The following is a 228,104-nucleotide window of genomic DNA, read 5'->3' on the forward strand; positions in this document are numbered from 1 at the left end:
AAGCTATATACCAAACATCAAGGAGAATTTGACACAGGCTTCTTTGCATATTCACATAGTGTAAAGTCGCTCATTTCCCTCAAAAGCTGTGTTTCGGCAGTTACCCTAATATACTTCTCCAAGAACCTGTGGTAAAATAGTGGTAGCAAGTTATTTGTAGCTGACTTGCAAAAGCCCCTTATTTGTTGTCATGAGAACAGGACAGTATACTATTTGATTCAGACTCCAGTGAGCATAATGCTTCACTGTATGATGAAAGTATATATTTTGTGGATTTTAATACCATAAAGGTTCCTTCCAGGTTCTTCACCCTACAAAAATTCTTTCAGTCTTTAGTTCTACAATTTTTTAGCATAAGTCCAGGTAGCTAGGTAGCTAGTACTGGTCTGAACACTAGGCCCCATTACCTAGGCAAATCCGTACGTTAGAACTTATCGATTACAAATGTCAAGTGAGACCACAGTAGTTTCCCCTAACCTTTCCATGATGCCCAAAGTGTAACGGGACGAAATATGAATAGAGTGATAAATCCATATTTATTATTATTATTACTTACGGTATAGTCTCTCTCGTAATGGGGAAGCTGATCCTTGATAACTTCTCAGTTATTTTCTCATTATAATCATAATGCTTTTGAGCGAAATGAGATGAATGCCACACTCTGGTAATTAATGTTCTCCTAGGATTCGTCATACCAAACATGTCCATCTGATTTTAATTATGTTTCATGTTTCATTGCAAAGTCAACAGTTTGTTAACGATCTTTAATCACACGAAATTTACACTACACAAGTTGAAATCGAGCATGTTTGAAGAGATATGTTTTCGTGGATTTAACATCTCTTTCGTGGAATACATCACAACACCTTTCTGGACATGACTATACATATGACTCTAGAGTCATAAAATACATTCTTAGTCTCTCATTGGGACGGCTCAACCAGTCCTAAGCGACGGTGGAGGAATGTGGGTAACCCCATACGAATAAAAAATAAATACTGGACATCAGATATTTCCCAAGTCTAGCATCATTCATACACTACTGTTGTTTAAGCACGCAATCGTGTCTTTATTCCATGCTGTGATGCTTAGTTTGTCGTTGTTATTCATTCCGTGCGACGGAAATTAAAATTTCGTCAACATGTTGAGGAATAATCCGTTTGCACAAGGGAGCAAACGGATTGGTCCTGACCTCATTGCTAAAGATCCGCTATTTTCAAATCGTAAAATCATTTTTCTAAGATTTGTTATTGTCGTTGGTAAGGTGACATCCGTTGCCCTTCAGTCTTATCAGAATGACGCGAATCTGTTTCGGTCTTCCTTATATTCACCAACGCAGTAGAAATGGTGAGAGTATGCAAATATCACGCGATTCTAGCGTCACTTGTCCGCTGGGGGAAGAATTTTGTTTTTCTATAAATCAAAACCCTATGTTCTAGAGTTTATTTATACCAAGTTTGATTAAACTTCGTCCAAAAAACATTTTTATCTACAGGGCTCTGAACACCTCTTCTTTAATTATGGCCACTCTGTACGTTACCCATAATCAATGACAGAATAACACTTGCGACGGCCTGCAAATTATAGCAGTTTTATGGTCATACAGCTGGACTTCCTGAAATATTACTTTATTATGTGAGTGAAATAAATAAATAAATACATAAATAAATAAATAAATACATAAATAAATAAATAAATATAAATAAATATAAATAAATAAGAAATGAATTCCCTAACGCCTTTTATTCTCTGAAGAGTGTAGGTGAGGAAGTTTTTGAAACTGGAGAGCACACAAACTCCATTCTTAGTCGTTCGCAGACAGCCTACTCAAGACTATCATTGATGTGAATTGGCATCTAGGAAAGAGAGTACAGCACACAATTGTTGGCATTTCATCTCTAAATATAACATTATGTATTATTGTCCAAAATAATGTGAGTTCTGTGGTCCTTTTTCCAGTTGCAGGGGTAAAATAACACAGGAAAAAATCACTGCCTGCCCTTGCCAGAGGTCTACTAACTCGGTAACTGGTGTAAGGAAGGCTTCGAAAAAGTTCTTCTTGCAGGGAATGCAATCAAACTTTGAACAACTTTGCTTTGGGTGTCCTAGCACTATGAATGCAAATGCAATTTCCATAGTGCAACACACCGAGATAGGAGAGCTAAAGATTTATAAAAAAAAAAGTCAGTTCAACAGAATATTACTCCCAGGAGTAAAAAAAAAAGTTTCACATTTTTCACATTGTGAAACCTTGAAAAGTTTTCATATCTCCACATTGAAGTCAGCCTGATGACAAATTTCTTTAATGCTTTAAATAAGAATGGTGATAGTTTTCTATATTTAAAGATTAAGTTCACAAGAATAAGAATTGAGAAAATTAAAGGCATTGTATTAGAAATTAACTTCTTATACTTATGAAGAACTGTTCTTTTGATAAAATCTTAAACAATATTGGGGAAAAAAAAAACAGCATAGAGGGTTTTCAATGTTACTTTTAACAGTCCCAATTTTGGGGCAATTTCTCATTGCTTATATATATATGTATATATATATATATATATATATATATATATATATATATATATATATATATATATATATATATATATATATATATATATATATATATATATATATATATATATATATATATATATATATATATATATATATATATATATCTTGTCCGCCTTATATATATATATAAGGCGGACAAGATATAAACTACTTCACCATATTTTCGATGATATTCATGTTATTGATGCTTTAAGTTTTGTAAGTTTATGATAAGGATGTGCATTAACATTATATCACAATATTCTCTATAGGAAATAGAAAACGCCGTTTTAGCCCTAAATTTTGATATGAAAGAAGATGAAGCGAGTTCTCTGGCATTTGGAATGAGGTGCTATAGAACACTCCTAAAAATATCGTATACTGATCATATCAGAACTTTTGAACTAAAAAAAATCAATTCTTTTTAAGGTAGACGAGATAACATCTAACTAGGATTCAAAGGAAACAACTAATCTAGCATGGTCATATCAGCAGATCAAATGATCTCCCATTGCAAGTTTTTTCCAGAAACTCGAAAAAGAATCAGACCTACTAATATTTACAGAGTAGAAAGTTAAGTTTTGATCAAGGACTGAATTGTAGATATTTGTGAGGAATATTTCCTGATATCTGCTCATCAGTCTGTTGTAGACTATGGGAAGAAGAAACTTTCGTAAGGGAGCAGTTTGGTCTTCACTGAGGGCTTATCAGAGATAGGTGGTCCAAAATTTTCAGTGATTAAAAACTGTATCTAGTAAAAGGAGGTAGACCTGTACCGCCATCTAGCGGTCCATAACTCTAAAGTAGTGTTGTCTGAAATAGTAGTTCTACGGTCAAACTGCTTGTCCATGCGTGCCAAAGATCGACTAACTCTGAAACCGGTCGAAGAAAGTGCTAGAAAAAAGTTCGAATCTAGTCATCGACCAGATTTCAACTCAGAATGGCTTTCCAATGGTTTTCATGCGCATATAGGTGAACTCAGAACGGCTTACGCACGCACGCACGCGCACACATACGCACACACAATTTGATGACAGAGACATCCATGCTACAACCAAAACTCTTGGTTTATAGGGGGAGTGTTTTCGACCCAGCTCTACCGTATAGTGAAACTTGAATCACCTACTGTAGGCATCTGTAAAAAAATTAATTGGAATAACCATCAATGCTGTGTTCTAAAAACCCTGAATATTCATTGGAAGTGTGGTTGGTGCATTAACTCTAGTTTTGACTGAAGTTAACTGCATAAGTATATTGAGGCATAATATTCACTACTTATTTTGCTGGATTACTCGATTCGTCTTCATACCAGATACTCACTTTTCAAACCAAAATTTCTCCTGAGAACTGAAGGCCAAAGAAGAAGAAGAGGATGATAACACTTCAAGAATAACAATACAAATATGGTCAGCCTGGTTGACCGAGTGGTTAGCGTATCCACTCTCCAGCTTAGAGACTACAGGCTCGAATCTCGCTGTATAGGCTGAAGACAATTCAAAAGAATTTTATCCTTATGCCTCAAGTAAAAAAGAACGAATGTTGAAGAAAAACTTTGCTGAATGCACATGGTAATCTAGTGTTAGATGCTGATGAGATGTTTCAGTTAATGAGTGCTCACTTTGTTAAGATATAATCAACCAGGTCCTTGTAACATGGTTTTATGTACATAACAAAGTTTTACTGGAGTGATGGTCATATGAAGGTAAAAGATCAGCTGAAAGACCTCAAAGATGGTCAGATGATATAAGAAAAACATTGGAACTTTGGCACCAACAAATTCAGGATAGAAAGAATTCGGAGATACCTATAGCCAGAAGTGGCTATAAAAAGGATTAAAAGAAGGAGTATATAACATGGTACACAATGTTACTACTGCTACTACATTGGATGAAGAGTTAAAGGTGCATGATAATGAGGTTGAAGAGTTTATGTATAAATTGGATAAGAATTCAGTTAAATATTAGCAGGCATTCCCTATAAGGGAATAAAAGGCGATAGCTGATTTTTTTTAAAAAATATTTTCGATTTGATGCTAAAGGCATGCACAACCGAACTGATTAGCTTTTGATGTTTATATAAGTTGAGTCTCAGCTTAGGAAAGATACCACAGGAATGGAAAAAATGTATATTAGTTAAGATCGTGCAAGGATGGAGCAAAAACCGATGTGTCTAACTACCGACTTATCAGTATCTTTGGTTTGGTTGTGAAGATTTTAAAGAGATTGATAAGAACTGATATACATAAATGGGTAGATAGGCAAGCTATACTCTGCAAGGAACAGCATGGGTTTACTAAAGAAAGGTCATGTTTTAGCAATTTGCTCATATTTTATAACAATGTTACAGCAGGGGTCGGACAAAGGCAGTTGATACTGTTAGATGTTGTTAGGGCATTTGATAGGATGCCACTTGAAATCAATCCTGTTGCATAAACTGGAGATATGGGTTTGGAATATAAAGTCTTGACATGAATAAGTGGATGGTTGACAGACAGACATATAAAAGTGGTATGTGGTGCGTGTGAATCTGTCAGATTTAAGATGGCCAGTGGTGTACCCCCAGGTTCAGTTCTTGGACCATTGTTGTTCAATCTATACATTAATCACATTAGTAAGGATCTAGATTGGCAGGACAATCAGGATGTTACTGATATCCAGCATTTACAAAACGATTTGAATAGGCTGGAAATTTTGGCAAATTAAAATAGATTTCAGTTTAATGTGAGTAAGTGTAAAGTTATGCACTTTGGGATGTGTGTTGAGAATTCTAACGGCATAGTATACTATCGGGATTATGCTACAAGAATCGGATAAAGCTATTGATCTTGGCTTTAGGGTGGATAGGAATTTGAAGTTCAGAGAGCACATAGCAAAAACTGCACATACATCTCAGATGATAATTGCAATGTTGAAGTGAACCTTGATATATGAGGATATGAAAATCATTTTATCTCTTTACAAGACCTTGATAAAACCGCACCTGGACAACTCTGCGCAGATTTGGTCTCCTGGGTTGCAACGGAATAAAGAAACTCTGGAAGAGAAGCAAAAAAGAGCTATTAAGATTATATTGGGATTATGGAATTTAGATTATGAAAACAGATTGCGAGTATGTAGACTATAGACTCTGGTAAGTAGAAGAAACCTGGGTGATTATGACAAAGGTCTATAAATTTCTGAATCGGTGTTATAGGATATCGTCTAATGAAATATTTCGTTATACGGAAGATGGGGGAAAGAAGATGGAGATTCCATGGAAGTCATGTTTGTTCACGGTTAAATAAAGGGAAAGAGTTAAGAATTTTTTCAGAGTAAAAGTGATTGAGTGGAACAATTTTCCTGTTGAAATACTGAGTGCATCTAGCGTGAATTAGTTTATGGGAAGGTATTCAGCTGATTAGGGCATAGTCGATGAGTCCTTGACTCATTGGAGGTCTCAAAATAATAATAATAATAATAATAATAATAATAATAATAATAATAATAATAATAATAATTAAACAGATTTAGCTTACATATATATTATTATTATTATTACGGGCGACTCCAAGAAGTCCTTAGCTCATCGAGGGAGGCCCTAAACATAATGTACATCACAGCTATTCGACATTCACACAGTATCTATTATACTTTTCCTTGAACTAATTCACTGTCATAGCACCCACAACAGACTCTGGCAGCTTATTCCACTCATTCACCACTCTAAAAGTAAAAATCCCAGCTCTAACACCCTTACTAACCACACACTTGCCCAGCTTCCATGGATGTCCCCCTACTCCTCCCACCACCAGTCCTGTTCTCAAAAATATCCTCTGAATTAATCTTATAGAAACCCTTTAGCAATTTGAATCATATCTCCCCTTTTCCGCCTATGAACCAATTTCTGCAACCCACAAATCTTCAACCTGTTTTCATAAGGTTCATTCCATAGACCTGCTATCATCTTGGTCACTCGCTTCTGGATCCTCTCAACCTCCTCCCCATCAAGAAGAAACCTAGGTGACAAGATCTGGGCACAGTAATCAAGATGGAGTCTTATCAAGGCTCGATACAGAGGAACAAATGCTTACTTATCTCTGCTCGTCAAAGTATTCTTCAGCACCTTAGTGATTTGCGATGTGCCCCCTAAACTTCAACTCCCTATCCACCAACACTCCCAAGTCCCTGGCCTCATCAATCTCCTGGAGTACAGTTCCACCAATGTGGTATGCTGCTGCTAATCTTTTCACACCAAAATGCATAACCTTACATTTTGCCACGTTAAATGTATATTTTATTGGTGTAACAATAATGAAAGAAGAGTACGGAGGAACAATACATCTGCCGCCATCTCAAAGCCCTCAGTCGTAAAACTCGTATTATTATATGTAAAGTCTAATAAGTGTAATGTCTACGGTAATTTTTTTATTATTTTATTTATTTATTTTTTTTAAGATGAGATGAGGAGTGAAAAACTCGAGTTTCCAAGAGCGAAACCCTACTTACCTGCTCCAGAGATCGACTAATTCGGAACCCGGTCGTGGAAAGACTTCGAAAAACTTTATATAGAATCGAAATTAGAGCAGTCTTTCTTCAGGCTGGCTAGCGTTATGCATGCAAACGCAATTTCCATAAGACTGAAGAAACAATAATTATAGCAAAATTAAGCATCCAGAAAAATTCAATTCGAATTGTATCTAATGAAAAACGTTTAATCCTAAACCAGTTATACTTAAACAGGTTCGATTAATGAACTCAGGGCAGACCACTGCTTGAGATTGCTTTTCTAAGAATTAAGAAACCTTTAAAATGTATGGAATATAATGGTGATCGTATGTAGGAAGTACAGGGTGGCCATAAAATAACTTTCCCTCTTTGGTGGTATCTATGGCTAAAACCACTAAAGGGAATGAGACCAAATTTTATATTGAGACTTTTGAAGGCATGGGGAGATGATTTCCGCGAAAAAAAAAAAATTTTGGTACTAAAATTAGTGTAATTATCCGCAAGCGGATAATTACATTAAAGGCAGCCGCATCACTCATTCCAGCTGGATATGTGGCGCGATACAATGATAATAAGAATAAGAATAATTAAACTAAAACAACAACTTGCGAGAAACGCAGAAATTAATCTAGTGATTGAACTGACAGGAAATAATGTTTTATTCATCAGAAGCAGGGTACCCTGGACCACATACACGATTTTCAAGCTGACCTTTCTTGTGTACACAAATTGCATCCAATGTGCGACATGCTCTACAGCTGAGCGTAAGGAGTCGGATTGGATGTTCATAACAACCGTTTTATGTTCTCTTTCAAGACATGCACGTTAGGAACGCCACCAACATACACAACGGATTTCAAATACCCCCACAGCCAAAAGTCACATGGAGTGATGTCCGGGGATCGAGGCGACCATGTCGTCGGAAAGAACTGACTGATAACCCTCTCATTACTGAAATGCTGGTGTAAAAAGCCATATATCCAGCTGGAATGAATGACGCAGCTGTCGCTTACACCGTCGAAATGTTAATATTTCATTTATCTGCCTTTAATGTATTTATCCGCTTGTTTTCTGCTCCGCTAGCGCCAAAATTTCCCCTATCGGCGAATTTAGTACTAAATCTTTTTTCGCGGAAATCATCTCCCCATGCCTTCAAAAGTCTCAATATAAAATTTGGTCTTTTATTGGTTTTAGCCACAGATGCCTCCAAAGAGGGAAAGTTATTTTATGCCAAATTTTAAAATACTATTTTATTTATTTATTTTAAAATTAACACAGTATTTTAAACTATGGTATCACAATTTCTTAAACTTTCCACTTTTTTGCACTGCATCTTTTAAGCAGTTGTACCGCATGCAACCGATTGCAATGGATTACATGGTTATAACTGGTGTCAGTCTAGGCCAGCATTTCCCAAACTTTACTTACGACAGAAAACTTCACAAATCCTGAAATTTTAATGGAACACCTTGGTTATTTTGTTATGTATTAATAATTACTTAATTATTAATTAAACATCAATTAAACATAAACATCATTAAATTAATTTGTGCTGATTTTCATTGACATATTCCATTCTGATCACCAAAAATTTATAATATTATTATAAATACGAGTGAATGCAGACTTTTTCTCCTGTGTGCTGGTAGTTTTCCCCTCCTTTTGTACATCCTGGAGATTGCTTTGTAGGCTGGTGGTGGATGACTCACTATTTGTTGTGTCACAAACACCTTCAATTTCTTAACATTTCTTAACACCAAAATTAAACAAAGTCCTTTGTCTCTTATTCATATTAAAATATAAATCTGTAGGCCTATTACTTTCAAAAAATCACGGCACTACGGTTTCGAAACAAGCACTTTCACCCTACAATACGAACTTGTGAAGAAAGTATTCAGTATTACTAGATCTGAGAGCAGGATACAGACTACCTTGATCTTCAATTTCAGTGGAAAAATTTTCTTTCTACCTTCTTGCTGATTGGTCCCTAACATTTGCAACACAGATTTTACTTCGTTCAGTTTTGAGAACAGAGGATACGCCGCCCATTGTTGTAATCGGCTTGCAGGCAATTTTTATGACCGGTCATAACACAGCAGCATTCCCTTTTCAGAATGTTGAAAGATTTCGATGTGTGAAAATTAACGATAATTCATGAATATGTCCATGTTTAAAAATATGCCGCTTGGTCACTGACATTTGCTACACAGATGTCATTTCCTTTATTTTGAGAACAGAGGATACGCCGCCCATTGTTGTAATCGGCTTGCAGGCAATTTTTATGACCGGTCATAACACAGCAGCATTCCCTTTTCAGAATGTTGAAAGATTTCGATGTGTGAAAATTAACGATAATTCATGAATACTTCCACGTTTAAAAATACACGGCTTGGTTACTAACATTTGCTACACAGATGTTATTAGGCGTTCTGCGTCTGAGCTTTTCGACATATTCACGAATATTATTCTCCTCAGAATATTTCCACTATAAAATATTTATTCATGAAAAATGCTTAGAAAACTAAAATGACAAATTCCAGGAGAACTCGCGGAATACTCATTCACCTTCTGCGGAACATAGTTTGGAAAACCCTGGTCTAGGCTGACACTAAAAATCAAACAAATTCGTGATATGTTCCGCACTTCCGCTAGATTTGACTATCGAAAATTAGGGGAAAAAAAAAAAGAAGTGGGAATCTAAATAATAAGTTGCCCAGTTTGTAAACTGTTAAATGATATAATAATTCAGATACTGACCAGATGAACAGAAATTATTTGAAATTTATAGCTAACACTGCTAAAAAAAAAAAATAAATTAAAAAAAAATAAATTATGTTTAAAGTTATGTGTCACACCGGAAATTTAATGCTAAACATCTCAAAAATAGGAGCTGCAAAAACAGCTAAACTGATTTCACATCTACTCGAATACATTAAACTAACTCACTTGCACACACACACACACACGCTGCGTGCCTCAACAAACGTGAGCACATGTGGTTTTTAAATTTAATTTAGAAACCATTTTTGGATAAATTCTTAGAATTTATCATAAATTCAACTTACATTCTTTAGGAGTTTATGTTTCTGAAAATAACATTATGAAAACAACTAACGTTTTCAACTCTAAAATAGGCTGCATACAATCTCATCTTACACTCATGAGACTATAAAAAACATTGTTGTTATTGTTATAAAAACATATTTACTAATAAAATCCCATTAAGTGTTATCATTATTATTTTTTTAAGTCGTCTAAATATCATCAATTGGGATCACATGCTTAATATTAGTTAAAAGCTGGCAAAGTTGAAGGAACAACTTCAAAACATCATAGAAGAATTGGTTAAAATAACCAAATATTAAGAAATACAGTAGTTTCGTTTCTGCCGTTAATCGCCCACTCTATATCTGAAATTAAATATAATTTAATGGCAGTATTCGCAAATTTGAAATATAATACAGCTTTTTTCTTTTTTTGACCTTTACACTTTCTCTTTAGACTATTCAAGTTCTCGAGTACTTTGTTCCATTTAAATTATTGTTTTGTCTTTCTTTCTAGAAGAACTTTAACATTCCTGTTTTGTGCTTTTCATTACCATTAAGGCCGTGACGCATGCCTGATGGCCATCTGCCAAGGGTTCTATTGTAGCAGGGACTAGCGGCAGTTACGGCAGGCCAAATCGATAGAGGATAGCGTTGAGTCGGGCTGACTCGAACGTAGCAGTGTGAAGCGATTGAGTTCTGCATTGCTTCCCGTTAATCATATTGGTTGTGTTGCTCCCAGTGTGTGTGTTTTCGACATCCCTTTTCTTCTCTTCTTCCCTCTCCTCTCCCACTCTGTCTTTCCCTCTTCACGAATTACATGGTATAATAAAACATTAAGATGCAAGTTTTCCCCTGGGCAAGGTTTTTAGTTGCAGTGTATGTTTTCCTTGCGTTTTTCGTTTCTCTGAGTCTAACGTCGAAGACTCCGCCTTCATTAGGATGGAGATCAACGCCGTCAGGTTTTGATGAGCCAAAACCGCACGCTTGGGACTTCGAGTTTGACGACCGCCGCGAGGAAGAAGAGGTAAACATTTATTATTATTATTATGTAATAATAAGCTAAGTTCGATATACTGGCGTAGGCCCTTATTACTTTAGTCTTGAATATTCAAACATGCTGATCGCGAATCACCTGACTTAAGTTATTATGGTTGAAGTTGTAGAGAAAAACACAAAATAATAGTGTGAAAAAAAAATAATAAAAGCATAATGCGAAATAATTAGTTTGGTGATCTGAGCTTCGTGTCAATACGTTAATTAATTGACTCGCTTTTCTGAATATATTATGTACTATTTTTTTTTTTTTTTTCATTCTAATGAAAGTTAGCAAAAGTTTAAAATGCTCTGAGAAAGCTGTGGTTACGTGTAGATGTACTCATTAATTCACTTTACCTATGGAAGTTATTGTTAACTCTTGAGAATGAGTTAAGAACTTATTTAACATTCCAGGTTCTTTGTCGCGAGAAAGGCACATTCTCAAAAATAACACGTATTAATTTTTAGATATATTTTCTAAGTAATGTAAGTAATAATTTAAAAATATTTATACTTAAGCTTAACTTAACACAGTTTGGCATAATATTGCACCATATAGGAATGACAGCCCTTTGTTAGAGACCCTCTAATAAATTTGCATAGGTAGAGCTTTGTTCGAGACCCTCTGGTGTCTACCTTTGTAGCTGCAAGTTTTAAATAGCAGTGAAACCTGCCCATCTCAATGAAATACACACCACTTTATAGTAGTGCAATACTGGAATAACTTTTTGCAAAGCAAATGTATGACAAACGATATATGAAATCCAGCTTTTCCTGAGCAGTATAGTTTCCTTCAAGTTTTATTTGTTAAATAAGAATTTTTTTTTTATTCAACTTGATAAAATAATTATATTTTAGTATGGCATTGGATGGTCTAGTTGAAATAATGAAATGACTAGCACATCATCTTTCTGGACTTTGCAAAAACACAGGATATCATATGGCAATCTGTTATGTACATCGGAGCATATATGGTAAAGTGAATAGCATCTCGACTGTGGCATGTATTTATGCTACAATTCTGATGTGTGAGGTAGTAAAAGATTTTTGGCATTCAGTGTGAGACCATGACCTGCTAATTTGAGGCTGGAGGTAGCTTGAAAACAAGTCATGTTTAGTTTCTACTTAGGGCTCCTGCATTATCTAATATTCATTCACCTAAGATATTAAATGCATGATAGGTTTATAAACTTTAGTGGATGTGATTCACATAAAAAATAATAAAAATGTGATATCTATTAAAAAAAAGAAAAAAAAAGATGGGATCTGTATGAATATTATTGAGAGTGTGCAAGGGCAGTGCCTTTGACCAGGCTATTGAAATCTCAGAACTGACAGTGGCCCAAAGTAAGTGGAAAGAGGGCAAGATAATTCCTTTTACATAAAGGATCTTGCCTTAAATAGAGGTAGCAGGTTATAAACCAGCCAGTATTAACTCAGGAGTGGTAGTTTAGGTTCTGGAAATATTGGTTAAGGACAAGATTCAAGAATGGTTGGATAAGAATACTTCAGGAAAAGCTGCATAGCTTTGTGATGGATAGGGCTTGGCTTATTCATTTACTCACATTTCATAATCAAGTAATAGTTGGATTAAATAAAGAAATGACTAACATATCATCATTTTCTGGACTTTGCAAAAACACAGGATATCATATGGCAATCTGTTATGTAAATAGGAGCATATATGGATTGATATTAAGCTAGTGAGAGATAAAAGGGTTACTGATAGACAGACATCATAGAATAGTATACGTATCTGTTGCAGCAGAAGCTGGAAGGCTTCTGCTGCAACATAACTCTTTCACATCCTCTCTCATACAGTACTTTGTGAATGTAGAACTTAAAGAGAAAGAGTATAAAGATAATCCTGTAGAATACACTTTCTCTTTAAGTTCTACATTCACAAAGTACTGTATGAGAGAGGATGTGAAAGAGTTATGGGAAGAAGTGAAAAGAAGAGCAAGAGGGTGAAGCTTGTGAGTGCTGCCAAGGTATGATAGAGGTGAACTGAGAAGGAGGGTCATGATAGCTAATGAATATGGAGATATGCATATGGAATGATGTAGAGTTTGTGGACCAGTGGCCCGAGTTTGATGAATGGAAAGATTTATACAATGCTGATGGACTGCACTTAAATGGATTCAGAGTTAGGTGTCTAGAGATCAGAGGCGTGCCGGCAACATGTGCAATGTGCGTGATGCACACAGGTGCCAAAGATTTCAGGCGAGGAGAAAATACTTAAAAAAAAATTATTCGTTAATTATATGAAAATAAATTACATTTTTGTTTAAATTTTAATTATATTTTATAGAGTTGTCTTAAACAAATTATTTATAATCACTTATTTGTTATTATTCCTTAAGATCTTATTTTATTCTGATCCTAATTCTAACAAGTAGTTTAGTGTAAACAAGTAAAAACTTGAACTTGCGTGAGTTTACTGTTTACAGGATGACACACGTTTGAATTTGTTTAATCTTGTTCACACTCGTATTTGCTCTAAACATATATAAGAAAATCTGCTGCAGTTTTTAACTTTATTCTATATTCTGCTGTTATCAGCAGAATATAGGCAACATCTTGCAATGTACCTGAATTGTCATGAGAAAAATTTAAATCATTTGAACAATTACAAAAAATGAACAGAATTAATTACATCCTTACAAAATAAAACTTGTATTGATCATTTGCAACAAACAGGTTTAGATAATGAAAGGAAACGTTGGTATGAAGTTATAAAAAGAATAATTTTTGTAGTACAGTTTTTAGACAAACAAAATCTAGGTCTTCATGATAAAAGTAATAAACTTTACGATTGCAACAATGGCAATTTTTTAAAATGCATTGAGATGTTAGAAAAGTTTGATCCTTTTATATCGGAACACACGCGACGTGTAGCTAATGATCCTGACTTTAAAAATATACCCTCCTATTTAGGAGATAAAATTCAAAATGAAATACTCACTTTATTGGCATCAAATATTAAAAATAACATTTTTATAAAGTGTTTTTTTTTATTGGGGCGAGAGGTATAGGGGTACCAACTATAATTTTGCACACAGGCACTGGACACTACTATCGTGCGCCTGCTAGAGACACCTAACTCTGAATCCATTCAGTTAGGTGTCTCTAGTTTGTTCACTGAGAGTGTGGAAGCACAAAGTCAAGAAAGCTAAAGAAATTAGGATAGGTGTGTGTGTGTGTGTGTGTGTGTGTGTGTGTGTGTGTGTGTGTGTGTGTGTGAGAGAGAGAGAGAGAGAGAGAAGGCAGCCATGAAGCAAATAACCATGTTAATGAATAATGATATTGAATGGGGTAGTCATTATAGGATGTAATGGTGGTTGGGGCCTAAGAGGATGCTTCAGTTTTTTATGTACTAATGCTAGAAGCATCAGGAATAAGAGGGAGGAGTTATTGGTATTAGTTAGTGCAACCTCACCAAAAGTTATAGGCATTAGCAAGACTTGGCTACAGCAGATGACATAAGAGGGATAGAATGTTATGAATTTAGTATTTTCAGGGAAGATGGAGTAGACAGTAGATAGGAGTGAGGGTACTGCTGATGATGGCAAATGAATTGCAGCCAACAAAAGTAGGAGTCAGTCATGCAGTTATCAATTCTTTTGAGTCAGTATGGTTTGAAATTGAGGTCAGTAGGACAAATTATGAAATTGGTTGCTTTAGGATAGGAGATGCCAGGGATGATGTGGAAGATATGCATCAGCAGATTAGTATAATGAGTTCAAGTCAAGTAATTATTATGGAGGACTTCAACTTTGGAGATATACATTGGAAGGAAAGAAAATCTATGCACTTACTGAAAGATAATTACTTGAAGCAGAATGTGACAGAGGGGACATGGGGTACAAGAGTGTTGGACCTGTTTATAGGATCACAAGACCTGTATATAAGTAATATGGCTACATTGTCTAGAAAAACGTGGAAATTACAGAAAGGAGGCAGCTTGAAGCAGCAATATGGCATAAAGAATTACAAGGCAAATGTTCACAGTGCATTGGCGATAGTCATGGGGTATCTGGGGGGGGGGGGGAACAATATCGCACTGCATACCCAAGGTATTGGGAAAGTAAATCCGGTAGAGTTAGACAGATGAGTAATGTCATTAAGCATGAGCTGCAGAAAAATAAAATGTTGTGCAGGGTATATAAGGAGTAAGGCGACCAGCTAACTCACGAAGAGCAGAAGCAAGAAAGATGCCCAGCATGGTAAGGAAGGCAAAATCAGATAATGAGAAGAAATTAGCCAAGCAGACAAAAGGAAATACCAAAGAGTTTTTTCATTATGTGGCAAATAGGATAACTGTGAAAGGATATTTTTGAGTGCAGATGGTAGAGAACAGAGACGGATGAAATTGTTGAGCTACTGAGTGACCATTTAGCAAGGGTATATCATCCAAGTGAAGATATTGTTATGGCAGAGGTGACTGGGACTGATGTGAGACAGAGGCTGATGAATTGGAGGTACTTGGTATGTTGCAGAATCTGAATGCAAATACAGCTGGAATTTGGTGGGATGTCAGCTGGCATTTTTAGATAATATGCAAGGGAACTGGCAGTACTTTTGACTATGCTTTTTAAGTCTCAGCTCTGGCAAATTCCAAGGAAGGAGGGCAAAATAATTCCTTTGTATAAAGGAATTATTTTGGAATTGTGGTAAAAAATTATAGACCAATTAGTATCTCGTAATCAGAAAGAGAATTCAGGAATAGGTGGATAAAAATATGACACTCTATGAGGGGCAGCATAACTTTGTAAAGGGTTGGACATGCCTTAGTAATCTACTAACGTTTTATAATAGTGACAGCTGAGTTTGATAAAAGGCATGGCAACACAATGATACTTATGGATTTTGCAGACATTTTATAGGATACCACAATGAACTCTTGTTACCCCAATTGTAACAAATGGGATGGATATGAAACTGGTGATATGGATAAAAGGTTAGCTCATGGACAGATACCAAAAAGTAGTATATGGAGGAGCAGAGTCCAGGAGAAAGCAGGTGACTAGTTGTGTGCCACAGGGCTCTGTTCTTGGACCATTATTGTTTAATTTGTACATAAATGATATAGGAAATAATTTAAAGAGAGATATTGAGTTTTTTTGCTAATGATATAAAGTTGGGTAAGATAATAGTTAATCATGGTGATGTAGAGTGCTTGCTGGATGATTTAAATAGGCTGAGAGTATGAGCAAAAGATAATGGATGTCATTTTAATGTGGAAAAGTGTAAAGTTATGCATTGCAAGCTGTGTACTACATTGAGGGAACTGTACCCCAGGAAATTGATGAAGCCAGGGATTTGAGAGTAGTTAGTGGTAGATAGAGTTGAAGTTTAGAGGGCATTTTTCTCAAGTAGCCAGAGTAGCTTACAGTATTACTTGGTAGTGTGTTCTTCAATAAGAACACACTAACAAGCAGGGTAAGGGAGCATATAATTTCTCTTTAATATGCTTTGATATGGCTACATCTGTATTACTGTGCTCAGATCTGGTCACCAGGGCTCTGTAGGGATGAGGAAGTGGTGGAGTGGATCGAGAGGCAAGTGAGCAATATGTTGTGTTGTCTGTAGAATGCTCCCTATGACAATAGATTGAGGATTTGTGGTTGCAAAAAATGGTTGATAGGTGAAAAAAAGGGAGGTATAGAAACATTTAAATTGGATGGGATTAATACAAAGAATATTTCAGCACTTGGCTAAGGGGGGGGAGAACAAAAGTTCATCCCTGGAAGTTGGGTAAAAGTGTTGTTAGCAAGGGCATGGGCACTAGATTTTTCACTGGGAGTGTGGTGAATGGAATGGGTTTCCTGAATAAGTTGAGTGCTTTGTCTGTTAATGATTTCAAAGTGAGATATGATAGATATTGTGTTGATAGTTTGGGTCTTCCACAATGAGTCTTAGGTCTCCATGGAAGTGCCCGTACATTAATAATAATTTGAGAGGAAATATGAAATTGCTGGTAATCCTACAGTTTCCTGATAATGCAAAACTGGAGAGAACAGTGATAAATAAAGAAATGTAGAGATACTGCATGATAAAGGATAATGATTACCAATTCAATGTGACAAGTGTAAGATTATGTTTTCAGTTATAGCCTGAAAAGATTATAAGCAGTGCATTTTACAAACAAACATTGGCGAGACCATCGATGGGAGGCTGCATACTTTGCTGGAGAAAGTGGGGGAGGCAAGGGATTCTTGGGGGGGGGTGATGATTGATTGAAACCTGAAATTCAGGGAACATATTATAAAGGCAGTGAAGGTAACCCAAAACATTTCTGCAATACTGAGGACATTGACCAGCAGAGATAAGAGTTGTCATTCCATTGTATATCATCTGGACTCTTATGGTTAATTTTGGTCCATAGGATTTGAAGGGATAAATTAACCTTGTAAAGAGTGCTGAGGCAGATGATAAAGGTGATATCAGAACTGTACAATGTTAGATATAAGAATAGACTAAGGAAATGTGGACTGTAAAGTTTGGTAGATAGAAGGAGATGTGATATGATTGAGACATTTAAACTGTTGAGAGGTAGTTGCAGGGTTGACACACTGGAGAGTTCTTTCATTTTGTGGAACAAGAGGATGAGCAAGGAACAAGGGGCCATCCCTGGAAGTTGCAAAAGGAGGTCATGAGCAAGAGGGTGAGAAGTGGTGTCTCTGCATAGACGGTGGTTGAACCCTCCATACAGAGAAACCATGGAATGCATTTCCTGATGTGGTAAGAGCACCTTACATAGATTGTTACACACTGTCATAAATGCTTTCACCTTCCCCCCCAGTCACCTTTTGGGTGACTAAGGGGATGACAGCGTTTCTCATATAACATTGTACACTAATTTCTAAGGTAGGCCTCCCACAATGAGGCTTGTGACTCCATTGAGGTCTTGAATCATAATAATAATACTGCAGGAAACTGATGAGGTTATTGGTTGATTGTTTTGGAAGTGGGTAATGATGATGTCAAGGAGTTGAAGTTCAGTGCAAAAGTGGGTAAAATATCTCAGTGGATCATTTAAATGTTGAAAGCCACATCAACAGGTATATATGGCCAACCAGGCCGGCTATAAACATAGCCAGCCGGGTTGGCCGAGTGGTTAGCATATCCACTCTCCAACCAAAAGGCTGCGGGTTCGAATCCCGCCGTGGGCATGGATGTTTGTGATTGTCTGTGAAAATAATAGTGGTGATGGTGGACAGTAGATGCTGTTGGTGTAGATGAGACAGTTTGTGGATGAGGTTGAGTGGTGGAGACGGAGAGTTGGTGCCCTCCCTCGATGAGTCTTAGGACTCCCTGGAGGGGTCTAATAATAATATATAGAAGTTATTATCAGCCTTTATAAGGTTCTGTTATGACTACATGTAGCTTACTCTACACTCAGATTTGATTGCTTTTTTTCTTTGGAATGATAAAGTGGTGAAGAGGATATAGAGGTGGATGACTAAGGTGGCAACAGTGGATGTGACATGCATTCTGAGGATAGATCTTTGTGGGTTACAGAACTTGGAAGAAGCAGAAAAGAAGGGATATCATATAAACATATAAGTTATCAAGAGAATTTTTTTTAGAATAGACATAGAATTTTTTTCAGTATATGACAAAGGAATTGAACAAGGGTGATAAGAGTGCTTATTACTACATGATAATCATTATTATAATCAGGTAGTTTGCAAGGTGTGAGAATTAATTTTTGCTATGTGTGTGTGTGTGTGGTGATCCAGTAGATTAATTTATCTGAGATAGTAAATGAGTTCATTGTCAGTGAACAGTTGAAAGCATTCTGTGAATAATGGTTACTGTGAAATTTCTGCCATGAATCTTCAGACTCCATAGAATTTCCAGATAAAATTAAGATTAAACTAGTAAGAAAGCCTTTTCATACTTTGTTTTAATTAGTAGTTGATTTGTTTTCTGCTGCAAGCAAAAAACAAACAAGTGAAAATATAGAAACATAGAATCAATACAGAAACAGTTGCCAATAACAATTAACTCTTGTTATATTTCTGGCCTGTGAAGCAATACTAAGTTTATTCTTTGTATGTTATGTCATTTTATTATGTTTTTATTTTCTGTCAGATTATGCCTTTGTAACTTGAATACCTTAAAGGATTGTGATACAGTTTGATATGGGGGATTTGTATTTAAATTTATCATTCATCAGTTTTTATCGCTTTAACAGTTTCTGTCCATTTCAGACATTTTGATAGACTATTTCATATATGAACACAATAATGTGAATTTTTTTTTCTCTTCTTTTCATTGATGCTTGCCACAAGCTGTTATGATGGCATTATGGAGTTCATCCAAATGGTTTTATTAGGAGGTAAAAAAATTGCATATTTTATTACATTATTTCTGAACTTGGTATTCTGACCTTTGGATTTATATGAACTCAAATATTATGAGAGATGAGATCAGTGAATACTAAGACAAATTTTAAATAGCTATATCATGGTTTATTTATTTAAGAGAAATTTATTTCTCTTAAAGAGTATTCACTGATCTCATATCGGCTGACTTTCAATTGAAAAATACCTATTGAAAGTTTTCTGCATTTCATTTGAGTATAAGCGCCTCCTTAGAGCAATTGGAAGAACGATAGTACATCATGCCCTTCAATTGGAAAAGGCCTAAGTTTGATTCTCATCATGACAATAGGAATCTTTATATGGCATTTTTCAGTTGAAGGCGAGTTAACTGATTTCATATGGAGGTAGCAGGGTTTTTTTCTCCCGGAAACGCCTGTTTTTCATCCCACATACAGACAAATCAGCCTTCAGAACACATCATTTACGGACAAAAATACTAGTGGTGGTGGTGGGCAGTAGATGACATTGATGATGATGGTAGTGGTGGTTTGGTGTAGTTGATGGATTAAGTGTGGGAGACGGAGAGTTGAGTAGGTGCCCTCTCCCGATGAGTCCTTGGACTGCTTGGAGGTGTCACAAAATAATAATCATTATAATAATATTTAGGTCCTTCATTTTAAATTAGTAACAGCATCAGCATTAAGCACTGGGATAAACATTAGTTCTCGATTACTTTAAGAAACATGGAATTCAGATCAGCTCCTTCCTTCATTGCTTTAATTGATATTATTATAGGACCTTCTTTCACTGTATTTCAGGACTTACTCAGGTGCTATATAGCTCTCCTGAGCATGCTACCATACTTTTTTCTTTAAATTTGTTGAGTATATACTTATTCCTTGAATATTTTAAGTGTTGAAGTATGAAATCAGTAAATATTACAGTAAGGTAAATAATTAATGATTGATCCTTTATCTCAAATGTGTAGATGACGTTGTGTGGAGTGCCTTCCTAGGCATTCAACACCACACAGGTCTACGGACTCTTTAGAGGCATCATGTAACAATAATGATGCATTATGCTCTTTCTTAATATTTGCAACTAGTCTCATTTTAATAATAAACAAAAGTATTGTTTTTCATTCCCTAAAAAGTTGGGCATTATTTGCATCATTATTGAATTTTTTCTTGTTAATAAATTGCCATCAATATATCTGGTAGTAATTTATCACTATTTTTAACATAAATTTAATGACGTATCATCATCATCACACAGGCATCTCCATGGAGTTTGGCTTGTCATGGGAGACCCATGCTAACCATCTTTCACAAGGTGTCTTAATCTCATTTACTGATAAAGCATTCATGACTGACTTTGTCAACCCATTCTATTCAGCATCTCCAGGCAAAAAAATCTTTTCTTCTTTCCCTTTCTAATCACATGCTTACAACTTTCTGAGTGGTCCTATAGTCTCTTCCCTTCCTGTCATGTACAGTATTGAAAGTTTTCTTCTGTGCTACCCTATGAAATATTTTTAGAGTAGCCTATATGGTTCTATTATATCTCCTTTTTTCTTCCTTTGTTAATCTGTTGGTTGGTTAGAAAGGCTAGTTAATACACACTTTCTAACCAGCAAACTTTTAATTTTTTTCTTAAAAGGAGCATTCCACAAACCATTTATTATCTTGCTCACTTACCTCTAGATACTCTCCACCACTTCCACATTCCCAGGAAATTTGTGACCAAATTTGTGCACAGTAGATTAGCACATATCAAAGCCTCATAAAGAGGGATAATAACTTACTTACTTATCCCTACTTGTTTAGGGATAAGGAATTAGCATATCTGCTCTCCAGCCAAAGAGGTTGAAAGTTTGAATCCTGCCAAGGGCATGGATGTTTGGGATTGTCCTACTAACTGATTACCATATGTACTGCTGTGATCTGTGTCCTTGTGCAGTATGACCCTTGAGGTCTTTGCGCCATGATGATGTTGAGCCTGTTTTCTACCCACTACAGGATGAAGGCCTCTCCCATTGCAAGGGGGGGGAGGTCTACTTCTCCCATGGTGACCAGTCCATCTTGGGAGAATGTTTATTCACTTGTATGAATGAATGTATGAAGGTGAAAGACTATCACAGACATAGATGCCTAGGCAGGATTCGTACTCTCAGCTTGGGAGTGGATATGCTAACCACTTGGCCAACCAGGCACCATAAAAAATCAAATCCCTACTTGTGTTTTTTAACAATCACAGGATCCATTGAACTATATTGTCCACTTTTTCCTACTTTTGCAGTAAGCCCTCTGAACTTCATCTTTTACCTCTTCCCTCAAATTTGTCCTTGCCTCATCAGTTTCTGTGGCAATGTGTAGCTTGTCTTTTCATCCTGAAATACATAACCTTGTGATTTGCAACATTGAATTGATGTTCATTATCATTTGCCCTATCCTCCATGACCAGATTAATGTACAAATTAAATGGCAGCAGCACCCTGATTGATGCACACCACTGGTCATCTGCCTCCTCTTTGATTTGACTATCACTTGTCTTGTCAGGTGTCATCTCCTTCCAGGAGGTTGACTACCATGAGCTTCCACCATGTACAGTTTTGTGCTTCTCTCTTACATTCTTCATAAGACAAAAAGTTCCAGTCTTTAATATTTCCCATCCAATCTGTTCTTTGTCATCCTCTTCTTTTTCCTTGTATCACTTCTAAAAGTGTTTTTTGTAGGGAATCATAACTTACTAGTATGTGACCAACGTAGGTGGTTTTCCTTTTCTTAATGGTTTTCAACAGAGACCTATCTTCTTTAATCATCTCTAATATCTCTAAATTAGTTTTTTTTTTGGCAATCCATGGGACTCTAAAGATTCTTCTGAGGATCCATATTTCAAAGGCTTTCAGTTTATTTTCACAATATTTTGATGTTGTTCAGGTTTCTGCTTCCTATAGCAGTGCTGACCATACATAACATTTGGACAGGCTAATTCTTGTTTTTGTGTGAATTTCCCTTGAGGTCAGAATGTTTTTCATGCTAATGAAGGTCGATCTAGCACTTTCTATCCTTCTTAATATTCTTATCACATTTTCCATTCTCTTTATTAGTTGACCCAAATATATATAACTCTACTCGATCTAAAATATTTCCTCTGATCTTTTCCCTTTTTCTGTTATTACCAGCATGGTTTTGGTTTATTTGAAGTTGAATTTAAGTCCACATATTTTGCTTAGTTTCAGCATTTCTTCTAGTAGGTTTTGAAGATCTTTTTTTATTTTTAGCCAGCACTAGCATATCATCTGCATATCTTAAATTGTTTATATTTCTGCCTCCTATGCCGACTATCACTTACTGCTCTAATTACACTATCCAACACAATTTTTGCTGACTTTTATATGAGACTTGTTTTTTACTAATTTGGGTGCACTGATTTCAAATATCAAACCATTTTTCTCTATCATGTCAGGTTTTTGCTCTATGGCATTTTCTTTTTGCTAATTTGTAAGTTTTTGATATTTTTAAGGAGGCAGTACTATTTAGAGGATCAAAAAAAATCGATTTTTTAATATTTTCTGAAAGTATGTACTTTTAAAAATCTGTTCCTAACTTTTTATCAAGAAATCCGAAAAATTCCCGAAGATATAGCCTATTATTCAAAGCGGTGCGCAGATCAGAATCGGAGCTCTCGCTTGTTAGTAAACGAATAAATGCGTAAGAACCTGCAACGGCAAGTACTGGCGCTTTGAATGCGAGAGAGGCCGATAATTAGATACCTAACTACTTAACAATATTCATTAAAAATTACAAGAATATTTATAAAAAAATAACAATTTTACTTACACATGAGTTTCAGGGAATAAATTTTTGTTTGTAGCAATTTCTGCTGTGTGTTCTGTTTTGGCAATCCTTTTGAATACTCCAACAGTAGTTGGCCATCATGTGAGAATCCCATCTTCCTTGGTACCGATCTTTCATAGTTTTTAAGTCTTGATGAAATCTTTCGCCTTGTTCATCACTTACAGCACCTAAATTCTCGGGAAATCTATCAAGATGACTGTATAGGAAATGAAGCTTTATGCTCATGTTGCAACCTAGGCGCTGGAAATTTTCAAGCATTGTTTCCACTAGATCTTTGTAATTGCACGCTTTTTTTTTTCCAAGAAAATTATTCGCAACCATCGTAAATGAAGTCCAGGCCTCTTTCTCAATTTCGTTCATAGAGTTGATGAAATTTGGGTCTCTCATTAAAGTTCTAATTTGCGGTTCATCAAATACACGGGCTTTAACTTTTTCATAACTAAGTCGTGGAAATTTTTCACATATGTATTGGAAACAGTCACCTTGTAAATCTAAAGCTTTAACATACTGCTTCATAAGACCTAGTTTGATGTGTAGAGGTGGAAAAATGATATTTTCTCTGTCAATTAAAGGTTGATTTACATTCTGTTCTCCAACATTTAAGGATATTCTAAGAAGCCAATGTTTCTGACTCCAGTGTTGGGTTTCTAGCTCGACTATCCCAGAAGCATAGAAAACATGGAAACTTTGTATATCCTCTTTGAAAGCCAGATAAAAAGTTCACTATTTTAAGATCCACACAGATGATCCAGTTATGGTCTGTATATTTTAATAACTTCAGAACCTTTTTAATGTCCTCATATGTTTCCTTTAAGTGGACTGAATAGCCAATAGGAATTGAGCCATATACATTGCAGGTTCTTACGCATTTATTCGTTTACTAACAAGCGAGAGCGGTGAGCGCTCCGATTCTGATCTGCACACCGTTTTGAATAATAGGCTATATCTTCAGGAATTTTTCGAATTTCTTGATAAAAAGTTAGGAACAGATTTTTAAAAGTACATACTTTCAGAAAATAATATTAAAAAATCGATTGTTTTGATCCTCTAAATAGTACTGCCCCCCTTAAAACTATCAAAAACTTACAAATTAGCAAAAAGAAAATGCCATAAAGGAAAAACCTGACGTGATAGAAAAAAATGGGTTTGATATTTGAAATCAGCGCACCAAAATTAGTAAAAAACAAGTGTCAGATCATAATCAGCAGAAAAAATTTTTTTTTTTTGTTGGCCAGTGTTATTATCAGCACCAGACCTTCTACTGCCTGTCCATCATTTCTGTCCGTATTTACTAAAGTATATTTAAGAGGGTTCCAGTTTCAGCTAATCGATTCAGTATAAGGTAATTAATATCATCTCTGGATAATAGTAATGTGTTTCACGATGTCTCCTGACATATTGTGAGAGATCTAGTCTAGTCCTACATATTCCTTCTCATTCTTCTTGTCTTAAAATGGGAATGAGTTCAATAATTTCAGTATTTCAGCCTTAAGTATTCTTTAGCTGTACATTCACTTGCTATTTTGAAGTCAGAAATTCTTTTCTCACTTCAAAGCAGAGAATCACTTCAATAATTCTCTGCTTAACTTCTATGAATACTTCATCCTGTTTCCATATTTTCTAATCAGGAAAAGTCCTTTTCTTGCTTTATTTTATTATCAATGTTATCTCATGAGATGTCTTAATTTAATTTTTTTTTTAACTGACTAAAAACTCAAGTATTTTAAGCTTAAAACCTTGCACTGTAGTCATTTTGTTTCTTATACTTCTGATATTAGTGTTTTGTATTCATTAATTCTCATTCAAATTAAAAAAAAAATTATTTTTCTATATTGCATTTATACTTTTTAATGGGGCATTTAAATATTTTATTACTGTTATTATCACTCTCTAAGGGTGTATTTTTTTCTCATGATTACTTTTTTGGTACTTCACCTTTATGGAGTGAAATATGTTTTTTTTTACTAAGTGTGAAAAATGTTTGAAAAAAAGTAGGGCTGCTGAATATGCTGGAAGTCTCCTGAGTGCCAGTGTGCCAAGGAGTAGTTGGAGGGAATTATTCCAATTTAGAGTGTAATCATCTTAGATGATATTAATGCATAAGTTAGAAAAAATAAAATGTGAGTGGGAAAAAAAAAATTAGGGTCATTTGATTCTGGTCAAAGAAATGAAGAACAAAAGTTGTTAGACTTTTTGCATCAGACATAATCTCAGAATTGAAGCCAGCTGTTTTGAGAAAAGACAAAGCCACAGAATTACAAGGTATGGTATAGTTGCAAAAATTTATAATAGATTTTTTCATTCTTGATAAAGAATGGAATAGCAAAGTCAAAATCTCATCAATGTTTTGACATATGTTGCCTTAGAAGAGGATTATAAGCTTTTTATATCCACATTTAAAGGAATAAAGGAAAAGGAAATGTGAAAAGAAAAAAAAAAGAATAGACAGCTTAAGTTGTGAATGTTGAAACAGACTGTGGTAAAGCAAGAATTTGAGTTTCAGATCACATTGAAGATTTACAAGTTAACTAGAGATAATGCAAATGAGTGGTAAAAATGTCAAGATGTGAATAAGAACAGTAGAAGTGTGTAGATGAAACATGGAAGCAGAAAAGGAAAATAAACATGCATGCTGAAAAAATGAGAGAGGTAAAGTACTTCACTGAAAAAATAGTTTTTTGGAAGTTCATAAAGACTTTATAAATTGTTTGTAATGAGAACACACATGCATGCGTGCTCACACACACAGAGGGGGGGGATAAAACACTAGGTTGAATTTACATAAGCAACAGGAAGATATTAATGGGAACAAGAAAATGTTATATGGATTAATGAAGAATAGAAGAAGGAATCAGAGGAACCAGGTTTTTTAATAAATGAAGATGTAAACTTGTAACTACTAGAAGAAAGATTAGGATGATGTGGCAACATTATTTTAGAGATATAAAGCTGTAAGCAGTAGTGAAATAAACAAATGATTATAGAGATGAGAGGAATAATAGGGAAAAGGTCTCATTCAGGTTGAAGAAGCATTAAAGACAATGAAGAGTGCAAAATTCCCATGTGGTTCAGGATCAAAATTGTGTCACATCATCTTTATACTGAACTGATACCTGATGATTGAACCAAAGGGATTATTGTCCAAATATACACTGCTTGGAAAGAAGTTACTGTATCCATTAACTGATACCCCCCCCCCCCCAATGGGCAAGGTGCATTGTTCTATGTACAAGTCACGTGTTTGTAGCCAGTATAAATTGGAGGAACATGATGCTCCCAAGTGAATGCAACTGTGTCTAGGTGAAATGGCTGTGAGAAGGGAACCGACAGAAAGAGGTGTTGATAGGATGCTGTATTGCAGGCCTATCGGTTCGGCATATTGTTGAAAAATTGGGCCATCTGAGGTCAACAATCAGTGATACCATACTGTGAGATGGAAGCACATGGAGTCAACTGCAAGTGCTACAGATGACCCCCTCTTCCCACTCACCAAACACGCCTGTAGGGCACTATGAAGGATGATATGTAAAAACTGCCATTCGTCAGCTGACGCATTGAATGTAGAGTTCTGCCATCGACTGGAACATGAATCTGCACAAAACCTTCAGAACTGAGGCTGACAACATGGGTTTTCATGGTTGGTATGCAATATGCAAGTGCCACATTACCCAAACCAACATGCAGCATTGTCTTCAATGGAGCAAAGTGTGTGTGTGTGTGTGTGTGTGTGTGTGTGTGTATACAGTGCAACATGAAAGTGAAAGCTTGGAAAGCTGTGTTATGGAGCAACCAATCATGCTACATCCTCTACTGAGCAGATGCAATGGTGTGCCTTAGGCAGATGCCCAGTGAACGTCTCTTACCAGAATGCATAACTCCAACTATGAAATTCAGAAGTGGCAGTCTGATAGAATGGTCCTCTTACTGGTTTGGCCTCGGGCCTCTGTTTGTGGTGCCACAAATATTGAACTTTCTACTTTGTGGCATTTCTATATAACTGACCATTGTCTCTTTCAGCAAGACAATGCACTGTGTCATAAGGCTGCTAGTGTAACCATGTGGTTTGTGGACATGAATGCCACTACACTTGACTGACTTCCACAGAGCCTGATCTGAACCCTATCGAACATTTGTGGAATGAGCTAGAGCATTGGGTGAAATCAAGAAACATCTGCCTCACAACAGTCCAGGACCTCATCACATGCCTAGAGGAAGAATGGTCCAAAATTCCTATTGATTGCTCTCAAACGTTTGTGAAAAGTATGCCCTGTAGGATTGCTGCATTCCTTGCAGTGAAAGGAGGTCCTACGTCTTATTAATGTGGGCATCATGGCTGTTTGTTCTTCACTCTGTGGTATCCATTGACTTCTTTGTAAGCTGTATATAAAGGAGGCTCAAGGCTGAAGCATAGTAACGATAGAGGAATACTAATAATATTATGTCACTGTGCAAAGTCTGATGAAAGGATAATGGCAGTAAGAAGGGATCAAATAAAGGAAGAACTAAGAGAAGATCACTTTGGTTTAGAAAGTTCAGTTTATAAAGTTTTAGAAAATTAAAAAAAATCCTATTTGTGCCTTTTCTGGATTTGGTTGGGTTAAGTGGGGAAAAGTGGGAAAGTTTGGACAAGATAAGTATAGAAAAAGAAGAAATATGTGGAATCAAGAATATGTATATTTAATGCAAGAGCTTATAAAAGACTGTGAAGACTAAATTTGGTAATATGGGGTGGTTTTTAAGTGCATTTTTTAGTAATGAACAGCATCCCAGATAATGACCAAAAAAAAAAGAGACATAGCTGTATTTGTGGATGATGTAGTGATTTAGGTGCATTTAGAAGTTGCAGATGAGATTGGACAAATGGAATGAGAGTGAGTTACATATTAACCACGCTACCAGCCAGGACGTATATATACATCCAATTTACCATGGATGCGAAGTGCATATTAAAATTGTAATACCATTGATATTACATTGAAATATATGATGGATATGAAGCGTATGAGGATGCGTATTTGATCCATAATGACCAGTAAGGTGGTTAAATAGTAGGATAGAGAGAGAGAGAGAGAGCATGATTTTAAATCATATAGAGAATTTACAAGTTAGTGATGTTAGACTTAATAGACAAATCTAAAAGATAAGTGAGAACTTCAAATATTTGGGAAGTTTGTATTTTCCTGATGGAAATTTTATTATTCTCATTAGGATTTAACTGGGATAAAGTTTTTTTTTTTTTTTTTTTAAAGTAGTCTTCTTTGGGACAGTGAGGTCCCACTAAAGTGCAAGCCTTTAAGAGAAGTTACTTTTTGACATTTTGGCTTATACAGTAGTGACATAGAAGCTAACAAAAAATTGACATGTACATGCAGTGGTAATGAAAGGCAGAAACAAGCAAAATGGCATTGGCAAATACACAAAGAGATAGAATTAAAAAAAAAAAAAAATTAACATTGGGAATGTTTTGGGACTAATAAGTGGTGAAGAAATTCTTAACTGCTTAAAATGGTTAAGATGTGTGATGAGAATCAGTTGAGAAAGAATACCAAAAATAATGTATTAATGAAAATTGAGGATAAAATGTCAAGAGGAAGACCACAGAAAAGGTGGAGAGAGCAGATAAGCAGATTAAAAAAAAAAAAAAAAAAAAGCTGGAACAGTGTTCGTGAAGAAATATGGGAGGATAGAAAGACACAAACATTGTTCTGCCTGATCTGACAGTTTCTGTTGGAGCAGTTGTTGATATGGATAGTAGAGTGGAGAAAGTTGACAAAAGGCAGGAAAATGTTGGTGGGATTGTTGAAAGTCAGGAACACTGAGGTAGTCATGATAGAAATAGTGTACTTAGTCTTTCACAGTACACTGTGAAAGACTAAGCACAAGCTTGAATAATTACAGAAACATCTCGCAAATGTTAGAGTTGATAAGTGAAGGAAAGAAGAGGTGCAAGGGAATAAGGGACTGTATGACAAAGCAAGAAGTGAGAGTAAGGAGAAAATTTATATGATAATTCTGTGACAAGGGATTCTGAGAAGAGTGTGATGAAATCATGCTTTGCAGGTGCAAAGATTAAGGATATTAGGGAGGTTTCTGGGATAAAGAGGTAAAATAGAAGAGTCGATTGTTTTTTGGCAGATGAAAATGATCTGAAAGTCGAGATGTAGTATGATAGTGACATGGTGCTGTTGAAGGAGCGAAAAGAGAGAGACAAATATTGTCTGATGTCAACTCAGACAATATTTCTGAGTTTCTCAACTTAGTTGAGAAAGTTGTGATTGAAAGTGAGTTAATTTGTTGGTTGTTCAGAGTATGGTATACAGTTTCTGGATGTATGTGCCAAGATTAATGGATGGAAGGACTTATATAAGAGTGATGGATTGCATGTTTGGATGGGGGAGATGTTGTGTGTGGAAGTTCAAAGTCATGGAAAAGGGAATTCAGGTGAGTATGTTTGTGTGGCAGGCACCTTGAAGTAAGTGTGTAGGAATGACCAAAAAATTCTGAATGTAGTCTATAGGGTAACGAATTTGACTGGGATAGTCAGTAAAAAAAAAGGTAGGTGTTGGCCTAAGGAAAGGATACTACAATTCATGTATACTAATTTAAGAAGCATCAAGAACAGGAGAGAGAGAAAAGTTCTTGGCATTGGTTGATTCAACTTCAACAAAGGTTATATAAGTATTGACAAGACTTGGTTGACTAAAGATGATGTAGCTATAAGGATGAAATGGTGGGATATAGTATTTTTGGGGAATATTGAGAGAATAAGATAGGAGAGTATACTGCTGATGATAGCAAATGAATTTAATAGGAGGACAGAAGTACATGGCAGTGCATTTGAGGCTAGGCTGTCTGTTTGATATGAGCCAACAGACAAAATATATGATCATTTGCTGCTGTAGGCCAGGTGATGTAAGGGAAGATTGTGAATGACATGAATATGGCAATTAACAGATTTAGTTCAGGCCAAGTGATCATTATGGGCAAATTCAACAATGGGGTATGGAAGGAAGGAAATGGAATTTATATGGCTATTAAGAAATTAATACTTAATTTCTTAATTATTACTTAACCACGCTACTGGCCAAGACGTCTATAGACGTCAAGGTAATCATGGATGCAAAGTGCATATTAAAATTGTAATACCATTGATATTACATTGAAATATGTGATGGATATGAAGCGTACGAGGATGCGTATTTGATCCATAATGGCCGCTAAGGTGGCTAACAGTATGTGATGGAGGGTACTCTGGGGTTAGAGAATGCTGGGATAATAGCATCAAAGACTTAGTCCATAACCAAGGTATCCACATAGCCTCAAGTTGGGAAACTTACAATCATTATGTGGAATTGAAACATTGGCTTTGATCAAAAAATTAACTGACAAATTTATGGCATCAAAAGAAAAATGGAGAGACTGCTTAGTATTGAATTCAAGGTAGAAAGTGTAATACTTGGATTAGCACCTCAGACTGGAGTGAGAGACATAACAGCCATTAAAATATCCAAGTGGAAATGGGCAAGTAATACTGTAAGAAATAATCCTCAGAAATGGTCAAAGATATCTGAATGGTACCCTGAGAGATGGAAAGAGACAGGAAGACCAAAGATGTTGAGAGGATAAGATTAAAGAGATAGCTGGAATTCAGAGCTCAAGATATATATGGTAGTGTGGAAGAGTTTGGGAAAGATTTTCATCCTGCAATAGACAGAAAATGGCTAATGAACATTTGTGGAACTGCACTCTAAGTGACCATTTAGTGGTGGCGTGAAGCTGATCTATCATATGAGAATCTGCAATGGAAGGATGTTAGCAGTGCATAGGCAATGGTATGGTCATTGGAGCTTGAAGGAGGCAGTATCATACTGTATACCCAGGATCAGGAGAATAAATCAGATGACAAATGGATGAGTATCTTCATTAAGTGCAACTGCAGAGTGATGAAGAGATATGATGATCAGCAAGTTCACAAGCAGTATATATTACAAGCATGAGAGTCCAGTGTGGTAGAGAATGCACAACTGGATTGTGAAAGGTTGGCCAAGACATGCCAGAAGTCTCAGAGAGTTTGACTGTGGGGTGAGTAGAAGGAGAGATGGTTGTGGAGGAATAATTTGAATGAATGTTGTTGGTGGAATGGCAATGGAAGCAGACCAAATAGTTGTGTTACTGAGTGATTGTTTTGTAAGGGCTTATCCTCCGCATGGAATATTGTAGTGACAGATGTAACATTGACTGATATACATAGTAGATGAACTGGAGGTTCTTGGGATATTGCACAATATTAACACAAATATGGTTATGGGATATTTGCAGGGGGAGCTGGTGTTGCCTCTGACTGGACTGTTTAATTTGGATCTCAACTTTGGTGCAAGTCCCAAAGGTGTGGAAGGAATGCAAAATGGTTTCATTACATAAAGGAGGCTCCTTGTCAGAGGTAGCAAATTATAGACTCAGGAGTGGTGGCAGAAGTATTGGAGAAGTTTGTCAAATTTATGACTCATTATTTTGATTCGTTTTTTGAATGTAGTTCTCCCTGACAATGTCCATATAACATTGGATGAAATATATCAGAGTTTTTGAATAAATTCTATAACTATTGTTACATGTGTAAGCCATGAAGCATACTTTAATAACAATATCTTGTTGAATGCCTTTGCAAAGGCAAAATTTAGGAATGAGGTGAATAGAAATGATACTGTGTTGGAAACAGCATGCTTTATGAAGATAGGTCACCATGCCTTAGTAATTTATTCACTTTTCTTTTCTTTTTTTTTAATAGTGACAGTCAAGTTTGATAAAGAGAATAGCTATGCAGTGATACTATTGGACTTTGCAAAGGCATTCAACAAGATACTGTTATTAAAGTATGGTTCATGACTTACACATGTAACAAAAGTTAAAAAATGTATTCAAAAACTGATATATTTTGTCCAATGTTATATGGATATTGTCAGGGAGAACTACATTCAAAAAATGAATCAAAATAATGAGTTCATAAATTATGTATATATATTAGTTCAAAAGCTCTCGAGACTTTACATGCATGCTCATAATGATGCAGTCAGAGGTCACTGTTCTATTTAAACTCTAGCCTTTATTCTTTTCAGCGTTAGATACGTTACCCTGTGTTTTAAAAAAATCGATTCCTTTAGATTGGTTACTGGTATATATATGTTTATCTCAAACCTGATGAAGTCTAAGATTAGATGAAACTAGTAGTGTAAAAGTTTTTTTATTTAAACCTCGGTTCTAGTCATTAAATTTAAAAAAAAAAAAAATATATATATATATATATATATATATAGAGAGAGAGAGAGAGAGAGAGAGAATATGAAAGAATAACTCTAAATGCAGATGGCATGAGGGGTAACAGATGCAGAAGAGGTTGTTCAACTAATGAGGACCCATTTTGTTAAAGCTATCAACCTGGCATATACAACATTCACCTCACTCTTACCTCTTTACTGGATGAAGAAACTCAGGTGTATGAGAACAAGGTATTAGAGCTGTTGCACATACAGAATATTAATTCAGCAATAGGAACTGATGGGATATCAGCATGTGTGCTAAAAGTGTGTTTGTTCAGCTGAATTGGCTGTTCCTTTTCACATTCTATAACAGTGTACCATAGAACTAGACAAGGGGAATGGGTACACCATGATACTTTTGGATTTTGCTAAGGCTTTTCACAAAATACAGCATGGTAGACTTGTGTAAATTGGAGAATATGGATTTGGATTATAGAATATTAGAGTAGATAAGAGGATAGCTGATTGACATATATCAAAAAGTGGTATACAGGAGATGTGAGTCTGCAAGATTTAGGGTATCACAAGAATCAGTGCTTGGTTATTCAATCTTTACATTAATGATATTGGGAAGGATTTGACAAGCAACATACTGCTATTTGCTGATGATGCAAAGATAGGTAGGATAATCAGGAATGCTGCTGATATGCAGTACTTGCAGAATGATTTGAATAGGCTGGAATTGTGGGCATTGGAAAATGGGTGTCAGTTCAGTGTCGGTAAACGTAAAGTCATTCACTTTGGTGTGATTAGATATCCGATGTCGTATTATATTGGTGGGATTAGGCTAGAAGAAACTGATGAAGCTAGGGATCTTGGGGTGTTAATAGATAGGAAGTTGAAGTTCAGGGGTCATGTGGCAAAGATTGCAAATACAACTCAAAAGATAATTGCAATGCTGAAAGGAATGTTCACATGTAAAGATAAGGGTGTTATTTTACCTCTTTACAAGGCCTTGATAAGACCTCACTTGGACTATTTTGCACAGGCCTGGTCTCCTTGTTTCTGTTGTGATTCTGATATAGTGGAGAGAGTGTAAAGGAGAGTGTTAAAAATTATATCAGGATTGTGGAATACTGATTATGAAGACAGATTGAGAATTTGTAGACTGCAGACACTAGCAAACAGGAGAAAGAGGGTGATATGATTGAGACAAACTTCTGAAAGGGTCATGCAGGATTTCAGCTGATGGAATTTTTCAATTTATGGAGGGGGGGGTAAGGACAAGAGGACATCTTTGGAAACTGAAAATGAATGCTGCTAAGAAGGGGTTGAGAGCTAGATTTTTCTCTCATAGGGTGGTGCGTGATTGAAATGGATTGCCATTGGATGTTGTGAGTACAAGCAGTGTGGATGAATTCAAGAATAAGTATGATAGCTGGTGCATGTAGTATGTGGCCTCCCTTGATGAGTCCCTGACTCCCTGGAGATCTCTCTTAATAATAATAATAATAATATATATATATATAGAGAGAGAGAGAGAGAATAATTATTAATTTAAAAAAAAATTAAAAACTTATGAACAATTAATAGTGATCACTTCCAGAAACTTGTATATATAATCCAATTCCGAAAACTTGCATACAATCCTGATTAGTTCAGGTTTCAGACGATTTCTTCGTAACCAGACAAAACTTCTTCGCTCCAGCAAGTTCAAATTTGATATGATAGTCTTTTCCTTGAAACATATGAAATGCTAAGAAATTGTCTGCACCTGAACTGATCAGACTGTATGTCAATATCCAAGTTTTGGGAAGTGATCACTATTAATTTTTCATAATTTTTTTTAGATTAATAATTATTTTAAATAATTTTTTTTTAATCTATACAACTTACTACAATTGTTCTTTTGAACTCCGATAGTGTAATATCATATACTTCAACTGTGATCAAGACATGAGCTAGTATATATGTGATTTATGACTCATTATTTTGAATCATCTTTTGAATGCAATTAATGGTCTCTCTCCTTGATGATGTCAATGTAATGTTGAATGAAATATATTGGAGTTTTTTTTTGAATAAATTCTATATAATTTTTGTTACAAAACTATTAAGATATTGTTATGGAACTCTTTACACCATTTGGATCAGTGGAGATAGGGGGATGTGAAGGTTGGCGATATGGATACCACAGTAGTATATGGATAAGTAGAATCCAGAAGGTAGGTGATTAGTAGTGTGCTGCAGGGCTCTGTACTTGTTTGTATAGAAATGATATAGGAATGAAAATGTTGCAAAATTGGGTGAGGTAATAGTTAATCAAGGATTAATGTACAGATACTGCAAAGTGATTTAGACTGACTGAGGTGAAAAGATAAGCTTGGGAAACCATTCTGTGTGTGCACTTTATTTATGTGATGCTTTGCACAGTAGGGATTTTTGCATTTTGAAATCAAGATATTTGCCTGTTTTTGTATCCTAGACTCATTGTAGGAGGCCCCACTAACCAATATTCACACATTTTCTATCAGGCTTCTCCTCGAACTCATTCATTACTAGTTCTCACAACCAACTCTGGCAACCCATTCCACACAGTCCTCATACTCTCTCCTCTTTTGTCTCTCAGTCTTTGTAACTCAAATCTTCAATCTACCCTCATAGAAAGCATATGGCCTGTTACTTTCTTGATCACAAATTCACTTCTTGATTTTCTCACACTTCCGTATCCTCAGAGTCCAGGCAATCAGCTCTGTACTCTTCAGTTCAGATGTGGCATTATCATAGCCTTATAAAAAGAGATCAGAGGCAAATATTACAGGTGTACTAGGTGTGTGGTGCTCATTCACCAAATAGCAATATCACCGATATTATATTTTTGCATTTATTCCCATTAAAGATTCCCCTAATTGTTTCCAGACTTCGTGTGATTCCTAAAAGTAAACACAATATTTTTGCTGTTTTTTGTTTTCTGAGATTCGTCTGTTTTGTGTGTGTGAAGTGGAAACCGACATGGTAGGCAAGTTTTTATATATAATATAGACAAGTTTTTAGTATATAATTTTTGATAAATCTATAACTTTTTTTGCCCATATTTACAATGAGAACCATATTGTAGTTAAAGGAGGTAAGCTTCGTCCTCCTCTTCCAAATTTTACACCTTTGCGTAATTCAAATATACCAACCAAATATAGCATTCTTCTTCATTATTGTTTTCTTTGTTATATCTTAAAATAGACATATTGTCCTCCACTCTGCGCAGATTTGGTTGCAATTAATTGATAAATGAAAGTATCCAAAGTTATCCTACAATTAATTGCATTAGACCAATTAAAATGAGCACTGATGTGCTGTGCACTCTTAAAACTTTCATACATTGATAAAAATGCAATCATGCAGTCAAACTGTCATGAATTTCATAGTGCAGGTTGCATAAGCTATGACAGCAATCCCAACTGAAATGGGCACATGACTCCACTGAGAGAGATAACCTTATAGTTCTGAGTGATCAAATGAGCTGTTTTGACCATATGTTTTGCCAATAAGTATCACATTACCTTGAAATAGATTCAATAAATACTCGAAATTGAAACATAAGTAAATGTTTAAATAAAAATGAATACAATTTTTATTCATACATACATCTCCTCGAGGAGATGGGCTTTGCATTAAGGGTAAATATTAAGAATAGTGATCAGAGCTTATTCCATCTTTTACCACGAGTTGCCTAGACTTGCACTACCTTGTGAGTCAGTTAGACTCACACTACGTGCAGGCGCAAACTTGACTTATTTGTCTGTTTGCTTACTTGGGAAACGGAGTAAAACCAGGTTTAAAATAGCTTGCTATCTTTAACTTATATAAAACTCTTGAGGACTTTAGAGCAATTTTGACCTTGCTGCTCTACTTTATTCATGTATGACTGATATGTTCTAAATATTGCTTCTTCAGTTAAGATACTTGTGCCTGTTTAATTTATGAATTTATACTGATGTCCTTGATATTTAGGCAAAAATTATATGCAATTATACTTCTAATGTAAGTGTTCCATTGTATTGATTTTTATTTATAGGCTTTCATACCTTGTAATGAAAACTGTAGTTGTTTTAGATGGTAGCTGAATTTCATCACCCAGTTTGATAAAATTCATCTACCATCATGCCTTATATAAGGAATCATTATTTTTCGTTATTTTTCCATTCTAACTATAATCCTCTGAGATAATCTGGTTTCATTATTTCATTTAACACTAGTATATTCAAAGCAGCCTGATGTGCCATATAATCTTCGCCATTTATTAATTTTTCAGTCTTTGAATCATCTACCAACACTCCAGTTCACTTTGTTTTCAAGTGTACAAATTAAGTGGACCTAAACTTACACCATGCTTGTTATTTTAATTTTGCCTGGTATTGTCCTTCCATCAATTACCATGTGGCACTAGTTAGGCAGTCTACCACTCAATTCATTACTAACTCCAACTTTCTAATTTTAACATTTTATAATACAGTACCCTATCAAATGCTTTTACAAAATTCAGGTGGCCTGCTGTAATCAAGCCTGCATCCAGAGCTTCTCTATCTTTTATGTAAAATATCGGTAGGTATAAAACAGGAACAGCATTTATCTAATCTGTATCAAATCCTCACTTAGCTCTGAATTGCATCTTCAAGAGCAAGGTGAAGGTTTGATACTCTGACTCCAATACATCGTTAGGAGGCCCAGTTGTGTCCTGGAGCCAACTTGCATGAGCTGATTGTTAAAATTTTTTCAAGAATTTTGTGAGCTAGTTGTTAAACCAACAATGGCTATAAACTGTGGAAGTGGCATGCACTTCAATCCACAATGGCTAAGCTTATATATGATGACATGGAAAATCCACCAGAATATACTTATAAAAGCATCCTTTGTGCTTCCTCCTATCCACTTCTTCCCAATGTGATAGTATATGTAGGGATTATCGCTGCTAGCAATTTTACAGGAATATTATTTTCCAACAAACATCCACTACTTAATTTTGCCTTGGCTACTGCTGCTTCGAATGATATTCCCATGCTTGCAACCTGTCGAAGATTTTGTGTTTCTAAAACTTTTGTGAACCAAGTAAGATCACAAAAAATCCTAAATGACCAAGTCAAAATAAAAGAGATGTTTATTGATAGTGGAATTTGTTTGTACTTTTTTTTTTGGAGGGGGGGTTCTCACAAATGGAGAACCTGCTTTTTTTTTTCTTTTTTTCTTTTTTTTTTTTAAGTGAGCTGGGTGTGTTAAAAAAAAAAATTACCAGCACACCCCTTGCATATACCTCACTGGTACAATTTTAACTTTTTTCTCAATTTGGTGTAGCTAATTTTTAACATAATTCCTTAGTACCAGTGATGTGATTTATACTTTGTCTTGCAGCTTCCAGATGGTTCAGTATCAACACCTCTTTATTATGTTATAATTTACAAGAAATTATTTCATTAATGCTAGGTAGACTGGTGAAATACTTCATAGGCTTGATTCTAGTCCAGCCCATGAAGAAGCTCAAAAAATTTCTCTAGAATACATACTGCAGAAATTTTTTCTGGGATTTCTTTTAGTCCATTCCAGATTGACACACTTTGGGAAGTAACTTGGGTTTTTAAACCTACAACCAGAGGCATAGCTAGAGGGGGGGGGTGGTCTGCCCTGGGTGGCACTTTGAACATTTTTGAACTTTTGCATTTAATTCTAAAATACAGTCTCGAGAACTTAATTCCAACTATTGTAATACTACAGCGAATTTTCCTCACAATTGCTGTAAGTGTTGCTAGTTGTAAGAGGAGTTTTTCTAAATAAAATTGATTTAGAATTACCTACATTACTATGAAATAGACTTCGACAATGTCATCGATTTTGCTAACAGAAAAGCAAGAAAAATAACATTTTAGAATGTTGAAATTAAAGTTTTACTTCAAAAATAAACATAGTGTTTTAATTTATTTCCCTATATGTCATTTTGACTTTTTGTAGTATTTTTGGTGTGTATTGAGAGGGGTGGCAAACTTAGGGACCGCCCCAGGCAGCAAAAGCTCTAGCTACACCACTGCCTACAACTCAGCAAAACTGACTGCAGAACATGAGTACAAACAGTTATTAGGATTAAGAAGTCTCTCTCTTACTGGCATGCTGTGCAAATGCACTCAACATTGTTGATGTCCATTTATTTCCAGCAAGTTGGGGTTAAAAGTAATGCATGCTGCCTACTTCTTTAAGAAATATAAAAGAATTAGCACATTTTTTTAAAATTTATCTATAACAAATTGTTGACCGAAGTGATTGATATGGCTGTGTGTGTTGGGGGAAGTGATACTTTTGGCAGGTTATGATTGGGGGGGGGGGAAGCAAAGAAGCCAGTCAGGATTGTTTGTTTATATAGAACAGCGGTGGTGAGTTGAGAAGAGAGTAGGACTGTTGTTAGGGTATATGCCACCTCAAAGCAAGCACTGTTTTGTCACTCATAAATTCAAGAAAATATGTAAAATAACAGAAATCAGTGTTATGATTAAGATGCAATTTTAAGAATTTATGTATGAAAGATGGCCTGCACTTGAATAGTTTCCAAGCTAGATTTCTAGAAAAGCTGAATCTGCTTTGGTGGAAATGTGAGAATGTGCATGAGAAAATATGAGTGGAGTAAATGCAAAAAATGGTGTGTGGGGGGGTAGTTGGTTGTTTTGAGGAAACTTTACTGAATATAATGGACTTGGATTTATCATGTGCAAGTGAGGACAATTTTATGAGGGAATCAAAGGGATACACTGAATTGCTGTCAACTAATTTTAGTTAAATAAACCATACAAGATGAATGGACATGAGAAAGCTGGGAAGTCAGTTTATGTCTTTTTGCTGAAACCAGGAATATTAGGAAGATGGGAAAAGTTTGTTGCTTTTGTTGAATATATATTGTGGCCAAAAATTCATAGAATTAGTAATACTTGGCTGACTGATGAGGGCATATTTATAGGAACAGAATGTGAGAGAAACAGTATTTCTAAGAAAAATGGGGGGGAATAGGAAGGGAAATGTTGCTAATATTAGTGGACTAATTGTCATACAGTTTGGTGATCATCTTGATCACCAAATAATAATGAATAGTGGGGACGAAAATATTGGAGCCTGCCTGGTATGACATAGAGGATAATATGATGAAAAACAGTATATTGTTTTAATAGGCCAGGGAGTTTATTATTATTATTATTATTATTAAACAAGACCTCATGGAGTCAAAGACTCATCTAGGAGGTCCTTTTATCTCACACACATCTCATCATACCGGGTCTTAAACACATTCAAACTCCTTGCAGACACCACACTCTCAGGCAAGGCATTCCAATCATTCACAACTCTGCACGAAAAAAACCTGCCTCTCACTCCCCTACTCACACCCTCTTTATACAGTTTCCAGGGATGACCTCTGGTTCTCCCCTGATCTCCCACTATTCGCTGTAGAACTTCTCCACCATTGATCCTATAGCAACCCCTTACCAACTTGTAGGTCTCTATCATATCTCCCCTCTTCCTTCTCTCCACTAGTCTCTGCAAATTACATCTTTTCAATCTTTCCTCATACTCGACATTCCAGAGGTCAGAAACTACCTTAGTCAGTCGCCTTTGGACCCTTTCCAACATCTCCTCATCCTTCTGAAAACCAGGTGACCAAATCTGGGCACAATAGTCCAAGTGATTTGGAAAAGTTTGTGGACACATACCAAAAAAAAAAAGAAAGAAAGGAATTCATAGAATTGTTAAGGGAGAACTATTTTATGCAACATATGATGGAGAGGACTTCAGGTCAAAAGAGTATTAAATCTAATTGTAACATCAAAGTGTAACATCCATTAATGAGGGGATCACCCTGTCTCATTTACTGACAGTGACTATTTTGATGGGATTTAGCAGAATGTACAGGGTTTATTTAAGAAGATGGGCTTGTTGAACTACAGAGCAGGAAATTGCCAACTTTAGAATACAGCTTAGAGCAGTCCCATGGCACCAGATGTGTAAAGGTCTCAGTAGCACATGAGAAAGAGTTTGGGTTAGAAGAATAAATCAACTAAGAATTAAATAGATGAGTAATCTCATAAAAGAAGAGATCTGTAAATGAAAAAAAAAAAAGAGAGATAGAGAGAAATTAGAAAAGAGCATGTCTAGGGGAAAATTCTCCTCTCTCTCCAAATCCTCAGATTTTATTAGAAATTGAGAGTGGACTTTTCTTTTGACTCAGCTGTGTTTTAATGTCAGTTTGTGTCTAGAATTGTAATGAAATTAGTGGTTTTTAATGTAGGCATCACTGGTGCCACAGAGTGCTGGGCAGAGATGGGAAAGAAACTGGATGCTTTACATTTGACAAGCCAGATGCCTACATTAAAAGTATTGATTTCATTAGTCCATTCTGGACACAAACTGACATTAAAACATCACAGGCGAGTCATGGAAAAGTCTGCTGTCAATTTCTAATAAAATCAGGATTTGGAGGATGGGGGGAAAATTCCCCCCTGGATGTAGTTTTTTCAAATTACTCCAAAAGAAAAAAAAAAGGTGAGACTTTTGAGAGAAGAGGGACAAGTATCACAAATGATGTATAAGCATAGGCTAGAAAAGTGATACTGAGGAAAACAAACCTGATTGAAAAGCAGTTAGTTGTGTGTGTGTGAGCTAAGGAAATCCTGGAGAACTGTAATTGCATAAAAAGAAGAATGATTGCAGAACCTTATTTAATGCAGATAGTAGGTTGGTAGCTGCAGAGAAAATATTTGCACTAATGAGTGACCATCTAGCTGGATACTCTCATCCAGGCAGAAGTAGCATAGTATTTGATGATGTAGTGATGAGAATATTGAGGCTAGTACTAGAGATACTGGAAAATCATGATACAGCCATTAAGATAGACGGATGGAATTTTGGTGCCCATGTTAAAAATGTGTAGGTGAGTTGGCAATTCTTTGATTAGTTGTTCGGTTTTAGTCTTAACACATATATAGGATCCTAGAGGAATGGAAACGGAGCAAGGTAGTTCCTTTGCACAAGGATAGTGCAAAATATTTGCAGTTAGCTGTAGACTGATCAGTATATCTGGAGTGATGGTTAACGTATGGGATAAGTAGTTGGGAGAAAAGAGAGCATGTTTCAGAGATGGCCATGATAGAGATTACCAGTACGCTGAAAATAGTACTATTGTCTAAGGATGAGGCTATTGTGGTTCCTTTTAAGATTTTGATATGAATTATATTTGGAGTACTGTGTTCAGTTTTTGGTCTGTCTGCAGAATTCTTGGAGGAATGAGGAACCAGTAGAAGAGGGTATATAGAGGTGAGGAAGGAATAAGTTTATAATGTGACTGTGGCAGGTTGAGTAAGGGATTACGGGCTACAATCAGTGAATAGCAGAAGAAAAGTGATGATAGACTAGTGAGCAGTTTATAGGAGAGAAGGGTGAAAGCTATGTTAGTGGGTAGATAAGGGTAGCATTCTTGGAAATTGAGGAAGAGTGTAGTAAGAAATGATGTACAGGCTGCATATTTCCTCTTTGCAAATGTAGGGTGAGTAGATATTTATTTTATTTTACTGAGAGCAGTTGACTTTACTGCAAGTTGAGTAAAAGGCTTAGGACATTGGCTATAATTTACTATAAAACATCATATAAGAACCAGGAATGTGAAGTGTATTATTTCTTTTCTTATATTGTCTTACATATATAAAGCGCCTCCGTAGCGCAATTGGAAGAACGACGGTACATTGTGCCCTTCGATTGGAATAGGCCTAAGTTCGATTCTCGTCGTGACGGGAGGAATCTTTATCTGGACGATTTTCAATCGAAGGTGAGTTAGCTGATCTCATACATAGGTAGCAGGGTTTTTTCTCCCGGAAACTCGGTTTTTCATCCCACATACAGACAAATCGGCCCTTCAGAACACATGCAATTTACAGACATAGCATACTAGTTGTGGTGGTGGAGGAGGTGGGCAGTAGATGGCGTTGATGGAGATGATTCGTAGTAGAGGTTCGGTGTAGCAGTTGAGACAGTTGTAGGTGTCTTCCCACAATGAGTCTTTGGACTCTTTGGAGGTGTCAGGAATAATAATAATAATATACAGTAGTGAACAAATTAAACTGAACACTCACATCTTAAAAAAAAAAATTTTAATTTTGTAAGACAAAAAGTACAAAAATTAAACTCCAACTTTACCTATAATTCATATCTGCTCCTCTGTTCCTAATAAGTTTATTAATTCACTTAGGTATGAACTCAACCAATGAAGAACACATTTTTCTTATTTCTGCATCTCGAAACCATACTTTTATAATGGATTGTATTACGTTATCCTTTTATGTATTGGTCATTTTTCATCATACCGTCATGTGTAAAACAACTCCAGAACATAAGACTATTACACTTTTTTTATATAATCTTTGTCTAGTAGCTTTATTTTATCAGATCATTAAACAGTAGCTTTAATTTAAACAGATCATTAATTAGTAGCTTTTATCAGATCATTAAACATCAAAGAAATGAACTTTCATAACAATTACGTCATGAACTATAACGAATAAATCACGTTAACGAGACATGCACATTGTCACGCACAATATCAATTTTTTGTATGAATTAGAACCATCAGTTATAACCTAGTCTGTAACCTTCATTTTAGCTTACTAGTTTGTATTCCCTGAGGATGCCAATAGAAAAAATTGGCGAAACATGTAGGAGGATAAAAATAAAGCTACTTGACAAAGATTATATAAAAAAAGTGTAATAGTCTTATGAATAATTGTCAAGAAAAAATTCAACATAACTCCAGAACATCTTTTTAGCTGGGTGTTTAGGAGCTTGTTGAAGGTGGGCAGGAGAAGTCTTCTTAGCTGCTGATTTGCAAACACAATTTAATTTTCCAAGTCTCTTTTTCACTATGGCGCACAAATTTTCTATTGGGTTAATGTCAGGAGAGTTACCTGGCCACTGAAGCAATTGGATGTTGTGATTTTTGAGGAACTCTTTCACTTGTTTTGAAGTGTAGCATGGATCTAGATCCTGTTGGAATCGCCCTTTTCTCCAATATTTTTATGTATTGGTCATTTTTCATCATACCATCATGTGTAAAACAATTCCAGAACATCTTTTTAACTGGTGTTTAGGAACTTGTTTAAGGTGGGCAGGAGATGTCTTCTTAGCTGCTGATTTGCGAACATGGGGGGACTCACTTTCCTTGGACAAAGAAATGGCTCTCATCTGAGAATATGATCTTCTTCTTCCACTTCTCAGTAGTCCAATCTTTTTACACTTTTGTTCACTGGAGCCTCTTTTTCTGTATAGTCTTCGTCAACAGTTGTTTCTTTTGGTGTCTGCGGACAGTCCTCCCTGCTTCCAGTAATCTTCGATGTACTGTCATGGAAATGGATGATATACCCTTGCTAAGTGGTCACCTCTGTAACTCAACTATTTTATTTGCTTCGGCAACCATAAACACTCATAAGGTTATTCTTTCATAGTCATTCTTCCTCTTACTTGCCTTTAATCAGAAAATTACTGTATGTATCTAATGACAAAATAGAGAAAGGGCCACATTAGTTTGTTAATGTTGCTTTCTTTCTATCTTGTAGATAATTATGTAATTAACTCTCCATATAACAATCTTTTAAGTATTTATTATTTTCTGCATAGAAGTCACTCATCATGGAAGACCACCTGATCTACCTGTCACATCACACGTCATATTTTTCCTTGGACTTGTTCATCAATGTCGACCTGGTTGGCCGAGTGTTTAGCATATCTGCTCTCCAGCTAAGAGGTTGCAAATTTGAATCCACCAAGGGCATGGACGTTTGTGATTGTTCTACTAACCAATTACCATGTGTACTGCTGTGACCTTGTTTCCTGGCACAGTATGATCCTTGATGGTTTTGTGTCATTTAAAAAAAAAAGCACATCAAATCGTTCATCAGTGAAGCAATCAACTGCCTCTAGCAAGTACTACATTCTACCATTCACAACTTTTAAAGCCAACTATTACACATTTTCCAAGGGTGATCCACTTTCTGTCTCTGTCTCTTCTTGTCATGTATCGGAAAAAAAAACCCCTTCTGTGTCAGTTCTTTAAAACCCTTTAATAACTTAATATGTTTATATCCCGTGTTTTCCCCCTATCATCTGGCCTTTATAACTCACAGGCATAGGATCTCATGTCATTACAGTGGCCTCTGAAAAGCTATTAAACATAAAATTTACTCAGAGGAGTGGTACTCTTAAAAAGTTTGTTTTAGGGGCAAGAGCAACTTTAAACCTCCACAGACACCTATGTCCTTATAGGAAGCATTCTATAAACCTTCCGTAATCTTGGTCACTCACTTTTGGATTCCTTCACCTCATCATGAACCTCTGTAGCTCTGTTGGTTTTGATGATGTCCTTTGGTTGGGAAAGACCTGGGTTCATATCTAATCTAGTATGAAGAGCATTTATAAGGGCTTATCAGCTGAGTGAGTTATCCTGTGTCATGTGGGGGTGGTAGGGTTTTTCCTCGCAGAAACTCAGGTTTTTCACCCTGTAAAACAAGCATAAAGAACACTTATAATTAACAAACGTAATACACTGGCCTCATAGCCTGAGTTGCTTCATCTGTAAATCTAGCCAACCTCCACCTCTTCCTCAAGGAATCCAAGTGACCAGATCTCTGCATAGTAGTTCAGATGTGGTTTTATTAAAGCCTTATAAATAATAATAATCTCCCTATTCCTCCTTTTCAACGTGTTCTCTAGCATTCAAGGTAGTCTGATAAGCTATTTCTTTCACCTTTGCAGTGTGTCCTCCAAACTTTTACTTCCTGTCTACAATCTTCCCCTCCCTGATTGCTTTTCTTATCAATTTCCCATAGTACAGTTTCATCAAATGCAGTGCAAAGCATGTGATATCTTCTTCCCCAACTTCATGACCTTAGTTTGTCTTATTAAACTGGAAGCTATTATTATCCTGCATCCATGCTGCCATTCTACAGGGTGGCCTAGAAGTAATAGGACAGTTACTGAAGCAATTGTCACTACAACTTCATTATTATTTTATAATTTATTATTATTACCTTGATTATTAATGTTTTTTGTTTGATATTTTTGATAATTATTTTGATTTCAGAATTCTCACTAGTGGAAGATTTGAACCATGGAGGTGTGTGTGTGGGGGGTGTCAGATTTTTCTATTTAAATATGGAGTCTGACTGCTCTGTAGCATCTTTGTTGACTGTTGCTGTTCTCAGTTTTGTATCAGTAGACAACTGGATATTTCTTCTAAAATCATTTTCTACGAGGGTTGTTCGATAAGTCCGTGCAAAAATGAAGAAAACATAATTTTTTTGGGACAAAAATTTTTTTTTTTTTTCAACATAGTCTGTTTTGAAGTCTATACACTTAGTCCAACAATGCTAGATGGTGCAATTTCGTGGTGAAAAAGAATCTTCTTTTTCGCCAAGTGTGGTTGTATTTCATTATTTAAGCAATCCAGCAAAGATGCATAATACACTCAGGTAATTGTTTTGCTCTTTTCCAAGAAGTCTATGAAGATTATGCCACGAGCATCCCAGAAGACGGTGGCCGTAAACTTTCCTGCTGAAGGAACGGTTTTCACTTTCTTTGGTGCAGATTCCTCGCTTACAACCCATTGTTTTGACTGTTCCTTGGTCTCAGGCTGGTAGTGATGACTCCATGGTTTGTCCACTGTTACAAAACAATGCAAAAATTTCTGTGGATTCCTTTGAAACATCTTCAAGCTGTCCTTGCAATAGTTCACATGTTGACGTTTTTGATCCAGTGTGAGCAAATGCGGCACCCATCTTGCAGATAGTTTTCTCACATGCAAATGTTCATGTAAAATATTATGTATACAGTCATTTCAGATACCCACAGCCTTAGCAATTTCACGCACCTTCACTCTTCTGTCATCCATCACCATATCATGGATTTTTTCAATTTCTGGAGTAGTGACCTCAACAGGACATCCAGAACGCTTAACGTCACTTGTGCTCATATGGCCACTTCGAAAGTTACTAAACTACTTATAAACTGTTCTGATTGAAGCTGCAGACTCACCATAATGTTTAGCAAGTTTAGCTTTGGTTTCCTGAGCCGTTTTGCCCCTTTCAAAAAGTAATGTTTAATCACTACACGAAATTCTTTCTCATCCATTTTTCACAAATCACGGTACTTGATCGATTCAAATGAATGCCAAACACAGAGTAATAGATTTATCTGACTGAAACTTAGTGTGTGATTCTCCAACAGTTGCCAGCAACTAAAAATAACCTCGATATGTACTGGTGGTGCCATCTCTTCGACTTTGCACTGACTTATCGAACAGCCCTCGTATATCATTTATGTACAAATTAAATAGCAATGGCCCCAAGTACAGTACACTACTGGTCATCGTCTTCTCTTGGATTCAGTTTCTCTCTATGCTATTCTTTGATGTGCTTGTCCATCAGAACTTATGTAACAGAGCTCCATCTAGTATCCTGTTGAATGTTTTGCACACTCCAGCAGTATCATTATGTAGCCATTTCTTTATTCATGCCAATTGTCATTATTATAAAAAGTGAGCAGATTACTAAGGCCAGACCTTCTTTTCTAACAGACCCATGCAGCCCATCCATTCCTGATTTCTGCATTTTACCAAATTCTCCAATACCTTAACTTCTGCTCCTGAGATAGTAATCAGTCTGTAATTATTTGTTACCTCAGTCTTGAATCTCCTTTTATGCAAATCAAACTATTTTACACTCTTTCCACTCCTCTGGCACTTTCCAGAACTGAGACTTAAAAAAACTTGATCATTGGAGGTGTTTAATATACTGCTGAATCTTATTGCAAATACATGGAATGAGATGGGATATCAGCCAGTGTACTGTAAGAATGTGCAAGAGCATTGGCATCTTATCCAATTCGTCCTCCTCTATTTTCACATCAATCAGTGTCACATCTGGCACTACAGTATCACCACCTTGATGGTGCATTCTCTTAAAATAATCACTCAGTAAGTTGACCTGACTGTTTTGTCTCCTTCTATTACCTTTGTACCATCAGCACTTGTTTTGGTTATCAATCAGCATTGATTTCACTTTGGTATTATGTGGGTCTGGCTTCCACTGATGAATTTTCAATAAGGGGTCAAGTGTCACTGATACCTATAACTTTTTGGCCACATTAAACTAACCACTGCCAGAAACATTTCTTCCCTTGTTCCGGATGCTTCTGGCATCGGTATATATAAACTGCAGTATCTCTCCTTTGGCCAACAACCTCCTTCACATGTTGCCTGTCCCAGTTAATTTCAGAACCTGAGAAACTACATTCAGCATCATTTAATAATTTTCACACTCACTTGTCTCAAAGATGCTACTCCCCCCCCCCTTTAAAATCTTTAGTTTCCTTGACTCTGCACTTCCAAACTCTCGCCAAATAGCACTTTTCCGAGTCATCTAACTTCAGTCCATTCAAATACAAACTGTCACCCATATTTAAGTCTTTTTGTTAATTAAATTCACATCATGCATCCACGAACTCCACCCCATCCCTCCTGCACATCATATGCATTGCCTCATTTACAATCGTGATCCTCTCATTCACCTCAATTATACTTGAGTAGCAAACCCAAAGTTTTTGCTTTCTCTCTGCTTCTTATTTGCTTTTGACAGCAACTCTTTCATATCTTCTTGCATACTATGCTTATTGCCTGCCAAAATAATCATCCTTATCATTTGATTTATTCTTAATATAACCATATATCTTAGGATTTACTTGACCCCAAATCCACCTTGCTATTGTGTGTTTTAAGTTTTTTTTTCTAAATTACATAAACTTTTAATTTTCCAGTTAAATATATTATTTTAGTTTCATAAATATATTATTTTAGTTTATTTACCTAAATTGTGTTCCTTGTAATTTTTTGATCGCCTAATGTGTTTAAAAAACAACTGAATTCCTTGAAAGTTTGATCCTATTCAACAGCCTGGTGTAATGTCTTTTTAATAATAGTTTTCTTTAACTTTAAGACATAATTGAGTTTGGGCAAATAGATCCTCCCTTACACTTTTTGTCATGGTAATCCATCATGCTTTATTAAAATTGAATTACTATTGTTCTTTCTTCTGTGGTATTATTAAACTGTATTTAAAATTACATTTTTATGCAGCTTTCATGATTTTCCTTCAAAGCAGCAGTTTTACAATTTTTAAAGTACAGTATAAGAAAACAGAAAACAACATTAACAAAAAAAAGTTTTGATGTTTTATTCACTGAACTTTTTTTTTTTTTGTGTGTGTGTGTGTGTGTGTGTACATGTATAAAGTTCTGTAATCTTGTTAGCTAAGTCTGAGAGCTCTTAAGGGTGTATACTAAACCTATAATCAATCAATTCTTGCTTATTGCTTCCATTAGTTAATTTTTGTAAAGTTATATTCTGAACTTAAAAGATATTAAACTCATTTGTTATTCTTTAAGTGACCAAAAGTATTAAGAAACTTTATTCATGAAGATTTTTTGAAAATTAATTACTTGGTGATAAAAGTTATTCTTCTCCCCTTCAAGTTGCATTCGCATTCATGAAAAGTAGAATGTTTTTGTACTTCACAATGTTTTACAAGATCAAAGAAATTTAGATTTCCATTTTACTTCAGACACTACCTCTCATTAGAACAATGACTTAGTTCATTTTAAATCCTCTATATGCCCACCAACAGAAAATTACTTCCACGTTTTGGAGAGCTGTTTCTGAAACCTCAAAAATGTTGGAGACATCAACAGAGCAATGCCAGCTTATGAACTTCATTCTAAACTGTAGCACCCATGTGTTCAGTCTCCAGACTTACAAAATTACCACGTAGACTTCAGCATTGATTTCACTTTGGTATTATGCAAGTCTGGCTTCTACTGATGAGTTCTCAATAAGGATCAAAACCAGTCTGGATAGGGATCCTTTCCATAATGATTTACTTGATGAAATAATGAGGTAATTGATGTGAAGTCAACCTTATCTATATTCAGGATGATTCAGAACTCTTGGGCCAAACTTTAAGGGGTTGGTTGGAGAGTGGGTATGCTATCCACTCAGCTAACTGACTTTCAGTATTTTGGCAAAGTCAAATTGCCATCATCAGGGAACACAATATGATATGTGCATGGAGGTACTCACTGAGCAATGAGGTTGAAGCCTGTTAACTGAAAGTAAGCCTAAAACCCTAAATAGTGGGCTGAAGTACAGAGGATGAGAACTTTCCAAATTTGGGGCAGTTTCATGTAGCCAAATTTGTTGGGATTTGGGTAGTTTCTTAAGGCAGAAACAGATTCAAGGAGTTGTCTTTCATACTCATATTTGCTGTGATGGATTAGAGTGGCCTTCTTCCAATGTATCTTATGATGGCTTACAGTATTATTATTATTTTTTTTTTGTTTTCAAATGTGTCTCAGATATATAGAATGGGGATGATAGCTTTGTTGTAATGTTTGTTCTGGAGAGTGGGGGAGGAGAATGAGGTATGTGGTTTTGGGATTTTAATAGTTTTTGGATGTGGTTGGAATTATAGCCATTGGCTAAGAAAGTTTTGTGAATGTAGTCAAGTTCAATGGAGAGGTCACTGTTATCTGAACTAATTAATTTATCCCTATTATATAGAATTTTAGTAATCTCATACTGTTGGGGAGGGGGTTACTGTTTGTGAATGTATCTAACAATGTGCTTGGGTTTTTTGTAAAAAGAGAATGACAGGGTCCATCCATCAGGCTGGCGTGTAATTCAAGTGTCTAGGAAGGGAGACAGTTGTTTCCTTTTTCTAAGTTGAACTGGATCCTGGGATGTTGAGAGCATGAGCATCTAGACCATGTGGCCTAGCGAACACATCATCAACAAAGCATAGCCAAACAGTGGGGGGGGGGCAACATCATTCAGTGCCAAAAGATGGACATCCTGGAATCACACTTCTCAAATTCCTGCATCAATGACAAAGAATCTCCTCCTACTCTATCAAATATCAGTATCACCTTAATCTTTCACTAATGAGAATTTAGAGAGAGAGGAAAAAAAACATTCTGAACTCAGGTCTTTTTATCCTGAGGATCACTCATTGACTATTCTCAAGACCTTCAGCAAAGAGCTATTCAAACCATCTTATGATGTCTTTTTTATGCAAACGTTTCTCTATCATTCACCACGTAGCCATAGCAATTGATATTCAGCCATTAAAAAAAAACTAATTACCAATCCAGTGCTCTCTTCTCTCCTTTCAGTGTAGTGAAGATATCCTTTAAAATTCAATTTCTGCAATATTTGGAAACCTCTCAAGTATTCATTGGTCATGAGAAGCCTTGACTGTTGCTCCTGACTTTTAGCAAAGGCCTTACTGGTCTGGTAGAGTGACCTCCTTAATAAACTTCCATATTGTAACTGTACTGTATGTTTTAAGGCAATTACAACATAGTCTAATAACTAAAAGACATTTAATGAATACTTCTTTTCTTTTAGTGTTACACAGTGATCAGCATTCATTTTAGAAATTATGGACTTTACAACCGTGTTATAAATAACTATTTTAATTTCCCGACGTTTCGACCTTCATGGTCATCATCTGGAGTATATATAAATATACAAGGACAAGCTGAGTTACACTTCACATAGTATGCTAAAGAGCCAATGATTTGATCAACGGTTATTCTACTGGCATGACCTCTAGTGAAAATATAATATATATATATATATATATATATATATATATATATATATATATATATATATATATATATATATATAAATAATAATACTAAAAATAAAAAATAAATAAAAAAACAAATAAAAATTAATTATTTAGAAACTACATCAAAGCAATATTCTATTTAAGATAACATCAGAGAAACATTCTTTCATATAGATAGTTTTCTTACAGTAACAATGGTGTCCTAATTTAACATGACAATTGTTATATTAGATTTAAAATTCTGGATTATCTACAGTCATGTTTATAGTTAACTCTTAGGGAGAAAGGTTCTGCAGGTAGAATATGTGCCTTCCATATGCTTGGGATTTTTAAGACCATCATTATTGTTGAGATTAGGATGGTTGATAAGAATCTCACAGGCTTCCTTAAATTTACGTTCATACCATGTTTTGGTGTGATGTAAACAACTGGTGCTTTTCCATCGCACCAAAACATAGCGTAACTCAGATTGTCCTTTGTATATTTGTATATACTCCAGATGATGAGCTTAATATGAAGGTTGAAACGTCGGGAAATTAAAATAGTCATTTATAACACATTTGTAAGGTCCATAATTTCTAAAATGAATTAATGAATACTTCCAATATATCTGCGAAGTCAAATTGCTATTATGAAGGAACACAATATAATGATTTATGCACAAAGACTGTACACTGAGTAATGAGGCTGAAGCATGTCAACTGAAAGTAAGCCTAAAGTTCTAAATAGTGCTCTCTAATGGACTAAAATGGATGTACATGGCTGCTAGATTGAAGTATGGAGGATGAGAGCTTCCCAAATTTAGGACAATTTCATGCAACCAAATTTGTTGAGATTTGGGTTGTCTCATAATGCAGAAGCAGATTCAAGCAATAAACTTTTGCATTTATATTTGCTGTGATGGAGTAGAATGGCCTTTTTCCAGTGTAGCCCATGGTGAGTATCCAAATTCAACATAGAAGGGGGGGGGACCCTCAAACAATACAAAATAGAAATTAAGAAATATTTTATTTAATGTGATGACTTTCCTGTTCATCAGTTCATTCCAATCTGGAACACCTGAGGACAATTTTATGCTCATATCTGTACACTGCATCAGTTCAAGGTTGAAAATTTCATTTCACACAAATAAGTTGTTGTGAAATAGTAATATCAATACACTCTTTCTACTACTCATGTTTGATTTTTGGTAGGGAAAGCACATGTAATGATAATTAACTAAGTCTGATTAGCTAGATTTATCTAATTAGATTATTATGACAGTATTTTCGCTTAGTCACCAAGGCATCATCATGAACACAAAGAAATATACTAAGCACATGCATACAGGCACACCAAGAGGAAGGCAAATACAGACATTGTAAAAAGGCAGGCTCCTACATTCCTAACTAGTGCTCTCTAGGTGTGGTGATAGAATCTTACTGAAGGTTTCAAATGGTCTCCCAGATTTTTGGTAATATAATGCAGCTGAATTTTTTTAGGTTTGGAGAATGTAATAGATTTCAGAAACAGTTGCCAATATTTTTATATTTGTTTCTGTATATAAAAAAGGAAGTTTTTCAGTTGGATCCACTAATAAGCAGAGTGCATGATGAAAGTGAATAAAGCTGATATGTTAGTGGGGGGGGGGAATAGTGTATTCACCATGGAGTGTAGAGATTACTTAGTTTTACCATGCATGTGGCTTTGTGGCAGGGAAAACACAGATTGAAGGAACATTTATAGACTCCCCACCTCTCCTTTACCCCCCCCCCCCCCCAAAAAAAAAAAAAAAAAAAAAAACTTTTCATCAGACATTTTGAAAATATGACATAAACTCTGCTCCTCTCACATCTATAATATGTTGGAACTACATGGTAGGGATTTGTTAGAAATGTTTTTAGTACATCTCAACAGCCAGTACCCGAGGATCTGTTTCACCATTGAAAAGGAAAACAATTAATATCTGCCCTTCCGTATCACACTAATCACCTGGCCATCCAATGGATCCTTATTTTTTCAGTCTATAGTAAACCAAACTTGCCTACACTGGAAAAGTACATTCATCTGTTCTCACACAGACATTGTAAAAAGGCAGGTTCCTACATTCCTAACTACTGCCTTCTGACCTCCTAGCAGTATGGTGTAATCAAAACCGTAACAAATAGAGCTGGAACCATCTGCTTGGACTATGCTAGTCTCTTCATTGAAATTATGTTTGGGTCATGTTTTGGCCAGTGGCTTCTCCCTTCATGAAATCAACAGAGCTATCAGATCTATTTCCTACCCACCCTCAAATATAGAACACAAAAAATCCAATGCTATCTCAGCATCCAGGGCACCTCAGAAAAAATTGCACGCATTCTTAAAAAAAGTATACAGCAATCCCTTGATTAGTGCACCTAATATGTTCCTTAAAATAGACGCACTAATTGAATATAATAACCTATGGGAAAAAGTATAATTCGTTCCTCAAATTTCTTTTTTGAACCTTAATTTTTTAAAAGTATAAAAGAATTAAGGTATGTCTCAGGGCCTAGTTAAAGGAAAACCATGAAGCTGAAAGACAATAAAACATATTCAGAATATAAATTTTATTATTCTACTTCTTAACAAAGATTTGAGCTAACGTAGTTTGGTGGGCATTTTGTTTCTTTTTTTCATACAACCGACGGTATGGCCCTATTGCCTCTTCTACTCTTCTGCAAATTTTACTGCTTCTCTCTTCATCAGGGTCAGTCTCTAAGCATTGCTGCTTAAAAACTTTGATTGTACGAAAAATATTTTCAAATTGGTTCTGTGAAATCTCTTTTCGCTGACTATCAGTGGTTAAATTTTCTTCATATTCTTCGGGATCTTCCTGTTGTGCATCTAAATTTAGCAGATCGGAATCACTCAATTCTTCAGAATGAGATTTAATTAACTCTTGGACATTATCACTGTTAATCTCATCAAAACCCAGTTCACGCCTGATGTTGGTAATTTCCTGAACAACATTATCCATTTCATTTGAAAAGCTTCCAAAATCTTTTGCACAATGTGGAAGAATGTGCTTCCAAATGGCTTGCATATTGCTAGCAGTAATTTCATTCCAATTTGATGAATATTTTTAATACCAGATTTAACATTAAATTTCTTCCAGAATTCTACTAATGCCATAGAATTCTCACCAGATGTTGCTTCTATTGCTTGTTTAAATGTTCTTCTCAGGTAGTATGCCTTAAAGGTTGCAATAATCTCCTGATCCATAGGTTGTATGAGAGAAGTTGTATTTGGCGGTAAAAATTTGGAACATAGTGTACACTGAAGTAGTGTAGTATGCCATTAAAAATAACTTTGTAAAATGTTTTCAATTGGTAACTAAATTATTTCATTCTGGTGGGTGATTTTTTAAAATAGTTAGCCATAAAAATGTATAGATAGAAATTTTTTAAAATTATTATTATTATTACGGGCGACTCCAGGGAGTCCTTAGACTCATTGAGGGAGGCCCTAAACATCATATCCACACAACTATACGACATTCTCACAGTATCTATCATATCTTGCCTTGAACTCACTCGCCATCATAGCACCCACAACAGACTCTGGCAGCTTATTCCACTCATTTACCACTCTAAAAGTAAAGAACCCAACTCTAACACCCCTGCTAACCACACTCTTGCCCAGCTTCCATAGGTGTCCCCCAGTTCTCCCATCACCAGTCCTGATCTCAAAAATATCCTCTGAATTAATCCTATAGAAACCCTTTAGCAATTTGAATGTCTCAATCATATCTCCCCTTTTCTGCTTATCAACTAATTTCTGCAACCCACAAATCTTCAACCTGTTCTCATATGGTTCATTCCATAGACCCGCTATCATCTTAGTCACTCACCTCTGAATCCTCTCCACCTCCTCCCCATCAAGGAGGAATCTAGGTGACCAAATCTGGGCACAGTAGTCAAGATGAGGTCTTATCAAGGCTCGGTACAGAGGTATAATAACTTGCTTGTCTCTGCTCATCAAGGTATTTTTCAACAACCAAGTGAGTTGATGAGCTGATTTAGCTACTTTTGCAATATGCCCCCTAAACTTCATCTCCCTATCCACCAACACTGCCAAGTACCTGGCCTCATCAATCTCCTGGAGTACAGTTCCACCAGTGTGGTATACTGCTGCTAATGTTTTCACCCCAAAATGCGTAACCTTACATTTTGTCACATTAAATTGACATCCATTCTCCTTAGCCCAGAACTCCAATCTATCCAAGTCGTCCTGCAAGATTTTGACATCTTCTGCATTCAATATCGCCCTACCCAACTTTGCATCATCAGCGAACAAATGAACTGTTCCTCTTAGATCCTTCCCTATATTGTTAATGAACAAATTAAACAGCAGTGGTCCAAGAACAGAATCCTGCGGCACACCACTAGTCACAGGCAGTCTTTTGGACTCTACTCCTGAATAAACTACTCTTTGATATCTCTCCATCAGCCACCCACCTATCCATCTCATCAAATCTGTAACATTTATTTTTAAGATGTATATAGCGCACTAATCGAATTTTAGAGGCGTACAAATTGAATTTGGGTATTGAAAAAAAATGACGCACTAACTGGGGGCGCACTAATCGAGGGATTACTGTACAAACAGGCCACACCAAAATATCCTATCTCACCTAGATCATCCTGGTGTCTACAGTATCCTTTGCCCCTGTAAACACGTACTTTGGACAAACAGGAAGAAAAGTTAATATTTGTCTAGAAGAACACAAACTATGTCCATCATCAGCACTACAGACATTCAAGGGTGGCAGGCTATGCAATTGATACAGATCACCAGATCTGTATCAATGGGATAAAACCTTCCTTTTATACAGAAGCAGATATAAACTAAGAAACTATTTCTGAAATTCACCACAGCTCTGCATTTTCCAAACCTGAAATTTGGCTTTACGACATTACTAAAAAATCTCAATCCTCATTTTGAGACCTTCATTAAGATTCCAGGCTCTGCACCCATTGGTGGCCAGTTTGGACTGTACAAGTCCAAGCGTTTTACAGTCAGTCTGTGTTTGCCTTCCTACTTGAGTGTCCATATGTAAGTGCTTAATGTTTTTTTGTGCCTATGAAAATGTCTTGGTGACTTGTTTAGTTATTTAATTATTATCTTTAGACATCAGTTTTCTCCATCTTTTTATCCAAAAGATATTTGGCTAAAAAGATCCAAAAGAAAAGGATTTTTTTCTGTAATGTTTTAAATTTCTCCTCTGGAAAGCGATGATTAAGAGTTTGAGACAGAGAAGCAAAATGCTTTATTTTGTTCAAACTGTCTTTATTAAGAATGATCTCAGTACATTTCAACCCATTTAGCAAGTGTAAATACCATTTTTGTAAGTGTTTGTCCATTTGTGTTTTATTTGTAGGTTTGAACACTTGTTCTTAATCAAATCAGAGTGTTTTGAAGCTATGAATTTCTATTTCATTAAAAAATATTTTAAAAAATGCTGCTCATGACCCACTGAATTGTACACCTCCCACGATGAGTCTCTGACTCCATGGAGATAATTTGAGAAATGCTGGATTAGGGAAATAGATACGAAGAATTCAAAAAGCCTTGCTAAATTGCATGTAGAGGCAGTCTGGAAAACTTTCAGATATGTATAAGGGTTTGGGGACAACTATGAAGTGAGTTATTAAGAATTTGTTCATTGAATTAAAACAGAACACATGGTACCATTGGGTGTAGTGTGTGATGTGCAGGGAAAATGGCATAATAGAAGGAAACAAAAGTACTTATAAACACTTTTTTTTTAAAAATATATATATATACAGGGTGTTCGGGATAAATTTGACATATTTATAATTAATTATATTTTTCCGTAAGTTACATGTATTAACACACACTTCTCTTCATTTAAAAGTTTGGACCCTTCTTCATTCATATACAAGATGTCAGAAAGGATGGATAGCTGGAACCCACCTGAATCATGGAAGAGAATAACTTGTATCATGATGATTCGTGCCCGCCATCAAAATAAGGATATTACGACTGCTGCCCAATGCTCCCTGAATACAGTAAAAACAATCAGGCATGAACTAGAGACTTGCAATGGTGACTACGAGGATGTAGCAAGAAGAAAGATCCCTAGCAGACGATCTGATTGCGTTCGTACAGCAGAATTCCTCGCAAATCTGCAGGAACAGGTGTTGAAGAACCCTGGCATTGGAATTCGGGCTTTGTTCGTGGAGTTGCTAACTGTAGTCAAGCCCTGGATAACAAGGGTAGCCAATGGTAGGCCGTATGTATGGCAGCAGGATTCGGCCCCTTGCCACACCTCTGGGAAAAGTCAAAAATGGTTGTCTGAAAATTTCTACGACTTCACCAGTCCAAATGTTTGGCCTCCAAACTCCCCAGACCTTAACCCCATGGATTATTTTGTATGGGGCGCAGTTGAAAAAGACACCAATCGCACTTCCAGTAATACAAAAGCCCAGTTAATGGATAAAATTAAAACAGTTTTTGCGGCCCTTCCCAGGGAGACTGTAGCATCAGCTTGTTCGAGGTTCCGAAGCAGAATTGAAGCTGTGATCGATGCTAATGGTGGTTATTTTGAGTAAATCTTGTTGATAGTATTGTAATTAACTCTGCCTGTAATGTTTTTTTGTCAATTCATTAAATTTAATAGATACAAAGAAGATTTTCTTTTTCCTTACGAAACTGTCAAATTTATCCCAAACACCCTGTATATATATATATATATATTTATTTATTTTCTTATTGTAAATGTGGTAGTGTTGATATTGATGTGTGTGCTACAGCCTTGAGGTTAGGTGGGTGTCCAAAGCATAGGGAATTTTTTGGCACTACATAAATACAGGGTGGCTTAACTTGAATGTGTTTTAGCTTGTTAGTGATTTCTTTGGATCAAGAAGCAACCTTTTTTTCTTTTAACATCTAACCTCCATTGGAGATGCATCGTATGGTGGCAGATGTTAATACACATCTGACCTACACACTGTTGCACACAATGCCTTAACCTGATTCAATGTCTACATTCAGAACACACTCACCAACCACTCTCCATGCAAAGAACCTGCTCCTCACTCCTCTGATCACACCCTCCTTATACAGTTTCCATCGATGGCCTCTTGTTCTATCCCCCCCCCCTCCAACTCATTATAATCTAACAGCTAAGCTGGTCCACAAAGTTGATCCTCCTTGGGAATAATATTGTATGCAAAGTGTCTCAGTTTGGTAAGAGGAAACTAAAACTGGCATGAAAACTTAACGTCAGCTTTCTTAAAACAACGCTCAGTTGCTAATGCAATTCCTACATTTCTGACACTTTTCTTCTTGACCAAAACCTATCATGTTTATCACTGGGCTTGTTTAGCATTATGTGAGCAGATTGATGCTACTCATATTGAACTTGCTCAAACAAATAAAACTATCTCCTCTTAGAAGAACTACTGAACATTTTTAATTCTGAAGTATGGTTAGTCTTCTATCATATCACAAATGTTTCAGTGAAATAAAAAAAAAATTAGAAAAGCTGGCACCTAAAAATTTGAAATTCTCCACCAATCTGTGACATGCCAGTCTCAATTATTGTGAGTGGAAGGTTATAAATTTTTCATTGTTGCTCACAGAAGAAGCAGTCACCTCTTATTCAAGGTCATACGTTTTGCTGTCACACTGAAACAAGCACCAAAACTAGAAATTATGATGAATATAGAATGTGGTATCTTCAGTCTGCCTCCTGTAATAGCCAGTAACAATTGCTTGGATATAGCATGATAACTAATATTTAAGGAATTGACAGCGTATACTAGAAATATAGATTAAATAAACTTTAATATATACTTTCCGATATTTCGGCGAACGTCACGTTGCCATCTTCTTGGGAACTTACTACAAAGACTACAAACTGTCCTACTTTGGCCAAACAGGCAGGACAGCAAATATCAGAATCTCAGAACACAAGGATTACATCCGATTTTACCAGTACAGCCACTCTGGGCTTGCAGACCATGCTCTGGATACTTGCCACAGAATAAGATAGAAGAAAGCCACAGTAATACACCGCAGCAAGTTCAAGTATGAAAGACTATTCATGGAATCAGCCTCGGCCCTTAGGAACATGCCAAACCTCAACAAATTTGGATGCATGAAACTGCCCCAAATTTGGGAAACTTTTATCAGAAGAACTTCAGCCCAAAGGCCATGAACTACCAATATAGCCCGCCAGGGGGCATATCAGGACTTTAGGAACGCTAGCTTCCTAGCTTCAGTCTCATTTGCTGTTATTAGTACTTGTGTGCACGTGTCTTTGTAGTAAGTTCCCAAGAAGATGGCAACGTGACGTTCGCCGAAATATCGGAAAGTATATATTAAAGTTTATTTAATCTATATTTCTAGTATACGCTGTCAATTCCTTAAATATTAGTTATCATGTTTAACCAGCGTATAAGCCTCTCAACAAGAATTGGATATAGCAGTCATTCAGATCCAAATCCAAACTTCCTAAAAGCAATATATCACAAAAAAAACTACATTAATAAAATCATGATAACTAAAGTTGATGAAGCTAATGCAACTGGTTTTATGAATCAAGGGGAATACAATTAAAAAAAAAAAAAAAAAAATGCAGGATCATCTAGATCAGTGCCTCCCAAACTAATGGTTACCAAGGACCCCTTTGGAAAAATTAAAATGTTTCACGGCCCCCTCATCGAAAAAAAATCGTAATAGACATATTATTATAATATTTATTATATTTATATTCATTTATATTCAAGATTTTGGTTTGTAATATTTTTTGTGTTTCTTATCAATATCTTTGAAACGAAACTTATATATGAATAAGCATATATTTAGTAATATTTATTAATCGCTGAAATATGCAAGAAGCAAAATTTGTTAACCAACACCAATGTGTGTGATTTTTTACGTTAAAATAATAAATAATAAAAATTAAATACCTTTTCTAGAAACACAATTTTATTAATACAGACTAGTTTACAATAAAAACATTTATTCAAACTGCCAGTTTCGCCAGCAAACTGTCTGGCTTTTTCAAGGCATTACGGAGATATGAAAAAGCCAGACAGTTTGCTGGCGAAACTGGTAGGTTTGAATAAATGTTTTTATTGTAAACTGGTCTGTATTAATAAAATTGTATTTCTATTATAAAACGACCAAAAATGTATAATTTAAATACCTTTTCTTTTAAGATTAAAAAAAAATCTACTTGGTCTTAAAACATTTTAAATTTATTTTCATTATTTCACCCCACCTTCAACAAAACTTTCGGCCCCCAAGGGAGCCGTGGCCCACAGTTTGGGAAGCGCTGATCTAGATGACACTTCTGCTTACCAAAGTATAGATCAAAATTCCACTGTCTCAAATTATTGAAAAATTATTATTAAATTATTAAATTAAATTATTAAATTATTGAAAAAAGAAAAGTTATTTCTTGGCCCTACAAATAATTATCAAACTAAAACTCATTCCCGTTAAGTCAGTCTGTATTTATTGGATCCTCAAAATTAACAAATACAATCTCCCCCCCCCCCCCATAATTGACAATACAGACAGTCCCATCTACAAACTTATAAACATATAAACAAATTCTATTCCTATCACATTCTTAAAAATTGAGACATTGTTTTGCTTTAATTATTTACTAATGTATCACTACCAGAGATGATTTAATAAAGTCAAACCTGACATTTTAAAATTATTCAAATTTATTACATATGGATTATTTTACTTGGCAAGGGAAAATCTTACAGTTCCCTCCTTTGGTTTGATTTTATATGGGCACTTAGCAAAGCTACTCTCACATTTAGTCTAGCTATGCTATGTGAATAATGTGTTTGTTATTTGGTGGTCCCATGGACAAGATAGTCAAATGTGTTGCCTAAGGATAACTATGATATAATGGTCAAATTGAGTATAAAATCTACTTAAGCATCATACTGATTTTTAAATGTCATAATATCATGGTGTAGTCCAGTCGCAGCCAGTGAAAATTTTAAGGGGGGGAGGGGTGCTGCATATACAAAAAAAAAAAAAAACCTTTTTTTTCCTTAATCAGTAACGAATTTATTAATAAATAAATTTACATATTAAAAATTGCTTTATTAGAAATATTTCAATCTCACCATGAACAAACACCAATAATAAATCGTATCAATAGCAATGACAAGCACAAACGAATATCGGCATTAAATTGCAGTGCATTTGTTTCGTGTAATGATAATTAAAAAAATATAATTCTTTTTATATTTTCAACAGTGACACTCGTCATAATTCAGCCTTGTATCTATAACAAATAAATAATTATATGTTATTTTCTATTTTAATAAGCCGAAAGGCTATTTTACCGGCGAAAATGTTAATAGAAAGGGGGAATGGTAAATCCCTTTATGTTTTAATAGCCGGGTACGAAACTTGGATCGAAATCCATCAAATCCATACTACCCAAGTGATCATTTACACTTGGGCTTGCCGATAGTTTTTTCAGTGATTCGATGGATTTCGATCCGAGTTTCGTACCCAGCTATTAAAACATTAAGAGATTTACCATCCCCCTTTCTATTTTATGTTATTTTAACAAAATAAAATAAGATTTACAAAAATAGTTTGCCACGCACCAATAATAAACGTTTCATATCTCACAGAAATAAGACACGTAAGCATACTAAATATGCACTGCGTTTGTGCAGTGTCGGAATGACAACGTGCAATGAGAAGTGCAAACAAATATCAGCATTAGATCGCAGTGCATTTGTTTCGTAATCTAAAGCGTTAATCGAACAATTCCAATTATTAACTATTCAATCAATGTCAAAACATAAGCTGCAACCTTTAACATGCTGTATTGCATTTATATTATGTTGTAAGCATTGTTATTATTTATAAACACAAACAAAATTTAATTTTTTTATTTTTTTCTTGGAGGTGTCGCAGTGCTTATGTATAGACCGCCACTGGTGTAGTCATAATGCACAAGATTTAATTTAAAGCATGCATATCTTTTTAGCTAATTGCTTTGTAGTTGTTATTAAAACTTTGGATTCACAGAATAAATTTGTATTTTTTGTCACTATGCAATTATATAAAATTCCAGCCTACTTTGATTTTATATTTGTAAGATTTATTTATTATGAAATTCATCATTTGTAGATAAACTTGCTTTTTTTTTCAAAACTTATTGGGTAAAATTGTGTGTTTCTCAAAAAAGTTTTCAATTATTTTAATAGGCAGTTGTAGATACTGATCCTGAAAGGACATTAAGAAAAGCTTCAGAAGCTTGGGCTGAAAGTAAGTTAGCAATTTTTATTAATTTTATAATATTCACTCATTCTTTTCTTTTACGAAAATCATTGTTTGCTTTTATAGACTATTTTATTAATTTTATCATCATCATCAGATTGCTGATAGAATATGGAGCATATTATGATAGTACTACATGGAAAGTTTACATTTTTATAACTTTCTATCAACAGTTTTCCACCAAATTCTGTTATTTGTCAGGACTCCAGTATTGTCAGATCTTATATATTTTGATCTTCTAAGGTACGTCTAACTGCATCAGTTAAAAGTTTGGTCTTCATCTGGATCTTTTTTCTGGCATCCTGACATCAAACACTTATTTTGCAGGGGCGAATGCTGGTCTTGAAATTCATGCATGCTCTTGTTATCATTCAGGGAGTGAGAGGTGTGATTGAAGTCTGATTAGCAGAATAATGAATTACTGACCAACATTTAATCATACAAATACAACATTTATTTTACAAATGATATTCTATCTTTTTCAATTTAGCTACTTGAATACAAATTCTGCCCTACAGTTCTTCTTTATGAACTGGTCAATAACATCGTCATAAAAAGTTGGTTGTAACTTAATTTTCCAAAGCAACACGCACACTTGTAAAGGCTGGCTGAAGCTCACTGGTTAGAGCTATGTTGACTGTGTATTGCCTGTGTTTAAGCAACAGAGTGAGGCGACGTGAAATGGCTATGTGCACGCATGAAATCACAGTGCTGCTGCAAGGACCTGGAAGCTCCTACAACTGAGCAAGCCAAGGTAGCTTTGACTAGACGAGCGAGCATCGGCCTTCGACACAACGCAAAGCTTAAGATGTCTTCTCTGTACAAAAATGAAAGCCTAAATTGGAATGCTTATAAATGCATGCATTTATTAACAAATAAATATTACTTCTTTCTCAATTAATGAGCTTGTGCAGCAAGCATAGCAAGCATGGAGAATTCGCCCTTGTTATTTTGCTAGACTTTTCTCTCCCATTCAGTTTAAGTGACTGCCACCTGAAATTAGCTCTGCTCACATATTCCATGCCAATAATGTCATGTTCCTTCATAATATCTTCATTTTTAATATAATTCTGCCATAATTTTTATTCTATCATCTGTGGTCTCTGGTCTTTGATCGACTGTTTAGTTTCTAACCCAGCTTTCTTATCCTTGAAGTTAAAATTGGTTTGAACATCTTGTATACAGCTACTTTACTATTTTGCTGATTTCTCTTATTTATTCAATTAACCCCCATCTTACCAGCTTTACTTATTCTGTTAATTTTTTTTTTTTATTATATGAACACTCCAGGATTCATTTCCAGCTAAACTCATAAAGATCTAATTTAGTGTAAACTGAATGATGCTATTAATAAGTGTTATTAGACATTGATTTAATGGAAGATAATACTGTTAGGATTATGATAAACTGTTAATTACACCTATATATTGTTCAGTTTACATGGACATCTTCAGGGATTTGAGTACCATATCTAAAACACTGCTCAGATGCTGCAGCTAGGATAGGGCAAATAGTGTTCTCAGATTTTCGTAGCATTTGGCATAATTGTTTATTAGATGCATTTATCAGTGCTATGATCTATTTAGTGAATAGTTTTTGGCACTTGAATTTTTATTTTATTTATTTTTTTACATAGTAAGTTTTTTTGTCACTTTACTGGCAAAGAGTAACTAGAGAATGGTCCTCCAGATCTTGATTATTTGTATATTTAAAAAACATTGTCTCTTTGATGTCGTTACTTCTATGACAATCTTATTCTTTTCTATGGCAGAACAATTTGAAGCTGTATGGAATTTTGTAATGCCTGAATAGGAATGTGTGTGTGTGGAGGGTGGGGTATTATGCAGACACACAAGCTCATAACTTAGACCTTCTAACTATAGGACAAGCTTCTTCCATGGTTGGGTAAAGAGAAAGATGTGAAAACAGTAGTAAGCAAAATTAAGAAGTTTAATCCTTCCTATTGGAGTTGTTATTGAAGTGAGTGATGTACAAGGGCAGGCTGAAAAACTTCTGATAAACACCTAGAACAAAAATGATATTAAAGCAATTGATATAACCACAAGAAAGAACATATCTTAAAACCCTTTTAACTCCCATGTTTCATCAGATTGTAATAATTTGTTCTTTTTCTTTTAGGATATATAAGAAGACATGTCAGAGGATTTGAAGAAATTTGATGATAGAGGTACAGGCCATCATCAAAAAATCTGCAACTGAGATTCACTAAACTTTGTGTGAGACTTTAGGGGACTGTGTCCCAACAGATGCCAGATTGTTGGCCAAGTTTAAAACTGGGCATCCCGAGACAACAGATACTCCCAGGTCAGGAAGACCTTCCACAGTGATCACACCTGAAAACATCAATGCAGTGCATGCCATGATCCTTGATAAATAAATAAACAAATACCAGCCAAAAACATTGCAAAGACTCTGGGAATATCCAGGGAACAAGTTGAGGTCATTATCTACCAACATCTGGTCATGCAGAAGCTCTCAGCAAAGTGGGTCCCCAAATGTTTGAATGCTGACCAAAAGAGAGAACATGTGCTGTCATCTCAAGGGATTTTGGGTCATTTTAAGAAATCGGGCACAAATAATCACTTCAGTGGAGACACAAAGGTTCTCGTTCTCCATGGCCAAAGAAGTTCCGAACTCAAAAGTCAGCATGGAAGGTTCTTGTCATCGTCTTTTGGGATATGATGGTGTAATCCTTACCAACTACCTCAAAAAAGGTGAAATTGTTACAGCAGCAGTTTACTCAACAGCTCTGAAGGAAGGGAAGGAGGTACTGAAGGAAGAAATGCCTGCAGGGAAATGCCTGAGCAGAGGTGTGTTGCTTTTGCAGGACAATGCACCTACTCACACTGCTCATGAAACCCGACAGACAATTCAGAAGTTTGGTTTTAAATGTCTACCTCACCCACCCTATTCACCAGACCTAGCTCCAGCTGACTATTTTCTATTCCCAAATTGAAAGAAACATTTGAAAGGAACAAAATTTATCACAGATGATTAATATGGTGATTATCACACCTTTTCAGCACACCCTCTTATATAAAAAGTTTCTTTCCTGGTTGTATTATATATATATATATATATATATATATATATATATACAGTCATTCCCTGAAATTACGTGGTAGGTGGGACCAACAAAAAAGCGCGTAAGTCGAATTCGCGTAACTTGGGTATAATTTTGCATGTAATTTATATATACAAACATACAAAATATTAGTTAATTGGGTTAAAATAACTAATATTTCTTAAAAATTATTTCTTAAAAACTTATATTTCTTAAAAAAAAAAGGTGTTTTTACAAAAACACTTATTTTTTTTAAGAAATATAATCATAATTGTGGTTTTTCGTACATAAAAAAAAGAAAGTTATTTCGATGTAGATGGTTTCATAAAATCTAATAGATTCGTCTGATGGCATAATGTCTTTTTCTTGTCATGCAAAATTTCTTCATAGCAAGCCAATGATTTTTTATTCCTTGCCTTGTGGCTACAATTCGTTCCTCGTTAGAATCTATGTCCTCCAAAATCTGTAAACTTTTCTTAATTAAGCTAAGACCTTCTGTTAATTTTGCAATTGTCATGTGCTTTTCTGGTAGAACTGGATCTGAGGTTTCGGTCTCTTCAGTAGCGCTTTGCTCATGCATCTCTATGAGCTCGTCGATTGTAAGCTCCTTGTTATGTGAGTCTAACAGCTCGCTGACATCTTCACTGTCGACTTCTAAATCTAATTGCCTTGCAAGGTTGACAACTTCTTCTATTGCCTCAGCAACTTTATCAGTTTCTGGCAACATTTCCGTTTCGCATTTAAAAAAGGATGGACAAAGTTTTTTCCAGACACCATTCAAGGTTTTTTGGGAAATTTCACCCCAAGAATCTCCGATAATCCTTACAGCATCTAAAACATTAAACTGTTTCCAAAACTCTTTAACAGACAGTTGCTCATTTTGCCTCATAGCTTCATTCATACTTGCAAACAAATGCCATGTGTAGTACGCTTTGAATGTTTTGATAACTCCTTGGTCCATCGGTTGAAGTAAGCTGGTTGTATTTGGAGGCAAGAAAACAACTTTTACATGTGGATCAAAATCAATTAAAGTTGCAGGAGGGTGACCAGGTGCATTATCAATAATGATCGTAACTTTAAATGGAATTTTTTTAAACTGGCAATAATGTTCAACTTCAGATATGAAGTGGTGACCAAAGAAGTCTTCAAAAATAAAAGCTATCACCCAAGCTTTAGAATTTGACTTCCAAATCACTGGCAAGCCAGCTTTAGATTTATTTTTTTAGAGCTCTTGGATTACTGGCGAATGCGGCCGGCGCCGGAAAGATACGACTAGTGGTGAGGCATGAAGCGGGACGGGAATACGTACATACAGTATAAGAAACCGCGTAATAACTCCGGATTCATGTAAGTCGGGATATGACTGTGTGTGTGTGTGTGTGTGTGTATATATATATATATTGTATTATTATTATTATTTTTAGTTCCCACAATAAAAGGTAGGTTCTTATGGTTGGAGAATAAAATTATTTACAGTTTACAGGTCACTCATCATGTTATAGGCTTTAATGTCCCTGAATAGTGACACATATAGTATGGTATATGGGGCCTGAATTGTTTAGTATGGTATTTTATTATTTTAATAAATTTTTCTTCTTAAATGGTAGTTTAATCTGCAGATATTTCACATTGACGTCTTCCATGTATGTGCTTTAATTCTAATGTTGGTATGTCTAAAATGTTCCATTAGCAACATATAATTGTAAAGTTGTATGTTTACATATACAGTAATGTAGGATTTATCTGACCTTTGAAACATTGACTCTTCAATTAACTGACCCTTGCATGTCAACTGATTTCTGGTTGAGCACTGTGTAATTGTACTTCTATTATCTGACCCTTCAATTATTAGACTCATTGTTCTGATAATTGAAGGGGTGGATAAATAGTAGATTACTGCAGTTATAGTGAACAGCATTTCTCTTGGCAGCTTAACATTTACTTTTTCCAGATCTTTAACTTATCAGCAAAAACTTTCAGGTTAGGTATATCAGAGCTCTCTATTTATTTCTATTCTTCCATATTTTATTATTTTTGTTCCATGTTTTTTTTTTCCCTCTAAATTTTCTCTTATCTGGTTTCTCTGCCTTTATTGTGGTCTTCCTTTAGACCTTTTTGCCCAATTTTCATTTCATACATTCTTTTTAGTATTCTTTCTAAATTCATTCTCATTATGTCTAAACTACTTCAATTTTTTTTTTTTTTTGCCTTCAAGTGTTTCTTAACATTTTCTAATCCCAAAACATTCCTAATGTCCATATTTGTTCTATCTTTCCTTGTTCTTGTAAATATTATCCTCAAAACTTTAATTTTTCCATGCTCGCATTCTACTTATGTCTGTTATTGTTAGTCACTATATCTCTGTTGCATAAGAGAAAACAAAAAAGCAACTTCTGTTGATCGAAAGAAAATGAATTTAGAAAGATTACCAAGAAGAACTTGCACTTCAGTGAGTCTGCACTGTCCCAAAGTAGACTACATACATACATAATTAAAGAAGATTTGAATTAGTGAAGTACTCTTTGTCTCTTGGTCTAAACTTCCATTTTTAGAAAGAGTAAATTCTCAAATATTTGAAGTTTTTGCTCATCTTCAAGACTAGTCCACTATGACCATTAACTTGCATGCTTTCTCTGTCATTTAAAATTGCCCCCATCCCCCTCTTCCCTTGCTTTGTCCAATTTGTTCTGTGGCTCTTCCAAATATCTTAAATCAGATATTTTTAATTAATTATTAATTATTAATTAATGTTGTAATTTCTTTAAAAAAAAGTTATAAATAGCCAATGTATAAGTTTTACCACCAATTATCAGATAAGTTTCTTTATTTCTTTGATTATTACTTCAACTTCTGCCAGACCTATTTCTCTATTATGTCTCATCTCTATTCATTCCAGTTTGTTTTACTGTAACTTTCTTTAACAGATTTCTAAAATAATGTTGCCACATCATTTTCCTCCATGGCAGTTGCAAGATGGAATTCTTGCAACTGCTCTTCTTCAACTACTATATCTTCATATATCTTAATATATATATATATATATATATATATATATTGGCCAGACGAACAAATCTATTGAATTACGTATGGAGGAACACATGAGGGACATTGCTTACAAGAGACAACAAGCCAATGCCTTATCAAGCCATATTCTTTTCTCGGCTGATCCTAATGATGAAAACCCAAGTCATACAGTCCCCTGGGACAGATCTACTAACATCTTTCATTGCCATGATGAATTGGAGAGAAAAATTGTAGAATCTAGGGAAATCATCCTCAACCCTGAACATCTAAATAATAACTTGAGCTACAACCTCCCAGATAGTCATTCAGCTGTAATCATGTACTGGCGTTCATGTGATGCTGCAAGCATGCACTCTCCCAACAATGTAACAAATGAAAAAACAGCTTTAAATACAACTACAACGTTTTCATGCTAATTATGTATAGAGACTCTCTGTGTTGTTCATAGTTTTTTTAACCTTCAGTGTTTTTTCTTTTATAATGTCACCTGATGAAGGCTGTTATAAGCCGAAACCAGTCATGTTTTACTATTAAACCCCCTTTTTTTACCTAACTCTTGGTTTAAGTCATTCAACTGTATTTTACAATATGTATTTCAACCGAGTCAATGAATCGTCATACATCTTAGAGAGATTAGGATTGCATTTCCATTTATTAAAAAAACTTAGTTTCTCTTTGCTTCTTTTTCTGTTCTTCATTAATCTGTATTTTTCTTATATCATTAATATCTTCTTTAATGTTATGTGTAAATTCAAGGCAGATTTTTATATTTTCCTCTTTAATTATTATTACTTTTTTTTGCATGGTTCTTCCTCTGATAATGAACAATTCTCTCATAATTTAATCTGTTCTTTATGAACTTTCAAAAGACTTTGTGTTTTTGACTTAACTGCTCTTTAACTTTCTCTCATTCCAGATCTACAAAACTTAACTACAGATCCTTGTTTTATTGCCATGATTTCTCATGAAACCATTTGCCTTAAAAATCCTAGTCTTGACAACCCTAATTTGGCCTGAACTCAGTTTTTTTGTTCCTCAAATTTCTCATCTTCAAGTTTTCCTGTCTTCTTCTTCAGCACGCTTGCATAAATTTTAAATATAGGGAAATTCCCCTCTAATATTCATATTCAGTTTTTATTTCTCCTTATTTTTATTTATGGTTTGAGAGATCTGGTTACTCAGAGTTGTACTCTAATTATCCAGAATTTAATCCTCTAACTAGACTTTTTATCAATTATGTTGCCACTGTAAAATTTTTATGCCTCTTTATTTTGAGCATTTCTGGTCGCATATCATTTACTTCAGCTGTCTGTCCGCATTTCAGATTTTGACAGCTTTCTCTATATCCAGTACTGAAATTTACTCACAGCTGCATTTCATCAGGATATTTTCCACCACTGTTCTATTTTTGCTTAATTGATTTAATAATTTTTCTAAGTAATTACACCCTTATGTCTTGAATATCTGGAGTATCTTGGGTTTGTTTTCTTTATCTCTGATTCCTTTTACTTTGGATTGCCAGGGCATTTCACTGGAAGGTTTGTGTAAAGAAGGCTCCTGATTCAGATAAGTTTTTTTTGACTAATTAATTGTAAATGATTGTGTGTTTATGTGTAAGAAATGCAGTAGAAGTTGTGTATTTGTATTGTGTGGGCTTGTTTAAATTTGTTTACAAAATTGTTAAACTTAGAACAAGTATAGTAACCAGTGAAGGAAAGATGGCGGCAGTTTTGTCTTTACAGGAATTATAGTTTTGATTTTAGTGGTTTTGTGAAATGTGAGGTGTGCTATATGTATTTATTAAATTATGTAGATAAATTATGGATAAGGCTGATGGATGAAGGGTGTGTGTGAAGTGTGATCTGATAGTAGCATCAGAAGATGCCTCAGTAACCAAAGCAGACATTCTGCCTCCAATTGGAGAGAGTGACCATGTGGTTTCTTCTTGGAAGTTGCCAAATATGTGGACTCTGTCAAAAGGGGTTTATGTTCAATTATAAGGCTAGTGATTATGAGAGACTCAGAAGTCATCTTGGAACTGTGTCATGGCTTGAGAAGCTACACTAGCCTTGTAATTAATTGAACATAAACCCCTTTTGACAGAGAACTTCACATATTTGGCAACTTCCAAGAAGAGACCACATGGTCACTCTCTCCAGGAAAGAATGTTAGTAGTGCATGGCAAGTGGGCAGAGATTACTTGAGAGTAGCTGTATCAGTATGGATGAGTAGGAATGTATAGCAAGAGCTGTAAAAAAAAAAAAAAAAAAAAAAAAAAAAAATTTAAATAATAAAATAAAAAAACATTGTGGAGGAAATATGAAGGAAAAAAGTGATCAGCATACTCGTGAGCAGTACCATGTGCAAGCAAGAAGGTAAGTAAGTTACATCTCTTACTAGTGTGGTAAGAAAGATCAAATGAGATTATGAGAGAAAATTAGCCAAACAGGCCAAAGTAAACACAAGAATTTTTTATGTAGCAGGTAAGAGGAAAAATTACTAAGGTAGAATGACATTAAAAAGTGCTCATGGTAGGAAGCTGACTGAACCAAAAGAAATAGTTGAGTTGCTGAGTGATCATTTTGCAAAGGTGTTATCATCCAGGTGGTGATTTTACAGTTACAGGGATGCATACTGACATTGAGGTAGATGGAACAGGAGGCATTCAGCATATTAAAAAATATGAATGCGAACACAGCAGTGGGACAGGATGGCATATCTGTCTGTGTACTACATGAGTGTGCAAGAGAATTGGCATTGCCTTTAATGAAATTGTTCATTTTAAGTCTCTCAGCTCTGGCAGGGTTCAAAGGCAATGGAAAGAGTGGTAAGATAGTATCATTGCATAAAGATGGCTCTGAGACAGAGGTAGCAAACTACAGACCAATTAATATGTAGGGAGTGTTTGTTAAAGTATTGGAAAAGTTGGTAAAATGTAAAATTCAACAGTGGATGGATAGGGATGCAATATTCTATAGTGAGCAGCATGGCTTTGTAATGGTATTTCCTCTCTTAGTAAGTTATTCACATTTTATAATAAAGTGACAACAGAATTGGATAAAGGTGATGGCTACACCATGATACTATTTGACTTTGCCAAGACATTTGATAGAATACCACATGGAAAACTATTACAAAAACTGGAGAGGATGGGAATGGATATGAGGCTAGTAGTATGGATAGGGAGATGGCTGACAGACTTACACCAGAGAGTAGTATTTGGTGGAGTGAGGTCTAGGAGAATGATGGTGACTATTGGAGTACCTCAGGGTTCAGTACTGGGGCCACTATTCTTTAATTTGTATATCAGTGACATAGGCCGGGCCGTGCCGGCTATATGTGCAATGTGTGCAATGCACACAAGTGCCAAAGATTTGGTATGATATTTTATGCCAAATAATTTAGGTTTAGATTTAGTCTGTGAAGTAGGGCTTCAGCACTTTCTTTATATAAACGTTCATGTTAATATAAAGATCTATGTAGAAGTTTGGTCTTTTCCCAATGGATCCTTTGGTTTAGGTTTTCAACTCCATGTTGTGCGAGGCCATAAATAAAGTTAATTTTGTCAGAAAAATACTGCAGTCTTCATCTATCAATATCCAACTTACTTTAGATACATTGAATGATCTAAATCAATTTTTAAATGATTATAGGTCTGATGAAACTTGCAAAGAAATTGTAGAAAGCTAAAATTAATTGCAGCAAAATTTGACGCAGAATCTGTATTTTGTAGTAGTAGACCACTAAGGCGACGTAAAAAGAACACAATTTGATTATGTACATGAAAATGAAAATATAGTAGATCCTGAAATTTCATTAGTAATTTTTTTCTCTCTGCATAATAGATCAAATATTACAATCTTTGCAGGAAAGATTTACTTTATTAAAAGAACATATGAATTCATTTCAGTTTTTGTATTTGTTAAGTACTTCACAAAATAAAGAATATTTATTATCTTGTTGTAAAAAGTTACGACAAAAATTAACACATGAGAACCATTCAGACATTGACGCAGACAATTTATGCGAAGAAATTTTACACTGTCAACCATTTATTTCTAATTTTAAAAAAATGTATATCAGATAATTCAGTATATTTATTCAAATGACTTAATCATAGTTTATCCAAATTTTACAATTGCTCTTCGGATTCTTTTGTCATTACAGTATCTGTAGCATCTGCAGAAAACGGTCCTTTTCTAAACTTAAAATTATTAAAAACTACTTGCGCTCCACAATGGTACAAGACAGACTTTCAAGCCATTATATCAATAGAGTCAGATATTTTGGATCAGCTTGATATACATGATATTATTCGAGAATTTTCATTAATGAAAACTAGAAAAGTTCAATTCACTAAGTGATTTGTCTTTCTGTTTAAATATTTATTTAACTATTTCTTTACCCAATAATGTTATATATGTTCCTATTTTATATACTTGTAAGTTACTATTATTTATTTACTTTATTTTTTTTTTTAATTATTTTTGTTGTTTTTGTACCCTTGTATGTTTATTGTTTTTTATACAATTTTTTTGTATAAAAAAATTGTGCAAAAATTGTACAATGTCAAAGCTAATTAGCATGTCAGTTTCCAACAGTTGAATGTCTTGTATTTTTTGCATGAAACTCTGTGGAATTTTTAATTGATGAGGCTGTGGCCTATGTGAGGACAGAGAAGGTTAGATAGTCGGGCTGCTAATAGAATCCACGCCGGGTCTGAGTGGAACGTTATTCTTGTGAAACTTAGGTAAACTGTATATTCTAGGAGGCATAGCATGGTATGTCCTGAGTTTTTTTTATTGTTTCTTCGTCTAAGGAAGTGTTTCATTGAGTAACTTGTTCAGTTTCTTGAGCTGTCTTTTTGTAGGATCATAATCAAGTTTTTCGATCTCAGAGTAGTAAATTCATTTTTCGGTCATATGAATTGGTATCTAGAACAACAGTGGTATTTCCCTTGTTGGCTCTGGTGATGATTATGTTTTTATTACATTTTAAGGAGGTAAGAGCTTTCGATTCTGATGGTTGGATATTTAAGTCCGAAGGTTTGGCATCATAGATTATTTTGGCTATTTTGAAATGAAGTCTGTTGGCTTTAGTACTGGAAAGATGGCCGATGTTTCTTTCAGTGTTGTGTATAAAATCTAAATATGGAAAGCATTTAGGTGAAATGGCAAACTTATGACCTCTTGCTATAACATTTAATTCATCTTCTATAATAAATTTAGTTTAATCCTTTATCCAAGTGTAAGCAAACAAAGTTTGCACCTGAAAATATCTTCAGGACTGAGGGAAGGTGGCACATCCCTTGGCAACTCGCAGCAAAGGTGGACCAAGTTCTCATCACTACTTGTCTCAGTATTTCCCATAATGCAGAGCACATCTCCTTGCGGACATGTATACTGCTATGCATTAAGGAAAGGGCCACTACCCAGACCGGTTTCGACCTTTATTGAAGTCTAGTCAGTGGGAGGCAGACCCAGAGTGTCTGTCTCCCACTGACGGTGGATGGCTAGATAAGTTGACAACCCATTTTTCGGTTGGTAATTTGTTGGTATTTTTCTTAGATCTGTTTAACAAATTAAGGTATTTTTTATGTAGATTAATATTACTTTTATGAAATGCTTTGATCCCCGAATTTTTTGAGATACTAATAATCACTTGTAGCAATTCTTGATTTAACGTATTCGACAATTCTGCTTCTAATTTTGTAAATTTTGTAAATTTTATTATTTGTTGCCAATTCATGTTTGGAAACTTGTAACTGATTAAGCACTAAGAAATAGCTTGCTTTCTGATAGATTTTATGAGCACCTGGTGATTTGATAACTTCCTTTAGTTTAGCAAACGTTGGAATGAGTTTATCGCGTCTGCACTTTTTTAAAAAAAGAGATTCAGGCATGTAGCTTATCCTGTTTCAATTGCAGTTTGCCTAGTAAGTCAGTTCTCTGTGAAGGAATAAGACTTTATTGTACAATGAAACCTGTGGAGAATTCATGACTAAACAAACACACTTAATAACCACAGTAATAAGTTTTAATAAGTAAATATTTAATTCTATAACACGCTACTGCACGCATATTGGGATTCCATTGTAATTATGCGCCCTAACTGCATGTTATTCCTAGTATTGTTTGAATTAACTGTACTGACGATGTCCTAAAATACTCAGGATGAAATATTTACTTATTAAAACTTATTAATGTGGTTATTAGTCATGCTCTCTAGTTGACGAACAACCTTTCATGTGGCATCCTATCAAATGTGTTAGCAAAGTCAACAGTATCGTAGAGTATTCCTTTATCTAATTTTATAACATTATTATAAAATATTTTATAATCAGTAAACAAGTTATTTGTTTGCAAGTGTTGTACTTTTAAAATCTTTGTATCATTTTGCGGACATTATATGAATAAATAACTAATATTTATTTTATTTATTTTTTTTTTGTTGTTGTTAAGATGACCTCTGCAAAAATCTTCAGTGTAAATCACATCAAGTATGCTTAGTGAAGGAAGATGATGTTGCTATTTGTGTTAGTAAGAGGAAATTGAAAGTTAAGTAAGTTTTATCCTTTTCATTATATTTTTTACATATTATAATTTCTGAATAAAAATTTCTAAAAACATCATAGTTTAGAAAATTGTTAGAACAGAGGATAATAAATGTTTGATATTATAGTCAAGTTTTAAATGATGTTTGCCTTTGAAAAACTTCTGAGGATTTCAGAAGTGATTAAGAGTATATGAATATACAACCTTGACACGAGGTGCTGTTTTTGTTTATATTTTATTCTGCAGCTTTATCTAAACCACGTTTCTTAATTTTTTTCTGGATATGAATTTTTTTCAATCTTCTTCTTCTGCCGCTTCTCCCACTTAAGTGGGGTCATTGTTGATGATGAGTCTCCTCCACATCCTCCTGTCTTGGGTTGTCACCACATCCAAGTTCTTCATCATCGAGTCCTCTTCTACCAGCTCCCTCCATCTCTTCTTTGGCCGCCCACGCTTCCTCCTTCCTTGCACATCCATCTGCATGACCCTTTCTCCCACATATTCGTCCTCCCTCCTCATCACATGACCAAACCATCTCAACCTTGCCTCCTGTATCTTCGCTCCTAAGTTCGTAACTTTCACTGTTCCCCTCGCATAGTCATTTCTCTGACGATCCCTTCTGGTCACAACACACATCCACCTAAGCATTCTCATCTCTGCTACTTCCATCCTGCTGATGTTATTTTTCCTCAGGGCCACAGTTTCTATAGCATACGTCATAGCTGGCCTCACTACTGTCCTATAGATTTTGCTTTTCAGATTGATCGGCACCGTCTTATCGCATAACACTCCAGCCATCTCCCTCCAGTTCCTCCAACCCGCTTGTATCCTGCATCCCACATGAAGATTAATTTTCTCCAGAAAATTAATCTTCATATTGATAAATTTAAAACGAGAAGTCTGATATCATCTGCCCGAGTGTGTATGGCTTGACCAGATAAATAAAAATTTCATTCCTCTTTTGTTAGAAGTTTAATATGATAAATGGTGAGATGTGGGCTGTAATTTTTGCACATAGGCTGGTCATCAGCCCTCAGTAAATAAGAATGTGTAAGATGACTGACCTATGCAGAGCCTAGAAAGAACAACTTCGTTGTTCTTTGTAGCCTCTTTCTTGGCAGTCTAGTCAAAATAGAAACAGACTAGACTGTCAATTCCTAATTTCAAGCTTAATTTTTATTTAGGCTCATATTTTTATTCACCTCTTTCTAAATTTTGCCTTTGATTACCTTTCAATATCTTAGCTACATACAACTGATAAGATACTGATCGATCTATAATTTTCTGAGTGTGTGTGTGTGTCATGGAGCATTCTTTATGTAACTATTTTGTCCTTTTTCCTAATCCCTTGGGACCTTGTTGTCATGTGGGGTTCTCCCAATTTTTCCTCATCCATCCCTTAGGACTGGTTGAGGTTGTGTCCTCCAATGAGGGACTTCTAAGTATGTGTTTTTTTGACTGTAGATCCGTGTACGTGTTCATGGGGCTGGTTTGCCTGTTCTGAGAGACAAAAACCAGAGTTTCCAGGAGGGAAAAACCCTCTACCTCTACATGAGCCTGGCTAACTCACCTTTAGTTGAAAGAGTCCAGATAAAGGTTCCTCACGTCATAGACGGGAATTGAACCCAGGTCTTTCTGACCAAAAGGCTTCGTCTATACTGATTAAGCTATGGAGACTCTACCTTTGGAATCGTGTCTCGTTTGAGATTTAAACAGCCTGATCAGAAGCACTGCCAGTTCTCTTGCATATTCTCTTAACCCAGTAGCATATAACCTATCTAATCGCATAGCTTTATTTATGAGATTTTAAACTATTATTATTGTTAAGAGAGATTATTCTTATTATTATTAAGAGAGAGACCTCTAGGGAGTTGGAACTCATTGAGGGAGGCCACATACTATATGCACCCAGCTATCATACTTGTTCTTGAATTTATTCACACTGCTTGCACACACAACATTCAATGGCAATCCATTCCAATCACACACCACCTTATGAAAGAAAAATCTAGCCCTCACCCTCTTCTTAGCAGCATTCATTCTCGGCTTCCAAGTATGCCCTCTTGTCCTTTCCCCACCCTCGATAAATTGAAAAATTTCATCAGCCGAAATCCTGTATGACCCTTTCAGAAGCCTGAATCATGTCACCCCCTCTCTCTTGTTTGCGAGTGTATCCCATAATAATCTGTAAAATGCATTATGGGATACATACTAAGACAAGCGATGTTAAGTCATTAGCCTTTATATACAAGTAGTTCAGGCGTGAATATTTGGGTAAAGGATTAAAACCAAGCATATAATATCTTGGCATCTTTAATGTATTGTAGAACCAATGAAAAAAAATCTTATAACATGTACACACACACACACACACACACACACACACACACACACACACACGTATATAAATAAATTTGGAAGGTTTTGAAAACTGACCGGAGAGCTTATGAGAATACAATCTTATGCATCAAAGTTGCCTTAGCTTGCACTACTAAAACCCATGTGTGCGGTGAGGCATTTATATATTTGCCTCCTTTTATTACTTCTTCTGATTAAGGTTTCATTGGCCTGACAGTTGTTTCAAACTGTTTGGTTCTCATGGGAGATCATGCAGAAACCTTAAAATGACAAGAATTCTCATTCAGTACCAAAGCAATTCTGTTTCAGAAAATTGCATTTTTCATAAATGAACAGCATTGGTGCTTAAAAGTCTGTTCCTGTTTAATATTGTGATGGAGGAAGTGAGAGAAGACGTGCCTTGGACTATGTTGTATGCAGATGACATCGTGCTGTGTGCAGAATCAAGAGAAGAAGTGGCAGCCAAACTGGACAGTTGGAGGAAAGTACTGGAAGAGAGAGGTATGAGGCTGAGCAGAAGTGAGACAGAGTATATGTGTTGCAAAGTGGATGGCAGCCAGGAGACAGATCTGGAGCTGGAAGAAAATGTCATCAGGAAGGTCAGTGACTTTAGATACTTAGGTTCAACAATGAAAGAGGATGGTAAGGCTGAGAAGGAAGTGGAATGCAGGATGGAAGAACTGGAGAGAGATGACTGGAGTGCTATGTGATAAGAGGGTGCCGATCAAACTAAAAGGCAAAATCTACAGGACAGTAGTGAGACCAGCTATGACGTATGCTTTGGAAACTGTGGCCCTGAGGAAAAATAACATCAGCAGCATGGAGGTAGCAGAGATGAGAATGCTTAGGTGGATGTGCGGTATGACCAGAAAGGATCATCTGAGAAATGACTATATAAGGGGAACGGTGAAAGTTACGAACTTGGGGGCAAAGATACAGGAGGCAAGGTTGAGAGATGGTTTGGTCATGTGATGAGGAGGGAGGAAGAGTATGTGGGAAGAAAGGTCATGCAGATGGATGTGCAGGGGAAGAGGAAGCATGGACGGCCAAAGAAGAGATGGAGAGAGATGGTGGAGGAGGACTTGAGGATGAAGAACTTGGATGTGGTTATATCCCAAGACAGGAAGTTGTGAAGGAGACTCACCACAAACAGCGACCCTACTTAAGTGGGAAAAGCTGCAGAAGAAGAAGAAGTCGGTGCTTAAAAGTAATTATCAAAGAGCCTAAATGTATTCATTTCAGCATTGTGAATGAGCTTTTCGTCTTCACTTCTGCTTGTAATTTTTTTCAATTTGTCAGTTTGATGCCTGGTGTTTCAGGCTAGTGCGACTTACTCAATGTATTAATAAATGGCAAATATACAGGTTGTGGGCAGATTTTGTGTTGTTTAAATGGTGCAGTGAAAGCAACTACAATTCCACTCTTGTTCTCATAAGCTCGCTGGCAAATTTTTGAAATTTCACTTTCTTTCAGCAATTTGGCTATAAAATATAGATGGATCCATAATATTCTCCATTTCGACTTAATAGATCTATCATTAAATTTTATAGAGAACATAGTATTAAAAAAAACCAAAAAACATAAAAATCAGAACAAAATATTCCACGTATTTCTTCAAATAAAAATATTAATGGAACTTATTTTAAATTGTGAAATATAGAAAATACATTATGATGTAGGAAAGCGAATTTTTTAGCTGTATTTGGAGTAGCATATGTCTGGTTTCTTCATACATATTTCCAACTTCTGAAAAAAAAAAAAAAATTCTTTCAAAGAATAAGCTGGTAGCTAGTGCCAAAAGAAAGCTTCTGAGAAATTGTACTGCAGATGAAGTTTACTCATTAGCTTTGGAAACCGTTCTGTTTGAATAGTCATGCAAGATAAGGGGAGGCTTTTCCTGATTGATTGCATTTGTTATGACACAACATACCAAGTATTTTTCAGGCACCCAATCTTCTATCAAGTTATTAATGTACCACTGATAGCTATTTCCTTCAACTTGTATATGCAGCAATATGTCAAACACCTGAAAATTTAAAATATATCATGCATTAGTTTCATTCTCACCATATTTCAACATTTAAATTTTCTTTTTCATAAAATGTACATAGACTGAATTTTTCTGCTTCGGCCAGCTGAATACTGAATCCTTCTACTGATTCAGCCAACACCGAATATTTGAAAAAAACATGACAAATTGGCTGAATACCGAAGCAGAACTGAATATTCGATGCATTCCTAGAAGTAGGAAACAAAACAGTGTGCCACTAATTTTGCTTTCCTTTCAAACTTTTCTTTTCTTCCACCATTCAAAGAATGGTGCAAGAAAGATTTTCAATTACAGATCAGTTTCTCTCTATCTGCAGTTGTAATTAAAAAGTATACTAAGATTTGTTAGGAGTGGAACAGGATTAGGTTGAATAAACGGTGTTCTCTGTGATGCAACGTATGTTGTTGAATGGAAGGCTTTGCTTTATCAGTCTATGTACATTTTATGAAAAAGAAAATTTAAATGTTAAAAATTGGTGAGAATGAAACTAATGCTTGATATATTTTAAATTTTCAGGTGTTTGACATATTGCTGCATATATAAATTGAAGGAAATAGCTATCAGTGGTACATTAATAACTTGATAGAAGATTGGGTGCTTGAAAAATACTTGGTATGTTATGCAGGGGGGAAAAATGTCTCAGTAAATGAATGTAATCAGTGGCATCGCACAGGGTTCTATTCCAGATATCACTACTTGTGGCTCATTATTTCGTCACACTTTCAAGGATTGATCATGAGAGTGCACTCCACTCCATACAACCTGCTGCCTTTACAAGTTTATCCTCCATCTATTTGGATAGAAAATGCCAATTGTCCATCAATAGTATTTTTGTTTGTAAATTGCTTATTGTTTTCTTGGCTGATTTTCCTCTCTAAAAGAGTAAAATCTTAAGTTTTTAGGAGAAAAAATATCTGTTACCTCTATTTGAGATCAGCTAACTCACCTTCAATTGAAAAAGTCCATATAAAGATTCCTCTTTTAACAGCTAGAATAAAACTCAAGTTTTTTCTAATCAAAGAGTGTTGTCTCATAATTGCTCTTGTTGTGCTCTGGAGGCATTTCTTTATTATTTCTTAATGTTTTATGCAAGAATAGCTTAGTCTTCTACTCCCTCTGATCTGAAAGTTTATAATGGGCACACAGAACCTCAAAATATCTACAATTACTTCTTTAAATGCTTATTCTATGCTGTTCTTCTCCAGTGGGGGAAAAATTATCTGATCAAATTCAGTTTCATTTCTCCAGAACTCAAACTTACCTCATTTTTCAGAAAAACTAAATCTGTTCATTTGATCTAACTTTCAATACCACTTAATTTCCTGTTAATAAGAGATTTTTCTTTTTGAATAACAATAAAACTTCAGTCCTCTCATGCTATAAATATCACATCTATTGCTGTATCAACATTCAAATGGTGGACTTCCTCCTCCACTCTAAACACTTCATTTCATTTTAGCAATTTACTTTTCCTTTGCAAATCCCAAATCCATTCTAGATGATATACTGGTTTTATGCCTCGGGGAGGTATACTCAAGCTGTTAAAATTCTATTCAACACAGAACTGTTGGATTAATTCATACACTCAGCTTCTGCTCTATGCTTCTTATACAGATGCTTCTATGGGCATTGTTCCCTACATCAAAAATACCTCCATCTGCCCATTTTCCACATCTAAATGTTAAAACTTAGTGATCCAATCAGTCAACATCAATATTTGCTTCAGTTCAGACTTACTGCTTTTTTTATTCATCATTTACTAAATTTTGAACTTTAATGGACTTTAATAGAGTACTTTAAATTAAGTTGATTATCATAAGAATGAAGAATCCAAGAACCGTCCCCCCCCCCGCTTCTTATATAGTAATTATGGTACTGCTAAATGACGATAGCCCTGTCTCCAATACTCACCACATAAGCAAAGTGACATGATCAAGTGGACGGAACTGTTGAACATCATCAGAAGTGATGTCACACATGCGATCAGTGTGCCACTATGCTGAACACTAGAAATCATTCTGTGGAAAAATTGAAAATAAAAATGAATTTCAAAAAGGAAACAAGCAAAAAATGAAAATCAGAAAAAATGCCAAATATTACATATTACGCACATAAAGTAATCATAAAAACAAACAATTCTGATAATATGGAGTGTTTTTTTTCCTTATTTTCATAAAATTTTGTGGTGGTTACACCACCAAAAACTAATCCAAAAAAGAAACTCTTCACAATCCACTTCAAATGAACAGAAAACACCAAATATGGAAAGGTACTAAAAAAACACCCATCTCCTGTGTGCGTGTGCACATCACCACACCATTCTCTCACCTTCAACATCCACCCACCTGTTTCCACCTGGAAAACACCTTTCCAGCATGGCTGTCACTTCCCACAACGCACCCTCCCCAACTCATAAATACCCACCTACCTACTTGCTGTGTTGCAGTCAAAAAATACACCAGCTCTATGGGCATATCACCAGAAGTGATGTCACAGGAGTGACCAACACACCACTATGCTGGTATCACTCTCACCTATTTCCACTCCACAACACATCCACCCAACTTTAAAACACCCCACCTGGCATGGGGTATTTTAATATCAATATTGATATTAAAAACACTACATCAAAAAACACTTACATCTGCTCATTTTCTATATGTAAACACCTCAAAAATCCGCCCACCCTGCTTGCCTGTCATTTGGATCATAAAAAATAAATTCCAATTCCTGATATAACATGAGACATAATAGCAAACCATTCATTCCAAACAAGAGTTCAATAAAAATAATATTACAACCAAGTAACTTCAAAATAAAGCACGAAAAAATATAATCCAGTAAAAGAAGAAAAAATATACATAACATTTCCTTTTAGTTTGCAAGGTGGTGCATGGATTGCTATAATGATGTCACATCTGATTATGTGATATCATACTGCCTGCCAGGTCACATAGCTTTGCTTACATGGCGAGTGTTGGAGAGAGGGCTAGAATCGTAAACTCAGTCTGTGATTATTTTTTTGAAGTTTTCTAAAATTTGAAAAATACAAAAACATGCATATAGTTAAACATTTCTATTAATTTTTTAAACATGGATATGAATTATTTTATTGTGATAATTGTTCTTTTCAGAAATCTTACAAAATCTTACAATGCAAAAAGAGAAAAGGAAACTGTAGAGGATGGCAGTGAAGAAGAGGAACTACTTTGGGAAAGAAATGAAGATGCTGATAGTAAAAAAGACCAGTTTAGTGCTGAACTGGAAGGAAGTTCTTGTATTCCTTGTCCTGTTGTAAAGCCAGAGTTTGTTTGTGGATCTGATAATCAAACGTATTCCTCTGTATGCAGACTTGATTTTCGCAATTGTATGCATAAAACATTGGTTAAGGTTAACTGCAAAGGATTTTGTCCATGTAAAGGTAAGTCCCTAAGGGATTATTCTTTTTCTCAGTTTTCTGGAACTCGATTTTTAAATTATTCAGTTATTTTTAATAGTTGTTACAAAATTTTCTTTTCATAACTTAAATGAACCAGATGTCAAGAAGGTAGAAAGCTCTGTCCTTATTTGTTTTGTTTTTATACTGATGCTCTTTAACTAAGTTGTTTACTGACATGACCAAGATCTTTAAAGACCTTGGTCATACTGCCTTAAATCCGCCTTGTCTTTGTTAATGCTACCATAATTGTAAAACATAATTGACTACACACGATAAATTGAGTAATGAAATAAACAATTTAATATAGTTCACCAGTATTTCGTGATGAGTATCTGATCTCATCATCAGAGTGAAACATACAATGGGCTACTGAAACTACATGAAGTAAGAGAGAACTAAACCAAGTTTACAAAGTGCTTCTCTTCTGCTGCTCTCTTTCCAGTCATGTGCACTATTAGGACCATGGAAAAACAGAGAACTTAGTCATTAATAGTTGTAGCAAACATAGCTAAAAGGCAAAGGAGAGAGCACAGCTAACTTCCAAGACATTCCTTCAATTACTGAGATTAAATTTACCTCTAACATAAATTAATAATTTACATGATTTAATTTAATTTAATTTTTATTTAATTCGTGTAGTAATTTATAGTAAATTAGTAATTTATGTTAGAAGTAAATTTAAACTCAGTAATTTTATACCACACCATATCATACAGCTTATCTTGTAAGTAGCTGTGCTCTCCTTTGCCTTTTGGCTATGTTTGCTTACAGTGGTTAATGACAAAGTTCTCTGTTCCCATATTCCTAATAGTGCATGTGACTGGCGAGAGAGAGAGAGAGATGCGATAGAACAGAAGCACTTTATAACCTCGATTTAGTTCTTTCTTGCTTCATGTAGCTTCAGTAGCTCATATGTTTCACTCTGATGATGTGATGAAACAATCATCACAAAAAATTAGGGTGTTATATTAAATTCTTTATTTCGTTACATAATTTATTGTGGATAGTTCATTATTCACCTCATCTATGTAAGCTTTAGAAGTACATTAAGCATACAGAAAACCATTCACTTCAGGCATTGTTCATAATGTTGGACCATTTTGAGATGGATGTGGTTTTTAGAAGTCTGTTGTTGTATTTGAATGGCTGTTGTTTTACATTCTGAAGTTTCAAGGCATACATGGATAGTGAATTGAAGTGGAAGGCCCACTTCACTATCTGGGGGTTAGCACTCTTTAATGGTATTCTTTTCAGTTGGTAGAATTTTCTTTAAGCGAAAGTTCTGTTTCTCACTGCCTGGCTGATACTCTTTATCTTCTAGGGATTATTTTTTGATCTTTCCTCTCCTGTCACCATGCTCTGAACAAGTTGATATCTACTCTGCAGCATCCTCTCATCACTTCTGTTTCTATCCTGTCTATCACCTTTCCTTCTCCTTCTATTTAGTAGAGGCATGAGATGCTTTAGCAGGATCTTGAGGCTAAATTGTTATCAAGACCTTGTTTAAAAATAAGGAAAAGTATTAAATACTTACTCCAGGTATAGACCACACCTACTTAAAATATCTGTTACAAAAGTTTTACAATAGCAAAATATTAATCTGGTGATGATGGTACTGCTCTGCTGTGTCAAACCGTAGCTGAAAAGGTACAAACTGGATAACTATGAAAGTGCAAATTTTTCAGAGTTATCCAGTTCATACCTTTTCAAAATCTGGAGCCTATTTGTTCACTTTCAGGCACTGGATGTTTTTATCAGAGGAAACCAGGGTGAATAGTCAGAAGTCAGCTACTGAAGCAGTCTTGAGCAAAATTGAAGGTAGGCACTATTATTGCAATAAGCATAAATGGAAAAGAGGTGGAGTTAGCAAAGGCATTACAGAAACATCACTAGAGCTGATGTTAGTGGGATGAAGAAAACAAAAAACTGGCGAGTTCTTTCTACATAGTAAGCATAAATGTCTTCTGATCCTTCTAAATAGTAAACATAAGATAATTTATTTGGACAGCAGATATCAGAAAAAGTATGGAGTAGCTATTGTATTCAACATAAAACATGAAGATAAACTTGAATTGGGAGAGAATGAGGGTGGGAATGAACAAGTTTTGAGTCAATTGATGTGGGCAAAATGAAATTGGAAGTTGGTTTATACATCTAAGATATGTGCAGGACTAATAGTAATGGTGAACAACACCTACTAGATCTTAGTTAATTTGTGTACTAGTCATTACTAACACCAGGATTCAATACAAAAATGTAGATAAATTAACTTGAAGAAAATATACATGAAACAATGAAAGTTTTGATTATATTATGGTTTGATAATGTTCTAGATTGCTTTAGTATGTGGGAACATACAGAGAACTGGCAATAGAAAGTGATCACATAAAGTTTCAATCAGGATAAAAGTGAGCGTCATATTGAAACAGTGTTCAACCTAAATTTTGAATAGAATGTTCAACAACTCTCAGATGTGAATTGCAGATCCAAGTATACAATCATTTAGGAAAGAGTGGACAGAATTGGTAACATGCACTAAACCTCAGATATAGTGGCTTTAGAGAAAGTTTGAAGAAAATTTGGATTGACTGTCATTGCAGCTCGTGATGATAGCTTGTGTAAAGATGGAAAAATAAGAATTTGTGGTGGACAAAGAATTTAGAGAAGGAAAAAAAAAGTCACAGGAAGATTTTGAAAAGAATATAGAAATATAATGAAAATGGCAAAATATTTTGGAGGCTCTTAAGAAAGTTTAAGATTTTGATATTGAAGTCCCTGAGGAAGTTGACCTATTGGCTGCAGAAAATCAAGATTTACAAATAGGTAGTTAAAGAGGTTAGTGGTTATCAGACTTTGGAGAGTGCTAAAAGCAGAAAATGAATACAAGCAAGTTTGTATTCTTTGACCTGGGAAGCACTTCCACCTGTGTGTGCGTGTGTGTGTGTGTGTGTGTGTGTGTGTGAGAGAGTGAGAAAGAGAGAGAGAGAGAGACTATATATTTACTTCTCTCACATGCTCTGGGTGGTTAAACTTTTAAATTTAAAATAAAAAGAACATCTGAAACCAAACTCCAATCTAATTTGCATATAGATTCATATCCCAGGATAATCTCATGTGTAATTTAAATTATCCTTTTTAAACTCATTTAATTCATTAAGAGATTGAGTCTTCAAACACTCTTTAATCAAAATAAAAATATTTAATTTACAAAAAGCACAGATATACACACACCATCAAATTAACTACTTAATTACTACACAAGCAGCAGTGTATTCTTCAGTTCACAACAAGATAAACACTTTAATCTGCACAGCTTCCTTTCAATGAAATATACCAACAATTATTATCTTATATGGACAAAACTCCTGGAACTTTAGTCTCTTCTCTTCTAGAGAGCTTTTATTCCTTATTGAGTTCACACAGGAGAAAGAATAATACAAAACAAAAGTGCTCTATTTGATAGCAACATAAAACAAGCAAATTCTTCTTGCATCTTAAGATCACAGAATACTGAAGATCTCCTTCAACCAAGACACTTCTGTAACTTTACTTTCTGTAAAGTTGCTGCAAGCTCCATTGAATTCATTCATCTTCAAGGCCCACCTTTCCTGAGTGGGTTGTGGGGAAGCAGCTGCTAGAGGAACTTCCAATGGTCACTATCCTCCACCACCAAGCTCAGGTGTTCTGGTGGGACTCCCAAATGTGTCCACCCAAGGTTTTGGATATAATCTATCCAGCGAGTCCCTGGCCTTCCACGTGGCCTCCCACCCTCTGGCTTGGCAAAGAGGGCCTGCTGAGGGAGCCTCTCTTGTGACATTCTGATCAGGTGCCCGTACCAATGTAACAGTGATCTCTCAACATGGAGAAGCAACGGTTGAGTATTGAGGGTTCCCGAGTTGCAGCGCTTCTGACTCTGTCGAGTCTTGTCAGCCCCAACCCCCTCGAAGGAACCTCATTTCAGCCGCTTCGATACAAAATAAATAACGGAAAAAACTCACGTAGAAAGATTATTTAATAGTATAATTTTCGCCTGTGACACAGGCGAAAATTATACTATTAAATAATCTTTCTACATGAGTTTTTTCCGTTATTTATTTTGTATCGATATGTCTACTCACGGTATACCTCTTTTAAAACTTATTTCAGCCACTTGGATTCGTGTCTGCATTCTTTCGGTCATTACCCAACTCTCTTGACCATAGGTGAGGATGGGGACATAGATTGTATTGAAGACAGCCAGCTTTGCCTTCTGGCTTAACTCCTGCTTCAATACTACCGAACAGCTAAGCTCCCGCAATATTGCACTTGCTGAGCCAATCCGAGTATCTAGCTCTTCGTCCCACTTTCCATCACTTGTGAATATGGACCCAAGGTATTTAAACTTCTCCACCTACCTCAGTGGGACTCCACTCACATGTAGGGCGCACCGGGATGGTTGTGTTGAGACCACAAATGTTTTAGTTTTGGCCACATTGATCTTCATTCAGGCTTCTGCACGAACAGCTAAAAACCTATCCAGGGTCTGCTGGAGGTCATTGAATAAACTACTAAAAACTAATCCATCACTTTAGAATGAATTAACTTTTTTTGTGAAAGTCTGAACATCGTCTTAAAACCTTATCAACACTTCAGAACAACCTTGCCTTCTATATGAAAGCATCTGAAGAAGTAATTAAAACATGTCAACAGTTAGAAATCACTAAGACTTAGAATCCTAAATGAAATAAACTTTACTGGGCCCATTCTGTGTGAACTGGAAATCAATAAAAAAAATTCCTTTCAGCTTCAACTGAAATAAATCTTATATGTCAACTGTGTTGTGAATGGAGAACCTATGGAACAAGTAAAACATTTCAGCTACTTAGGCACGATTTTTAGTGAAGATGGTAAATTAAATATAGAAATAGACAACAGAATCAGCAAAGCTGGTATGGTGGGAAGTCAATTGAATAAATTCATATGGAATAAGAGAGAAATTAGTCAGAACACTAAATTAGCCATATACAAGACAGTGTTCAAACCAGTTTTAACTTATGGATCTGAGAGTTGGGTCAGTAGTAAAACACTTGCCCAAAGACTAGAGACCGCAGATATGAGAGTCCTGAGAAAGATTATAGGCGTGAACAGATGGCATCAATGGCAATATCATATTAAAAATGAGGATGTTAGGAAAGAACTTGACATTGTCAGCATCCAGGAATGCGTTAGCAGAGCTAATCTCAGGTGGTATGGTCATATGGTCACTTAAACAGAATGGGCGAAGAAAGATTAGCAAAACAAGTGTTCTCTGCCAGGTTGGCAGCAAAATGACCCAGAGGAAGACCAAGATATAGGTGGATTGATACAGTACAAAGTGCCTTAGATGATAGAAATATAAGATCTGATAATATTGGAGTCTTGACAAGTAACAGATTGATTTGGAGGAAAATTGTAGATAGGAGGTTAGTAATGATATACTTTTTTTCATGTAGTACTATCATATCCTGTACACCCCTTGAGGGTACATGTCAGGAATTTGATGATGATGGATTAATGACTACTAAAACTTATCTCTTTATAACAAGGATATCTTCTTTCTGTCTTCTATTTCTAATTATTCTTCTTATTTCTGTCCAGTCTTTATATATTGAAGACATAAAAACGTCACAGTTTTCTGTTACTGTATTCCTTTTCTATTTCATGAGCAGATGAATGCTTAGCAATGTATCTGAATGCCAGATACTAAAAGCTATAAATTCCAATGGTTTGGTAACAAAAGAGGTAGTACTATTAACAATAAAATGTTAATAGTATTACCTCTTTTGTTACCAAACCAATAGGATTGATATTAATGGGTTATTTATTAAATTAAAATTTGAAAAATAATAAATCGGACATACCTGGATAATATTAAAGATCGTGATGATGGTGATATTGAGATGAACTTTTCTGATGATTTACTAAAATGGCCAATACACCACATAATGTTGGCTAGTTTTCTTTACTACATTTTTTGTTTTTGTATTTTATTTAGCTCATAATTTTATAATCTTTAAATCCCTTGCCTTCCAAAATTTCACCTACGTATTACTATCATCCTGATATTCATATTATCCGGTTATGAGATTTATTATTCTTTCAGATTTAAACTTTAATTTGATAACTAACTCATTAATGTAAAGCCTACTGGTTAGTAACAAAAGGAGTAGCTCCATTAACAATAAAGCTTAGCTTTTATTATTTATCTGGCATCTATGACATAAGACACAAGTTTTCAAAATATTTCAGTTATAGTAGGATGTTTTATTGTTGCCGTGCTGAAAAGCAGCATTCTTATAAATCCTCATACCAAGCATAATTCAGCTCTGTTAAAATTGCCACAAATATTATCATGGTTTATATGTACCTTATTACTTTAATCATATTCAACATAAGTTTGTCTCCTTTCATATTTATTACCCATGCAAGAGATATGATATAACAGAATTACTTTTAACTCTGTTTTGAAAGAGTCCATAAACAAGCACTCCAATTTTCTGGCTCCATAAACTTCATTTGTTTCTCTGAAAGAAAGTTATCTTCATCATGACATTAAAAATTCCATTCTTTACTTTATGATATGAAGCTGGGATTTTGTTTGTTTTTCTGAAAACAGAAATTTTTCATTTCTGTATAAATAAGGTCTGTTTTTTAAGGTCAGATCCAGGGAGTTTAGATTGTTTCAATAAATTCACTGGTCTAACAAGATTAATTTCCTCTGTTTGATTAAATAAGGTTTGACAACTTCATAAATTTCTTTATTTAATGATGATGATGACGACTTTCTCTGCACATCATTTGTAGCAAAAGGCTTATCTGTTGGTACCTAATATCTTATGGTGGGGGACGGGGCTGTTAGATCCACAAGGGTGAGGTTCTAGTTTTATGTCAGATTCTAAGTTTGGATAAGATATTAAATGCTTGATTTTTTATAGAAAATCTAGATACATTCATTTAAAACTAGCAAACTGTTATATACTCTTTTGTCATGATAAAAAGAATATGTGACAGATCATTGGCCAAACGAGTGCACCATGGACATGCCAAAAGCCATTAACTCTTCCCTGAATCCACTAAGTCAAAATAACTAATGTAACAACAATCTACTTTTATTCCCCCCCCCGTTATTTTACAGCTAACTCTTAAATGCCACAGTAATAAAGAAACAAAGATTGAAAGATGCACTTAGTGCAAGTGCAAACTCTAACACTGAGTTTCATTATTCCTTGAGGTACGATTGATTCAGATGATCAAACTGTGCTTTCAAACTGCTTTTTGGCTTGCAAGTCAGAATAGCTGTGACCATTTAAATTTTTGGGAATTCTGACTAATATATGATAAAACATTCAAAAAAAAAAAACCTATGTAAAGGATATATATTTATAAGGCAAAAAAAAAAAATCCTTAAGTGAGGTAATTTTTTATTGTAGATTTGGGTTCAGCACTTCAAAATATCATATTGACTATTCATTGGAATGAAAACAGTATAGAGGAATGCATTTAACAACAGTTTAAAACCTCCCATATTCCGATATATTGCTTTCAATATAGGTTTTTCATTCTATCTTCAGAGGTGCAGTATAAATTGTAATGTGCACACAGGCAACACCATTTGTGTGCTCATTTCTTGTGGTGTCTATGAAAATAGTTCTTGTTACCTGGTATCTTACTTGACTGTAGTCTAACTTACCAAAAACATTTGCGGAAAAGCTAAGTTAAAGATATCTGCTAGGAACAACATCATAAACAAGCTAGACACAACTTGGGGTTGTAATGCCTCTACTCTTTTCCCTGTTGCTGAGTACTGTTCACCAGTTTGGAGCCAAAGTTACCTCACACCTCTCATGGATGCACAGCTTAACATAACAGTGAGAACCATCTCTGGTATCTTAAAATCTACTCCTGTCTCAAGGCGTGATGTGGGAAAGAACAGGTGTTCTTTCTTACAGTACCCCTTCATGCTTCAGAAGAGAAGATATTGTCAAAGACATTTGACTAAGACAAAGAAATTTGCTTTATTTGCAAATCAGAAATAACACGTACCTTCCTATCAGGTGAGATGATGGTTTCCTGGACTCCTGCAGAAGATTCTGGGGGGGGGGGGATTCTGGAATGAATGACAAAAAAGTACCTGATTATACTGATCTAACTATTGAACCTCCAGGATTCAATCTATCTCAAAACCTCTGGAGGTTTTGAGATAGATTGAATCTGATCCTAAACAGATTCAGGATCAGACAAGGTTACTGTTGCCCACTTATTACATCTTTGGAGAATTTCACAATCACCTTTTGTGTATGGGCAGGGGCTGTGCAGACTTAGTCATCATATCAGTGATGACTGCCCCACACACTCCTTCCCTTGAAGTCTCAGGAACTTTCATTTACTCCCATACAGTACAATCGATTTGGTAGCTGAACTCCCAGTCTGTATGTAGATTTGCTCATTAATTGTATTTTTCCCTGCATGCTAAATAAATAAGCAACACAAAGTGAAACTGAATCAACTTAGTGTGTCATAGCCAGGAAAAGTACCCTCTGTGGACATCAGTAGGAAGCCGGAAGCCTTGGTTATGGGATACCTAAGAATTAGTTTCCTGTACCTTGGGATGTTTCTTGCAGTCATATTTATTTTAAGGTAGATTGTGTTTTAGAGTAACTGTAGCCTTAAAAAAAAACACTCTTTTAATTTTGCTGTGATGAAGCATGATAGTTTTCTTCAGTTTGATTCTGTGACAGAGTCCAAGATATGGTCATCTAAACCTGTAGGTATAGTAGCAGATAGGATCAGATTTATGTATTGTGGGCTGTATACTACAACACATATGGAACTGTAAAAATAATACTTATTTAAAATTATGAATCTTTTTATAATTGTTCCTCTACATTAGTATATTATTAGTTTTGCTTTTGTAACACATATGTTGAAAGTTTATTTTTCACTTGGTTAGAGTATAATAAATTTAGTTTAATCCTTTATCCAAGTGTGAGCAAACAAAGTTTGCACCTGAAAGTATCTTCAGGACTGGGGTAAGGTGGTACAACACCAGGGCACTCCTTGCAAAGGTGGAGCAAGCTACCAACACTTCTATCTCAGTATCTCCCATAATGCAAAACACATCTCCTTGCGGATATGTCTAATGTTATGCATTAAGGGAAGGGCCACACCCAGACTAGTTTCGACCTTTATTGAGGTCTCTTCAGTGGGAGCCAGGCCCAAGTGGAGATACCAGGCAGAAGCATTAGCAGGTCATCTCTCACAGAAGCATTAGCAGGTCATCACTCCTATAGGTCTCACAGAAGCATTAGCAGGTCATCACTCCTATAGGTCTCACAGAAGCATTAGCAGGTCATCACTCCTATAGGTAGAGATGACCTGCTAATGCTTCTGCCTGGTATCTCCACTTGGGCCTGGCTCCCACTGAAGAGACCTCAATAAAGGTCGAAACTAGTCTGGGTAGTGGCCCTTCCCTTAATGCATAACATTAGACAAATCTGCAAGGAGATGTGTTTTGCATTATAGGAGATACTGAGATAGGAGTGTTGGTATCTTGCTCCACCTTTGCAATGAGTTGCCTGGTGTTGTACCACCTTACCCCAGTCCTGAAGATACTTTCAGGTGCAAACTTTGTTTGCTCACACTTGGATAAAGGATTAAACTAAATTTATTATATTCGTAACACATATGATCAGCACTTACGATGTGCCCATTATTAATTAGTAAAAATGAAATGTAAAGCATTTGAAATTGATATACTTACTAGATTCTGATGGTGGGAATAATTTCAATCCTTTTATTGTAATTTATATTTGTTAAGTGTTGAGATCTTTTGTTCTTTGTGAAGACATTCTCCTGATGCTAAAGAAGACAATGTGTCAGCCATTACTACATGACTTCTTGCTTGCCATTTACATGAAGTGTGTATGCTCACTGAGGAAATTGATGGGTAATTGCAGCTGACACAAAGAGAGAGAGAGAGAGTATTTGGCACCATAATAACAAGGAAAACAATTAGAGAGAAAGAATAAAAATTTGAGAACGGCAGCCAGAGAATTTTGTTCTTACGAAGTTTTTAAGAAAACATGACAGTCGAGAGAATATTAATAGAAGATTCCGAAAAGGAATCGTAGCACTGCTAAACTTGAAACTAGAAGAGTTGAGACTATCAACAAGTGTTTAGTAAATAAATGAAGAAATTGGAATTGATGTGCTAATTCAATGTTCGAGGAAATGGTGAATGGAAAGTTTTATCTTCTATCTTAAGGATGCCAGATCTATTTGTTATTCTACTGGAAAAATTGCTGGAATTAGTGAAATCTGAAACTGTAAAGTGACTTTACATGAAGAGCTCTACTTAGATATGTTGTTTATGAAGTAGCAGAAGAAACTTCTTTCTCTGGTACAAAAATTGGCAATTTGTGCATCAAATTGAACTGTGAAAGGTCAGTGAAACAGGAGGAATGATTGAAAAAATCGTATGCTAAATAAGGAAATTTAAAAAAAGGATCCCATGGAAGTAAAGAAGTAGTCTATGTTTCTAGGAAAGGGTCTAACAAGAAAACTAACTGTGATAAACATTTTGTTTTTATACAACAAAATGTTCATCGGAGTCAGTATTTAGTCTGGTAGACATGATTAAGTATATGCTAAGCAAACCAGTTATTAGAAAGAGTTACAGAGTGAATTATCGTATTCTTTTAAGATAAGGAGATATCTAAAGTGTAGACTTATTTTAGGCCTTGGATCCGGTTATTTTTGTAGTTATTTATGCAATTTTATTTAAAATGTATATAATGTTTTAGTTTCATTAAATGTATATTTTTATCGGTATAAAACAATCTCTTTACAGAGAATAAAAAATGGCCTTTATATGAATATTATATTTATATAATATATTATTAAAGATTTTTTTTATTTGCTTGCACATTAATTGCAATAAATATAATTGCAGTTCTAGTATAGTTGAACTAGGGGCTCCGCTCCCTGACGCCTATGACACCCAAACCCCCCCGTGTTCCGGACTGGTAGGCCGGTTCTCCTTGAATTCCGATGACTCGAATTTTGAAGACTCGACACTCAGGGCAGCCCCTGAGTTTCAAAATATTTCAAATAACTAGGCAAAAACGTTACACAAAAATGTTACAGCCTACATCCGTTTCAAGCCAATGTCACATCTGTTGCCAATTTCAGCTTATCATTTTATAGTATAGAGTAGATAATAAAAAAAAGTAAACAATTAAAAAAAATTTTTTCTACATTTTTCGTAAGCAACATAAGCAAGCTCATCTGTTATATCACCAAGTGATAAGTATGAAGTATATCTTTTTCAGTGCACAAAATAGTGAGTGGCAATTGTTTTTCATGTCATTTTTATCCTTATTTCATTCTTTATTCATTTCAATGGGAAAAAAAAAAAACTTTCTCCATAACAATTTGTAATCATTAAAATTAAAAATCAGTCTCACTATACTTTTAAATATTAGGAAAGTTTCTCTATTTTGTCCTGAAATATTATATTGTATAAATCACAATCGGATATTTTTTTTTCTACATAGTTTTGATGAATGTATTTGTGAAATTAGTTTTATTTCATTCCCCAGATTTTAATCTTTAGGTTCAGGATATTATTATGAACATAAAGATTAATGTTCTTGTGGAATATTTGTATTTTGAATATGTTTACCTTATAGTATACAGTCATCCCTCTACTTACATCTGGGTTCCGTTCCATCTATCCAGCAGGACGCAAGTCGATACATTAAATGAGAGTTATATGAGTTAGGGACTTGACCGTGATTAGTATACTGTCATTTTAATTTTTAAACCTTAGAAAAAACTGTATACTGTGCATTACTGCCACTGTAAAATGGGAGAATAATCTTCCTCCACAATCACATATCTTCATTACCTTTCCTATGTGAAGGACTAGGTGGCTGCAGCTCTTCTGGTGCAACTTTTTTTTTTTTTTTTAAGAAAATGTCCCATTGCTTATTCCTCTTCTTCTTTTCATCATAAATTTATTTATAAACAAGCAAACGCATCATGTACTTTCATTTCTACTAATAAGTAGCGTTCAGCATTGGAGTCCATGTCTTCAGCCATTTTGAGAACATCGCTAACTGCAGAAAACACTTTTGCAAGATCCTTCACTGTAAATTGTTTAACTACTTCTTCTCATTTCTCTTTTCCCTCTTCCTTTTCTCGTTCTTCCTCTCTGCAACACATTTTTCCTCCAGTTCGACCAATTCTTCGTTGGTCAACCCTTCAGGGGCATTTTCTATGAGTTGAACTATGTTGTCATAATTCACTTCGAGATTCAGATTGTTTGCTAGGCCCTATTAATTTAAAAATTAATAGGGCCTAGCAAACATTTAAAAATTTAAAAAGATCTTCATTTTTTTCAAAACTTCCAAAATTGTGCACAAATCTTTTTAATGTCTTTTTCTATGTGGCACTCATACATTGAGAGGTCACTTCATCCCAATATTTTTAATATTGCTGTGGTTTAAAATTGAATGCTTTCCAGAATTGTATAAGAGTCATCACTTGCTTTAGTGGCAGAAATGGCTTGTGAAAAAGTTCTTCGTAGATAATAAGCCTTAAATACTGGAAGAACTCCCTGATCCATTGGTTGGATCAATAAAGTAGTGTTTGGAGAGAGAAAATGACCATGAACTTGGTGAGGATCATACATATAAGATGGATGACCTGGAACATTATCTAGACTTAAACTTTTAAATTATACATTTTCTTTCACACAGCTTTCCATTTTGCTTGCATAACATTGATTCAGGCATCTGCAAACAGTTTTTGAGTCATCCATGACTTTTTATTGCTCCGATAATGAACCTAAAGAGTATGCTTCCTAATGTTTTTGAAGGCTCGTGGATTCTAACTGTGCCATAACATACAAATGGATTCAGTTTATATCCAGCCACATTACCCCCTAACAGAATCGTAATATGGTCTTTAAGAGCTTTGAAACCAGACACAGATTTTTTTTTAACATTTTGTGGCTGAATGTCCACTCGGGCATTTTTTTTTCCAACACAAGGAAGTCTTCCATATTGAATATTTGCTGTGGCAAATAATTTTCCTCCTTAATAATTTTATCCAATTTCTCCAGGCAGCTTTCTCATCAGCACTTGAAGAATCGCCATACATTTTCACATTATGAGTTCATGAGATTTAAGCAGCAAAATGCTGCTTAAATCTCATGAACTAACTGAAAGAAGCGTTGAATTTGGAGGAAGCAGGCCAGCCATAATCTGGCCTGCTTCCTTCTTTAACATGTTGAAGAGACTTAGTGCCTTAGCAGTTATGGTCATAGTGCTAAGGGATATGTGTTTCAGGTCCTCTATCCATGATGCAAGTAGCTTTTCCATATCACTGATAGGAACTTGTCGTTGCTTTGCCACTATCGTCGATTTAATAGAAACAGATCCTTTCATAACCTCTATGATTTTATCCTTATTTTTCAAAATGGTCGTCACTGTAGAATGAGACCATCTGAAGTCGTTTGCGATCACACTGACTTGCTTACCAGCTTCTCATTGCTTTATAACTTACAACTTCGTTTCAAGATTAAATGCTTGCCTCTTTTTCTGTGATTCTTCACTAGGTTTTTTTGATTGGCCGTGTAGGGGCCATGCACAAAATATTGTGAAATATTTAATGATAAATACACATCATCATCATCATACGTGTCAAGAATTTAGGCCTAGTATGGCCTGTTCCGGCCTTAGAAGTCATCGTTGAATCATTTAAGAGGACGTCCTGGTTTTCTTTTCCTAATGGCTTGTACTTTAAGGCTTGTTTTGGTAATCTTTCTGTTTTCATTCTTTGAACGTGTTCCATCCATCTATGTTTATATTTTTTAATTTTTTCAATTACTGGTTCTTGGTTTAATTCTTTCATAATATCTTCGTTTCTTTTGTGATCAAATAGGGTATACTTTGCAGTTTTTCTCATAAACTTCATTTCTGCTGTTGTTAATCTTTGTTTGTCTTTTTGTTTTATTGTCCAGATTTTGCTTCCATACATTAAGACCGGTAGGGCTAATGTATTGTATACTTTTAGCCTGGTTTGTTTTTGAACTAGGTTTGGTTTAAATATAGAGTTAATTACTCCTGTTATTTTTAAATATTTTGCAATTTTTATGTTTATATCTTTTTCATTTTCATAAGTGATCATACATCCTAGGTAGTTAAATGAATTCACCTGTTCTAAGATCTTGTTATCTAATACTATTTTAGTTCTTGCTGGATCTTGTCCTTTAAAGGCCATAGTTTTTGATTTTTCCATTGATATTATCATATCATAATCTTTGGATATCTCATTTAGATTTAAAATAGCTTTCTGTAAGTTATCTTCAGAATTTGTAATTATTATTTGGTCGTCTGCAAAGAGGAGAGTGTTTAAGTTAACTGTAGGTGAAAGTTTAATTCCTTGATGTAAATTTTTACTCCATTTTATTATTATTTCATTTAAGTAGATATTAAAAAGAGTTGCTGAGAGGGGACATCCCTGTCGGACCCCTTGGTTTATCTCTCTTGTATATGATAGCTCATGATTTAATCTTATTTGTATTTGATTATTTTCATATATATTTGTGACAGCTTTTAGGATGTTATTTGGTATTTGTCTTTCTTTTAATATGTTAAATAATATGTTTCTTTTAACTTTGTCAAATGCTTTTTCAAAGTCAATAAATGCAATATGTGTTTCTAAATTATATTCTCTTCTTTTCTCTATTATTAATTTTAGGCAGAAGGCTGGGTCTATACATGACCATCCTTTTCTAAATCCATTTTGTACCTCTAGAATAAAGTTTTCGGAATATTTCATTAGTTTGTTATTTAAGATTCTGCTGTATATTTTGTAACATGAATTTAGTATACTGATACCTCTATAGTTTTTAGGGTCAACTCTATTACCTTTCTTAAAGATAGGAATCACAATTGCTTTTTTCCATTCTATTGGGGGAATACCAGTTGAGTAAATTTTATTTAAAAATAATAAGAGTCTTCCTTTGAATCTTGTTCCTGCGTATTTATATTGTTCTGACCCCAGCTTTTCTTCTCCAGGTGATTTTCCGTTTCTTGTTTCTTTCAGGCTGATTTCTAATTCTTCTTCAGTTATTTCCTTTTCATTTTCGTTAATTGTTTGCCAGTTGTCTTTTTTAAAATATTTGTCTGTCCACAGTTCTGTGTAGTAATTTAGAAATTCTTCTAATTTCAATTCAGTGTTTAATTTTATGTTTTCTTTGGTATCTGCATTTAGGTGTTTCAAAATCTTATACACATTGGGTCTTATTTTATATAAATCATGTTCTAAATTAGAAACAAATTTATTCCATGATTCTCTGTCTTTTTCTGACTTCTCTTTTAGCTATGGCTCTTATTCTTTTATATTCTCTTTCATCTTCTAATCTTTTACTGCTTAACCATTTGTGATAGGCTTCTTTTTTCTTTTTGATTATTTCTTTGATTGTATCATCCCAGATCTTCAGTTTTTTTCTTTTATTGAATTTTTTGGTCTTTCCTAAGCTTTCATTTGCTGCTGCATTTAGTATCGTTTTTATATTAAGCCATTCTATTTCTATTTCTTCATTTTGTTTTATTTTATCTAGATACTGGTTAATTCTTTGTTCATATAGCCATTGTACATTTGTGTCATTCAATAGTCTAGTTTTATAAACAAATGTTTCAATTTTTCTTTCTGTTCTTGTTACTTGTAGCCAATGATAAATACACAAATAACCTATTTCTCAAACACGAAATCGACAGAGGAACTGTTGAAGACATGTGCAGACTGCTGAGGGAGGTTGCCACTATATGTGTTGTTGCCACTTCACATGATGCATTGCTGCTAAATAGAAATCTTTTTACTATACGTTTGCTTGCGTCTTGTTCAAAAGTATAGTTGAAAATGTTATTTATTCCTTTATAGGATCATGGACGTATCTTCGAAAGGCGTAAGTAGAGGGATGATTGTACTTAAATTCACTAAAAAAGAAATGCTTTTGTATTTTAGTGTTATTATTGTCATCATACCTCCATGGATTCAACCGACTTAATGCCAGAGGTACCAATCTCTCTCTCTCTCTCTCTCTCTCTCTCTCTCTCTCTCTCTCTCTCTCTCTCTCTCTCTCTCTCTCTCTCTCTCTCTCTCTCTCTCTCTCTCACACACACACACACACACACACACACACACACACAGCTCATCATACCATGCCTTAAATGCATTCACTCTTTGTGCACTCACTCTCAGGCAATGTATTCCAGTCATTTGTCACTCTTTATGCAACCCCCCCCCCCACACACATCTTCATTATTCACAGCTTCCTGGGAGGAAGAGCCACGTGTTCTTCTGTCTCTCCACCCATTCTATGAAAAATATCATCCACATTAATCACGTAATAATCCCTTATCCTTCAAGGTAATAATCCCTTACCAACTTATATAACATCTCATCTCAATCGTGTCCCTTCTCTTCCTATCTCCTAGTCTCTGAAATTTGCATTCCCTCAATCTGCCTTCATATTCAACTCTGGATCCTTTCCAACATCTCTTCATCCTTTTGCAAACTAGGTGACCAGTTTTCTCCAAAGCAATCTCTATGCAGTCTGATCAAAGCCTTATACAACAGAATCATAACATCCTTACTTCTACATGCCAGTATCCTATGCATCATTACCATCTTCTCTGCTTCCTCACAATTTTAGGAAAATGTCACCAAAATTTTACAATACTTAGTCTTTATTTGAGTTGTAAGTCAGCAGTTAAAATTGAAGGGAGTACAGGAAGATGGTTTAATGTTAAATCTGGTGTGAGACAAGGATGTACATTATCCCCTCTGTTATTCATTATCTATATGGATCACATTATGAACGAAAGTGGTATTAAACATGATATCAAATTTGGAGATGTTAATGTCAGCTCTTTGCTTTATGCGGATGATGTTATACTTCTAAATAAATCCGCTACAGGACTGCAAGATTCTCTGACTAAATTGAATAACTGTTGTAATAGATATGGTATGAAGGTCAGCATTAAAAAGACAAAGACAATGAAAATAGGTAGAATTGTTGAAAATGTCAACTGTGTTGTGAATGGGGAACCTGTGGAACAAGTAAAACATTTCAGCTACTTAGGCACGATTTTTAGTGAAGATGATAAATTAAATATAGAAATAGACAACATAATCAGCAAAGCTGGTATGGTGGGAGGTCAATTGAATAAATTCATATGGAATAAGAGAGAAATTAGTCAGAACACTAAATTAGCTGTATACAAGACAGTGTTCAAATAAGTTTTAACATATGGATCTGAGAGCTGGATCAGAAGTAAAACACTTGACCAAAGACTAGAGACCGCAGATATGAGAGTCCTGAGAAAGATTATAAGCGTGAACAGATGGCATCAATGGCAATATCATATTAAAAAAGAGGATATTAGGAAAGAACTTGACATTGTCAGCATCCAGGAATGTGTTAGCAGAGCTAATCTCAGGTGGTATGGTCACTTAAACAGAATGGGCGAAGAAAGATTAGCAAAACCATTGTTCTCTGCCAGGTTGGCAGCAAAACAACCCAGAGGAAGACCAAGATATAGGTGGATTGATATGGTATAAAGTGCCTTAGACGATAGAAATATAAGATCTGATAATGTTGGAGTTTTGACAAGTAACAGACTTATTTGGAGGAAATTGTAGATAGGAGGTTAGTAATGATGTAAATTTTTTCATGCAGTACTATCATATCCTGTACACTCCTTGAGGGTACATGGCAGGAATTTGATGATGATGAATTTTAGATACCGATCCACTAACAATATCAGATCCCTCATCATCAACTCCTGTATGTTATCCCTAGTTTTATACTGTTCATCCCATCTCAAATTTTAAAACCTTAAAAAAACTCTGCAACTCCAATAATTTTTCCCATTCATGTAATCTATTCAAGTCCTCTTGAAAAGGCTACATCTCTTCTACTCGTCATAGTTCTTCCTAACTTTGCATCATCACTATTCAAACATATCATTTTTTTTTTTGTATGAATTATAAATTTATATATACAGTCGAGTCTCTTTTTATTCAGTAGATACGTTCCACAGAAAACCGCATATAAAAAATCTCACAAAAAAGGCCTAAATTTACATTGAAAAATTAGGGATACGATTCATAATTTTCTAAAACCACATAAAACCAAAGCAATGAATTAAAATAAACCTACAATCGCATAAAAAAAGTTTATGAAAAGTCGGGAAAATAAGAATGCCTAAGTTTGTTTTAAAGCTTTATTCATTTAATTTTATTGAAAAGTAACAATTTTTTTTTTTTTTTTTTTTACATTTTGTCATCAGAATTATCATCGCTATTAGACAATATTCGGCAACGTTTGCGAACTGGTGCAAAATCACTTTCATCACCAGAAGAGATAGTCAGCACATCAGATTTGTATGGTAAAGGAAATGGTTCTTCACAAACAGAATTAGCTTCACCCTCGTTCTGTGCTGATTTTTTTCTTCTGACAATGTAATCGGTGATTAAACTTTGTGATGATGATTTCACTAATTTTTTATATACACCTCGTGATATCCAGACATACAGTTCTTCAGCTCATGTTGGAATTTAAAGGCTTGTTCAAAATTTGTGTCATTAACAAGAAAATGATTTTCCAATTTATTGCACAGTTCAAGACTTTCTCGAATTATATTTGCAGTGAGGGGGACAGGTTTTTCTTCTGCTTCACTATCATTTTCTGGATCTTTGACGATATCTAAAGTTAATCGATATCCAATAATATCATCACTTAAGGCATTATCCACAAGCAATTTGTCTACATCGTTCTGACTAAATGTATCAAAACCTTCTCCACCAATTTCATGTGCCAAAATAATGATTTTAGCTGATGATGTAGACGTTTGCATGGTTGCACTGTTTGCAACACATTCGGGCCAAGCTGCTTTCCAGCAGGCATTTAAATTTTGTGGTCTTATTTCAGCAATAGCAGATGCAACATGATTTAAGCAGTCCAAAATAGAAAATTTTTTCCATGTCAGTTACTGTTAATGATTCATTTTCTAGTTTATCGAATATAAATTGAAAAATGTGCTTAACGTAATATTTTTTAAAAGTAGCAATTATGCCTTGATCTAATGGCTGAATAATGCTTGTTGTATTGGGTGGAAAAAACACTACCTGCACATTTGGATGTTCTAAATGCGGATGACTTGGTGCATTGTCAACAATTAATAAAACTTGAAAAACTAGAGCTTTTTGCTTCATATATGTTTCCACTTCTGGTACAAAGCAATTATTGAACCATTCAGTAAATACAGCAGTTGTTACCCAGGCCTTTGTATTAGCCATCCAATATACTGGAAGCTGTTTTAGATCTTTGCCTTTTAGAGCACGTGGTCTTAGAAATCGATTTACTAGAAAGGGTTTCAACATTTGATCTCCTGATGCATTGCTACAAAGTAACAACGTCACTCGATCTTTGCTTGCTTTAAACCCACTTGCTTTTTTTCTCAGACTTTGCGATGTAAGTTCGACTAGGCATTTTCTTCCAAAAAACAATCCTGTTTTGTCAGCATTAAACACTTGATTGGGACAATATCCACTATCTTCAATAATTTTGGCTAGCTTCTCTTGAAAATTTTTGCTGGCTGCTTCATCTGCTGCTGAAGCAGCCAACAAAAATTTCAAAATTCAAAATTTATGTATTCAACACAGATAGTGCAACTTTAGCAGGCACTTATGTATCATGGGAAAGCGTCATTCTACGGTCTATTAGTATATAAAAAATCCACTATCTGAAGAAAAAACCATTTCCTACGCTATTTGGAAAACACAGAATTCAATGTAGCTCATACCTGGTTCTGTGACAAGCCCTGCCAATACCACTTCTTGGATGTCTCCTTCATACTCCATCCAAAAAAAAAAAAACGTTTCTCCTGCATTCTGGGCCATATCAGTCCACTTCTGTATCCAGCATCTATACCTCTCATGCAGTCTCCTTTTCCACCTTGATTCCCTCTCCCTTATATCCTGTCTGCCTTACCCTAATTTCTAATTTCAAAGAAACTGCTTGCCAGTGTTCATAATTTATTCTAAATGGATTTTCCATCAGTAATGAATATAGTTTGCTGAGATAAGAGTTCATAAACAAAATAATAGATCAGTCTGCAGCCATTGGTAATATTTAACATTCATGAGAATATTTTTCTCTGTTCTTTCTAATTCCCTCAAACCATTCGTACAATATCTGTTTTGTCCTTTAAACTTTTGGAATTTTTAAATGTATCATTCCATTGTTGACATTCTAAATGTTCCTTTTCTATCCAGTATGAAATATCCTTTGAAACAAAATCCCAAATTCATTACACTATGCATTTATAGTTTCTTTCAGAAAAGATAGGACTTTAGTGTCACCCACGTGGTTGGGCTTAGTATTGTATGATATTTGTGTGCATGTTACATTAATTGTTTTTGTAATCCCCGTAGATGTCCTAGTGACTAGGACGAAATATAGGAAGTATTAAATTCTATTTTAATTCTTTTTGAGTGTTGTAAAAAATCCACTATAGTACATTAGTGCCATGGATGAGTTAAAGACTCCCCCCCCCCCTATTTTTTTAAATGAATTTACACACACACACAGTTCTCAGCCTAACAATGAAAAAACAAATTTATAATTTCAAAATTATTTTTATTTTTCAACATAATCTTCCTTAAGACTAATACATATATTCCAGCGATGCTCCAACAGCATTATCCCATCCATGTAGTGGTTCTCAGTAAGATATGCAAAATATCCCTCTACAACTGCAATCATCTCTTAATTCGAAGAAAAACGCTGACCTGTGAAGAAGAGTTTTAGTTTTGGGAAGAGATAGAAGTCAGAGGGAGCCAGATCTGGGGAATGGGTGGATGTTCCAACAATTCATAGTGCAGATCCCTTAATTTTCCCATTGCCAAAACACCTTTGTGGACAGGTGCATTGCCTGATAAAAGATGATTTTTTCCTTCTGCAAACCGGGTCTTTTCTCATGAATTTTTTCACCTCATCTGGTTAAAAGATCGGAATAATATTCCCCAGTTATTGTTTTACCCTTTTCCAGAATAATTAATAAACAAAATACCTTAAGCATCCCAAAACACTGATGCCATGACCTTTCCTGCTGATGGAATCGACTTTGTCTTCTTTGGCGCTGAAACCGGCTTCTGTCCACTGTTTTGACTGCTGTTTGGATTCTGGTGTGTAATGGTGAATCCATGTCTCATCCATAGTAATAAATCGACGCACAAAATCAGTTTTATTCTTGTCAAAAACGCTCCAAGCACTGTTCAGAGATTTTCATGCGAGAACGTTTTTGATCTTCTGTGAGCAAGTGCGGCACCCATCTTGCGCAAAGCTTTTTCATATGCAATTCTTCATGCAAAATATATCCTACAAGTTCTTTTGAAATGCCTATAGTCTCAGCAATTTCATGTACTTTGAGACTCGCCTGTCATCCTATACAGTATCGTGCACTTGATCAACGATTTCTGGTGTTGTTTTACTTTTTGGACGTCCTTCACGTGGATCATCTTCAAGGCTGGTATGGCCATGTTTAAACTCGGCAGCCAATTTCTTAATTGTTGAAAATGAAGGAGAAGAGTGCCCATAAACTTTTATGAACTTCGAATGAATTTCTTTTGGCATTAAACCTTCTTTTACAAATAATTTTATAACCACATGATACTCAATTTTATCCATTTCAAGGGATACAGAAAACTTTTGTTTCAGACAGCTGTATAAAACAAACCACTTGATAGAATGATTTACAATTTCATATGGATGCTTATGACAGATATACCAACTCTGAAAAAAAAAAAATCTTGCTGATAGTGTTGCCATCTATGGTCACGGCTGAGAACTTTTCAGACCACCCTCATATACATACATATATATATATATATATATATATATATATATATATGTATATATATATATATATGTATTTTTTTTTTGACTAGTATCGACTCTGCTTGTAGACATATTTAAAAATTAATTTAAATATCTCTTACAAAATTGAGAGATGTATCATGGAATCAAAGGAGATAGTTCTGGACCCCATCACACATAAACAACAATATAAGCTACAGTTTGCTTGATGCCCACGCCGCAGTGATTGAGCTCTGCCGCTCTCGAATCAGTTGCCACTCACTTACAACTCACGCTAGTCCTGTCATGCGGACACCAGTTCAAATATGACAGTTGCCATTCCTATTTTGTTAATTTGAGAAGTCCATGTTTTTTACCTTGTTATTTTTTCAGTTTTTTGTTATTATTTACACACCTGAAGAAGTTGGTGTTCTGATGAAACTAGTAGTGTTATATTAAAGTTTTCTTTCTTTTTTTGGTGTGTTCTTAGTAAGTATAATTATTAATTTTTAAATATATATATATATGTATATACACACACACACTGCTTGAAAAGAAATCCTCGGATATCTCCCCATGGGCAAGGTATATCATGCCATGTAATGAGTTATATGTTTTTAGCCATTATAAATTGGAGGAATATGTTGCTCCCAAGTCAGTGTAATTGTGTCTGGATGAAATGACTGTAGGAAGGGAACTGATGGAGTTTGAAAGAGGCATTGATAAGATGTTATGCTCAAGGTCTATGTTTGGCAAATTGTTGACATATTGCCATCTGAGATCAACAATCAGTGATACCATACTGAGATGGAGTTGCAGTGGGTTAACTGCAAGTGTTACCCGCAGTGGATGACTCACTACACTCACTGAACATGATCATAGGGTGCTACGAAGATAATATGTAAAAACCGCATTCATCAGCCAACATATAATGTAGAGTTCTGGACACTGGTACACGAATCTGTAAAAACTTTCAGAATCAAGGCTCACAACGTTGGTTTCTGTGGTAGGACCACAATATGCAAGCCCCACATCAATCGAACCTTCATGCATCATCATCTTCAGTGGTGCAAAGAACATGTATAGTGGGACATGGAAGCTTGGGAAAGCTGTCATGGAGTAACGAATTATGCTACATCCTCTTCTGGGGGAGATAGGTGTGTGTGTGTGTGTGTCAGATGATAATACCAGCGAAATATCAGCTAATAAGTTAATATATATTTATTTTCTTATCATTTTGTATTCTGAATCAACACTGTTAAATAAATTAGCATGAATATAAATAGATTCATTACAGACAAATAAATATAAAAGTGAATATTGCAAAATGCTTCAGAAGATAGTAATGAAATTGACTGTATTCCCTTGCCATACTGAAAGCAAAAACAAAAGTATTTTTATTGCAGCAGTAATTCCATTACACGAATCATTACACCAACAACCTATTTACATATAATGGATGTGGGAATTTTATTCAAAGAATTTGATTATCTTGCATGTGATACTTCTAATTCTTTTAGAGGTTAAAGAGGCTGAAGGACCTATAAGCACATCGGTGCTGTGTCTGGGGGTATATGTGAGGAGTCAGAAGTTTGACTTTTTGAGAGCTGCAGGTTGTAGTTGTTTGGGAACACCTCTTGTAGTAGGTTGCTTCAGGGGACAGAGGTAGATGGAATAAAAAAAGGAAGAATAGCCGTTTGGTGTGTTTGCACAATAAAGAGATGCCAGGCAGCTGCTGCTCTTGTATTAATAGTTATTACAGAAAGTGAAGGAATAATGGTTGTCAATTCACTGGAGATCAATTGCAAAAGACACTCTAGGTTCCAAACCCAAAATAAACAAACAGTGGATAATCCAAGAAATCATAGCTACCATAGAAGAGAAAAGAGAGGCCAAGATACTTGTAAACCAACAAAACAATGAAGAGAATAGAGAAAAATACAGAGCACTAAAAAATAAAGTTGATAACCTATGCAAAAAAGCCAAAGAAAAATGGTTAGAAGAAAAAGCTAAGAATTGCCAAGAAGCATACCAACAAAACAACCTAAAAGTCTTCCATGATACTGTAAGAGAAATTACAAAGGAATTCTCAGCAAAAGCAGTAACAATGATAAACAACAAGATGACTGAAACCGGGAATATTGAATATATAAGAAAAATCTGGTGAAACCATTTTAAGACTATCTTCCACAAAGGAAACAAAACTACAATGCCAACAATAGAAGAAAATAATGATCACCCAAAAATTTTACAAGAAGTTAGATACGCAATAAAACAGATGAAAAACAATAAAGCACCAAGCATTGATACTATCCCTACTGAACTGTGGTCATATGGAGGCAGCATATCAATAGAATATTTAACAACCCTATTCAATAAAATACTACAAACAGGAGAGATCCCAGATGACTGGAGAACTGGAAAGATCATCCCAATATACAAGAAAGGAGACAAAAGAGACTGCAGAAATTACAGACCAATCAATTTACTCCCTCACACCTATAAAATATTCATAAGAATTATACAAAATAGATTAAAAAACACCTACGAAGAAATGATAGGCATAGAACAAGCTGGTTTCCGAGGAAACTATTCAACAATAGACCAAATTTTCACATTGCACCAACTAGCAGAGCTCAGCTGGGAAGACCACAAAGAACTATATCGTTGTTTTGTGGACTTTAAACAAGCTTTTGATAACATCAGCAGAGAAATCCTTCTTAAAATTCTACTAGAAAAAGCAATAGACAAATATATAATGCAGTTTCTGATAAAATATTACTCTAAGACAAATGCAATAATTAAAAAGGACACACTCACAACAGAACCCATAGAGATCTAAAAAGGAGTAATGTAAGGATGCCCATTATCCCCATGCCTATTCAACATATATTTAGAAGTTGTAAAGAAAGCAATAGACAATGAGCCTGGAATCAATGTCAACAGTTTAAACATAAATATCAAATATGCAGATGATCTCGTCCTTCTTGCAAGAACCCCATATGAACTACAAAAGTTGATCAACAAGCTAAACGAAACCTGTAAAACATATGACATGACAATAAATATACAAAAGACAAAAGTGATGAAAATAGGGAGGAACAAAACTACCATCTCAGCCACCCTAAACGGAGAACAAATAGAACAAGCAGACAACTTCATATACTTGGATCAAAACTAACAGAAACAATAGATGAACTCAAAACAATCAAACACAGAATAGCGATAGGATAAACCACCATGGGAAAATTACAGAAAATCTGGAAAACAAACAAGATATCTAAACAAGCCAAAATCAAATTATATGAAGCAATAATTATACCAACAGTCATCTATGGAGCAGAAGCGTGGACAGTTAAAAAAAGAGAGGAGAAAAAACTGCTGGCATTTGAAATGAAATGCTTAAGAAAAATAAATAGAACAAGTTGGATAGAAAAGAAAACAAACATCACAGTCAGACAAGAACTATTGTATAAAAAGACAATAATAGAAAAAATTAGAAAATAACTGAGATGGTTTGGACACACTGTACGCATGGATGCAGACAGACTTCCTAATGTCCTAATCAATACTTTTCCAACTGAAAAAAGAAGACCTGGAAGACCAAGAATTACCTGGCTGAAATTAATAAAGAACATATCGGGATGCAGAACATATAAGGAACTTTTTCGAACAGCAGGGAATAGAGAAGACTGGAAGATCCTGCTCAAGAGAAGACTCAACCCGTCTTAGACGGAAGAGAAGAAGATTCACTGGAGCAGTGACTATGGAAGTACCTGAAGAATAGACACACTGCTGAAACACATTGGCTGTGAGATAGAAGTTGAAGTGAATCTGTAAGAGAGGGATTATCTATGAGTTGAATTGCTCTCCTCTGAAACAGCAGCAAGAAGTTTTAGGCATTCCACTCCAAACATGTGAGCAGTATTCTAAGCATGGCCAGATTTAGGATTTGTATATAGTTGGTTATGTGTAAAACATCTTGATTGAAAAAGAATGCCTAGTTTTTTTTCGATGCTGGGGTAGCTGTTAATGTTGATGTATTTGTGCTAGGAGAGATTGGAGGTCAATGTTAGTCCAAGCAAAGCACTCTGGTCTTGTCTGGTAATTTGTGTATTACTGAAGGTGAGGGAATGTGAGCTGAGATTTGTTTTGTGAGAAAAGAGGCAAGAATGAGTTTTAATAGAATTGAACATGACCAGATTGTCCTTGTTCCATTGAAGGATAATATGTAGTTTAATATTTAATTACATGACACACACACACACACACACACACACAGAGAGTAGATCCCTGCTTTTATGACCTAACTGGTTCTGGAAAACCATTGTTAAGCAAACCTAGTAGCGTTGTGAATCATAACCTAATTTCTTATAGGTTCAATGTAATTAATAAAGGTTACATTCCTGGAAATGCAGTTATAATTATATAATACAACACTGAAATGGTGAACCAAAATATGAACAATATAAACAACCAAGGAGGCTTCCTTCTAGTACCATATAGGATGCTCTTTCTGGCTAGCACTCTAGACTTAGTCCATTCATTTCCACTTTATTTTGTTGTTGCTTGTATGTACATTACAGTTTATATTGCCCCTGATGATATCTCTGTGAGAGTGGAAATATTGGAGCATTAAACAGTTTTAATTCACATTCCTTTGTACTGTTTCCATTTCATGAAATGGTCATCATGAATTTCAACTGTGCATAAGCCTATATGCACAACTAGAGATAAACATCACCTCAGTTCATGTCAGTTACAAAAAAAAAAAAAAAAAAAAAAAAGTTGAAAGTTGTTGACCAGTGTTATCTCAGCTTCATATATGTATTGTACTTCATGTTAAAATCCAAGTTTCTTTGATATAAAAGCTAACTAGTGTAGTTTTATTCTATATTAGGACAGTTTTAATATGAGAATCTCAGTAAACTCCGGTAGTAATAGTAAAAGAACTGTTTCTTAGCAACAAAATCAGATGGAGAACGAATGAAAGAGAAGCAGATGAAGGACCGCTGGAACCACTATATGGCCAAGTACCACAACACTGTTAACAAACAACATAAACTCCAGAGGGTATTAAAACAAGACCCAAAGGCCACTGTCAGGCCAGATATTGAAAGAATTACATCAGGTGAAAAGTAAGCATTTGTTAAATATTGCTTCTTGGAAAGCACATTTAATTTTTTTTTGTCAAATTACATATGATTTATTTTCAAAGTTTTCTTATTAAACAGATGGAAATTTTGTACATAAAATTTACTTTGGAAGGAGTTATTAAAAATTTGGTGTGTGTGTGTGTGTGGTTTTTTCTTCTTTTTTTGTGTATTTGGTTAGAATTAAAGAGAATAGTCAAATATAAGCGAATAAGTTACATGAAAAAAGTTGAAATTTTTATTATAATAAATAGTTATTTCTTTCTGGTAAGCTTTTTAATACATAAATGTTTTATAATTTATGAACTTTCACTAAATTCTCAATTTTAATTCATTAGGATATTGAATTGCTGAATCTAAAGTATCTTTCATTGGGACATGTTAATGGTCTATTATGGTTTCAGAAAAAAAAACGTTGACCTGAAATTTGAGCCTTGAGTCAGGTGTTATTTTGCGTGATGTAATGATAAATCAGAGAAATGCATACGTTGTTTAAATCTATAAAATTTGTTCTATTTATATTTGATTTCATCTGAAATGTTTATAGGGTTTGTTTTAGAAACAATATCATGAAAATGGGGTTTTTCCATAGCTCTAGGCTGTCCAAAGAAAGACCATCACAGATTCAATTCTTGTTACCAACTAGAGAAACTTTTGCTAGTCCTTTCTTCAGCTGTTTTTTGAGTTGATATTTCACATGGGCAAATAGAGAAACTGATTTTAACCCTCCATCTCCAAAAATCAACTCTAGAACTTGCACTATTACTGACATTAATGTAGTTGCTGCTATCTTATGATAAAATGATTGGAGCAAAAGCACATTCACTTGTAACAGAAAATGCAGCAGTGCAGCATGATTGATTCAGTAAGATAACGACAATCAATTAACACTGAAGTCCAAATAAATGTAATATGGATACACACACACGTGTGTGTGTAGGGGGGGATTAATCATGACAAGCAGAGTCGTGCTTATCATGATTAATGATAAGCACGACTTTGCTCTTTATCATGCAACCATGATAAAGAGCAACCAGCTCCAGGTCTGAAAGGAATTTCTGGTTTACAATCTTAGCAAGGTCATATGCATATAGACTTGGGTGATATCCATGAAAAGTGTCTTTTTTTTCTCAGTTATCATCCAAATAAGGGAACTGTGTAAGTCAGTTTAGCATATTGATCTGATTTATTATGGGAGGAGCAGAAGAGATGGAATAGTAGATGGATTGAAGCTTCTTGTAGTATTTGTTTTGGATCATGACCATCTTGCCTATATCTGCCCTTTTTAATGAAAAGATTATTATTCTGTAAGGACATCATTGCTGCCATCTTCAAAAATGTCAGATTCAGAGGTAGAAGTTTTGCTTTGAAAATAACTTGAAATGCTTCAAATTGAATCCTGTTAGCTGTATCAGGAAGAAGAGCACATGGGGCTTTATCAGTAAAGTGAAAGAAGTTCATAAGTGGTACTTTCTTTAGTGAAATGGAATAGTCATGACCTTTAGACAGTACAAGTAATAAATCAGAAACAGCAAGAAATATTAATTTACCAATTTCTTGAATTTATAATGTTAGGGAGATGGAACATGGAAACAGTTGACCGATTGTTCAGGTTTCTGTTTGTCTGTCTGCAATAATATACACCCTGTTAGAAGATTCTTCCCCAATACAATGAAAAGCATGTCAGGAGAAAGTAATAATGCAAGATAATTATGAAAAGTGCTAATGTCTGCATTTATAAAGGTTTAACAACCTTGGCATCTTGCTCTCCTTCTCATGTTAAAAATGCTATGGAATTTAAAAACAAGATCACTGGACTTCATCTTATCCTTTCTGACAGTGATTAATTTAGATATAATTATCCTGTTTACTAACATACCCTTAGAGGAAACTAGGGATTAACTTAGCCAAGATTCCTCCCCAACCCGACATCTTGATTTTATTATTCATTCTGACTGTTTTACTTGACAAAGTAAGCTTAGCCAACTAATAAAGGGCAAGCTATGGGAGGTCCTCTTTCCCCAATGCTTGTGATTTATATTTTATGGAGTATGTTGAGCAGAATCTCCTCCATGACAATCTTCCTGGACCAGTTTTATACTATGTTGATTGATATGTTCACTATTTGCACTAGTTCTATATCAAAATCCATGGTGGTTAAGATTAATGCTGTCCAGACAAGAATCCTGTTTAGAAATGGAAGAAAACCTTCATTTGCATTTAAAAATATTTTTTTTTATATCCTCTGAATCTTTGTCGACCAGATGGAATTCAGTTTTTGATCTCACAAAAACAAACATACAGATATAACATACAGGTTATTATATCTGTGCACAGCCTCACCATCTATGTCAAAAACCTGACACTATCAAAACCTTGGTGCTGCACCAAAATACCTCATAAATCTGTCTAATTACCAGCTTTATAGTTCAAAAAGAGAATTCCACATGTTTAGTTACTTCCCAGACACTCTGCCTCCAACTGGAAAGAGAGTGACCATACAGTTGGAGGCAGAGTGTCTGCCTTAGTTATGATTATCACTGACTTTTGCCATATACTTAGAATAGATTTGGAATTATCAGTTATATACAAGTCCTTTTCTCTATCTTGTTTGCTACAAACATCTAAACACCACATACACATTTACTCACACATAACCTATGTACTGACTCATTTGGAATCATTGCTCTTCTCAGGTCATTCCTATCCAACTAGGCAATACTCTTAATAGTCTTGCAAATATTACTCCTTCATTCTTCTTTTTAGCTTCTTCCAGTAACTTTCATATATTTTTGCATTTTGAAATCATTCATTTCAGCTAAAATTACTAACTCTCACTTTATCTCTTACCTGCACTGGTGTTTCCTTTGTTCAGCTGTCTCACTAGTATTATTGATCTTCTTTTCCCCAAGAAAGCATGATTCCATCATGCTCTCATCAAGCACATTCCTAATCATGGAATCGCTATATGATATTGTCTTCTTTCTTTCTCTTTTTTTTTTTGTTGGTTTGTACTCTCCTTTCTTATTCTTCGCTGCTGTGCTATCTAGCAAGTGGCACAGCAAAGAAGAGTAAGAAAGGAGTCTAGTCTAGCTCACACTTTGTCCTATGAAAAACTCCACATAAGTGCATTGTTTCTCTCATTAAACCACTTCACTGTTTTCTTCATTTTTCATCTCTTCTGGATGGGGAAAAGATGCATTTTCATGCTTTTTTTTTTTTTTTTACCCACAAACATTTAGCACACAACTATCTTACTTTTGACAAACATTTCTGATTCTTGCTTTGCTCTCATTTTTGACTATCCCATCATTTTTGCTTATCCACAAACCACTGACTTTCAATAGCAGATACCTCGCAACACACACATACACACCGACTACTTATTTAGTAGCTTGTTGGGCTTCCTTTGGCCAAGATAACCACTTGCATCCATCTTGGCATTGACTAAACCACAAAGTATTCTGGACCAACTAGACAGAATCACATCTGATGTCAGTGACCGAGCGAGATACTGACATTGACTAGCAGATGCAGCATTCCACATGATCCCACAAATGTTCGATGGGATTCATATTAGGAGAATTAGGTGGCCAGGAAACACACAGAATCCTTGGACATATTCTTTTAACTATGTTTGCATGATATGAGCCTCGTGATATAGGACATTGTCTTGATGGAAGGGGACAAGATCCATCAGACTATATTATTACCATGTATGGTGATATCTAGTCTGAAACAATCCCCAGAAAAAATCTGAAAGAACCCATCACCAGTCTTTTCCCATTGAACTAATGAGTGCTCTGATAAGGCAAGTTAATCTTATCTGAATAGTGTACTATGACTATCAGTTCATGTTTTCCTGGTTTTATATGGGGGGGGGGGGGGCAGAGTTTCCCTCTGGGATGCGCAGGTTTTTCATCTCACAAGACCGACTAACTTGCCTTCAGTTGAAAAGCTCTAATGTTTGCATCCTTGATTGCATTCAAACCCAATTCTTTCCATTTAAGGACTCTCTCTCTCATGCACGCGTGCGCGCGCGCACACACACACACACACACACACACAAAGCGCACAATCTTGACAAAAGTATTTGGACACTTTACATGCCATGCAAATATTCAGGAAGTGCCTGGTAATAAAGGATAGGATGTCCTGAATGTTTTTGTTCTGCACTCGACATCAATTGCCACATTCAGCTAAATTTGACAGACTTCCAGCATGGGATGGTACTTGGGTGTCACGTCAGCGTCTTTCTGTCCGTGACATTGCTACCCATCTCAGTATACTGGAGTCCACCATTGCTGATATCATTTGTAAATGGAAAGTTGATGGTGCTACCACAGCAGGAAAATGCTCTGGGGGGTCACTAACTGAGATTGATGCGCTCTGTCTCAGAATGTTCGAGCATTCCGCACATCATCAGCCGTGGACCTTGCAGTCAACCTGGAAAATGCTGCAAGGACATCTATCAGCACCAGAACTGTTTGCAGAGATGACGATGCCCTAACCACTGAACTAAACCACATCCTCAACACTTTCTTAGCCAATGGCTACAACCCCAAAAAAATACTAAAACCAGTACCCCCCCCCCCCACTAAAGATTACACTAAATCTATCACCATCCCCTACATCCGGGGCACCTCTGAGAAAATAACCAATATTCTAAAAAAATATGACCTAACTTCTTGTTATAGACCATATAAAAAGTTGGTATCCCTTATCTGCTCCATCAAAGACCAACCACTTCTCCTAGACCTACCTGGTGTATACCAGGTCCCTTGCAGCTGTAAATTGTCCTACTTTGGCCAAACAGGCAGGGCAGCAAATATCAGGCTTTCAGAACAACACAAAGACTACATCCGGTTTCACCAGTACAACCACTCTGGGCTTGCAGACCATGGCATAGATACCCGCCATAGAATTCGTTGGAAGAAAACTAAAATAATATACCGCAGCAAGTTCAAATACGAAAGATTATTCATGGAATCGTCAGCAGCTCTAAAAAAATGTTCCAGACCTCAACAAATTTGGGTGCATGAGACTGCCCCAAATTTGGCAGACTTACATCATGAGAACTTCAACCCAACGGCCAAGACAATCCAATTAGCCTGCTAGGGGGGGCACCATTAGGAACAATATTAGTTTCTTGCCTTCTTCCTCATTTGATTTTGTTAGTGCCTGCATGCACATACCATATTTGTATGTTCCTGAAGATGGTAATGTGACGTTGCCGAAATATTGAAGGTATTCATTAAAGTTTCCTTTAATTAATATCCGTTTTATGCATTGTAAATTCCTTAAGTCAATTACCAGTTATATATGACCAACGTATAAGCCTTGCTACAAGAATTGTTTGCAGAGAGTGCAAAGTTTGTAGAGCATGCCTTGGGTTGCTGCAAATAACCCCTGTCAATTCCAAATGATGTTGGGACGTGTTTTTCACACCATTCCTGGACTGTAGATTCCTTTAGTGTTACATGGTGATCAACCATTCATTTTACACAAATTGTGGACTCTGCAACTGTGTTATAAATAATTATTTTAATCATCTGGAGTGTACACACACACACACACACACACACATATGCAGAGACAAGCTAAATTACATTTCACATAGTATGCTGAAGCGACAATAATTTGATCAATGGTTATTCTACTGGCATGACCTCTAGTGAAAATAAAATTACAATAAATAAATGATATAAAATAAATTAACTGCATCAAATATATATTCTATTTAAGACAACATCAGGGAATCATTCTTTCATATAGATAGTTTTGTTACAGTGAAAATCATCATCATCATACGTATCAAGGATTTAGGCTTATCAAGGATTTAGGTTACAGTGAAAATGATGTCCTAATTTAACATGAGAATTATTATATTAGATTTAGGATCCTGGATTACCTATGGTTCTATTTAAAATTAACTCTTAGGGAGAAAGGTTAAGTGGGTAGAATATGTGCCTATGTGCCTTTCCATATGTTTGGTATTTTTAGACCATTATTTTTCAGATTAGAGTGATTGATAAGAATCTCAGGCCTCCTTAAATTTACGTTTATACCATGTTTTGGTGTGATATAAACAACAGGTGCTTTTTCGGTCAATTCTATGTAAAGTGTTCAGGATAGGATCAGAAAGACCAGCTTGGTCATAATTATCATATTTAATGTGTCGTTTATGTTCCTTTTTTTCTGATAGGAATTGTGCATCCTGTTTCCCCTATATAGGGCAAATTACAGGTGCAGTGAATACGGTATTCCCCAGGATGGGCCAGTGGAGGGAATGGATCCTTGGATTTGTTGAGTAAGTTCTTTAATTTTGCAGGAGGTTTAAAGGTGGCTTTAAGGTTTTATTTTTGTAGAATTCTGTTTATTTTGTCTGATATCCCTTTAATGTATGGAATGGTTACAGATTTATTACAGTCTTGTTTATTTTTGTTATTAAGTGAGGTCTTGTACAGAATTTTGTTGATAGTATTTTGGCTGTAACCATTTTTTAGGAAGGTATTGCTGATAACTTTTAATGACCCCTAGTTTTTGTGTTGGGTGGTAGGAGTTTTTGTGTATATATTGGCCAGTATGGGTCAGTTTCCGGTAAGCAGTGAAGGAAAGTAGATGGCTGGACTGTAGATGATTGAAAAAGGGGGTTCTATGGAGCAACAAATCATGCTTCCAAATGTTTCACTCTGATGGTTGCGTTTGAATCTGGAGATTACCCGAGTAACAGTTCTAGCAGGACTGCATCATTCCAACTGTCAAGTTTGGTTGAGTCTCGGTAAATGGTACATGAATGTTTCAGTTGGATGGGGCTTGGTCCATTGGTGGATGCATTCAAAACCATGATGTCTGATGGTTACTTCATACTTCTGATGCTGTGGAAGTCCTTTGGCATGTGACCCTTGCATGTTATAGCATGACAATGCTACTGCACTGCATGTCCTAGATTGGTTTCCAGAAAACTACATTGAAGTGTTGGACTAACCAGCTCAGAGTCCAGACCTCAATCCCATCAAACATCTTTGGGATGAAATAGAATGCCAAATTCACTCCAGACCAGAGTGGCTGTCATCAGCAATAAGAGATAGCTTTATGCAAAGAATGGAAGAATATTACTGTTGTGACGTATCAGAAATTGGTTGAGAGTGTGCCCCAAAAGGTGGTTGCTGTCATTCAGGCAAAAGGTGGTCCCATTCGTACTAGAAATGTAATGAAAACACATTTTTTGACCACAACTAAGTGTCCAAATACTTTTGTCAATATAGTGTATATCTAATCTGATCTTGTGGCTTCCTCTCTTAGAGAGGGTTGCAGCTGATTACTAGGGAGATAATGATGCAAGGTGGTTTCCCATTGCCTTCCTTGCCGTATTTTTTTTTTTTTTTATGACTGTAGCCTGTGTGTTCACGGGTCCGGTGTGCCTGCTTGTGGGATGAAAACCCCCAGATAAACTGGCGGAAAAAACACTGCTATTCATGCCCAAGACCGGCTAACTTGGCTATGGCTGAGGAAGATCCTTAAGCTCCTCACATCGTCGACGGGAATTGAACCTAGGACACTCTTCCCCAGGCATATGGTTGCGAAGTGCAGAGCCACTAGGCTAACCACACGAACATAGTGTATATATTATTCCTAAAATATTTCTATTAGGAATTACATTACTAAGTTTGGTATTCCCCTAACCCGTGCACTTTGTGACTAGCAGTAATAGCAAAGCAGTTTACTTGTCTGTCCATTGGAGACAAAATTAAATTCGCAACTTATCTGATATACTTCATTAAGAGATAAATGGTATAGGACAGGGAATAGAAGTCACTTTATTATTATTATTATTATGGGTATCTCCATGGAGTCAGTAAACTCATCGCAGGAGACCCAAACTATCAAAACAATATCTATCATATACCTCTTCTTGAATTCATTTACAGATGAAGAACTCACAACTGAGTCAGGCAATGTATTCCACCGACTCACCACCCTTCAAGCAAAATATCTAGTTCTCACATCCTTGTTAACCTCACTTTTCCTTAATTTCCAGGGATGACCTCCTGTTCTTCCATCACTGTCACACAGATGAAATATTTCCCCTGCATCAATCTTATAAAAACCTTTTAGTAATGTCAATGTTTCTATTATATCCCTCTTCTCTGCTTATCAACCAACCTCTACAATCCACAAGCTCTCAATCTATCAATGTAGGGAGCATTTTTTACATCACTCACCAACTTAGTCACTCTCCTATGAACCCTCTCCACAACCTCCTCATCTCCAAGGAATCCAGATGACCAGACTTGTGCACAGTAATCCAAATGTTGAATTATCAATGCTGAATTTAATGTTGAATTATAAAGGGGGAATAATAACTTCTTTATCTCTGGATGTTAGTGTGTTCTTCAACAACCAAGTAATCCTATGTGCAATCTTGGACACCTTAGCAATGTGCCCTCTGAACTTCATCTTCCTATCCACCAACACTCCCAAGTCCCTAGCCTCATCAATCCCTTGGAATACCATTCCATCAATGTGGTACACAGCTGGTAATCTTTTAATCCCAAAATGCATAACTTTACACTTTTCCACATTGAACTGACATCCATTACCTTTTGTCCATTTTGCCAGCTTATTTAAATCATCCTGCAAACTCAACATCAGCTTGATTTTTTTATTGTGCTACCCAACTTTGCATCATCAACAGCAAACAACTGAATATCTCCTTTCAAGCCATTTCCTATATCATTTATGTACAAATTAAACAATAACTGCTCAAGCACAGAACCCTGAGGCACACCACTGGTCACCTGTCTCATCCTGGACTTTGTTCCTCCATACACTACTTTCTGGTATCTCTCCATGAGCCATTCTCTTATCTATATAGCCAGTTTAGTATCCATCTCCATCTGCTCAAATTTGCACAACAGTATTCCATGGGGTATCCTGTCAAAAGCCTTAGCAAAATCCAGTAGTATCACTGTGTAGCCATTTCACTTGTCCAACTCAGATGTCATTCTATTATAAAAAGTTAATAGATTGCTAAGGCAGGATCGACCTTTAACAAAACCATGTTGCCCCCCTATAGAGTATCATATTCTGATCCACCCATTATTGAATTCTGTCCTTAACCAACTTTTCCAATGCTTTTACCACCACCACTGCTGAGATGGTGATTGGTCTGTAATTAACTACTGCAGTCTTGGAGCCACCTTTATGCAAAGGAACCACTTTACCTTCCTTCCACTCCCTAGGGATCATACTAGAGTTCAAACTTAAGTTAAATAACCAAGTAAGAGATGTTGGCAATTCCTTTGCACATTCACACAGCACCCAAGCTGATATTCTATCTAAACCTACAGCAGTGTTTGTATTTAAATTCTGCAGTATACTAAGTACCTCTGATTTATTAACTTCAATTTTCACATTAGTTATTGCTACAGGTACAGAGATATCCTCACTTGGGTGATAGACTTTTGAAAAGTGATCACTCAGTAACTCTACTATTACATCTGAATTGGTCACCTCAATACCATCAGCACCCACTAAGGTTATCCTTCCAGAGTCATTCTTCCTTTTACTTGTCACATAGCAGAAGAACTCTTTGGGATTACCCTTGATCTCCTTGGCTAAGGTCTTCTCATAATCTGATTTAGCTTTTCTTACTATGCTGGTAACCTTCATGGGTTTACTTCATGAGTAACTGCTCATGGGTTTACTGATTGTCTTTCTCCTTGTAAATTCTCCATAACATTTTCTTTTTTTTGCAGATCAAGCTTGATACTACTACTCATCCATCTAATGCCCACTTGTTTGTTTTTCTGACAATAGAAATACATTCTGATATTGCCTTCCTCAGAGATACCCTGTGATATTTTATCCCATACACTGCTAACATCTTTCCCCTGCAATATGTTCTGCCATGGGATGGCTGTAAGCTCACTCCGAAGCTTGTTATAATTACCTAACCTGTAGTTACATTTATATATACCCCCCCCCCCCTTCTTAAGAGAGAAATCCACAAATTTTGCAACCTCCCAAGTCAACACATGATCGCTCTCACCAATTGGAGGTAAGACACCTTACTTATGCGTATGTCCTCTGAACCTATGACCAGATCAACACTCTCACACCATAAGTCCCTTCAGTTATGTGCTGTTTCAAGTAATTATCTCTTAGAAGTGTATGAATTCCATTTCCTTTTTGTCATGTGATATTTACTCCTTCCAATTGATATCACCATAATTAAAATCCTCCATAATAATCACTAACCCTGCACTCATTGCACTAATTTGCTGATGCATGAATTCAATATCACCCCTGTATCCCCTGGCCTATAGCAGCAACCAACTGTATATTTGGTTGCGTTGGTCACTATTTCATACCAGACTGCCTCAAATGAACTATCATTCACACGTCTCTCCTCTTGATATACTACTTTCTTTGGCTGCAACTCATCAGCTATCATCAACAGTACTCCTCCTCCCGTTCTATCTTCTCTCTCCTCCCTGAAAATACTGTACCCATCACATTCAATTCCAGTAACCACATCTTCTGCTGACAGCCAAGTTTCACTAATGCCTACAACTTTTGGTGAGATTGCACTGACTAATGCCAAAAATTCTTCCCTCTTATTTTCAATGCAAGAAACATTGAAAATAAGTAGTATACAAAAATTGCAGATTCTATTTAGTTCTTGTACTAGCTTTAGAACTGATATACATTCAACTAATTTCAGTAGTCCCATGCCGATTTTTATCCATTCTATTCTTCAAATTATTCCACGAAAAAGGATCAACAAATATACATTCACTGCATAAGTTTCTCCCTCTTACACTCAACCTTTTCAGTTTTAGTTTCCCTGCCCAATTACTTCAACTTGTTCAAATGCTTATGACCTTCTATGTTGCAACCCATCTCTTGCATACAGTGTCTTTTGCCTTCAAACACATTCCAGACCTCTTTTTTTGCACATTCTTGCAATCATATCATTTATTATCATCGCTCATCTGCTTAGCTCATAATTGTCAAAACGAGGCAACACACACACACACACACACACACACACACACACACACACACACACACACACACACACACACACACACACACACACACAATCCTACCTTTGACACTTTCTTCTTCACGATATCTAACAATGTTCTTAAATCTTTTGCTACCCAATTAATACTACCACTCAGGTCATTTGTACCCACTATAACGATTATCTTTTTTCTGCATCATGCCCTCTCTTTATTGCTAAAGTCACTCTCTCTATTGTTCCACCAGACAAGCACTCCTCAGGCATACCGCTCTCCATATCCCTAATCATTGAATCACCATATATTATACCACTCATAACTTCATTCAAACCCAAACATGCGTCACCCATGGCCTCATTTTCTACACTATTCAGCATGACTCTCCTAGTTTCATTACTTTCCTTCAGCACTCATTTACTTACTCCCTCACTTTCACAACATCTCATTTCTTCTAGGCCTCTTGTATTTTCATTCTGTTGACTCCCAATCACTTCCATACTATTCATTACTTCATCATTCACCAAAGACTCTCCTTACTTAAACCTGTTCTAGTTATTACTTCAGCTAAAGTAATCTCCATAGTCCTAATTTCTCTATTAAACACATTTAACTAAGTCTTCATATCCTGAACCTCCTTACTGAGCTCTTGCAGGAAATGAAGGTCGCTTTTCATTTTCACGAACTCCTGTCAAAGCTCTTCTGCTATGGTCCCGACATTTGCTTCCATTCCCAATTGCTCTGGTCTATCTAGATACTTCTCACATATGTCAACATTTTCATTCTTCTCGTTTAGCCAAACAGTCCACAGATCCTTCACATTCCTCGGAGCATACATGTAGCAGTTTCCACAATGCATCCAGTGCGAAATATCTAAGGCAGAGCTACACTTTCGTACAGAAGTCCTCTGTGCTGCCAACGTATGTCTCTTTGTGAATGCCATCTTTAGACGCTGAAGCAGTGCAAGAAACAAGTAGCGAAAACACAATATTAACAAAGTTTCAACACTACCACCACTGAAGGACACTTGTATCCAACTGAAGCACAACTGCAACACAATTTGAGACAAAAAAGCCTCACTATACTTCAATTTAAAAACACCTTTTCTAGCATAGCTGTTTGAATTTTTTTGCTTTCAGAGATGATGAATGGTGCCACTGCATTGAATGTTGTTTTGACTCAACGTTTGTGTACGAAAATCCACATTTCGTCACCAGTCATGATACAAAAAAAAAGTTCATCTTCATTTTCATAATGCTGCAGAAATTTTTGAGCTGATTCCACTCTGATTCCAACCTGTTGCAATTATTTATGCATATCAGTTAACATTTTTTGAACCATCTGCCAAAATTTCTTATATCCCAGCTTTTCTGTCTCAATTTCATGAATGACTGAGTGTGAAACTTCCTGGAATTCAAAGAAAGTTCAGTAATTGTAAAACAGCAATTGTCACAAACTTTCATGTTCACTCTTTCCTCCAAATCATACGTTGTCACACCTTGCCAGTCATTGTGCTCCTCGTTGTGAGTATTGTTGTGTCCTTCTTTAGGCAATGGTGTTGTTTATAAACAAACTACACCATTGCCTAACCTTACTCTCACTCATTGTTAGGCCTGTAAACCTTACACAGTCATCAGCAAATTCTGTAGCACTGTTGTTTTCTGCGAAAAAAACCATATCACTCCATTAACCTCGCAACTGGTAAGATTTTTTATCATAGCACTCAATATACAGTCATGATACAGGAAAATTCGATTATTCGTAGATGACAACAAACGATAAAGTGGTGAAAGTAAAATGGTCAATAGCTAGCTAATGAGTCACTGTGGTACACAATGTATGTGTAAACCCCCCCCCCCTCCAATATCTTATTTCTCACTCTATTTGCCATGTATTGAAAAATTTCCTTTGTGTTCTATTATATCCCCTCTTTTTCACCTATCATCTAAACTTTAACTCACTCACCTTCAACCTATCCTCAGGGTTTTCACAGAGCTGTCATCAGCTTGGTCATTTGTCTATGAATCTTCTCTACCACCTCCTGCTTCCCAAGAAACCCAGGTGACTAAATCTGTGCATGATAATCGAAATGCAGCCAAATCATAGCCTTATAAAGAGGGTAATAACCTCCCTTCCACATCCAAATAATCTTGTGTTTTTCAACATCCAAGTAATCCTTTTGAGTTATTACCAATTTTGTAATGTCCTCTGAACAACTCTGAACCATTACCCCCAAGTAACTAGCTTCATTAATCTCCTGCAATCCAGTACCATCAATGTTATATACAGTATGTTACCTTTTCAATTTGAAGTGACCTTCAACTTAAAGGTCTTCAATTTGGACACCTTATATTTTGCAAATTAAATTGACGGTCATTTTCCTTCCAATTTATTTAAATCATCCTGCTGGATATCTATAACACCTTTATCAACTATTGCCCTCCCCAGTTTTGCATCATCAGCGAACAACTGAATATCTCCCTCCCTTAAATACAGGGTGTTTCAAAAAGAATGTCCCGATTTGAAAATTATTGTCCATGCAGCAGGTGGAGGGCACATTGAGCGGGGTCATTCTTTTTGAAACACCCTGTATTTCCCTATATTGCTGATATACAAATTAAAGAGTAGTGGCAGTAATGCAGAACTTTGAGAAGTCCCTTAGATACCACTCCACCATACACTGCTCTCTGTTGTCTGTCAGCACCCCCCCCCCCCTTCCATGCGCATACAAACATTATATCCATTTCCATTTGCTTCAACTTTTGTAATAGTTTTCTATTTGGTATTCTGTCAGATGCCTTTTCAAAGTCCAGCAGTATCATGGTGTAGCCACTTCCCTTATCTATCTTTGCTGTCATTCTGTTATAAAATGTGAGTAAATCTAAGGAGAGCCTACCTATTACAAAGCTGCTGCCTACTATAGAATATCATATTGTAAAATTTTACTTTCTTATTTTATTTTTATTATTTTCTCTATATTTAGTCTATATTCTTTTAATTTTACCTCTTGATTATACTAAAACTTTATCTTCAATCTTAAATCTCTTAACTTCAATATCTCTCTTGGTCGATCTATACTTACCAGAACGATGCTAGTGGTTTGTGGGACAAAGGAATTACTAATGGCAGATACCTATTCCTTTGTCTCACACTGGTTCTAATTCCTTTTTCGGATTCAGAGAAAATTTATTTTTCACTGCGCCACCCCGAATCCTAGATTAACAGATAGTGTAGAATCGAGAAACCAGAACACAGTTTAGCATACAATCTTATGTTACTAAGAGTTACGTTTGCAGTCATAGCCTCTCTATAAATTAATCTCCCACTGTGGTCCATAATTTATGAACAAGTGCAACAGAGAAGAAAATCAGGCAAGTCATCAGTTAAACAAAAAGAACAAAACATTTAATTCATTTGAAACATTGTACATACTAAGAATTCACTCTTAATAAATAATCTGCAATTGCTAATGAATGAACACTAATTACTGAGATTCTCTATATCAATCTTAGCATGCATGACAAAGAACTTCAATTTAGGCTTACAATTTACACTTGAAAAATCACACTTATTCATTAATACTAAGGACATTTATTAGCTGAATTTCTAAACTAGCTTTATGTGCTCTTATACAATTTCTTCTCACAAAATCCTCATAACTTTTTCTATCATTAAAAGACAATTCTAAGGCACCACATGCTCATAATTAATTTACTTGACGAAATACTCAAAATTCTCATTATTACTTTATCATTCAAAGAAAACTTTCTCTAGAGTCCTTCCTAAATTTTACATATATCCTTCTAATACACATATACATATAATAAAACATAGACTGTACATTACCAATTGCCAGGGAATTATCTGGACAATTATTTTCGACACCATGTTCCTTCTGCTTTCTCTGAGGCATTTTTTCAAAGGTTCAATCTGCACTTACTTCTGCCGCCGAAAATAGGTAGACGCTGTTCCATGGTGAACTCGTTCAACATCATAACGACATCTCTGTAAGCATCAGTGAATACCTTCTGCTGGGCTGGTCGCCAACCGGTAAATTGTTGGGAAATCTACGGCAAAGTTCCTCCGTCATTGTCTCGAATCCGCGGGGAACGAGGGGACGCCACGAGGAGGCTCCATACACATCAGCAAGACCGCCCGAAAACTCCGGAGCTTCACTCTTGCTCTTGTGTGGAGTTACGCCTCCAAACGTTCACTCCATGTCATCGATTACTCCTCTCATTTTCTCAGCCTCACCTCACCATCAGCGTCACCCAGTACTGCACGCCACACACGGAAATCTTAGCCTACTCTTCTGCACGTATGAGTGTGTGTGGGGAGCTTGCTTGCTAAAGGGTGCACCTGTACTCTTTGATGCATGCGTTTCGATTCCGGCCATTTCTATTTAATCGGATTATCTCTTTCTCCCAGCAATTTATAAGTACTTACACTTAAGCAGTTTAGCAATTCTCAATACTTTATAATATCACATATTAAATGAAGGATTCTCAGCTTAGTAACATTTTAGTGAAATTTACACGAGTTTAGTATATTCTGATACATCAATAATTGATTTTCAAATTTGCAAGTCCATGGTCTGAAGGAAACATAAATTAATTTAATTTTTGTTTAATTCAGAACTTAACAATATCCCTATCCATCCACTGTTGGATTTTATCTTTAACCAAGTAAAATAGGTTATGGGGCCTGTGTGTGTATCAGTGGCGTCGCATGCCCGTTTCGGTTGAGTGTGCTGTCGTGTGGGGTTATGCAACCCGTGCTAAAAATCAGTTTGACCGTATGCATGGGTGTGCATCTGCAGAAAATTTCAGGGGGGGGGCAAAGCTTGGAAACAAAATTACATCGATAAATTTTTATAATTATTGATTTAATTAAATAATTATATCAATAAACGTCTTTTAGCATTTTTTGATGTATTTATTTGTTGATGTAAACTATAAATACATTATTTTCATTTTACATTGATTTTAATGATCTTTAATTCTTAGGGAAAAAAGTATCCAGAATTAATATTTTTTTTTAGCACAATTTCATATATAAAAAAAATTGACTGGCATATTTTACTAAAAATACTAATTAATTAATCCCAAAATCCTAAATTATTTACAAATTATTTAAATTTAAAAGCAAAAAAATCATAAAACTAACAAGTGAAATAGTATTAAATTACATACAAATACCTTTTAAAAATGTATTTTTCTGTTTAAATTTGTTTCACTATAAATTTACAATTCGCACTTCACCCAGTGACTTACTAGATACAGAAGGCAAATGAACTAGTCTCTGTTCACAACAGTAATGAATATTTTTTTCACACAAATCAGAAAAAGATGAACCAAAAACAGGAACGTGTTTTATTGCTGCAATAAAACGCGTGTTCTATGGCTACCCTGCCATGGGTCAAAACAGGCCACCCCATAATAAAATTTTAGGACCGACAAAGCATCCCAGGTTTGAGATATGTAATATTACATATCTCAATCACTTTTACAATTATAATTTGTGGATTTTTTTTTTTTACTCTATCCTGGGGGGAAGTGCCCTGCTCCAGTCAACTTGGGGAACAAATCATGAATTCGATTTACGAGGGCCCAAACTCTCTGTCAAAATGTTGTGCATTGTTGATTTTGGAATCCCCAATTAATCTTCAATCAATCTCATGAATGATTTTGGGTTTTCTTTGATGAAATTGCGCACTTTTTGGATGTTAACTTTGCTCAGTCCAGTTTTTGGTTGGCCTGGCTTTTCGTCATCCTCAAGCGTCTCACGACCACTTTGAAATCACTTAAACCACTCGTAAACTTGAGTACGGGATAAGCATTCATCACCATATGCTTTTTGAAGCATTTGATGCTTTTAGGTAAAACTTTTACTGAAAGGGTGTTTATATATATATATATATATATGAGGGCTGTTCAATAAGTAATAAGACTAATTTTATTGTCGTGAAACCACTCATCACAACATTAATTTCTGTGGAATAAAGAAATGTTGCTGTCTCTATTAAGAAAAGAGGTTGATAGATGGCATATACTGGCTGATGTGCCAGAGTGTCACGTGACCAAATGCAAGCTTGTTCCGGCTTGCCTACGAGCCGCGACCAGTCATCGAAATGGATGCGTCCTTGGAACAGCGTTATGCGATTAAATTTTGTGTGCGTTTGCAAAAATCGGCATCGAACACTTTTAACATGATACGTGAAGCTTTCCACGATGAAGCAATGTCGAGGGCAAGTGTTTTTCACTGGCATAAAACTGTTAAGGAAGGAAGGCAAAATGTGGAAGATCTTGAATGTGAGGGAAGACCTTCAACGTCCATCACAGAGACAATGATCAACACAGCAGCGATTATCATCAAGGAGGATCACAGAATTACAGTATGCCAGCTGCATGTTGTCCTGAATATTTCTGTGTGAAGTGTTCACTCAATCATGGTTGAACATTTGGGACTGAAACATGTTTGCGCCCGATGGATTCCCCAACTCTTGACACTGGAGCAAATGCAGCATCGAGTGGTTGTGTGCACAGAATGGAAAGAAAGACTGGAACAAGAAGGTGACAACGTCTTAAAACGCATCATTACAGCAGATGAAGCTTGGATGACCCTACAATGAAACAACAAAGCTGTGAATGGAAGCATCCGTTTTCGCCTACCCCCAAGAAAGCAAGAACTGTAAAATCGACTGGTAAAGTTATGACCATAATGTTTTTTGACTATGAAGGCATTGTTTACCAACACGCTGTAGAACCCGGGAATACTGTAAACGGCTCGTACTATGCAGATGTTTTACGGACAATGGTACAGCACGTCAAAAGGAAGCATCCATTGCTGAAGAATGGCTTCTTATTGCACCACAATAATGCAAGGCCGCATATTGCTGGTTGTGTAGTGGATGTTTTGCAGAAGAACAACATAGATATCCTACCACACCCTCCATACAGTCCTGATCTCGCACCGTGCGATTTCTGGCTGTTACCTCAGCTCAAGAAACCACTAAGAGACTGCCATTTCGAAAGCAACAAAGCATGTGTAAAAGCTGCAGAGGCGGTTTTGAAAGAACTCTCAAAAAACGGAACTTCACATGTGTTTAAGAAGTGGACGCAACATTGGGACAAATGCATCGTGTCTCATGGTAGTAGTTACTTCGAAAAAGACCATGTAAATGATGACGATTAAAGGTAATCTGTTTTCTGCATAAATATAGTCTTATAAACTTATTGAACAGCCTCCGTATATATACCCTCTGTCCAAAAAGAAACCAAAATTCTATTTTCGAAACTTCTATTTTCAAACTTTTCAAAAATAGAAGAAACTAGTGGTGCACCTGTTGTATCTTTTTGTTGTCGAAAGCAGCAATCTTCATTAGTGTTGTGTCGACTGTTTATGACATTTGTTTCATTAGAAGCCGGGTTATAGTGCCAAAAGTGACTGTGTTTTGACAAACAGTCGGAAAATGAGTTTCAAATAGAGAGCTGCGATTGACTTTTGTATTAAACATGGTAAAAGTTTTACCAAGAACACAGAACAAGTTTCTCTTCCTCCTCTTTCATTCTTGCTGTTGCTTCTGTACTCTGGAACAGCCTTCCCATGTTTTCCAAGGAATACATGGATAGGTCTTCAAATCTAATCTGAATACCTCTCCTAAATCTGAGGATTTTTGATGCAGTTGTTTTTACAACAGTAACTTAGGATGTGAGACTTGGAACCTAAAGAAGTGAGATAAGAAATGGATAGCTGCTTTTGAGATGTGGTGTTACAGAAAGCTGTTGAGGATATCATATACTGAAAGGCATACAAATGAAATGGGTGTTAGAAAAAGATCAGTAGAACTTTAAAAGGCTCCTAAGGATATTGACAGAAGAAAGTAAGCATATTTTGAACATGATGGAAGGAGAACTTCTCAGAACAGTAATAGAAGGTAAAGTTCCTGGAAAAAGAGGAAGAGGCAGACTGTCAATGAGATGCATGGATGGTGTGAGCGACTGATCTTCAAAGAGTTTAAGCCTCCAGAAAAGAATACAACAGGACTTCATGGCAAAGACTGGCAAGGCATATCACCAAGCATTGGAGTGACCATATGGCATCTATGGATGTCCAATGAACAGAAGATTTCTTGATGATCAGTCTGAAACTCTCTAAACCTTTTACATTCTTTAACAGTATATGTCACAAGGTTTATCTCACTGGAACTGTGGTTTATGTGTATATGCAGTACTCCAGTGATGTTAAATGTTGTTTATTATTTTAACGGTATAATAGAACACAGAAACTAAGTAAATAATTAATTTATTGACTTGATGCTGATATTTCGCTGGTATTATAACCAGCATCTTCAGAGCACAAAAACACTGTTTGTCACAATACGCGAGACTAAAACAACATGGTGTACTTAACCAAAATTGTAGCAGCAACACAAAGACTAGAGTCCTGATTTTGGCGCCCTCTATCTGAAAAAAAAAAAAAAAAAAACCCGCTATCATATATTATTAGAGTCCTAGAAAAGTGCTAGTTTTTTCTTAATATGACTGTCTCCCAGATCTTCGGCAAGTTAATACAGCCATATTTGTTGAGATTTGGAGTGTGTTTTAGGGCTTCTGTCGCCTCTAAGAACAATCTCTCTGATTTATATGGGTTTCTGTGTAGTACTTTTGTGTTTTTCCAGTTGATCCTGTGTGCAGGGGTATCCAGAGCATGGTCTGCTAGGCCCGACTTCCCATAATGATATTTCCGGACGTATCGTTTATGTTCGCTGATGCGGATATTCACAGTTCTTCCTGTTTGACCGTAGTAGGCTTGATTGCATGAGCAGGGTACTTGGTAGACTCCTGGATGTGATAAAGGAGGAATGCTGTCCTTGGGTGAGCGGATGAGGGTGGCTAATTTGCTACATGGTCTGAATGTGGTGCGTAGTTTATGTTTATTGAGGATTCTTGAGATCTTTTCGGATGTGCCTTTAATGTAGGGGATGGTGACTGTTTTGTTGTAGTTCTCTGTGGTAGATGGTGGGAGGGGTTTCTTAGGAGTGTTTAGTATTTTGTTTATTTTTTGTGGATTGTAGCTGTTGGCCAAGAAGGTGTGGCGTAAGTGAGTCAGTTCAGCAGTCAGAGCCTTGTCATTTGAACAGATTGCTCTCGCTCTATGGGTTAGCGTTTTTAATATGCCATATTGTTGAGAAGGATGATGGTGTGATTGTTTGTGTAAGTATCTGCCTGTATGTGTGGGTTTTCTGAAAACTGAAAATGATAAGGCACCATCTGGGAGACGTGTGATGAGTGTATCCAGGAAGGGCAGACAGTTGTTGGCTTCCAGTTCCATAGTAAAGTGGATTTTTGGATGTTGGCTATTTAAATGTGCTAAGAATGTTTTCAATGTCTCAGGGCCATGTGGCCAAATAGCAAGCACATCATCAACATAGCGTAGCCAAAGTGTTGGTTTGAGAGTGGCTGTATTGATTGCTTGTTTTTCCAGGTGTTCTATGTAAAAGTTGGCTGGGGGGGGAGAAAGGGGGGAGCCCATGGCTGTCCCATCAATTTGTTTGTATATTTTCCCTTTCCATGTGAAATATCCTGCATGTATTGTGAATTTGAATAGTTCAAATATATCAGGGGGGAAGTGTGACTTCAGTAGATTGAGGGTTTCTATTAGTGGTACATTTGTGAATAGTGAAGTGATGTCAAAGCTTACTATTAAGTCTGAGCTTTTTAGGGTGAGGTGTTGTAAGATGCTTTTTAGGTGTGCTGAATTTTTGATAAAGGAGGGAGAATTGTTAGTGAGAGTGGCTAGTAGCTTTGCTAAATGTCTAGCCAGTTTGTATGTGGGACTATTTATACTGTCCACAATTGGGCGTAGGGGTGTGCCTGGTTTGTGAATTTTTGGTGATCCACATATCCTCGGTGTTTTAACATGGAAAGGTTTGAGTTTGTTAACTGTGTCTTTGGGCCAGGAAGTGACTTTTTTTAATAATTTTCGTGCCTTATTCTTTTGTGTGTTGGTAGGATTGCAATCTATAATTTTGTATGTTGACTGATGTTGTAATAGTGTGTGCATTTTGTTTTCATATTCAGTTGTGTCCATCACCACGGTTGCGATATCGTACACAAGACACGACGATATGGTAAGTGGAAGTTGAAATTGGCGCGGCAACTAAACAGGTTAGCCTTCTTAAAGAGGTGCCGAGACACCAAATTAATACCGAACTGTTTTAAAATCAAAAACAAGTTCCACTCGGCCAAAGCCCAACGCATCTATAAACGAGCGAGTGTAGCGCTTTTACGCGAACAAATTAACACCACTCGTCGGGAATTAGCACAAGCAAATACAACCATCAGCGAATTACGAGAATCACTGCATAATATTCTAAATACGGAACTTTGGCAGATCTTAGAGAACATTACCGACGCAACGGCAAAAAAAGAATTCGACAGAGTCAAAAACCGGCACCAAAAGAAGTTCGAAAATCTACAACAACGGAACACCATACAACGACCACAATTACAACAAGACCTCGTCGTCGTGAATCTATCGTCACTCACCTTAAGCAAAGAAGCCACGACTGCTTTAAGTCGAGGGCACAACTTTGCCGTAACTCCCAAGCAAGTTCCAAAAGCCGAAATAATGGCGTCCATCGAACGAGGAATTTACGACCTGCCTCCAACAATAGCTAACAACATACGTTTAGATGTGGCCAACATCCTAATCAAGTCCAAGCCTCCAAAAAATAATATCCCACATAAGGAATTCATTGCTATAAAAGAGCTACACAACAACAGCCAGATTACCATAACAAAAGCAGACAAAGGAAATGCAACCGTGGTGATGGACACAACTGAATATGAAAACAAAATGCACACACTATTACAAGATCAGTCAACATACAAAATTATAGATCGCAATCCTACCAACACACAAAAGAATAAGGCACGAAAATTATTAAAAAAAGTCACTTCCTGGCCCAAAGACACAGTTAACAAACTCAAACCTTTCCATGTTAAAACACCGAGGATCTGTGGATCACCAAAAATTCACAAACCAGGCACACCCCTACGCCCAATTGTGGACAGTATAAATAGTCCCACATACAAACTGGCTAGACATTTAGCAAAGCTACTAGCCACTCTCACTAACAATTCTCCCTCCTTTATCAAAAATTCAGCACACCTAAAAAGCATCTTACAACACCTCACCCTAAAAAGCTCAGACTTAATAGTAAGCTTTGACATCACTTCACTATTCACAAATGTACCACTAATAGAAACCCTCAATCTACTGAAGTCACACTTCCCCCCTGATATATTTGAACTATTCAAATTCACAATACATGCAGGATATTTCACATGGAAAGGGAAAATATACAAACAAATTGATGGGACAGCCATGGGCTCCCCCCTTTCTCCCCCCCCAGCCAACTTTTACATAGAACACCTGGAAAAACAAGCAATCAATACAGCCACTCTCAAACCAACACTTTGGCTACGCTATGTTGATGATGTGCTTGCTATTTGGCCACATGGCCCTGAGACATTGAAAACATTCTTAGCACATTTAAATAGCCAACATCCAAAAATCCACTTTACTATGGAACTGGAAGCCAACAACTGTCTGCCCTTCCTGGATACACTCATCACACGTCTCCCAGATGGTGCCTTATCATTTTCAGTTTTCAGAAAACCCACACATACAGGCAGATACTTACACAAACAATCACACCATCATCCTTCTCAACAATATGGCATATTAAAAACGCTAACCCATAGAGCGAGAGCAATCTGTTCAAATGACAAGGCTCTGACTGCTGAACTGACTCACTTACGCCACACCTTCTTGGCCAACGGCTACAATCCACAAAAAATAAACAAAATACTAAACACTCCTAAGAAACCCCTCCCACCATCTACCACAGAGAACTACAACAAAACAGTCACCATCCCCTACATTAAAGGCACATCCGAAAAGATCTCAAGAATCCTCAATAAACATAAACTACGCACCACATTCAGACCATGTAGCAAATTAGCCACCCTCATCTGCTCACCCAAGGACAGCATTCCTCCTTTATCACATCCAGGAGTCTACCAAGTACCCTGCTCATGCAATCAAGCCTACTACGGTCAAACAGGAAGAACTGTGAATATCCGCATCAGCAAACATAAACGATACGTCCGGAAATATCATTATGGGAAGTCGGGCCTAGCAGACCATGCTCTGGATACCCCTGCACACAGGATCAACTGGAAAAACACAAAAGTACTACACAGAAACCCATATAAATCAGAGAGATTGTTCTTAGAGGCGACAGAAGCCCTAAAACACACTCCAAATCTCAACAAATATGGCTGTATTAACTTGCCGAAGATCTGGGAGACAGTCATATTAAGAAAAAACTAGCACTTTTCTAGGACTCTAATAATATATGATAGCGTTTTTTTTTTTTTTTTTTTTTTTTTTTTTTTTTTCAGATAGAGGGCGCCAAAATCAGGACTCTAGTCTTTGTGTTGCTGCTACAATTTTGGTTAAGTACACCATGTTGTTTTAGTCTCGCGTATTGTGACAAACAGTGTTTTTGTGCTCTGAAGATGCTGGTTATAATACCAGCGAAATATCAGCATCAAGTCAATAAATTAATTATTTACTTAGTTTCTGTGTTCTATTATACCGTTAAAATAATAAACAACATGTTCGACGAACACATAAGTCTGTCCACACGTTTAAGTGATGTTAAATGTTAAGCAAGTTGAAGTCATTATTCAAACATGGGTAATAACTTCTGGAGAATTTACAAATGAATAAATGAATGCTGAAACTATTACCTAGTTTCAGCATTCATTTATTCATTTGTAATGAATGCTGAATGCTTATAATAATGAAGGAAATGATTCCAGCATCTTCCATTCTGCCCCTGTCTGATACCACTACCTCCATATTCCTCTTTCCCCTCTAGTCTCACCTCTTTTTTTGCTTCATTTCATCTGCTTCTGTTCATTCTAGGATTAACATACAATTTCACACTGCTATAGATGTGCCATTGCTTGCACCTTTGCACTCAATTTCAATCTTTTTCACATTACTCAAATTCTTGAATTTCATAAGTTCCAGATAAAACATGCACTTCTGACCTCATGATCTCCATTTTCTCCTTCTAACACAAACTTTCCTGTGACTTAAAAGCATGTCACAACTTATAAAGCAGATGTAGCATGGCTGAAAAAGTGGATGCTCTTCCATAGCAGATGTTGGATCAAATCATATCACAGGTATGAATAATGTCTGTGAATGTGATAGTAGATGAATTACATTGCCCAACATTGAGATCACTACCTTGCTTATAGTTGGCCTAAAGTGGCTTGAAGATTATCTGATTCCTATTCTACCCATGTTGCTATTGTTTGATAAGTTTAGTCTCTTGTGAGAGAGACTTACAAAAAAAAAAAAAAAAAAAAAAAGTCAAATTCACTTGACGGTTCTATTGTTGCCGTCATTCCGAATCACATGCTATGCTAAATAATGCACAAACTCAATTCAGATATATGCTTATCTTAAAAGTTAATCTTTATAAACAACTATGCTAAATCATATAAATAACAGAAGTCAAATTTTATTGCTTCTCATTTCACAAGCTACTCTTAGAGAATCTTAATTATGTCAAAAAAATAAAATTAAATTAAAAAAATAGAAAACAGAAATAGTATAAGAATACACCAGTTAGAGCAATTACTTTTAATCAAGAAAATAACACTCGACAATTTGGCCTCTATATCGAGGTCATCAGGAAAATATACATATGCACAAGATACAAGCTACATGACACTACACAGAAGTAAGCTAAATTTAACTGCTTTGTTAATCATTTATACTAGCCTGATCTCTGGTAGGGAAAAAATATATAAATAAAATAAAATGATAAATAAAGAAAAGAAAAAATAAAACAATAAAAAATAATAAAACTTCCCTGCAGTTCTCTGCGATGTCTTCACAACCTTTGCAACATGTCCTCAGAACTTCAAATCTCTATCCACAATCACCCCAAGATCCCTTGCTTCCTCCACTTCTTCCAGTATAACTCCTAAATGACTATGAAACATCTCATCTGTGGGTCCCAAATTTTAAACCTTACATTTAGTTGCATTAAGCTGAAATCCTCATTCATTTGCCCACCTTTCCAGCTTATTCAAATTCTCTTGAAGAGCCAAAACATTAGAACTATCACTAATAACCCTACCAAGCTTCACATCATCTGCAAACAACTGAACATTTCCCCGTAGTCCTAATGGCAATATCATTGACACAAAGATTGAACAGTAATGGTCCAGGACTGAATCCTGTGGAACTCCACTTGTAAACATCATCTTTCCTGATACTGCTCCCCCATATATAGCTCTGTGATATCTGTCAGAGAGCCAATCACCAATCCACTAACCTGATATCCAAACAGATATGTTGCAACTTCGAAATCAGCTTGTTATGTGGCAATTTGTCAAATGCCTTGGAACAATCAAAAAAAAAAAAAAAAAAAACGTGCATGCCTTACCTCCATCCTTTGCTCTTTTTACTCTGTTGTAAAAGGTAATGAGATTACTAAAGCAAGAGTGCCTTTAACAAATCCATGCTGTCCTGCATAAATAATGTTACCCTCATGTGCCCAATTCTGTATACGAATTCTCATCAATTTCTCCAAAATCTTAACTATAGAACTAATACAAATAGGCCTATAGTTTGATACTTCTATTCTGCCACTACCTTTATACAATTGCACTTACCAAATTAATTCGCCTAAACATTTCCAGCTCATCACCAGGAACTTATCCCATTGCAAGACTCATTAAACAACCAAGTTAATGGCAAAGTTCCATAGCACATTCCTTAAGACACGTGAAATTCCATCTAGTCATCATCATCATCATCAAATTCCTGCCATGTACCCTCAAGGGGTGTACAGGATATGATAGTACTACAATGAAAAAAATTACATCATTATTAATTTCCTATATACAATTTTCCTCCAAATCAGTCTGTTACTTGTCAAGACTCCAACATTATCGGATGTCATATTTCTATAGTCTAAGGCACTTTGTACCGTATCAATCTACCTATATCTTAGTCTTCCTCTGGGTCGTTTTGCTGCCAACCTGGCAGAGAACACTTGTTTTGCTAATCTTTCCTCGCCCATTCTGTTTAAGTGACCATACCACCTGAGATTAGCTCTGCTAACACATTCCTGGATGCTGACAATGTCAAGTTCTTTCCCAATATCAACTTTTTTAATATGATATTGACACTGATGCCATCTGTTCATGCCCCTAATCTTTCTCAGGACTCTCATATCTGCAGTCTCTAGTCTTTGGTCAAGTGTTACTTCTGACCCAACTTTCAGATCCATAAGTTAAAATTAGCTTGAATTCTGTCTGTATACAGCTAATTTAGTGTTCCGACTAATTTCTCTCTTATTCCATATGAATTTATTCAATTGACTTCCCACCATGCCACCTTTGCTGATTCTGTTGTCTATTTCTATATTTAATTTACCATCTTCAGTAAAAATCGTGCCTAAATAGCTGAAATGTTTTACTTGTTCTACAAGTTCTCCATTCACAACACAGTAGACATTTTCAATGATTCTGCCTATTTTCATTGTCTCATCATCATCATCAAATTCCTGTCATGTACCCTCAAGGGGTGTACAGGATATGACAGTACTACATGAAAAAATTACATCATTACTAACTTCCTATCTACAATTTTCCTCCAAATCAGTCTGTTACTTGTCAAGACTCCAACATTATCAGATCTTATATTTCTATCGTCGAAGGCACTTTGTACCGTATCAATCCACCTATATCTTGGTCTTCCTCTGGGTCGTTTTTCTGCCAACCTGGCAGAGAACACTTGTTTTGCTAATCTTTCCTCTCCCATTCTATTTAAGTGACCATACCATCTGAGATTAGCTCTACTAACGCATTCCTGGATGCTGACAATGTCAAGTTCTTTCCTAATATCCTCATTTTTAATATGATATTGCCATTGATGCCTGTTCACGCCTCTAATCTTTCTCAGGACTCTCATATCTGCGGTCTCTAGTCTTTGGTCAAGTGTTTTACTTCTGACCCAACTCTCAGATCCATAAGTTAAAATTGGTTTGAACACAGTCTTGTATACAGCTAATTTAGTGTTCCGACTAATTTCTTTCTTATTCCATATGAATTTATTCAATTGACTTCCCACGATACCACCTTTGCTGATTCTGTTGTCTATTTCTATATTTAGTTTACCATCTTCAGTAAAAATTGTGCCTAAGTAGCTGAAATGTTTTACTTGTTCCACAGGTTCTCCATTCACAACACAGTTGACATTTTCAATGATTCTGCCTATTTTCATTGTCTTTGTCTTTTTATTGCTGACCTTCATACCATATCTATTACAACAGCTATTCAATTTAGTCAGAGAATCTTGCAGACTTGTAGCAGATTTATTTAGAAGTATAACATCATCCGCATAAAGCAAAGAGCTGACATTAACATCTCCAATTTTGATATCAGGTTTAATACCACATTCCTTCATAATGTGATCCATATAGATAATGAATAACAGAGGGGATAATGCACATCCTTGTCTCACACCAGATTTAACATTAAACCATCTTCCTGTACTTCCTTCAATTCTAACTGCTGACTCACAACTCAAATAAAGACTAAGTATTGCTTGATATAATGCCCCATTGACACCATATAACTGCAGCGTATTGAATAGCTTCTCTCTTGGAACCTTGTCATATGCCTTTTCCAAATCGACAAAACTGAAATACAGATCTTTGTTATATTCCCATGCTTTCTCGACTATTTGTCGTAAAGTGAAGATCTGATCCTGACAGCCTCTATTTGGCCTGAATCCAGCTTGTTCTTCACCAAGCTTTTCTTCCACAATTCTTCTCAACCGTTTCTCAAGTATACTTGCATAGATCTTGCCAGGAACACTCAGTAGGGAAATACCTCTGTAATTCTCACATTCAGTTTTATTTCCCTTTTTATATATGGGCAATATTATAGCCTCTACTCCAATCATCGAGAATTCGTCCCTCTGTCCAGGCTTTCTGAACTATGCAGTGCAGCCACTGTAAGACTCTTATACCACCATACTTCAGCATTTCTGGTCGAATATCATCTACTCCTGCTGCCTTTCCACATTTCAAGCCTTTGATGGCTTTTTCTACTTCAAGTATGGATATGTATTCCTGACTGCATGCCTGGTCAGTGTTTTTTTACCACTGTGCTGTCATCACTGCTTATTTCATTTAGAAGTTTTTCAAAGTAATTACTCCATACTTCAAGGATATCTTTTTCTCCCATTTTCATGTCATCTTTATCATCTCTAACTCCTTTTACAGCACACTTTCCTCCATTCCTAAGCTTCTTCAACAACCTCCAGAATATTTTGCCACCTTCTTGATATTTATTTTCTATATTCTTGCCAAAGTCCTCCCATGACTTTTGTTTAGCTAGTTTTACACACTGTTTAGCTTTCTTACATTTGTCTCTGTATTCTGTAAGAGTAAAAGCTGACTTATTTGCCAGGAACTTTTGATATGCTTTCTTCTTTTCCTTCACTGCCTCTTTAACTTCCTGTGTCCACCAGGGAGTTCTAATTTTTTTATCCTTGCACACAACCTCACCACATGCCTCTCTGGCAGAATCAATCAATGTTTCCTTCAGAGTTTGCCACTGAATCTCCAAGGTTTGATTCCTGTTCTCAAACTCTTTCATTTTCTTTTTAATAATATTTCTGTATTTTAGTCTACAGTTCACATCTGAGAGCTGCTCAACTTTTATTCGCTTTAAAACTTTCTTACATGTTATTCTTTTCAATATGAAATTCAATTTTATCCTGCTCAAGACTAAATAGTGATCACTTCCAATTTCAAAACCTCTGTACACTCTGGTGTCCTGCACCAGGGAGAAAACATCACTATCAACAATAACATAGTCAATGAGACTTTTCTTATTCCTAGCCTCTTCTCTCCATGTGAATTTGTGCACATTTTTATGTTGGAACATGGTGTTAGTAATAACCAGTCCATGTCCTGAGCAGAAATCCAACAGATATTTGCCATTATTATTAGCTTTGCTCTTTTCTCCAAATTTTCCCAAAATATTTTTGTTTGTCTCACAATCATTTCCTACTCTACTATTTAGATCTCCAACAAGGGCCAACTTTTCCTTTTTCATTGTGTCAGTTGCTTTTTCTAAAGCCTCAAAAAATTCCTCCACTTCTACCTTAGTAGAACCTTCTGTGGGACCATAGGCACAAATAAGTCTCATTGTCCAGTTCCCCATTCTCATATTTGCCCACATTACTCTACTTGAGACTGACTGCCATTCAAGAAGATTAGCCTCGTATTTTGTGTTGAATACTATGGCTACTCCTTCTTTTCCTTGATTGTCATTGCCTGAATATAACATTTTGTATTTATTGCTCAGAAAGATCTCACCAGTTTTGGTCTTTTTTGTTTCAGTCACCCCTATTATGTCGATCTGGTACTTATCTAATTCCTCAGCTAGCTCCATTTCTTTGCCATTCAGGCTTCTTACTTTGATAGTACCGATCTTTAACTCTGGTGATGTTGAGTTGGGGTTTGTTTTCAGATTTGTTCCAGTAGCTGACTTTTCGCTGTTTGCCCTGGTTCCCTGGCGAAAACAACGGGGGCCTTGTTTAACCGGGAGACGCCCCAGCCTGCATGAAATTTTGTCATGTTGTACCATCATTTTTTATTTTGGTTTAACCAATAAGAATACAATTTGGTCGGCTAAATCCCAAATTGCCAGCCCATCCTCGTTCGTTCATTATCAAAGTAGATACCCAACAGGGTGCACCACGAGAAGGTGAGGATTGGACATTAGGTCAGAAGCCCTGGTCGGTTCTCCGCATTCCTTTAAAGGCTATGTGGAGGTCTCCTCTCAGTTATACAGCTTTGACCCTTAAGCACCCCCTTCCATCTAGTCATCCTACCTTATTGACATTTAGCATACTCAATATTCGGAATAAGTCCTCTTCATTCACCTCCAACACTTCACCAAGCATTATCCCTTCCCTCCAGGAATAAAGCCTGCAGTACCAGGATGGAACACTCTAATTAAGTGATCATTAAATAGCTCAACTATGTCATCTGATTCCCATCTCCATCCGGCAAAGTAATCCATTTACTATCATTTTTCCCTCTGACTTACCACATAGAAAAAAACTCCTTGGGATTCTCCTTGAATTGCAGTGCCAGTCTCCTCTCATATTCTAACTTTTTTCCTCCTTACAATACTAGTCACTTTCCTAGCATGAGAAATACCTTATATTTCTCATGCAACTGTTCTCCACCTTTCTCTCTTTATATGCCTTCTATAATCTCTTTTTTTCTGTAATTCCCCTTTTATTCCTTTTGTCATCCATTTGATTCCAAATTGCTTTATCTTCGTCACTTGAGGCATACAATCTGTCATTGCTGTTAATTTTTTTCTTAGTATATCTCCAATACACTAATGAACGCCCCCCTTTCTTCAAATTCTTTCATCCATTGTACTGCTGCAAGCTGGTTTCTATGATAGTTACCTTCCTTATAATTCACATAAATTCTTTCTGTTTTGCTACTTCCATATGTCTATTCATCCTCCAAGGCAGGACTGCATGGTCATGCTCACCAGCTGGGAGCAAGCATGTCATCTCAGTCACAATCGGATCCTCTGATGCTATGATGAAATCCAAAACTCTTGATCCTTGTGTTCTCTCCACCACATGCTGCTTAAGACAATTGTCCCTCAATAAATCCAAAAATTCAGTTCCCTTATTACTGCATGCTGTCTCCTTTGTACAGTTTATATCAGTATAATTGAATTCCCCCATAATGATCGCTCACTTTGCATTTGCCAAACTAATTTGCCTAAGCATTTCCTGCTTATCACCATCTATATTCCCTGGTCTGTAGCAACATCCCACTAAATATTTTGTCATAAACATCTAACTCACATCATATACTCTCAAAGCCATTAGTATGGTTTCTACTGAGATTCTCCACCCTGGGAGTGCACAATTCATCTCTTATAATGAGTAACACTCCACCACCACCACCATACTAACCTTTCTTATCCTGTTGAAATATACTATGCTCTTTTATTTTTATCCCTGTTAGAATATCCTTATCAGTTAACCAAATTTTACTGATACCAGCAACCTTTGGAGAGATGGATTCAATCAATGTCACAAATTCATTCCCTTTATTTCTAATGCTCCTAGCATTTGTATACATCCATTATATTGCCAGTATTCTTATAGCCATTATTACTCCCCCTTATATTCCACCTGGCTATGTGATATAGTGTACATACCCTTATTTCTCAAGCCACTATCCCTACATAAAATGATCCCTGCAATATTTCCTAATGCATGATTCCTAACAGACTCATTTGTCCTGAAAACAACAGTCTTTCCAATTGCCTGTGCCCTTCTGCATTCAAATGTCATCTGTCTCTTGCATAAAGCTCTCTTCTACCCTCAAACATACTCCATGTATCCACATATTCCAGATCTCTTTTCCTGCACAGCCTGGCTATCATCTCATTTGTCATCACTACTCTTCTTCGCTTTGCATTATCATAATTAATAAATCAGTAAAATAATAACATAAAAGAAATAATAAAATGAAAACAATAAATAAATAAATAATAAAATCAGATCTTTATATACATAACTATAACATATAAATAAAATAAATTACAGTTGAAATACATCAAATGCATCTATACAGTCCTGTTGTCTTAAGATTTTCTTTAGTTGGGGTTCTGCCATCATGTTCTGGATCCTATATGGGTTGAAGATGGGTCTTCCTGATTCTTAGAATTATTAATCCATCATTCTCGTTGAGATTAGGATGATGAATCGGCATCTCACAAGCTTCCTTGAGTTTTCTTTCAAACCAGGTTTTGGTAGTGCTTTTCCAGTTAATTATGTGACATGTTTGGAGTGCATGGTCTGACAGGCCTGTTTTACCATAGTGAAGGGATTTGTGGTGTTTGCATTCGCTTTTTCTTGTTGAAATTGTGTGCCCTGTTTTCCCTATTTAGAGTAAGTTGCAGATGCACTCGATTTTGTAAACCCTCAGGTGAACAAGGTAAGGAGGGGATCTTTGGATGAGCTGAGTATACTTTTTTAATTTTGTAAAAGGTTTGAAAGTTGCCTTAATATTATATTTCTGTAGTGTTCTATCTATTTTTTCCAATATTCCCCTAATGTATGGTATGGCATTTTTGTAATATTTTTTACCTCTCATGGAATCATTGTGAACTGTTTTTGTTGTAGTCATTTTTTTTTTTTTTTTTTTTTTTATAAAGGTTTAGCTAATGATTTCATGTTCTTTCTTTAGCACCTGTTCATCGTTTGGGGCTGTATGTTTGAGGATGCTGATGACCCCCTAGTTTTTTTGTTGGATGATGGTATGAATCTTTGTGCATGTATTTGCCTGTGTGTGTGTGTGTGTGTGTGTGTGTGTGTGTAGATTTGTGGTAGACTGTGAAGGACAGACAGCCTGAGAGAAATCATTTGACAAGTGTGACTAGAAAAGGAAGAGAGAGAGTTGTTGTTTCCAATCTCGATGGTAAGCTTGATATGTCTGCGTTGTTTGTTTAGATGGTTCAGGAATGTATATGATATTTGGTGGCAGTGGGACCAGATGGTGAATATATTGTCAACATATCTGAGCCACATTTTGGGCTTTAGACTTGCTGAATCTAGAGCTCTTTACTCTAAGTCTTCCATATAAAAGTTAGCTATGGGGAAAAGGGATAAGACCTTTGCCTTCTTTTTGCAGGTAGAAATTAGTTTGTCACATGAAATACCATAGGTGAACTACATGGGCCTAAAGAGGTCTATGATATTAGGTGGAAATTTGTTCAGTATGAGAGAATCGTATCATTGATTGAGGCATTCGGGGAAAAGAGCAGTTACATCAAAGCTGACTAATAAATCTTTGTTGTTGAGTGTGATGTTTTTAATTTTGTATATATGAAGTGTTGTCTTTTTTTATATAGGAGGAGCCATTAGTTTCTTGGCTAAGTAATAATTCGTGTAGATAAACTTATACTTTCGTAATGCATAACTTTCAGATTTTAGGAAAGACGACGTACACTAGAATATTAATTAAAAACTTCAATTAATATTCTACATTGTCTTTCCCTAAAATCTGACAGTTAAGTGATAATCGGGTCTGTTGATTCCTTCAACTATTGGTTGTAGTGCTTTGTGCATTTTTGGCTGGCCATAAATTATGAGAGAACAGGCGTAATGCGGTAACAGTTTTTTTATTTATTCTGGCCAAGTGATGACTGACTTGATTAGTTCTGTTTTTTATATGTGTTTTGTAGGATTGTAGTTAACCAATTGGTATGTGTTGTGGTTGGATACCAGTTGGATCATTTTTTCCAAGTATGCTGTCTGATCAAGAATGACTGTAACATTGCCCTTATCTGCCTTGGTGATAATGATGTCTGTTATTTCTTAGATTTAAGGGCTAATTTTTATGCTTTTGTTAAATTGCAATTAGTTATTATAATTTGTTATATTGGCTGTTTCTGTTAACCCTCTGTAGCTTAGTTATTATAGACGAAGCCTTTTCGTCAGAAAGACCTGGGTTTGATTCCTGTCAGTGACATGAGAAACCTTTATCTGGTCTCTTTCGATGAAAAGTAAAGTTAGCCGTTCTCATATGGGGATTGGGGGGAGGGGGGGGGGGCGAGTTTCACCTGGAAACATGAGTTTTTCGTTCCCCAGAACAGGCAAACCAGCCCTCTTAACAAACACTACTACAGACATACCGGAGGCTAACCACCTTATCCTCGAGTACGGTCGTGAATACGATGTCTAAAGAAAAACCTCGACACTGTAAAGGTAGAAGAGGAAGGATTAAATAAAGTTAAAAGGCCGCTTCTGTGTTTCATGGGGTATATACGGGGTGTTCGGGATAAATTTGACAGTTTCGTAAGGAAAAAGAAAATCTTCTTTGTATCTATTAAATTTAATGAATTGACAAAAAAACATTACAGGCAGAGTTAATTACAATACTATCAACAAGATTTACTCAAAATAACCACCATTAGCATCGATCACAGCTTCAATTCTGCTTCGGAACCTCGAACAAGCTGATGCTACAGTCTCCCTGGGAAGGGCCGCAAAAACTGTTTTAATTTTATCCATTAACTGGGCTTTTGTATTACTGGAAGTGCGATTGGTGTCTTTTTCAACTGCGCCCCATACAAAATAATCCATGGGGTTAAGGTCTGGGGAGTTTGGAGGCCAAACATTTGGACTGGTGAAGTCGTAGAAATTTTCAGACAACCATTTTTGACTTTTCCCAGAGGTGTGGCAAGGGGCCGAATCCTGCTGCCATACATACGGCCTACCATTGGCTACCCTTGTTATCCAGGGCTTGACTACAGTTAGCAACTCCACGAACAAAGCCCGAATTCCAATGCCAGGGTTCTTCAACACCTGTTCCTGCAGATTTGCGAGGAATTCTGCTGTACGAACGCAATCAGATCGTCTGCTAGGGATCTTTCTTCTTGCTACATCCTCGTAGTCACCATTGCAAGTCTCTAGTTCATGCCTGATTGTTTTTACTGTATTCAGGGAGCATTGGGCAGCAGTCGTAATATCCTTATTTTGATGGCGGGCACGAATCATCATGATACAAGTTATTCTCTTCCATGATTCAGGTGGGTTCCAGCTATCCATCCTTTCTGACATCTTGTATATGAATGAAGAAGGGTCTAAACTTTTAAATGAAGAGAAGTGTGTGTTAATACATGTAACTTACGGAAAAATATAATTAATTATAAATATGTCAAATTTATCCCGAACACCCTGTATTTAGGGAGGGGGGAATTTTAGACCTTTTTCAGTGTGATAAATGAAATCTGATTTGGTGTGATAGTGTAGTTTAAGTCTTTTTGCAGAAGCGGAAGTTCTCCTTCAGTAAGATTGTGACTGGATATAATGATAACTTGAGCTGTGGTCAGTTTGTGTTTGGTTACTCCTTATATCGCTAGTTTGTGACGGGCTGCTCCTCTGAGCATGGCATCTGGATTGTGTGCTGTTTTTTTGTTGTTGTTTCAGTCTTTTGAAGTTTGCTATTAGTTTTTCTTTGTTTTACATAGGATGTGCTTTGCAGAGTCGTCTGTAATCCTCTCTAGAAAATCCCAAATAGTGGGATTTACTTAGCTAGAAAGCTTTAATTTTAGTTGCAAAACATTGTTTTGGGTAATTGTCAGATTTTTGTGGGTCTCATGAATTGTTCTCTCAAGATGGTTTTTCCATTCATGCATGAATATGAAGTGCTTTGGCTAGAGTAAATGTCTTTTTAAGCTTAGTGTAGTTCAGTGTCACATTGCTCTCTACATAATTTTAAAAATAGAGTAAAAGGTTGGAAGAAATAGAAATAGAGAGAGAAATAGAAATGAAGAAATATTTAGAAATAGAGTAAAAGACTGAGTAAAAGATTGGAAGGTCTTATGAGTCTTTCAAGCAACAAATTGAAAGAAAAATCAAATCTTAGCAGAAGAACAGGTATTCGGTGGAAGGGATGCTTAGTAGAACGCATTTTCTTAATAAATCTGCGTGCAAGAAAGTATATTGAAAATATTATACCATATTGGTATTGATAGCAAATTGAATTATCTTACCAAATCACTTTACTCAAGAATAGAAATTATGGTTGAAATTCAAGAATTCTATATCCAGTGCAGGATAGACAAGGATATGCATTCTCCCCACATCTGTATATTTACATTAATATTATATATTTAAATATACATGTTATATGTATATTTCTGTATGTATTTACCTATTCATACTTAAATAAATTATGATGACATTTGAATATTAGTCAATTTAAAAAGGAATCTGATAGTTGATAACACATCTAACATATAGTACTTGCCATGTCAGATGTGTTAGCCATGAACTGTGAACTGATCATTCCTTGTAGAAAAAATAAATCATACCTTGTTTCTTCAAAACCAGCTTTTAATAGCTGTTGAATATGGAATGAATTATTGATTCTAAAATATTTATGATTAATTGGATTGGTTTATTTGGAATTAAAACTGTAGTCATTTTGTCTGCTTATTGCCCTTGTTTTCTGGGTGGCTTGCCTGTTTTATGGGATTAACAAAAAAATCGGGAAAGAAATCTGCAACCTTAGCTAATATTATCTGGTTAATATGTTATGATTGGTAATGAACTAATTGTTTTTTATTTATTATGATTACTTGTATACTAGTATTGTTTTGCTGTAATCCATTAATATGTCATTATGTTGGAGGTTTAATGGATTTTTTACAACACTCAAAAAGAATTAAAATAGAATTTAATACTTCCTATATTTCATCCTAGTCACTAGGACATCTACGGGGATTACAAAGACGATTAATGTAACATGCACACAAAAACTTACAATACCAAGCCCAACCACGTGGGTGACAATAAAGTCCTATCTAGGTGGAGCGCCCTCTAAGGGCAGTAGTAGGTGGCCTGGAATGTAAGGTGGGACCTCTAGTGATGACTGTTTCCCAAATCTTCGGAAGCTTAATGCAACCGTATTTGTTAAGATTTGGTTGGTTTCTGAGAGCTGCTGCTGCTTCTAAGAAAAGTCTCTTTCTTGAATTTGCTGTGGTGGAGCATGGTGGTTTTCTTCCATGATACTCTGTGGGTGGTGTCCAAAACATGGTCAGCCAAGCCTGAATGGCCATAGTTGTGTTTAACGATGTACGACTTGTGTTCCTCCAGGCGGATGGATGGATGCTGATCTGCCTGTCTGTCCAAAGTACGCAAGCTTACAGGAACAGGGTACTTTGTAAACTCCAGGCAGAGAGAGAGGAGGGAGCAGATCAGCATCTATCCGCCTGGAGGAACACAAGTCGTACATCGTTAAACACAACTATGGCCATTCAGGCTTGGCTGACCATGTTTTGGACACCACCCACAGAGTATCATGGAAGAAAACCACCATGCTCCACCACAGCAAATTCAAGAAAGCGAGACTTTTCTTAGAAGCAGCAGCAGCTCTCAGAAACCAACCAAATCTTAACAAATACGGTTTCATTAAGCTTCCGAAGATTTGGGAAACAGTCATCACCAGAGGTCCCACCTTACATTCCAGGCCACCTACTACTGCCCTTAGAGGGCGCTCCACCTAGATAGGACTTTATTGTCACCCACGTGGTTGGGCTTAGTATTGTAAGTTTTTGTGTGCATGTTACATTAATTGTCTTTGTAATCCCCGTAGATGTCCTAGTGACTAGGATGAAATATAGGAAGTATTAAATTCTATTTTAATTCTTTTTGAGTGTTGTAAAAAATCCATTAAACCTCCAACATAATGTCCTCACAGCACTTAAGCCTCTACACAAGAATTGATATGTCCATGGTGATAAATCAATTGTTCCCTTATTTATATTTATTCATGCAGAGTATCTTAAGTTGCTGAAATGTTTCTGTGTATACACAACCATCAACAAATTGGGATACTTGCTGATTATGCATGCAATAACTTCATTGCTGTCAGTTTGCAAAAGTCCTTTTGTACAAAAGCTGTATTAAAATAATTTGATTTGTTTTGAAAATTATTAAATTATTTTAATAATTTGATTTGTTTTGGAAACCCACTAAGTGGATTCCAAAAGAAAAGCATGTCTCAGAAGGTAAAACAAATGAAAGTTTAATTTTTATCTGAAAATAAGGGTTTCTTTGTTTTCACTAATATTATCTGGTTTATTTTAATTTTGTTATTTTGAAATAAACACTGGTCATATAAAAAAGTGATTTATGTGCTTTCAGGGAAAGAACAGAAGATGCTGATAATAATGAAGATGAAGGGCAGAATTCAGTACTGAGGAATAAAATGGCCCCTGTTGTTGGTGTAAAAGGTTATTCTTCTAAAATCTGTCATGTGCATGAAAGTTATATAAATGTTTCTGTAAAAGAATGCTATTATTTAAAATGAGTTTTCCACAAAATTGTTGATATTTTGCTAACTTGAGATGCTCATATAAAGAGAGTGAGCATGCATGGTATCTCTTAAGCACCAGCAAAACAAAAAAAAAAAGAGGGAAAAATACATTTTATCTTCTTCATTATTAAGGTTAGTTTTTTGTAGTGCCTCATTTTGAGACTGTCCTGCCAACGTCTCTTCAGTCTTCCTGTACTTCTCTTTCCTTTTGGTATCCAGTTCTTTGGTTTCTTTGCCCATCTATTATTCTGCATTTTTTTATGATTTTTCCATTCTTTCCATTTTCGAATCCAATCATGCATTGGCTATATTTCACGATTTTCTCTGATTTAAGAGTTTCTAATTTTGTCAGTCTTGCACCTTCAATTTTCCTTAATGATTTCATCTCAGTGGTTTCATTGATTTATCTAATTTTTGTAGGTGCTGCATATTAGTACTGGTGTGATTATTCCTTTTGTAGATTCTTATTTTTGTTTCTTTGCTTATGTTTTTATTCTTCCAGATGGCCAGCCTGGTTGGCCGAGTAGTTAGCGTGCCCGCTCTCCATCCAACAGGCTGCTGGTTCAAATCCCACTGCAGGCATGGATGTTTGTGATTGTCTTACCTTGTGTACTGCTGTAACCTTTGATATGGTGCAGTATGACCTTTGCTGTCCTTGTGCCATTAAAAGCATATATCATCATCGTCTTCCAGATGAAGTTGTTGAGAAATCCAGATATTCTACTAGCTTTTATTGCTTGTTCTTGTACTTCATTTTACATGATGACATGGTTGTTTATTTTATTTCCAAATATTTTATTTTACTAACTTGTTCAGTTATTTTCCGTTTGATTTCTAATATACATCTTATGGGTTCTTTGGCCATTGCCATTGTTTGTTTTTCTGTTTATCTTCATATTTTCCTTTTTTTGTTGCATTATTTGAACATATTTAGTAATATTTTAGGTCATCTTAATTTTCTGCTAGTAAGATTAATCATCCGTATATCCATTGTTTCTTAAGTTTTCATTTTTAATTTGTATTCCACATTTTCTATTTTGTTTACTTTTATTATTTCATCCATCACTAATAGGACTTAATGAATTACCTTGTCTAATTTCTTTGCTTATTTTAATTGTTTCAGTCTGTCTTTGTTCTCTATTTATTATAGAACTGTTATCTGTATATATGATCTTAATTTTGGCATTTTTAACATGGTTATTATGTCTTTTAACTGTTTTCTGTCAAATGCTTAAATCATTAAAACATATGTAAAGCAGTTTGTTTTATTTCTCTACTATTTGCTTTAATATAAATATTGCATCTTTTGCTGATCTATTTCCTAAATATTTATCACTCATTGGATAATTCACTTAAATTATTAATTAATTATATTTTGTTATTTTTTGTGCATCATTTTAATGTGGTGCAGAGCACATCTATTCCTCTGCAGTTCTAGATTTTTCCTGTCTTCTTTCTTAAAGATTGGTATTGTTAAGCTCTCACCAGTCATTTAGTATCTCCCCCCCCACACTTTAAATACTGTATTTAGGATATGACAGTTCTTTTGCTAATTGTTTCCCCTCCATATTTTAATGGTTAATTCTGTATCTTATCTATTCCAGCTGATTTTCTGTTTTTAAGTTCTTTCAGGGTTTTATCTCTTTTCTGTATATAGATTTTGAAAATAATCTTTCCATTTATCCAATCCAATATTTGTTAGTTTTATACTTTCATTTAGTTCTTTTTATTAACTTTATTCTCCAGATTCTTCTTTGGATACCTTAAAAATCATGTTTTAATTTTTTGAAGTAGTTCCAATATTCCTGTTTAAATTTCCTTATCTATTTTGTGTTATAGATATCTGTGAAATATGGTTTTCTTTTCTTTCACTAAGCTTTTTGCTTCTTTAGACCATGGTGTCCATCTTTGATTAGTTTTTGTATTAATTGTTTTTTCTTGTAAATGCTATTTCATGTAAAATGTCTTTAAAGGCTGTCCATTTCTCTTTTGCTTTGTTTTTGTGTTTAATGTTTCCAGTTTATCTAACAGTCTTTTCTGGTATAGGTTTCTTACACATTCTTCCGAGAGTAATTTGGTTTGATATTTTGTTCTTCCCTGTATGTTGTTTCGTTTTATATTTTGATGTTTTTGATAGTTTATTTTTCCAAAAACTAACTTATGGTCATCCTGTATCTGCTGATGTTAGAACTCTTACATCAGTAATTTTTTCTGACATGATTTCTCTATTAGTTGTAATCAGTTATATTCCTGCCTTCTTGTGTTCTCCTATCTTATTTTATGGTGTATTTTATGATCAAAGAATGTATTATTTATTCTTAATTGTTCATACAAAACTATAGAAGATTTATTCCATTTTCATAAATTATTTCTTCAGTAAATCTTTGGTATATACCTGGAATAGCCGCATTGCTAATTCTTGCATTTAAACCTCCAGTTATCATTACACATCCTTTTTTTATTTATTTTGTCTATTATATTTTGAAGATCTTTATAAAATTCTTCTATTTTAGTTTTGGTTTCTCTTCCTCTGGACTGTATACACTAATAATATTTAATAATTTTTTCCCCTTTCTTTTAACTTTAAATATAGTATTCTGCTTGATATATAATTCTATTCTTCTACTTGTTCTCTTATATCTTTATATATTATTATTCCAACTCCTTCAGATGCTTATTCATGTTTTTTTTACCCCACTGTATATTAATATGTAGTTTCCAGTTTTCTTTGTACCATTGCCCTATTTTCTTTCTGTGTGATACTGTATAAATTTTAATGTTAAGATTTTCAGCTTCTTCACTTAATTCTTCTTTTTCCTGCCAGGGATTGTACATTCAAGGTGCCAGTTCTCATTGTCTTCTCTTTTAGTTTTGTTTTCCTTATTCTGTCCGAGGCCAGTTTCAGTATAGCTTTTTAAATTTTAGTTTTTTTTGAGCATTTGGGTTTAATGTTCTTTGGTGAGCTGCTAACTCAACCAGAAAACAGCCTCCGTGTTAGCAGTGCACATTGATGTAGCCTTCATACTTAAGGTGGCCTTTCTAGAAGTATCCATTTCTGGTATGCTTTGCCTACATCACCTGTTCATCTCCACACCACGATGAGGTACAGGTAAGATTAGTTCACTAACTCAAAATTTGAGTTAGTGGTCTGTTGGGTTAGTCTAGTTTAAGTGTATGAAGTACTGGCTTTCTTTCATTTTCACAATGGGCAGCATTTATTAAGGGAAAAAAATATGAAGACTGCTTTAGTACATGAGCAATAACTTTAATTTTAAAATTGTTACCTTGTCTGATGAAATGCATACCTGTATACACAATCTAAACTACATCTAAACAATCATGAAAAACTGCATAATAACTTTTCTGTCAATCATTGACTACAGACCTCTGGTGGAATAGTAAAAATTAAATAAAATTTATTACATGACCTAGTTGGATATCTAATGTTCTGTTTATCTTTAGTAGTCTGGAAAGAATTTATAGATATGTAATAAGCTACAGTTGAGTCTAACCTTAGCAGACTGCTATACAACTGCAAAAAATCCTGACCAGATCTCCATAGGCAATTCCAAAGAAATTTACTGTAGCAAACTATCCACTAAAATCTACAATTCCTATAGTATTTTTTATGATACCCATTCACAAAAGGCTGTTAGCCTATTGTAGATTAGCATTAGCCATGAGTTGGTAGGAGGGTTAGGATGATCTGGAAACTCTACTCTTGAGGAGCCCAAACATGGAACTTTTTCAAGCTGCTTCAGGCCAATAAACAGGATGGTGGACTCCACCTGATAGTGAAATGCATCTTCCAATTAAAGACATTCACAAAACATTCATGTCATGGTGGTATTCAAACTCATGAACTGTTAATTGGAAAGTGGATATGCTAAACACTTTCCAATTAACAGGTGAGAATTGAACATAGTTGGGATATTCTAGGATAGTCATTTACGATCAAAAATCCTGAATGGAGGCGAATTCGCCAGATCTCAACCTAATCAGATATCTGTTGGATGTTCTAGAACATGCCACGAGATGTATAGCTGTTGTACCCTCTGTTTGGGGGGAGAGAACTTTCATTACAGATTAACACTGTCATCTGATGTCTAGTGGTATTTTAGAAGTAGGAGGTGCAGACTATTCTCCATGCAGAAGGCAGCCCAATGCAGTATGTATTAGTCAAGTAGTCATAATTTGCTGTTATGTTGTATGTAAATTGCATATGATCATTTTTTGCATGTCATGTGGCGAATAGTGTAAGGCATTGCTGGAGTGGATGGTGAGTGCCTCAACTTGAATGTCTTCAAGGCAAGGTATGATAGTTGTTGTCTGTGAGAGTCTTTGAATCTCATGGAGGCTTAGAAGTAATACTAATAAGGCTAAAATCATATTTTGAATTGCTTATGCACAGTAAAGTAGTATTGCTTTTTTACTTTATTATTCATGATGTGAAAGTTGTCATATGTGATACATGTGTGCTTGTGCATCATGTTTTTGTTTATTATAGTTTTAATTGAACTGAAGGCAGTGTCACAAATCACAGGATGTTTATTATTTGTATCAATCCTTTGATTGTTGCACATGACCTCTTTCCTATTGGAAAGAATGAAACTAATTATAGGTGAAAACTAGTGATGCACCTTAGAAAGAAGTCAGTGGATACTATAGTGTGAGGAACAAACAGCCATGGTACCCACTTTAATAAGATGTATGACGTCCTTTTTCTGCAATGACCACAGCAATCCCTATAGGGCATACTTTCCACATGCATATGATAGTGATCAATGGGAATTTTTGGACCATTCTTCCTGTAAGCATGTAATGAGGTTCTGTACTGTTGTGGGGGCAGATGTCCCTTGACCTCACTCAATGCTTCAGCTCATCCCATAGATGTTGAATAGGGCTGAGATCTGGGCTCCGTGGAGGACAGTTATGTGTGGCAGCATTCATGCCCACAGACCACGCAGTTACGGTAGCAGCAGCCTTATGACGTGGTGCATTGTCTTGCTGAAAGAGGCATGGTCAGTTCCATAGAAACGCCAGAAAGTGGAAGCATTATCCATAATAGTCGGATACCCCTTGGAGTTCAGTGTTCATAGCACCACAATCAGAGGTCTGAGATGAAAACAGGACCACACAATCACACTGCCACCTCCAAATTTCGTATTTGGGGGTTACCCCTCTAACATGAGTTTCACAACTTTCTTTATATAAATGTCTCAAGAAATTATTACTTTTATTGAGAACCTTAATTTTCTTCCAAAGAAATTGTCTGGTGGTGGTGGTAGCATGCTCAGCAAGTCCTGATTGCTCTAGCTTATGGAATTTAATGTTAGTGGATCACTAACATTAAATTAGATGTTCTAGATGTTCATCACGACATAAGGCTGCAGATCTACCTTTGAACCAAAATATAATAATCCACACTGGCAAGGAATTTGATATACTCCAGGATGGTCTAAAAGCAGATGTTTATCTTTAGCTGAGCCTAGAAAAGTAGATATCTTGTTGATAGGACAGATGGACACTTGTAAGCTAGTTGATCTAAGTAGTTTGGCTATTTCTTCTGAGATATCTTTAATATATAAATGATAACACAATGGACCACTTCTGTATCACTATTTTGATAAGAGTCAGATGACAATGAAACTATAATTATTTATTATCTTGTCAACATGTGATTTGGTAAAATCATTAGTAAGGAAGGTGGACTTGATGTGATTGATTGCTTGGGAGAGCAGCAATTCACTGGAGGAAAGAGTATGCTCGATGTACTAAAGTCTTAATGGTGCCCGAATTTTAACACTTATGATGGTGTGAAAGAATACTGAGAAGTGAAGGCTATGATCTAGTTGACAAGTAATAGATCTAAAAAGCAGTGTGATTGTTCTCTTGTAACTCAAGAGTGAACTGGATATAATGGCAAAGATTGTTGATCTTATTGACAAATTCTTGTAGGTCCGTGCAAGCCAAACTGTAAGAACATCAACATATCTGTACCATAAGGACATCTTAGGAAGATGTTAGGAAGATTTGAACAACATATACTATTTGGTATATGTTATTCAAATCTTTCAGTGAAGTAGTTCGCTAGTGTGGGAGAAAGAGGACTACTCATTCCTTTTGTTCTTAATTTGTTGGTCAAGTTTATTTTAGCATGTGAAGTAGCCAGAATGAATGACAGTCAAATAGACTAACAATATCTGCCAGAAAATTTTGCTTGATGAAATGTTCCTTTAGATGAAATTTCATCTAAAGGAACATTTTTGAATAAGGACAATATCTAGGCTGAAAAGGAGATCACCTGGGCAAAGGAGGTTCTACTAAGGTAGAAGCAAAGGGATTTTTTGATGTATTAGAGAAGGCAGCTGACACAATGAAAAAGGTAAAGATGGTGTTTGTTGGAGATTTAAACAGCAGAGTAGGAAATAATATATACCTGTAGCCAGACAGACATATAACTGTAGGACTGTTTTAAGAAAAAATTGGAGAAAAGAGTAAAGCTAATAATAATGGTACCTGCCAGATTTATGAGGAAATGCACTAGTTATTACTACACCATGTTCCAACATAAAAATGTGCACAAATTCACATGGATAGAAAATGCAAGGAATAAGAAATTGTCATTGACTATGTTATTGTTGATGGCGATGTTTTCGCACTGGTTCAGTACACGAGTATACAGAGGATTTAAAATGATCACCATGAGTGTTGAGTAGGATAAAATTAAACCATATTGAAAAGAGAATATAAGAAAGTTTTTAAATGAATCAAAGTTGAACATCTTTCACAGGTGAACTCTAGACTGAAATATGCAAACATTATTAAAAAAAAAAAAAATGAAAGAGTTTGAAAACAAGAACTAAACCTTTGAGATTCAGTGCCAAACTCTGAAAAAATTGATTGATTCAGCCAGAAGGCATGTGGTGAGGTAATCTGTAAGGATAGAAAAATCAGAACTCCATGGCCAACTAAGGAAGTTAGAGGCAGTCGAAGAAAAGAAGAAAGCATAGTGAAATTTCCTAGTAAGTAAGTCTGCATGTACTCTTAGAGAATACAAAGAAAAATCTAAGAAAGCAAAGCACTGTGTAAAAGTAGCTAATGAGTACCAGGTTGACATAATAGATGTTACTGAAATAAAGAATATGAAAACAGGTGAGATCTTTCTAAGCAACAAATACAAGATGTTATATTCAAGCAACAGCAATCAGGGAAAAGAGGGAGTAGTTATAGTATTCAACGCTAAATATAAGAGTAACCTTGAATGGCATGCAGTGGCATGGTAAGACTTGCTAAGAACATAGAAAATAAATATCAGGAAAGTGGTAAAATATTCTGGATGCTATTGAAATGTTCATAAATGTAGGAAAAAGTACTGTAAAATGAATTAGAGATTGATAAAGGTGACATGAAAACTGAAGATATTCTAGTTGTCTGAGGTAATTACTTTGAAAGATTGCTAAATGAAATAAGCAGTGACAGCATGATGGCAGAAAACACTCAACAGGAATACACATCAATACTTGAAGTAGAAAAAGCCATCAAAACATGAAATGTGGAAAGGAAGTTGGAGTAGATGATATTTGACCAGAAATGCTCAAATATGGAGGTATAAAAGTTTGACTGCAACAGTGGCTACACTTCATGTAATTCAAACAGACCTACTCAGAATGTTGAATTACAGATGATTGGAGTATCATTGCATCCAGCTCACCACATGCCTCTTTGGCTGAATCAGTGTTTTCTTCAGTCTTCTGCTGATTCTTCGAGGTTTGGTTCTTCTTTTCAAACTCTTTTTTTTTTTTTTTCATGAATGATAATTTCAGTTTAATATTAATAAGTTTTTTTTACTTATCTACTTGTCTGCTGATCAACTCATTGTTGAGACTGTTGCAACAAATAAATGAATAAAAATAATAAAACAAAGAACAGAAATTATTTGGTTTCTATTACAAACACAGGTGTATGCTATTATAGTTTTTAATTACATGTTCTGTGTAGCCACATATAAACCTCTTACAAAAAATAAAATAAAAATTTGAGCTATTGTAGTAGGTTGGCTGCATGCGGTGATGTGATTAGTTTTCAATTTGACTGAGAGTCTTGAGCATCATACCTTCTAATTTTGTAACAGTTGTTTGAACATTGTAGTGCAGGCATCTGGTGTTAGGAATATTTTGCATGTCTGGAGCTTCAGCTGTCGATCATTCTTTAGGATATTAATTAAAGTAAAGAGTACCATTCTGATATTTATTTGTTATTCTAACTTTCCACTCAGAGTTAATGTTAAGAGCTAAAATTCAAATCATTCTGTTATCTCTGAGATATGCATGTTATAAGGTAAACAGGGTTACATTCCTTCTATTTCATAATCACATTCAACTACCCATACTGTTTTATGTTATAGATTTGGAATTGTGTGTGTGTGTGGGGGGTTGATATTTGAAAAGAATAATAATAAATCACAGACTTCGCTTATTTTTGTGATTATCTTAAAATGATAAAAAGAAGAAATTCTTTAATTTCTGTGCTGTTTCATTTTTGCCATAAAGATTCAGTGAAACTTCCGCACTTTCAAGATTATTTTCAGTTCATTGCATTCTTTTGTGAAGAATGGTAGTGGGAGAAAAGCACAAAGATAGTATTATTTTTTAATAATACTGTATGCTATACTTAAAAGTATTATTATTACCTGAGACTGCCAGGAAGTCAGGGACTCATTGTGATGGGCCATAGATCACTCACACCAGCTGTTGTACTTTCTCAAAGTCATTCACACTGTATGCAGTTACTACTTCAATGGGGCAAGCTGAGTGAATACTCACTGAGAGAAAAAAATCAAGCTCTCACTCATTTCATAACACAAACTTGACTTTCACGGATGCCCCCTTTTCCTCTCCCCACCTTTCATATAACAAAAAAAATTGCATCAGACAGTATCCTATAACACCCTTTCAGAAGTTTTATGCACCTCTGTCATCCAGACATCATCTTTGTTACTTTTGTTTTCATAGCTATTCCCTCATAACTCAGGAGACCAAATCTGCACACAGTAGTCCAGATGTGGTCAGATCAATGCCTTGTCAAGAGGTGAAATGATTTCCTTATCCTTACATATTAATGTTTGTTTCAACATCACAATTATCTTCTGAGTTGCATTTGCCATTTTTGCAATGTGATCTTTAACTTCAAATTCCTATCCACCATAACACCAAGATCCCTAGCTTCATCAGTTTCTTTTAGCATAACCCTTCTAATATAATAGTGCTGTTGGAAATCTCATCACACCAACGTGCATAAATTTTACACCTACTTACATTAAACTGATAGCCATTATTATTCCCCAAATTTTCAGCCCATTCAAATCATTCTGTAAATGCTGAATATTAGTAGCAGCCCTGCCTATCTTTGCATCATCAGCAAAGATAGGCAGGCATTCAAACATCTCCTGTCAGGTCCTTCCCAATGTCATTAATGTATAGATTGAGCAATGGTCTGAACTGAACCTGAGGGGTCACCTTAAATCTTGTAGATTCACACCCCCATATACCAATTTCTGATTCCTATCCATCAGCCACCCATTTATCAAAGTCAATAGTTTATATTGCAATTCCATCCCCAGTTTATGCAACAGCCTTTCATGTGATATCCTATCAAATGCTTTAGCAAAGTCCAAAAGCATCATAGTGTATTCATTCCCTTTATCCAAATCAGCGACAACATTATAATAAAATATGAGCAAATTGTTAAAACTTGGCCTCCCTTTAGTAAACCTATGCTCTTTGCAGAGTGTAGCTGATCTATTAACTCATTTCTGCATGTGAGTTATCAACTTCTGCAAAATATTCATCACTACCCCAGAGCTACTATAGATCAGTAACTAGACACAGGTTTTTGCACCATCCTTGTACAACAAAACTATCATGCATTCTTTCCATTCCTGTGGAATCTTTTCTTAGCTGAGACTGAAATTATACTGTCCTGATATTCCATTTGTCTATTTCAATAATGAAATACCACGAGTAAGCATGTTTAAAAGAATTATAATACCAGAGAAAAACTCGCATAAAATATATTATTAGCGTAGAATTTTTGGCTAAGCATCATAGGCATCATCAGTACAAGAACACAAAATGTGTTGAACATTAATGGACAATTCTAAAAAGCACCACCTAAGTACCTAATGTAAGATAACTAAAAAGCTCAGTAAATTTCCTAACATATATAAAAAAAAATTAAATAAAATTTACAAAACTGATTTAAAAAAATACTATTTTCCACAAAGGGGATATATCTTAAACAGATCTGATGTAAACCATCAGATCTGTTTAAGTTTGGAGAGTGAAGTAAAGTTTTATGTTTCTTTATAAAGCTGTTCCATGAGGAACTGACTTTTATAATGAACTCAGGTCTTGTTCCAATGAACCTTATATCTATGGGCTACTTAGGTGGCACTTTTTAGAATTGTCTATTAATGTTCAATTGCCAATTTTTGTTCTTGTACTGACAATGCCTGTGATACTTAGGTGAAAATTCTATGCTAATAAAATATTTTGCACAAGTTTTTCTCCAGTATTATAATTACCCATCTCTCTCTCTACTACTGAATTCTTATCCAGGTATGCAACAGTTTTTGAACCTTTCTCATACATCTCTGTTTCTTCATGCAATGTAATGGTAGCACTGCATACCATATTACATAAACCTAGAGAAGTGAGCACTCATTATTTGAACTATCTCATCACCTTCTGACCCAGTGCTGCTGTCTACATTTACTGTTCTTTTACTTGCAGCATAACAATAAAAATTCTTTGGGGCTGTCTTTATCCTGCACTGCCAATTTCTTTTCATACTCTGGTTCAGCATTTTGTATAATACTCATATCTTTTCTGGCTTGCACTTTATGTATTTCATTAAGATTGCACATCTATTTCACTCCCACCCTATTTGTTCTTCAAACTCTAGAGACACATTCAGATACTGCCTCATTTATGCACTATTTTTTTTAAGATTCCCATGCATCACTGATATCCTTTCTATTCAGTAAATGATACCATAGGACCAAAGACAGTATTCTCCTGAGATTTTCATAATTTCCTCCTTTGTAGTTCAGTATGTAATGTCCTAATTGCAATGTCCATATAGTTAGCTACTTCCCTGGACAGCATGGCATGATCACTGTCATCATCTGGAGCAAAAGTCACATTAACTAATACTCCTTCTGATGCTATGATCAAATGTAATACTCTGTGATCTGTTTTCCTTCTTTCACATGCTGCTTGAGAAAGTTGTCTTGTAACTTGTAGGTCATTGCTATTATGAGATTTCTCATCTAACCATTGATGTTTGGATAATTTAAGTCACTCATAATTACTATTATTACTATTATTACGGGCAACTCCAGGGAGTCATTAGACTCATCGAGGGAGGCCCCAAATCATATTCATCACAACTATTTGACATTCATACAGTATCTATCATACCTCGCCTTAAACTCATTCACTGTCACAGCATCCACCACAGACTCAGGGAGCGCATTCCACTCATTCACTACTCTAAAAGTAAAGAACCCAGCTCTAACACCTTTACTAACCACACTTTTGCCCAGTTTCCATGGATGTCCCCTAGTCCTCCCACAACCAGCCCTGTTCTCAAAAATATCTTCTGAATTAATTTTATAGAAACCCTTCAGTAATTTGAATGTCTCAATCATATCTCCCCTCCTCCGCCTATCAACCAATTTTTGCAACCCACAAATCCTCAACCTGTTCTCATACGGTTCATTCCACAGACCTGCTATCATCTTGGTCACTCGCCTCTGGATCCTCTCCACCTCCTCCCCATCAAGAAGAAACCTAGGTGACCAAATCTGAGCACAGTAGTCTAGATGGGGTCTTATCAAGGCTCGATACAGAGGAACAATAACCTGCTTGTCAACGTATTCTTCAGCAACCAAGTGATTTGATGAGCTGTTTTGGTCACTTTTGCAATGTGTCCCCTAAATTTCAATTCCTTATCTACCAACACTCCTAAATCTCGTGCCTCATCAATTTCCTGGAGCAGGGTTCCACTGATGGATACTTAATAATTAAGTATCCATCAGTATAATCTGGCAGTGCATTTCATCATCTCCACAGCTGAACCTTAACATCTGTAGCAACATATGCCATATTATTTAATCCTGTTAATCTCAACATTGCACCAGATAGCCCATGTAGGTTATCTGGTGCGAAGAGAGGAAGTGGGGTACTAATAATGATATCAGATTACATCATTATTAGTACCCCACCTCCTCTCTTAAAAATACTGTACCCTTTCCACTCAACTCCAGTTACTATATCTGATTGAGAGCCAGGTTTCACTAATATAATAATTTTATTTATTATTTATATGGGGGGGGGGGTGCCAAAAATTCCAATAAACACGTAAAACATGGTTTTCTACCTCAGTTCCTTCATGGTGCTTATCACAACTTTTCAGCACACCCTCATATATTTATATTGTTATATAAAATTATATATATATTTGTATGCAGATTGCCTCGGTTTATGAACTTGTTCAATAATTTTAATGACTTAATCCCTGAGATAATTAAGAATAAAAGTTTAATAATACGGACACAACTAGTTTCGTTGGTAAGCCTACTTTGTCAGGGTGTCAAAGTACAAAGATATATACAAAAAAGACTGACAGAAACATTACACACCAACGACAGAGCTATAAAAAAAACTACAGTTAAGTTCAAATTGGAGTCCGCGCTTCAGTTCTAGCTACGTTTATGTGCATGCATGTGATCTTGCGAGAACGTCAGCACTGAACAGCAGAGCTATGTGAATCTGGAGCTAAGGTTGTTATTTATGTGGGTAGAATCAAGGGCGATTTCTGACTCCAGGATACGTCTTTCAAATTCATCGTAACATTTGTGAATATTAGAAGTTTGATTCCAGTCTATTTGGAGTTGGCGGCCTTCATCAGAGTTTACAGAGAATGAGACGTGGCTGGCGAGGGCACTGGCTCAGATTCTATTATAAGATATGTCTCTTTTGTGCTCTTCCAAGACGGAGAAGGATTGATTTTTCAGTTTGTTCGTAGTAAGGTTTACCACAACCACAAATAATTCTATATACTCCTGGGAACTGAAGATGATGATGTTTTTCTTTTGGCTGACTAAGGATAGGTCGTAGTTTAGGTAAAGCAGAGAAGCACGTTTTGATGTCGAACTTTTTTAAAATTCTAGCCAGTTTGGGGGAGAGGGAACTAATGTAAGGCAAGGAGATGTAAGCTCTGAGAGTAGTAGAATCTTCATTAGTTTGTTGACGACGGTGAAAAAGAAGTTTCTCAATACTTTTTGGCACAAAACCATTATTGACAAAGGTCTTTTTGAGGAAATTAAGTTCATTTTGAAACTCTTCGTCATATGATAATAAGGATCTAGCCCGAAGAGTAGATATAATGCCATATTTCTATGGAGGGAAGTGGTGAGAGGATGTGAAGATATCTATCTGTATGTGTTCGTTTCCTGAAGATTGAAATTTGAATATTATCAGTACTCCTGTTTAGCTTTATGTCTAAAAAAGAAAGACCATTGTTAACTTCTAGCTCAGAGGTGAATTTGATGTTCTGATGAAAGTTATTTAGATGATCTAAGAAAACTTTGAGGTTGTCTGGGCCGTGTTCCCATATAAGAAAAACATCGTCAATATATAATGGAGCCAGATTTTAGGTTTCAGTGTGGCCGAACAAATTGCTTTTTCTTCCAAGTCCTCGAGAAATATGTTTCTAGCACCAAGGAAAGCGGACTAGAATTTTATAAAAGTTTAACATCAAAACGTGCTTCTCTGCTTTACCTAAACTCTGATCTATCCTTAGTCAGCCAAAAGAAAAACATCACCATCTTCAGTTCCCAGGAGTATACAGAATTATTTGTAGTTGTGGTAAACCTTACTACAGACAGACTGAAAAATCAATCTTTCTTCATCTTGAAGAGCACAAAAGAGACATATCTTATAATAGAATCTGAGCTAGTGCCCTTGCTAGCCATGTCTTATTCTCTGTAAACTCTGATGAAGGTCGCCAACTCCAAATAGACTGGAATCAAACTTCTAATATTCACAAATGTTACAATGAATTTGAAAGACGTATCCTGAAGTCAAAAGAAATCACCCTTGATTCTACCCACATCAATAACATTATAACATCAATAACCTTAGCTACAATTTGTCAGATTCATATAGCTCTGCTTCTGTGCTGACATTCTCGCGAGATCACATGCACGTGTATAAATGTAGCTAGAACTGAAGCACGAACTCCAATTTGAACTTAACTGTAGTTTTTTTTATTGCTCTGTCGTTGTGGTGTGTAATGTTTCTGTCAGTCTTTTTTGTATATTTTGTTATGTCATTATTTTTCTTTATATTTGGTTTAGTTTAATTATAATCTTGCCTCTTTACAATTACTCTTAGACTCTTCCAATATCTTACTGACTTAAATATCTCTATCACTTCCTATGTTCTTACTCTATATGGGAGGCAAACTAAACTACTCTTGCCGATCTCTAGATTGTACACATGCTTATTCCAATTTATAAATATTAATCCTTAATAAAGAAAGAATCCTTTAATCTAGCTGTCTGGGGCAATCCCTTTTCGGATCTTGGCAAAATTTATTTATTTTTTTCGCTGCACCAGCCAATATTCCTATAATAGAACACTCTTATTCAGGGGAACTTTTCCAGACATTAAAAGCACATTTGTGAACAATTTAGTACACTCACTCGTTAAACTAAACACTACTAAGTTATATAATCATTATTTTTTCAGTCGTGACCTCTATTACAACATATTATACTTTCTTTCCCCTTTCTCCCGCTATGGTTCAGATTTTATGAGTGGTAGTTTTAGTTCATATTATAGCTAACACACAGATATACAAGAAACATCATATTTATTGGGGATCTTAAATCATATGCAGCTAATCATATCTCACATTCAACTAAGTCAAATGCTATATTCAATCAAACTATGTGAAACTAACTGATATTCTAGCACATGAAAATAAACACATTCCTTTAAGTTAAATCATTAAAACACACATATTATATACACCAAACAGATCCAATTACCATTCTGCTTACAAGGTTAATTACACTCACTAAATATGACACAAACTTCTATAATCATTTCCAGACAATCTGTCTAAAGGAAACTATCTGCTACTAAACAAATACTTAAAGTTCTCTAATTCAGTCCACACTTGATTATTACTTTATGAACTTCCTTTTCTTATCTAACAGGGAACAAATATCAAAATCTCTACATTCCATGTCTGCGATAGGATCTTCAGATCGGTCTGGTTCTACCTTTTTCCTAACATGACACGCGACTTCCATACGCTTGCTTCTACGTGGTGGGAATTTAGCAAGTCGTCCATTCAAACATCTGCTCTGCTCCTGGCATTATATCCATGACATTCTGGTTCTACTTTCGATGATTCCTGGCATTCTGCCGTAGGAACGTGGGATATGTCTGTGATTCCTTTAGACAAAATCTCCAGCGAAAGAATGTGGGCAGCACGTGGCGATATCTTGCGCTTGGCACCATCCGGAACTTCGATCATTGAGGGGATACGCTCACCGTCCGACATAGGAATAATGACATAGGAATAACGAGATTTGCCGGTCTGCGGGAGGAAACTAACAAGCAAAAAAAAAAAAAAAAAAAACGGAACGTGAGGGAGGGGTGCAAACTCCTTTTATTCTACCTTCTATCTTGGCACCCTCTTTTGGCCCGAGACTGACCTTCTCTGACTGATGCGATACGGTACTTCACGCGATTTTCGTGTAGCGTCTTCGCAAAATTCAGCATGCGTCATCTTCCAAGGTCAACATTGCCTCAGGCTCAGCGTTTGCCCTAAGGGCTCACACATGACCTTTGAACTATCAGTTACACTGTGTCTGTTCCTTCATCGTATACAAAATACCTTAAGAACTATACTTTATAAGAATTCTCTACATGATTTCGGGGGGGGGTAACACTAAGTTCTGTAATTCTGCATAAAGAGGTAATATTCTAACATTATTTACAGCAGACATTTTATCCATTCTATTCAAGTACAAGCTCTTTATCTTATCTATTGTTTTAGATTTGTTGCATCCTGAATGAATTTTTTGAAAGGAATTTATTCATTCAGGATGTTACAATAGATAAGAAAAAGAGTTTGTACTCGAATAGAATGGATAAAATGTCTGCTGTAAATAATGTTAGAATATTACCTCTTTATGCAGAATTACAGAACTTAGTGTTAACCCCCCCAAAAAAAATCATGTGGAGAATTCGTATAAAGTATAGTTCTTATAAGGTATTTTGTATACGAAGAAGGAACAGACACAGTGTAAACGATAGTTCAAGAGTCACGTGCGAGCCCTTAGGGCAAAGGCTGAGCCTAATGCAGTGTTAATCTTGGAAGATGACGCATGCTGAATTTTGTGAAGACGCTACTCGAAAATCACGTGAAATACCGTATCGTGGTCGTCAGTGGAGGTCAGTCTCAGGCCAAAAGAGGGCACCAAGGGTAAAGATAGAAGGTAGAATAAAAGGGGTTTGCACCCCTCCCTCATTCTCCGTTGCTCCGTTTTTTTTTTTTTTTTTTTTTTTTTTTTTTTTTTTTTTTTTTTTTTTGCTCGTTCAGGCAGATCTCGGATGGATTCGAGACGTTATTCCAATGTCGGACGGTGAGCTTATCCCCTCGATGATCGAAGTTCTGAATGGCGCTAAGTGCAAGATATCGCCATGTACATGTACTGCCCACGTTCCTATGGCAGAACGCCAGGAATCATCAAAAGCAGAAAAAGAATGTCGTGAACATAATTCCAGGAGCAGAGCAGATGTTTGAATGGATGACTAGCTAAATTCCCACCACGTAGAAGCAAGCGTATGGAAGTCACATGTCATGTTAGGACAAAGAAGGTAGAACCAGACCGGTCTAAAGATCCTATTGCGAACATGGTAATGTAGAGATTTTGATATTTGTTCCCCTTTAGATAAGAAAAGGAAGTTCATAAAGTAATAATCAAGTGTGGACTGAATTAGAGAACTTTAAGTATTTGTTTAGTAGCAGATAATTTCCTTTAGACAGATTGTCCGGAAATGATTATAGAAGTTTGTGTCATATTTAGTGAGCGTAATTAACCTTGTAAGCAGAATGGTAATTGGATCTATTTGGTGTATATAATATGTGTGTTTATTTTCATGTGCTAGAATGTCAGTAAGTTTCACATAGTGTGATTGAATATAGCATTGACTTGGTCGAATGTGAGATATGATTAGCTGTATATGATTTAAGATTCCCAATAAATATGATGTTTCTTGTATATCTGTGTGTTGCCTATAATATGAACCAAAACTACCACTCATAAAATCTGAACCATTGCGGGAGAAAGGGGGAAAGAAAGTATAATATGTTGTAATAGGGGTCACAACTGCAAACAACGATTATATAACTTAGTAGAGTGTTTAGTTTAATGAGTGAGGGTACTAAATTGTTCACAAATGTGCTTTTAAAGTTTGGAAAAGTTCTCCTGAATAAGAGTGTTCTATTATAGGAATATTGGCTGGCGCAGCAAAAAAATAAATTTTGCCAAGATCAGAAAAGGGATTGCCCCAGACATCTAGATTAAAGGATTCTTTCTTTATTTAGGATTAATCTTTACTAATTGGAATAAGCATGTGTACAATCTAGAGATCAGCAAGAGTAGTTTAGTTTGCCTCCCATATAGAGTAATAGCATAGGAAGTGATAGAGATATTTAACCTCCCAAACGGATAGGACGTCTCCAACTAAATCTGGATATGTTTCAGCCCACCTGTTTAGAGAACCTGGATAAGAAGTGCAATTTGACTGTCATGTCCATTAGAAAGTGTGATAAACTCTCATGCTGAAGAGAACGGTTAATCGGATTATCTCGCGTTCGTAGCTGCCTCTCAGTTGCCTATAACAAGAAATGCACTTCCTTGTTCCATGCTGGTCAACTGGATTTTAGTTATATAGGATAGACTAAAAATAGAGAAATTATTTATATTTTTGTTTTCTCTTTTTATTGTACAATACAATTTTAATGTCTGGACAAAATAAAGATCTTGTATAAAATGTTCACTTAAAAATATTTAAGTGAACAAAGCCTTAGCTTGGAGAACCAATTTAATTTTTTTTTTTTCTGCGCTAATTTTTTTCTAATCGCTTACTAGACAAGAGATTTTTCTTTGTTCTCGAAGAAATTAATTCACGATAATTATTTGAAATATTCTTTTAAAAAAAGAAAAGAAAGCCGGCTGCCGACGTTTCAGTTTATATTATTTTTATTTTTGTACAAAACCTTCAAAATCGAATAATACTTCACAGATTTCCTTTAGGACACGCTTGAGCAACCTTGCTTTATAGAGAATAACATGAAATTCTTTAATCATATTACTAAATTTTTTTCTTCATGTTGTATAGTGATCTACTGTTCTTTTTACTTTCACTTTCTTGGTTTCCTTGTATAATTGGTCATTACAAAATGAAATTAACAGTTATGATTTAAATTTATATTTTCTGCATAATTCAGATATTTTATTCTCCAATTTTTAAAGTAAGCGATACATTTGCTTATTTTTATCATTCAAAATATGTATATCAAAATTTTATTTTCTTTCACAATAGAATTGAACACCAAGAGCCTGTGTAGCTCAGTGGATGTGGCATTTGCACACCATCGCGCTTGGCCGCACGAAGGAAGGCTTGGTTTCGAGTCTGGTCGGCGACTAGAGGAAATTTTTCTAAACCTTTTTTAGACCGGTTCCCGAGTTAGTCGATCTCTGGCACGGGCAAGCAGGTTTTTCTTCCTGTAAACTCAAGAAAATTGACCGTAGAACCCACATTATTTCAGACATTAAAAAAAATATATATTGTGTTAGGGACCATGAGATGGCGGCACATTTGAGCCATCTCTCTTCACTGCGCACCGCTTAATTAGTGATAGCCTTGGGCCATCTGTCTCTGATTGGGTACCAGTGGAGATTGAACTGCCCACTCAGTCTCCAAAAGTTAGATAGGGCTAAATGGCCTTGCCTACTCCCATATACGGGAATAAAAAAAAAAAAAGCGTTAGCTTTTTTTTTTTTTTTTTTTTTTAAGAACTGAACTTTATTTCGCCTCTGATAGTTCCCCCCCCCCCCCCCCCGTGGCATTACTATCACACACCCGAGAACTGTTATGAAACATAGGTACAGTTTTTATTTAATTCGTTATTTTTCTCTAGTAATTGTTCCACATAACTTTAATTTTTCGATACTGAAACTATGTGGTGATTATTATAAATCAGACAATATACATTACTGGGGAAAGGTTACTTACTGCATTACAATGGATAATTACTATATGTGTCCTGAACTCGCTGATTTGCTTTTACATCATCGTACAGATAGTTATGGTACTGTAAATGCAAAAAGGCGACATATGTCTCTAGATCTGGCTTCAGGAAAGCTATCGAAGGGGGGAAATTCGAGCTTATCAGTGAGGGAAAGTCTTTGCACTACGTTGGAAAGACAAAAAAGATGTTTTTCTGCTGTCTTCCCTGCACAATCCATCAACGGGATCCGTGGAGAAGCATGGTTTGAAAAAAGAAAAACCCATTGCTGTGTGTGTGTGCATAGAACGACACTATGGGTGGAGTCGACAGGTGCGATCAGCAGCTATCATTCTACTCTGTAATGAGGAAACAGCATAAAAAATATTACAAAAAAGTGTTTGAACATGTATTAGATTTTGTTATTTGGAACAGTTTCCTCCTGAGCAATAAAAAAATGTTTGTCTACCATAACATATGTAGAATACAGAATAGAAATTGCGAAAGCATTGCTGCATGCACATGCGCGTTCTTCAGCAAGCAGAAAAACAGGAAATCCTGCCAGACATCTGAGGTTGAAGATTTTGGTGGTAGATTTTCCCGAAAATCTACCACCAACAGCTAATAAAAAAAAAACCTGCACGCAAATGTTATGTATGTAATAAAAAAAAAATATCAGAAAGGAAACAAAAATCTGGTGCCCCGAGTGTAAAACTGCTTTGTGTGTTTACACTTGCTTCAAGGTGTTCCACACTGTTCAAGAATTTTAAATTCTGAACAGTATGAAATAAAAAATGTTTGTTTTCAAGGCCATCAAAACAGTCCTTTTCAGGACTACAAATATTGATAGAGGGATACCTGAATGAACTGTTTCCTTTTCATCTTGAAGGCGAATTTTTAAGTTCTTTTTTATGACACAGAATGATATTTTCGAAGGAATAAAATATAAGACGAACTGGAATACTCTTTCCAGTTCCTCTGGAACTGGAAAGAGTATTCCAGGTAAAGTATTTCACCAAAAGAATAAAAAATAATGAAATAAAATCTACCCTATATACATATAAAATGATAAGCCTTTTTATGTCATGTTTTTCGAAACGTTTTGAAACTCAGGGGCTACCCTGAGTGTCGAGTCTTCAAAATTCGAATCATCAGAATTCAGGGGCGGAACCCCCTTTCGAGTTATCACAATTGAAGGAGAACTGGCCTACCAGACTGGAACACACGGGGTTGGGCATAGCCCCCCCCCCCCTAGTTAATAAATGAAAATATAAATAATAACGGGAACATTTTCACCTTGCCAACACTCAATATTGATGTGATATGGGTTCCAAATTTCTTGTTTCGGAGATATATATTACAAAGTTTTGTAATAAAAATTTCTGCTACAAGTTTGACATAATCAACAATATTATTACTACCTTATTTCTGTTTCTCGTGTGGGAAAAAAATGGTAAAATGTCACTCTTATAATTATGTGAGATGTTATAATGGCAAAAATAGTAAGAAAAAAGTCATTTGCACTTTATCTTCAAAACACAAAGAAAGAACATTGTAAATTCATAATGGCAAAAATAGTAAGAAAAAAGTCATTTGCACTTTATCTTCAAAACACAAAGAAAGAACATTGTAAATTCAGCCAGTGGAAAAGAAAATACTACATATTTTTCTTCTGTTATCTGATTTTTTTTTCTTGTAGTACAAAGAAGAAATCACTGCATATAACATGGAGTCTGCATGAGGGAAAAAATCTGGAAATTGTTTACATTATAACGAATAGAGAAATCGTGTCAGAAAAATTATTCACATAAGATTCTAATCTTAGCAGACATAACATTTTCTTCTAGATTACATATCTAAAGTAACTGAACTTTTGCTACTATTTTACACTAAAATGAATGGGTATGTTCCCCAAGTGATTTACGTTTGTAACAGCTGTCTTGCGAACGATTTATGAAATAAATTATCTGGAATATCCGCAGATTGATTAGGTCTATACCCACCCCCCAAAAATAAAGATTATGAAACACATATGCACCTTTTCTTTGAAAATAATTCAAATCCTCTTTTTCAAGATAATTGTATGATTTAATTTCTAATTTTTCGATAATAAAAGTGAAACTGATCATTATAAATTAAGCAATTATTTTGGCATAAATAATGTATAAGCATGTAAACGAAATGTCAGTATTTCTGTTAGGATATCAGTAATCAACAATCGAAAAGGAAACGAGACATTCTTGACATATTCTGCACTACAGCCTGAGGCACTTTAGTGCGACTTTAGTGTTCTCTCCTTTCTTCTCAATAGCACTGAGAGTAATAAGCCTTCAACTTTTCCTCCAGCTAAGAGGATATTACCAAGTATTTATAAGATGTAGATTATTTCAGAAATAGCTTACAGTGGCAGAAGTAATATTTAGATTTTTTTAAAGAAAAACAAACAAAAATAATACTACTGAACTTTCTTTTGTGTGGTATGCATATAAATAATTTTGCATGGTGAAAATATAGCATATTATTTCTAAAATTTCACATAACAAAAATAATACTACTGAACTTTCTTTTGTGTGCATATAAACAATTTTGCATGGTGAAATATAGCATATTATTTCTAAAATTTCACATAATTTCAGCGGACAGTAGAACAGCTGGTTTTAGATTGCAAATAAATAGAACAGAATTAGAAGCTTCACGGTACAATCTGATTGCCATATATCTTTTGTCAAAATGGTAAAATGAAGTAATTGATTTTGAATACTGTCTAGAAAAGCATTCAAACCTGTATAGAAATTAAGAGTAGTTATGCAATTGAGTTCCAGGAGAGAATAAGGAGGTGGGGGGGAGCATTAGAAAATCTTCAAATTGAGCAAAAATTTTGAATCATTCCGTATATGATATTTTTCACATATTTTCAACATATCTACGAGGATATGCATTAGATATTATCGTAATATGCATGATGCAAATAAATAAATAAAGACCAAGGCGAAGAATACTGCTAAAATATCATTGGATATAAATTTTTGATACCAAAAAGACAATCGGAAACAGAGTAATGCAATTTAGCATTTTAACGGTTTTTTTTTTATTTTGTCTTTATGAATAACAAAAAATCATTTCTAAAACTGAAATGTGATGATCCATATAATGCTATTTGGCTAGAAACAAAAGCAAAAGGACATATTTATTCCAATAAATATTATTTAAAAATATAAATATTTGACATAATATTTTCAAAGCAAACATTTGAAAATTCTGAAATTCGAAAAAAAATTATTCAATTATTATATGTAAAGTGAAAGAACAATCAGTGCCACTCTTCTGGTGCACTGATTTGTAGAATAAAATACACAAAATTTACTATCACTAAATAGATTCATTGCAAAAGCTGATCAGTGGTCATTTCAGGATTGATTTTTTTTGCATATGTGAAATTCGTTTCAATTTTTGGGAAGAGACACAATAAATCATTTTAGAGGCAAGAAAGGTCATATAACTTAGGACAGTAAATGAAATTCTAAGCAACACAATAGATGTAAAGACAGGGGGACACAAAGGTCACTCAGCAACAGTTAATCCACTAATGGCTATAGAATAGCCGTAACGAGATTAACGGTGGAGGAAGGTAATGGCATAATAAAAGGTAGAATGCCGACGAAGTTTTGATCCACGAAAAAAGCTAGGGAGAGCTGACTATATCATCCACACCAGCCGGTTGGGAGGTTAAGTCAGTAAGATATTGGAAGAGTCTAATAGTAATTGTAGAGAGGCAAGATTATAATTAAACTAAACCAAATATAAAGAAAAATAACGACATAGCAATGGTGCAGCCCTTGATTCTACCCAGATGAATAACAACCTTAACTACAATTTGTCAGATTCACATAGCTCTGCTGTTCTGTGCTGACATTCTCGCGAGATCACATGCACTTATATAAATGTAGCTAGAACTGAAGTGCAGAATTGAACTTAACTGTAGTTTTTTTGATAGCTCTGTCGTTGTGGTGTGTAATGTTTCTGTCGGTCTTTTTTGTATATATCTTTGTACTTTAACACCTGATGAAGTTGGCTTACCAACGAAACTAGATGTGTCCGTATTAAACTTTTATTCTTAATTATCTCGGGGATTAAGTAATTAAAATTATTGAACATATATATTTATTATATTAATTTTTTTCATGTTAAATTCTGTTTATAAAAACTTAGGAAAATCATTTATGTATACACTTAGCAATTCAATTTTTCTGTTTTGTCTGTGTTAATTTTATTGTTTGTTTTTTCACGAAAACTTTGATTTTTTTTTTTTCCCATCTATAGTAATATTGCTGTGGCTAGACATGCTTTGGGGGGGGGGGGAATTGTAGTAGTTTGGTAAGCTGTTTCAGTTTGGTTAAAATTAGACAATTAGACAACTTTTATTATTACAGAAAATGATGTTTTATAGCATTGCCAAATCTCATAAAATGGTTGACATTTTAATACCAAGATTGATTTTCACATGTGTAGACACTAGAAAGCATCCATGTGAGATAGATACAAAAACAATTGCTATAATAATTTATAATACACCCTGTGGGATATTAATTATATCCAAAAATAATAGTTAGTGCCATTCTGACTTTTTAATTAAAATTATCATTTTGCATGTGAGACTACATGCAAGTTTTCATTAATTAATTACAGTAAACTTAACTGTGACTTTTTTAAACTTTCTCTAAAGCAGATTGAGAATAAAGTTTTTAATGATTTTTTTACTTTCGAAATATGTGATGTTTACTTTTTTTCTCTCCCAAACTTGCAGGTTGCTTAGATGAAGAACTCCGTGCAATGGGTGATCGTCTTTTAGATTGGTTCTCAGTCGTCATGTCAGACCATCGGAGAGGACAGTCCCGTCGTAGAACTTTTCGTTTAAGCTATAGTCAGTATGCAAGAGCTCAATAACTTAAGAAAAATATTTAAGCTGAACATTTTTTAGAGAAACAATTGATACATATTGTATTAAGTGTGTTTTCATATACAGTTACTTCTAAACAATTCAAACCCAACTTCCAGGCTATGGTCTGAATCCTGCTGTAGATATTTGGTAATGCCTTTAGGTGGTAGACGAACTTCGTTGCCCAGTGTGAGATGACTGCCCTGCTTATTGGCTTGAAGTGGCTTGAAAAGTTTAATGTTTCATCTTTAAAGCAGAGTTTCAGGATTACTAATTGTTAGCTCATTTATGGTGCTAATATTACTAATTTTTTTTAATGGGTTGGATTCACATATATATATATATATATATATATATTATTATTTTTTTTTTTTTAAGTAATCTGAAAGTTGGCCAGGTTTATTCATTATGGAATTTTTGCTGTTCCGCATGTGGGATAATATAGTGAGCCAAAGTGTAAATTTTGAAACTATATGTAGCCTGTGCCTCTAGTTTAATAAATATTAATACAAATATAAATATGATTAGGAGCATGAATATGAAACTGTTGGAATACCATAATATAGCGTATATCATGGTATTGTAATTGAACTCAAGTGTAATCACATATTATATACAGAATGATTGGAGAGTAAAATAAATTTAACTGGAGAATAATACCATGGGGAAAAAAATCTCACTCTTAAAACAACATATTCACACAAAATAGATAGACTAATAGAAGTGATTCAGATATTAGTTATCTCTCCTGGATCTCTCAAATAAGTTAACTTTTTTCCCCCTGGATCTCTTTACTTCACTTGGCAGAAGTAAGAAATTCAGGAAAAACTAGAAACTTGACATCAAGAAGGATGCACACAAGATGGGTTTAATAAAGAAAGAAACATACACTATAAAATATATAGGGAATAGAATAAACAGGTAAAGACAAAGTGGAAAAGAAAGTTTCCACTTTGTCTTTGGAAAGTGGCTTTACAGTTGAAAAGTCATGTAGAGATAACTTATATAATGAGACAATGGAGGAAACATTGGTAATGAAATGAATTTAGCTTTTATTATTATTACACCCTCCTTGGAGTCGGCAGACCCATCATGGGAGGTTCATGCAACTGATAACTGATTGGTGTCACAAGTGAACATATTTGTATATTTGAGCTGTGTTAAGAAAAGTGTTTTTAAGCAGTGTATAGTATGTCATTTTATCATAAATTGTGCTTCATTTTTTTATGCTGGATACAAGTGTCCTTCAGTAGTGTTTGTTGTTGGAAGTTTATTTGTGGTTTTCTACTTGTTTGTTCATTCTGCTTCTGAAAATGGCATCTGTAAAGAAGTGCATATCACGCCATGGAAAGCTTCAGCACAAAGATTGAGTTCTGCCTTGGATTTTTCCCAGTGGATGCATTGTGAAAATTGCTTCATGTATGCACCAAAAAATGTGAAAGATTATGGATGTGGAAAAGATATATGATAATCCCCCCTCCCCCAAAAAAAAGTACTACAAGAATTAATAAAATTTATAAAAACACTATGTCAAAATAATCATTATCAAATAAAATAAGGAAATCAAATATCTGGAGAGTAGAACATCTAGCAAATGCATCTCTATTCACAGATTATCTAAATAGGATAGTGGAAAAATGTAATATGAAATCAAAGAATGGGTATATCACATGAGAATGGACGTATATTCTCCTTGTTCTTTGTAGGTGATCAATATTAATCAAACAGGACAAAAGATCTTGAGAGATTTAAATGTAAAACATGAAGTGGGAGTTGAAACTTTAAAATGACAAGATTTCTGTAAGCTGAACATATGGAAAAGATCTGCAAGAATAGAGAAATGGTAGATAAAGGTGAATATATTGAATATTTAAGATCTGTTTTTATTTATTTATTTATTTTATATTGATCACATATGCAAGAGGTTGGGGGACCTATAAGCACATCTGTGCAGTGTGTGGGGGTGTAGAGGAGGGCATTAATAAACTTCTGTCTCAGTCCTTATATCCCAAACAACTACAACTTGCAACTCTTGAAAAAGTTTCGGGTTGTAGTTGTTTGGAAATACACCATGAGAAAGACTGTTCCAGAGTACAGATATGGATGGAATAAAAGAGGAAGAAGAGAAGCAGGTTTGATATATTTGCAGTTGCACACTAAAGGGATGGTGGAGGAATAATGGGTGCCTATTCATTGGAGTAGTGACCATGGAAATAACTGTAGAATAGACACAGTGCTGAAAACTGTGCCTGTGAGATAGAGGTTGAAGTGAAGAGATGGATCATCTATGAGCCATGTCAGTCAAGTCAGTATGTTATCTTCCAAATCTGTTGACAGATTTAATTTGAAGGAGAATGAGTAGGATAATTCCGGTGTTGGACATGAGGAAGAAATGAACAAGAGAGTTAGTGGTGATTGTGGGGACAAATGATCTAAGTGGACATAAGGAGCATGTGAGGATGAATATCAGGTTATTGAGAAGAGTGAAAGATAACAGTGTAGTGGGAAAGGTTGTCAGTATGTTGCCGAGGTATGACAATGATGAATTGCGACGGAGAGCTAAAATCATGAATGGTATTTTAGCGGAGCTGTGTGAAGAGAATGGAGTACAGTTTATGGATGTATAGCATGTGTTTGAGGAAAGAATGAAATTATACAGGCGTGATGGGTTGCATTTTAATGGCTTTGGAGTGAGTGCACTGGAGAAAGTTTTGCTGAATGGAAGTACAGTGTGTGATGCATACAAGAGATAAAGTGAAAAATCAGAAGAGTGGTATTGAAGAGACTGAAGTGCTTGCAGTGAAAACAGTAGTAGTGTGAGAGATGAAAAAAAAAATACAGGAATGCAAGAGGAACAGGGAAATGGGGGCAGGGGGAGCCTGGTTTTACAGGGAGATGGCATAAGGAGAGTGGATGTTAAAAGTGGCAGTGAATGTGTGTGTATGAAGATGGGAGTATATTGTGATATCGATAGGGAAGTTGAGACTGAGCAGATATATGTGGTAAGTGGCGATAAAGGTGATTGGGCAAGTGTGGTGGGAAAATCGCAATCAACAAATAGCTTGGATAGGACTAGTTATGGACCTAAAAATAAATTACTGTATTTGTTTATAAATGCCAGAAGTATCAGAAATAAGGGAGATGAAATGGTTTCATTAATTGAGTTTATTTGCCCCTAAATCATTGGAATAAGTGAAATGTGGTTGAATGAAGATAATATTCTAGCGGAATAGAAATGGAAGGATACAGTGTTTTTGTGAGGAGGGAGGAGTGCTGCTGATGATAGCAGGGGAATTATGTCTACATAAGGTAGACATGAAAGAAGGAAATAGGGGCAATGTAATGTGGAGGTTGACAGGAAGGTATATTTGTTGGAAGTTGCTATAGGCCTGGAAATGTGTGATGAATAAATGTATGAACAACTTGGATTAGTGAACAAAAGAAGGGTAATTATTATGGATGATTTTAATTATGATAGTATAGATTGGAATGAATAGATAGCATTTGGGAATAAAGAAAATGAATGTCTCGAGTTCTTGAGAGATAACTATCTGAGGCAGCACATAAAGGAGAGAATGCGAGAATCGAGAGTTTATATCTCATCATTTCCATCAAAGGATGTAATTGTGAGTGTGATTACACTTTTCCCCAGTTGGTGAGAGTGATCATCTGGGTTACATGCAGACTTTCGCGAGGAAAGGATATATATGTGAAATTAAGATTGATTATGACAAGCTTAGGAGACAGTTTAGCATGGAATGAGGAGTTGAGCAGTAATGAAATAAATGCTGCTTGGGAACTGAAAAAGAAATACATAACAGCATCAATGTGTGAATGTATTCTGAAGGCCAAAATCCCAAATAAGGTAGGTGTGAAATGGATGAATGAGGAGCTTAAGCATAAAATCTGGAAGAAGGTACTTTGGAGGCAGTACAAGACGAATAATGGTAATCAGTTACATGAAGAGTATAAAGAACAAGCCAGGAGAGTGGACTCAGTAAGAAAAACAAAAATGCAGTATGAGCAAAAATTGGCAAATCAGACATAGAAAACCCTAGAGAGTTTTTTAGATATAGAAGAAAAAAATGATCATGGTAAGATGATGTTAATGGATGAAAATGGTAGAATGGTAACTGCTGCAGAAGACATGAGGAACTTAAGTGTAGAGGACATAGGAAAGTATGGCTTAATTGTGAGTGAGTAGGAGGTATTTGAGGAAATAAATAAATTTGATGACATATCACCATGCATCTTATGGGAATGTTCCAGAGAATTGACAGTAGCATTCATTTGCCTGTTTAAAGAGAGTTTTACAACAGCATTAGGTTTCAAAGAGAGTGGAAGGAGGGTAAAATTGTTCTATTGCATAAAGGTGGTGATAAGGCTGTAGCTTCAAATTATAGGCCAACTTGTATATCTGGAGGTGTGGGGAAAGATACTGGAGAGATTGGTGAGAAGTAGGATAGGATACAGAAATGGGTTGATAACAGCAGTATTCTCTGTGGTTATCAGCATGGGTTTGTTAAAAGGAGATTATGTTTTACTAACTTATGTACTATAACAAGGTGACTAATACCTTGTACAGGAGAGATGCACATACAGTTGTGCATTTGGATTTTGCAAAAGCTTTTGATAAACTGTAACACGACAAGCTGTTAAATAAATTGAAACAGACTTCTGAGTTGGATCAGTGACTGGCTGTCAGATAGGTATCAGAAAATTTTATATACTGCAGGGGTCAGTTTTGGTATACTGCAGGGGTCAGTTTTGGGACATTGTTGTTCAGTTTGTATGTTAATAATATTAGGATGGGTTTAACTTGCTGTTTGCAGATGAAGCAAAATTGGAGAGAGCAATGCAAAGTCAAGCGGATGTTATGGCCTTACAGGAGGACTTGAATAGATTACATAAATGGGAAAGTAAGTGAAACTATCAGTTCAATGTTGCAAAGTGTAAAATTTTGAGATTTGGTAAGCAACGATGGGATGCAAAGTATACACTTGGTGGGGACTTTAAAGGAAAGTAGAGGAGATAAGAGATCTAGGAGTGATGGTGGACAAGGACCTGAAATTCAGAGGCCACATTTCACAAATTGTGCAGATGTCACATCGGATAATGGCAATGATGCAGAGGACCCTGATATGCAGAAATAGAGAGGTTATGATGTCGTTGCATTAGGCCTTGATCAGGCCTCATATGGATTATTGTACACAGATTTGGTTGCCAGTTTTCATGGTGGTGATATGTTGGAAAGGGTCCAGAGAAGATTCACAAAGGTCAGTGGTCTTTGGAATGTGGAGTATGAGGACAGATTAGGAGAATATAAGTTGCAAAGCTTCGTGAATAGGAGGAAGTGGGGGGGGGGATATGATTAAGACATATAAGCTAGTCAGAGGTTGTTATCAGGTTGACATGGAAGAGATTTTTCATAGAATGGGAGTAGTGGGGGGGGGGTAGAACAAAAAGCCATTACTGGAAACTGTATAAGGAGGGTGTGAGCAGCATGTTCTTTGCTTGGAGAGTGGTTGGTGAGTGGAATGCATTGCCTGAGTGTGTTGTGAATGTAGACACATTGCATCAGTTTAAGTCACGGTCAGATAAGCATTGTGTGCAGTAGTGTGTACCTCCCACAATGAACCTCTGACTCCTTGGCGGTCAGATGTTTATAATAATAATGATATTCACTATTTTGTTCCCACCTGGTCTCAATGGTTATACTGCCACACCATCACCTCTTGGAGATTTTCCTTTTGGTAGATGTTTTATTGCCCCTATCACTGCACTTTCATCATGGATTCCTCCAATTCTGACCTTTCATGTTCTTCTTCAATATTAATATCTTTCTTCTACAATTCCTCTACCTACTCTTTCATCTGTTTTTCACTACTTCCTCCATCAAACTTTTTTTTTTTCCTGAATTACTTTTTGCAGTCTAGAATAAACTTCCTGTAACTTATCTTTATAAACAGATTTCTTGTAATGTTACTTTCTTCAATTTCCTTGCACCTTTTGTTTAGATGATTTTCTTTATCTTTCTTGGCCTTTTTCTGAAAATTTGCACTCAACTGTCTAATTTGTTTTTTGTTTTCCCAAAGTTTTATTTTCTTCTTTTTAATCTTTCTTCTTAAATTAATCAGATTCTTCTCTGCATCTCATACTGTGTATTTTGTTTCTCTTCCTAGTTCTGATTCTCTTCCTGTGTTATCCAAACTTGTTAACTTCTTTCCACTTTCAAATGTTTCGTTTATATGATTAAATCTGATAGTCCCTTTATTTCTTCTTTGTCTTTAATTCATGTCAGTATTTAGTCAGTAATTCATGATCCTTTCCACAGTGCACCAGGTAGTGCACTCTATGGAAATATGATTGTTGGTAACAAAAGGCAGATAACTTTCTGCCTTTTGTTGCCAACAGTATAATCTCTGTATTCATCATTTGGTGAAGTCCACTTATATAATTTTTATGTTGAAAGTAACTGTTTATAATGAAGAAATTATTCTCAAAACCTACAACATCCTTTCTCTGCCTCAGTGCTAAATAAAATTTTCTGCCTTGTTTTCTTCCACTTAAAGCATATTCTCTATTGATATTAGGTGGATGGAATGCAAAAGTGGGAGAAAAGAAGAACAAGACATTATTGGAAATTTTGAATCAGGACTGAGGATTGAAGCAGGAGAAAGTATAACTGGAGGTTTGTGTATACTGGACACCACTTGTTGCAATGTACTGTAAAATTCTGTCTGTTCACTTGTATCTGTAGTGAGTACGTACATTTGCATGAGTGGAACATTTACCAGATATACATTTGTTCTGATTTGGATTATACTATCAGACATTGGGTTGTCAAAATGGATTTTTCCTACTCTTTTGTAAATATGAATGCCACACAAGTTCTAAAACTTTCATGTCTATAGTAATAAATCTTAGTTATCAGTATCAAATGACTTATTCCTGTCCATGTAAGTTTACAAATTCTTGAAATAGAAGAAAAACCACTTCTGATCTTCTGAAGTGATTTGAAAAAGTTTCAAAAAATGTAAAAAAAAAATGAAATTATAAAAAAAAGAAATCCATAGGCCACTCACAGGCCATTCATGATACTGTCTACTCCCCCTCTAGCCAGCTCTACTTTCCCTATCTCTATATTCCCTACCCTACAACTCTCACTTATCTAGAGAACAGCAACCTCTCTAAGTGCCTGAATCCTTCTGTTTTCAGATGCAACCCACTTCTGGTGTACTCTCTTCTCTTATTAACCATACTCCAGGTACCCACATATTCCAGACCTTTCTTCCTACACATTGTCATTATCACATCAATCATAATTGCTTCTTCTCCTTGGCTATGTATTATCATATCAAGGCAACACGTTGTCTTTCCTTGTATACTTTTCTGTTGCACAACTTTTAACACTGATCTCATCTTTCACTATCTAATGCACACTGCTTCTTGGGTTATTTGTAACAATGAAGATATAATGATGGTTGTTACAAACATATTCCCTGCTGCTTCCCTGGAACACACTCTGAATCATCAAATCTACATTACTCCTCAATTCCGTTCATTCCTCTTTCACAGGCATCTGACATGCTTTTTTCCTCTCTCTCTCTCTTCTTGCTCTCTCACTTTGTCTTTATCCACACTCTTTCTTTTGCTCTCACATTCTCTGATCTTCTTGTTTCTTCTGTTCCTTGACTCTTATTCCCTTACCTTTCTCTTATTCTCACTCCTTTCTTTACTCTTTCAATGATTCTAGATTTTTTTCTCATTTCCATTTTCTCCCATGCTCTCATTCTCAACTTTCTCTTGCTTCCATTCTTGTTCTTCGTACTTAATCTTGTCTAAAATCCCCAAATTTCTCCATTTACCTGCTTCAGCTCATTCTTCATGCTTTCTAGTTCTTCTCTCAACACCTGTTTCTTCCCTCCCTGCTGTTATCTGATACGTTGCACATGTTCCCCACTTTCAATCACACTGACCATATCTCTCTCTGCCAGCACTTGTTTCCATACCATTACTTCTATTGTTACTAAAACCTGAGATAATTGTACTCAAGTCATTCAGTGCTTCCCATTTCAAAAATGTTATACTCACTGTTACTATCATGTTATCTAATGGAATTCTAGAGACCTTTAAAGTTATAGGATTCTACTTTTAACATTAAATGTGATTGATTGGTTTATTACACATATGGAAAAACTGGTATGAATACTAGAATGTGTAAACCATTCTTTGTATTTTTTTATTTTATTTTATTTTTTGATTTATCTTAAAAAAAAAAATACACAATCCATATAGATGATGGGTTGTGATCCATAAAGATGATGAATGACTGCAGATAATGTAATGTGCACCCTTGTCTCACACCTGATTTAACATCAAATCATCTTCCTGTGCCTCCTTCAATTCTAACTGTTGACTTATAACTCAAATGTAGATTATATATTTTGCACCATATAATTGTAGCATTTTTAACAGCTTTTCTCTTGGAATCTTGCAATATGTCTTTTCAGATCTACAAAACTTAAATAAATACCAATCCTTGTTATAATTCCATGAATTCTGGACTATTTGTCTTAGTGAAAATCTGATTCTGACAACTTCTAATAATGCAATTTTTCATAGCCTTTTCTCAAATATACTTGCATAAATCTTACTGCTCATCAGGGAAATTGCTCTGTAATTCTCACATTCAGTTTTATTTCCCATTTTATAGATGAGTACTATGAGAGCTCTACTCAAATAATCTGCAATTCTACCTTCTGAATTGCATAGCCAGTGTAAAAACTCTTATACTGTCATATTTGAGCATTTCTGATCGAACATCATGTACTAATCAAAAATCTGAAATCTCACATTTCAGATTTTTGATTGCTTTTTCTACCTCACATATTGATATGTACTCCTGATTATGTTCCACATGAATGTCTTCTACCCATGCTGTCACTGCTTGTTTCTAACAATCTTTATCTTCAGTTTTCATGTCATTATCATCTCTGATTCCTTTTATAGTACTCTTTCCTCTATTTCTAAACTTTTTCACTAGCCTCCAGTATACATCTGCTGCAATGTGCAGTCAGTCAGGTCTAGCTGACCGTGCCTTGGATACCTTGCACAGAATCAAATGGAAGAATACTATGCTTCACCATAACAAATGCAAATTTGAAAGACCCATTTTTTTAGAATCAGTAGTAAATTTAAAAACCAACCTAATCTTAATAAATATGGTTGTATTAAACTTTCCAAGATTTGGGAAACTTTGGGAAATTATAATTCTTAGGGCTCTTACCCAACAGCTAAGGCTAGCCAACATAGAACTTTCATAGGACTTTCAGTCTAATCTTTTCCACTTATTGTTTTGTGCATATTTGTATATTTTTTACAATTTATTGTTTCTCTGACAATATCTCAGTGACTGAGATGAAATATAGGTTTGATTAAATGTGTGTTTAATTATTTATTTGTACTGTTTATATACCATTACACTTTATAATGAATTCCAGCCTGCACGTAAATCTAAATGGTACAGTAAGTGGAAACTTCATTTATCAAGAGAACTTAACCAGCTAATCTTCTTGAAAAGGTGTAGGAACACAGGAATTTTATCTTCATGTGTTAAGTTGAAGATTAAATTTCACTCTTCTACAGCTCTTCATATCTGTGGGTGTGCTAGCTTTGCTTTACTGTGAGAACAGATCAGTTCAACATGTGCTATTAACGCAGCCATTAACTCTCTATAAGCAGAACTTTTATCAATTCTTAATCCTTAACTTTAGACTGAGCAGCCATTAACTCTCTATAAGCAGAACTTTTATCAATTCTTAATCCTTAACTTTAGACTGTTCTCTCCAATATATCAGATAAATTGACCCTTAAAGAATTTCTAAGAATAAAAGAGAAACCCATTAAAAAATATAACCATCTGTGTAGATCTTTTTCTCAGCCATAGAGTTTCAAGTTATTGTAAACCTTTCATCTAAAAGGCTTGACAATATAGCTGGTAGCATCTTTAACCTTGAACATAACTTTGCAGTAGTGCCACATTGAGTTCCATCTTTAGACATTATGTTGCGAACCCACTCCTACCATCACTAACAATATCAGGCCTGTAGCTAACATCCTCTCTCAAGCTTCATCATCTAGAAAAAATTGCTTTATCAGCCATATCTCTTCCCCGTAAATTACACAAAGATAAGTAATCATGAGTTGATAACTGTAATTCTACTTTTGGTCATCAGTGCTAGTGAATATAATCAAAAAATGAATGGGTTGCTCAGAGACTGCACTACTTGTAAACCATTGGACAATGATTCCACCAATTCTCAAATGAAATCATCAGAAAGGCTTCTTTAAAATGCCACTTCTTGGCCTCCTGAAATAGTTAAACTGTTTGGTCTCCCCACCTCCCAGATATACTGATTACCAAAAATTCATAAACTATAAGCATAAACCCCATCCCATAGTAGGCTACTGATTTTTCCGTCTTTTAAGTTAGCCAGACAGTTAGTTAAATCCTTAATCCCACTTATAGGTCATCTTCATTCCTCCTCTTGTATTAAAAATTCCACTCATTTCAAATCTTGAATTCAAAATTTAATTTTAGATTATAACAATCATGGTAAGCTTTGATGTCATCTCTCTTTGTACCAATATCCCTCTTTCTGACATTTTAAATTTACTAAAAAATATTTTCTCCTCCCTTAACATTATTGATCTTTTCAATTTTATTATTCATTCTTTACTACTTCATTTGGAAAGATACCATTTATAAACAGATTGAGGCCACAGTCATGGTCCATTTCCTCCTGTAGCCAATTATTATATGGAACATTTAAAAGAAAACATGCTTTTGATACTGCTATTCTCAAACCCTCTATCTGGCTATAGTACATCGATAATATGTTCTCTATTTGGCCACATTACTCAGATACATTAGACTCCTTCCTCTGCCATCTCAATAGACAGCACCCCAGAATCCAGTTTACTATAGAAAAAGAAAATAATAATAGCCTGCCTTTTCTAGATACTTTAATCGCACATCTTTCCAATGTGTGATTAAACACATTAGAAAATGTGCAATTTTTTCTTTCTTTCTTTCTCTGTCTACAGAAAAAATGACTTGCAAAAGCATGTTTGTTCTTTAGAGCAGTTCTGAATTATCTAACCCTTAGCCCACTTATTGTACTAATGTATTTAAATTTATATAGGATTCTCATAAAATAAATAATTTCTAACTCATGGGCACATGGATGTCACCATGTGCCCATGCACATGGTGACATCCATTATGAATATAAATCAATTAAACTTAAGCACCTCTCTGTCTTTATCTGGAAGAAAATATTTGTACTTTTGTACGTAGCAAAAATATTGAGAGATGGACATGCTGGCCACTCATAAAAACTGTATGAAATCATCAGGAAAGAGAGATAGACCAATCAATCAGTAATGATGCCTCATTGTGTGATAGAATACAGTAAGACTGACACATGCAGTTAACACAGATGTGATGAGTAGTCCTGCTGAATGTATGTAAGGCTTTAAAGTGGCACACAAAGTTCTGTTTTCACCTCTGCACATAAGTTCTAAATTTTCAGGTCCTGTATAAAATAAAAACAGAAAAAAAAAAGATTTACAGAAATTCAGCTGATTCTCATAAGAAAATTTTCATTCTTGACACGCTTGTGTGATAATCCTTCATGTATATATGTTTGTATGTATATTTGCCATGTATGTGTTCAAATCTCATTTGAAGAGAAGAATGTAGGTGGGGAGGGGGGGGGGAGAAAGAGAAAAAATGAGAGGGCAGTTTGTGTGACAAATATTGCATTGTCTTGTGTTCTTGTTTTGAAAAATATATGTTGGCAAAATTTTGAAAAGCTGATGGAGATAACACAGAATTTTTAGTATTCTATAAAAATACTGAGCAAGATTTTCAATAAAACATAATTTGTTTGCCCCAAATTTGGTTATCATTGAATTGAAAACAACCAATAGTTTCAGATGTAATTTTTTGATTTAGATTATAAAAGAAAATAATTCTACAAGGAGAGTTTGGCTGACTTCTATTTTCTCAGCAGCAAAAGTTGAATATATTTCTTAATTGTCATGATCTATAATTTCATCAATTCAAAGCAAAAATTTACTTTTTTTGTTGTTTCTATTTTTAGCTGAGCTTCCTGATTGCAAACGTGAAGTGAATTGGATGTTTCAGCACTTGGACACTGATGGTGACATAAAATTATCTCTTCAGGAACTCTATGATTTAGAACATGATGACCGAGAACATTGTTTACGTCCATACCTTTTAGACTGTGATGTGGACCGTGATACAGTCCTTAGTCCATACGAATGGTGTTCCTGTTTTGACAAGTCCCGTTAGTAAAGAATTACTGAACTTTTTTGTTTTTTCTGTAATGTGTGTATATGGATACACATATACATACATTACAGAAATATAGATAACAGAAATATGTGTATATAGATAAGTTTTTTTTTTAATTAATACGTTGACAACAATTATGCAGAAAATACATTAAAAAAAAAACATTCTAAAAGCACAAATGACTGAATCAGCAAACATAAGAATATTTATTTAAATAAAAATAATAATAAATAAAATAAAAATTAAATATTATTCCAATATCAGTTATTCAAGTATGCTTAATTGTTTAAACCAGGTACAAATATTATACAAGCAATTAAAAAGATATGCAAGGCATTTGGAGAAGATAAAATAGGTGATGCTGTGCATTGCTTATTATATCTTCTTCAGAAATGGTTTTAAAAAAAAAAGAATTTGTTAACGAAATTTATAAAGGGCAGCTTGATTCCATCGGTAATGAACTGTGAAAGCCATTTAGTTGAATTCGAACCAAAGATGCCAGATGCTTGTAGAAAGATTCAGTGTAAGTGATGAAAACATTCATTTTGCATTTGTATTAACTGACAGTTGGCAGTAGACTTCAGATATTATCACTTTGCTTGTCATTGCTTTCCCCTCACAATAATGAACCATTTTTGGACTGGTCATAATAATGCTCCATGGTATAAACACTAAGAGAAGAAAATACATAATTTATTTATTGACCTTACTAATATTTTGCTGGTTTTTCAACCCAACATCCTCAGATCATAAATTACAATCAATATTTCCTCTAATTTTTACTGGCCCATGTGCATATAATAAACATTTAGTGCACAAGTTTCCAGTCTCGGACTCAATGTGTGTGGTAGCCTGCTCACAATAGTAAAAGTCACAAGCCACAAACTCTTAATTTGATATAATTGGTGACAATATCTTTTGTTACGAGATCTTGCATGTTGCATGCTAAATATTTCTATAAGAACAACCTAAATGCTTACTCCTTCAGCTATATAAACAAATTGTCACATTTATCCAACCACCCAAATTTAAAACCTCAAACCACAGTAATAGGTTTTTTAATATGTAAATATTTCGTCCTAAGTGTCTTAGGAGTCAGTACTGTAGAGTTTTTTTTTTTTACTGACATCAGTATCAATTTGCCCACACTGCACAGACTATAAGTAACTAATTGAAGAGTATTAGTTGGAATGGATTAGAGTAATAATGGAGTTGAGATATTGGAGAAATTACTAAATAAAATAAGTAACAAATATGATTTATCATATAATTTTGTTTTTTATAGTGTGTTCAAAAATTGACTGCAAATTAGAGATCTGAAAGTAAAAATGTTGTGTGCTCCCTTTTTGACTGGTGTGTGTGCACAACTTAGAGGGAACATTGATTACAGCTGTGACATGCACACAGCACTTAACTAAATCATTGTAGAAACAGTTCAGGTGAACTGAAAAAAAAAAACCTAATGTTCTAATACCACTCTTTGTGGACTAGATAATTATAAAGTTAATTTGGAGATGTCAGGCTATATGGTCTCCTAATGGCTGTCCCCTGATCTTGAGCAAATTAATGCAGCCAGTGATGATTCTAAAAATAGTCTCCCAGATCTGTAGTGACTTCTGTGTAATACTGATATCTTCTTCCATTTAATTCTATCTGAAGGAGTATCCAGAGCATAGTCTGCCAATTCTGACTTGACTGAGGTGATTGTGGATGTAACTTTTGTGTTCTTCAAGGCAAATGTTTACTGATCCACTAGTCTATTCAAAGGTAGGCTAAATTGCTGTCATAAGGAACTTATATACTCCAGGATCTACAAGAGAATGAAGTTGATCATGAGGAGAACAGATGAAGGTAGCTAACTGAATGAGCACTTTGAAACGAGTAGAGATAATATTTTCATAGAACTTTAGCTATCTTTTCTGATGTATCTCGAATATAAGGGATGAGAATGGGATGTCTGCAATATTTTGTATAGGTTGTAGCCATTAGCTGAAAGTGTTGTAAAGGTTGTTGAGTTCAGTTTCAAGGGCTGTGCCATTTGAACAAATAGCCCTGGCTCAGTATGTAAGTGTTTTGAGGATGCTATACTGCTGGAATGGGTAGTGGTGGTGGTGCGATCGTTTATGTAAATATCTTCCCATATAAATATGCATATGTAAATTGCTTATATAAATACCTTTCCAAACAGGAAGGTATTTACATAAGCAATCAGACCACTCATCCCAGCAGTGCAGCATCTTCAAAGCACTTAAAACATCAAGCCAGGGCTATTTGTTCAAATGATGCAGTCCTTGAAACTGAGCTTAGGTGCCTTCACAACACTTTTAGCCAGTGGTTACTCCATTAAAATAGATATTGCATGCTATCAACACATAAGATTACCGTACAACCATTCCCCATCCCTTATCATTAAAAAGTAACATGAATAATGTCAACACGCAAGTCTTTTCACTGGTCCTATCTAAAAGAGATTTCATAACATGTCTTGTAAATTTCATGTAACTAGTCATTTCAAAGGAATGTTGTAGACATGTTTAATTAATAACACATGTAATGTGTATATATTGTATACTATAATATAATATAATATAATATGTATTAATGTATATATTAAAAATAGTAATGCTGTCAGAATACAAAAAGGGAAGGTGAAAGAATTAATTGTTTTGAATGGAACCAATGACCTGAGAGGTGAGAAATATTGTATTAGAGAGAATATCAAAGAGCTGTTGGAAGAAGCGAAAAAGAAGAGTGACAGGGTGAAATTTGTGAGTCTGCTGCCATGCCATGATAGAAGCGAACTGAGAAGGAGAGCGATAGCTAATGAATTGATATACAATCTGTGCAGAAGAAATGGGGTATAGTTTATGGACCTATGGTCTGAGTTTAATGGACGGAAAGATTTGTACAATGCTGATGGACTGCACTTAATGGTTTTGGAGTTAGGTGTGTGGAGACCATTGTGTGTGAAGGCACCCATGAAGCAAATCAGTATGTGAATTAACAAAACATGCAGAATCCAGTCTTTCAGGCAACAATGTCGAATGGGGTTGTCAATTCAGAATGTAAAGGTGGTTGGGGATGCCTAAGAGGATGTTTCTGTATACTAATGCTAGCATCAGGAATAAGAGGGAAAAGTTTCTGATATTGGTTAGTGCAACCTTGTCAAAAATTATAGTCATTAGTGAGATTTGGCTAACAGAAGGTGACACAGTTACAGGGATAAAACGTGATGAATTTAGTATTTTCAGTGAAGATAGAGTAGATAGGACAGGGATACCACTGATGATAGCAGATAAATTGCATCCAACAGGATTAACAGTCAGTCAGACAAATAGCAGTTCTTTTGAATCAATCTGGTGTGAGATCGAGGCCACAAGAACAAAATGTAAAACTGGTTGCTGCTACAGGCCGGGGATGATATGGAAGACATGCATTAGCAGGTTAGTACAATGAGTGCAAGTTGAGTAATTATTATGGAGGGACTTCACCTTCGGAGACATAAATTGGAAGGAGAAAAGATCAGGTGGCAGGGAGGAAATGGAATTTGTATACTTACTGAGAGACAATTACTTGAAGCAGAATGTGAATAGAGGGATTCAGGGTATGAAAGTATTGGATCTTGTTATAGGGTCAGAAGACCTGTCCATAACTAAGGTTGCTTGCCTCCAATTGGGGAAAGTGATTATGTAGTCTTGAATTGCAATGTCGTACAACTTGGAAATTCCAGTTAAGAAGAGATATATGTGAAGCAGTTAATTATGATACACTTAGAAGGCAGCTTGAAGCAGTACCATGGCATAAAGATCTGCAAGGGAAGGATGTTTACAGTGTCTGGGTTTTGGCAAGGGATATCTGGAGGAAGCAGTATTGCACTTATACCCAATGTCAGAAGGGTAAATCAAGTGGGAAGCAGATGCATTAGTAGTATTAAGCATGGGCTGCAAAAAATGAAATGTTCTGGAGGATATATAAGGAGAAAGGTGACCAGCTAACTCATGAACAATATAAAGATTGGGTAAGAAAGGTGACCAGCTTGGTAAGGAAGGCAAAATCAGATCATGAGAAGAAATTAGCTAAACAAAGAGGCAAAAGTAAATCCAAAAGTTTTTTTTTTTTTTTTTTTCATTCAATGTTTAAACCCTACTAGCACCTACCAAGTTGTGTGATATGTAAATTCCACGCATTTAGTGTTTACAATGCCCCTGGTGGTTAATTTTGGAACAACTTTTTTCTTTCTATGATATCACTTCTACATGATGCACAATGTATACCTGTTGAGTTTCACAGCATTCGAATCACTTGATGGTTGCTCCACTAGAGGGGGCCTTAAAAAAAGTGTCTTAGGACATCGTCAGTACAGTTGAGAACAATACTAGGAATAACATACAGATAGGGCGCATGAATACAATGGAATCAAAATGCATGCAGCAGTGCTTTCTAGCGTAAAAAAAAATAAAAACAAAGTAAAATAAAAAATAAATACATTATATTATTTAGATTAAATTAAAATTAAAATTGAATTATTTTACACAATTTTGTATGACAATTTCCCATACTTTAGGAATGGCAAGAACATTATTGCGGTTTAGATTGGGTCTGTGAAGTAGGGCTTCAGCACTTTCTTTATATAAACATTCATGTTTGTATGAAGATCTGTGTAGAAGTTTGGTCTTTTCCCAGTGGATCTTATGGTTTGTGTTTTCAACTCCATGCTGGGAGAGGCCAGATTTCTGTGGCTTGATGAGACGGACATGATCTTGATGTTCAGAGATGCGTTTAAGAACAGATCTGCCTGCCCATGTACGACAGTTTACAGGAGCATGGTACCTCGTACACGCCAGGTAGTAACAGAGGTGGGAGTTTGTCTTTAGGTGAAGGTAACAATTTGTAGATCTGGTTGATGGGTTTGTAGGTCGCAGCAAGATTGTATTTTTTCATAATTTTTGAAAGTTGCTCTGAGATGCCTTTGACATAAGGTATGGGAATCCTGTGGGCTTGTTCTTGTTGATGTGTGGAGAAGTGGCTGATAAATTTTTGAGTAGTTTTGGGATTGTATCCCAAAGATGCTAGAAAGCGCTGCTGCATGCATTTGGATTCCACTGTATTCATGTGCCCTATCTGTATGTTATTCCTAGTATTGTTCTCAACTGTACTGACAATGTCCTAAGACACTTAGGGCGAAATATTTACGTATTTAAAAAAACCTATTACTGTGGTTTTACGTGTGTTTATTTAGTCATGAATTCTCCGCAGGTTTCTTTATATAATCAAATTAAACAGGGATACTTTAATTTTGATCACCTTGCATATACCAAATCTTGAATTCTGGATCTTCACGACCACTTCAGACATACTAATTGACCTATAATTTGCTGCTTTCTGTTTTTTTTTTTTTTTTTTGTCACTGCCACTGCATAAGTCCCACTGCACTTATGCAGTGGGACTCTTTTACCCTTTTTCACACCTTTTAAGACCTTGCCAGATTTAAGATTCAAATTAAGCATCCAGCACATATAATCTGTGTTTGTTTCATCACACATTCCCTTAATCATCACACACTGATATTACATCACTGTGTTTATCTTCTTTCTTCGGTGATTTACATGAAGTGATCTTTCAATAATTTCAACTACAGTCATCACTTACTATAACAAACTTGTACGGACCACAGGTATTGTTTTTTATAGTAAATAGTTGCCAAAGTGTATTTCTTTTAGCATATCATTATGGAGCTTGAGTTTGGTTTGTTATTTTGTATGTTGAGTTGGAGTTTGTAATAGTGTTGTGTGCTGCTACACTCATTTTTCCATTGGCATATACACTATCTACGAATAATTGTCTGGACATCCCTGTTATTTGAAGTTATGGAACATTCCAGGTTTGCTAATAACATAAAAACCAGTGTAAAAACAGTAGGAAGAAGTATTTCATTGTAGAAGTTGAATACAGCTGGTATGGCAACACAACATGAACTCAGAGACTTCAAGAGTGGTGTCATCATGAGCTATCACATTGGTGGCATGTCTTGAAGTCTCCAAGTTCATGTTGTGTTGCCATAATCAACAATTGGCGATGTGATCAACAAATAGACTTTCTGGCATCACTAGTGCAGAAAAACACTCACGGCAGTTGCCAAAAATGACTGACAGAGATAGGAGGATGTTAAAATGAGTGACATGCAAAAACCAGCTACAATCGGCACAGACTATCCATGAGTTTCAGAGCACCAGTAACACCATGGTGAGCTAATGCTGTATGAAAAGAACTCCATTTACTGGGTTTTCAATGGAAGAGCAGCGGCATACAAGCTGAACATCGCCACAACAACAAATAAGGTGGCTCGTCTGGCCTGGTGCAAAGAGCAGGTGAACTGGACTATTGACCAGTGGAAAACGGTACTCTGGAACAATGAATCATGCTTTACCTGTTTCCAGTCTGATGGCAGGGTGCAGAAACAGCCTGGTGAATGCTTGTTACCACAGTCTGTTGTACCCAGAGTAAAGGTTGGTGGTGGTGGTGGTAAAGTAATGGTGTGGGGTGCATTCAGCTGGTTTGGAGTGGGACCACCGGTCATTGTCCGTGGTTCCATGAAGGCCCCAGTACCTTGATATTCTGGATAATCAGGTGCTGCTAACTGTGGAGTTTTTATGGAATGGCCCCTTGTTACTATCAAGATGACAAACTGCATCTGTTATGGAATAGTATGAAGAGATGGATATTAAATGACTGCCCTGGCCTGTGCAGAGTCCTGACCTCAATCCCATTGAACACCTGTGGGATGAATTGAAGTGCCGATTGAAGTCTAATGCAGCACGTCCTCGATATGTCACTGAACTGAGTGTGCTGCTTTGATGGAAAAATTAGACAAATTCCACCTGATGTCTGCTGCATGTTGGTAGAAAGCCTCCCTCAAAGGGTGCAGGTGGTGATCAAAGCCAAAGGTGGTCATACACATGTTTCTCTTTATACATACATGTGTATATATGAAATTATACATACATGTGTATATATAATTTCTCTGTATATACACATGTATGTGTATATACAGAGAAATTAAAATTATTTTAATCCTGAATAAGAACAGGACTATTTTGAAATGTATAGGGGGCAAGTATTAAACAAGGCAATTTTTAAATTTTATTTCCATTGGAGAAAAAGTCCATAAAAAATGAAGTGTCTTAAACTTTGTTAGCCAATTTAAATGTTCATTCATGTTGATATAATAAAAAACAGGAAAGGTTGTGACAATAAATAGCATTTAGTTAATATTACTAGATAGCATTTAGCTATCCAGTGATTTCTTGGTTATCTGACTTTCAAATGAATGACTGAATAAACAGTCATTTATCCAACTCTTGAATGGGTTAATACGTCAACCAAATTCTGGTACAGCACCATGTAATTGTACCAGTTATCCAACTCTTTCATTATCTGACTGGCAAATTGCTATCTTACTCTGGTTCAATATAATGAGGAATTACTGTAATTTTAAAATTTCCTTCTATGATGTTTATACAGCACACACTCTATAAAATTTAACAATACTAATTGTATATTATAATTGCAATGTGTATTAAATTGTTAAAATGTAGCGTATCTAAATTATTAAAAATGCACACTTCTGTATATATTGTTCTCTTCAAGGATTAGTCCATGTTTCTGAACTTTGTAAAATTTTAGTTAAATTTCTCATCTTTTTTATTCAGTATCCTTTTAATTGTTCCACAGATTTTCTGAAATTTCTGTATTTTTTTCATCTATATCTTTATCTTTTAGATATGTTATTATGCAGCCTAAATCATTAAACTGTGTCATCCATTCTATTTATTTTCTATAATTATTTTTGATCTAACATGATCTCGGCCTTTGAATGCCATGACTTTTGTTTTCTTTTGTGAGATTTTTAAATTTGTATTGTTGGCTTATTTTGTTTAATTTGTAAACCGATTTTTGAAGGTCATCTTCATTGTCTTGTGATATGATCTGATCATCTGCATACAGCATTGTATTGATAAGTTCTTCTGGTTAACTGGATACCTTGTTTTATTGTTTGTTTTCCATATTTTAATAATCTGATAAATATATATATTGAATAGAGTTGGAGATTAGCAATATCCCTGTTTGACACCCTGATTTATTTCAATCTCTACTGTTAATTTATTACCTAACTGTAACTGTATTTTTGTATCTTTATAAACTTTGTATAGCTTGCACCAAATGTAATGGATATCCTTGTTTTTTCGTTATATTCCATATTTTTTCTCTGTGTGTTTTATCAAAAACTTTCTTGTAATCTATAAGGGCCATTATGAGTCTCTAAATATGTATTATTATTTCTTGTATTATTTCAATAATTTGTTTTAACACATAAATATTGCCTATACATGATCTTTCATGTCTGAAGCCATTTTGTTCTTCTGAGAGTAGATCGTTTGCAGTATTTCTAAGTCTTTTATTCAGGATTTTACTGTAAATTTTGTAACCTGTATTCAACAACAACAACCATGGGTTCAATGCCCATAGGTGTCTGATGCCATCTTGATAAGATTCTTCCATTGCATTCTATTTTGTGCAAGATGACTCAGTTTGTGTATAGAGTTTCCACACCATTTGATGATGTCATCACCCCATTCTCTGTTTGGTCTTCCTTTTTTGTTCTTTCCTTCACTCATTCCAAACAGCAACGTTTTTAATTTTCTCTCATCGTTCGTTGTACATATGTGGCCAAATAGATGTAGTTTCCTTTTGATTATTTTCTGTATCAGGTTTTCTTTTGGTTGCATTCGTCTATAGATTTCCTCATTGAGATTCACTTTCTAGATCCAGCTTATCCTCAATATCTTTCTATAGCACTTCCTCTCAAATGCTAATATCCTCCTTTCAGATTCTCTCAGGAGTACCCAGGCCTCACATCTATAGAGCATGCTGCTGAACCTGTATTTAATAAACTTATTCCTCTGTAATTTCCATAATCATCTGTCTCCTTTCTTAAATATATAAAATTAAATTAAAAATGTTTGTATATTCTGTATTTGTATGTTCTATATATATGTTAATAATTTAAATGTTGATTTGTAGGTCGTCCTTGTGCAGCTGCTCTCAAGCGAACACCTCAGGGACTGCTTGGTATGTATCATATATATATGAATAGCATAATATGATATTGTTCCAATAAGAGTAGGAAGAGAAAAAAACTTCTACCACTCAGTACCATTGAAAAAATCAGACTTAATATAGTGATAAGTCTATATTCAGGTTGATTCCACAAATCATTAAAACAATCATTTCATTGTACTTGCTTTTCTTTTCCTGCAGCTTCAGCTGCAGTTGTTTTCTTTAACTATGGCCAATATTTTGGACATTCCTAAAAATAGACTGCATCATTGATGTTTGTTAAAATTAGCTTATGATCTTTTCATGTTTCCCAAAAAGTCATCATAAAATTCCTGATATACACCTTCAAGGGGTGTACAGGATATAATAGTACTACATGGAAAATTTACATCATTACTAACTTCCTATCTACAATTTTTCTCCAAATCTGTCAAATGTCAAGACTCCAATATTATCAGGTCTTATATTTCTGTCTTCTAAGGCACTTTGTACTGTATCAATCCACCTATATCTTGGTCTTCCTCTGGGTCTTTTTCCTGCCCACCTGTCTCTGACAGGTGGGCAGGAAAACACACTTTTTTTTGTGTTTTTTTTTTTCACTTGGTTAGACTGTAATAAAGTTTAATCCTTTATCCAAGTGTAAGCAAACAAAGTTTGCGCCTGAAGTATCCTCAGGACTAAGGCAACTCGTGGTAAAGGTGGACCAAGTTCTCATCGCTACTTGTCTTAGTATCTCCCATAATGCAAAGCACATCTCCTTGCAGACATGTATAATGCTATGCAAGGAGATGTGTTTTGCATGGAAGGGCCACTTCCCAGACCAGTTTTTGACCTTCATTGAGGTCTCCTGTCTGATCCTTTTAGTTACAAATGTTTGTGGTTCTGCATTTAGTTATTCTCACAATATATTACAAAATTTATTACATTAAAACATGCTATATACACTTCTAATTATATGTATTTTATGGCCCATGTAAAATCGATATGGTGAAAATTTTTTTTTATATTTCACCACAAGAGATTTTACACCATAATGCAAAGCACATATCCTTACTGACATGTATAATGCTATGCATTATGGGAACGGTCAGTGCAGATTGGTTTCGACCTTTATTGAGGTCTCATCAGTGGGAGCTAGATCCAGATATAAATATAAAAATATTTATATACTTATACCAAATATAAAAGTATATTTTATATACTTTTTTATATTAATGACATTAATTAATGTCATGTTCTTTTCTGATGTCTTAATTTTTATTATGGTTCTGCTTAAACATTGCCTATCCCTTAAATTGTCTCTGGATTCTTTTATCTTGGTTCTTAGCCTTTTGATTATTTTTGCACAGCTCCCTGATCCATCTGCTAAAATTAATTTCAGTACTTTTATTTTCATGGCTTGGTCCTGGATTTCTTATTCATGAAAATTTATTCAAGAGGTTTTCACTATATTATTGCTTATTTTCCTATGAAATTTGTCCTAGCAATCATTTAATTTAATTAGACTAGTGAAGACTTGCAGTAGATTTATGTAAGAGAAGATCTCCGTGGATATGCTTACACTGGTTGTCTTTGTATTTTGCAGATCAGACAGAAGTGTTTGCTTGACCCTTCTGAATTCCAGAATGTTGGTTTTAATTTTTTAAATAGAATATTTATGAAAAACAAGTGTTTTTGAACTATCACAGTGCTGTACTTTCTTAGAAAACTGCAAAAAAGTAATGCTATATTACAAATATATCTATAATTAAAAACCGTTTAATGTTTAAAATATTATTTATTATTGAAATGGGTTGGTTTTTATGCCAAGCAAAGACGTAAATGTAGCAAGACTGATTTTATAATTATAGCATAATCTTCAAATACAGTAAGTGAAAACTATCTTTGCAGTTATGTTTTTTATAGGTTGTTGAATGTTGACAAATAATTTAAAACATTATAAAAACAATACAGTCATTGTTATTATACTTCCTCTTACTTTATTACTATTTTAATAGATATTTTTGTTTTATTTTCCAAAGAAAATTCAAAAATATCTAATGACTTTTTTTATAAAATATTCAGTAGGACATCAGCGATTTCAAAATAAAGATCTTATGTAAAATTTCCTTGGAAATAAAATTCCATAATAAATGTTTAGCTCTGAAGAGGGCTCTGAACACTTGACGTTATTTTATAATCACCCGGTACTATACTATTATAGATTATTAATATAAAAGTTTAGGAAAAATGGCAATGAAAACCAATATTGTCTTGGGAGCTGCATGCAGCTCGCGAGCCGAGGTTTGCCCACCTAGGGTATATAAAGAGAAAGGTGACCAGCATGACATAATCAGATTATGAGAAGAATTTAGCCGAGCAGGCCAAAGGAAATCCCAAAGAGTTCTTTCGTTATGTGACAAGTAAGAGGAAGAATAACTATGGAAGATTAACCTTAATAAGTGATGATGGTCATGAGGAGACAGAAACAGATAAAATAGTTGATTTATTGAGTCACCACTTTGGAAGCATATATCTTCCTAGTGAAGTTACTGCTTTAACTTATGTGACAGACACTAATGTGGAAACTGAGGTGGATGAATTGGAGTGCCTGACGATATTGCAGAATCTCAATGTAAATATAGCTGTGGGATTCGATGGGAAATCAGCTAGGGTTTTGCGAGAATGTGCAGAAGAACTGGCAATGCCTTTGACTAGTGGAAAGAGGGCAAAATTATTCCTTTGCATAAGGGAGGTTCTAAGCCTACAGTAGCAAATTATAGACCAATCAGTATCTCAGGCATGGTGGTAAAAGTATTAAAAAAATTGGTGAAAAAGAGAATTCAAGAATGGGTAGATAAAAATATGATACTGTGAGGGTCAACATGGCTTTGTGAAGGGTCGATCATGCCTTAGTAATTTACTAACTTTTTACAATAGAGTAACAGCTGAATTGGATAAAGGAAATAGCTACATGATGATTTTGCCTTTGCAAAATCCAGCAAAATCATCATGTAGCTATTTCCAGAACATCACATGGACAGAATATCACATGGAACATTGTTATGCAAATTAGAACAAATGGAGATGGATAAGAGGGTGGCTGCTAGACAGATATCAAAAAGTGTTATATGGAGGGGCAGAATTAAGGCAGAAACAGGTGACTAGTGGTGTGCCACAAGGTTCAGTGCTGAGACTATTGCTGTTTATTTTGTACATAAATAATATAGGAAATATTCAGTTGTTTGCTGATGATGCGAAATTGATAGAGTAATAGTTAATCAAGGCGATGTGGAGAGCTTTCAGGAAGATTTAAATAGGCTGTCAGTATGGCCAATAGTTAATGGGTGTCAGTTTAATGTTGAGAAATATAAAGTTATGCATTTTGGGATAAATAGATTACAAGCTGTGTATCGTATTGATGGAACTGTTCTCCAAGAAGATGTTCTGGATGAAGCTAGAGATTTAGAGGTGGTGGTAGACAAAGAGTCCATAAGATTACTTGACTAGTGAAGAACATTAAGAAGTAGAGATAAGGAAGTTGTAATTCCTCTTTGTAAGTCTCAGCTCTGGTACACCCACATCTGGATTACTGTGTGGTACCATGGGTTTCTTTTTGTGCAAGTCTGTTACCATGGGTTTCTTTTTGGATCTGGAAGCAGTGCAAAAGATTCAGAGGTGAGTGACCAAGATGGTGAGTGGCCTGTGGAATGTGCCCTATGAGGATAGATTGAAGGTGTGTGGAGAGCAGAAGTTGGTTGATAGGAGAAAAAAGAGGGAATATGATAGAAACATTTAAGTTGCTTAAAGGATTTTATAGGATAGATGCAGGAGAAATGTTTCAGCATTTGGCTAGAGGGACCAGAACAAGGGGTCATCCCTGGAAGTTGAATGAAGGTGTGGTCAGTAGGGGCGTGAGGACTAGATTTTTTTTTTTTGCTTAGAGAATGGTGAATTAGTGGAATGGGTTGCCAGAGTCAGTTGTGAGTGCTTTTTCTGTTAATGAGTTCAAGGAGAGGTATGATAGATTGTGTGGATTGATTGGGTCTCCTGCAATGAGTCTTCGGACTCCATTGAGGTGCCATATTATAATAATAAAATTTAATTCTCCTTATATTTTATTTTATATTACATTCATTGTTTTTCCCAAAAGCATGAAAAAAAATGCTTTGGGGATATTGAGTCTCCTTGTCTCTTCTTGCCTCTCATTATCTGAAACTAAACCATCCTCCTATTTTTTCACAATAGATATATCAGGTGCCTCTTCACTCCATAAAATTCAAGGTACAGCCTATTCCACTTGCTGATCTATGCTGTCAAATGCTTTCTGAAAGTCAACAGAGATTGTGAATATATTTTTACATAGAGCATTCTCTGCAATTAATCTTAACATTAATATTTGGTCACCTGCTAGAATTTCTTCCATTAATTTCCTTTTCTGTTAATACCATTAGCCAGCTTAGTCATATGGATACATATATGGAATAATTTGTTTCGTATCTATGTTATTTCAATTTCTATGCACACTTTGCATCTATATATTTCTTGATGTGTAAAGATGTCAAGGCCAGGATGTGGTTAAATTACTCTGATGTGTCTGAATTTCTTCAATATATCACATTGTATTGTGTTAAATAAAATCTTGTCAAAGCAGTTTCACAGAATTTTCTTGAAACTTCATAGAGTAGAGGTTCTTATGTTTCCTTTTACATACTGATGTGTGTGTGGCATGGGGATTCAAAACAAATGCAGGTTGTTCTCATAACAAAAAAAAAAAAAATTATTTTATTTATTTTCATTGCAGTATTTAACTTAAAGAGGAAAATAAAGCTTATTTTTTTCTTTCAGGTGTTTATATGCCACAGTGTGATGGAGATGGCTATTATCTTCCTACCCAGTGTCATGCTAGTTCAGGAACTTGTTGGTGTGTGGACAGGCATGGTGTAGAATTCACAAATACTCGTCGTAGAGGACGCCCTGATTGTGGTGAGTAATGTTGTATTTGAAAAGAAGATAATTTGTTTATATTTACTTTTAAATGAGGCTTACTGAAAGAGTTTTAAAATATAAATTTACTTTGTTATTCTATTCTAATCTAACCCTGTGGCCTCCTCTTTAAGAGGGTTGCAGCTGGTGAACAGTCTGCTTCCATGCCTCTCTATCTCTTGCTTCTGTAAGATTCTTGCCCGTCCAATCTTTGATCTTGTCTTTCCTTTGCAGTCGGGGTCTTCCTCTCTTTCCCTCCACCATCCCCTGCAATACTATTCTGGGAAGCTCTCCAGAAGAACCCCTCATCAAAAGTCCTGCAAATGCTATTTTTATTCTTTGGATACTAGCCATATAGTCTCTTTTCATTTTGAATCTTTTAAGAATCTCTTCATTGCTCACTCTTTCAGTCCAGCTGATACGATCCATTTTTCTCAAGCACCGCATTTCAAATGCATTCAATAGTCACTCATCTCCTTATTGATCGTCCAGGACTCACATCCATACGTCCCCCACACTCCAGATCATTGTCTTGAGGATTCTTACTTTTAACTGTTTGTTCAGATTTCTGTTTCCTAATATGTGGTATATTTGGAAAAAATGCTGCTTTTGCTTTTTTAATTCTGTGCTTAATTTCATAATTAGATCTACTGGCTTCTGTTATCTCACTCCCAAGGTATTCAAAACTTTTTACATTTTCTATTCTTCGTCCATTCAAAGTGATTTCCTTTCCTTTCCTTGAAATCTTCATCACTTTGGTCTTCTGAATGTTTATTTTCATTTTATATCTCTCATTTCCAACCTTGTTCAGTCTGTTCAAAATTATTTGAAGCCTTTCTCAGTTTTGCTCATAAGTACAATGTCATCTGCATATCTTATATTATTTATCAGGTGTCCGTTTATCTTTATTCCATCCTTCAGATCTTCCAAGGCCTCCCTCATCATCCATTCACTATAGACATTAAAAAGGAGTGGGGACATCCCATACCCTTATCTCACACCCTTTTTTATGGGGATCCATTCAGTATCCTCTCCTTCAAATTTGACCCTGGCTTCTTAAGTTTTGTATATTCTGAACAAAATTCTCATAATATTTTTATCTATTCCTATTTTATGCAAAATATCAAATAAAACAGAGTGATTAATGAAAGCTTTTTCATAGTCCACAAAGCATAGATATAAATCTTTATTGCTCGATCATTCTTTCCCTCAATATCGTAGTGTTCTGATAGCTTCCCTGGTTCCCCTGTTTCTCCTGAAACCAAACTGTGCTTCATTTAATTCCCTCTCTATCATCTGTTCCATTCTTCTATATATTATGTTGATTAGGACTTTTGCAATGTGACTAATCAAGCTGATAGTTCTGTGCTTGTTGCAATCCATTGTTCCTGTAGTCTTGGGAATAGGAATAAAAATAGATCTTACGAAGTCTTTAGGTATTATATCCTCCTCCAGACTTCTATTAAAGATGGACAGAAGTTTTATTCCTTCCTTATTCTATTACCTTTTTCAAATATTTCTACACATAATTTCATGTTTTGTTTTATTTTATTTTTTATTTATCAATTTTCTTGTAGATCACTAATCTTATTCTTTTTTTCTTCCTTCAATGTATGTTTTCTAATGTCCAGCTATGCCAACTTTTTTTGACTATCTTCTTTCATTTAATTCTCATAGAATGTAATTCTCTTCATTTCATATAACTTTAATATCTTGCTTCTACAATAACATATAGAAAACAGAAGTCAGTGTGATGTCATCATCATTTGAAAATGATTGAATGAATGGTTATAGTGACTAAAATGCTATATTCTGAAACAAAATTATATATTTTTATTGCAGCAGTTTTCATCCTGCTATACTCAGAAACCTGGTATTCCTGTTGATCATATTTTTCAAGTCATGTTATCTGCATAAAAATTACATGTTCCTAATTAATAAATTAAAAAAAAAAACTGTCTCCCTACTGTAGTTTAAAACAGTGTACTTTTCTCAAACAATCCAGTCAACTCTCACTGTAACATGCCATCAGAAAGCCCTCTCTGATTCCCAATGTATTAGTTCTTCTAAAGGAAAATCTGTATTATCCTTCTATTATAAGAAGCTATTCTTTTTGTTCTTACAAGTTCATTCTAGTGAGTTGACACATACATTAAGCATATATTTCCATATAAGCTTAATTTCCATATCAGCTCAATATTATTATGGAGTCTGAAAACTCATCGCAGGAGACCCAATCTATTCACTCAATCTATCATACCTCTTCTTGAATCCATTAACAGACAAAGCACTCACAACTGACTCTGGCAACTTATTCCACTCATTCACAACTCTCCAAGCAAAAAATCTAGTCCTCACATCACTACTAACCACACCTTTATTCAACTTCCGGGGATGACCTCTTGTTGTGGCCCCTCTAGTCAAGTGCTGAAACATTTCCCTTGCATCCTATAAATCCTTTAAGCAACTTTTTTCTATTATATCCCCTCCTTTTCTCTTATCAACCAACTTCTGCCATCCACACATCTTCAATCTATCTTCATAGGGAACATTCCAGAGGCCACTCACTATCTTGGTCACTCGCCTCTGAATCATCAGAGGCAAGTTAATTATCAGGCAAGTGAGTCCACTGTGTGAAAAGAATTCCCCAATTTAGCGAGTAAATTTAAACTATTTCTAGAAATTAAAGATGCCGAGAAGTTTTGTTCTTGGTTTAATCCTTTATCCAAGTATAAGCAAACAAAGTTTGAGCCTGAAGTAATTTCAGGACTGGGCAACTCGTATATAGAAGCTAATGACTTCACATTTCTTGCCTTAGTATCCCATAATGCAATGCATGTATCCTTACAGACATGTGTAATGCTATGCATTATGGGAAGGGTCACTACCCAGAATGGTTTTGACCTTTATTGAGGTCTCATCAGTGAGCGCCAGACCCAGAAGTGATACAAAGGTTGAAGTAATGCAGAACTCATATTTCCGTATACGAGCAGCCCGAAAGTGTTACCTTTATTATTAAGATCTTTATCATTACTTTATTATACCTTATTAAGGTATTAGCCCAGTCTTGAAATTACTTCAGGCACAAACTTTGTTTGCTTACACTTGGATAAAGGATTAAACCAAGAATATAATTTCTTGGCATCTTTAATTTATAGTATAACCAAGTGGAAAAACGTCCAACATCTATCTCTATTCCAGAGTATCTTAATAATAAGGTGTGACACCTTTGGCTACTCGTATATGGAAATATGACTTCTACATTACTTCTATCTTTGTATCACTTCTGGATCTGGCTCCTATTGATGAGATCACAATAAAGGTCAAAACTAGTCTGGGTAGTGACCTTTCCTAGAATGCATAGCATTATACTTGTATGTAAGAATTTGTGCTTTGCATTATGGGATACTAAGTCAAGTAATTTGAAGTCATTAGCTTCTACATATGAGTTGCCCAGTCCTGAAATTACTTCAGGTGCAAACTTTGTTTGCTTACACTTGTGAAAAGGATTAAACCAAGAATATAATTTCTTGGCATCTTTATTTATAGTATAACCAAGCAGAAAAACTTCCAACAAATAAACTATTTCTATTCATACATAGCTACATTACCAATGCCCGTTATAGAAAACTCTAATGATCATCATGTTTAAATGCTTTCACAATGAAAGAGACATCTTCATTCTCTAGAACCCTGACTTGCTATTGAACAGAAACTACCTTTTTCATTGCAATATTACAATGCTTTAACAAAGTAGTGTGACTTATAATGGAAGAAATAGATGTCTAGAAATAGTTAATTTTAGTGTTCATAAATTTAGTTGCCATTCCTTCTTTGAAGTGAATTACTTGACCACAGGTACTTAAAAATCTATACAGCTGTTTATTTTTAAATTTTGTATGCTTTCACCTATACTTGTTACAAAAAAGCTTCTAATGGGGACTACATGACACATTATATAAAGTCAAGAAACATTAAAAGACATACACTGCTTAAAAAGAAGTCAATGGACACCATAGTTTGAGGAACAAACAGCTATGGCATCCACCTTAATAAGATGTAGGACCTCCTTTTGCTGCAATGATTGCAGCAATCCTACAGGGCATACTTTCCACAAGCATGTGATAGTGATCAGTGGGTATTTTGGACCATTCTTCTTGTAGGCATGTGATGAAGTCATCCTGGACTGTAATATGGCAGGCATCTCTTAACTTCAACCTATGCTCCAATTCATCCCACAGATGTTCAATAGGATTGAGATCAGGAGTCTGTGCTGCCAGTCAAGTGTGGTGATGTTCATGTCTAAAAACCACACAGTTACAGCAACAGCCCCTATGACACACAGGTTTTTTTTTTTCTGAAAGCGACCACGGTCAGTTAGAAACATCAGAAAGTAGAAAGCATTGCCCAGAATGTTCATTGTTCATGGACTACAAACAGCGGTCTGAGGCCAAACCATGGGGGGGGGGGAAAGACAATATCATCATACCACCACCTCCAAATTTCATAGTTGCGGTTATGCTCTGGTAAGAGACATTCAATGGGTATCTTCCACACCCCCTCACCCATCCATCTGTTCGATAGAGAATGTAGCATAATTTGTTGTTGCACCATAACACAGCTTTCCAAACTTTTATGTCCCACTGTACATGCTCCTTGCACCATTGAAGATGATGCTGCATGTTGGCTCGAGTGATATGGAGTTTGCATATTGCAGTCCTACAATGGAAATCCATGTTGTGAATGTCAGTTCTGAATTCACTGTGTCAGTCGATGAATGGTGGTTTTTATTTATTATCCTTTGTGGCACGCTATGGTTATGGTGGGTTGTCCACTGTCGTAGCATTTGCATTTGATTCCCTGTACTTCCATCTCAGTATTGTATCACTAATTGCTGACATGGCTCTTTCAAACTCCGTCAGTTCCCTTCTCACAACCATTTCACCCAGACAGAGTCAGTGTCTGGCGAAATGGTTTTTGAATAGAGTGATGTGGACAAATTGAAAAGTGGAAATTTTGACATTGAGATTGACTTGCACTTAATATAAGATGCTTTTGCCAAAGAAGGCTGTAATAGGGAACAAGTAGAGAAATTCTCTGAGTCATTCAAGAGGACAGCTGATATAAAGGAAAATCTGGCTCTTGTCGACGACCTAAATTACAGCACAATAGAAAATTAATTCCAGATGTATAGAAATGTTTTGGGAAAAGTTAGATAAGAACAGAATAATATAATGTTGAAGTTATTTAAGTGCCAGACAACCTTATAAAGTATGAAGCTAGTGAACACAAAATAGGATAGGTTGTGGGAGAATCATTGGAAGCAGTTTGAGATGCAGAACATGACAGGGTGAAGATGACTGTGTTGCAATTTATAAGGATTTACAGTTCCTTAATGTTGTAATTTGGCAACTTATTTGACAAGCATAAACGACACAATTGTTCTATTATTGCATAGAGCCTTTAGTTAACTGCTGCTCCTGTGAAGAGGACACACAGATGAGTAGCTGTTTGTATGGTTGGCTAATTGAATAGTGTGTCTACTCTACAAGTGGTGGGTTTGAATCCTACTGTGACATGGATGCTTGCTTGTTGAATGCTTTCAGGTGGTAGGTGAGTTTTCTGGAGCCCACAGTTTTACTTATTGGAGACATGAAGTAACTTGTAAAAATTTTGTTTCATGTTAGATTTATAGATTATAGCTTAGCTGCCTCCTCCTTCACCCTAGTACTAACACTGCTATAGTCGGTCTTCTGTGGATAGGATTTACATAAAAATTAAGGCTTTGATTATGAGGTTTGTAGCTTGTACAACTTGATGGGTAGGAGAAAAAAAGAGATGATGGATGCTATCAGGTATTTTGTTTTTTACTTGTGTGAATCCCACTTTATACTTAGTGGCATGGATGGACTAAGGTAGTAGATAATCTGTTTCCCCTACTGTTAAAGACCAAGCATAGTAGTTTTTTTTGCATGACTTCAGGTCTCCATTAAGCTGAATGATTGTTTTTCACTGGCCAATGTGAAACCCAAAACATTTCACAAAATGTCCATGCCACAGTGAGATTGGAACCCACTGTTGGTTTAGAGAGTGGAGATTCCATTCAACCAACCAAGTTGGTGAGAGATTTTATCAGTAAAGAAATATGTGTATAATGAGTGAGAGAATGAAGAATAGATATTTAATAGTAAGATGTTGCTATTGGGTGTTTATAGTATGGCAACTGTAACTGGGTTTAAGGTAATGTGACATACATGTTGGTCGAATGAGACCTCCCACAATCATTATTTTAATTACATGGAGATATGCTTGTCATAATACTAAGCTACTTACAGAATCATCTAGGAATATTCACATTCTTCCTTCCTTCAAAGACTCTATTTTTCACAGCTCAATGCCTCAGATTTGATAATTACATGCAAAGTTTTGAACTCCTCAAGATTCAGTAATCTCTCTCTCTCTCTCTCTAACCAGTAACTTTTTTTTTTTTCCCCAGAAAAATATTATTTTAAGTTTATTCTGTTGGCCCTCATTGATTTGCTCTTTCTGGGGAAGCTACCAGAAACTGTGGCTAAAGTTTGGTGGCAAAACCATTTATTATATCAAATTTTTATAGTATGTTTTAAATAATCTTTTCAAAATCCATATTTAGCATGTGTACATATTATGTCTATATAGCTTTTATATATCCAAAGAATAGCAGATTTCAATGTGACTTCAAGGAAAAGGAAATAAGCTACCTTATTGTGAGTGTGTGTGTGTAGGGAGGGACTAACATTACTAATTTCTATGCACTCTTGCTTCTTTGTTATATAGGAAAGCAACCTTATTTACACTGGAAATATATAGCTCTCATATTTAATTTTAATTTTCATGTCAATTTAAACCAAAGTGATTAGGCCACCACTTGAAATAAAAATCTTTATGCTAATATTCTTTGAACTTATAAGTATTTTTTAAAATAGATGCAATTTATAAATAACCAGATTGTTTTCAATATTATTCTTACATATTTGAATAATGTACACTTTATAATCTTTTTAAAGAGGGACTTTTGAGGAGAGGACAGTATCATCAGGAACATGCAAGGGAGGATGATGACCAAGAAGAGGATACAGAAGAGGATGAAGAAGAAGGATCAGCTGATAGACCCTTGGATTTCTGAAAGCCCAAAATTCTGTGCTTCATCACGTTATCTTTTCTTGCCAATGCCCTCTACTTTCCAGAATTTGCCGACAGTGGGTTGGTGCTTGTTTATCCACCTAACAATTGACTGTAGCCAGATTGTTTATAGTAAGACTTGATATAACATATCTACTTAAACCTCCATGTTGTAAGTAGGTCCTCTTGGTAGAATGTGGTAGTTCTTTGTGAATGGCAATACTTGTAACTTAATATTATGGGGGGAACAGTTTTGACATGTAGTTTTTGGGGGTTCATTAAGCCACATGGTATACTTAATATTCTTTGAAACAATATCATATGTATGTTTTGTGTTTATAGAAAGAAAAACCTGTGTCAGATTTACAAGAAAGTACACAGCAAAGGCCACATGCTAGTCATTTTTTGTGTACATATAAGTGTATGTTACTTCTGTATAGTTCCTAGGATTAATTCTGTACTTGCACCAGAAGTGTTTTTTGTTGTCTGTGTATATATAAAATACTGATTTTTGCTCTGTATATTTGGTTTTAAAAGTTACGTTTGTATAAATGCAAAGTCTATATTTTTAGAATAAGTTTTGTTATTTAACAAAGCTCCTTGAAACAACAAAATCCACACGTCTTCCATTTGAGTTCTGGCATATTTTGTTTTGTAGTCTGGTTTTTTGTCGCTAGGTGGCTGGCTGATGTTGCCATTGTGACGAACATCCCTTTGTGTTTTGTTTCTCACTGGAAATGAGCCTGCATAAAAACTGTTTTTGTTGTGTGGTTTAGTGTTCAGTTTGTTATCATGTGTACATTATAGGGGGGAAAAATACTAGACTTGTACTTTATTCTACCGAGAGCATTTTTCTAATGTTCCTTGTTAAAGATATAATGGGGAAAATTGTAATTTTTCTTAATGCAGCTATCATTCTGAATTTCAGCATAGAAGTTGTCCATTTATTTTGTATTGTTTTTTATAGCTTGTTTAAGTTCTCTGCAATTCTTCACGAATATAGTGATGATCATGAGCAGATGTAATATTTCGTATGTGGTGTGTGCTGTGTAACTATAAAGCGTTTTGGTTTTTGTACTGGAAATCTGTTAGTAAAAAAAAAATGTCTGCATTATTTATAACCTTACTTTGCTGATAAGTTCTTTTTCTCTCTCTATTCTTTATAAATAAACAGTTGATCTCCAATTTGAATTATTTCTATAAACAAAATTTATTCACCTTTATTAGGAATTCTTAATATGCAATTGTTCAATAGTATGCTAATATAGAATTGTAAAAAGTTACATTGCTAAATTATAATTCAAGTTATTTCAAAGATAAAAGAATTTTTCATTATTACACAACTTAAAATTTGCTAAGAAATGCAACCATTAAATTCATTAGCACTACTAAATCACTATTTAATATTATTGTGAGCTAAAAATAGATGTTCTTAATTTTAGACTTGCTCATCTAAACTGGCATTATTAGGTGTTAAGCAGTATGAGGTTTTCTCAGTGATAGAGAATGACGTAACTGTCAGTAGAATTGGCATTGCTGTGAAAGTAACAAGACTGCTTCTTAGAGTATCATCTCAGTCATGTTCATGTTTAAGAACTTCATAATATGATATTGGATTAGTTATTGATCATTCTTTTTGTATAGTCAAGAGCAAGTGAAAGATTTACTTATATTTAGAAAATAAATTATTTGCAAAAAAAACACTTTTTGGCCATTATTAGGTTGTTTCACTTTGATAAAGGAATCTGTCCATCATAAAATTACTCATTAAACATTTCATGCATAATCTATAATTAATACTTAATATCTAATTAACATTAAAAATTAAGCTATATATATAGTTATTGAAATTTCATTGAAACTGATATCATTAAATGAGATGTGGAAAGGAGGGTAGCCTTTACTGATGTGATACAGCAAGTGGTACATTATCTTGCTACTAACTAGCAGTTTAGTCTCCATCTGTACTATAATTCAGTCATTCCTTATAATGTTGCTATTGATGAGTAGCCAGATAACACAGGATTTACTGTATTACTATTCTTATCAGAGACATCCATGTTTGTAAAAATTTAGTTGATAGCAAGTTGGAATTCTTGCTAGATATTTTGCATTATGTTTAATTTTATCTGAATTTTTCAGTCGATATATGAAGATTTTTCAAGTTATTTATAGCAATAAAGTGTGGCCAAGTAGTATGTAAACAGATACTGTGATAGACTGCTGAAGTTCTTTCTTAAATTGAAGAGATGTAGAAGACATAATGCTTATCCATACTAAGTGCCAAGAATTAATTAAAAATATATATATATATTAGAGCCAATATAAGAAATTGAGGGAAAAATATTTAATTTTGGCAAATAGTATTATAAACATTTGCATGTTGTGTTGTAAAATATGCTATACATACTATGAAATTTTAACTGCAACTTATATATTAATTCTTAATTATCTGTAATTTGTAACATTTTAGGTTAACAGAAAATTTCTCATAAATTTCATGATTTCTTATTCTTAGTTTGACATGGGAAAGGAAAATGGTCATTCCATTGGAAATCAAAGCTAAATCTTGGCTGCATTTATTTTTTGGGAAGCATGCATAACTAAAGAGCTGGACAAAATTATGCTATTTTTTGAATTTTGTTTGATTTTGCATATTCTTACATTTCTGAAGGGTGAGATTTTCCAGAATTTAGTTTAGCATAAAATTTTCTTTTGAAATCTCTGTTAACAGTAAACTGCTTTTTTTATATCATAATTCAATAAAGAACATAAAAAAAATTATACTATTTTTATTTCTTTAATGCACAGCTAAAATGAACAGTGCTTTTTTGCCAGCTGGCAAATGATTTATTCATTTGTATGATTTTTGATATATATATATTTTTTTTATTTTTTATTTTTTTATTACTTTTTAAATAGTTACATATTGTGAATTTACAACAACACATATTCTGTATTATTACTGAAGGGAGAAGAAACTTGAAAAATGTTTCAGAGTTTGCTTAGAAATTAAGTAAAGCCTTCTCAGTTAATCAGGTGCAGTAATTTACTATTTATCTGACCAGCTTTGAGAAGGCAAGTTATCATTTTGCCTTTTGATAATTGAAGTACAATTACATGATGCTGTATCAGAAGTTGGTTGACATGCAGAGGGTCAGTTAATTGAAAGGTCGTTTTTTGAAGAGTAGTTAAAACAGTCCATTCCTGTGTCACATATTTGTATTTTTTTAAGAAAAGTCCATGCTGATTATGGTGCTTGTTGTTATTATTATTATGCTGATTTATGATGAATTTTTCAATGCTTAATGAATTCTCCACACACACATGTACACGTGCTGTGTGTGTCTGGAATTCTTTATAAAGAATTCTATATTCTTAATGAATGGTAGGGTTAGAAGTAGTTCTAACAGAACTACTTCTAATCCTCAAATCTAGACTGATAAGAACATTTTATCAAATACTCAAGACTTTTCTCACTCTTGCTACAGTATATATCCACATTTGTAGTATTTCTGTGGAATATAACTATGTATATGAAAGCATACATTATTGCAAAACAAAGTTTCTGTATAAGTTGTGAAATGAGAAAATTCAGGCTGCTCTTTTTTAAAGGTAGCATGATTATTTCATTTTGTCTTTAAAACACAGTATGTGTTTTAAAGTTAGCAGATGCACAGTAAGGTTGATAATATCTTCTGGTATGCTGTTTTCACTTACATTTGTTTTGATTTTATACTCATTATATATTGATTTTACTTCAGATATGCTTTTTTTTTTATATGGCATTGCACCGGTTCACCACATAAAAACTTGTTGTGCGACAATTGTCACTCATAATCTTCATCCAGTTGTGATCTTCAACTTTCTTTACCAAAGATCACAGTTTAATTCAGGATTTTCACTTCCTTTATAGACACATATACCTAAAAACACTACGTAACTGTAACTTGTGTCCATCCATAACCTTTGTCTTCTGTACTGGAGGTCGGCACACACATTCACTTGCTTTAGACATATTTGTCATCCATGGAAGACATACTTAAAATAACAGCTTAACACATGTAAATACATTGTTACCTACATTTGTCTGAATTTTGGTATACCCTTCAGGAATGAATCCTTTGTTTATAATGCTGTTCTTGTCAGGGTAAACTTGTTTCATGATACACCAATTTGCAGTGCTTTCTTTTTACAGGAGTGTATTTAGAACAGGTCATGAGATATTACTGTTTTATAAGTTCTACATGGATAGGAATTGACTGTTTTACTTTGTTGATTTATATGTTAATAAACATTTAATATTTAATTATTGTGTATTTAATTGATGTTACTCACTCAGGATATTCACAGACTTGACAAAAAGTTTTCCCAATGTATTACATTATTTTGTATTGCTTTACATGATATATAAAACCATGCCCTTGGTATGCTTCTATTGTTTTAATAAACAGTGAGAGATTTGTTTTTATTTGAATGTATTTCAAACATTGTTCATGTTTCTTAATATTTTTTATATATGGGGCTAGCTTGATTTCATTTTTATTATTTCTTTTTTTTTTTATAATTCTTATATAGCTTTTATTTCCTTTGTAATATATCAAGTTGTGCTTATTTTTGGATATGACTGTTTGTTCAGAATGACCCAGAAAGGGAAAATGGTTTTGGGGTTGTATAGTTAATAGATAATTATAACATTTTAATTTTTTACTGTGATGGTGTGGTTTGTATGAAATACAGTTTGTATATTGGAATTGTCTTCTGTGTTCTGCAGTTATGTTGTAAGTATAAAGTGAAATAAACTTATTAAAATCCTTTAGAGAAAAAAAGAAAAAGAAAGAAAAAAACTTCCACATACAATGTATTAAATTTCAGGCTCATAATTTTAAACATTGCTACACCATATAAATTTTTGCTGATATATATGTTTCATTCATTTCTGTATAATTCATATATTTTAGTATTATTTATATACTGAAAAAATATTACTCTGCATAAGTTTAATGAAGAAACAGCTAATTCAGAATAAATTGGAGAATATTATGCCAGTTTAAGTAATCAAAAAAAAAAAAAAACACTTTGCACAACTTTTATGAATAATATATATATGCAAGTATATATATATACATAATTAAAGGCACATAGTGTCAGAAGTTTGAGTAGCATATTCATGACAATGCATTTTACATTTAATATTTGTTTCATATTGTCATCTTTTTAATTTTTTTTTAACTTCCATTTCACTATTTGCTTCAATAGTCTGCATAGTCCCTGCAAGGATGATGCAGGCATAAAATATGCTACACACACGGGTAACCCTTGTATAACACGGTACGCATACAACATGGTTCCGATAAAAAAAAAAAAAAAAAAAAAAAAAAGGTCTACAAATTGTAGTAGCCCTTTATCTTTTCATATGTTTTTCACCTCTCGACTTAAAAATCAAATTTTATCTTCGTTAAATTTGTCTGCCTGTATCCTGCATGTAATTATAAGTAGTGAATTTATATTACGAGAAATACCCTTTAGCATGCATGTACCTCAATTGTTTACCGTATAAAACATTTATTGTTGAAAATTGTCCTCGTTTCTGGCAGGAAAGTGCATTAAAAATCATAAGCGTGTTCATCTCAAGCTGAGCACTTTATTTTCTGGTGAGTTACAATAGGTAATACTTGCTTTTTTGTGTAAAAAAAATTTTTATAGTAATGGCCACAAACTGCAAAGAAAGGGAAAAACCAAAATTGAAAACAAAATTAATTTCTCTCGAAGAAAAATATTCAAAATCTTGGATTGGTTGAAAAATGGAGAAAACCAGGAGTTTATGCAGGGACTTTGAATTTAAATGAATCAAAATTCAAACAATCAAACCAAATTAACATAAAATCCGAGGAAGTCTTTATTGCTGGGTCAATGATGAGTGAAAAGCGCGTTGCTCGTGTACGCGATATTCTAATGGAAAAATGGAGAAATCTCTAATGATTTTGATAGAAGATTGCACCTCAAAAGAAAATTCCTATGGATGGAAATCTTATTAAACAACTCTCAAAGTTTATAAACATTTTTGTAGTGCAGACTAGGTGTTCAATGCGGATGAATCCGGGTTATATTGGAAAAACTCGCCTATATTTCGAAAAATAAAAGATCAGCTCCTGGATTCCAAGTTTCCAAAGATAGAATTACTCTACTGTTTTGTAGTAATGCATCAGGTGATTACATGACAAAATCATCAAATTCCTGCAATGTACCCTCAAGGGGTGTACAGGATATGATAGTACTACATGAAAAAAATTACATCATTACTAACTTCCTATCTACAATTTTCCTCCAAATCAGTCTGTTACTTGTCAAGACTCCAACATTATCAGATCTTATATTTCTATCGTCTAAGACACTTTATACCGTATCAATCCACCTATATCTTGGTCTTCCTCGGTCATTTTGCTGCCAACCTGGCAGAGAACACTTGTTTTGCTAATCTTTCTTCGCCCATTCTGTTTAAGTGACCATACCACCTGAGATTAGCTCTGCTAATGCATTCCTGGATGCTGACAATGTCGAGTTCTTTCCTAATATCCTTGTTTTTAATATGATATTGCCATTGATGCCATCTGTTCATGCCTATAATCTTTCTCAGGACTCTCATATCTGCAGTCTCTAGTCTTTGGTCAAGTGTTTTACTTCTGACCCAGCTCTCAGATTCATAAGTTAAAACTGGTTTGAACACTGTCTTGTATACAGCTAATTTAATGTTCTGACTAATTACTCTCTTATTCCATATGAATTTATTCAATTGACTTCCCACCATACCAGCTTTGCTGATTCTGTTGTCTATTTCTATATTTAATTTTCCATCTTCACTAAAAATCGTGCCTAAGTAGCTGAAATGTTTTACTTGTTTCACAGGTTCTCCATTCACAACACAGTTGACATTTTCAATGATTTTGCTTATTTTCATTCTTTGTCTTTTTATTGCTGACCTTCATACCATATCTATTACAACACTTATTCAATTTAGTCAGAGAATCTTGTAGACTTGTAGTGGATTTATTTAGAAGTATAGCATCATCTGCATAAAGCAAAGAACTGACATTAACATCTCCAATTTTGATATGTTTAATACCACTTTCCTTCATAATGTGATCCATATAGATAATGAATAAGAGAGGGGATAATGTACATCTTGTCTCACCCCAGATTTAAGATTAAACCATCTTCCTGTACTTCAATTCTAACTGCTGACTTGCAACTCAAATAAAGACTAAGTATTGCTTGATATAATGCCCCATTGACACCATATAACTGTAGCATATTGAATAGCTTCTCTCTTGGCACCTTGTCATAAGCCTTTTCCAAATCGATAAAATACTTAAATACAGATCTTTGTTATGTTATATTCCCATGCTTTCTTGACTATTTGTTGTAAAGTGAAGATTGATCCTGACAGCCTCTATTTGGCCTGAATCCAGCTTGTTCTTCACCAAGCTTTTCTTCCACAATTCTTAACCGTTTCTTAAGTATACTTGCATAGATCACTTAGGTAAATACCTCTGTAATTCTCACATTCAGTTTTATTTCCCTTTTTATATATGGGTACTATGAGAGCTCTGCTCCAATCATAGGGAATTCGTCCCTCTGTCCAGGCTTTCTGAACTATGCAGTGCAGCCACTGTAAGACTTTTATACCACCATACTTCAGCATTTCTGGTCGAATGTCATCTACTCCTGCTGCCTTTCCACAGTTCAAGCCTCTGGTGGTTTTTTCTAATTAACCAATCCTCGTGAAAGATTAAAATATACATTATTTTATTTTGCCTAAAACATTTATGCATCATGTGCAATGAAGTTTAAGTACAATTTGTAAGTTTTATACTGTATTTGTTTCATAGGTTGTTTTCTTAACTTACATGAATTACCTGAATGAAATAAAAATATTTTTTTTGTTGGATATGTCGTTTATACAGGGTGTTCGGGATAAATTTGACATATTTATAATTATATTTTTCCGTAAGTTACATGTATTAACACACACTTCTCTTCATTTAAAAGTTTGGACCCTTCTTCATTCATATACAAGATGTCAGAAAGGATGGATAGCTGGAACCCACCTGAATCATGGAAGAGAATAACTTGTATCATGATGATTCGTGCCCGCCATCAAAATAAGGATATTACGACTGCTGCCCAATGCTCCCTGAATACAGTAAAAACAATCAGGCATGAACTAGAGACTTGCAATGGTGACTACGAGGATGTAGCAAGAAGAAAGATCCCTAGCAGACGATCTGATTGCGTTCGTACAGCAGAATTCCTCGCAAATCTGCAGGAACAGGTGTTGAAGAACCCTGGCATTGGAATTCGGGCTTTGTTCGTGGAGTTGCTAACTGTAGTCAAGCCCTGGATAACAAGGGTAGCCAATGGTAGGCCGTATGTATGGCAGCAGGATTCGGCCCCTTGCCACACCTCTGGGAAAAGTCAAAAATGGTTGTCTGAAAATTTCTACGACTTCACCAGTCCAAATGTTTGGCCTCCAAACTCCCCAGACCTTAACCCCATGGATTATTTTGTATGGGGTGCAGTTGAAAAAGACACCAATCGCACTTCCAGTAATACAAAAGCCCAGTTAATGGATAAAATTAAAACAGTTTTTGCGGCCCTTCCCAGGGAGACTGTAGCATCAGCTTGTTCGAGGTTCCGAAGCAGAATTGAAGCTGTGATCGATGCTAATGGTGGTTATTTTGAGTAAATCTTGTTGATAGTATTGTAATTAACTCTGCCTGTAATGTTTTTTTGTCAATTCATTAAATTTAATAGATACAAAGAAGATTTTCTTTTTCCTTACGAAACTGTCAAATTTATCCCGAACACCCTGTATATAATTTTTAAAAAAAATGATTTCGGTACATAACCCTACTTTTTCTATGTGATCTGAGACTCGCATATATTTATATAACATGTCATTTCTGCGGAACCTAACCCGCATTATACAAGGGTTACCTGTATTTATATACTGGGGCCCCCCTTTCCTTGCCCCTATGGAGCCTAACCCCTGAGTTCCGGGCTAAGCTGGTTCTCCATTGTTTTGAAATGTCCAACAAATTGTCTCAAGAAGGCAAACACATTTTGTTGGACATGAAACATTTCAAATTTCAGCTTAATGGCTTAACCCAGCTCAAAATATTTCAAATTTCGGCTTATCTTTATTTATATATATATATATAGAGAGAGAGAGAGAGGATATATATATATTTATCTGCATGGTTGTATGTACAAATGGAGATATATATATATATATAGAGAGAGAGAGGATATATATATTTATCTGCATGGTTGTATGTACAAATGGAGATAATGTAACAAGGTTTTGCCTTGAGATAAAAGTAGGTGATCGGGAGATGCTTTTAGGGATTCAATTGGAGTCGGTGAACATGCAATGGCCGAAAATTCAAGAGTATTAGTATTATCCCACAATCCCCCAATGAAGTCACTCATCCCAGGAAGTCCCTTTGTCATACACAATGCTCATCATGCCATGTCTTAAATACATTCAAATTCTCTGCAGACACCACATTGGACAGTGTTCCAATCATTCACAACTCTCCATGCAAAAAAAAACTTGTTTCTTGCTCCCACCCTCCTTATACAGCTTCCAAGGATGACCTCTTGCTCACCTTCCACCATTTTATGAAAAACCTCTTCAGTGTGTTAATCCCATAACAATCCCTTACCAACTTGTACATCTCTTATATCAGCCTCTTCCGCCTATCCACTAGTTTGCAAATTGCATCTTCTCAACCTTACTTCATACTCAACATTCCAGAGACCAGAAACTGTCTTAGTGAATTGCCTTCCCTCCCTGAAAACCAGGCAACCAAATCTGTGCACAGTAATCCATACATGGTCTAATTGAGGCCTTACACAGTGAAACCAGAATCTCCTCACTTGTACAAGTCAGTGTCTTCTGCATCATTGCCAGAATTTGGTGTATTATCCCTACAATTTTGGTGATGTGTCGTCTAGACCTTAGATTCTTATCATCCTAAGATTTATTTCCTCCACCTCCAACAATATATCCCCACCAAGAGTAAGTTCTACATCCCATCTTTGTTTTCCAGATTTTTAATACCTTACATTTCGTAAAATTGAACTGGCATCTCCAATCCTGTGCCCATTCAGTCAAGTCTTGTAAGGCCACAGCATCTGCTCTACTCTTCATAGTTCTTAACTTTGCATCATCTGCATACAACAATATCCAATTTCAAATCATCTTCAAAATATCAAAACAAGTTAAACAGCAATGGCCCTAAAAACAAATACCTGAGATATCTCTAACTCCTTTTACAGCAAGGAGTTAGAGTCCTCCCATGACTTTTGTTTAGCTAGTTTTACACAGTGTTTTAATATGCCAGTGAACTTTTCTCTTCTGGATATTCTCCTCCCCTTTATACCTACACATACTGGCCACTGAATTAGAACCCTACTGTCCAGTTAATGTAGTTTGGCATAGATTCCACAAGATGTTAGATTGCATCTATGTCTATAACATACTAAGCATTAACTGGACAGTAGGTTAACTGGCTCAGATTTGATAGAAGAGGACTTGCCCCAGGATCTGCTTTTCTAACATGTCCCATACATTCAAATAGGGGTACCTTGGAGGATACCTGACCCAGCAATATCAGGGGACCCATTCTGTACCAACAGAAGATGCTCCACATCATGACGCTACTTCCAGAATCATGAGTTGTGTTTATAAGGCAAGCTGGTTTATTGCTTCATAGGGCTCCTGCCAAACTGCCTACTGTTCGTATTGTGACTCGTTGGACCATATGACTTTTCTAGTCTTCCAATGTCCACTCATAGTGTTCCTGACCACTGTAGATGAACTTGCAGTTCTTCACAAATCTGTGGTATCCACATAGACATATGACTGCTAGTACCAATCCTCTTCAATTTCCTGTACATAGTTTAGTGAGATACTGGTGGGGAGCAGTTTACATCCAATGCTTCAGTCAACTGCTGCAAACAGGAAGTTCTACTTGTCCATACAAGCCTTCTCAGACATTGATCTCGTTCCTGACAGACTGTCTTAGGGCTACAGATATACCTCTTAGACAAACAATGTAAGATTTTTCCACTTATTAAACCTGGGATGTGTTCACCTTTTGAGAAAACCAGTCAGCTCTGTTGTTTTCAAAACGTGGCTCCAGCCAGCCAGTTATTTGTAAATAGTTGCCTATAACATGCATGCTGCATAAGTGATGTTTATGTACATCTGCAAAAAGATTTCTAATTCAGTTGAGAGTAGCCAATCTCCAATCCAGTGTGCTAGTCTAATATCCAACACCATCTGCTCAGTCATGGCTCAACTTGTCTTGTGATAATCTATCAAAAGCCTTCGAAGAATCTAAGTATTCTACTATGTATCAATCTCCCTTGTCCAGTATGGCTCTTACTTTGGTGGTTTGGTATGAATCAATTCACAGGCTATTTGTCTCTACCGACAAGGGACCCCTGTACGAGTGGAAAGAGAGCAGAATAGTTTTATATATAGCCTAAAGAAAAATCCAAGATGGAGATGGATAAATTCTAGAATGGTCAGGATTGGTGGCTAAGAGCAAATTTAGAAATCATTGGGATTACAGCATAAATATGATACTCTATTCATAAAAAGTACAGCTTTGTCAATCGGAGATCCTTGGCAGTTTACTCTTTCTATTTCTATAATAAAGTGACTACTGAGTTGGATACACGAAATGGCTATACTGGGATTAACTTTGTAAAGGCATTTGATTGGATGCAGAGTGATATAGATATATATATATATATATATATAGTGGAGAATCAAGGAGAGCTCGTGGCTAGTTGTATGCCCTGGGATTCTGTGTGGGCTGTTGCGTTTTAATTTGTACTTGATAGAATGATTTGAGGAGAATCATTTACTTGCTTACCGGTTATGCTAAATTGGATAGAGCAACAACTAAAGAAGGGATGTTGAAATTTGCAGTTGAAGTATAGTGACAATGCAGGAAAGAATGGTCAATTTACTTTAGCAAAGTGATAATTATTCTGTCATAAGACTGATATAGCTATATCCGAACTTCTGTGCCCAGCTTGATTTTTTTACAGATACAGATGGAAATGATGGAGAAGATCCAGAGGCGTATGGAATTCTTATAGGATAGATTGAAATTTGTGGGTTATGAAATTTGGTCAGTAGGCCAAAAAGAACAGATATAAATATAAGTTACTAAAGAAAATTCATAGGATTGATACAGAAGAAATTTTTCAGTAGGGAAAAGAATCAAGGAGTTACCCCTGGAAGTTGGGTAATATTGTAAGGCATGGGTGTTTTCCTTGGAGATTGTTGAATGAGTGTAATGGATTGACAGAAGCAGCTGTGAATGAATTTAAAGGGAGGTGTGATAGATTTTGAATAACAGTTAATGTTTGCTTCTTCAGCAAGTCCAACTCCATGAGTTAAATAATCATTCCAATCGTTCTTTCTTTCCTTTGCCTTTTTTTGTATGCGCGTATTCTTTCCTCTGATTTTTTTATCATTGAAGTCACTCAGAAAAATCTGGCACTTATTTCAGCTCTCTGATTAAATAGCCAGTTTTTTTTTTATTCTGATTGTGCACAAGAAAATTATATAATATTAGAACTTTAAGTTGATGCTTGAATTCTTATGTTGAATTCATTTTTAAGAGGTGACATGGGTATAATTGCACAAAGCACATTGTGATATGCATCTTAAGCTGTATTCAAGTAAGATTGTATATATGTATAGGGGGATCAAAATTAAAGTGTCCCTGTTTAAGGGCTTGTAGAGTGGTAAGTGGTCCGAATGCTGTGAAATTTTGCAGGAATGCATCTGCTGAAGTGATATCTGAAAAAAAAGTAATTCCAAAATTCACAACTAGGGATGCAGTATGATGTAGATGCAATTTTTCTCTGTGTATAAAGGAAAAAAAGCGACAAGCCTAAATATTTTCATTCTCTGACTACTATTAAATGTGTCGTAAGCACAAACTGCATCCTTTGCAGTGTTCAACAGCAGAACATAGCTGGTCTGGACTGATGTTGCACACATGCTGGAAAGTTAGGACGATCCTGATAAACCCTATCTTTGAGAAATCCCCAGATCTAGAAGTCACAGGGGTCAAGTTCAGGTCAAATGAACAAGGCGTCCTTGCAGTGGAAATCTGGGGACTGATCGCTCTGGCTTCTGTGAAATGTTCTCGAAGAACCTCCTATGGATTGACCGATGTGTGGGTGACCCCATCCTGCATGGAAATGACAATCCATACTCAGTCGATGCTGTTGCTGTGGTACAACAAATTCTTTATCATACCGCAATATCCCCTGTCAGTAACTGAGTAGGTCACAGGAACTGACTGGCGATTGTCCCTAAAGAACAATAGTCCAATGATAAAGTAACCTGCATGAAAGTGAGCCCCATCTGACCACAAAATCACCGCCACGCAGCGTCCAACTCCATTCTAGCAATGAATGTTAGTCGACGATCAAAGTCCTGCAGGCAACTCCTATGCCAGAGCATGAATGGGTAGAGATGTAGAATTTTCCAGACAGTTGTGTAAGGCACATCCATGTCTTAATATAGCAACAAATATTCGCTAAACAATTACTTTGCTTTGCTTCACAAGCAAAGCATGCTGAGGCAGGATTAGTGCCATCAGTGCAGATAGTATTAACAACCAGAATGAAGGGGAAAATCTCTTTTCGTTCCTTTTTTAACCCTGCTGACATCTACCGAGCTGCGTGATACGCAAATTCCATGTATTTGGTGTTTATAACGCCCCATGAGGTGAATTGTGGAAAACTCCCCCCCCCCCCCAGAAGATATCACTTCTGCATGACGCACAATACAGTATATTGCAAAGTTTTGCTGCATTTGGATCACTGGATTTGTGCTCTGCAAGATCTCAAAACAGGAATACTAAAGTTCCCTCTTAGCCCACACAATCTACTGATATGTTATAGATTTACAACTGCTTATGGGTGAGAGACAAAAAAAAAAATAAATGGTGGGAAGTCTAGGCCTTTTTTCTCCAGCCCAGTTCTTAAATTCATTAATCTCTGACAGATAAGTAGAGTTCCCCCTCCTTGCAACTGGCTTTTAGTGTCACATCTGAAAAAATCAACCACATAATTGGAATAGTTTCAGACGCAATATATGTAGTTTATGATCAATAAAAGTGAGAGATGTCTGCCTTGAAAATCATAAAATAGTCATGAGCTCAGTAGGTGATGGTAAGACTTGAGACTTGCTACCCACTGATTTCCAGCTGCTGAGGGTTAAAAGAACTGCATATTTATTCCCTTGAGGAATACAAAAGTATTACAGTTTATATATATATAATATAGATTGGCCCTCGCCTACTCCCTATAACGGAATAAAAGGTGTTAGTTGAGCTAATATATGTTTTTTTTTTTTAATGCGGAACAAATTATTGATGACGATGTTTCAGTTCTCAGTTTGTTTCATATTTTTGAACATTTAAGTCATTAATTTAGTTGAAACATTTATGGCTGTTTCAACTGTTTTTGTGAATTGTGCAGGGACTGTTACAATCTATTCTTAGTTTATATATATTTATGATTTGAAAGGCCTAATTATTGATATGCATCGGTTCAGTGTAGTTTCTGTGTCATTCTCATCTAATCAAAGCTGTGCATCCTATTAAGGTTGCATGTTTCACGAGCACCCATGTATAGTCTATTGAGGGAATTGGGTCTTTAGACTAGTATTGTGTGTAAACAAGCAGTTTGGGGAGGTTCAAATGGTGTCTTTCTGAAGAGGTTTGTACTTCTGTGGTTATGGCTTCTCTTTTAACCCATTCATTCGTCTCAGGATGTCTTTCATACTATACTAATGCAGTATAGGGCATGACACATGGACCAGCATGAATGTGTTAACTGACTGTTGTCCCATTTTTGACTGGATTTGGGTTTCAGTATGGATTTAGCCTATTTCATGCTAGTCATCGTTGGAGCTCCCATTATTTACAGCAATTAGCTATGTGTTCTAATGCATTGTATTTATTTTGTAGGAGTAGTGATGGTGTAAAATGAAATTCAAATATAATTGTGGGTGAGCTCTAAATATTATAATCAGCTAACACCTTTTTATTCTCTTAATAGGGAATAGGCGAGGCCTTTTTAATCCTATCTAGCATGTGGAGACTGAGTGGGTAGTTCATCTCCATCGGCAGCCAATCAGAGATAGTTGGTCCATGACTATCACTAATTATGAACGGTAACTGACGAAGAGACGGGCAAACAAGTGCTGCCATGACTTGCTACCTAACCCTAATAGGATATGTTTACTGTCTGAAATAATGTGGGCTCTATGGTCAATCGATTTTCTTGAGTTTACATGAAATCCGCTTGCCTGTACCAGAGATCGACTAACTCTGGAACCAGTCGAAGAAAAGCTTAGAAAAAGTTCCTCCGGGCGGCACTACACTTGAACTTAAGTCTCTCAGTGCAGAGGATGCAAGCACCATTTCCATACAGGGATCTTTGCTCTAAATGTTTTAAATAGTATTTTTTTTATTATTGTTGTTATTACCACCTCCAAGGAGTCTAAGTACTCATCGAGGGAGGGCACCTGCTTTAGAACTGTCTTTACCATTCAATCACCAACTGACCGCAACTACACCAACGCCATCTACTGCTGACAAACACGTACATTTCTACAGACAATTACAAGCATCCATGTCCACGGCGGGATTCGAACCCGCAGCCTTTTGGCTGGAGAGCGAATACACTATCCACCCGACCAACCAGTCATAATGATCGATGATTTAAGAAGAAAATTTTACTATTTAAAGTGTATTAGGACAATAAGGAATTGTTTTATTCTATCTGTAGAGTCAATTTACCGTTGACTGGTTAATAACAGCTAGTGAAACAGCTTTTAGAGGATTTTGCTCAAAGTATTCTGCTTAGTAATTTGCAAGCAACAAGAGAAAGAGCGCGAATCTTGCTGCATTCTTGTTTAGTAGAATTTTAGTTTGCTATCTGTGGAACTGATTATAATGGAACGTAATGGCGGGTCTACATGGAAGATGCGTTATTTGCTGCTGCAAGCTTCAATGTGAAAGCGAAGTCGGAGTTTTTTGTCTCAATGCACTTGTCATATGTTGAATTTCCTTTTGAACAGTCATGGCACACTTATTAGAGGACTTGGATAATGAGCGATGATTTTATGTGGAATGAGACCTGACGGTTTGATCCAGTAAGATCAGGAAACAAAAACAGTAAACGATTGTAAGAAAGAAAAATGAAATGATAAAGGTCATTCTACTTTTGTTGTCATTTTACTACCAAAGGAAACTACTCATGTTTCATGCTACTCTCCATCCACCAGATGTTTGTATGCTATGTGCTTTGTTATTAATCACGTTAAAAGAAGGGGCTTAAGTTTAAAGTGGTATATATTTTCAGAAGCATTTGAAGATTAAAACAAAAATCATCTAACGCCTTTTTATTCCCGTATACGGGGAGTAGGCGAGGCCAATTAGCCATATCTAACTTTTTTGGAGACTGAGTGGGCAGTTCAATCTCCACTGGTACCAATCAGAGATAGATGGCCCAAGGATATCACTAATTAAGCGGTACTCAGTGAAGAGAGACAGCTCAAATGTGCCGCCATCTCGTGGTCCCTAACCCTAACACAATATATTTAATGTCTGAAATAATGTGGGTTCTACGGTCGATTTTCTTGAGTTTACGGGACGAAAAACCCGAGTTTCCGGGAGGAAAAACCCGCTTGCCCGTGCCAGAGATCGACTAACTCGGGAACCGGTCGAAAAAAGGCTTTGAAAAATTTCCTCTAGTCGCCGACTAGACTCGAAACCAAGTCTTCCTTCGTGCGGCAAAGCGCCGTGGTGTGTAAACGCCACATCCACTGAGCTACACAGGCTCGTTTATGCATCTTCAAATGCTGTGTAGCATTTGAAGATGCATAAACGAAGTATGTAAATAAAGAAAATGACTAAACAAAAAGTATATTTTCTTATTTCCTTCGTGAATGAATCTCATTTCTTCTGTGATTTATCTTTAATTAGTTTTACAAAAGTATCTTCCTGTTGTATTTCAAACTAATTGTGCAGTCTATGTTATTACCACAATGCAAACAAATCACCTGTGCAAATGTTTGCATTGTATTAGTAACACAGATTATCTGTAGTAGCGTTGCATCCACAGCGCTAGGCCACCAGAAGAATGGCAATCTAAGTTCAATTCTAGTCGAATACTAAAACTTTTTCCAAGTCTTTTTTCGACCAGTTCCTGAGTTAGTCGATCTTTGGCACATGTAAGCGCCTCCCCCCCCCCCGCCCGGAAACTCTGGTTTTTCGTCTCAACTCAAGATAATCTACTCTAGAGATCTCCTCTTTCCCGGATGCTGAATAATCAGGCCGTACTTGTGCACAGGCACATGAGGCTCTAGCCGGGAGCCCGAAGAATTAAGGTCAATTTAAGGGGCCCCAAATAATGAGAGAGGGGAAGTGGAGCATTCTAGTGCCGTGGGAGAAATGTAAGTACCTATGTATAATGAGTAATAGTCTTTGGCCAGCTATCTCTGATTGACTACTGGTGCAGACTGAACTTCCCCCCTCATTCTCCAAAAGTTAGATAGGGCCTTTTATTCCGTATACGGGAATAAAAGGCGTTAGCGAATTTATTTATTAACTTTCAAGAGATATTCAAGGCAAGTCTGGCAAGCAATAAATTGCCTGAAGAACACTTTGCATTTGATGACGGACGCACATACCGCTCATTTCTGCCTTGGCATAATCTTAAACTACAATCATGACATAGAAGGCTCATTTTTATGATAATTCTGCTGATGGCTGACGATAGGTTTCATTCTCAAAGTTTACTAGAAATGCCACTGGTCATTCATTATGGAGTCTTCAAAAACAGAAGGTGAGAAGCTGACTTCTCCATGAATGTCATTAAATAAGTTAAATCATTCGCTTCTTTTTATCAACAATATATATATATATATATATATATATATATATATATATATATATATATATATATATATATATATATATATATATATATATATATATATATATATATATATATATATATATATATATATATATATTGAGAGAGAGAGAGAGAGAGAGAGAGAGAGAGAGAGAATAGACTAAAATCATGTGAAAAAAAACGTACAACGAACATAAAATTGATTTTGATTTATGTGTGTGAGTTATGAGAACCTCGAAAGGAAAGAATTCCAAATAAAAAAAAAGTACATATTGCAAGCCTTTCATTGAATAAATTTGTTTCTATTTATTTGTTTGTGTGTTTCATATATTGACATTCCATTGCCCGCTTGGTCGGCCGAGAGGTTAGCTTATCTACTGGCCAGGCAAGAGGCTGCGCTTCGAATACCAACTAGGGGGATGGATGTTTGTGATTGTCTTTCACATCCATACTTTCATTCAGATAAATATGTATGCATTCTCCCAAGATGGAGTGGATCGACATTGGAGAAGTAGACCCAATCATCCTGCAATGGGAGAAACAGTGGACCCTGCACCAAGTGGGACATAACACTAGGAAAAAGAAGATATATTGACATTCCATGAAGAAAATCCCTTAAGTTAAAATTAAAGAATAACTGAAATTGTACAGGAATCCTTGTAGGGTATATTTCTAATAACACATATGCTCATTTAAGTTTAAATTTAATTATTTTTAAATAGTTAATTTCTAAACACCAATATAAGGCTTTGATCAGGTCATATATGAATTCCTGTGCACATATTTTATTACTTGATTTTCAAAAAGATGAAGATGTATTGGAAAAGGTCCAGAGACAATTGACTAAGGTGGTTTCTGTGCTGTGGAATGAAGCTGTTACGAGGTCATTACCAAATTAATGTCGGGGAGGTGTTACACAGAATGGATGAAGATAGGAAGAGAACAAGAGGTTCATCCCTGGAAGCTGTACAAGGAGAGTTTGAGCAAGGGGGGGAGTCGGTTTTTTGCATGAAAAGTGAATGATTGGAATGCATTGCTCAAGAGTGTGGTGAGAGCGAAGACAGTGAATGTATTTACGACGCGGTATGACACTGTGTTTGTGTGTGTGTAGCAATAGAATCTCCCGCGATGAGTCTTTTGACTCCATAGAGGTTTTAATGATGATGATGATGATGATAATAATAATAATAATAATGCAATTTAATAATAAAAAGATAAACATTATAAACTCCAGCATGTGTGTGTAAATTTAAAAAGAAATTAATTTTTTTTTAAATCGATAATTTAAAATTTTATCGATTGTTATTATTATTATTACGTGAGGATTTTAAGGACTCGTCGTCCTTAATTCACTTAATCCTCTACTATGGCTATTACTATTACTTCCATCAACACAACTCCCACCACCACAACCACCAATAGTATTTTTGCTTGTCCTGTTGACCTGTATGCAGGATGAAACACCCGAATTTTCTGAAGATAAACCTCTTCCGTATTGACTTTTTTTGTTTTGTTTTGTAAGAAAATATTAATTTTTAATATATTTTTGATCCATAGATCTGCTATTTTTATCGATTTTAAGTTCTGGTTTAGAGTTCGTTCATGATTGAAAATATGTGGCGCCATCTTTGTTTAAAGAATGTCATTATTACCAAGTATTCCATCGATGTCAAATTTTGAAAGATAAAAAGTTAATTATTATTAAAGCACTCCTTTTTTCTTTTTTTTTTGATTAGAAGAATGGTCGAAAAAGATAACAGGTAAAGTAGCGATATGAATGGAAACATGAACTATTATGTTAAACACAACGCGTGCTTTGTACAGAATTCGAATAGCTGGATTGTAGTCAGATGTGCTAGTTTTATCTATTAAATTTTAATTTCAAGTATTTTATTGTCTCAGAAATTGTACATCACTGTCTGAAATTAATTTACATTTTTACAAATACAATATGAAATTTTATAAAATACAAATCAGTTAACCTAAATGTGGTATTCACATCACTAATCCCTCAGTTATTTATGTTATCACATCAATAATATGTTAGTATTTTGATTTTGTTCTTCTGCCTATTTGCTTAACAGAAAAGGAACTTTAATTTAATTAATTATATATTTGAAAACAAACATTTTGTTAGGCGGTTCAGTTAACGATTCTTTAAATATTGACCATTTTAATCATGAAATATTTCTGACAACAATCACACAAGCAGTTTTCATGGGTTTTTTATTGTGCTTCTCTGGAAGTACGTTGCTTGAATCGATAAGTATTTGTTTATTAATTACGAATGCATCAATAAATAAACGAACAATAACTAAGTTAATTAAGTATTTTCAAAAATAACAGCTGCCCAAAATATTGAATGTTTTCAACTAGCATTCAAAATTGTATCGAAAACCGATATCGTGTTTATTCACAGCATTTCAAGCTTCTCATAGGCGAGATCCTAACGCACACGCACACACGCACACACACACACACACACACACACACAAAGTTCTCACAGATAGACAGGTCGTACTGTGTTATTAACCTTCTGGTTTCTATGACAGCTGTTTTGTATATACGTCCGGATGCATCAATCATACTCAATGTTGGACAATAGTTTTTATCATCATGGATACACACTAGCTGGTGACACCACGTTATTATCATGGCCTTTTGTCTGCTACAAAATGACACGGAAATGAGTCGCCTATGGAAATAGGTGGTTGATGGAAAGTTGAATTAAAAAAATAAACAATCACGTAAAAAAAAAAAACATATAACACAGAATAGTATGAAATAATTCCTCGTGTACTTCCGATAGTACTTGGGAAGTATGTCGTGAAATAAAAATAAGAATCAAGAAAACTAAAATAAAAATAAAACATAAATCATTTGATGCCTTACCCCCTAAAGGAATCAGGTTGAATCTTTTAACATTAACATTACCATTTTTGGAAGAAGCAGCAGCTGGCTTCCACCCTAAATCGTCACTGGTAGGTGAGCACAAGGATATCAGTGATTTCAGATTCATCAGAAGAGAGAATACGGACCACAATTGCTGTCATTCCTGGTCTTAAAAACCCTACTTCTTTTGTGGCAAAGATTAACTCATTCGTGAACCGACTAAGATTCTATTATTCGACTGCCAAATTCGAACCTATAACGGTCTTTCTTCTGCAGGTTTAGCGCTATTCCATTTCTATTGGGTTATGCATGCATCTTCTAAAATAAAGTAAAATGACTAATGCAAAATAAAGCTGTTTTATTATGAAGAGAATAAAGAATAGAGTACGATAATGAAGCATCCACAGATATATCAATAGTACTGAAGTATGTTTATGGATACTTCCATCATGATGCTATATTTGAAGACGAAAGAATTATAGAAATTCATCCGTAGAAGAACTTCCGACGCTTTTCTACAAAACTATTAAATCTTTGATACGAGCAGGTAGTTTTATTATTTTAGCCACGAATATAATTATTATTATTTTAAATAATATAATAAACAAATAATGAAATATGTTACTGTGTTTGAACAGTCTAGATTTATCAGTGAAATTATAAACATTAACATGTTTACGATGACTCTCTTGAAATGTACATCTAAAGTTAACATATTAGAATAATCAAAATAACCAGAATAACCATGGTAGAATAACCAAAAAGTTATTCTACCATTTGAAACGGTTCGTGGTTTGAAATCTGCAACTTTCGAAATATACATGCACACCGTAAGTACAGTATATACGTGTTTGGATAAAATATCAAAATTATGGTAAAAATTTAAAAAAAAATTAAATGTGAAAAGATATTGTTTATTATCGATA

General features: G+C 35.3%; 1 protein-coding gene across 1 annotated transcript; it reads left to right on the forward strand.

Annotated features, from left to right (window-relative positions):
• The first annotated feature begins 10,670 nt into the window (after positions 1 to 10,670).
• On the forward strand, positions 10,671 to 211,125 carry LOC150110449 (proteoglycan Cow-like). The gene is made up of 11 exons (XM_090399367.1): positions 10,671 to 11,111; positions 62,550 to 62,610; positions 75,193 to 75,292; positions 82,828 to 83,114; positions 110,048 to 110,222; positions 148,142 to 148,230; positions 172,498 to 172,614; positions 184,799 to 185,005; positions 194,095 to 194,142; positions 198,958 to 199,095; positions 206,142 to 211,125. The coding sequence occupies exons 1-11, from the start codon at positions 10,926 to 10,928 to the stop codon at positions 206,258 to 206,260; spliced, it is 1,527 nt and encodes a 508-aa protein (XP_090255493.1). The 5' UTR covers positions 10,671 to 10,925; the 3' UTR covers positions 206,261 to 211,125.
• Positions 211,126 to 228,104: the final 16,979 nt, after the last annotated feature.

This window comes from Typopeltis vanoorti, chromosome 1, assembly GCF_054136105.1.
Source record: "Typopeltis vanoorti isolate ZY-2024b chromosome 1, IOZ_Tvanoo_1.0, whole genome shotgun sequence".
NCBI classification, from domain to species: domain Eukaryota; kingdom Metazoa; phylum Arthropoda; class Arachnida; order Uropygi; family Thelyphonidae; genus Typopeltis; species Typopeltis vanoorti.

Excerpts from the sequence above, each read along its gene's own strand:
- LOC150110449 (XM_090399367.1), top strand. The coding sequence starts at position 10,926 with ATGCAAGTTTTCCCCTGGGCAAGGTTTTTAGTTGCAGTGTATGTTTTC. Across the intron at positions 83,115-110,047 it reads AGGATTTTGTCCATGTAAAG|CAACAAAATCAGATGGAGAA; the intron begins GTAAGTCCCTAA and ends ACTGTTTCTTAG. Across the intron at positions 110,223-148,141 it reads AGAATTACATCAGGTGAAAA|GGAAAGAACAGAAGATGCTG; the intron begins GTAAGCATTTGT and ends ATGTGCTTTCAG.